The 284,408-nt window shown below is 44.1% G+C and overlaps 11 protein-coding genes across 15 annotated transcripts; 7 read left to right on the forward strand and 4 right to left on the reverse strand.

Annotated features, from left to right (window-relative positions):
• Positions 1–360: 360 nt before the first annotated feature.
• Positions 361–10,352, forward strand: NEIL1 (nei like DNA glycosylase 1). Its single transcript, XM_055002160.1, has 10 exons — positions 361–511; positions 1,229–1,713; positions 2,313–2,432; positions 2,804–2,867; positions 4,198–4,297; positions 4,802–4,926; positions 6,740–6,767; positions 7,996–8,057; positions 9,703–9,946; positions 10,043–10,352. The coding sequence occupies exons 2-10, from the start codon at positions 1,238–1,240 to the stop codon at positions 10,087–10,089; spliced, it is 1,266 nt and encodes a 421-aa protein (XP_054858135.1). The 5' UTR covers positions 361–511; positions 1,229–1,237; the 3' UTR covers positions 10,090–10,352.
• A 972-nt stretch (positions 10,353–11,324) lies between these two features.
• Positions 11,325–33,645, reverse strand: MAN2C1 (mannosidase alpha class 2C member 1). The gene is made up of 26 exons (XM_055002807.1): positions 33,519–33,645; positions 31,475–31,600; positions 31,106–31,229; positions 30,398–30,468; positions 29,491–29,668; positions 28,040–28,229; positions 27,549–27,655; positions 26,084–26,194; positions 25,055–25,147; positions 24,239–24,355; positions 23,152–23,247; positions 22,580–22,725; positions 22,137–22,260; positions 21,806–21,927; positions 20,958–21,043; positions 19,878–20,048; positions 19,662–19,744; positions 19,395–19,489; positions 18,615–18,719; positions 17,644–17,800; positions 16,703–16,846; positions 15,744–15,853; positions 14,186–14,265; positions 13,855–14,000; positions 13,486–13,589; positions 11,325–13,397 (listed from the first exon to the last, which is right to left on the reverse strand). Exons 1-26 carry the CDS (start codon positions 33,635–33,637, stop codon positions 13,265–13,267), a joined length of 3,138 nt encoding a protein of 1,045 aa, XP_054858782.1. The 5' UTR covers positions 33,638–33,645; the 3' UTR covers positions 11,325–13,264.
• A 2,947-nt stretch (positions 33,646–36,592) lies between these two features.
• Positions 36,593–67,398, forward strand: IREB2 (iron responsive element binding protein 2). The gene is made up of 22 exons (XM_055002418.1): positions 36,593–36,680; positions 40,164–40,253; positions 47,633–47,798; positions 49,069–49,206; positions 49,337–49,552; positions 51,696–51,765; positions 52,318–52,501; positions 53,974–54,113; positions 54,673–54,844; positions 55,130–55,230; positions 56,075–56,191; positions 56,739–56,898; positions 58,416–58,551; positions 59,451–59,535; positions 59,690–59,846; positions 60,663–60,787; positions 61,852–61,956; positions 62,149–62,291; positions 63,067–63,214; positions 63,309–63,431; positions 64,008–64,193; positions 64,587–67,398. The coding sequence occupies exons 1-22, from the start codon at positions 36,662–36,664 to the stop codon at positions 64,695–64,697; spliced, it is 2,892 nt and encodes a 963-aa protein (XP_054858393.1). The 5' UTR covers positions 36,593–36,661; the 3' UTR covers positions 64,698–67,398.
• Positions 67,399–69,641: 2,243 nt separating this feature from the next.
• HYKK (hydroxylysine kinase) lies at positions 69,642–76,184 on the forward strand. 2 transcript variants are annotated; one of them, XM_055002429.1, is made up of 5 exons: positions 69,642–69,956; positions 70,848–72,224; positions 73,541–73,683; positions 74,326–74,509; positions 75,345–76,184. In XM_055002429.1, the coding sequence occupies exons 2-5, from the start codon at positions 71,879–71,881 to the stop codon at positions 75,788–75,790; spliced, it is 1,119 nt and encodes a 372-aa protein (XP_054858404.1). In that variant the 5' UTR covers positions 69,642–69,956; positions 70,848–71,878; the 3' UTR covers positions 75,791–76,184. The 2 variants fall into 2 exon arrangements, with proteins under 2 accessions (XP_054858404.1, XP_054858405.1); XM_055002430.1 differs by having other exon boundaries at positions 71,862–72,224.
• A 922-nt stretch (positions 76,185–77,106) lies between these two features.
• PSMA4 (proteasome 20S subunit alpha 4) lies at positions 77,107–87,818 on the forward strand. Of its 2 annotated transcripts, none has more exons than XM_055002431.1 (9): positions 77,107–77,192; positions 79,458–79,482; positions 81,012–81,054; positions 81,737–81,899; positions 83,941–84,018; positions 85,429–85,517; positions 86,224–86,354; positions 86,537–86,660; positions 87,462–87,818. In XM_055002431.1, the coding sequence occupies exons 2-9, from the start codon at positions 79,480–79,482 to the stop codon at positions 87,614–87,616; spliced, it is 786 nt and encodes a 261-aa protein (XP_054858406.1). In that variant the 5' UTR covers positions 77,107–77,192; positions 79,458–79,479; the 3' UTR covers positions 87,617–87,818. The 2 variants fall into 2 exon arrangements, with proteins under 2 accessions (XP_054858406.1, XP_054858407.1); XM_055002432.1 differs by lacking the exon at positions 77,107–77,192 and adding an exon at positions 77,223–77,323.
• Positions 87,819–92,709: 4,891 nt separating this feature from the next.
• Positions 92,710–105,874, forward strand: CHRNA5 (cholinergic receptor nicotinic alpha 5 subunit). The gene is made up of 6 exons (XM_055002505.1): positions 92,710–92,784; positions 99,336–99,487; positions 100,461–100,505; positions 101,365–101,474; positions 102,857–103,688; positions 105,194–105,874. The coding sequence occupies exons 3-6, from the start codon at positions 100,479–100,481 to the stop codon at positions 105,353–105,355; spliced, it is 1,131 nt and encodes a 376-aa protein (XP_054858480.1). The 5' UTR covers positions 92,710–92,784; positions 99,336–99,487; positions 100,461–100,478; the 3' UTR covers positions 105,356–105,874.
• Positions 105,875–109,979: 4,105 nt separating this feature from the next.
• CHRNA3 (cholinergic receptor nicotinic alpha 3 subunit) lies at positions 109,980–124,596 on the reverse strand. 2 transcript variants are annotated; one of them, XM_055002969.1, is made up of 6 exons: positions 124,447–124,596; positions 121,401–121,540; positions 120,893–120,937; positions 114,618–114,727; positions 111,854–112,865; positions 109,980–110,353 (listed from the first exon to the last, which is right to left on the reverse strand). In XM_055002969.1, the coding sequence occupies exons 1-6, from the start codon at positions 124,499–124,501 to the stop codon at positions 110,225–110,227; spliced, it is 1,491 nt and encodes a 496-aa protein (XP_054858944.1). In that variant the 5' UTR covers positions 124,502–124,596; the 3' UTR covers positions 109,980–110,224. The 2 variants fall into 2 exon arrangements, with proteins under 2 accessions (XP_054858944.1, XP_054858945.1); XM_055002970.1 differs by lacking the exon at positions 124,447–124,596 and adding an exon at positions 123,401–123,471.
• A 7,268-nt stretch (positions 124,597–131,864) lies between these two features.
• On the reverse strand, positions 131,865–150,188 carry CHRNB4 (cholinergic receptor nicotinic beta 4 subunit). The gene is made up of 6 exons (XM_055002493.1): positions 150,134–150,188; positions 142,871–143,016; positions 135,421–135,465; positions 135,189–135,298; positions 133,012–133,984; positions 131,865–132,729 (listed from the first exon to the last, which is right to left on the reverse strand). Exons 1-6 carry the CDS (start codon positions 150,186–150,188, stop codon positions 132,589–132,591), a joined length of 1,470 nt encoding a protein of 489 aa, XP_054858468.1. The 3' UTR covers positions 131,865–132,588.
• Positions 150,189–206,363: 56,175 nt separating this feature from the next.
• On the forward strand, positions 206,364–236,868 carry UBE2Q2 (ubiquitin conjugating enzyme E2 Q2). Of its 2 annotated transcripts, none has more exons than XM_055002647.1 (13): positions 206,364–206,731; positions 215,135–215,239; positions 217,823–217,927; positions 218,569–218,625; positions 220,505–220,642; positions 224,627–224,711; positions 229,650–229,710; positions 229,816–229,906; positions 230,120–230,178; positions 231,756–231,804; positions 232,235–232,330; positions 233,364–233,439; positions 235,158–236,868. In XM_055002647.1, exons 1-13 carry the CDS (start codon positions 206,564–206,566, stop codon positions 235,187–235,189), a joined length of 1,122 nt encoding a protein of 373 aa, XP_054858622.1. In that variant the 5' UTR covers positions 206,364–206,563; the 3' UTR covers positions 235,190–236,868. The 2 variants fall into 2 exon arrangements, with proteins under 2 accessions (XP_054858622.1, XP_054858623.1); XM_055002648.1 differs by having other exon boundaries at positions 206,365–206,731; positions 233,364–233,430.
• A 3,884-nt stretch (positions 236,869–240,752) lies between these two features.
• On the forward strand, positions 240,753–253,839 carry FBXO22 (F-box protein 22). The gene is made up of 7 exons (XM_055002513.1): positions 240,753–240,943; positions 242,789–242,921; positions 244,748–244,841; positions 245,288–245,383; positions 247,692–247,856; positions 249,843–250,008; positions 252,281–253,839. The coding sequence occupies exons 1-7, from the start codon at positions 240,840–240,842 to the stop codon at positions 252,735–252,737; spliced, it is 1,215 nt and encodes a 404-aa protein (XP_054858488.1). The 5' UTR covers positions 240,753–240,839; the 3' UTR covers positions 252,738–253,839.
• Positions 253,840–256,321: 2,482 nt separating this feature from the next.
• On the reverse strand, positions 256,322–280,459 carry NRG4 (neuregulin 4). Its single transcript, XM_055002514.1, has 7 exons — positions 280,448–280,459; positions 277,795–277,860; positions 270,761–270,854; positions 261,086–261,235; positions 258,975–259,054; positions 258,782–258,873; positions 256,322–256,973 (listed from the first exon to the last, which is right to left on the reverse strand). The coding sequence occupies exons 2-6, from the start codon at positions 277,802–277,804 to the stop codon at positions 258,860–258,862; spliced, it is 348 nt and encodes a 115-aa protein (XP_054858489.1). The 5' UTR covers positions 277,805–277,860; positions 280,448–280,459; the 3' UTR covers positions 256,322–256,973; positions 258,782–258,859.
• Positions 280,460–284,408: the final 3,949 nt, after the last annotated feature.

The following is a 284,408-nucleotide window of genomic DNA, read 5'->3' on the forward strand; positions in this document are numbered from 1 at the left end:
AGATTACCCAGTGTAAGTCAGTACAGTCAATTTCAAAGACATCTCAGTAATCGATGTAATCCGGTACATGAATGCAAATTTTAAAAAATGTAAAAACCAGCAGCAATCCAGTACAGACTGGAAGAAATGCTGTAACAGAGCACAAGCAATTCTCAGCCTGGCATATTAAACAACACAGAAGCTACCCAGCTGGATCATATTTGCAGCAACAGACAGTACATAGCAGTAAAGGCTACGGTCCAGAGGGAGAGTAGAAGGGAAATCAAACATGTGACCCAGAAGGGGGGGGGTTCTGCAAGGAACTACAACTCCCAAGAGTCTTTGCAGTGTACTTTGCCCACGGGAGCAGAGAAGGCGGTCGCTGCAACTCTCCCTTTGCTGGAGGGAGCTCGTTACTTTTCGGGGCTGTATTTTGCAAACCTGGGTCACTTACACGTCGGAACGGGCTGTTCCTCTGGAATGCTAGTATTTTGCTTAGCAGCTTGCAGCCGCACGAGAAACGAGCTAGCCGGTAGGTGAGAGTTACGTATTTTGCACTAAGGTTTAGATTCGGTTGCAGCTTTGATGGCAGAGCAGCTAAGACCTCGAAGAAAGTCGTAGGAAAGAGGATCTCTGAGCTTATACAGAGTGCCTGCAGAGTGGGAACTCTTGGGAGCAATTTTTGCCCCTTTTCACCCTAAATCAGAAAAGGAGGAAAGTCACAGAAGCTATTTGCCAGCCAGCCATTTTTTAAAAAAAAGTTTGCAATTTTTAAAACTCTGTTTAAACGATCCAGATCTTGCTGTGAAAACCTTAAAAGAAATTTGGAGAATCAGCTAAGTTATTAAATCATCTGCCTATGATATCACATCCTTCCTGCAATGCAGATTAATTAACCAATGATTAATCAGTGCAGGGGCGAAATACAGGGTTCTCCCTTCCCGAGTTTTTCCTCACAACAACCCTGTAAGGCAGGACTAGGCTGAGAGGCATTGCTCCAAGGCTACTCTGCAACTGGGGAATTGAACCCAGGGCTTCCAGATTATAGTCTGACTCTCTAACCACTGCACTATACTGTTCCACTGAAGGATCAGTCTAACTGTCAGGAATTTCTTATGACGATTTATTTTGTAAGCTGCCTCAGGCAGTTTCCCTGGAGAGGCAGCATAGAAATTTTCCAAATAAATAACACTTGGTCCGTAGATGCTGCCTGACCTACCTCTGGCCCATTCTGTCTCAATTTATCAAGGTTTTGAGGATGCCAGAGGGCCCAGAGCTATTTTTAACCAGCCAGTACATCAACAACATGTGTGGCGGGCTCATCTTCTCCGGACGAGTGGAGAAATCGCAGGTGAGCAAGAATTCAGATGTGCCCTTTGAGAGCGAGGAATATCTGATCTCTGCCACGTCGCGGGGCAAAGAGTTGAAGCTGACATTGACGCCGGTCAAATGGGGAAATTCCCCCTCTTGCAAAGAGCAGGACTGTGGCTCACAGGGCCCGAAGGGAGGCCAAGAGCCAATGGGTCTTATCTTCCGCTTTGGGATGTCCGGCAGCTTCAAGATGACTCTAGCGGCTGAGATCCCAAAGCACGCACACTTGCGCTTTTACACCAAGGAGAGCCCACCCCGAGCTCTCTGTTTCGTGGACGTCCGGCGCTTCGGCGGGTGGGAGGTGGATGGCTCGTGGCAACCAAACCGTGGACCGTGTGTAATGCTGGAGTACGAGAAATTCAGGTGAGAAATATCAAAAGTTTCTGTCTGCCCAAATTGGATATATGCCTGTGCGGGTCATCGGGCTGTCGTTTGGTGGTTAGAGCTGTGTATCTTCTGTGCCTCCCAAACTGTAAAATGTTCTGAGAATAACTGGATGCAAATATTTGTGCTAGAGATGAAGCCGAGAAACACCTGGCTCTGTCTATATATTTCCTTTCTTGCAGTCCCCTTCGACGCAACCTGAAATCTTTTTTTACCACTACCACAACCTAATCTAATTAAGTCTGCACCAAACGTCCACGGTTTCATTTTCAAACAGACCTTTTTGTCGGAACCGCAGAAGGCTTTTTTCTCTCCCTAACTCTTCCTTTTTTGTCTAGTTCTTCCTTCATGTACAATCTGATATAAGGCAACTTTCAGTGTTCAGTTCACCTCAAAGAGTTCTGGTGAGTTTGGAAACTCACTCGCCCCTTTGTGATGCTGGATTTAGTCCTTGAAAACATATTAGGCAAAACATTTTACTTAAAAAAAAAAGTTAACCTCCATTTTGCAATTGGTTCATTGTGTCCCTGCTTCCAGCCATGTTCAGCCCCTCTGAACAAACTCCTTCTGCATTGTAGGGAGAACGTACTGAAGAATCTCTCGGATAAAGCTTTCAACAGGCCCATCTGTGAGGCTCTTTTGAACCAGAAGTTTTTCAACGGTATTGGCAACTACCTGAGGGCTGAAATCCTCTACAGGTGAGCCCAAGCTGAATGCTAGCTGGAGTCCAAACCATTAGGAGTTTGCCAGGTAGATTTAGGGGCGCCGATGACCAAGTACGGAAGGTCCCCATTGGCCTGTCTGCGGAGAGATGCAAAAAGAGAACATATGTGAGGCCTTTATGCAAAGCAGGAGGGAAGAGGGAAACAGTCCTAGGTCTTGCTTCTTGTTTGTAGCATTGACTGCACATCTGCTGAGCTGAAACGGTGCTTCTGGGATAGCACCTAGCTTCAGTGAGCATGGGCTGGAGTCTCTGGTGCATGCTGCTTTACGATGTCTTAGTGCATCACATCACTGGGACAGCCAATATTTGCAAGCGTGACTGTTGCTTTTCTGGGGCCCCTTTTAGGTTAAAAATCCCACCCTTTGAGGAGGCACGGACTGTTTTGGAGAGCTTGCAACATCGGGAGCAGGTGAGAAGGAAAGGGGGGGAACCTCCGTGGCTTCTTTGAGTGCTGTTTTTTCATGGAAAAAATGACACCGAGAGGTACTTGTGTTTTTTTACCTCCCTCCCCCCAAATGAGAGAAAGCAAACAAGGAGGACATGAGACAGTGTGCAGGCAGATACCCAGAAGGGAGAACATTAAAGGTCATCACCACCACCCCGTCCCCTTTTCTTTTCCAATCTTGATCACAAGTTCCAGAGCTGCTTTTCACTAACAACAACGACAACATTCGATTTTCAGACCACCCTTCAGAATGACTTAACACCCACTCAGAGCGGTTTACAAAGTATGTTGTTATTATCCCCACAACAACAATCACCCTGATAATGTTACCATTATCCCCTAAAACCATCCAGGAAAAAAGAGACCCATAATTTCATGTGGCTGGGAGAATATCCTGGTAAGTAGTAAACTTTCTCTCACCCCGCATTCATACCCTGTTCCTTCTGGACAAGTTTCTGAAAAGAGAGATTAACTTGTTCCAGGAGAGGCACTGGGTGGTTAGAGACTGGAAGAATTTTGTCGGTTCCCCAGTTAGGTCTCTTAATGGAAGCACTAACTCCTGATAGTAAGAGTTTCTATTTCCTTTTAGTAGGATGATTTAAACCCTAGAATTAAAGCTGGAGCAACTACCCATCTATCTGATCTGGTTTACCAAATGAACCCTAGACTTCCAAAGTCAAAGCTCTCCAAAGGATGTAAGCCTTGTATATAGATTGACAGTTCCAGTGCTGGTTAGCTGAGAATATTGCGGGTTGGAGAAATGTCTGTCTGTCTTTGGGCCAAGCTACAATAATAACAATAACACGAATGACACAGGCTGGACACTTGTCAGCTTCCTTCAAGTTTTGATGGGAAATGTAGGCGTCCTGGTCTCGCAGCTTGGCTCTCCGACTGCTGTCCAACGGACTTTTCAACTGTCGCTTGTCCAACATTCCGCCCAGCTGCCTACATTTCCCGCCAAAACTTGAGGGAAGCTGACAAGTGTCCAACCTGTGTCAGGCGTCACTTGTAGTTTGGCCCTTACCTGCCACCTTTTCTGCCCTTACCTGCCACCTTACCTGCCACCTTTCCTGCCAGCAGAGTCTTAACTGTTTGGCAAATCCACATACAACTAATTTAATCTGTATCATTAAACCAGCTTGCAGAATTCGTTTAGAAGCTAATCTGGTAATGGGGCACTTCAAGCTGGAAACGAGGGAGCTTGGGGGAGAGGAGGGTTTGTGGCTTGCCAGCTCTTGAAGTTGCCTGTCTGCAGGGCTTCCTCCTTTCTTAACCTCTGTCTTGACCCTCACAGAGCTCCGCCACGACACTCAGCAAAAAGGTGAAGCTCAAACGGGAGAATCCGGACTTGCTGGAGCTCTGCCACATGGTGCCTATGGAGGTTGTTCGTCAGGGTAAGGGCTGGACTGATGGAATTTTGCATTTCTTGCCATGGGATATAGGCTGGAATCTGGATTGTTGTTGACCTGCAGTTGGGAGAAAAATAACAGGAGAGAGGAAGTGACAGTCAGGCACCTGTAAACTAGCCCTCATGCTGCTTCTAGCTACCACCAGAGGAGGACCAAGAAGCAGCCGGACACTTCTTTATCATGCCTGGAATGCAAGCAAGTTTGAGGAGGGAACGCCCAGCAATTCTGTGTGCTCTCACACTTGGGTGCAGGGTGTGTTTGTTTTATGAGCCCATTTGACCGTACTATCACACCCTGTGGCTTAGTTTCCACAGGCACCGAATTCAACCGAATCTGAGAACCTTTAAACAAATTAAAGATTCTAGTCCTCATTACGGAGGAAATCGTTTTTCAAAATGCAGAGAACAGCTACAACATTTTGACAAAACTACAGGTTGATTAGGAAGTATTTAGGAGTCCGCTTTGGCCGCTTTTCCTTCTGTGTTTCAGATGGCAAGGGATACAATCCCGACAGCTCTGCCGATTCCGCAGCCTTTGAAGAGTGGCTTCAGTGCTACTCCGTTCCTGGCATGAATTCCCTCTGTGATGCCAACGGAAGGACAATCTGGTTCCAGGTAGGAAATGAAACTGTGAACGTTAGGTCAAAGCATCACATTTTCTTCGTTCCAACCAAGATGACAGGATCTACTCTAGATATTATACCAATACTGCAATATGTTATTTATGTTCATGTCTTCTATCAGTTTTGACCATATTATCTTAAAAAAGCTTTCCGGTGGACGTGCCCAAAGATCCAAGTGTACTGGGGAAAAGTCATTACCGCTATAGAAAAAAATAATAGGCTGTACAGTCCAATGCCATCCTGAAACAATACTGTTGAATTTATGGAATGGAGCCGATGTACCTACTTATAGATTGGATCTTGTGTCACTAATGCTACCAGCAGCTACGGCAGAGCTTTTTTTCAGCCGGAACGCAGTGGAACGGAGTTCCGGCACCTCTTGAAAATGGTCACATGGCCGGTGGCCCCGCCCCCTGATCTCAAGACAGAGGGGAGTTTAGATTGCCCTCCGCGCCAAGCGGCGCGGAGGGCAATCTAAACTCCCCTCTGTCTGGAGATCAGGGGGCGGGGCCACCGGCAATGTGACCATTTTCTCCAAGGGCAACCCACTGAGTTCCACCACCTCTTTCCACAGAAAAAAAGCCCTGAGCTAAGGTAACCATAGTTCAAAAATGGAAAAGTGACAGAATACCTACTATTAGACATCTGATGTTAAAAGTTTGGGATCTCTTCATATCAGACAAAATAACAGACCAAATAGATTCATCGGAGAATCCTAATTATCAACGTTTCTTTATGGAGAGATGGCTCCCCTTTCTAAACTGTATTACTAAGCATCAGGGGTCATTTCGTAGAAAAAGAGCGGGAGGAACTCATTAGCATAACTCATTAGCATATGCCAAGCCCCTTGCCATCGCCGGAAGTGTGTCATTGGCGTAATTGATTAGCATGTGCCACACCCCCTGACATCAGCTATCCTGGCTGTTTTGGACCCAATCCTGGCCATTCACAGCTGAAATTGAGCCCAAAATGGCAAAAAGGGGCTGAGAATGGCCGAAAAGGGGCCCAAAATGGTCAGGATCGGGCCACTGCTGAGTGGGAGAGTGATCCACCACCCATCAGAGGCCTGATCCGGGCCATTTTGGCCCCAATCCCGGCTGAAATGGGCCCAAAATTGCCGAGAGTTAGGTGGGCGGGGCCACCTGACGTGACCTCTTTGGGGAACTGCCGGAACTGCGTTCCTGCGCGTTCCTCCTCGAAATGAGCCCTGCTAAGCATACCGAGTATAACATACTTAACAAATATATTGACTTCTGCCTTTATTAATGATTTATGATCTGTAACTATGTCATTTATCTAATTACATGTATGGTATTTGTGTTTGGAATCCTGTTATTGTTGTAGTATAGTTGAAAATTTAGAAATAAAAAGTTATATAAGAAAAGCTTTTCCTTTTTTCCTCCAACATTTGGTAGTTCCCCTGGACAATTCAGTCAGTGTTTTAAATACAAAGAAGTTCTGTAACACACACATCCCACCCCAGCTATTAGAGAACCCAAATTCTGCAGTTATAGGATGTTGTGCAGATGTAATAATAATTCGACTTGATAAAAAGAACTCACCATTTCCCACGGAATCTTATAGGACTTATTTTGCATTGGGTACTTTTCTTCATGTTTAAAAAGTAAAATGCTAAAAACTCTTCCAGATGTTGGAGGGGAGGTGAGGGGGGAAGTCTTAATGTTTTCAAATGGCTTCACAGCTGGAGGACAGCATAAAGACAGCAAACTGTAAAGTGTTCCAGTATTAGAGTTTGAGGGGAGGTTTCCTCGTATCCAATTTTGAATGCTTTTCCTTCCATACAGGGGGAACCTGGACCGCTGGCCCCAAAAGGTAAGCATCAGTTTGCAAGATCGCCCTTGCTCCAGAAGGAAAGTGCTGCAACAACCTGGCAGTCCTTTTAATCCATCTTCTCTGTTTGTTGAGCAGGTTTTTAAGCTGAAGCCATTCAACAGATGCTACGAATAGACAAAATCGATAGCGCGCAGGCAACTGGTTACTTGGTTACAGCAGTAGCCACGCCGCAGATCTTTTTTGCAGGGGGAGGATCCTTCCATATAAAAAACTAGAATGTCAAGAGTTGTAGCTTAGCAGTCTCCTCTGAAACATTGTTTTCCTGTGTGCTGGGAATTTGTTTAATGCAGAAGTATTTAATCACAAGAGTCCCACCCAAAGCACTTTCAGGTGGGTAGCCGTGGTGGTCTGTAGTAGAAGAGCAAGATTCGGGTCCAGTAGCCTGTTAAAGACCAACTAGATTTCCAAGTATAAGATTTTGAGAGTCAGAGCTCTTCATCAGATAGCTGAGCTTTTGAGGGCCAAGATGGGCGCTGATATACCACCTTAATGAGTCCTGGGGGAGAAAAACCAGATGCATTCTCAACTCTTGATTGATTGATTGATCGATCGATCGATCAAGCGAGTGATCAAGCGATCGATCAAGTAAGGGAGCAAGTGATTGACTGGAGTGGCCCCTTTGTCTTGGGAGGTGGAATTAGCTCCAAGCAACAAATTCAATGTCTTTGTGGAAAGATTTCAGTACAGTTTAATGCGTGAACGAGGAGACAGAGGTTTATGCTTCTTACAGCTATGTGGTGGAGGCTTTTCTTGGCCTGTGCCAGGCCCCAGGTTGAATCCGTGCCTTATCCGGGCGAGAGGATCTTGGGGCAACAGGACTGAGAAGAGGACCTCTGGCTTCAACCCCTGAACAGCTGCTGACCATCAGCAGGTCATACAAGGCTGAATGCTCTTAGAAGTCAACTTCATCCATTTATCTGAGTTAAAATCCATAGGGTGGCCTTGCAAAGCAACTAGTTGGCCAAGAAGCATAGCTCAGGCTCAAACATGCATCACTGCGTGGCTTTGATTTTCCTTAGATGGTGTTGCAGACGTTCAGTCTCAGCTTTATTTCCAAAGGTGTTTGGATGATGTTTGTTTGAGATACTTGGTACCTGGGCTTTCGTTTTTATGTATTGTGATTTTGATGTTCAGGGCAAGATGTTTTTCATCAGCCTGGGCTTATCAATGTTCTGCAATGAAATAGATGTATTTTTTTTAATTGCAGGAGGAAAGCAGCGCAAAAAGCGGTCGAAAACAAAAGCGGACCCGGAGGGATCAAGTCCCAAGGTTAGGAACTTCCTGGAAAGATGCTTTCTGTCCATTTAGTATAAGTTAATCCTACCCTCCTTGAGGGCAGCATATATGGTTCTCCATTTCTTTGCTTGTCCTCTGAATAGCCCTGTAAAGGAATGCCAGGAACAGAGAGGGTCAGCAACTAGAGCTGAAGGGCCAAATTCCATCCCCTTTTCCTCCCTTGGGCTCATTGCAGCTAATGCTGGCTGAGTAGTCTTGGATTGGCATGCAACTTTTCCAGGGGGGCGGTGGAAGATGGTAGGGCCCATGTTGTACTGATGCTTTCCCTTCTGCTTGAAGCTCCCGAGAGGAAGTTGGCTGTTCCACAAAGGCACCTTTTGAGCCCCAAAGTTGGTTGGGCTAACGGCTGATAGGCTGCAGCTGGCTGCCCCGTGAAGGTTAAGCAGCATGCAATTGGGAACGGATTGTTCAAGTTGTCCAAATCTCTGTTCAGCTTCATTCAGGCCTAACCGGAGATTGATGCTATGTCAGTAAGCCTGGGACAGGGGGGATCGTTGGGGTTCAGACACTCCTTCTGTCCATAACAACCACCACCACCAACATTCGATTCATATACCACCCTTCAGGACAACTTAACGCCCACTCTGTGCAGTTTACAAAGTGTGTCATTATTATCCTCATGAAAATCGCCCTGTGAAGTGAGTGGGGCTGAGAGAGCTCTGAGAGAGCTGTGACTGACCCAAGGTCACCCAGCTGGTTTCAAGCGGAGGAGTGGGGAATCAAACCCGGCTCTCCAGATTAGAGTCCTGCCACTCATAACCACTACACCAAACTGGCTCTCAGTTATGCTCTATATGGCACGACTGAATGACTTTTTCTTTTGTGGCAAATCAGTTTACTAGGAAACCCAAATCCTGGTTTGTATGTATCCTGCAAATCAAGATTTTGCTCCCCAACATAAGTTCAAACACAACAGCAAAACGGCACTTTTTAAAAAAAAGTAGTAGTAACTAAATAGATCATGGTGTACAAAGGGATGGGGGTGGGTGGGATGCGTATGCCCAAAGGTTTCTCCCCCCCTCCAGTTAGGCTTTGCATCTGAACTGAGCTTTCGGGACCACACACCTCTCTGGCTCTATGCAGTCCTCTGCAATCGGTGTAGTAAGCATTAAAGCTGCCTTGAGCCAAGTGGAAAGGAATGGTAAAAATATTTTTCAAGGAATAAAATGTATATAGATATAGAGCCTTATATCAAGTATAATATTATAACGATTTTTCAATAATCATGTCAGGCCTTTGGATAATGCTTAAGAAAAAATTTACTCATTTATTTAACTATTTTTTATAGGTAGCAAACATTGGAAAGAAAACTAATAATATTGTATGCTAACTATGTTTGCTGTCTTAGATCCTTGTATGCCATCAAAGGTACTTGAATTGAATTGAATTGTATGCTAACTATCTTTAACATCTGTAATAGAAGACTTATTTGATATCATTGTACAATATATTATATTTGTAACTGTTTATTAAGCATAATTTAAATTTTAAAAAATTATTTTTTAAAAAAGGAATAAAATGTATAGCTTGACATGCTGGTGTTCCAGGTTACTTTGAATGGCAGAGATGCAATTTCCATTCCCTTTTGATCGTGTGTCCATATTGTGTATCTTCCTAGGTAACGAAGTCAGGGGCTAGAAAGAACTTGAAGACCGGCACTTATCAGGAAGCTGCTGATGGAACACGAGGAAGGAAGAAGAAGGGCAAACCTGCCCAAGAAAAGACAGAGGACGCTGGGGGAACCAGTGCCAGGAACCCAAACACCAGGGCTAGGAGAAAGGCCATTGCCTCACAGGAATCTCCTGCAGTTGTCTCCGTGGCTGAATCTCGAAAAAGGCGATCCTCTGCTCGGAAGGACACAGGTGAGAAACGAGCTCCAGCATCAAGGCTGCTGAACTGGTTAACAGTGGGTTCAACTGGCCAATAAATGGCTCTCATTGCTTATTTTCTTCTTGTAGCCACAGCTGCAGCTGCTCCTAGATCCAGACGGGTGAAGGTCAAATAGACATCCTGCTAACAAAGCTGTCCTCTTCGGAAGTTCCAACCTGGGGAACGAATGCCGCGATTCATTGCTAATGCAGTTTGATTAGGGAAGTCCCTATTTGAGACAAGTGAGTTATGAAAAATGCCTACTGATTCAAGGAAACCCGCCGAATGAATCTGGGACCAACTGACTATAAAAGATATATTGTTGAAGGCTTTCAGGGCCGGAGAATGATGGTTGTTGTGGATTTTCCAGGCTGTATAGCCGTGGTCTTGGCATTGTAGTTCCTGACGTTTCGCCAGCAGCTGTGACTGGCATCTTCAGAGGCGTGGCACCAAAAGACACAGATCTCTCAGTGTCACAGTGTGGAGAAGATGTTGGCAGGTAATTTATATTTACTCAGGAAGGTAGATATAAATTACCTGCCAACATCTTCTCCACACTGTGACACTGAGAGATCTCTGTCTTTTGGTGCCACACCTCTGAAGATGCCAGTCACAGCTGCTGGCGAAATGTCAGGAACTACAATGCCAAGACCACGGCTATACAGCCCGGAAAATCCACAACAACCATTGACTATAAAAGTTTTATGCTGATGAGTTCTGCTATGAATCTACACCTCAGGTCCATCGTTGAATGCGTTAGGATTTCTGTACTTAGGTACAGCAGTGACATTCAATTGTGAGATTAGCATGGGATTGTTTTCTGCCACAGTAGAACTGCAGCTAGTTTGTGTGAAGGGATGAGACGGCTCCTTGCCAGAATCTTACAGCTGTTGTGTGTTAACATAGCCAAGAATAAGTACTGCCTTCCATTCATTCCCTTGTCCCAAGAATGGACGCCTCCCTTTTTCCTGCTTGGGAGTTGCATATTTATATGAAATTAGGTATGGGTATTGAGACCAAAACCAGAATTGTGAAGAATTGGATTAGGAATAGTGAACGAGGTACAACATCTCCTCCTATGTGCCATTTCTGGGAGTGATCGTTTATCATAATCAAGCAAGCCGCATGCAAACTGCACTTCTAGAACAAACTGAAATGTCTTCCATTCTGAAATGAACAGAATCTGATTTGCTTTAAAGTACCCTTCTCTAGCTTCGGCACAGAAATAGGTTTTTAATGGTTACTTCAGTCAAATGCTTTGCAAGCCAAATCTCTTTGTGAATTAAATTTTAAAATGCTTTTCAGGGTATGATTTTTGATATGAATAAAACTATTTTTTTCACAGAAACCTTCCTTCTTTGGTGTGTCTTACTTGTATTGTAAAACCAGATTTCCAGCCAGAAAAGCCTTTAAAAGACTGTAGGGGCCTTGCTCTTAGCACTGTTTTGATGCGCCCAGTCCAAACTACTAACAAAATGTAGGCCAAACTATTCAAGATCACTATTCGTTTATTTCATTTATTCCTTTCTCCGCAACAAGAACCACAAAGCTGCTTTCTTCCTCTGCATTTTATCCTCACAACGACCCTGCGAGGTAGGTTAGGCTGAGAGAGTATGACTGACCCAAGGTCACTCAGGAAGTTCTGTGGCAGAGTGGGGATTCGAACCTGGGTCTCCCAGGTCCTAGTCCAACACTCTAACCACCACTATGCCATGCTATATTACTGCCGCAGGTGTTGGAAAAAGTACAGAGGATGGCAACCGCAATGATTAATACAGACTATATATTAAAAACTTTTCCTTTTAATTCTAATTCTAGTGTGGCACTGCTCAGAGCCAAGTAGGCTGCATGAGCAGTATCATTAAAGTATTTAATGATTAAGCGGTTGGCAATCCTTTCCTGGGCCTTTCAATCTAGAAAAAAAAATGTCTAAGGGGAAATACGATAGAGGTTTATAAAATCATGCATGGGATGTAGAAAGTGGATAGAAGAAGCATTTTTTCCTGGAACTCGGGGGTACTCAAGATGTGGGAAACAGGTTCAGGACAGAAAAAAGAAAATACTTCTTTACTCAGTGAGTATTTAAATGGTGGAATTCAGTGAAAGTGCACTGAGGGTCACGAGCACTGATGGCTTTAAAAGCGGGTTAGACAGATTCATGGAGATTTGGTCCATCGATGGTGACTGAGGGGAGTCTCCGAGTGATTCCGCACACGTTGGATAATGCACTTCCAATCCTCTTTATAGATCATTTGGAATGGATTTTTTTGTGTGTGGAACAAAAAATCCACCTCAAACAATTGATAAAGTGATATATTGTAGAAGGCTTTCACGGCTGGAGAACGATGGTTGTTGTGGGTTTTCCGGGCTGTATCGCCGTGGTCTTGGCATTGTAGTTCCTGACGTTTCGCCAGCAGCTGTGACTGGTATCTTCAGAGATGTAGCACCGAAAGACAGAGATCTCTCAGTGTCACAGTGTGGAGAAGATGTTGGCAGGTAATTTATATCTACTCAGGAAGGTGGGTTTGGGCTGAGTCATCCTGTAAGAGTTTCCCAGGGTGTGGGATGCTAATGGAGGGAGGCTTCAGTGTATCCTGAGGAGGTTCTAAATTACCTGCCAACATCTTCTCCACACTGTGACACTGAGAGATCTCTCAGTGTCAACACATTATCCAACGTGTGCGGAATCAGCCTCCATATCCAGTGGCAGCAAAACTCGGAACACCAATGCCGGGAGGTGGCAGCAGGGGAAGGCCTCTCCCTCCGTGCCCGTTCATTGGGCCTTCCATGCCAGCTGCTTGGCCGCTGTGTGAAACAGGATGCTTGACTCCATAGACTGATCCGGCAGAGTTCGTCCTATATTGGGATGTTAAACAGAGCCTGTTCTACCAGTGGGCATCGCTGTCCACCCGCATATAAACTTAGATAACTGCTTTGCATTACTTTCCACCTGTTCCTTAAAGTATTTATTTCCTAGTCAAAGCAACCCTTCCTATGAAATTGATTCCTGCCAGACTAAGGCAAGTCACGGGTAACTGGATTCAAGGGCCTGTGTCACACGAGGGAGGGGAAATCCTCCTTTAGAGTGGGCCAAGCAGCCACCGCTTGCTTTGGGCGAACTGACTTCAGCCAGCTGGTGCTGAAGTCCGTTCAAAGCCCCTCCATGCCAGAGCACTTTGGATCCTCGCTACAATTCCTGCAGTCCTTTCCCAAGCACGAACGTGGTTTCTCCGGCTTGAGTTCAGCCACACACCCCGTCCCCACCCCAGAAAGAAAATAATGAAGAGGAGGAATAGGTGTTCGCCACTCCTTCAAGGGCTGTCCTGCCGTTTCAAGATCAGCAGGACCGATTGCACTTGGAATGGCGTGAAGGAAAGCTTTATGCCACGTGGCTCCACCAATGGCAGAGAACTCCCAAGACAGGGTCGTTCCAAGAGGTCACACCTAAAAGGAAGAGAAGAGCATAAGACGTGGAGCTGTTGGCACAAGTTACTGTTGGAACGTCCCCAACACCGCCACACTACATACTCACAGCACTGCCTCTTGGACGGGGACGGATGTCCGGAGCCAGGTGACGAGGGTGCTGCCGTGCGACTCGTACAGTCGGATCACCAGAGCGTCTGACCTGTCCTCGGCCTGGACAGAAGGGAAGAAAAAGGCTCCTTAGAATCAGCACAACGCTGCCCATGCAGCGTTTTATCTCATCCTTCCCCCAAGGAATTTAGGATGCTGGGCTTAGAAGCTGGCTTTTAGAAGAAAATCTGAGAATCTCAGCACGCGGCTCAGGCAATGCAACAAAGTCCGCCTGGGCTTAGCCCTGACTCCACCTGCAATATGGGACCACACTTCTCCTCTTCCACTGAGCGTGGCTGGGGGATAAAAGAAAAATAAAATGAAGTACCTGCTTGACAGTCTCCAGAACAACAGCGGGGGATTCCACAGAGAACGCGCTCCAGGCCAGGTGCTGCTCTGAGGCACTGGGTGCCGTACGAAGAGGGAAGTTCAGGTTGTAAGCTTTCTGGATCACCCCGGCCTCCTGGAAGGAACCTGCGTGGAAGATGGTAGCAGGGTGGCTGCAATAAGCTTCACATTTGTAATACAGGCACCATCATTGTCAATGCAGCCCTGTGGCCAAAAGGGGAATCGGCTCCTCCCCACCGTCTATCTAGGCTTGGAGGATACTGCCAAATCCCTTGGAAAAACTCCTTAAAAGTCAGTTTCTCAAAACTCACCCATATGAGGCATTACCGCGTAGGTAAATTGGTGGCGTCCGATATCAGCAGTGGCGTCAGGTGACTTAGGTGCCCTTAACCTTGGAGGAAAAACAGGGGGAATCATCGGTTTGTATGGTCAACCTTGTTATTTAACACAAGCAGAAAATTCCAGGTTCAATCCGCAGCATCTCCAGTTAAAAGGATCAGGTTCAAGGTGATGGGAAAGACCTCAGATTTGAAGAGCTGCTGCTAGCCAGAGTAGACCATGCTGACCTTGTTAGAAGGTAGCTTTTGGTCCCAGATTTGGAATGCTTCACGTAGACAACCTTGCTTAATTTTATCCCCGTATTGTAGATGGGGGAACGGAGGCTGGAGAGGGAATGGCTTGCCTTAGTAGGAACTATAGACTACGCTACTGGGTACTGTCTGCTGATGTCGATATGCTCCTATTAGGGAGTTTCCATGTTCCTAAATGTGCCGTGTAAATTAGTTATGTAGAAAGATTTCATCTCCGCTCGGCTCTGTGCTTGTTTTCCAAATTTGCTGCTACCATACCCTATTGTATCTCTTCCACTGAATGCCCTAACAGTTGTTCATTATTGTACTTTGCTCAGGGAATGTCCTAGCTGTTCTGTTCTATTCTATTCTATTGATTTTCGCTCGCAGTGTGTAATCTGTCTTGGATCTCAGTGAGAAAGGTGGACTATTAATAACAACAACAGCAACCCATGCTCTCCAGAGGCAGTTAACAGCACTAAGAAAACAGTGAAAATGCAATTTAAAACAGCGTCCCTATCTTTGGCATTTAAAAAAAAAATGAAATCTGAGATTGCTGCTGGAGATGCTGCATCCATTTCAGACTTCTGTGTGGAGGTGGAGCCCCCAAAATAGACACAGTTCTGCCTGCTGTCTCCTATCCCTGGTGGTCATTGAACCCTGATGACAGCACATTTGATTCCCCTCTGTTGTCCCTTATTTGTATAGAAATAGATGAATGTGCATCACTGGGATAAGACCAGAGGAGTTAGCCACATTAGTCTGTAGTTGCAAAATAGTAGAGTCCAGTAGCACCTTTAAGACTAACCTACTTTATTGTAGCATAAGCTTTCGAGAACCACAGCTCTCTTCAAAATCAAAAAGAGTCCAGTAGCACCTTTAAGACTAACCAATTTTATTATAGCATAAGCTTTCGAGAATCAAGTTCTCTTCATCAGATGCCTGATCAGATGTTTTGATCAGGCATCTGATGAAGAGAACTTGATTCTCGAAAGCTTATGCTATAATAAAATTGGTTAGTCTTAAAGGTGCTACTGGACTCTTTTTGATTTTGCTACTACAGACTAACACGGCTAACTCCTCAGGATCACAGCTCTCTTCGTTCGTCTGACAAAGAGAGCTGTGGTTTTCGAAAGCTTATGCTACAATAAAGTTGGTTAGTCTTAAAGGTGCTACTGGATTCTTTACTATTTTGGGATAAGACGACTGACCTGCATTGGTGGGAGCCAAGAAACACTGTATGATAGAGAATCGAGATGCCACCCCTTTGCTCCCAATAGCCTGCTACTTCCCCACTCACAAGGAGAGGCTCATCACGTTGCTGCGGACAGAGCAGCCGTATTTGCAGTCATTCAGCAGTGCGACCCCGAACCCATGCTCGGAGAGGTCCATCCATTTGTGATTCCACACCTTGAAAGAAAGCAACATCAGCAGGTCTCAAGGTCAGCTCTACAACTGAGCAGAGGCACTTTAATGCGCTCCACAACAGGTGATGGAATGGTAAAAAATTAAATACAACTTGCGTTCCACCTCCCAGGTCAGAATCCTGCAACTATGGCTGTATTTGTTAAAGAAAAATGTGCACAACGTTCTCTTGGTGCTAATCTTGTGTATGTGCCTCACTTCTCCCTAATGATAAAGAGAATCACAACGAAAAACTCACTCTCCCCTATATTGTGTGAATGAAATACGTGGGTTAACCCGAGTCAGCTTTCTCCCACAAACTGGAAAATGAATCCTGGATCAAACTGTGGTTTATAATCCTGGTTGGTTGGTGATGGGAAGAAATAGTCTATTTAACTCATGTTGTTTGTTACTGTACTTTGCTCAGTGAATGTCTTAGCAGTTGACTATATTGTATTTTCACTTGCCCTGCGTGATCCGCCTTGGATATACGAGAAAGGTGGCCAATGAATGAATGAATGAATGTGTCTACATGTGCACATTGCAAATAACCCGAATTAATGTTCTCAGTGCAGGGAGGAGGGCATGTGCCCAAAACCAGCAAAAAATCAGGATTGCGCACATTTCTCTTTAACCACGGTGAAATGCCTGAATGCAACTGGTCTCCTGCAATGCAATGACTGGAACTAGGTTTCCCGGTTTAGATCCCACACCCAGAACACTACCCCATGCAGGTGCTTTAAAAAATGATCCCTAGATGGTGTAGGCAGTCTAAAATGGGAGGGGGAATGATCTGTAGGGGATCTGGCCGTATTGATCTGAGTGCTGAGCTGAAGGAGCCAACCGGAGCCACACCTCAAACCGGGCCCAGTCCCAGGACGTGTTCCAATGCGTTGGTCTCTGCAGGTGGCCAAACTGGATCTCGTATGTCGCATTTGGACTCCGAACCTTGGCTGGAAATTCCACCTTGAGGAACTTGTGAGCTTCGTTCCAATCAACCTGTGGATGGCAAGATGGGGGACTGATCATCGGAGGGGGGACAGGAGGGCCCCCCGTCTTCTCCCTCAACAGTTTCCTGCTGTCCTGGTTGCTCCCAAGTTTGTTTAATGGTGTCCCGGCTCTGCAAACTTCAGGTTTGCCTGAACAAGCAATCAGAACCAGGAAGTCGTAATCGCATAACATAAACTGACTTGACATTCTTGTTTCAGAGCACTTCTTAAAGAGCAAAGAAAAAGGGGGTCCCATTTAAGGCTGGAGTAAAGTGAAATTTTCAGATTGGGAGAGGGGACAGAAAGCCATAATGTCCAAATGCTGATAACAGGAAAGAGCATTATCATGGACAAAAAGAATTCAGATCCTGCACCAAAATCCGTCACGGATGCTGTGCAAATTTGAATATATTTGATCATTTTGCATAGTTTATCTTCTGTATCTGTTCACAGAGATACTCAAAAGTGCCATGAAAGGTTATGAATCCATCTGATTGCCACACGCACACACCATTGCCTGTTAAGTCTCTCTTCTCTGTCTTAAGGACTAGAAACTTGCTCATGTTTTAAATGAAACCTAAGATTCTTAGGGTCCACAATTCTGTCCCCTGAATCAACTTTGTACTTGCACAGAACACACACTGCCTTATTTATCCTGGCCTGTATTAAAGGTATTCTGAACACAGGTTTTGTCATAAGGCTCCTATCTGTCCTGCTAGAGAAGCGATCTGAAGGTTTCCCAGCTCCCACCACTTCCTTTCTGAGGTCCATTTGCTTTGGTGCTTTCCCCCATGGGCCTCACCCAACCTGGGTTTGGAAGCGGACACATGGGCACGCAGCATCCAAGATGATCTCTTGGGTAAGGAAGCTCTTCTCGCTGATCCGCAAGGAGAATTTCACACTGCCTCGTAGTCCACCTGGTAGGACAATTTCCAGGGGGTTCAGGAGTTGTGTGACGAGTTTCCTGAAAGAGAGAATTACAAGGAAATATTTGCTTCAGTATTATAAGCAGGAGAAGGGGATGGGTTTTGTTTAAAGAACACCATGTTTCTGATTCTCATGACCGAGGACACAAATAATGTGAACTGTTTTGAATTTACATATGAAAAGCCTATGCAAGTTATAACAAAGGGTCTGTCTGTGGGGCAGCATTTTAACCTTCAACTGCCCTGTTGAGGGAGAATCACAGATTTGATCATAACAATATTTTTAACAGTCTTTGTAAGAGGTATCTGAACTTTTTTTCATTATAATAATCTTAACTTTTCTTAATTATAATAATTATAAAATAAATATATATCCATATCATGTTTTAAAAATTATAATATTAGCTAATGCTAAATGATTTTTTCATCTAAGTCAATCCGACTATATAGTTTACAAGTACTGGTTGATTTAATAATGAGGTTTTGTTTGTGCTGTATATCCGAAAACTATATTTTAAATGTTATACGGTCATTGTATTTTGACAGTCCTTGTAACACATAATCTTCAATTTTCTCTTTTTAATTTTTGTTCCCCTTTCTCTTTTTCTTTCTGTACCCTTTTTTATCTGTTTTAAAAATAAAAAAATATTTTTTTACAAAATAACTATTCCACTATTCATTATCGCGGTCTCCAAACATGAAGGTTATTCTTTCCACTCACCATGATGTGCAGCGACCCGTCCATGCAAAACGAAGCTCCTTGGGTTATTTTTCCTGGAAAGTTTGCTGCAAGCCCATAAGGCTGGGTTTTCAGAAATACTAAATTGTGTCTCTATGGCGACAAGCCCCTACCTGGTCTCCAGGTGATAATCCATCACATCCCAGGCATCCCAGTACAAAGGAACGTCATCAAAGATCACAAACTGATTGGCATGGCTACCTTCAGGGACAGTCTCTCTGAAATGACAGTTCAGAGCAGTCAAGGATTTGTACCAGATACAGGGGAGGGGCTGTGGCTCAGTGGAAGAGCCTCTGTTTTGCATGCAGAAGGCCCCAGGTTCAATTCCCGGCATCCCCTGTTGAAAGGACTAGGAAGCAGGCGATGTGAAAAACCTCTGCCCGATACCTTGGAGACGTGCTGCCAGGATAAGTAGATGAAACTGACCTTGATAAACCAATAGTCTTAACCAGGGTTTTTTTTCCTGGGAAAAGAGGTGGTGGAACTCAGTAATGGAACTCAGGACCGCACAATGATGTCACATTGGGTCAGCTGGAACAAGGGGGGAGTTTTTTAAAGTTTAAATCGCCCTCAGTGAAAATGGTCACATGTCTGGTGGCTGCGCCCCCTGATCTCCAGACATAGGGGAGTTTAGATTGCCCTCCATGTTGCTGCACAGAGGGCAATCTAAACTTCCCTTTGTCTGGAGATCAGGGGGAGGGGCCACTGGCCATGTGACCATTTTCAAGAGGTGCCGGAACTCCGTTCCACTGCGTTCCTGCTGAAAAAAAGCCCTGGTCTTAACACAGTTTAGATTATTGGCCATTCAAAGTCGGTGGTGTCTACTTAGTTTAAGTTAATTCAGACAGGATGAAGTTAGGATTGGATGAAGTTCCTAATGGATTTAAAAGTACCTCTCGGAATGAATTAAACGAAGCGAGGTCACACGTCCCGTACTATCCAGACGGACTTGGATAACACCATTCTCCATGGTAATTGAACCGTCCGCCTGCAGAGAAAGTTTGGGTAGGTTCTTTGCCCAGGCCGCAGCGAAAAGGAAACCCTGAGCCCGTGCAAATTTGTAAGAGGGAAACTTTTGCCTTCCTGAGATCAACAGCTTCCCTCCACACGGGGGTATTACTCAGATTTTTTTTTTACTAAATCCCATAAAAGCAACTGACCGCTTTGGTAACTGTGACGGGATGTGGAGGAGATAACGAATCCCGAACGGCACAATAACCCATGCTGGGAACTGTCACCAATGCTGGAAAAAAGAGGTACAAAACCTGCTCAGTTTTAAAAATTTCTTTCTTGAATGGCACTATTAACTTTAGACAGAAGTGCTTGCAAAGTTATTAGTCTTTTTATCAGCTAGGTAGTCGGGGGACCGTGATTACCGAAAGTCTCAGATCCACCTGGTCCTCTTTTGGAGACTACTTCCGTTCGTTCCCATGGCAACGTGTTGACAATAAGGATGCTTTCCGCCGTCTCTTGATCTTTGCTCAACAGGTCTCCGAGCAAAGACTGCAAAGCATCCGTCAGAAGGTGATCTCCAGCATCACGAATTTCTGGGGAGGAAGGATGAGGTCTTTAAGAAGAGGACACATACCCATCAGAAGCAAGTTAAGGGGTACCGGGTATATTAGAAAATGTAGTCAATTCTCTAAGGAGATTTGGAAGACGGCTGGTAGGGAACAGGCTGTTGGAGTGTTGTTGTTGTTGTTTGATTTTTATCCCACCCTCCCCGCAAGCAGGCTCAGGGCAGGTTACATCAACAATAAGATACGAGTTAAAATCCAGCGAAAAACATACAATGATAAAATACAGATTTCAGTCCCCGAGATGATGGTCTTCACCAAACAACAGACCCCCAGCCTACACGGGGGGAGAGGAAAGGAAGGGGGGGGGACAATCCTCTGGGTCTGATCCAGCAACGCTGTTCTTACACTCATGTAGAACTCAGTTCTACGTGAGTTCTACATAAGTGCCCTTGGGCCAGTGACACTGCCAGCTTAATCCATCTTATAAGTCTGTTGTGAGGATAAAAGGGGAAGAGGGGGGGATGCTACATACACTTATCTGAGTTCCCCAGAAGTAGGGCAGGATCAGATAAGACAGGAAGACAGATCTGTTGCAAAGATGAATGAAATAAAGCCAGCTGGCCATGTGTGTTGGGTGATAAATCACAGTAAGTAAGCAAATTTAACATTCTATATTCTTGAGACGGAGCCACCAACCTGAAGCCAGCATAGCATAGTGGTTAGAATGTTGGGCTAGGATCTGGAAGACGTGGGTTCTAGTCCACTGAGGTTTATGCTAAAACTGTGTTTAGCCTTTAGGGGGCTACACTAGACTCCTGTAGAATTTCTACTGTAATAGTGTTACTCTAACAGGGTTACTATCCTTCGGGAATGGTTTTCATGCAGGTAAGCCTAGAGATCAAGTCTTGATCCTCGAATTCCTGCTTCCCACCTTACCGGAATAGTATTTCATGGCGTCCTCAGCTACTAACTGGATACAGCTGCCTGGCAACACGTCGTGGAACTGATTCAGGAGTAATAACCTGAGCCAAAGAAAGTGCACATGAGACCTCAGAAACAGGATAACTGTCTTGTTTTCTGCGCACAATAAATGCACCTTGGTTTTAAAAGATATTCTTCATATCTTCAGGAGAGTGGCCGTGTTGGTCTATAGTAGACGAGCAAGATTCAGGTCCAGTAGCACCTTAAAGACTAACTACATTTCCAGAGTATGAACTTTTGAGAGTCAAAGCTCACATTGTCAAGATATCTGACGGAGCTCTGACTCTCAAAAGCTCATACCCTGGGAATCTAGCTGGTCTTTAAGGTGCTACTGGACCCAAATCTTGCTCTTCATATCTTGAAATATCTCCAAGCATGAAGGCAAAAATTATGCCTAGCCAGTGTCAGGGGATGGTTCTCCCATCCCACCTTTTCAGGTTCTTGTTCTCGTATAGGCAGATTTCCATGGGAATCTGGAATCTAAAACCATATACGGAATTTATCTTTTCATTCTACAATTGAAAAGCAAGTTTCTAGACCTCAGGGTCATGAAGATATATTTGGCAATTAGCGAACAGCGCAAGCGTCAGTATTCGTGGTAGAACTCATGGAGATTTCTCTCCACCTTTTGGCCTGCAGTCCTGGGACTGGATTCAACCAATGGCAGATGAAAGAAGCTTTTGAAAGAAATCTCCGCAGCCCCCCAGGGCCCCCAAAACCTGCTGCTGAGTGGAGGGGGAGGGGCTCCGTCACAAATCAGAATTTGTTACTTTGCAGTTCTAAGAGCACATTCACAAGTTTACCTCCAGAGGTGCTGCAGCTTGGCAGACGGGTACCGGAAAGAGCTTTTCCTCGACAAAGCAAAGCTACTGAGCACCTCGATGTCATGCAGCAGGCGTTCGCACTCCCGATTCCCCTTTTTAATCTGACTCCGAAAGGAGACGAAGGAGGTTTGAGGTTTACACAAGCTCGAGAACAAAGAATCATTCACAAGATAAAAGGTTAGACGTGGCTTAATCGGTATGTAGGATTCTACGGGCAGGGTGTGTGTCCTTTTTAAAGTCATTACCGTACAACGAGCCAGCATCACCTACGATCTCAAGTCCTTTCCCACTGTTCCTGTGGGGCACTAACCTGTCCATGGGTGGTGTATGTGCCGTTATGTAACTCTAGAAACAGCTCTCCAACCCAAGCGCACAGCTGGGATTCTGCCTTTTCCAGGGCAGAGAAAAATTGGTCAGGAGTCGACATCTGAACCCTGTGAGTCAGAAAGAAAGGAGCTCAACAAACTGCAAAAAATGGGAACCTTTACCCTCCTGAAAGGGAATAGTGTATTTTCCAGATTTGTTCGCCTCTGCAGGCCAGAAGAGGGGAAAGCTTTATGGTCCTTAGCCCTCCACTTCCTCTTCTTCCCATCCCAACGCCCCTGGAGCGTCTTCCAGCCTCCTGCCTCAGTTTCAGGTTCTCGTCCCACCGTTCAGGGAAGCTGCTCTCTTAAGTCCAACTACGATCTTCTAAACACTAGATTCCATCGTTACAGTTTTCCTTCTTTAGTTGAATTGTGCAGAGAGACTGACCTGGGCAAGCCATCTGTATCCTTCATCCTCTTTAGGCGGTCCAGCATCTTCTGCGTCGGGCCGCCTCCCCCATCTCCAAACCCAAACAAAGCGGCGCTGTGGTTCACCCGCCCTTTGTCCCGATTGTTCTTCAAGGTTTTTAACATCTAGGAGGAGATTCAACACGCACGTGATAAGCTATCAGTTTCATGACACATTCAACATGAAATCTGCTCCTGAGCCCCAAATGAACAAGCGCTGCCATTCTAAGCAGAGTTACAGCTTTCTAAACCCGTTGTCTTCCACGGAGGGGGGAGATCTCTGCTTAGGGTGCTGCTACGACAAGTACAGTGTCTTCACTGCCTTGCGTTAGTCCCTTGCAAATTACCACCTGTTGCTGCAGGAGACTGAGCAGACAACAGAGGCACAAAGAGGCAGATGCCGTAACAAGATCTTTTCTTGGACCTCGCCATCCCTGTCTGCCGAAACCGACGGAAGCCTTCTTTGACTGCTCACCTCACTGTGACATTAAAATACTTTCATTGCTTCCTCCAGGGACATAGAGCAGGACCACGTGTGGCAGCGTCACTCACCTCCTGCACGCGTCCGGCCAGCCCGTAGGAATCTGCCGGCGGGAAGTGAGCCAGAACCCGAGAGCCGTCGATGCCTTCCCAGAAAAAGGTGTTGTGCTGCAGGAGAAGACAGCCACGGCTGAGAGTGCAAAACCGCCTGAGAGGGAGGTCAGACCCTTTCCTATGTACTTATACTGCCTTATACTGAAGCATACCGTTGGTCTACTCAGACTGACAGCAGCTCTCCAGGATCTTAGGCAGAGGGTCTTTCACATCACCTACTGTCTGGGACTGAATCTGGGACCTCCTGCATGCCAATCAGGTGCTCCGCTACTGAGATATGCCCCCCGCCCCAATGAAGCTGCCTTCCCAAATGAAGCTGTTAGATCATTGATCTAACAAGGTCAGCACGGTCTACTCTGGCTAGCAGCAGTTCTTCAAAGCGGAAGTCTTTCCCATCGCCTAGAACCTGATCCTTTTAAGTGGAGATGCTGAGGACTGAACCTGGGTCGTTCTGCAAACTCAATGGACCGTGGGTTGGTGGCCGAGGATGGGGGGAACTCCTTTCCTGTTTTGTTTACAGCAAACACAAAACCCATCCACTGAGTCTTCCAAAATAAACTTTTGTCAGGACTTCTACCTAACGTGCTGTGGCAGTTCTTGGGATCCCCAAAAGTGATAAAAGAGATCTGGAAAACAAGCAACAGACAGTGTGGGGTAGTGGCTAGATTCAGACTTGGGAGACCAGGGTTTGTAATGGAGTAGATGAGAACAATGTATGCTACCCTGACCTCCTTGAAGGAAGGACAGTATAAAACTTGAATGAATGAATGAATGAATGAATGAATGAATGAATGAATGAATGAATGAATGAATGAATGAATGAATTTCTCCTGTGCATGTTTGTCAGGAATTCCAGAAGCAAGCCAGAGAACACAGGGGCCATTCTACAAAGTAAGTAAAAAAGCAGACCCTGACTTAAAGACAATTTAATGAAGGGAAAGTGCTAGTAAATGAAGGGGCAGACCATCACATCAAGCCAGTAGGCCTATTTGTACAATGTAAGCACCCCTTTAGCCCCCATGCCTCTCTGAAAATCTTCGCTCACCGGGAAAGCATTCACAAGGTTCCAGCTAAGCTTCTGAGTCAGGAAATGGCGTATCCCACATCCGCGCATCAGCTGGGGCAGCTGAGCCGAGTAGCCAAAGGTGTCCGGCAACCAGAACTGGTTAAGCAAACAGGAGGAAGAGGAGGTCAGAGGTAATAGGGAACATGATAAAAGCCTTCTTGATTTAGCTCCAGAGTCGACTTTGGGGAGGCTCACGAGCAGGGCGGGAAGCAACATGCCCTCTCCCCTGCTGGGCATCTGATATTTGCAGGTAGACTGCCTCTGAATATGCAGGTTCCATTCAGCTAGCATAGCTAACTGTCACAATGACTTACAGCCATCTGCACAGGCATGCCTCTGCACTTTTAAGTTTCAAGCTCTGTGAGAGTACAGCCAGAGTGAAGCGATACCCCTCCGCCAATGATTTCCATCCACATGAATCGTGCGTATGGGCACCTTTTTCTGATGTCACCTGTAAAGGCCGTTGAGCATTTCTTTTGAGAGAGAGAAGCAAACCCATGCAAACCAGCAAAATTCAGTATGCACAAAAGAATTCGCAGCATGGAGCTGATGCTGCAAGAAGGTCATTTCAAGCAGCCTCAAGCATTTGTTGTGGCAAGGCAGAAACCGCCAACTAGCGGTAGCCGAAAATATCCGAAACAGCAGAGGGGGCAGAAAAGAAAGAAAGCTGCTAGCACAGATGTTGAACCGGCTGCAAGAACTGTGGGGACTGAAAACACAGCCGTGCGCATGGAATATACCAGCTTTGGAGACAAATCCAGGGGAAGTGCTTGGAGGAGAGAAATAAGATCGTACCTCGGAGCAGAGCTTCCCAAACTCCTGCTGGAAGAATCGCTGTCCCTGTAGGAACTGCCGGACCATGGACTCGCCGCTAGGAAGGTTCCCATCCTGGGGAAGAACTTATGTCACTTTCAAGCCACACAAAGCTGTCTTACACCAAGGCAGACCCTTAGTCTACTGAGATCAGGGGTCATTCGTAGAAAAAGAGCTGGAGGAACTCATTCGCATAACTCACTAGCATATGCCACGCCCCTTGACATCACCAGAAGTGTGTCATTGGTATAACTGATTTGCATATGCCACACCCCCTGACATCACCTATTCTGGCTGTTTTGGACCCAATCCTGGTCATTCAGGGCCGAAATTGGGCCCGAAATGGCAAAAAGGGGCTGAAAATGGCCGAAAAGGGGCCCCAAATGGTCAGGATCGGGCCGCTGCTGAGTGAGAAAGTGATCCACCACCTGTCAGAGGCCCGATCCGGGCCGTTTTGGCCCCAATCCAGGCCAAAATGGGCCCCAAATGGCCGAGAGTCAGGTGGGCGGAGCCACCTGACACATGACCTCTTTGGGGAACTGCCAGAACAGCGTTCCTGCGTGTTCCCCCTCGAAATGAGCCCTGACTGAGATTAATATTGTTTAATCAAACTGGCAGCAGCTCTCCAGGATCTCAAAGATGCCAGGAATTGAACTTGGGACCTTCTGCATGCCAAGTGGATGCTCTGCCACTCAGCCACGGCCCTCCCTTAAAGCCTGTCATTTTGTCCCTTTTTGTTCCAGACGTTGATGGCATTATCTTTCACTCGAGGCGCTCGTTGGAAAATTAATCACGGCAGCTAGGAATTAGCCAAAATCCTGCTGCGTTCGGCCTCATTGATCGGAGGGAAGATCAGTCCGTGATGCAGTGAAGTCCCTTCCTTTCAAAAGAAGAAAAAGCTGCCCGGTGCCTTCCTTATTAACCAACAGGTTGCCCCTTTTCTGGTCTCAAGAGCCCGAGTTCCATGACTATGGGGAAGGAGGAGCTGGATCTAGGGTGCTGCGTCCTTACCATTTCCACCCACGTGCCGCCAACAGGGATGAAGCGTCCTTCTTTTGCAAAGTCTTGAATTTTCGCATACAGACCGGGATAGCGGCTCTTCACCCATTCAAACTGCTGGGCCTGTAGAAGACAGCTTAGATGCATTGCTCAGTGCAAACGGTAAGGTTCGTGGCTTACGCATGGTATATGAGGAACAGCAGACAAGACTCAGGTTCTTCTTTTGTCTTAGATCCAGAGGAGTTAGCCGTATTAGTCTGTAGTAGCAAAATCGTAAAGAGTCCAGTAGCACCTTTAAGACTAACCAACTTTACTGTAGCATAAACTTTCGAGAACCACAGCTCTCTTCGTCACATGCATCTGACAAAGAGAACTGTGGTTCTCGAAAGCTTATGCTACAGTAAAGTTGGTTAGTCTTAAAGATTCTTTTGTTTTTTTGAAAATATATATATGCCGCCTGTCTAGCCTCATCCACAAAGGTGGCTCGCAAGATTAAAATACAAACAAATCATACAAGCAACAGATACAAAATAATATTAAAACAAGCTATAAAAGTCACTGTGTACTTTCAGGCTGAAAATCATTACATTTTAAGCAGCTCAATGATTTTTTAAAATTCTCTGGTAGGTTTTTTTTAAAATGCTGGGTTTTAATTTATAACCTTTACTGTTTGTGTTTTACTGTGTTATTTTGTAAGCTGCCTTGGACCAGTTCCCCAGGGGAGGCAACATAAAAACTCTCTAAATAAATGGTCAACCTTGGTTAGTAATTGGATAGGAGACTTCCAATGAAGACCAAGGCTGCACAGCCAAGTGATGGCAAACCACCTTGGTTAATATACTGCATTGAAAACACTACCATGGTGTCAGCTATGACTTGATGGCACCTTCCTCCACCCCCAAATACATATATAAAACTACTTTCAGGGTAGAAGCAGACCATAAAAGAGTTAAAACGAGGGAACACTTCCATTATAAGACTGGATAAAGAGAACTGTTTTGGCATAGAGGATAGTGAAATAGATACCAGACAAGTCTCTGGTGGGAGGATTTTCCAGAGGTCAGGTGCCACCACTATAAAAGCCCTGTCGCTGGTCACCACCAGCCTCACCTCCACAGATGGGGAGAAAAAGATATTTATTGTATTTTTGTCCCGACGTTCCTCCAGGAGTTCAGAGTGGTGTATAGGGCTCTTTCTTCTTCTTTTTACCCTCACAACAACACTGTAATGTAGGTTAGGCTGAAAGACCATCACTGGACCACAGTTCATGTCACAGCGGGGATCCTATTCCTGTTCTTTAACCACCGCACCACTTTCACTCTCTCTGAATGACATCTTTCCATTTCTACTGACCATACGGCAAAGGGAGACTGTCACAACCTCTCTTATCGAGAATGTGGGAATTCTGATACAGAACAGTTCGAGGGATAGGTCTGAACTTGACCGAAAGATGGGCGCACATAAACACTGATAATACTTGTGAGCAGACGAAGGTGAACTCTGGGTTCTTCTCCATCAGGTGTACGACAGTCACCCAACTGCGTGCACATTTACGGATCGTCTCCTCGTAAGGCCACAGCCAAGCTAGAAAGAGAATCGGAAATATTTTTCCCCATAGAATCCCACCTTAGAGGCTCAACTTTGCCCCTCTATTCCTTTCCCACCTTATTTTCTGCCAATTTGATCCTTGCCAAATTATTCCAAAACATAACTTTAAAAAAATACGACTATACAAAACAGGGATATTGAGATTGACAAAACGCTGTGATCTTAAAATCTGATGGGTATGTGCACCTGGTAGACTGATGCTCGCCTGTTAGACAAATGTGTAAAGCTAGAGTCCGTTTCCTTACATTTTAAGACCCTGCCAGGTCTACAAAACTGTGCCCAACACCTCAATTGCGCAAGAAGTTCCCTCCAGACCCAGTTCCTACAAATGAGCATTCAGAAATCTGCATCTCCTCTTACCAGAATCAATGTGGCAGTGTCCCATTGCATGGATGACGTGCTGGCTGTCCCCATTCTTCTGACCAAAGACCGAACGGGCCACTTCGTGAACCAATGGGAAAGTCGATGGGTTGGTGACATCACACAGATTAACCATCTGATTGGCTGCATAAAGTGCCTGGAAGCTCCGCTGGTTTTCCTCCCCGAGGAGCTGAATACCCAAATACAAAACATAAGCTTAATGATATTGGTTGCTAATGGGGTACCAGGAAAATGAAGGGTAGTTTTTGTTGGCGAAACATAACGCCAATAAGAACTGGGGCGTTTGTGCATATGTCGTTTGAGAAGAAGTCAAGAACTAAAAGATGTCTTAAAACTTGCAAGCGAGAATCCTCCTGGTCAACTAGAACCAGTTAAAAGGAGCAGATGCACAAGCACCAAAGCGCTGGCAGAAAATAACTACAACTTGGAGCAATGTTTATTATAACCAAAGGTGTTTGCCTACCATTGGCACTGAGGGGTCAGCTGGCATGGAAGGAAACCGACCGCTTAACCAACAGGGCATAATCACATCTTTGGAAGCGGAAAATTCAGAAGCCGAGGCTTCTTGATTTCCACATGGGCAGCATGATCCTCTCTGGCAAAGGTGATCCTCTGCTGCGTGACGTACTCCTCCAGTGCTAGGCATTTCTCTTCTCTTGCCAGATGCTGGACACGTGTGAGAGGAAAGGGCCTAACACTGGGGGAACGTGCTTCACAATGAAGAACTGCAACAGAACACAACGCTGTGCAAGGAAAAGAGAGGATCCAAGCCGGTATGTTAAGGCAGATCATCGCCCTTTTCTGAAGAGTTTGACACACTTCTTTTTGCTGTTCAGAATAGTTCTCTGAAAGTACATCTGATGGGTGGTGGCGATCTGTCAAGAAGGCTCAGGAATAAAAAAAAGCTCCTGTCCAATTGTACTGGCTGCCGTTGGTTTTAGATGTTTTCTAAATGGACAGACATGGCTGCCTGCAACCTTGTTAAGAAGTAACAGGATGATTCTAAGATGACATGCGTAGGGCTGGGCCGTCCCAACTTGACATTGGTGCAGAAAAAATGGTACACTTCCAATCTGAACAACAACAACAACATTGGATTTATATACCACCCTTCAGGATGACTTAACACGCACTCAGAGTGGTTTACAAAGTGTGTTGTTATTATCCTCATGACAAACACCCTGTGAGGTGGGAAGGGCTGAGAGAGCTCCTAGAAGCTGTGACTAGCCCAAGGTCACCCAGCTGGCTTCAAGCAGAGGAGTGGGGAATCAAACCCGGCTCTCCAGATTAGAGTCCTGCACTCTTAACCACTACACCAAACTCTTCACCAGTATTAGCATGCATTAGTATTAGTGTGTATTTGTATTAGTATGAATTCTTCACCAGTAGCCAGTTACCCAAAATGTCCCTGGAAGGACAAAAGAGTTTACCTTGGCCATATCCAGAAGGATCTCAAAGTCTATCAGAAGTTCATGGACATCCTTGTTGAAGACCACCAGCTCAGCCTTGTGCAAGAGGAACTTCTTGTCCGGATCCGGCGGGGCAATCATGCTGCCTTTCCCAGCTCCGAAGAGACCGTTGCAGGCAACCTCCACGTACAGGGTCAGGCTACCAAAGCAAGAAGCTATTAGTAATCTCATTGTACTGTTGTTTGACATTTAGTTGGTTGTCCTAAATTTGCTAGAGGCTAATTTTTAGTTGCTCTTCTGCAGAGAGTGTAACAGAAGGCAGAGAGAATTCCTAGAACTTGATAATAAAAGGGATTCTAGCCCGGCCTGGGTGGGATATTCCTTCCCCACCTTGTAAACTGCAAACAGAGAGCTGTGGTCTCTTGGCCAACAACTACTGGAGAATTGCTTCTCATTCCTAAAACGGGGAGATAGATGCTGTTGCATCTCTGCATTCTGCACCTGCTCTCATTCATTGTAATGGACGGTTGTATAGCCGCTACCACCTTAAATCCTTAGTTTGTATAGCTTTTTGCATGCATCTGTTTGCGTGGAGGACGAAATGGCAATCATTTCTTTCCACCATAGTACACTCTGCCAGGAGAACCTAGAAGAAACAACTTCTTCCACTCTGATATTAAAGATGCAGAATGCTGCACCCTCACAACAAGGCAAACCCCCGCAGATAGGTTTAGGGATCTTTAGTTTAGGTCATCCTTGTGAGATCCTAACCTTTGCCCATCCCATAACCACCAATTGCACCTTCAAGGTCCCATTAAAAAGCAAACAGAATAAATCAGAAATCATCATCAGGTCCAGAACATCTGGCCTACCGACACACACACACAGGAGAGTCCCCCTAAAGCAAGAGGATGGCTTCCTATCTCACCCGTGAGGGTCTTTCTCCTTAAGGCAGTCTGTCAAGATGTAGCTGGTCTTCTCGCCTTCTTGAGTCAAGCCCTGTCCGCAAAAGAAGCAAGGTTCTTCGGTTAACCTGTTTACCAGGGTGGTGCATTATAACCATTCACACTGCAGAAGGGAACTACCATCTGAAATACGATGCCTGGGGTAATGGGGTAATGGAAACATTAGCAGTGAGCTATGGTCCCTTCAGGGATTCTTTTTACACATGCCATTTTTGGTTGTGTTACTCCTCAGAATAATGCTAGTCATAAACTGATATTTATATTTTGTGCTATCAAAAGCAATTCAAAATTCTGTTCCAAAACAAGCCACGGTGTCAAGAAAATTACTGATTTATTACAAAAATTTCTAGTCAACATTTCTCCTGATTAATGAGACTCAAAGCAGCTTACAAAATATGTGTGGGTGTGATATATAACTGAATTTAAGTTTTGTGCATTGAGACGTCACATAATCATTAGCGTTGGATAAGATCTGGAAGCACAAGGTTCAAATATCCGATCTTTAACAAAGCTTACCACTCTCTCTGTACTTATCCGTCATCGTAATGTACCTTGCAGGATTGTTAGGCTTCTTCTTTGCATGAAGAATGGCCAGCTTGAAGATATCCAGGAGGAAAACTGAAAACAGAACCAACCCCAAGGTGCACCACCTGAGATGGACTTCCATTCACCTGAACAGGCTGTGCGTCCTTCCAAACCATTCCCTCGCCATCGCTTTCCCACTGAAGGTGTACTTCTTTGCCTGCCCACTCTCTGGGGATGCTGAGATCGATTTTAAACCAACAAGTCTCCCATCTGAAAGAAACGGCACCTTTTATTGGGATTTCCTTGATGCGTGGAGGTTGCCTCATCACAGGCTTTGACCCAAGATTCAGTTTGGGGGCTCTTTCTCTTTCTGAGGGCTGGGCAAATGGCTCCTCCATTTGATGGGTGGTATGATCCCTAGTGTGTGGGGAGAAGTGCAACTGGGGCACGAACTCTCTTATGTTCCTGTCATGCTTTTATAAAGGGATACTTACGTCTTATAAAGGGATACTTACGTCTTTCCAAAACAGTCCCCAACTTTGAAAGGCCGGAATTCTTGTCTGACAGCTTCCTCATATGATATCCGTCGAGGGGTTTCAAAGCAGGAGAGAGATTCCAATGAGCAGGTATCTCCAAACAGCCTGCAAAATGGCACAGCGAAGATATCAGCTCTGGGATGTGGCATTAGAGCCACAACTATGGACCCACATGAAGACAAATCTGTACCACTCTCTGGCCCAGAAGCTATTTTTCATTTGATGGCTGTTCCAGAAACATTTGGCTAAAGTGGGAAACAAACCTATATTGATACTAGATGTGTTCCTGGCTTACAGTGCAATCCTAAACAGAGTTACTCCAGCATAAAACCATTGATTTCAATGGGCTTAGAGAGGAGTTACTCTTCTTAGGATTGCACTGATAAGGATCTTAGAATACAGTGCCAAGTATGCAGAAGTCAGGCCATTTAGAAAGTCCATAGCAACAGTAAGGTCAGTAACCAGACCCTCAATGTGGTCTGTGGCTCAGGGTTAGAGTACCACATTATCATGAAGAAGGCCCTGGGTTCAATTATGGCATCTCCATCAGAAAAGACTGGGTGAAAGATCTCTGCCCGAGACCCCGGTGAGCCACAGCCAGTAGACAATATTGTCAGTAGGCAATACCGACCCTGATGGAAACATGGTGTGATTCAGTAGCATTGCTTGATTCTATCTATACAACCATTTTAGCACTTTTTCATTCTTCATAAATGACAACAGGAGCCACATCTTCACAAGCAAGTGCTGCAGAGTGTTAGTCTTCTATTTGTTTTGCATGTGTGCAGTTCACATTCTGCCCTTATATTCTATTATTCCAAGTAACTCCTTTCTATTCCTTTTTGTTGCTTTTCTTTTTAATTAATTCTTGGCTGGGATCTGTCAAGTACCATCTATGCTTTGGATGGTTATTTTTCTTTACTAAGCTAAATAGCTTGGGTCCTGCACACCTCAGACAACTCCACTATATTCCATAATAATTGTAAAAATAGCTGATGATCTCTTGACTGAAACACCTTGTAACAAGGGCATGAACAGAGATTCTCAGTGCAGAATTCCACTCAGTTGGAGTCTTGCCAAAGTCTGAGCCTGCATATTTCCCAGAAACACTTTAATACATTTATATTTGGTCTGACTTTTACTGGTAAAGGCTTAAAGTAATTAAAAATGCTGATGTATTTTACTTCCAGAATTTCTGAGTTTAAAAAAACCAACAAGATTACCCACTCTGAATCAGTCAATTGCTCTTGCAATTTTCTTTGAAGAGTCCTGTGCAAATCAAAAGTCTACACTGAGAAGGAATTTTCTTCATTAAAGTCTGATTATTTCAAGTTTTGTATCCCAATTCTATTCATGTCGAAGCGTGCAAACTTCAGGCATAAACAGTCAGTTCACAGGTTGGCAAGAGTTCAAGATGGCATAAAAATCACCACTAACAGTACCTATAATTTGGAAAGACAGCTTAATCCTATTTGATCATGCAGCTGATATGGGTTGCCAACCTCTAGGTGGAGGTGGGAGATCTCTTGGAATTACAAGTGATCTCTAGGCCACAGAGATCAGTTCCCCTGGAGAAAATAGCTGTTTTGGGGGGCCTTTATGGTGCTACTGGACCCGGATCTTTCTCTTCTACTATAGACCAATATGGCAATCTAAAACTATAGTATAAAATTATATCCTGCTGTAATCCGTCCCTTCCTCAAACCTTGACCTCTTCAGATTCCATCCCCCAAATCTCCAGGAATTTCCCAATCTGGAGCTGGCCACCCTAATTTATGGCTAGATAGAACTTCCATTTTCAGAGGCAGTATACCAGTCTCCAAGAAGCAGTATCGAGGGAAGGCTTTTGCCTTTTGCCTTCGTGCCCTGCTTGTTGGACTTCCCAGAGACTGCCTCTGGTTGGTCATGGTGGGAAATAGGATGTTCGACGAATGGACCTTTTTGACACTCGTTCTCTGCTCTGAACAGGCGGATGAGGGGGACGGATTTTAGCGATGGACCAACCCGTCCCAGAGTTTCGCACCTGCCCCGGAGGTTACAGTCCGTGAAATAGACGTCGGAGACAAACTTTTCGACTCGTTCGAGTGCGGTACGCCGATGCTTCAGCACTACCGGCTGTGAATTTTGCCCGGACCCAGCCATGATTCTACGACCCGATTTCCGCCTGCGGTGCAACACCTAAATAACTCCGAGCAACACTAAGCAGTCAAAATGGTTCCGACTTTCCTGAATTCCCCATGAGCAAGCGCAATAACGTCTGCCATCTAGCAGCCGAAAGAGAGAGCGCGATTTCATGAGGTTCCGCTAATGGGAGCATGACCCGTTGCCAATCCCCATTCAAACGCATTGGTGCAGCATCTGACCCACAGCAATGCATGAACTTCTTGGAAGAGTAGCTGGATGAGTCCAGTGGTACCTGAGACCCGTGAGATTTTCGGGCTGTACGTTTTTAAGAATCAAAAGATTTCAGTCATTCATATTCTGCCTTTCTCACTGAGACTCAAGGCAGATTACGTAGTGTGGGATTAGTACAATCAGCGGCAAGGACAAGGGCAGGCATTTCCATACAATGTCAAGGTCATTTCCATAAACAATGTCATAGGGTAAATGAATACAAGTTTACAAAAACATAGCAGTAGCACGGATCCAATATGGGGTTGAAGAATTGCTGAAACAGAACATAATCAATTCTAGGATTTACAATAAACAACATGAAGCACAGGAGTACATATTTAAAGCAACAGATAATATGTAAGGCAACATAATGGTGAAGTCTATGGTTCCTAAATCATTAGCGAAACATCTGGGACCCCTTTCCTACAATACCACCCTCTTGTTGGTCTCTAAAAGATGCCACTGGACTCAAATCCTTTTGTTCTGCTGCAGACCTACATGGCTACCTACTTGATACTTGTTAGAGTAGGAGTTTGAACCTTGGCCTCCCTGCCTTCCTACATCAGAATGGCTGTCACCAGATTATTATAGCCAATCAGTGCCGTTGTAAATGTGCCGCTGTGTTTATCTTGCATGCAGTTGAGGTTTGCATGAATGCGCATACAGAGCGATGAAGGAAAACACCGTAGGCACCAGGATCAAAGGCCCATGGAACGTACAAAGTACAAGGAGGGGTACAGTTAGGTAAAATTCAACTGTAACAAGAAGTACAGAGATAATTCATGACAATAACTGATATGACTAAATTTCCCTGTCTGCTCAGCTGATTCAGCCCTGTAATGGCTGAGGAATCCCAGGTTTTGCTAAATCACTGAGCAGCTAAGGGGATAGCAGTATCACACAACAATTCTATACAGATTTACTCCAGTCTAATCTCATTTATATCAAAAGGTTTAGATTTGAGTAACACTATATAGGATTGCACAGTAGGTGTTTAAGATGCCATGTGGTCATTTTTTGTTTGTATTCACTTGCTCGGGTTTTTTTAACCAGTTTGTTCATTGGTTCATTTTTGCGGGACCACCTCTTCCATTACGTCCCCTGCAGGATGTTGCGCTCTGCAGACAAGCAACTCCTGGTGGCCCCTGGCCCGAAGGACATCTGTCTGGCCTCAACCAGGGCCAGGTCTTTTTCTGCCCTGGCCCCGGCCTGGTAGAATGCTCTCCCACTGCAGATCCTGGCCCTGCAGGACCTGTGACAGTTCCGCAGGGCCTGTAAAACAGAGATGTTCCGCCGGGCCTTTGGCTGAGTGCCAGTGGGTGTCCTTCTTCCATCTAAGACCACCACTTCTTCTGGGGCTGCCCTCGGCCATTTGCTATGCCCATATACGGACTCCCAATATTTGTTTAAATAGCCTGCTCCTGGACTATTTTAATGACTTTAAAAATTATTATTGATTTTATGGTTTTGTGACTTTTAAATGTCTTTTTTGAATGTTGTTAGCTGCCTTGAGCCCATCTGTGGGGAGGGAGGGGTATAAATCAAATCAAATAAATAAATAAAATAAATTAATTAGACCATTTTTCTTCACCATGAAAGTGGCTTACGGTAAAATTAATTAAAATCACTAACATCATGTAAAATAAAGTTAACCAAAGCAGTGAAAAAAGCTTTTAAATTAAAACAAAAATTGTAAAATAAATCCAAATTAAATCAATATAACAGTTAAATAAAAACAACTCATTCAAAACAAAGCCAGGCAACAGCTAAAAGAACAATTGGGGAAGTATCATATTTAATAATTGTATATTTATATCATATGTATATATAATTTTATATACGCTTATATGTATTCATTAATAAAATATTTTATATTTATACATATAATTGTATATAAAATTCATATGTATACATTTACAAAATTATATTTACATATGCTGTATAAACTTCGTATGTATCCTTTGATAAAAATTATATTTTATACATATATCAGTATGTATAAAATATTTAAAATAGTATATAAACAAAATATGTATAAATGCTATATAACTTTACATGTAACTTATATTTTAAACAGATATGCAGATTTATATATATATATATATATATATATATATATATATATATATATATATATATATATACACACGTTATATACACACCCCCACACACAAATTTGTTATATACACACCCACATACACACCCATACAAAATAGTATATAAATTTCAAATGTGTAAATGTTGTTACATAAAAATTACCTTTCAAAAAAATTATATAAACTTAATGTGTATACCCTCACAAAATTAAATTTATACTATTTAAATTTTACATACACTTTACACTTTGATACACATACTTTGATAAGAATTATATTTATTTATTTTTTCAATGACAGGGCTCTTTCTTATTCTTATCATGATTCCCCTCAGCCCCATCCTTTCCCATCCCCTCGCCGAGCCTCGAAATCTCGCGACATCTCAACCCTCCGCCTCCTTCCCTATTTCAGCGCTCAGCCCCTGTTCGTTGAAATCTCGCGAGCTTTCTTCTCCCTTTTCTTTCTTCGCCGCCGCCCCAGGTTCTCGCGAGACTTCGCCGGCGAGCCCGAGGAAGCGGCTGGCCGCCTGGCGGAGTCTGGCGGCGCTCAGAGGCGCAGACGCTGGCGCAGGCCCCGCCCCTCCCGCGCCGAGCTCCGCCCCCTCGCTGGCCTCTCCTCAGCCCGCCGCCCCTCCCCCGCCTCAGCGCCTCCTGAGGGAAGAATATGGTCGCCCGCCATGGAGCCGCCCAGGCCAGGTCAGCGCCGCCGGGGAGGGGAGCAGGGGCGGCCGCGGCGGCGGGGAGGGACGAGGGTCGCCTCTTCCCCCCCCCCGGCCCTTCCCCACAAGCCCCTTCTCGAACCTTCTCCTCTGCCTTGCCCACAAAGGGTATTCTCCGCCAGCGTTGCCAACCTCCAGGCGCGGCCTGGCGATCTCCCGGAATTGCAGTTGATCTCCAGGCCACGGGGGTCAGCGCCCCTGGAGGGAATGGCTGCTTTGGAAGGGGGGGGGCTCTAGGGCATTATACCCTCCCCAAGCCTCTCCCTCCCCCCCAGGGACTGCCCCCCCCCCCAAATCTCCAGGCATTTCCCAACCCAGAGCTGCCCCCCCTCCCAGGAGTAGGAATACGAAATGAGAGAGAGATGGTGGGGGGAGAAGGCCTGTTTCGGGGGGGGGGGTGAGGTTTGTTGCATGAGGGAGCCCTCCAATTTCTTTTTGCAACATAGATGAGGGTTTAACTAGTTTGAGGGGCCTTCCATAAAACAACGACCTACATTATTGCATTAAAAAAATCGAATAATGTGAGGGAACTCTATTCCTCCATGTTTTAAAAAAATATGCAAACGTTGTTATTTAAAAGAAGAGGGTTTCTTCACCCAGGTTAGTTCATTATTTGTTGCTGTACATGCGTTTAATTTGTGTGATTGAACTCTCTTCTTAAGCCACATGTTCTTGTGTGTTTGTGTATGTGCATCTGTCTATGTATATATGTATGTGTGTGTATGTATATATATTTGTGTGTGTATATGCATACACACACATGTATATATCAGTGTATGTACACACACACATATACATATGTGTGTGTGTATCTGTGTGCATACACAGATCTACATATACTTACGTTTGTGTGTGTGTGTTTGTGTGTATACAGACATCCACCAAGCCCTTTTAGCTGCTTCTTTTGGAGTGAAGATTAATATATATATTAATATATATATATTAATATATATATAAAACTGCGCTTATATATTGCTCTTATAGACAGGTTAGTGCTCCACTCACAGCAGTGAACAAAGGCAGTGTTGTTATTATCCCCAAAATACAGCTGGGGAGCTGGGGCTGAGAGGAGGAGCTGACCCAAGGCCACTTGCTGAGCTCATGGCAAGTAGGGGGAGTTGAACCAGCAGAGTGCCGATTTGCATCCCAACCAGCCTACATATACAGACATAGATTTATATAAACTACTAGTGTGTTATAGCGGTTAATTTGCAGTGCCTGATATGAAAATGTGTCTAGATTAGCCTCAAACAAATCTCTTTGACATCCTAGTTTTCTCTGTGGAGAGGATAATTTTTGTACTGGTTTGTGAGTGCCTGGCTGAAATGGCTTGGTCCAAACACAAGGGGGGGGGGGTTGCTTTTGTGTGAATCCCCAACCTAAGAGAAGAAGGCCATAGGGCTTGGTATTTTATAGCACTTTTGCATCAAGATTTACAAAAAAAGACAAGGTTTTGTCTCATCTGCTCCCTGACTCATTTGTTGTTTTCCTTCTGTTCTCTCTCCCACCCCCAATCTGATGCAGTCATGGGCTTCCTATTCTGTTTATGCATGTTTTACTATGCTGTACTACTTTTGAGGGAGCTGTGCATTTTGTGTGTGTACATATAAGGCCATAAAAAGGATATGAACTGGTCTATGCTGGTAGACCTGCTCTCTCCCCTTTTCTCTCTCCCCCCCCCCCCACACCTCCACATAGGCACACATTTCTCTGCCCTGCAGCAAAGCTGTCAGTCCTAGTTGATGAGAGATTATGTACATGCTGAAATGGTAGAGGGAATAGAAATGATTCTAAGGCCTAGGTCAGGTGAACCAGTGCTAGATCAGGATGAAAGCAGCACCCCCCCCCCCCAGCAAAATGGCTTCAGCAAAATGGCCCAAAATATTAGATCAAATGTGTTATCATGTTATAACAGTCAGTCCCCTCTCTTGGTTTTTCTTTGCTTTTATTTTAATAAAACTTGAAAAGTAAATAAGGACTAGTAGCTTTTCTTGATGGATTAGTTAGGAAGGCAGATTATTCCCAATCTTGTGAAAGCCCCCAACATTAAATGGAATAGGTATAGTTTATTCCTTCAGAGAAAAAGGAACTCAGTTCATGTACCTTGTTTAGACAATATTTAATGGACCTCTTTAATTTTTTGATGTTGCAAACCTACATTATAGTTCCAAAATGTTTAAATCTGCAACATATAAATGGGAAATTAATATATAATCAACATTGTGTTGTGAATTGCGTGGTAAAGAAAATTAACATTTATATACAGTTCATTAGGAGACATAAACTCCCTTTAAACTATAATCAAAGTAATGTAACTTGCATAATAAAAAAGTCATAAGCCCTGGCTCTGCAAATTCTTACTTAATCTCCAGCAATATAAAGTTTTTAACCTCCTTTTTGTTATTGACATTGATATTTTAATAACAATGTGGCAATAAAGTGGCATGGCCCCACAACTCTGCGCAGTCTTATATGTGCTTCAGCATGTGGAAGTGATGTTGGATTTTGGCCCATTTGTATAATGCATTCTTGTTTCAGGTAAGGTGGGGGAAGCTTCTTGATTACATTTAAAAAAAAATCTGTTCTTCCAGATGTTGTTTCTGTTACATAACTGGAATGGAGAGTTTCTTACATGCTTTTAGTGTATTCCTTGCATAATACACAGCAAGCATTCCTGGTAGCATCCATTTGCTAATACTACTTCCCTCAGAGCTCTTGAATTCAAGATGCACAGGCTAAAGTAGTTATTGCTAATGTTCCTGAAACAGCCACGGTATATTTATGTCCAGCTGCATAATGTAGTTATGGCTGAAGTTCATTCCTTCCTATCTTCTTTCAAGAAATAATAAAATTATCTACATATTAAGATGCTAAGTGAACATGTAACAACATAACATTTATTTATTTATTTATTTAGGAAATGTTTGGGTTGCCTCTCCAGGGTCTTACTCGAGGCAGCTTACAAGTTAAAACAGCATAAAATCATTGTAAATTACCTGCATTTTTAAAAAGCTGTTAAAAACAAGCCATGGCATAGGAAATGCCCTGCTGGATCTAAGCCAGTGTTCTGATTCCCACATTAGTCATCCAGAACCTTTGGCAAGCCCATCACTAGGGCATGGCAATAGCCCCTCCCTTCTGCTGCTGTTCAACAAATGGTATTCAGTACTGCCTCTGAACATGGAGGTTCCACTTAGCCATTGCGGTCAATACCTACTGATAGATTAACAGTGAAATCCTAAGCAGAGTTACTGTAGTCTAAGCCCATAGATTTCAGTGGGCTTAGACTGGAGTAACTCTGTTTAGGGATTTCACTGTAATTATGAATGTGTTGCTTCTCCTTTGCTGCTTACACTTACAGCTAGCAAGATCAGGTCAATATTTAGCTCAGTTCGTCTAACTCTGTGCAATTAGAAATATTTTGATGAAATATTTAACGTTTGTGTGTCTTGCCTTCCAGACTGCCCGTTCCAGCACTTAATTGAGGTATTGAAGGACAGTACAGGAAAGAAGTTCTACAATGTTGCTAAACTTGAAGGCACCAAATATGGTAACAATTACTTTTTAATTGCTTTTTACTAACGTGGCTTCCCCTAAATGAGCAACTGATTCCTCTCTAGCATTTTACAGCAAGTGTATATATGTGCTGTCAAGTCACAACCAACTTATGGCAACCCCAGCACGGGGCTTTCAAGGCAAGTGAGAAGCAGGGAGGGGGGGTCGCTGTTGCCTTCCTCAGCAAAGTCTTCCTTGGTGGTCCCTCATCCAAGTACCAGCCCTGCTTAGCTTCTGAGATAAGACAAAACCGGGGTATACCATGCTGCTTTCCCTCCCAAGTATTTTATAAAGCGATATTTAAATACCTTTTCTGTTGCAATATGAACCCCCTGGTTTTCTTCAGAAAGATTCAGACTGATTGACAATTTTCATACACTGACTTTGTAGAATTCTGAAAGCCGTTCTGTCGATATCCTTGGAATTTATGCATAGCTAGCAGCTTTGTGTTTTTTAACATTTCATCGCAGTATGCATAACTTATATTGATTTCTCCCCAAATTCATTGCAGAGAGAAGCTAGTTTATTAATGAATAGTAACAAGACCATTAACTGTTATGCAAGCTGATATGCAGCATTAGACATTCCTGGCCCATTGGTGTCTGTTAGTTTAGATCAGGAGTAGGTGATCCTTGGCATGTGTGCCAAGCACAGCACATCAGGCCATTTTGTTTGGCACCCAGGGCCAGATTTCCACTCCCAAGCACTGACTGCCATTCTGGGAGCAGTGGCACAGGAGGAGGCAGTAGGTATGGCTTATGCTGATCCTTGTCTCTGACCTGCACAGCCTTCGACCAAGTCCAAAGCAAATCCCTGAGATGCTGGCAGCATCTCTGGGGCTTGGCTTGCTTCAAGCTCATCTGGCCAAATACAGCCTTTGTTTCTTTTACTCTCCCAGCCAGTTTTGTTTACTAGAGCCTTCTCAGGTAGATGTTGTGGGCGGTGGAGGGGAGCCCTTTGGCCAAAAAGGTTGCCTGTGCCTGATTTGGATTCTCCTTACCCATAGGATTGCAGCTTTTTAGTACACAGTAACTGCTAGTCAATTGAATTAATTCAAAATGGCACAAGTCAAGTTAATCACTTTGACGTTGATCAATAGATCTGTTACACTGAAAGCTACAGTTATGTCCTGATGCTGGTTAATTATCTAAACTGTGATTGGCAGAGAGAAATTGTTTTACTTGAGGGAGTTCTGGGTGCATGTAAGCCAAAAATCACAACTCCGACCCTATACAGCAGAACTTAATTTAGCACACTGCATGGTGGATTGAAGCCTAAAGCCACTACTCTGTCATAACTGCGGAAGTCGTCTTCAGCACCTAGAATTGTTTGGCACAATTGTTGACCTCATTGATGCTTGTTAAAATCCCAGCCAGGAGATAAAGCATGATTTCCCTTGCAACTAACAGCAGGTGGGTCATTGGCCCAGAGAGATTTAAACCAGTAAAATGCCTTTATAACAGTCAGACGCTTCACTCAGATCGGCATGGTCGTATTTGACCTTCCTAATGTTTTTTCAAAAGCCTGGAGGAAAAAACAAAACAGTTTACAGTCTAGAAAGGCTCGTGTTTGTGGGAACAATTTTTAGTTGCCGTGTTTATTTGGCATCCTGGAGCTCCTGCATAGTTTCAAAGAATGTTTGGTAACAACAGTGCAGCTTATTGGTGTATATTGCTGGAGGTCTAAAGTCCATGTTGTTAGGTTTACCGTGCAGTTCTGTGCCTGTTGACTCACAAGCAAGTCCTGCTGAGTTCAGTGGGACAAGGCCAAGTAAGCATGCAGAGGAGCGCAGCACTAGTTTATCAGCTAGTTCAGCCTAGCTACTGTTGGCCTGCAAATGTTATCTTTGGAAACACGAACACCCACAGTTCCTGCTGTGTGTAGCTTTGAAAAGCTGACTTAAGGCAGCCTTGTAGGTTCATTTACTGAGTTCTTTTAGTCCAGTGTTGCCCGCTCCGACTGGCAGCAGCTCTTCAGGGCCTCAGGCAGATAAAAGACTTTTCCAACACCAGCCACCTGAGATCCTCTCAACTGAAGATGCTGAGGACTCAGCCTAGAGGCTTGTTGCATGCAAACGTTGCATATATGCTCTGCCACGAATGGCCTCTCTCCATTTTAATAGGAACTAAGCAGTCATAGAATGGAGGAGCAGGCGGGACAGATAGAGCTTGAATCTTGCTGTGATAAAATAGCCAAGTGGAGCTGCGCAGCCTGGGAAATAGCTGTTCCAAGCTTCTTGCCTGTTCTTGTACCTTTCTGGAAGCAGAACCAAAACAGGTATAGCTTAAGGCTAGGGAGGTCGGGGCCTGGTGAGACCAGAGATCCCAAAGAGAGCAGGACCAAAGACTAGATAAAAGGCTCAACAAGACACCCTTTCCCCACTTTGTCCAGAGATCACCTACAAGTAAAAAGCTGTAAGGAAGTTAGGCAAGACACAGAAATGGAAGCAGGGACAATCCCTGAGTTGTAAGTGAAACCCGATGAAGGATTAGAGACCCAGCAGCCCAGCGCTCCTTGGGTTTCTAAGCAACTAATCAAAAGCCTGCTGTCACCTTCCTGGAGGTTCTCTTGTTATATTTCAATAGCCAATGAAGCTACATGTGGCTAGCCCACTAGGAACAAAGGTGCTGCCCTCTGGAGTATTTAAACTTGCCAACTGCTGCTGCAGCACACGAGAGCCTTGATTACTGAGATCCTTGCTACAAGTGACATTTTACACGTGAAGGATAAAGGATCATTTTCGCAAGTCTTTTTGAGAACTGAAGTTCCTCTCCCCCACCCCTTTTCCTTTTGTTCCTTCCCCTTGCTTCCTGAAGAGACAGAGAAAGCCTGCGGCAACAGCAACTTTTGCAAATCATTCCTCCAGTCACAAGCCTGCTCTCAATGATCTTTGGGGGCAGGCAGCTGCAACTTTCTCAGCTTTCTCCAGAGCATTCCCCACCCCCCAGCAAGACGATTTGCAAAAGCTGATGTTGCCGTCGGCTCTCTCTGTCTCTTCAGGCAGCGAGGGGAAGGAACAGAAGGAAAAGGGGTGGGGGAGAGGAACTTCAGTTCCCAGAAAGACTTGCGAAAATGATCCTTTATCCTTCACGTGTAAAATGTCACTTGTAGCAAGGCTCTGAGCTGTAGCACTTAGAGCAATAAAAACCTAGGGCACAGTTCTATTGACTGTTTTTTGCAGTATTGGTTAGGGTCTGTCGAGGAGGCAGTTGTAGCTATTCATTGAAAGCACTGCATCGTGACAAATGGGGAGAAGTCAACTAAGTGGTAAATTTTTTTTAAAAAGCATCTTTAAGGGTCTGAGGGGCTGCCAGCAGATAGAATCAGTAAGCTGTTATGAAAACAGGACATTCAAGAGGAATGTTCTGGCACACATCATTTCAATTGATATGTAGAATGCGGGCAGTGGATGGTACCAGAATGTTCTGTGTGAACTTTAATGTAATTTTCATGAGAAGTGCCTCGGTACCTGAGATGCTCATAGCTGTGATCTGTCAGATTTAACATTTGGTTCCTTTTGTTCTGATAGTTTCTCACTAATTAAACATTGCAAGTAAGATTGGAGAGATTCAGTTCTGAGAAAACCATGTGATGGTTGAACGCCTTCAGGATAGTTATTAAGTTTGTTTCGTGTTCAGTTAGAAACGTTCTATGTGCTCTGTAAGTTAGAAGGGAGGGATTGGAAGAGGTGTACAAAAATTATGCCAGTGGGAAAGTTGAACTCTTGCTGATTCAGAAATAGTTTCTTCTTCTCATTAGCTTCTGGGATGAATCACCTAATTAAGGAGAAATTACACAGTGTGCCTTGTAAAACACAGCTAATTTAACTGAGGATGGTAAACCCTGCAGCTGCAGTTTGTAGTTTCCAGAGCTGAAAACCTACTAGAAGGACCTGTTAAACTTGCTAGCTCTGTGTTCTTCCTTTCACTCATCTTTTCTATCGCCATTTACCTTTGTGAATGACGGTTAAATAGAATAAGTTTGAATCTCCCCTCTGCCATGGAAGCTGGCTGGATGACCTTGGGCCAATCACACACACTCAGCCTAACCTACCTCACAGGGTTGTTCTGAAGGTAAAATGGAGAAGGGGAGAACGTTGTAAGCCTCTTCCGGTCCCCGTTGGGGAGAAAAGTTGGGTACAAATGAAGGAAAATAAATAAATAGAAGTTCATTCCAAAATGGCGATAAGCAGTTCCTCTGTGTGTCATGGTCTTATTGTAAAAGCAGTCCTAAACCTCTTAAGTGTGGGTGCTGGTATCTCCAGAATCTCAAAGTAGAAGGCAAACACCCGTGGTTTTTATACTGTTAGCCATGAAGTTCCTCAAGGTTATCAGGTTGCTTGGTGGTCAGATCAGTAATGGTGGAAGCGTGTCTTTGCCTTGCTTGCTCATCACTTTTGATCTTCCCTATAATATTTAAATGCAAGAAGGTATTGGTTTCTAAGGCAGTGGTCTGCCCTAGGATTCCCTTTTAGCACAGGCAAGTTCAGAGGCTCTGACTCTCCAGCATCCTCTCATACAGCTGTGATGCCACGTGACTTCCGGTGCCATGCTTGCTGCTCACTGGACCCCATGCTGTTCCCTAAAGGTGGGATCCCAGGTGTAGAATTATTGAAACCCACTGTTCTAGAGCACACCCTCAGTTTATAAGAAGCATGGGGAAGCCAAGCACGAATTGTCTACAGCCCCAAAACTTGTACAGTGTGAAGGATTGCTCAGCAGATACCTGGAGGAAATCATTTTCTGAAGGTAGGAAGTGTGGAAATTGTGGTGCTGCATAATCTTAAATTTCTGTCAGCATATAAAGGAAAATTTAACTTCTTTTCCAATTACATTAATCTTTTTAGATTTTACACTCTCAAAATATAAAGCTGAGACACATGATTTTTGCACTTCCCAAATCTTCGTAGCAATAGTACATTTTATTCCAGTATTTAGGAATCAAAAGTTAAGTTGCACCTAATAATTAGAATGCATATTTCTTGTATTGCTTATATATACACCAATAAAATGACCACTAGAGCAAACATGAGTTATCGCCAAAATTTTCTTAGCCTTAACTCTTTCCAAAATGCTTCATCATAGAGCATCACTACCAAAAATGGCAAGAAAATCCAATTTGCAATAATTGCATTTCTGACAACTGCCTTCTGGTAAATTATGTACATGTTCAGTTTCCATGAGGCACGCCCCTGTAGTTGCAATTTTCCATTGGTTTTCTTTTCATACATTCAAGACCAGTATGAAAATAGCTTTAATTGTGATTATTTTAAAAAAAAATTGCTATATTTTAATATATGAATATTATACTAATCCTGAAGCTTCTTGTTAAAATTAAAATAGTCTTTGGGTAACAGTCCTTCTGGTTTCATTATAAGGTTTTCTCCCCCAATTTGCTCACTTTATCTTTCTGAAATCTTTTAATTATCACATGTCGAACTGCCTGGTTTTGATGCAACAAGCTGTTGTTTATACTTTGGTTTTTAGTAGCAACGACAGTCCCTTGGTTAACCACATTAATCAGAAGAACAGTTCAGTGTAGTTATATCTGCTTTCCCCATATATCAGTGTTGATCTCCTGAAAACAAAATACGAGCAAGGTGCAGAGCCTGAGAGATCCGGCTCACATAACAGCGCTTCCATTGGACTTGGAAGGTTTGTTCTTGATTGAAGAAGACAAGCAACACCGTCTACTGCTTGTTTGACCCCTTGCTGAGACACGATATCAAACACCCCCGTTGAATTTAATTAATGTGCAAGACTTAACAGATAACATAGATACAGAATTGACTGTCCTGGAATTCCACCTGGCTTTGAGAAGCCCAAAAATATGGGTGACGGTTTAATCTGTTTATCACCCTAGGATACTAACAGCTGTATCCTAGGGTTTTGCGGATTCCGTTTTCTATAAAATCGATGCACTGTTAATCACAGCCTTTTGGCTCAGGTGTTTTGGCGTCGACAGCCCTGCTCCTAAGGAAAGTAAAGCCAGGACAATTAGGATGCATGTATTAATATCTTCTTCATGTTTCTAAACTGTACTAAAGGCAAGAACATTACCCAGCTCTTCATACTGTCCTCAGTTTTCTGCTGTGCATCCACTCTTAGCTATGTTTCTCCTCCATGGTGTGCTTTTAATGTCATGTTCTGGAGACAGTAGATAATTCAGGCAGCAATCTTGTACGTACATGGTCATATTAAACTTGGACATACTTCTATGTAATGTATAGGGTAAAATATAGAAGCAGCACAGTTTCTTTATTTGAAACACAATCTATTTTTGTAAAGACTTTCATTTTTGTTGCCTCTCAAGTTCTGTAAAATGCATTGAAATCTAAGGGCTTTGTAAAATGTCTGGTTCTTTCATAAAGTGTGTTTTGCAGCATACTATAAGTACCATGTGAGCCATTTGCAAAGGGCTAATTAGCTTGCAGAAAACGTGAGGCAGGGGCTTGCTTTGACCTAGCTTTCATAGGAATCGTATTGTTTAGGAAACAATAAAGGCAAACTGATGAGAATGTTGATAATGAATGTTCAGATCCAGGAGGAAAGGAGATAAGTATTAAAACCAGGATGCTGGTGTTGTAGTGCTGTTGACCTGAGTTCTCCCAAGCGAAGCTTACTTCCCGTGTTGAAGTCCTGGTTTCATATATTTAGCTGAGGATAAAGCATGGTGGGGACTGACGCAAGCCCCTCCTCTCTATCAAGTAGCCTCCACTATGAACTGTGCCCCCATATGTGTGCTTGATTGGGGAGATTGTATGTTTATATGGTTATTTCTCTATCCCCTTCCCCTCATTTGTGGAGGGAAAAATCTAATCAGTTGGACCTCTGTCTCATCAGATGATAATGCTGAAGGCTCCGTTCACAGTGGAAATTATCAGCTTGTGGGGGCGTTGTCCGCTATCCTGATTCGGTTTCAAGTGGGTAGCTGATGTGGTGGTGGTCTGCAGTAGAACAGCAAGATTCAAGTCCACTGGCACTTTAAACAGATGAAGGAAGCTTTGACTCTTGAAAGCTTATAGCCTAAAAATCTTGATGGGCTCTAAGGTGCCACTGGATTCAAATCTTGCCGTTATGCAGGTTCAGTGTTTTCTCCTCCCCCCCAGACCAGTGCATGAACTACGGCAAAATATCAGATTATCTGCTGTTTTGTGGAAAGAGTAGTATTTTTTCTCTGTTCAGGCTTTTGGCAAAGCTTCTGGTTGGTTATGAACAACTGTGCAATGATTTTGCCTACCACTCCTTGTGGTACTTGTCATTCCATTATACTCACATGCACACACACACACACCCTGAAAGGACGCAGCAGCACCAGACCCACGTGCTCGTAATATATTTCCTCAATCAATTTTTTTACTTTCTTTTCCTGCAGATCGCCTGCCTTACTCCATACGGGTACTGTTGGAAGCTGCAGTTCGTAACTGGGATGGTTTCCTAGTGAAAGAAAAAGACGTGATGAATATCTTGGAATGGAAAACAAAACAGAACAATGTTGAAGTGCCCTTCTGTCCTGCCAGAGTTCTCCTCCAAGATTTTACGTAAGTCACGTTCTAACTAGATCTCATGATCTCTTCCAGCAGTGTGGCCTCCAAGGTAGGGCCTCCTCAGTGTTTATATAGTCACTACTGGTCTAAAATTACATGCATAGTTAAACTTTTGACTGTTGTCTTGTTCCCGATGAATGTGTGTTTTAAGAAAAGCCAATGAAGCATGGTTTGCATGTGCTCTGTTGACACAGCACGTATATGGTTCAAGATAGACTTAGAAGCCAGAAAAGTTCCATATGCTTCAGAAACTTCTAAGTGCTTAGATTCCCTTGTGACATAATGATTTTACCGACCCCCTGCATACATGCATGTTGTGATGGTCTTGCTGCATTTATTTGGGTCTGAACCCTCCTTGCGCTGAATTTCAAATCAAGGTAGTTTGCAAACACTAAAATACAAATAGGTGAAGCTTAAAGGTATAAGTTTTGGAAGCAACTGGGTTTTTTTAAAAAAAATTCTTTTTAAAGAATTAACAAGTTTCTCTGAAAAGCACCGTTAGATGTTCACATTTGTCTCTAGAAGGCCAAATGCGGTAAGGTTGAGATAACATGGCAAGGTGCCGAACTTCTATATGTGCTGTAGCAACATAAATGCTCAAGTTGCTGTATCACCTGGCCTTGTTCCTTCCTAGGAACTCAGTACAAGGAATAGTGTTAAGCACTATCACTTCCTCATACAGCCCACACAGGTACTATATGTGGTGAATAACTCCCTGTCGGCTGCAGAGAGTTTTCTTTTATTAGGTCTACTGGATGTCAAAGTGTGTTGTGTTCTAAATTCTGGTCACAGGCACCTCTGTGACCACAGGGGCAGTTCTCCCAAACTCTTTACTCCTATCTATAGAGTCAGATCTTTTATGACAGCCCTTATTTTATCTTACTATGAACAAGTGTGTCTCTTAGATTCTAGTTCCACCCATTTGTAAAAAAAATTGATATGTTTAGGGATAGTCACCAAATGGTGCCAGTATTCACGAATAGACTTTTAAAAACTTGGTGGGTCTAGCAATCATAAGCGAGTGGGGCGAGCTCTCGCTGGCTGTTATATCTTGTCTCAAAATTCTTGGAGCTTTGAGAAGTGGGGTTCACCCACTTAAGCACATTCTCCAGTGTGAATGCTCTGCACTCCATAAAATGTGCTACTTAGGTTGTATAATTTCTCGTGGGATCTTCTAAAGCTGTATTTCTAGTGTGGTTCCAGTGTCGTTAGCATTAAGGGATCTCTGTGCTCCTTGTTCCTTTTTTTTTTTTCTTCCCCCCAGTGGAATTCCTGCAATGGTAGATTTTGCTGCTATGAGGGAAGCTGTGAAAAATCTTGGAGGAGATCCCACAAAAGTTCATCCTGCCTGCCCAACAGATCTCACCGTGGACCATTCTTTGCAGATCGACTTCAGCAAATGGTATTTATTGTACATCCTGATTTTTTCCCCCCAAGATAAAATACCGTTATCTTGAAAGCGTTGTGTGTGTTTACCTTTAGTTACGCCCAGCATTTAAAATTTCTTTTCACCCTTTTTTAAAAAATGACAGTGCAATACAGAATACTCCCAACCCTGGAGGTGGTGATCCGCAAAGGCCGCCAGCAAAACTTTCTCCGCTTAAGGCGCCTCGGAAGCTTCCGTGCCGGGGCCAGGCCAGCTGCAGAGGGCCGTGCGACAGCGAATCGAGTCGCAACTCGGGGCCGCTTTCTGTGCAGATTGAGAACACGCCTCTGCTGTGTCCTTTTCATCTTCAGCCAGTGCCTGAGTAAGCTGCTTATCTGTGCTGTTGTTCACCCCTCCCCTCTTTTTTTTAGCTTTTTTCTGCAGATGTCGTAGAGTGTAGATCTTTCTGCTAAGTTTTATCACGCAGCTAAAAATCAGACACTATTTTAGATCATGCTGATTGCTAGTCACAGTTGCACCTTCTAGTTTTTACTTAAACTATTAGTCGTCCTGCCGACGGGCTAACTAATAGTAAGAGTTCAGGGTCTCAGTTGTCACACAAAGTGAGTGTGTGGCTAGAAGGAATCATGTTTATTTTCTCCTACGAGCCATTTCTACAGTTGTTTGTATGTGGAGGAGTAATTCCAAATCTGCCTGTATATAAAATATACCTCGGTGTTTTCTTGAGGGAAAATGCAGAAGGTGGCAGTATGTGTCAGGAGAGAAGAGCTTTTCTGCAACGCCCAGCCGACATTCTTCCCTTACTGCCCACGGGGGCTGGTTTGTGGCCATCAGATGGAAACCAAAAGAAGGCTTCTTGTGGCATCTGAAAGATTCTCAGATTTATTCTGTCCAAGGTTTTTTATGGATAATGATGATGATAATAACTGTTCTTCTATACCGCTCTTCTAGACAGATTAGTGCCATGCTCAGAGAGGTTAACATAGTCAGTGTTGTTATACAGCTGGGGCTGAGAAGAGTGGCTTCCTCAAGGCCACCTGCAGAGCTCATGGCAGTAGTGGGATTCGAACCAGCATCTGTGTCCACTTCACCATCTTTATTGCAGTGATGACATGTGTTGTAGACCATAAAGGCTTACACTAAAGTCAACCTGTGAGTCTTCAAGTTTCCACAAGAATAGCCATTGACAGACTAGCACAGCTATTCCAGAATTTGTCAGCATGAAGGCTTGGGTTGAAAAATAAGTGTTCCTCTCTGATGTATTAGAAAGGTGTGTGTGGGGAGGGGGGGTGAGAGAGAGAGAGAGGTAGTAACATCATCATCTTCAGAGTGGTGTACAGATTGTTGACAGAAGAGTTGTCATGTTTAACTACCAAAACAATTGCAATTTGACAGCAAAGGGCTTCAATTTTTAATAAACTGGTAGCAAATTCTTGCATAGAATCACATCTTGATTAATTTAAAGTTCCCCATGAGGACTTGATGCTTAGTTATGCACTATCATATTTAGAGAATCTCTGACTGGGATTAAGTTCAGTGTAGAAGATCTTCGGGGCCGTTATTGAGAAAGCAGCACAGAAACACATAAGGCTTTTATAAAAAATAGTTGGAATTTCCTGAAATGAAAAGCACGACTTTATTGTCTTACAGTGTTTTCTTAATTGGCAGTACAAGGGACCAGATAAATGTTTTTCTTGTCATGTGTAGCATGAATCATCCACCTTCTGCTTTTCCGGAATCTTTTCCAAGACTTCTGTTAGCTTCCTCTAAGAATGACTGCTAGAAAGCACACAGCTTCTCTCAGTGACGATGTTATCTTATAGACAGGTTCATTTACTAAGAGATTTTACTTGCAACCCTCACCTTAAGCAAATGTGTAGCGGTGAAAGTTGTAACTTGCAGTACTCTTGAAAAGAAACTGGCCTTTCTTTAGGATGGCACATTTTTGTCAGATGGAGGTGCTTTCCATTTCATTGAGGAAATGCCTCTGATTAAAGGTGGGCACGGACTGGAAAACGGACCAAAATTTAACACGGACTGGGCCAGTTCAGCGTTCACGAACCGGCAGGTTGTGGGATGCCCATTTTCTATGGACCCCACGGACTTTTTGGCAATCGGTTGGTCTGTGGTCTGTTAAAGCCTTCCTGCTTTGCTGGCAAGTGGCGCCGGGAGCGCTTTAACCTTTAAATCCCCCCTTGCTCCAGCTGACTGGCGGACCTGCCAGTCAGCTGGAGCAGGGGGGGTCGGGTTAAAGCGCTTCCCAGAGCCGGCCCAGACTGATGAACTGGTTGGTTTGCGAACGAGCACTGGACTGTGAAAAGTTTGTGGTCCATGAAATGCTACAGACCACGGACCCACGGCCCGTGGGTTTTTCCTGGTCCGTGCCCATCTCTACCTCTGATATATTAAAACTAATCCAAATTCTCCTGTTAGCAACAATTAGCTGAATATTAGCAAAATAAATATTAACTGTCATTTGTGGTTTCTTTTCTCCCCTCTCTTAGGCCTGAAACAGTGTTAAAAAACCAGGAGGTGGAATTTGGTAGAAACAGAGAGAGACTCCAGTTTTTCAAGGTACATTGGTTTGCAGACAGCCTGGCCCAGAGAAAGTTTATATAAGGACCATACAGAATTGTTTAGTGGAGATTGCGGTAAACATGATGTGGTATTAATCCTGAAGCTTTTCTTCTGTTTTTCAGAATGTGTAATTGGGGGAACAAAACAAAAGTCAGTGTTGATATTTGAAGATAACATATCTGTTCATAAGTTGAAAAACTTTCATTTGAATCCTGCTTATGTGTTGAATCTCTGGAAGAGTAAAGGAAAGCATGCATGGTTTGTGTTCCAAGTGGGACGCAATATAGTGACTGTGTAAAGTAGAAAATCATTTTATGAACTGGCAAATTAATCCTTCTTTTTTATTGCTGCTAACAATATTCGCCATGTGTATTCTTTGGCTTTCTTTGTAAATAATAGGGGGTGGGGGTTGCACTAGATAGATAAAGTGTTTAAAAGCAGTGTCTGGTTTACCTGTCTGCGCTGACAGTTAACAGTGTTCATGCTTGTTCAGTTCAGAGAGTGTGAAGATAACTTGGTATTTTTTTCTTCTTTTCTACAATAAACTAGTGGAGCTCCAAAATGATTGAGAATGTCTCAGTAATTCCTCCTGGGACAGGAATGGCCCACCAGGTGAACTTGGAGTATTTGTCCAGGGTGGTGTTTGACGTTAAAGATTTCCTCTATCCAGACAGCGTTGTTGGCACTGATTCCCATACAACAATGGTAAATGGCTTAGGGATCCTGGGATGGGGTAAGTTCCTTAGACTTAACTGTGCATTGATTGGTTCATTTACTTCTGTAGAAGGCACTTCTTGATTTTTTCCTATTGGCTGTCTTAAATTCCAGCAAAGATGTTTAATAAATTAGAGACAGCGTGCTGTAGTGATCAGTGTAGGGCTTGCTACGGGTTGAAATTCCCACTCAGTCATGAAGCCTACTAAGTCACTTGTATTCAATCTAACCTACCCCCTTCTTCCTGAGCTACTTGGAGGAAAGTTGGAATTAAAAAAAAGGTATATTAATGGGGGGCAATATTATGAAATATGAGAGAGTACCGGCATAAAGGTGCTCCTTTTAACCTTCGTGCTTGAGAAAGCATTTTATGAACCCAGTCTTGGGATCAAAGCGATTTAGAGAAACTTGAACTCTTCTAGCCTTCATTTAGAACAAAAGCTCTCCTGATCTGTTGGAGACAGGTAGACACAGCTAGCTGAATTTACACCATGCTTTTCCTTCTCTGCCTCCAGTTATTCCCCCCCCCCCACCCTTCGTCCTGGGACCATTTTATGCAGCTTAGCATAAACATAGACATAGGCCCATCTGTACAATTATTGTAGCTGCCCTGAGCCTTTGAGACAGGGCAGACTGTAAGCATTTTCAGAGAGAATCCCTGAGGTCTGTGGTAACTCCAGAGTCAGTTAGTTCTTGGAGGTTCTTAGACTCCTGGTACCTCTATGGACCTTTAATGCAAATCATCCAATGTGTGGCAGATAAAGGGGGGGAAATACACATGCTAGATTATGGGCACCTGGAAAATAACCGAAAGACTAAGTGTTGTGTTCTGTTCAGTGAAATGACTTTTACCCTACTTTTAAAAAAGAATTTTCACAGTGGCTTGCAATAAAATAAAATCATAAAACAACTTAAATAATAAAACAGAAACAGCAGACTATTAAACAGTAGGTATACTAAAATAACGTGGCAATGTAGTTGGAAGTTCTGTCATGTGGAGTTGTTTTGACCTGCTGTCTAAAAAGTTTCAGACTAATGTCTCTGGAAAATGTAACTGGAACACTCCTACAGAAATAATACCTGGGATAGCTGCATTCTTGTAACTGACATTGACAGAGCTATTTGCATGAAGAAGATGTTTGGGGAGGGAGAAAATAGTTTCCTCTCAGTGATTATTACGGCAAACATGAAAAATCTTACAGTGAGCCATCAAAAATGTGGACTTTTTAACATTATTTCGATTATTAAATGGCTATTTGAACTGTACTACCTAAATCTTACAGGACTTGGGAAACACCTTTTTCGCAGCATCTTTAAGAGTGTGCATGTCTTCTAGCTAGATTAAAACGGGGATATTATTATTCTCATTTCTGTGAAATATTCAGTAGCCTTTGGCTGTAGGTAAAAGAGATTTACAGGGATGTTTTTCAACTTTTAATGGCCATTCAGTCATTTAACAAGCTGTTAAAAGGCAGTAATTTCTTCTTCCAGGTGTTGGTGGAATTGAAACAGAAGCGGTCATGCTTGGAATGCCAGTTACTCTGACCTTGCCCGAGGTGGTTGGATGTGAACTGACTGGCTCAGCCAGCCCTCTTGCCACATCAATAGACATAGTCCTCAGCATTACTAAGGTAAATCAGAGTTCACTCTGTCTCTACGCCAAGGGCATATGTTCTTTACACAAACCGTTTCAGGGGTGGCCAAACAAGGAACTCAGGGTTCTTCTCCCACGGCACGGTGTCATAACTAGTTTTGTAAGATCTCAGCCACAGAAGCTAAACAAGGGAGATAGGAGGTCATATACAGAACTAGGGCATCAGATTGGTTGGCAGCAGAATGAGTTATTTCCACATGAGCAGCGCTGTTCATCTGGACTCTTATCAGTTGTCTTTTCGTGAGCTTAATCAGTAAACTGGATAGCATTATGGAGGCCCCACCCAGATGTGCTTGTGTGCATGAGAGCTGCCAGTTTAATTAAGAATTTAGCTGTTCACAGGCATGTTGCAGCTGAAAGGGCCAGCACTGGTTACCGCTGTATTGGCATGAGTTGACTTCTTCGTTGGGATCCTTCAAAGTCCTGAAGGCAGCTCTGGTTATTTTGCTGGGTGGAGTTAGTAGTGAAAAGCTTTACACCACCATGTTTCTTCTCCTGCATTCAATAGTTCTGTTGTTTTGTTCACCTCCTAACAGCAACTAAGGCAAGCAGGAGTGTCTGGAAAATTTGTGGAGTTCTTCGGGTCTGGTGTTTCCCAGCTCTCAGTAGTCGACCGAACCACGATAGCAAATATGTGTCCAGAGTACGGTGCTATTTTGAGCTTTTTCCCTATTGATAATGTGACGCTCACGCATTTAAAACACAGAGGTAAGATTGAAATTTCTCCTGGAAGCCAATTTGCATAAACAGTATAGTTTTTCACCAGTTTTTTGTTGTGGAATCAAGGTTCTCTCATGCAGAGATGTTGTTTCAGCTATTCTGCCAAGGTCGTGTCAAACAGGAAGTCTTTAATTTGGCAAGGGGAGTTATGAAAGCATGGTTGAGTTCTCGTGTAGCTGAAGCATTGTGCTGAACATTGTACAGAATCTGTGTCCTTTAAAAAGAAAAGTTGTGCTTTACCTACAGACAGTTTTCTTAAAATGTTTCCCTTAGGCTTTGAAGAGGCGAAGCTTAAGTCTATGGAAACCTATCTTAAAACTGTGAAACTATTTAGAAATGATCAGCTTTCCACAGAAGAACCTACATACTCCCAGGTAATTGCAGAATGTTTTTACCTTTTTCAAAATATGTCATGTGTGAAGGTTTATATCCATCCCTTAAGTCCCTGCTATCCCATCAGTGGGAGTTTGGTCCCCACCTCCAAAAGAGAGATCCCATTTCTTAGTTCATTCAACATCTCCCTCCCCCCTTTATCAAACTTGGGTCTGCCCAGCCATATCCGCAGCATGCTAAAAGTTTGGTAATAAGTCTCCCAGTGAATGTTTGTCGCATCCAGATGCTGCTTCATTGTGAAAATTGAGTGGGTATATCAGTACTGAATATGAGATCTCCATTAGCTTTGCACTTCGCACATTCCAAGAGAGACAAAATTACGACAATTTCTCTGTCCTTTTGAATCATTGTCACCTGAGCAATCTGCATTTTACCCAAATTGGTAGTGGTGTTCAAGACGGAGATTAAACTCTATTTCGTATTCCTCTCTTGAGTAGTTTTACAAACATATAGAGTTTGTGCTTTTAATAAAGCAACCTGTTTTTGTCATTAGTACTTCAGCTCTTAATTTAGGGCAACGCTTTCCCAGAACATAAAGACTGCACAGTACAGTACGGTTAATAGAATTCTGTTTCTTCCTTTTTGCTAGCTCAGTGTTAACAAAACAAGGAAGTAACAGGTCGTATCCTGTGGGAGAACTCTTTGGGCCTCTTTGCTCTGCTCAAAGTGTGACTTCTGTAATGTTGTCAGATCCTTATTTCTAAAAAGGAGTTTGATAGAACTTTCCCATCGCTTGACAGAATTCATTGGCTCATGTGGAATGCTAGAGATCAGTGATATGTATACAATGGACAGTAATTAATACACTTTTTCCCTCCCTGTCAGACTATACAAATAAACCTGGGTTCTATAATGCCGTATGTCAGTGGTCCCAAAAGGGCACAGGACAGAGTGGCCGTTACAGATATGAAAAGTGATTTTCAGGCATGCTTAAATGAGAAGGTAGGTAGAACTGAAGTGTGTCTGTTTGCCTGTAAAGCTGTTATTAGAATTACAGCAGATTTGAATAGAAAGGATAATCTCTTCTCTGGAAAAGGAAACTTCCTTTTTTCCCCCCTTTCATGCCCCACCCCCTGAATGAATGTAAATTTTCCTGTCGTTTGTGATGTTGGAAAATTAAGAGCATGTCCGGAAGGTAGCTTCCTGGTACTTCTGCTTCAGCAGAAGAGCAGCGTCCTTGAAGAAGACGCTTCGCTTTTCCTCAAGAGACCCCCATCCTGCAGCAAGCCAGGAGAGCCGATTAAACCTCAGTAGCCCATGTCCGCCATGTGTCTAGGTTGAAAAACCAAGCGCATGACTTGCTGCCAGAATTAATGGTGGGTGTCAGTTCCCCCAGTTATTTGATTTTCCCAGGGTGGTGGTGGTGTTTGACTTTCTGTACACCAGACATTGTGTGCAACCACGTAATTCTGTAATCTCCTCCCTTGCTTAAAATCGATTGCAGACTCCTTGTGTGATTTGACTTGGTGGTGAACTTCTCGTCCCCTAGGTTGGTTTTAAAGGCTTTCAGATTCCTACTGAGAAGCAAAGTGACGTCGTTCCAATTGAATTTGAAGGAAACGAGTACAAGCTGGCTCATGGGTCGGTCGTCATTGCGGCCGTGATCAGCTGCACCAACAACTGCAATCCCTCTGTAATGCTAGGAGCAGGTATGCCGTGCCCCTCTCCCCTTCCCTACCACCTGTCTCTTCTTGTTTGGAAAATCCTATAGAGCCAAGCAGAAATGAGTCCCTTTTTAAATATACATAGACTGTGAAAGGAAAATACCAGAGCCTGACCCAGCATGGAACAACATTTCCCCAACACAACAGTCTCCTATGTGTTTTCCTGCCACCTGCTCTCTTGCCTCGAGTCTTGGAAAGAATCCAAATGTGTTGAATGGAACAGGGAGCATTGGGTTGTGCCTTACTGGCTTATACTGATTGCCAAAAGCACTGAGCCCATCCCAGGTAGGCACATCACAGCCATGAGCCCTTAGCTCGATTATTTCTCTGTTGGACAAAATGGCTTTAAAACATTGCATGAGTTAGTGGCACTGGGGTCTCTGCCCAGTGCGGTGCAGTGGAGCTACTTGTTTTGAGAGCCAGTTCGGTGCAGTGGTTAAGAGCAGCAGGACTGTAATCTGGAGAACTGGGTTTGATTCCCCTCTCCTCTGCTTGAAGCCAGCTGGGCGACCTTGGGTCAGTCACAGCTCTCTCAGAGCTCTCTCAACCCCACCCACCTCACAGAGTGTTCGTTGTTGTGGGTATAATAATAGCATACTTTGTAAACAGCTCTGAGTGGGTGTTAAGTCGTCCTGAAGGGAGGTATATAAATTGAATGTCACGTTATTATTTTGCTGTTCAGAATCTAACAATAAAGTTTCCGAAATGGCTGCCAGGCTGCTTAGGTGAGCTTTGCTGGCCCTAGCCTTGTGCCCACAGATCAATGGCTCTGTTTCCTCCTGAAATTCAGATTGCACCCCCTCCCCCCAGTGGTTCATACGGTTGCAATTACGTAGGATTGATTAAATAACTTTATTTATTGTGTACCCTGCCTTCCTCCCCAGTGGAGACCCAAAGCAGCTTGCATTATTCACATATTCTCCATTTTATCCTCCCAACAGTCAGGTGAGGTGGGATTGGTTAGGAGGGTGTGACTGGCCCAAGATAATCCAGCAAGTTTCCATGGCAGAGCAGGGATTCAAACTGGTGTCTGCCAGATCTTAGTCCCATGCCATGCTGGCTCTCTCTATGAGTTTGTCCTTTTGAAAATGCTGGTTATACACTGGGCGCCATCTGCTGAGCATCACAGCTAAAACACTCTTCCAGGGTGTTTATGAAGCTGTTTACACAGGTCCTCTCCCAACAGAGACCATGCTGCAGCTTGGATCACACCCTTTTCCCCTTTTCTGAGTCAGACCTCTGGTCCATCTAGCACTCTCCTGTTAAATCCCAACAGCACCCACTCTTTGACTGAAGGCTTGCTTATTTTAAGGAAAATTCCAGATATTTCAGGGACTGAACTTCGTATCTTCTACTTGCATTCAGAGCATGTGCCGCAGTCCCTTCTTACTTCCTGTAATAATTATCCTATCTGCAATATCATTCTGCCACTTAGAATTCTTTATCCAAATCTGAATTAACTGCTCTTCCCCCGTTCCCCCACCCACCATGTTTTTCATTAGGCTTGTTGGCCAAAAAAGCCGTTGAAGCTGGACTGACGGTTAAACCTTATATAAGAACTAGTTTGTCACCTGGCAGTGGAATGGTCACGCACTATCTCAGTTCCAGTGGAGTATTGCCGTACCTCAAGGAACTTGGGTACGTATTTCTTATGTGCAGAAGCCATTACGAAGGATATGCAGAAAGTTATATTCAGAGTGTACCGAGGCTTTATTCATGTATGCTTAGCACAACACCTGTGTCCTTATAGTATAACTTCAGCTCCAATGCATGTGGGCTGTAAGGCAGAAATGGGAAGACAGCATATAGCTTCTGAAATTTCAGTGTGGTGGTGGTGATTCTTGGAGAGCCATGTTTGCAGTTACTGTCAGCCAAAACAGCCGTGTATACTTCCATCACTGGCATGATGCATGTACATCAGGCCTGCAGCTTACCTCTTCATCCAGTGGTGGCTATTTGGGGCCTTGTCCACCTTCCTGAAAAATGGGGCAGGTGCCACGTTGGTGAATGGTGCCCAGAAGAGCCACAGGTGGAGTGTCCAGGCTCCCAAGCCGCTGAGTGAATATCACTGCTCTAGTGTGCAGACTGGAGATTTACTGATCTCTGGTTCATTTTTGAAGTTTCGGTTTTATGATGGCAGCATGTCCGCCTATCCCAGAATTCAAAAGCTGGTTACTCTCCCAGCTGAACTAGTTCTAAATCTATTTTTCCAGGTAATGGGACATTTCTAAGCCGGCCCATGGTAAAGGGGCGTTTCTTGCTTTCAGAATTAATTCATTATTTGAATTATGGATGTGGTGCCTGACTAGATGAAGGCGGGTTAGTGTTTTATTCATCAAGTACTATTTTTTAAAATTACTTCCAACCCTTTTGTGAAAGCTTAAATCCGTGAAAATTGTTTCATGGCAAATCCAAGTGGTGTATTTCACAAAATTCCACTACACTTCTGTGACTGAGTGGAATTGGATGCATGTGAATAAGAGAGCAGGAGTCACCTGTGTGCCACTGACCACCTAAAATCTCGGTTTTGTCTACAGATTTGATGTCATTGGCTATGGATGTTCCACATGCGTTGGGAATACCGCCCCTTTGCCAGAAACTGTTCAGAATGCAATAATGCAGGTGTGTCTTAACAGCTGGAACAGACTTTATCCTGTTGACTGGCCAAGAAATTAAGAACAGCAGCACTGCAAACTGCTAATAAAACTCTGCCACAAAAATTAAAAAAACAGTGAGAATACTGAGAACGTATTTATGTTTGTTTCTTACCTTTCAGGGTGACTTAGTTGCTTGCGGAGTTTTGTCTGGGAACAAAAACTTTGAAGGCCGCCTCTGCAGCTGTATCCGTGCCAACTACCTTGCTTCTCCGCCTTTAGTTATTGCTTATGCCATAGCAGGGACTGTAAATACTGATTTCCAGACTGAACCATTAGGTAACCGTCCACGCTTACATTTAATATTAGACTTGCGACTGTAGTTTTTGCAGTGTTTTTAAGCAGCCTTAAAAGCTCCCAAGGGTTGGTTTGCAAACAAAAAGGGTCAAAAGCACAACGCAGATCTATCAGCAGCGGGGGAGGTGGGGGATAATCGGGAAACTGATAATTTGCTAAACCCAAGCAGAATAACAGGACAAGCAAAGGGGCAAACAAAATAGGACAAACCAAGAAGCAACGTGAGACTCTGTGAATTCCATAATGTTAGGGTAGCCATGGAGAAGCCAAGGCTACCCAGTAGATGCTAATCTTGGTGAGATGGGTTTTGTGAGTATTATTTTGGGGTGCTTCAAGTGGCTAGCACAAGATAGGCCAGATGCCCATAGCTGTAGAATTTCTCCCTGCCCACTTTTGCAGTACAAAAACAAAGCTTCCCATTCCAAAACTAGTTTGGCACCTTCAGTCTTCTACAAAAAAAATTACAGGCTTACAAAGAGCAAGTGGGAAACTGCATGGCATTTTGCCCATTTCCAAAGAAAATATGCACAAAGCGGGTGCACTGCTTGAAGCAAACAAAGCCAGAAAGTTAGGGCTGTGGAGAGATCTATGGGGATGAATCTGGATTGTTAGAGTGGTCCTAAAGCATCGTAATATAAAATAACATGACTTTATATCGTGAAAGTTTGATTCTGTTTGGATGTTTATAAGGTTAAAAATTTAAAAAATATTAAAAAGTAATTTTCAATAGAAATGTAAATGCCATTGGTAAATGCCATCAGATGCGCACCGTAATTGTTTGCAAAATTTCTCTTTCAGGGATCAATCCTGCCGGCAAAAGCATCTTCTTGCGTGATATTTGGCCCAGTCGAGAAGAGCTTCAGCAAGTGGAAGAAGAATTAGTAATATCGTCCATGTTTAAAGAGCTGAAGGAGAAAATGGAGGTTGGTTGACTATATGTATGTCATTGACACCATTTCATTTTTAGCCCATCCTTCCTCCAGAGAACTCAGGGCGTCATACATCGTTCCCACTCTCATGTGTCTTCGCAACACTCCTGTCAAGGTTAGACTGAGAGATGGTGACTGGTTGAAAGTTGCCCAGTAAAGGCCAGACTGCACATTATGCTGAGAATTCTGTGTCCGAAGCGCAGAAGTGTTACAGGAGCACAGTCCAGTTTGTTGTTGTTGGGGGGGTGGGGTGTTTAAACCGTTCTCCCGTTCCTCTTTCTTAACCAGAAACTGCCCTACAGCACTCCTGCTTGCCCCAGTGGAGCAAATGGTCAGGAAACGTGCAAAAGCCCAGTACGTTTGCCCCAGCATGGCAAACAGCAGCTCTGCAGCACTAGTTCAGGTCAAAAAAACAGCACGGGGGGAAAGAGGAAACTCCCCCCTTCTTCCCTTTGCAGTCCTGGTGAGGATTGGGGGCCCACAATCATTTTTGCATGTTCTGAATATGGAATTCCCACGTTGCATGTAGTTTTGCCCTAAACTTCATGGCTGAATGGGAGTTTGAACCCTGTCGTCTTTGTCCAAGTCCAGCGCTGTAACCACTGTGCCACTCTGGCTCTTTAAGCACTGTTGTAAGTAAACCAGTGCCCAGATGAAATGCTTTGTGTTATTGTGGGTGCCATGTTGAGGGCAGTCAATATGATGCATCAGGTACACCTGGTAGTCCAAAGCAGCCCTAGTTAGGCTGCGGGTTCCTTTGTGTGTCCAAAACAGGTGCACAGCCAGCTATGATCCGGTTGTAGGGCTGGAAGAACAGTGGAAGGAACATTCTGTCGATGAAGCCTGCCATAAACTCAGCTTCAAGACAACATCTAGGAACCGGTTTTTGCAGCCAAGTTAACCAATAAATGAGATGCTGGAGTTGCATTTTTATTTGGTTTTGATGTGTAATGCGGTTAATGCTGTTATATCAAGTAATTCATGTTTTTGGTATGAGTGAGAGGGTAACTAAGCTGATTTTACCAGATTACCATTAAGCATGATCTTCACTTTTGCAGAAAGGAAATAAGCGATGGAACTCTCTGGAAACACCGGAGTCTGTTTTATTTACGTGGGATTGGAAGTCCACCTACATTAGATGCCCTTCTTTTTTTGATAATCTTGTAAGTATGAAGTATTTTCATTGGGATTTGTTCATTTGGCATGTGCTGGCTGTTGAATCAAAGGTAGCCAAGTGCAGGGAGCTGACCCTTAGAAATGAAGCATAATTGCAGTGAGCTCTATTTTATGATTCAGTATGTTTTGAATGAACCAACCTGGAACAATAACTACTCCTGTTTTTATTCGTCCAACAGGCCAAAGAACCACTTCCGCTTCAGTCCATTGAAAATGCATATGTCTTGTTGCATTTGGGAGATTCAGTCACAACCGATCACATCTCGCCCGCCGGGAGCATTGCAAGAGGAAGCGCTGCTGCCAGATACTTGTCAAACAAAGGGTATAGACCTTCAGAAGATCAGCTGCGGTTTCAGCTTATTGTCAATAAATAGCTTTTTTCAGTAGTGTACATTGAAGAGCAAATGCCATAACTAAAGTCAGGGCTCATTTCGAGGGGGAACACACAGGAACACAGTTCTGGCAGTTCCCCAAAGAGGTCACGTCAGGTGGCCCTACCCACCTGACGCTTGGCCATTTTGGGCCCGTTTCGTCCTGTATTGGGGCCGAAACAACCTGGATCAGGCCTCTGACAGGTGGTGGATCACTCTCCCACTCAGCAACAGCCTGATCCTGACCATTTTGTGCCCATTTTCTGCCATTTTCAGGAATGGCTAGGATTGGGTCCAAAACAGCCAGAATAGGTGGTCAGGAGGTGTGGCATATGCAATTCAGTTATACTAATGACACACTTCCAGCAATGGCAAGGGGTGTGGCACATGCTAATGAGTTATGCTAATGAGTTCCTCCAGGTCTTTTTCTACGAAATGACCCCTGACTAAAGTAATATAAACTGAATTTCTTTTGCTATGGGGCAGGATTTGCTTAGGTATCTGTTCTGCCAGAGAGAGAAATATGAGGTACAGACCCTCAAAGTGTAATCCATCCCTAGAAGAGAATAACTTCAGTCTGTGAAGTTGATTTATTAGTGGCGCACATTACTGTGTGGAAATGGGACCTCTTTTTTCCCCCTTCTCTTGATTTCTTAGTAGAATTCTAAGTCAGCATAATATGGAGACAGACATTGTCCTCTGAGTATTTCTTCCGGTCTTTTCTAGCCTCACACCCCGCGAATTCAACTCTTACGGCGCTCGGCGAGGTAATGACGCTGTGATGACGAGAGGTACCTTTGCAAACATCAAGCTGTTGAATAAATTCATTGGGAAGCCGGCTCCTAAAACGGTTCACTTTCCAACAGGGAAGACGGTAAGGAGGGCACAGTTGTTCAGACAAAGCTGGTAACAGGCATTTGTCTGTCGAGAACTTGCTTTGATGTTACCCTCTCATTTTTATACTGCAGATGGATGTATTTGATGCAGCAGAGGCCTATCAGAAAGAGAACATCCCTTTGATTATCTTGGCAGGTGCAAAGTATGGTCTAGGGAACTCAAGAGACTGGGCTGCCAAAGGACCTTTTTTACTGGTACTTTTATGTTGTATTAATAGGTATCAAGTCGTAGAAATGCTCATCACGTCAAGCTAGTTATAATCTATTAAGTGTTCTTCAAGTTTTTAGTTTGTTTTTTTAAAAACTTAAATCTCTCTCTTGAAAAACATACAAATTAGTTTTGCTCAACCTTTCACAGCAGTCAAGGGAGTAAGATGGTGGTGAGCAATCTGAGACCGCCATGAAATGACTATTCAAAATCTCACGCAAGTCCACCTGCCTTTAAAATAAGCACTACTTCCTTACAGATACCAAACTGTCCTATTGAATCTTTCGACGTTATGTTCAGTAACTAATCAGCAAGCTGTACATACAAACCACTTTGGTTTTGCCCACCCTTTCAAAGGTTGATGTTGCCAGCGGTCTCTTCCTTTCCCTCGCTTCCCTCTCCATGTTATCATTCCATGACAGATTCCAGTTAAGCCAAGTTCTCTCCCTTGAGTGAGAAAGGAGTCCTGCATTTGGGTTACAGAGATACTGGACCTATATGTGACGAATCTTTTATTGATTTGTGAAAGAGCATGACTGTGTGTTTGTATTGCGTTCCTGCAGGGTGTGAAAGCAGTTATTGCAGAAAGCTATGAAAAGATCCACAAAGGGCACTTGATTGGGATTGGCATTGCTCCGCTTCAGTTTCTCCCTGGGGAAAATGCAAATTCTTTGGGCCTGACTGGCAAAGAACAGTTTTCTATCTTCTTTCCTCAAAAGCTAGCTCCTGGAATTGCCCTAGACGTAAAGGTAGTTGTTTCAGATTTCAGTTCAAGTTTTGTTTTTAAGAATTTTGCTTTCCTTGCCAAAATTAATTGTGGGCTTCCTTCTTTTGCTCTTAACTGGTGCCAAATGGGATCCTTACCATCTTCCTATTTCATAGAAGGCAAAACACAAAATAACTTCAAATGACCTGGGAGGTGGCGGTGGTCCTGGTGATTGGTGGAAACTGATCGATACGATAGGACCTTGGTTCCTGCATCATGTTCACTCGCATATCCGGATGCCCTTACCCTACCCATCCTGTGACGGTTCTGCCTCTCTGCAGCTTTGTGTGCTTTTCTCTCTGCATCTAAAAAAACAGAGACTGGTTTGGCAAATATCAATCCTAATTGTTGTTTTTGCTTCTCTTTTTCCTTGAAGACAAATACTGGAAAAATATTCCGTGTGATTGCCTCCTTCGACAGTGAAGTGGAAATAACATTATACAGACATGGCGGCGTTCTCAACTATATGGTCCGAAGACTCTTGTAGAGCCCGGCTTGACACCCCAAGAGGCCAGCCCGGTGATGGCTCATCCCTCCCTCCGCTATTGATGGATCTGCATATGGCCCCCGCCACACTCGGATACTTCGTCCTGGATGTAAAAGATTGTGAATCGTTGTAGTGACTGCAGCAAGATCCTTCCCATTTTGTTTTGTTTTTTTAAAAAAATAATACTCAAATGGTGCTATTGACATTGCTAAAAATTGACGTGTGTCGTGGAAGAGAGCTTGTAAGTATGGGGGGGCGGGGTTGGCTTGGGCCACTTTGTAAATAAACAGCGTAAAACTGAAACTGAATTGTGATGAAGATTTTAAGCCGGACGTTTTTTCTGATGTTAGCTTTTTCTTTCTCCCCCCCCCCCCCCCCGCCCTCCCAGTTATTGAACCTTCTCAAGTTTTCCTGTCGCTGTTTGTTGGTTTGAGGGCAGCATGTGGTTTGAAACATGAAAGCCCTGCAGCTTCCTTAATTCAGACACCCAAATATTCTAAACTTTCCAAGTGAGACTTGTGTCAAGCCTGCCAGCCATAGACTAGAAGGCTGAAGGGAGCCAGAAATGAGGTTCAGAGTCTCTCTGTCCTCTGATGCCTTAAAATATTTCAGAAAATTACATTCAGAAAACAACAAAGCTCACAGTTCCCACTGCACCATAGGAAATTAATCCTATCAAAGTTCTTTTTTCCCTCCCTCTCTCCCTTTAAAGCATTCCATATCTTTTAAAAACAGATTTATTTTCAATTTGGTTTATAGCGCATTTTATAGCAGGGAGTAATCCTTAATTTGAGAATCATCTAGAATGGCAGATGCTCACAGCAGTCTCTGCCTCATTTGATGAGGGTGTCTGCCCTCAGAAATCACCCTTGGTAATTAAAGTTGGCTCAACATACTGGATACAGAACAGGTTTGTGTGTGTGTGTGTGTGTTTTTAAACCTTCATACAGTAGATTATGCTTCTTGTGAATATTATACTCCCATAAAAATACCGAGTTAATGAATAAACATTTAATTTGGACAAATATTAAATTATGAAATTGTACCTGAACAGCTTTGGAAATATTGTGATGGAGGGAAAATATTAAAGGATATGAATACCTCTTCTGTACAAGCCTTCTGAAATCCTGGTTGCTTTTTCTAGTTAAAGGATGTGATAAAGAGACTTTGGAGGGTTTTTTGTGAAATTTCAGATTGGGGGACAGATTTCCTGTAAAGGTTTTAGAATGCACTAACTTTTACCCATATCAGCTGCACTGTTACGTTTTTAATTACAAGTAAACACTTTTAATCAATTTTTCTGTGAATACACTGACATGTTGAAACTTGTGCCTCCTAACTTCCGCCATTGGTTGTCTGAATGAATGAATGAAGTATTTGAAGAATGCAGTTCTATCCTGGCAGTTACCTATAGCAAGCATTACTGAGCAGACTTCAATTTATGACAATACCTAAATGCATCTTTTCCAACCTGGTGAAATCTTCTCTCTGTGCTTGCTCCAAGGATCCTCAAAGTGTGCCTTCATCAGGGGCATGCTGTTTTCTAGTACTAAACAATAACTGCAGAGCCCTAAAACTCTTGCTTGAAAACACTTGGTGTATCTAAATGGTATGCTTGGAGTTGATGTGCAGGCTTCCACAGATTATGCCTTGGGAGTGAGGCAGGCACTACAAAAAATCTAACAGTATTGTGAATTTAAATACAACCAGATGCTTTCGTGTATGCCCATATATTGATACTTGAGTTCCTTAAAACAGCCCAGTTTCATTTGCAACACGATCGCTTTGTTCTGGGAATGGAAGTCAGTGGCAAGAGAGTAGTTGTAACCCCAAAAGTACACAGCCTACCCTTGCTGATTTTGTGGGATTCTGAAAACTTCAGGTTGTCTTGGTGGTCCCCCCCCCTTTCAGTTTCCTCCCACAAGTATAATAAGTAACACAACCTTTTGAAGGAAGTGGTAACATTGGATTGATCTTCCAGGTTAGAAAACTGCCAGGAATAGGCAAACCCTTCTGGAGATTGGCTGTTTTCAGATTTGGGAGCAGACAGGGAGTAATTCCAGGTTTGTTGACTCCCCATGAGTTTGGTAGGCATTTCTTCAGAAAAAGCATGCATAGGTTAGAGTTTGCACGTCTCAGATTTCAGTTGGCACAGCTCACTGGATGAGTTTTAATGATTCCCCCTCTTCCCCATATCTGGCTAAAATGAGCTTTAGTCTTGGTACACAAGAGGTAACAAAAAGAAGGGAGACGAGATTGTGCTTTGTTTTTCTGAGGGGTGAAGCAGCTCTTCATCTGGACCTGTTGGTTTGGGAATTTTATCCACTTCCTAGCTGCTGTGTTTAGGGAGATGTCATGAGAGCAATCTCTGAGCGGGAAGCATATTTTGTTCTCAAGCTTTATTTCCAGCATCATTAGGAAGAGAGAAATTTGTATTCTTAAAACACCCAGCCACCACCAAATCTGGGACAGTGTTTATAAATCTTGCAAAGGACAAATAAATGCATATTGTACTCGCATTTAAGCAACTGCAAATTTAACGTCTGCTCTTTTAAGCCAACAAACCAGTATAATAGTTTTAAGTTCACTAATAAGTATTGTATAGAAATCTCGAATGACAAAGTTCAATTTGCTGACAACTGTGCATAAAATGTTAACTGATGTAAATTATTTTTTAATAAAGAAAGTTGTTCCATGTGCATCATGGTTTTTGTTTTTTTAATTTTAAAGGTTGTATTAGCCATTGCCAGTGCAATAGTGGTGGAAGAGTGGGCCATTGAGGAGGGATTCACATATCAGTCCAGTAGTTCAGAGTACCGTCTGCAGACCATATCTTGTTCAGGGAAAACGTAGCCATCACATCTCAAGAGCTAGCAAGGTGATATTCTGTGTTTATGAATGGCCTCTCCGAAGAGCGGTTGTTTCTCTGGTCTTTTCCTGATCATTAGTTCTGATTGCAGAGAGTCAACCAAGCTTCTCAAAATATCCTGCTGGCAAATTTTTTGAAGAAGGAAGTTCTATACATTATTTCTGTATCTTTTTCAAACACAGCGCTTTTCAATGAAGGCAATTCACATGTTCAACTACAAGTGATAAAACAGCCAGGGATTGTACATGTATACAAGTCCTGTTTAAGAATAGTGAAAATCTGGGCATTCTCTTAATTTAAGGGGGAAATAGAAGTCATGATTTAAAGGATTGGAAATTGGGGATTTGGGATGTTTCCTGGAATAGTCCCTTGTTCCTTCCTCTCTGCTGGCCAGCTGCCAGCCCCTGAAATTGCCATCCAAAATGTATACAGTTGCTCAGGGCTTTTTTTCTGGGAAAAGAGTTGGTGGAACTCAGGACTGCACAATGATGATACTTTGGGTCAGCTGGAACAAGGGGGGAATTTTTAAAAGTTTAAATCGCCCTTGACAAAAATGGTCACATGGCCGGTGGCCCTGCCCCCTGATCTTCAGACAGGGGAATTTAGATTGCCCTCTGTGCCACACGGCACAGGGCAATCTAAACTCCCCTCTGTCTGGAGATCGGGCGGGGCCACCAGCCATGTGACCATTTTCAAGTGGTGCCAGAACTCCGTTCCACTGTTTTCCAGCTGAAAAAAAGCCCTGCAGTTGCTATTTATCTGCATCCAACAAATGTGCAAACTATGTCATGCACTTCAGGTAACTGTTGAAAATAGAAGAGCAAGATTCAAGTCCGGTAGCGCCTTAAAGACCCACTAGATTTCCAGAGTATGAGCTTTCGAGAGTCAGAGCTCCCTTCATCAGATCCGACAAAGGGAGCTCTGACTCTCGGAAGCCCACACCTTGGAAATCTAGTTCTTTAAGGTGCTTCTGGACCCGAATCTTGCTCTTCTACTACAGGCCAACATGGCAACCCATCTGAAACTGTTAAAAACGGAAGCAGAAAAGATTGGGCATGGAATAGAGGGGCAGGGGCAGAACTCACTTCAAAAAGGAGGTGTTGCAAAAGAATGCATTTCCATCTACAATCCAGACAGGTTTGCCAGAGGTGTCAGAAATGGAGTTTGAAGGGAAGACCCCTTAGATGGTGTGCTGGGGCCAGTGTAAGATGTTTTGCTGCCCCGTTTGCCATCACACCACCCATGAGTCAAAAGGAAGAACGCTTCCTACTCCATTGCTCCTTTAAAAAATAATATGCCCAGCTTCTCATAAACTAACACTTCCCTGAGCTCTCACAAAAGTTGGGCTACCATTTCTCCAGCTGGGAGTAGCTGCAGCAGAGGAGTTGGGAGCAATGAAGAGAGGGGTGTTTGTGGAAGGTGTCAGGACAAACTTGGGTTGGCCTTGGTATAATACGCGAAATGGCTGTGCCATGCAGCCTGTAGCTTAGTGCTAGATATTCGTAAACGCTAAAAATGAAAAAAAAATGTATTCTATTCACTGTTAAATGATTTCTGCATTTTGGGTAGATGGAGAGTAGCATGGACATGCTGTGCGAGAAACTACTGCTAAGCGTAATTCCAGATGGGCACCCAGCTTAGTCTGTAGCAACAATTTTTTAAAAAAAATTCCACCAAGCCCTTTAAGGTCCAGTGGCACCTTAAAAGGCTTGGCAAAACTGATTCCTGCTTATGCCTTTAGACCTCGAAGCTCAGTTCATGCCTCTGATGAACTCTGCTATGACTCGAGTTGTGACAGCTCTTTAAAAACTTTTTGTTCATAGCTGCCACTGGACTCCTCTTTTGATAAGTCTAAATAGATGTTCTCATTTGAGGCAGCGTGAAAACCACTGGCGGTATGGTGGATGGTTTGCGTTTTCCTCACTCAGCTGTCTTTCCAGCCTCACTTACTGCGCTCCAGAATTCTCTTAACTGCTTTTGGTGCTGGTTGGAGGAGGCTGGAGGGAGGGAATCATAGTAACTGACACCAGAGGGTTGTAACAAACTGGAAACTTCCTTGCAAGATTCTCCAGGCACATCAAGGGTGTCCGAAGAGCTGTTTCCTCCCCAAGAATCTTGCTATGGCTTCAGCAGAAAATAGCATTCCAGACTGGGGGCCCTAGCAGCTGGTGTGCACCGCCAGTTTAGGGCTGAGAGCCCTGGCTGCTCCTAGCAACCCTTTCCAGAGGAGCCCTCCCTCTTAGGACTTTACTCCGCGTCTAACACATTCTGTTTCCGCTCTGTTTGCCTGACCGAGTTGTTATTCCACATCCTGCCATAGTTGCATAATTTATCTGTGTGCTTTCCTTCCAGAGAACGAATCACTGGCTTAGATTTCCTGAGTTGCCCAGGTAAGGTCATTTTAATTCTGAAATAAACCTATTTCCCCACCCCCTTTCTCTTCAAACGTTTTCTGCTGTCTTCTTTTGGACAGGGCTTTGCATGTACTCTGCTGATTGCCTGCTTGCGTTGCCAACTGGTGCTTGGGGAAATACCTGGAGATTTGGGGGTGGAGCCTAGGGAAGGTGGGGTTTGGGGAGGGGAGAGACCTTAGCAGGGTATAATGCCATAGAGTCCACCCTTCAAAGCAGCCATTTTCTCCAGGGGATTTGATCTTTGTCAGCTGCAGATTAGTTTCACGTGGGTAGCCCTGTTGGTCTGCAGTAGGACAGCAAAATTTGAGTCCATTTGCACCTTAGAGACCAACGAGACTTCCAGGGTAGAGATCTGTTGTAATTCCAGAAGATCCCCAGCCCCCGTTTGGAGGCTGGCAAACCTAGCGCAGGTTGCCTACGAGGGATCAATGAAAAGGCAGGAACAGCAGATTAAGTTTTTTTTTCCCCAGAGGAGCAAAGAAGAGACTTTGAACTGAATCACAAATGCATTCTAATCCACAGGAACCTTGAAATGCCGTTGTCAATCCACTTCCCTGCATGGCCCTCAGTCACTTTAGAAATCTGCGTTTTGAAATAGCCCATTGAGTTTGAACAGGTGTGCCTCACTAGGGGCCGGAACTTGGGCTGAAATTCCTGGATACTTGGAGGGTGGGGCTTGGGGAAAGGAAGAACCTCAGCGGGGCATAATGCCATACAGCCTGCCTGCCAAAGGAGCCTTTCTCTCCAGAGAATCTCTGCAGTCCGGAGAACAGTTACGCAATTCCAGGAGCTCTCCGGCCACCACTTGGCAGATGGCCACCCTAGGTGAACAGCTCACTTTTTAAAAAATCCCAGTTTTTCTCCAAGGAACTCAAGGTGGCGTACGTGGTTCTCCTTTCTCTGTTCTACCTTCACAACAACCCTGTGAGGGAAGAAGAGGATGAAATTGACTGGCCCTCGGTGTTCCCGCCCTACCAACTTGGAGCAGTGTGGAAAGTTAAGCTTGGATTTCAGATTCTAATCCACTGCACAGTCATATAGAGTGCTTTAAGTGTCATATCTTCGCAGTAATTGTTTCATCTACAGATAAGCAAGCAGAGTGGAACTGATAGTAATTTAATTTTTTTTAATCAGGTACTTTCCCTCTTGGGGTGGGGGAGAGGTGGCTCAGTGCACAAGATGGGAGGTATCATTTTTGGCCACTTCCTTACCAGTAAACTGAACTGGCCTGAAACAGCTTACTTTCACCCCAGAATGTAACCTCAGTCCACAGAGGTGTGAGCACACAGGGAGAAACCATGCTATGAAACCTCATTGTTCATAACCTCTCCCCCAGCGTATGTATGTATATATTTCTGTAGACTGAGGTTTCACTTCAGGCATCTCTCCGCCTAACCTACCTCATAGGGTTCTTGTGAGGATAGAATGGAGAAGAGGAGAATGATATAAGCTGCTTTGGGGGGAAAGGTGGAGTATAAATGCAGTAAAATAAAAATACAATAGATAATATTAATTCATTCATTCCATTCATTCATTATAGTCCTAAGACCAGCATATAAATTAATCAAGCCAGGATACAATTAAAAGGAAAAAAGGTCCACTTTAAGAACGTTTAAGATACAATTCCCATAATTTAAGAATTAATGCAGAACATTTAGCAACTTGATGTGTAATCCTAAAATTTTTATCAGATAAAAACCAGCAGAGCCTTGCATTATTGGTTGTTATATGACCAGGGATCATATCAAATAATGAAAATGAAACGAACCTCCCTATAAAATGGGCAACTAAAAACATGTGCTCGATAATGTAAAATGTTGCAGTAAGAACTGTGTCTCTGCAAAATACACTTTGGATGTCCCGTTCTCTCCTTTTTCCCAGTCTCCTCTAGAGGTACAATGTCATCCCAGAACAATCAAGCTCTCCACAAATGGAATAAGCCGGCATTCAGCGAAACGCAAGCTGTCAGCTTGGTCGAACGGGTGTATGGATTCAGCGTCTCTAAAATCAAACCACTTCCCAGCTATGATGATCAAAATTTCCACCTGCGTGTAGCTGGCTTGGAAGGGCCTCCAGAGGGCATAGAGGAGTATGTCCTCAAAATCACCAATTGTGAAGACAGTCAGAATCCCAGCCTCATTGAGGCGCAGACGCGGATCATGATGTTTCTGAGCGCTGAAGGTTTTCCCGTGGCCACCCCACGTTTCACCACGCATGGAGAAATAATGTTTCTCAAATCTATAGGTGAGAGACTCAGAAGTACTGCTATTGTGATTCTCTTAGAAGAAACATGGACGGAGCTATGGTTGTCCGTCTTCAGATGTTTCAGTGCCTCAGGAAGTTTGCTTACAAAAATCATTTTAAAGAGACGATGTGGTGTAATAGTTAAGAGCAGAAGATAAGGACCTGGTAGAGCCAGGTTCAAATCCCCACTAGTCATGAAACTCATTGAGGTGACCTTATCAAAGACATTCTCTCTCAGCCTAACCTACCTTGCAGGGCTGTTGTGAGGATAAAAAAAAACAGGAAAGAGAGAACTGTGTACAAAATACTGTGCCCCTTGGAGGGGCCACAAGAAGAGCCCTACTGGAGTAAACCAGTGGTCCATTTTGTCCAGCACTTTGTCTCATACAGTAGCCACCCAGTTGCCCTGGTGGGCCAATGATGGGGGCATAGAGGCCTTGATCTTCATTGGGTGGCCACCCAAATGTATTGTTATATTGTATTTTATGCTTTTAATGCTGTTTCTATTGTAATTTCATTATTTATGTTGTAATCCGCTCTGAGCCCGGTTGTGGGGAGAGGAGATGATGATGATGATGATGATGATGATGATGATGATGATGATGATGATGATGATGATGATGATGATGGTTGCCACCTAGCGCTGGTATCCAGAGGCTTACAGTGAGAGGGCAGAATAAATATGTACAAGAAGATGATACTAGATTCAGCTTTCCTGAGTTACTACACCTGAGTAGTGGTGTAGTCGTTAAAAGTGTTAGACTAAGTTAGACCATTTCAAATTCCCACTCTCAAGGAATGACTTGGGGCCAGTTATACCCTCTCAGCCTAACCTACCCCACAGGGTCATTGTGCGGATAAAAAGGAAGAGGACAGAATGATGTAAGCCATTTTGGGTATCCACTGGGGAGAAAAAAGAGGGGTACAAATGAAGTAAAAAAATAACAGTTTGTTCAGAGAATCTTACTTACAGGCAACAGAAATGTAGCTGTCATGTATTCTGGGCAATTCAGGTGGCCCTGCCAAAGGTAACCTCAGGCGGGAGATTTTGAGTGCCACTAAGTGTGGTACAGCAGGAGCCACAGATCCACAGGGTACAATCCATCAACAGAAGTGTGAGAGCCCCCCGTTAGTTGTACCCTGCACGTACTGCTTCTTTGGACCTTATAAGAGGTTGCAAAAACACCAATGCAGAAGCAGCGTGCGGTTCATGGGATGGATTGTAGGCTAATATCAAGATAGAAGTGTTTCCCAAATAGGAATGCTGTTCCTTCTTTCTAATAAGTGACATGTACACCCCTCTTGTTGCCTTTTAGATATTGGCTCAGCCACCATAGGCTACATGGTGAGGCTGCTGACCTATCTGCCAGGCCAACCGTTGGCAACCAACCCCGTGAGTCCTCCCATTCTGTATGAGGTTGGACAGCTAGCTGCCAAGCTGGATAAAACACTTGCTGAGGTGAGGTTTAGAGCTGGCATTCAGGGGGACGCTTCCCTATTCTGAGTCTGGCGCTTTACCAGCCAAACGTTAGCCCACCGCCATTCTCCCTCCAGGATTCTCTAAACTCTACTTGAACAGGTCTGGTTTTTACTCTCCTCTTTTCCCTTTGGAGATTCTTAGCTGCTGTCAGTATTTTGTGCCTCCAGGAGCCTATTCAATGTTCACCAGGCTAGGTTTTCCTCTTTCGGTTCATTCAAAACTTCATACTTTTTTTTTCTTCATGAAAGACATGTATTTCCATCAGTTTCTCTGACACATCCGAACCATATCCTTAATATTGGGAATTTGATAATGTTGTCATCCTGCCAGCTGGTGTTTTGAATCCCACCATCCGTCATTTCTTACAAGGAGCTCAGAGTACACACACCTCCCCTCCTCTGTTTCATCTTCCCGATTATCCTGTGAGGTAGTTGAGGCTGAGAGGAAGACAGCAACTGGACCAAAGTCATCAAGAACAGAATGGGTTTTGGACCTAGGTATCCCTGTCCCAGCACAACACTCTAGCTGTTACACTACACTGCCTTGGCCATCAGTGACACTGACACGGTGTGCTGTGTAAGCTGCAGAAATACAACCGGATATATAACTTTTTTCCTGCAGAGATTCCATCACCCATCGACAAAACATCTGCATCGAGACAAGTTCATCTGGAATCTGGCAAACGTTCCTCTTCTGGAGCAGTACATTCCAGCACTGAACCAGAATAGAGATCTTGAAGTCGTGAAGCAGGTTATCCAACAATTCAAGCTTAAAATAGTGCCAAAGCTAAGCAACTTCCGGCCCTGTAAGTATTGACAATTGCATTGCTTAGCATCCTGTAAGTACTGCCTTCTTTTGCTTGATTGTACATGCGTGTGAGGAAAATTCTAATTGCTCTTGTGTATTTGGGTCCCAAACCAGATTAATTAATTTATATTCTGATTTTCTCCCCATGGGAACCCCAAGTGGCTGGTAATACCCCTCCCTCAGTACAAAACAGGAGCAGGTCAAACCCTGAAAAGCTTGTTGGTCTCTAAGGTGCCACTGGACTCACATCCTACAATTAAAAAAAAAAGGCAGAAGGGAGAAAGACTTCTGAATGCAAAGCACATTTTTCTGTCTCTCCCTGTCCTGGCAGCAATTCCTCCCTGCTCTAGGCTAGGATCTTTAGGCTAATAGCTGAAGAAAAAGAAGTAAAGTTGCCAACTCCAGGTTGGGACATTCCGGGAGATTTGAGGTGGAGCCAGGGCAGGGTGGCATTTCAAGAAGGAAAGTTGTTCAGCAGGGATGTGATGTCGTAGAGTCCACTCGCCAAAGCAGCCAGCCGTTTTCCCTACAGGATCTTTGTTGTGTTGCAATCAGTTGTAATTCCGGGAGAACTCCAGGCCCCACTTGAAGGTTGGCAACCCTTGGCATTCCCAGTAAGCAGAGGAGAAGAAACTGAGTCAGATCTTACATAGCTGCTACTAGCCAGCTAGCAGGATCTTTCCAGCTTCCTCCCCTGCCTGATTAATGCATGGAAAAGAAATGGATTACAGCCTCTGTGATATTGTCATCTTCCTCTGAAGCACTGGGAAATTGCTGGCCACGACCGGACAGGATACTGGGTTAGACATTTCAATTTTTTGTTCTGCTTCTAGGTATTAATCACGGAGACCTCAATGATCACAATATCTTATTGGATACAGATTCTGGTTCCCCTCAAAGTCCACGCTACAGAGTATCGGGTATTTTGGACTTCGGTGACATGAGCTATGGCTATTATGTGTTTGAAGTTGCAATAACTATCATGTACATGATGATTGAAAGCAAGGATCCGCTCAGCGTGGGAGGGCACATCCTTGCGGGGTTTGAAAGTATCATCCCCTTGACAGCCGAGGAGCGAGGTGCCCTCTTTCTCCTCGTAAGCGGAAGATTCGCTCAGTCTCTAGTGATGGCCGCGCACACCATTCTGCTGCATCCCGAGAACGAAGAGTATTTAATGATCACTTCCAAAACGGGATGGAAACACTTAGTGAAACTGTTCGAAATGGGCCAGGAAGCCATGGAGAATATCTGGTTTGAAACGGCAAAAAGATATACCTGAAACAACCCAACTTTAGCTCTCGGATTTCATAGCAATCGATCATGTATGTTACATAGTGAGAAAGAACAATTCCCAATGTAAATACTGCAGAGGTATGGAATAAAAGACGCTCATTTGGACACATGCCCATCATAGAATCCATTCTGCTTCCAAAATCCAGACTCTGGAATTTATCTTGGGTTGGAGAAGGATTGAAGAGGTAGTAGGAGGGGAAGGCCATGGGGATTAGGAAAAACAGGGTAGAGCAGGATGGGTTCTTTAATGGTTACCCCTACGTGTTTCGCATCATGTTCCTCAGGGGGATCTTCAAAATTCCTTTTAACGTCTATTCCATATATGCACTTATTGCAAAGTAGGGGTCACTTACAATTAAAGAATTCTTCCTTTTGCACCATTTGCTGTTCCTTCTTTGTTTTTGCCTTAGTGCGCCCCCTTCTTTTTCATTGATTTACTAGAGCAGGATGGGCCAAGCAATTAAAGTACAAGACCAAGGAGTTATTCACGGAGGGAAGCATCACCCCATGTCTATGCTAAGAAAAACTGCACCACTTAAATTTCTGCCTTTTCAGTTTTTTAAAGGCACAGCAGCTTTACCAGGGGAAAACAGGAGAACAGATGTCGCGTACTGGTTAGAGTTTCAGATCTGGGCAAGTCAAGTTCGAATCCCCATTCTGCCGTGCAGGTTTGTTGGGAGACCTTGGGCCATTCACACGGTCTAATCCTATCTCACAAAGTTGTGAGGATAAAATGGAAGTTTCCCAGGCTCCAGCCCCAAGATCTCCAGGAATTTCCCAACCCAGAGATGGCAACCAATCCCAAACTGGAGCTGGCAACCTATTGGGGTTGCCAGGCTCCAGGTGGCGGCTGGCAGTCTCCCGGAATTACAACTGATCTTAATCCTCCTTGGGTTTCAGTGAGAAAGGCAGTTTATAAATAAAATTTAAAAATAAAAATACATAAATAAAATCTATAGACAGAAGATCAGTTGTTGTAATTCCAGATGTTCAAGTCGCTCCTGGAGTATGGCAACCCCAAGGTGCCACTAACATCTCACTCACACGCGCACACACACACACACACTCACACACACACACACTTCATTGGAATTGCTTAGGAGGAAAAATGCTTTGTCAGCCTGCAGGACATGGGAGGCCATAGAGCTGGGAGAAAATCCTAGAGCTGCCCATCGGCTCTCAAAGGAACTTCCGATTTAAAACGGAACTGGCTTTCCCTTCTCCCCCAGCGATGGCGACAAGCTTGGAACCATGGAGGCTCCGCGGGGCAGAGCGGCGCTCGGAAGCTCAAAGCGCCTCATCACTCTATGGGTCCAGGAGGAGGCGAGTGCGCAGGCGCGGTGACCATTTTGGAAGCCGGCGGACGGAGGGACGGGCGACGGAGGCAGGTGAGGCGGGCTGGCCGAGGCCCCTGGCGGGTTCTCCTCGCGGGGCCCTCTCGTCGTGGGTAGGAAGGCAAACGGGGCCGCTCGTTCTCCATTCCCTCTTCGCTCTGCGTTGGGGCTCCTCCTCCTCCTTTGTAAGCGCTGCGGATGACTTGGCATCTCTTCTGCAGGCAGGCGGGAGCTCAACAGGTGCTGCACCAAGACTGGGCCTGGAGGGGCTCCCCTCTGCCCTTCCCAGGCCCCTCTGTGTCTTTTGCCTGGCAGGCAGGCGGGATCCCAACAGGTGCTGCACCAAGATTGGCTCTGGAGGGACTCCCCCTCTCCTTCCCAGGTCCTTCTGTGTTCTTTGCCTAGCAGGCAGGCGAGAATCTAACAGGTGCTACACTAAGTCTGGGCCTGGAGTACTTCCCTTCCCAAGTTCCTCTGTGTCGATGGTTGTTGTGGGTTTTCCGGGCTGTATTGCCATGGTCTTGGCATTGTAGTTCCTGACGTTTCGCCAGCAGCTGTGGCTGGCATCTTCAGAGGTGTAGCACCAAAAGACAGAGATCTCTCAGTGTCACAGTGCTTGTAGTAATTCGGCACGAATAAAAGGAGTTAATGAGCAAGAGTAGGTTGAGCATGTCTGCATCTTTAGTTTTGCTTTCACTCTCATGGTATCAGATGATCCCTGTAAGTGAAATTTTACCAGTCTAGATTCTGAAACTTGTGTCCAGACTTCACATTCTGAATATTCTTCTAAAATGCTACACTTCCGTTATGTCTCTTCTCCTTGTTGCTAGGAGCATTTCAATGTATTTATGCTGACGGATTTTTTTCCTGTCAGATCGTCATAGTGACACATACCATAATAATGAACAGTTGCTTTTTGTTACAGCTACAATTTAGTGTCTACCAGAACTCTGTTCTGGAGCTTAATTAGTCTTGGAAATAGTAAAATGTGATGGAGTAAGTTAGTTGTTGTAGATTTTCCAGGCTGTACGGCCGTAGTCTTGGCATTGTAGTTCTTGACGTTTTGCCAGCAGTTCTCTTTGTCAGATGCATCTGGCGGGGAGAGCTGTGGTTCTCGAAGGCTTGTGCTGCAGTGGAATTGGTTGGTCTTGGAGGTGCTACTGGACTCTTTCTGCTTTTGCTACTACAGACTAACACTTCTAACTCCTCTGAACCTTTACAGAAGCAAACTGATCTCCATATCAGAAGGAGCTGTTTGCATCTACATATCAGAAGGAGCTGTTTGGCATCTAACCCGCCCTCCCCTCTCCTCCTCTATATCTGACCAGTTTCTTTTGGCCTTCCATGCATCTGACAAAGAGAACTGTGATTCTCGAAAGCTTATGCTACAATAAAATTGGTTAATCTTAAAGGTGCTACTGGACTCTTTTTGATTTTGCCACTACAAACTAACACGGCTAACTTCTCTGGATCTATCGCCAGCAGCTGTGACTGGCATCTTCAGAGGTGTAGCATCAAAAGACAGAGATCTCTCTATGCCAATGCGTGGAGAAGATGTTAGCAGGTAATTTATATGCTGGCGAAATGTCAGGAACTACAATGCCAAGACCACGGCCATACAGCCCGGAAAATCTACATTTAACGTTCTCCGTCCATGAAAGCCTTTGACAATATATGAGATGGAGTAACTCTAAGTATGCCTCAATATTCTATCAATTGTGTAAGCATACCTAGCTTTCATGCTTATCAGTATTAGGGGGCAGAGTTTTCAAGGCCAAGGTGTGCGTTTGTGATTTGTAGGCAGGCTGCATCTTCACAATCTTTCCCTAGAAAGTAACCTTTGGTCTGAGCAGCTATTATTCTTTTTTATGCTAGGAACAAAACAGTCACAATATCAGATTACTTTACTGGACAGTAACCCTGTCATTTTGGTTGGCCCTAATAAAAGTTATTACATGAGTTTTGTTTTTTTATTCAGTAATTCTGTTACCCTCCTAACATTTTTTTTTAAAAAAAACATGTTTCTAATAAGTGGAGAATGCCTTCGATGTACATGTGATTAGGTTGTCTGCTTTTATGGGTTTTTTAACTGGCTTTTTGCTCTTCCATTTTTATCAGCAGCACATCTCTTAGAAATGTAGCAGTTAATGCTTCTACTGGTGTGGGAAAATTCAGCGGCTTTAATGTCTGTGAGACAGGCTGCTGTCTTGCTTTTTGACCGTAAGTGCAGGAACGTTGCCAGTTCAAAATCTGGCAACCGTATTTTTGATGCCACATAGTAAAATGTAACACTGTTTTGTCTTTTTTAAATTTTTACAGCAGCGTATAGTCTAGAAGCAACATGGTGAGTATATCTGCCCTTACAAGTGTTAAGTCATGCAAGGGGTGGGTGGTGGGTGGGTGTATTGCCAAGAGGAATATTTTTAGGACAGAAGATCGAGCTGTGAGTATAGGAAAAACACAAAAAGGCTAGATGCCACAAAGATGCAAAATCCAAGTCATTATAAAGATAGTTAAAGCAAGCGCCTTTCATAATAATGCCGTGTGCACAAAAGTCAGCAATCCAGGTTGCAAGCATTATGAGCCTTCCTTTCTGGTGCCTGCCCTTTCTTCTGGATTCCCGTCCCAAATTTTTCCATGCATTGCAGAGAATGTGGGAGGGGGATCTTGTCTTGCTTTGCACGGGGCTTTACCAAGCAAGTCAGAGCAGGACAGCATCTTGTCACAAAGCCGAGTGAGACCAAGTCTTCTTGCCCACTCGTGTTGCCTTCTCCACTATTAATATATGTAATTATAACAGCGGACTTATGTCTTGCTTTGGGGGTCAGAGGTAGCCTTGGAAACTGGCAGTGAACCAAATAGGCGTCGTCTCCTTTCCTTCTCCTCTCTCCCCAAGACTGCCTTGAAGAACTTGGAGCGTTTCCTCCTTCCTTCCTTCCTTCCTTCCTTCCTTCCTTCCTTCCTTCCTTCCTTCCTTCCTTCCTTCCTTCCTTCCTTCCTTCCTTCCCTTCTTAAAGTTCTTCAGGAAAGGGCTGGGTGCTGCCAGGACTGCTAAAGCTATCGTTGCAGTCTTTAGTTCTATTAGGCTTCAAGGAAAAGGGCAAGCAAGGTAATGGAAGGGAGTAGGGTGGGACCGGGAACTCAGGGTAGCCCTGTTCACCTGGCTTACTTACCCCTCTCTTCTCAGGTAAGCAGTCTCCTAACATAGCGAGCCCCGTGGCGCAGAGTGGTAAGCTGCAGTACTGCAGCCCAAGCTCTGCTCATGACCTGAGTTCGATCCTGGCAGAAGCCGGGTTCAGGTATCCAGCTCAAGGTTGACTCAGCCTTCCATCCTTCCGAGGTTGGTAAAATGAGTCCCCAGTTTCCTGGGGGTAAAGTGTAGATGACTGGGGAAGGCGATGGCAAACCACCCCATAACAAAAGTCTGCCAAGAAAACATCGTGATGCGATGTCCCCCCCATGGGTCAGTAATGACTCGGTGCTTGGATAGGGGACTGCCTTTACCTTTAACACAGAGAGTCCAGAGCATCTAGGAAGAAGTGTTTCCAGTCTGGATGGGGTGGGGGGGTTCACTTTACTCTCTGTTCCCAGCTTATGAGTTTTGACAGGCGTTAGCTTAGCCATTAACTCCTGTTCATGGAATTTTTCCACAGTCTAGGAGGTCAGCAGGGTGCTAATGGGTTGAGAGTTTGGGGGTGGGGAACGGAGAGTGAAGATAAAATACTGTATTTTAAAATGTTTTGAGCTGTTTCAAGGGTCTTTTATATTTTAAAAAAAACCCCAAGACATAAATCTAATTAACAAGGCGCTTGTGGAAAAGAAGATGTTACGCTTCAGAAATTGAGTAATGGGGAAACAAATTCTTCTTTGCAGTCCCGAAGATATGATTCCAGAACGACCATCTTCTCCCCAGAAGGTAATTGCGTGGCGTGAAGAGGAAAGAAGCTTGGGACATGTTGAGGTTTCCAAGTGATCGTTACTGCTGTTCTTATTTGAGACGGTTCACTCGCATGAAGTCCTTTTGTTCTGCTCATGTATTTGTGGTTCACAACACTTTGTATTTATTAGCACTCAGAGTGCTTTGCGTGCATGAGGTCCGTGATCCGTACCACTGCCCTGTTATGTAGAACTTGTCCCCTTCTTATGTTGTCGGGCGGAATGAACAGGGACTTGCCTGATGCAATCTAACAAGCTGATGTTTGTGAGGAGATGTGATCTGGAAGGTTCCTGGCTCGTAACTTGATCTCTTAGCCATTATGCAATGGCTATAGCTTGTTTTCTGCTGTTGTCATCACCGTAGGTGGGAGGTGGGGCTTGAATTTCCTCTTTCCTTGATGCATAGCTTGAGCTCTTCACCTTTATCATGGTTAATGCTGTTCAGCTCAACATCCAGTCGCTCGTTTGGATGCAGACTCGATAAAGCTTAGCGATACCTTTTGTACATTATCTTGCAACAAAAAAGTGGTAGGCTTCCATCTGGATGGTAACTCTGAACTCGGTGAAGCTTGTTAACTTCCAGGACTCCAATGGAAAGCATTTTATTCTGGTGGTCTCAGCGGCATGAAATTAAGAGAGTTCTTACAATCGCCTTTCCTTAGGTCGTCTCTACCAGGTTGAGTATGCGATGGAAGCCATTGGACACGCAGGCACCTGCCTAGGAATTCTGGCAAACGATGGAGTTTTGCTGGCAGCGGAGAGGCGAAACATCCATAAACTTCTGGATGAAGTCTTCTTTTCAGAGAAGATATACAAGCTCAATGAGTAAGTTGGAGCTTTACAGTCGCTCTTGAAATGCATATGGCAATGCTTGATTGATGCTGTAGCTTTACCCAAATCACAAAAAAGCGCTGAACCTAGCTAAGATTAAGCATTTGAATTTCTATTATTCGTTCTCCTCTTTTGGTCTCGTTCGACTTTCCGTTCTGCTTGATTCTCTCCATTTCAGTGCTTGCCTCATAGCCAGAATGATTTTGTTGTTACCGCCAGTGTGGTGTAGTGGTTAGAGCGTCGGACGAGGTTCTGGGAGATCCAAGTTCGAATCTCCCCTCTGCCATGGAAGCTCACTGGGTGACCATGGGCCAGTCGCACGCTCTCAGCTCAACCTATCTCACAAGGTTGTTTTTAAGATAAAAGGGAGGCAAGAAGAACTATGTAAGCTGTTTTGGGTCCGCGGTGGGAAGAAAGGTGTGGTATAAATGAAGTAAATAAATCATGCACGTAGCACCAATGTTCCTTACTATAGTGAGTCGCTTCCCCGTGTGTGTAGCTGTTTATCTGTTGGCATTGGTGAGGGCACATTCACTACCAAATACACAAGGAAAATTGTCTAAATACGGGGAATCAACCACATATCTTCTGTACTTGCCTTCATACAGAGATTTCTTCTTCTGTTGCTTTTCAGTCTTTGGCTTGTTCTTGTCTGACTTCAGTGCAGTTATGCATCCTCTCTGACGTTGCATACTTGTTATTTATATCTGCCCTTGTTCTTTTGTTTCCTAAATCCACTCCTTAGATTACCGTTTTTTCCCCAGCAGAAGCAGCGGATGTCTTAAATCCGTCTTAAATTCAGCAAGAAAAGCATTTAGTAAAGGCCTGTTAGGAAGCACAGCGTCCTTTTCCAGAAAGCAAACGCAGCAAGAAAGCCTCCCTGCACTTGCAGCAGCTGTTTCCGATTGAGTTTCTAGGAAGAATAGTGATTTGGGAAACAGAGAAAGCGGGCCCTCTTCTTTTCTTGCTTAGCTCCTTCCAACCAGGATATCTTTCCATCTTCCTTTATAATAGAACTTCAGCTAACAGCTTGTCTCGCTTACTCCCATGTACACCTACATAGTCACTACAACGATCTGTGTGCCTCCATCATCTCAGTGGGCAGCCCCCCCCCCCCCCCCCACACACAAAAACCCAGTTTCTCGCCAGGCCACAACTCTGGGACTCCAGCCTAAGGAAAGTTTGTCTGACTTCCTTTCTCCATGTATTCCAGTAGCATCTGAAAAGGCATTTTTTAAAAAGCTCAGCCTCTCTTCCGGAGTGTGAACGGTGATACGTTTCTCTGTTTGACGGGTGGTCGTCTTCGTTCTGCTGACTTTGTGGTTGCATTTTTCTGTCGGGTTCCTGCTGTGGACTTTGTTGTGTATCTGTACCGAAAGGGTTGTAAGCTGCTGTGGAGATCCTGCATGAGAGGAGCGGCTGTGTGTGTGTGTGTGTGTGTGAAAATATTAGCGAAATAATCCATAGTAATCTGTGCTATAAAAGGAAGTATTTCCGAATGCACATCAGAGCCTCTTCTGATGCTGAATCGAGCAGACTAAGTTTATTTTGCTGCAGGAAGATGAAGCGCCTGTAACGTCCCAAGTTTCGGAGCCTTGTGCTGTTTTTCCCCATGCCCTTTTAGAGGATCTGTTGCCATGCTGAGTCTGGAATTTCCACATCTGTGACTTCTGCCTTCTGATAATCTTTTGTATCACTGTTTTTTAAAAAAAAAAAGTCAGAAATTGACCACCAGAGACAATTGGGGCTTGCCAGTTACAGAAATTAACCACTGGTTATCTGCAGTGCAATTTACAGATGTACATTTCTTCCTAAAAGTCTGCAGATTAATGCTGCAGGAACATATGCCATATGTTAACCATGAATGCTCCGATAGGCTGTATAATTGACATGTTATGGAATGATCACGAAGTGTATTGGATGCGATGCAGCGGCTCGCGCTTACTTTATTACGGTATTATGGAAGGATATCTTTGCTTGGCAAAACAGTACCCTAAAGCTGACGGTCCTAACCTGATGAACTTCTGTCTTTCAGGGACATGGCTTGCAGCGTGGCCGGGATCACTTCAGATGCCAATGTTTTGACAAATGAACTGAGGCTGATAGCACAAAGGTAGGAGCTTGGAAACGTTTAGCTGTTTTATTTTAATGAGCGGGGAGTGGGTGGGTTGTGACTTAACCAGGGCCAGCCCGTCCATTGAGGCCAGTGAGGCGGCCGCCTCAGAGCGCTAAGGCGCTGGAAGGGCGCCGACCCGGGAGCAGGGGCGTGCGCCATGGAGCTGCCACCAGTAGCAGTGGCCAGGAGCACATGCTGACGGCGGCAGCGTGGGGCAGCTGAGCAGGCAGCCTCCCATTCAGTCGCTCTGCGGGCCAGGCGCAGCCGGCAGCCAAGGCAGCCAGCTGCGCCTGGCCCTCAGAGCAACTGAATGGGAGGGCTGGAAGGCTCCCCGCGCACGTGCACATACACAGAGGCAGCATTAAGCTGCCTCGGGTTCCAGCAACGCTGGAGCCGGCCCTGGACTTAGCAGTCGAGCACACACTTTACAGGCAGAAGATTATTGGCTCAGGCCCTGGTTTAATAATTTATATGCGTTTTGAATAAAGTATCATATTTTAAGGATATGAAATTAAAGGACTTCTGAGCTGTTCTGATTTTAGAGTATTGAGAAGGAAGACACATGCTCCCAGCCTAACTGAGCCAGAGCGAAGTAATATAGTTGCTCATGTAAATGCGGGGTGGTTCGAAAATCACAGGGGTTGGAGGAAAGGTGTACGCAGCATGTTGAAAGGAAATCTAGCTCAGTTTGGATCTGTCTCATCCGGTGGTGGTGGTTGTTTTGGACTAACGCAGGGACTGGTCAGCAGTTTCTTCGCAAGGCTGAAGAGCACTGCTGAGCCCTGGTCTCTTTTGTCTCCTTTGGTGAGGGTTTCAGCCTACCTGAGGAACTTCACAGCCCTCCTCTTCCCATTAGAGCTAGCTCTAGAGACTGGCTGACCCAGTTCAGCAGAAAATCAATGGCAATTTTCAAGGAAGGTGCAAAAAAAAAATCCCCAAACAATGAAAAGCTTTTTCTTTAAACCTTGGCAAGGCATGAAACTCAAATTAGCTGCCTGGTTTTGGCTCAGCCTTTAACGTCATTCATAACCTCAGAGGACTTTGAGGGCAGCTGTGGATTTAGCAGGACTTCTTAGTTCTGCCACCATCTGTATCCTGCAGGTTAACGTACTTCTCTGAGGCTGTAGCAAAGCCCATCCACAAGGCTTTGAACTAAAGCAGTGGCTACAGAGGAAGATGAAAAAAGAAAGAGGGGACCAGCCCCGTTATCTCATCAGGGTTCCTGGGCCCTTTCCCTAGAGGAAAAAGATTTCCCCCCCCCTTGAAATCTTTATTACAGCCTTGATGTAAAAGTACGTTTAATGCCTATTTGTTTCTGTTGGGTGAACATTCTATCCAAGTTATTTTATGGGGAAACCATGTTAAGATCTTTGCATCTGAATCAGAATATTCCTAAATATTTTTTAGATATCTGTTGCAGTACCAGGAACCGATCCCTTGTGAGCAGTTGGTAACCGCCCTGTGTGATATCAAGCAAGCGTACACGCAGTTTGGGGGTAAACGTTTTTTTCCTTTACATGCAAAAACAGTCCATGCCATTCAACTTAACAGTCTAAAGGGAAGAATCATGTTGACTATGGGAGGGCTTTGCTTCCAGTGCTAAGAATTAATTCTTTCTTCGGAATTGTTAATGTCGCACTGAGAGCAGACTAACAGTGCAATCCTATGGAGAGTTACTCCACTCTAAGCCCATTGAAGTCGATAGGCTTAGACTGGAGTAACTCTCCATAGGATTGCTCTGTAAAAGCTCTAAATTAGCTAGTAGATGTGGGTTAGTTGCAAAGCTGAGGTCTGCCGTGGGGCTTTGTTCAAAGGTTGATATTGTAACGGCGGGTGTGTCGAAGAAAGATGTGTTTTAGACTAATAAGGTGGCAAAGTCATTCCCGGAACATGCTGTATCAACAGTTCTTTAAGAAACTGTAGATGGGTTGCAAGCTAATCACCCTTGAGCACTGACTCTTCCACAGAAACCGAGACACCACATAAGCAGAAAGAAAAAAAGAAGGTTCCCTGGAAGGAAATAATAGGGGATTTATTTAGCACTTATCTCAAGCAGCAGAAGGACAGAGCAGTCTGTTAAAATCCTAGTTCATAGAAAAGGATTTTGCAATTTCTTGATCCCCGTCACCCCCTGCCAAAAGCAGGATTTGTGGCCTATCGCTCTGCTTTAATTTAAATTGGCCTTAACCTTGTGTTTAACAGGAAAACGCCCCTTTGGTGTTTCGTTGCTGTACATTGGCTGGGATAAACATTATGGATTCCAACTGTATCAGAGTGACCCCAGCGGCAACTATGGGGGATGGAAAGCCACGTGCATTGGAAACAACAGTGCTGTAAGTTGGGCTGCCTTCTCTTACGTTCCCTACAGTATTGATGTTTTTACGCGGAAGCGCACAGCCGTCATTCCGAGTATGCTATCTTGAACTCCGGCTCACATGGGCTTGCTTCTCCAACAGCCGTTCGTAGGCCAATGAGAAAATTGCCGTGTTGTCTTTTTCATTTTTTTAAAAAACAGGCGGCCGTGTCGATGTTAAAGCAGGACTACAAAGAGGGAGAAATGACTTTGAAATCTGCCCTTGCTTTAGCTGTCAAAGTCCTAAACAAGACCATGGATGTTAGTAAGCTGTCTGCAGAGAAAGGTGAGCAAATGAGCAAAAAAATTCCTTCGTCTCCCCCCCCCCCCTCTTTCTACCCCAAAGATTTGGGCTACAGTCATAATTAGTTCCTGCCTTTTTCTAGAGACAACCGAGACTCATCTTAACAAATATTACAGCTGGCAGTTTTGCTTATGCTCTGTATAATTGTATTAGTTGAAAATTAAATCTTTTATTGCCCATAAGAATTTCCCCTAGGAATAGTTCAGGCGTCGTGCCAAACTAGGACTTGGTGTTGCACAAACAAGCCCTGGGCTCGCATATTCACACCTCTGGTATGGCTGGAGTCAGTGACCGATGTGGTTCAGCTTGGCTGTTCCCTGTCCTTTCCCTTTGGCCTCGTTCATGGGAGATGGCAGAAGAGACTTGGCTGTATGTGGATTCAGGCATTAACAACTATATTTCAGTATACTTTAAAAAGGAGGTTGTATCAGTTACCCAGGCAGTAATTTTAGACTATACATATTTAATTTAGATATTTCTGTCCTGCCCCTCAACCACAAATCTGCTTCCTGGGGCATCTAACAATACATAATATATAATATATTCTCTCTCTCTCTCTCAATATACACACACACACAATATATATACATAATTAAAACAGTTTGCTTCCTGGTACTTCTTTAGAGGCTTGTATGCCTCTCTCCTTTAATGGTCTAATTCTAAATTTAGGCTTGAAGCTAAAAATTAAAACCATATTTTGGAAAATGTTGTGCTACCGGACTCTTAATTTTGTTCTACTACTGCAGACGAACATGGCTGAAACTAAATATGTTCTCGTTTTAGTTGAAATTGCAACCTTAACACGAGAGAACGGAAAGACAGTAATAAGAGTTCTAAAGCAAAAAGAAGTGGAAGTGTTGATAAAGAAGCATGAAGAGGAAGAAGCCAAAGCAGAGCGTGAAAAGAAAGAAAAAGAGCAGAAAGAAAAAGATAAATAAATCAAGACCTGGAGGGTGGGAGGGGGTCTGTTTGTACAGATAAAAATTTTCACTTATGTGCACATGGGAGTGAAGGAGCAAGAAATCTCGTTTCCTGAGTCAGCTGGTTATACCATTGCAACAAATTATTCTTGCCCTTCTTACTCGGTTCTTTTCATCTTTATTTCTTTTTTATTGCACAATAAAAAAAATTTCAAAATGATGCTGCCCAAGTTTGTACTCCATTAGCAACATTTAATATGCTAATACTGAAGGGAGCCCTTTGGTTTGACATTATATAGCTGCTTGGAATGATGCTTCCTCACCACAAATTGGGTGTTTTTTAAGAGTGGTAATGAAGGAAGAGTTTAGGAGACTGAAATGCATTTTCAGATGTTAAATTTGCAAGGGTTACAGTAATAGAGATGAAAAGTAATCCAATATCATCCAACCCAGATAGAAATCACATTTGTCCGGCTTTCTTTCATGATGATGCTTTCATTTAAAATGTTTCTATGCTTCCTTTCTGCCCAGTTCATCAACTGCAGGGCAGAGTCAAAACATTAAATTTTAAAGTTTGCGCGTTGCAAGCAATAAAAAACACAGACACATGTAAACAGTATTTAAAACGATATAATAATAAATCTCCCACATGCTCTGGGCAGAGTGTGTGAAAAGAAGAAATGACTTAGAAATCCAAATGTACAGAAAAATGAATAATAATTCGGGTAATTGATAGTTTCTATATAATATTTTTAAAGTGATTCTTTTATCATTTAAAAAACAATTTCTATCAGTTATGGACATCAAATTCTTTTTGAGAAATATCTGTATGGAATACATGTATCTACTTAAGTGTTTCGACTGGGATAAAAGTACTTTCTGTCTGGGGAGAAAGTCTTGATTGAAAATACACCCATGAAAAAGAAAGTTTCTCTGTATTTCTTGCCCTTATAAGCTGTCTGTTCCCTGTTGGCCACAATTCCCATTGTATACTAGTCATCTGCCCTGCTGTTACTTCCACTAATTGGTGTTTCCAAATCCCAAATTGGAGGTGAGTTTACCTCCAGTTTTGGAGGTAAATTTACCTCCAATTTTAGAAAACGATCTTTATGGAAGGATAATGGAGTCTAAAATCGACAGATGGTACAAAGACAGTAAATCTGATTGTTTTAGTAGTAAGAATTGCATGGAATTTAATGTTGCCATGAATCAGTTTTTCGCAGGCCAAATTTTTAAGTTAACACACCCCAATTGATTTTCTAAACAATACTGTCCATTAAAAATCTTAGATTGTTTTTTAAAGTTTTAATTTAAATTTAAAGTTTAAAGTTTTAATTGCTCTAGTGATATTTTTACTTGAATTGGATCTTTAAAAACATTACATATTACTTTAAAAACATCTTTTTTTAGTATAGAGGAATAGCTGCCCCATTCTTTATCTGTGTTTTTTATCACTTTCATATTAGAATAAATTGCCCTGCAAAAAGGCAAGGGCTAGTCTGCAATTAGCCAGTTCTCTTAATACATCAGACGAACCCTTCAGGGGTCAATTTTGTGCAAAATTGTGTGAATTTTTCAAGGCTGTGCCAATGTTCCCGTTGAGTGAAGTGGGGTCAGGAGAATAACTTTGCAGCTATCAAAGCAGAAAAGATTATGCCTACATCTTTATTCAAGCATACCAGCAGTAAGCCTCTATTGCGGAATTGAGGGTAGTCGTAACTAGCATTTTAAAAGTGTACTTGTGTGAAGGAATTGTGTCTAAAGCATTTGCCAACCTAATTAAGGCTAAGAGCTGATTGTAATGGCCACAAGATGGTTATATGAATCAGGAAGTCCATAATATTTTAAACTGCAGCAGGGTGGCAGAAGGCAAGGAGCTGGAAAAACCCCACTTAAGGCCATAATTGAGAACAATATGAGCGGGGAGAGGTGTGTAGGGCATAGATTTCTGTTTTGTTTTCTCGCCACAAATTAGTCTTAAGTTTTCATTTTTCTCCCCTCTAAAGTCTTTGTGTTTGGGGATTTTTAAACAGAAAAGCAGGGGTCTTGGTGAATGCCAGATGTGCCCAAGTAGATTCATTAAAGGGCTGGCTATAAGAGCAAATGGAAAATTTAATTTGGATGAGAGAATCCGCACACACCTCTCATAACTATAAGGATTGCTGTGGTCTTGCCCCACTCTTATCTCTCCCTTTTCAAATCCTGATACTTCCCAGCCTGTGATTTCTGATTCCCTGAATGTGTCTGAAATTAATTGCAAGGCAATCTAATTCAAAGGCGCTTAGCTCTGGATTTCCAAAAGGGTGCATCTTCTTGAGGCTGTGATATACTGCTGTTCAAGGCAGTGGAGTTTGGCAGGATTGGGAGCCCTGGAGCATGTTTCAGCAGGGAAAGAGGGCAAGACATTTACAGCCAAAGGCACATTGCAGGATAGGGATTTTCCAAAGGATGAATTAAAGAAAAGTATAATTCCCCAAATACGGCAACCAAAACCAGGGAGAAGAAGGCAAGGATATCTAGGAGGACTTGAAAGCTTGCACATTTGTTTTGTGTCGTTTTGGTTGCTCCCAGTAAAAAGTATTCGGTGGATTGTGGTTTGTTTAAGGATACCTGGGGCCAGACCAGTCCAGGTAAGCACCTATTTGCTAAAGGTAACTGTCAGAGAGTGACGATTTTGCCTGGAACGAAGGAAACACTTCCTGGAGAGAGTATGTGAAAGGCATTCAAAGGCGTATATTCAAAGGGGAGATCCCTCGATTGTGATGAATGGGGAAAATGCTTGACTGATGAAGTGGAGTTTCTCATCTGTGCCTTTCCCACTAACAAATATGCTAATTTATGCAAGTCACGTTCTCTAGAAGTATTGGTTCACGTTATGCCAAAAAGCACTTGCAAAGGGAAGCCTATAATAGGCAAGAAAGTCTGCTTGTTCTTAAAAGCATAATCATAAATAAATCTAGAACTTCTGATGGATTAGACCTGACCCATAAAAGTGATGCTCAGCAAAGGTGTGGACTATTCATCGGCTCAAGGCTTGGATGTATCTACTGGGCAGCAACAAGAACGTACCTCTGCATTGGAAGGTAAAATGCTGCTTGTTTTATCAAATGGTAAAAAGGAAGATGAAAATTTGCTTGTGTGGCATTCCTTGCAAAACTGCCTGGGTAAGCATTTCCAAGTATACCTGAAGCCCAGGGACTCTGAAGTTAAGAAACTTTCATTTAATAAGTACATAAATTGACAAAGAGTTTACTGCATAGCATATATCAAGCCACTTTAGGTGGAGGAAAAACGTAGTTTTTTCCCAAATGCCTGCATTGTAGTTTTTTTCACTTATATGTTGCTTTAATTAGAGAGAGCTGGTTTGGAATCATGCAGGAACACATCTTTGGAGATGAGCTATTAAATCTGCCTTGTTTTTGGAGCAATTGCCCAAACTCAACACACAATACAAAAATTCCTGTATAATGAAACATTTCTAAAACAGGAATATTTTTTCACTAGGATTCTTAATTTTTCTGTTAACCAAAAGTGCATATTAATGCATAGAATTGTTGGGTGTCCTGCCCCCCCCCCAAGTGAGAGTCTTATTGCAAAACATGTTTTTTATTTGTGCTCCTGTGACAACATTGGTTCTGTGTCCAGTTCAAAATGTGGGGTTGAACTATAAAGCCTTAAGTGGTAGGGAACTGAGATACTCAAAAGGATTGCTTCACCACCATATTATGATGGATGGACAGTTTGCATCCTGCCCTTTCCCCAAGGACCTTCCTTACCCTTCCAGCATCTCTCTAAGATAGAGATAGGGTGAGGGAAGGACTCGGTCACAGTCACACCCCATAAACTGGTTGAATTTGAACTCAGATTGCATTCTGCACCCAGCATCGGAACCACCATGTTCCACCAGGTATTCTAATCTGATATGTTCCGAATATGGCCATGAAGTGTGCCGGGTGACTTTAAATTAATGATGTTGTCTCCACCTTGTATCCCTTGCAAGGCTGTTGTGAAGAGAATGTGAGGAAAGGGGAGAAGCAAATGAGCTGGTTGGAGGAAGGGTGATGGGATGGAAACATGCCACATAGCTAGATGAGAAAACTAGGGTTACCAACTCCAGGTAGGGAAATTCCTGGAGATTTGGGGGTGGAGACTGAGGAGGGCATGGTTTGAGGAGGGACCTCAGTGGGGTATAATGCCATACAGTCTACCCTTCAAAGCAGCCATATTCCCCAGGGGAACTGATCTCTAGTCTGGGGATCAGAAGTAATTGCAGATCTCCAGCCCCACCTGGAGGCTGGCAACCTTAGAGAGGGTTAAGCACTTCCCCTTAAAGGTGATAACTTAGGGAAAGGGGAGGGAGTTTTAGAGCCACATCGATCCCCACAAAATCCCCAAGTCATACCTTTTATGAGGTCCAACCAATAGGATTACCAGCTCCAAGTTGGGAAATTCCTGGAGATTTGGGGGTGTTTGGTGCGGTTGCCAACTCCTGATTGGGAAATTCCTAGAGATTTGGAGGGTGGGATTTATGAAGGGGAGGGTACAATGCCAGAGCCAACCTTTTCAGGCGCCCTTTTCTCCAGGGGAACTGATCTCTGTGGCCTGGAGGGCAGCTGTAATTCCAGGAGCTCTCAGCCACCACCTGGAAGTTGGCGATCCTAGAGTTTGGGGAGGGGAGGGACCTCAGTGGGGTAAAATGCTCTACAGCCCACCCTCCAAAGCAGCCCTTTCCTCCAGGGGAACTGATCTCTGCGGCCTGGAGATCCATTGCAATCCTGGGAGATCTCCAGGCACCACCTGGAGGTTGGCCACCCTAAGCACCCGCGCGGCTTTTGTTCTTCTAAAGTCCAAGGAAAGTCGCCCGGACTCCCTAGGCTGGGCTGAGCAGCAGACGGGGAGCAGCCAGAAGTGGTACAGTCGTCCCCCCCGCGCAGGACTGTACCACCCCCGCCTGCCCACGTGCGAGGCGGGGGGCGTGTTTGTTGTGGGCGGGGCGTCCCGCCTTTCCTCCTCCCCGTGGGGGGCGTGGCCTCGGCGGCGGCCGTTGGGCGCGCGTTGCGGCTTTCCCGGCGCTGAGGCGATGGCGGGGCGAAGCCGGCGCGGTGCCCTGCTGGCCCTCCTCCGCCTGCTCCTGCTGCCCCTCGCCCCGGCAGCCGAGCCGGGCAGCCGCCGCGCCCCCTCTCCGGGTGAGTCGACACGCGTGCAGCTCTGGGGCTCGTGTGAAGGCAGGTTCAACCCGGGCACGGGCTGCGGCTCCCCTCCTTTGCCTCTCCGTGGGGGGAAAGCTTCAAAATTAGCATCAGTGATCCGTGGCTGGGCCAGTAACACATGACTGCACTGCCCTGGAATTACTAGTACATTTTTTAATAATTATCATTAATAACTATTATTAATATCAGTGTTTGATATAAGTTATTAATAATTGTTAATAGCTATTGATTATTAATAACTGTATTGATAATTTTGGCACAGTGCAGCAATGTGTTATTGGAATGTTTGTATATACTGCACAGCAGTATAATTGTATTAATAATCACAGCACGTTATTATTATTAATTATTATTATTATTATTATTAATACTAATTATAATTATATAATACTTGTTATTAATCACACACTGTAGTGAATACAATTATACTGCTGTGCATACATTTGAACCATAATACTATGGAGAATTATGCTTTTATGGTTATATTAAGTCATCTTATAATAGCCTAATTATTGTCAATATATTATCAATGCTAATGATACTAAGGCTGCAATTCTAAGAACTCTTTCCTTGGAGCTGAATAAGATGGGCCATAGTTCTGGGTAGACATATTTAGGATTGCTCCATTAGCATATTATATTTTATTAGTGACAGGATTTATAGTACTATTGCTTATTATCAATACCAATAAAACTAATACTGTTCTTTATAGTTTCCTTTATGTTAGTGTTATTAGAGGTAGCATTCCGTAATGCTGGCTGTAATCATCAATACTGATAATGCTGATGCAGCTGTATTATAGTTACACTTACGTTGATATTATTGCTAATTATCAATTCCAATACCAATAATGCTATTACTATAACAGTAGCACTTATGCTAGTATTATTACTGATAACATTTGAAAAGGCTAGCTCTTATTATCAATACTGATATTGCTAACAGAGTTGTATTAAAGTTACACTTAGGTTAATGATATTGTTTATTATCAATTCCAGTACCAATATTGCTAGTACTATAAAATTATAGTTGCACTTATTTTAGTATTATTACTGATAGCATTCCATAACACTGGCTTTTATCATCAGTACCGATAATGCTGATACATCTGTAGCTACTCTTAGGTTAGTATATTAATGATCGTATTCCCTAATGCTGGTTCTTACTATAAGTGCTGACAATACTAATACAGCTATATTATAGTTACATGTATGTTAGTGTAATTAGTGATAACATTCATAATACTGACTTTTATAATCGATACTAATAATGCTAATATTAACAATAAAATCGGTTGATAGTGATGGAATTAATAATGCTGTTTTTATTATAAAAATATTAGCACTGCCAGTAATACCAATATAGCTATAGTGCAGTTATATTAGTTAGTAAAATCAAAAAGAGTCCAGTAGCACCTTTAAGACTAACCAATTTTATTTTATTGTAGCATAAGCTTTCGAGAATCAAGTTCTCTTAGTGTTATTAGTAATAGCATTGATAATATCATTTATTAATCAATGGTAATATAACCATAATATAATAATATTCTGTTAGAATTGTTAAGCGTTGCATTGTTGGACATTGGAGGAAAATGCATGTTGCTGTCTTGATTCTTTGAAAACATTTTTGTTTCAGTGATATAGAATTAGTGGTTTGGTGCTTAATTGGCGGGGGGGGAGGTGTTATTGTGTGCTTTTAACCTGTTTCTAAAAGCACCTTTTGAGCACGAGATCAAGTGGCACAAAAATATTTTTTAAAATCCCTTTCTTCCTAAAGGTAGGCACCATCACAGCTTCCCCCACCTCCGCCCTGCACCTGCCTAGACTTCATTTTTTTCCTGGCTGAACCTGGTGCAGTGGAGCTGTGCAGATAAGAACTGAAGACTCTTCTGTCTTACAGAAGAGATGCGGCTGGATTTTGGAGTTTTAAACAAACAGTTTTTGCTTGGAGGGGCTAATGGGAGGAATCCCCTGCAGGGATTTAAACAGATAAGGACATGTTTGTGTGGCTGTGGCATGTTTGTTTGTTTGTTTTTGGCCTTTGGAGGATTTTGGCTGCTTCAGTCTGATTTGGAGAGTTTTGAACGTCAGTATTGCAAGGCTGGGGAGATAATGCAGTGGCGAAGATTAGCAGAATGGCTTTAGATCTTTTTTTCAACAACAAACCAAAACATATGACGAAACGGGTTTTAAGGGTCTTGCATTAAGCCGTTCTGTCGCAGTTCCGCTTTGCAAAAAGGAGAGTGAGAATGTTGTGATTGAATTTCATTTCTCTTTTTCAAATGTATCTTTTTGCTTTGATTCACTTAGGTTCGCACCGGGAATACTGTGTCTGCCCCCGCTACTTATTCACCCATATTTTACGTTGTAACTCAACCATGCATTTTTTTTACAATTGTATTCCTTTCTCGTCACTAGAATACTCTTAGTTTTTCACAAAAGCAGTAGCTTTATAGTGAGTTTCATAAGTGGTAACACACTTTCTACAGTTTTTAGACCAAATCTGCTTTGCTTGGTACCAAGTTAATCAACGGACAGCATTGTGTTCCACTCAAGGCAGAAATCAGCTTGCTTGCTTAAAATATGCACTATGCTGGAAGCCAGAAATACATGCCAAAGACAGCAGTATGTTCAAAAGTTTATTTATTGAATGTGTTTGTGCTGCCTGGGATCCTTGTGAAGCAAGAATGTGTATATTGAAGCCGCGATAATTTTTAAAATTGCACTCTTGCTGTACTCAGGGGTAGCGGCGGCAGCATGTAGAATATGCAAATAAAGCTGCCTTAAAAACTGGTTACGTTTCTGTCAGTGGAGAATGTCAAGTTGAATTGATGGCTTAATATTTTAATTTTTTAACTTCATTTGTACCTTGTCTTTCTCTCCAATGGGGAGCCAAAGTGGCTTAACACTGTTCTCCTTCTTTCTATACTCACAACAACCCTGAGAGGTAGGTTAAGCTGAGAGCGTGTGACTGGACCAAGTTTACACAGCAACCTTCTCTGGCAGGGAGTTGAACCTGGATGTAGCAAATCCTAGTCTGACACTCTAATAACCATCAATAATAAATATTACAAACTTAAGGAAATTGCAAGTGGCAGTAGTGTGACCTGGAACAAACTAGGAATGTTTGTGTGTTTGCATTGAGTATAAACAACAGTTACTTAAATCTTTTTGGTTGCCTCGTCAGGAAGCTTGTAGAGCTGTATTTTGGTCTCAAATCAAGGAGGCAGCTCTTTTTAACAGACTGTTGTTTAAGACCAGTTTAAAGTATGGTCTTAAACAATAAAACAATACATCTGCTTTACTGAATGGAGGATTGCTATGGCCCTCTGGACCAAGTAAAGACACGGGTCTCGTAGCTGTTCATTTGTGTATTAAATGAGTCACAGTCACTCAACTTCACATATGGTTCCCTGGGTGTAGTATTAGTTAATGCAGGAAAGACGGTGCTACCTGCTGCAGACTTCAAGATACTCATAAACTGGTTATTTTCATGGGTTACAAAAAGGTGAAAGTTGTATTTGTAGTCCCACTCACATGTTTGAGAGCAAACCTCATTGAATTCAGAAGGACTTACTTCCAAGGAAACACAGGATCAAAGTGATTCTGGAATATCTCAGTTTCATAAATTATTTGGTATGAAATCCACTTTTAAAACTGCTCGATTTGCAGGCTACAATTTTGCAGTGCAATCTTAAACAGAATTACGTCTTTTTAATCCATGGATGTCACTGGGTTTAGGAAGGTGTAACTTTGTCGTGGGTTGTACTGCACGTCTCCTTCACACATCTGCAGATATTTTACCTTAAGCAAAGGTGTTAAGGTTATGAAAAGAGATGTATCTGCTAATAACTAACCTTATTAAAATTAGTGGGTTTTGTCTTTGTTTTGGGCTTTGCTTAATGCAGATTTTTCAGTAGATAACACATAAATCAGGAAAAGAAGTTCTTACATAACTATAGATTCCTTGGAAAGAAAAATGCTTTCTTGATTCTGTCAGGAAATTACTGTAGAAGCCAATATTGAGCTTGTACAGGGACAATTTTGTGAGAATATATTCTGATGTACTGGTAACTAGTTGTTAAAGCACAGCCCTGTTACAGACAAATGACAACCCGTGGAGCATCTCAGACCACATCTGCAGCTTGTTAGAAGCCTGAAGGCTGTGCCTGATTTGCATATTATTTACATAATTGTTAATTTGTATTCACGTCCATAAATCGTGTTAGACTAACCACACTACATACGAATATTTCATATTGATATTTTTTTCCTACCACTTTCATGGCACTGGTTTGCACGCAACCCTTTTTTGTAACTTCTTCACGCCCTTTATTCCATCATCAGCTTCCTTGTACAGGTTAGATCCCGGCAGTTTTGTTATAAGAGTTTTACGTTTTAATATTCTTAGCAGCGACATGCAGGTACTTAACAGTACGCCCTAGTGAACTCAACGAGACTTCTTCCTGACGTGCATAGGATAGGGCTGTTTACCAAGAAACAGTTTGCTCTAAATTTCTGGCCCTTTTAACAGATGGCTGGAGGAATCCTCATGGGAATTCCAACTGTTGTCTGTGCGGTGACAGTGTGGTGTGTGTTATTGTGATTGCCAGTGACTTTGCCAAATAAGGCTACAACTCAAGCTATTACATTTAGCTCCATTGATGTCTACAAAATGTCAAGCACTTTCCAAATAATTTAAAAGGAAACATTGCTGTGCTCTGTTAAGCTCTTAATCCGAAGATGCCGATGCACAGAGGCCAGAGGAAGGGAAACTAATGCACAATCAATTGCCAAGTCAATTTTATTTCTTTTAAAAACAGCTGCATACTGCTTGAGTTTTCCAGTGGTTCGTTGCTAGGCTTGCAAAATCCATTCTGCGAATGTAGATTCTACTGGCAAAACGTTTATTATATAAAGTGTTCTGGTTTTGTCAAGTTTTCATTCTTTTTGAATTGCCATGATAAGTTTTTCTACATGAGCTAATAATTTTGTGCTGTCAAGAACCACGATTTCTGTGTCGTCTGCTGCTTGTAGCTTTCTCAAGTTCTGTCACATCAGTTTTGCACTGCATGTTCAAAACCTGTATGCAGCGATGTATATTAAGAACCTTGCAGTTACGCTACTGAAAGTGATACTTGGCAAGTGATAGTTTTTAGCTGTAGTACCAGAGCAAGAAAACGCCACGGAGAGTGCCGAACGCAAGACACTTAGGCCGCCTTGGTTTTATTTGAGGTGCAGCAGCTCAGAATGGACTTGACTTGTTTTTCTGCACAGGATGTTTCTGTAATAATTTTGGTGGTGGTACTTTGTTTACAGTGTCTTTTGTGCTATATCTTGTCTCTTAATACTGGAGCTGAGGTTGGCTGGGATGGAAAGGACAGACAAAGAACCTTCATATTTACTAGTTCATGTAGAGCCAGTGTGTCCCAGGGTCTTGAGTTTCGATGCAGGGAAAGTCCATTCGAATCCTTTCTGAGCCTCGATACTCTCTGGATGGCTTTGGGAAAGTCATGCGCACATGTAGTCTTGCTGTACCAATGTTGTGGACAATACACTGGAAAGGAAAGATATCTTTCTTGAAGGTCAAAATCAGGTGTTAAATCATGGACCTGAATAGTCACACCGGAGCATTACAGGAGGACACAGCAAAGCGAATGTTTCTGTAAATAGCCTAAAGTTGTTACGACTTGATGGAGTTTGTACCAAAGTTTACAGCAAAGCTAATCTTTAATGGAAGCTATCAAATATAAAAAGCAATGGTGCAACACAATATTTTCTGGTACATTTTTCCAGTGCATTTTTTTCAAATCATGCATAAAGCAGACTGTCACGTTTCGCAGAAGGCAACCTCTAGCATATAGATGCATTGGGTGCTTATTTTGTCTGTATAGAGCACATCTCCTAAATAAGGTTAGGACAGTGAAGAGTAGAAAGTTTGACTGAATGGCAAGGGGAATCTTAGGCTCTGGGTCCAGCACCCCTCTCTGTCTTCTCGCTTCATGCTCCCCCACTTAACTTAGCAGTCTACATTATCTTCTTGCTGCTTTCATTTGCATTATCATAGCTGGGATGAGAGAGAGCACAGCTGAATACGGAGGCAGCCAGCCATCTGCCGGGTGCCCTTCTTGCAGGTTGTTTGGCAGCCCCTCCAGGGTTAGCAGCTGGAACCGGTGTTCTATTTGTGAAGTAAGCGTGTAAGTTGAATGGAAGCACTTTGAGGTGTAGAATCCCAGGGCATCGTCCTAAGCACAATGCTGCCAGGTCTGGTACATCTGACAAGCAAATGTGCAGAAGAGAAAGCTGCAGGCCTTAACTTTCTACCAACCCTGTTTTGCTCTAGGCAAACTTCAGTAGACAAATCTGTCAGTTTGATAAGTGCAGTTCCTTTGTCTATTTGGTGCTTTCTTTTCTTTCACCTCTATTGCGGTAAATTTTTAGTTACAAGAAAGCGGGGGAGAGGATATGTAGGCGGCAGTGTGTGTGCTTTTGTAAGACTATATTGAAGCTCTTTTACCTTTTGTGCAGGTACAGCGGAGCCTTCCTTTATTGCGAAAAGTGAAGACCGTTTGTTCAAGCACTTATTTGAAGACTATGAAAGATGGGTCCGCCCCGTGGAACGCTTGAACGATACCATCAAAGTGAAGTTTGGCCTTGCCATTTCCCAGCTGGTGGATGTGGTATGTTAGAAAATTCTGCTGGTGCTATACTGTTAATTAAGAAACGCAGGAATTTCAGTGCAAAATACATTGATTCTTGGAGACAAGTGGTCTTACGAACACGACTAGCCTTGGCTTCCATCCCCAGACAGAGTATACTAGGGCTTAATAACCCTGCAGAAATTTCTCACGTTTGTATGGACGCCTACATCCATGTGTGGAGAAAGTTAATAAGTGTGTTGTACTTAATAGTTGTGATAATGGGCAGTCTGCATTTTTGCAGTTCAGCTGAGACTTTTTCCACCTATTCTTAATACAGATGGGGCTGTTCTCCTCTCCCACTCCAGTAGCAGTATAGAGGATATGCAAGGAATGCATGTGTAAATGCCATTGTTCATACTTACAGGGGTGAGTTGGGGGAAAACGCAGTATGCAATTGGGTCAGGTAGCAATTTTCCTGAGGCCAGGTTTGTTTGGGATCCTGACAGTGGGCATGGAGTCAGGTCACTGGGTGTGTGTAGGGGGGGAGGTATTTGTGAATTTCCTGCATTGTGCAGGGGGTTGGACTAGGTGACCCTAGAAGTCCCTTCCAACCCTGTGATTCTATGATTCTGTCTATAACTTAGCACCTCCTGTTATAGTGCATCGCTCAAACAGACAAGGTGAAGATCTCATTCTATCCATAAAATGCAAATTGCAAGCTCATGTAGCCTCAATTTGCCTTGTCCCCAGACGAGAAAGATTAACCTTTCAACTTCTACTCAGTTTTGCTGTTCGAATTAACATTTTAAAGGGGACAAATGTGATTTAAAGGTTACGTCTTTTCTCTTTTACAAGGAGCCTAGTTCCAAATAGCGATACAGCGTACAGGTTGAAGAGTTAATAGATTTGCAGGTCAGTATTAGATTGCTGGCTCCAGTTGATAACTATAGAATATACGGCACGTGCTTGTCTTGAAATGTGAAATGCTTGTGAAATCTTTTTTTAAAAATAGGATGAGAAAAACCAGCTGATGACGACAAATGTTTGGCTGAAGCAGGTGAGTGTGGTATGCTGTGGAAATGTTTATCGTAACTGTTCATGATGTTTGGGGCGATGCTGAATCTTATCCCTGGATCGGATCACTGAGATACAAACTCTCTGTTACGAGTGTCCAATCTTGCTACCTTACAAGAGTCGCAAATCAGGCATTGCAGCCAATTAAAAGGCAAATTAGCTTCTAAAAAATGCTTGCTTGTGTGCTTAACTTGCTTGAAAAGACTTTTATTTGCATGCTGTAAAACATCCCCAGAGAGAAATCCTGCTTCGCATAGTTAACAAGAAGAAAAACAGGGAGAAAAATGCTTTGTTATTTTTGTACTGGAAGAAATGATGCCTAATTCTGTTGATGTAATTTGTAGCAATTTCCTGTTCTGTTTCCTTTGGTTTTTCAAAATTTATCTGAAACAACTGAGAGTGTGTCCCATTGTGATTGTATCTAGGGGTTTTATGTGTATTGGTGGTGACTAAGAAAAATGACTATTGCAGTCAGTAAATGTAATTTTTAAAAAGTGTTGAGTCTCAGATGTTGCATTATGTACTGCCTGTTTCAGATTAATCATCATCAACTTTACTGCGTTGGTCCAAAGCCTTAGCAAACAACATTAAAAGAAAACAGACAGTCCAAATAATCACAGTAAGAATTAAAACCCATAAAATATCAATTAAAATAAAAAACGTAATAAATGTTTGATATCAAGACCGTTAGTAACAAGAAGAAAACATACAAAATTAATAACTTGCTGTCCTATTGTGATACATCACAAATTGTCGCAGCAGACTTATGGCGACACCAAGGAGCTTTCAAGACAAAATAGACTGAGTTACTTTTTAAAAACATTTCTCGTTTCTCTTTATAGGAGTGGGTTGATGTGAAACTGAAATGGGACCCTAAAGACTATGCAGGAATAACATCTATCCGTGTCCCTTCGGAGTCTATATGGATTCCAGATATAGTTTTATATGACAAGTAAGCATTTCTTGTTTTACTATATAATCATTATGGACATGCCAAAGGCTTGTGACATCACATCAGAGAATTTTAATGAAAGGAGCTTTATTCTTACACTGCTAGAGTAAAGAACCTTGGTATAAGGTTCATTTAAACAAAAAAGTAATACTCATCCTCAGAAGATATTCCATCATTTTAAACTATTTGCAGATGAATGTATAAAAGTAACAAGTTTGTTGTTGTATATATCAAGCAGTGCAACAGACCTTCCTGTAGAACATCACCCGAGTGATTTGTTCCATATTTTTGAGTGGCACATCACGTGGGGTAGGGTGTCCCTTTGTGTTTTCCCTTTCTTTCTCTACAGCTCAAAGATTATAGGATTTCAATTCATCTCTAATTTACCAAAGAGGAAATAATTTTGCATGAGCAAAATTGAAATGCAGTAAGAGCCAACAGATTTGTGTTACGGTTAGGAAGGGAGGAAGAGTGACTTTCCTTGCTGGGAACTCCCTTAGACCAAGTTTTCCCTGGAAAGCACTCGCGTATCTATCTCCTGAGAACATCTAGACTGACCTGATGAAAACGTGAGAGAAGAAAAATAGTTCCTGTTACTGTTCTGCTAATGCTTTCTCAGGATATGACACAAGAGTTCTTGCACTGGTATAGTAGGTAGGTTCTCTAGATGATCTCTGTGCTTCCACTTTCACAAAGGGCCACAGGATTTTCTGTGTCTGTCGAAGAACATATTAAGGTTTATCTTCATTTTTCTTACATAAAATTTCCACAGAAAGGTCAATAGTAGTTTGCACAAGGGCGCTTTTTGATCCAACCCACTGAAATCTGAGCAAAATGGAAGCAGTACTGCTAGTGCAAGCCTGGGATGTATTTAATCCTTGCAACAGAAGATGGTGTCCCAAATGCACATTCTGGGTACAATTGCATTTGCAAGCCTTGCAGCTGTATCATGTTGGTGGTTGCTTTGTAGTTTTATGATGAATCAAACTGAAGACCACTGGCCCAAGCAATGTTAACTCAGTTTCAAAATTCTGTGTCACCTATTCATTCATTCAGTTATTTATTTTAAACATTTTAATTCCATCATTCCACACAGTTTAGGATTCCCAAGACAGAAAACAATCAAAAACATTAAAACAAGCTTTTGAAATGTATAGTATAAAAACAATTAAAAACAGCAAATAAACACAATGTAAGAACAATTAAAACACATGCAGAGGATGGAGTATGTGTTGAAACCTAACAGTGCATATGATTAGCTTGCAAGTTAAGAGTGCCACAAATGTTGGGAAGCAACTGTGTAAAGTGGAAGCTTTTCCTGTAGAATAGATCCATTTCAGCATGTTACATATTTCATACTATTTGCATAATTTTTTTTCCAGTGCAGATGGTCGTTTCGAAGGCACATCGACCAAGACTGTAGTGAAACACGATGGCACTATTGCTTGGACTCCACCTGCAAATTACAAAAGCTCCTGTACCATCGACGTCACTTATTTTCCATTTGACCTTCAAAACTGCTCCATGAAATTTGGCTCCTGGACGTACGATGGCTCACAAGTGGATATCATACTAGTGGATGATGAAGTTGACAAGAGAGACTTCTTTGATAATGGAGAATGGGAAATAGTAACTGCGACTGGGGTCAGAAGGAACAGGACGGACGGGTGTTGCTGGTACCCATTTATCACATACTCATTTATCATCAGACGCTTGCCTCTTTTTTATACCCTATTCCTCATTATTCCCTGTATAGGGTTGTCTTTCTTAACTATCCTCGTCTTCTACCTTCCATCTTACGAAGGCGAGAAAATTTCTCTGTGCACTTCAGTGCTGGTGTCCTTGACAGTCTTTCTTCTTGTTATCGAAGAGATCATACCGTCATCATCTAAAGTTATTCCACTTATCGGCGAGTATTTGGTGTTCACAATGATTTTTGTGACTTTATCCATCGTGATCACTGTATTCGCTATTAACGTTCACCACCGATCCTCGTCTACACACACTGCAATGGCGCCTTGGGTCCGCAAAATATTTCTTCATCAACTCCCCAAACTGCTTTGTATGAGAAGCCACATAGATCGGTATTGTACTCCGAAAGAGGAAACCGATAATCCCGATGGATCAGAGGCCTCGAGGAATACCTTGGAAGCAGCCTTAAATTCTATCCGCTACATTACGAGGCACATTGTCAAGGAGAATGAAGTACATGAGGTGTGTGCAATGAGTCACGATGCGGTCATCGGATGAGGTCAGAAGTTTGAAAGAGAAGCACATAAAGTTGCTTGGATCATAGGTGCTAAAATATGCTCCTTTTTGGCAACTTAATCTCAAGGATAATTAATCTTCCCCTGCCTCCCCATACTGTAACTGGTCCTCAGAATAATGGTGCTTGCATTATGGAAAGCGCAAAACTAGGACTCTTTTTCTGCTTTTTATTTCCACTGCTGGCATCTTTTGGATTGGGAGAATCTGTTACTGCAGAGGAGAGGATGTGTGTTCATTCTACAATACCACTGAGGAGCTAATTCCTGCCTGCATCTATTCATAGGGCATCCAAACAACACGTCCAACATTAGAAGTAGAACATAAGACTGCTCCAATTCAGTTTGAGAATCAGGCTGTAACATGTGATGCTCCATCGTATAAATGATTCACGTGTCAAACAGCAGTCTAATTTGGAGGGGGGGATCACTTTACAGTGCTTGCATTTATAAGACAGGCTAGTGTGTTTGACCAAGTAAATCAAGAAACATTTCGATTGTTATTTTAACTAGGCCAGTTACGTTGGTGGGAGAAATCAGGAAGCTTTTGAGTTTACAGAAAGGGAAGAAAACTGGGGACTCATTCTGTGCAATTTAAAAGCTCAGTTGGCCTGTTACTCTGGAGCCTGAACATTTAGTTCATGAGAAATATATTAAATAATGCGGCTGTGGCATCTGTAAGATCATCTAGCATTTGTGTTCTTTCTTAAAGCAAGAACAGAAATATATCTGGCATTTTTTGAGGCTTCCTTAATGATGTTTTAAATATATTTGATGGGTGATAACTTACTTCATTTATACTCTGGTTTTCTCACCAGTATGGGGGATCCAAAGCTTCTTACAGCTTTGCCTCCATTTTATCCTGGCAATAATCTTGCGAAGTAAGTTAGGCTGAGAGTGTGATACCTAGCAAGCTTCCATAGAGCAGTGGGGATTCAAACCTGGGTTTCCCTGATCCTAGTCTGACATTCTAACCACCATGACATCCCTCATACAAGAGATTTAGCATCTTTTTTAAAAAAGCAAATTTCTGTTTCCTAAGTCGTCAGTGGCAGTTGAAGGCTTCCACGTGGAGCTTTCCCTCCAGTTATTTTTTTCCCCAACATATGGAGCAGAGGTCCATCAGTGGCTATTTAGCCACAAGGTATAGATGGAACTCTCTGTCTAGGGCAGTGATGCTCTGTGTTCTTGGTGTTTGGGGGGGGCAATCAGTGGGAGGGCTTCTAGTGTCCCTTCCCCACTGGCAGACCTCCTGAGGACACCTGGGTTTTGGCCACTGTGTGACACAGAGTGTTGGACTGGATGGGCCATTGGCCTGATCCAACATGGCTTCTCTTATGTTCTTATGTCTAGTGCAGTTTGTGCCTGAATAATAACACATGTTTTCAAGTAAACTGAAGTGCGTGTATTTTGAAAGTACTTCTAACTTTTCTTATTCTCTCTTTTGTTTTTTAGGTGGTTGAAGACTGGAAATTTATAGCTCAGGTCCTTGACCGCATGTTCTTATGGACATTTCTTCTCGTTTCAATTATTGGATCTCTGGCACTATTTATTCCTGTAATTCATAAATGGGCAAGCATAATAGTACCAGTCCACATTGGGAACACAAACACATAAGATGTGTGTGGCTAGAGGCCGAGAGAAACCAGTCTTTCTATGAATGTTAATCATAATTTGACCACTACTTGTATCTTTAGCACAATTTAACATAGAACGATGAAATCTTTGCAAAGAACCGGTTGGGAGGGGGAGGGGGGATTGTGCTTATATTTAAACCTCAGGCATCTAAGGACACGGGCAGAACATTCTTCTTGGCTCTTAGCTCATCATTTTTCCTAATAATAAGTCAGGACTGACCAGTGAGGCGTCACGGACTTGATGAGTCCTCAAGTCAGCAGAATGCACGAGGGGCCGTGCAGAGAGCTTCGCTGAGGGTTGGAGTACAATATAGAACATTCCAGGTATTTAGAGCACATTTGTAAGTCTTAGCAACCCTTGTAGAAGCCTCGCACCATGGGACAGCCTTAGGATCCTCATGCTGCAGAGGCGGGGCTGAGCACAGCGCCCTCTTTAAAAGCCACCTGGTACATTTATGCTTGAAGTCTGATTGACAGAGGGGGCTGTCTTGCTCACAACTGGCACTCTAAGAGCCAAAACACACGTTAAGAAATACCTAGATTCAGCACGTGTTCTCTTACCTCAAGGTTTGCCGGGATCTGTAGGAGTCCTGGAAGCTTAAAGTTTAGCATTTACAGAGCAGCAAAAAGGGGAAGGGAAATACAGGCGCCTGTATTTTAAGCTTTAAGCTTCCAGGACGCCTTTAAGCTTCCAGGACGCTTACAGATCCTTTAAGCTTCCAGGACTTTAAGCTTCCAGGACCCCTACAGATCTTTAAGCTTCCAGGACGCCTACAGATCCCGGCAAACCTTGAGGTAAGAGAACACATGCTGAACCTAGGTATTTCTTAACGTGTGTTTTGGCTCTTAGCCTCTCGCTATATTTGCTCTTGTAGTGTGGCACTGACTGCCATTCCCTCGTGGCAATGCCCACAACTAGTAGTCTGTCAATCTCTCTCCTATGTCATTTCAGCTTCTGCTGCCTTTGGATGCTCTGTGCCTAACATGCAGCAGCCTTTCAAACAACAACAACTGTGCTTATATACTGCTCTTCTAGATAGATTAGTGCCCCACTCAGATGGTGAACAACGTCTATTATTATTCCCACAATACAGCTGGGGAGCTGGGGCTGAAAGGAGTGGCTTGCCCAAGGCCACCTACTGAGCTCAGGGCAGTCGTGGGATTTGAACCAGCAGAGTGCTGATTTGCAGCCCAACCACTTAACCACTATGCTACAGCAGCTCGCTGGGAACCTTCTTGCCACAAGGGGCAGGAGGCATCAGGTATGAACTTGTGATGTGCCTCCTTCTCATATAGCACATGATTTTTTCCATTTAAGTGCAGGAAGAAACAAAAATGAGACTTGTGGGTCCCGAGTTTCCAGTTCATGGTTCCAGCAAGATCCGTGAAAGGGGCAGCGCTGAATCTCCGTGTATTATGTTTTCTACTTGCAGAGCAGTGAACAATTCTGACTTGAGAGCTTAGACTGGTTTGGGGAAATGATTATCATTGGCTAGGAGCAATTTCTGTGGTTGTAGAATGTTGTGACCTCAGCGTTATTGCCGACTTCAGCTGTAATCTGCCGGAGCTTCGCACTTTGCCGATTCCTTTATGAGTGAATGCCCTCTACTGGTTGCGTGAAGAAACTGCCCTTTGGAATTAAATCCCCAAACTGAAAAAGTCTCCGCAAACATTTGCATGTATGCTACGGCAAAATAATATTTAGGGCTGTAACCCTATTTAAATGCATTTTACCAGGGATATGGAACAAAGCTGGAAAAGTTTTACGTCCACCATGGACTGTCGTAATTCAGTAATCATGATTATGGTTGGCATAAGGTGACATCCTTGGTCATTGATGGTTTTATCTTGGGCACAGTGGAATTTTAAAAGACCTGGAAGACTCCAGTTTTAATTGTAAACGTTTTTGTAAAGGATTTTCAAAATTTACCAGGTATGCCGACACACTATGGGTTGATCTTGTCTTAATGATAACAAATTAAACCTTGCATTTGATCATTGTCTTTTACGGCTAAAATCTGAAGATGCTCTTTTGCTTTTCATTCGTGTCAGAATTTTCAGTTTGAAGAGTGCACACATAAGAAAACAAGCATTAGTTTCAAAGTTAATTACGTGTTCTTTAATAATTTCTCTTATGTGTTTTCTATAAATTGGTCACTCTTTCCCTCTCCTTCCCCAGTAGTCATTTTTCTGCTCTCTGAGCAGAGTTGAGCCCTTTTTTTTCCAAATGGGAAGGTCATTCCATGTTCCTGATATCTTGGGAGGGGAAGATCCGAGCTGCACCCAGCGTTTATATAAGACTGCAGCATAGATTTGTTGTGCTGGTATTGGAGCTGTGTCCTAATACTTCCTGATTTTTCATTTGTCTCCTTATTGCTGTACCACACAGCCGTGATGAATAGCTCGGCAAGTTTTACTACTTTTCTCTCTGAAAGATCCTGCGGTTCTCCCTCCTCCCCCAACCAAGACTTCAGCAGAAATACAGAGAATGGATTTTTCTCTGCAAGTTTGCAAGCCTTATTTTACAGCTGAATGTGGGATACTTTAAAGGAGCGTTGCAGTGCTTAGTAAGCTGTTGTTTGGGGCTGCTGCATAGCTATTGTTATGAGTAATGGGGCCTGTAAGTAATGCTGATTTCTGCTAGCAGTAGAAATCAGAAATGGGGAATTGAACTCGATTGTATTGACATTCCTCCTTATGGTTACTACTTTGCTGCCTGGAGCCCACAGTGATAGTTAAAATCTTTGTTTGGTCTTAGGGTATTTCAGATAACGCTATGTAGCTGCTCATGCAGTTTGAACAGCACCAGATATATTCAACTATATCAGCAGTGAGGAGTAGAAATTATCGTTCTATCTAATAGGATGCTGGCTGTCACATTAGGATTCCAGGTGGCAAACATAGACCATCCAGTGACAAGATGTTTATATCTCCCTGCTGTTCCCTACTGGGAGGGGCTGTGGCTCAGAGCTAAACTACAAGAGACGAGTTACACGAGGACGCGCACATGAAGGGAGTCGCAGGGAAGCGGAGTTTTAAAAGACAGATTGGAAGGCTTTGTCAATTTCCCCTCTCCACAGAGCCCCCAAAGATCACTCCTCAAGGTTTGCTAATTTCCAATTTTTCTCCAGAAGACTCTTGGCAGTTTCACCGCCCCTTCTAGGAGGCAAAGAGGAAATTGAAAAAGCCTTCCATCTGTCTTTTAAAACTCGGCTCCCCGGCTAACATTGCGGCTCCCTTCACGTGTGCGTCCTCGTGCAATTCGTCTCTTGTAGTTTCGCTCTCAGCAACGGAGCAACTTCTCAGCAAACAGAAGGTCCCAGGTTCAGGTTCAATCCCTGGCATTGCCAGTTTTAAAAAAAGGTCAAGTGGTAAGTGGTGTGATGTGAAAAACCTCTACCTAAGCCCATGGAAAGCTGCTGCCAGTGAGAGTAAATACCAGCCTCGATGAATGATCTGATTCAGTATCCAAAGGCAACTGTATGTGTGTTCATCTGTATTGGGGGGCTTGTTTCTGATTCCTCGCATTCCCTGTCTTGTTTCTTCTGGCACTGAAGTTGCCAGACCTCCTGAAGGACACAGGGCTGGACTGGAGAGCGTAAAAGCCGAGTGGCTGGAGCTGTTGCAGATCTAGTTACACAGCCTGAAGCAAAGGACTTTTCAAAAATTTAACCTAAGCTTGCTTTGTTTCCACAGCTAAAGTTGGCCAATGGAGAAAGGTAACGATGCAGGATGACCAGGTATTTCATGTATTTCGTTGCAAAACCAACACACCTTTTCAACGGAGATCTTAAAAATAACTTCCATAAGATCTCTGTTTAAAAGGTGTGTTGGTTTTGCATCCACATGTTACGAGAGACTGTCTGTGTGCCGAGATGATAAATAACACCCCAAAAGCGAGCCTTACCTTGATTGCGAGATAGTACAGAGTCCGGTAGCATCTTTAAGACTAACCAACTTAGCATCTGATGAAGAGAGCTGTGGCTCTCAGAAGCTTATGCTACAACTGGTTCTAATAAACAGCTTTGTGGTGCTTAGAAAATCGGCCTTCCTGGCAGATTGAGAGACTAGCCAAGTTTGGATTGAGGGAATAGGATAATATAAAAGCACCCCCAAACTTTGAAAGGTGGTAAAAATGATTGCCTGTTTTTCAAAACCTCCTAAGCTAATGGCCATCACCATAGCTTGGAGCACTGCATGCTGCAAATGGTCTCTTTTGCTCGGACCCTATCGCCAACTGACTAGATTCATTAACCCAGCATTCTGGTGTTCCAAGAATCTTCACTAACCTGATGGCCTCTCTTAGGGCTAAACCAGAAGAGACACTTGGGAGAGGCCTGTGGCTAGAGCAGCCAATGCCTTTTTAAACTCAAATATCAGTATTTTAATTGTAGGTGAAATACAGGTGTGTTTTACAATACCATTATTTCCTTGCATCTCTTTCTTACGCCTCACTGTTTTGCTGGAGTTCCTGCGGCGACCCTCACAGCACTGAGGGTTAATTGATTGACTGGGGACAGTAGAATAAACGGATCATCTGTGCAAATCTTTGTTGCTTTCAGGCTCTGGTATTCATTTATTACAAACCTTAAAATACATTTTAAATTCCATTAGAGAAAAACAACCAAAGTCTGGAAGACTTTTAGTTTTAAAAAATTATTCTTCGGTGTCTCACAAGGACTTGCAATAACTTTTATCAACTTTTTCAGTGGCTGAGTCTAGGCAAATTAACTTTCAGGAATTCTTTGCTACTCACAGACACAGAAACAGTTACTTTAGCATAAAGAGAGTGTAAGAAGTTTGGACAGCAGACAAGAAATTACTTTTTTTTTTACAGGGTATTTTTTGTCTACACTTCATCTGTAACCATCAAAGGCTGCAGAAATAGTCCAGCTGTTCCCAGAATACACACAAGAATAAAAACCCACAGAAAAATGCGGTCAATCACCATGGCGACGTATTTCCAATCATCTTGAGTCTGAAAAACATAAGCAGTCAAATTATATAGAGGCCAGTATTTCTACATACTTAACCTACAGACACAATATTAGCAACTAACTTTGCATAATAGCAGGAGATCCTTTGAATTCACAAAATCAGCCTAAAGATGGGACGGTATGCATTAATATTGTGACTAAAGATGGGCATGAACTGGGGGGGAAATGAACCGTGTGGTTCATGGTTTGTCGCGTTTCACAAACCACGAACTTGCCCTGATTCACAAACTGGTTTGTTTGGTTCGTGAAAACATCACTTCCAGGTCAGCAAATCGTCACATCCTGCTCAGCAGAAGGTCTAGAAAGCCCGTCCCCTGTTGCCTAGGAAACTGATCGGTGCCAGGCTGTCTGCAGTGACGAACCGAAAAACGAACCAAAAAACTGGCCTAAAGTTCATGGAGGTTTGTCAGAAATGGGTTCTGAAGAACTGCCGGTTCGCAAACCATGAACCGGCCCAGTTCGTGCCAAACTTTGGTCCATATTTCGGTTCGTGCCCATTTCTAATTGTGACACATTGAAATAGTTCCCTACATATATAGCAAGCTACTAAGGGGTTAAATATGGACACTTCATTTCCCTCCTTACTCCAGCCTCAATGTACATACTCAAACTTATGAGTTGTCCTGTGTCTCGTTCACATTTCGTGCCCAAAGTACCAAAAGTCTTCTGTGTTTTGCTTAAGCTCCTCCTCTTCTCCTCCATATGCATATTTTGAAACACCAGAAGGTAACAGAGGAGCAACCTTGCCGGATCAGACCAGTGGTCTCGTCCAGTGTCCCCGACCCTTTAGGCCAAAGAGATGCCCCTAGAAGGCCTACACACGAGGCGTAAAGGTCAAAGTCTCCACCTGATGTTGTTCCCTAGCACTAGTAGATTTCCTGCCTTGAAAAGGCTTCTAGGTTGCTTTCACATTTCTGTGCTGCTCAGGCATTTCTTTGCTACTAGTAGAAGCTGTGATTCAATGTAGCACTTAAGAGGGCACTATAAAAATCAAGCTACACTTGTCTCTAAGGCAAGCTCCTACTGTATGTTTACTTGGAAGCAAGTCCTGTTCTGAAAGGGCCCCTCTACATTTTTGCTTCTCTCTGCTGAGTATTTTTGATGGGGGGCGAGAATGTTTAAACCCCCTTCCCTCAATACTGGGGCTCCCATCCAGTTTGTTCCATATAGCTGCATTTTAAGGCCCAATTCCACACTCGGAGTGTTCATCATGTTGCTCAACATGAAGTATAGTTTGGTCTAAGTGAGGTTTTGAGCCTGTGTTTGGGCCGTTGTGCCTCATCTTGCTCACATGACCGAATGCTCCTCCGTATGTACAAATCATATAGAACACTATGTTAGAAGGATGTGTCCTAACCCTGAAATGCTAGTTTTCTACATGGAAGGAAATGTTGTGTATGAGCCGTGCCTGTTTGCTGAAGCAGGTGGGGAAAACTAGGCTTCACCATTTTAAAAGTATGGCGAATAAAATCAGCTCTTACCTCTTTGGCTTCATTCTGCAGTCTCATGTTTTCTGCAATGTACTTAACGCTCTCGATCGCCTCCCTCATTTCCGGGGACAGAACTGAAAAGGGAAGCAGAGCGTCCACAGATTCGCAGCTGGAGCTCTGGGTCAAGTTGCTGTTCATCTTCACATATTTAATATGTTGACACTGACAACAGCCGCATGCCGCTCCTTGGCACGGGAACCCTTCTCTGCTGGACTTGGTTTCGGAGGTGCTGAGGGAGTTTAAGTGGGAGAGCTCAGCAGTGTAAAGGGATTTTGGCTTCGGCTCGTCGCCATCTTCGCCAGTCGGCCTCGTCATAAACATGATCCTCGGGAGAAAGTTAAGGAAAATGGTCTTCACCCACTCGGGCATGGTGTGCGTCCGGGGAGTCCTATAGTGTACATTCAGTACAAAGACGGTGATGACAATGGAGAGCGTGACGAATATCATAGTGAAGAGGAGGTATTCCCCTATCAGCGGGATCACCAGAGAGGTAGAAGGAATTGTCTCTGTTATCACCAGGAGGAACACGGTTAACGAAAGAAGGACCGAAATACACAGTGTGACTTTCTCGCCACAATCCGAGGGCAGATAGAAGACCAACACGGTTAAAAAGGAGATCAGGAGGCAAGGAATAATCATGTTGATGGTGTAAAACAAGGGCAGCCGCCTGATATAAAGTGAATAGGTGATATCTGTATAGACGGCTTCGCAGCAGTTGTACTTAATGTCATGTTTATAACCTGGCGCATTAATAATAGCCCACTCTCCACTTTCCCAGTAGTCCTTGAGGTTCATCATGGAGCCTACGAGAACCAAGTCTATCTCGGCTTTGTCATAGGACCAAGAGCCAAACTTCATGGTGCAGTTCTGGTAGTCAAACGGGAAGTAGGTCACGTCTATTTTACAGGAGCTCTTAAATATAGCCGGGGGCATCCAAGTTACGTTACCAGTGTAATTCAATATGGCCTTGGTTTTGTCATCCACTTGGAAGTCCCCGACAGCACTGCCAGAGAAACAAACACATTCGGATGTATCAGCAGTCGAACTGGCCGAGCTGTTTTGCTGTATCTGCCATATAACTGCAGTGGCCTACCTTGATGGGCGACTGAGAACGTATGTAGGGTAGTTAGGATAAGTATTTATTGGTGAGTATAATTCTCACTGTTTTTGATTTGGAAATGGTCTGCCAGTTATTTGGAAATGGTCTGTCAGTTATAGGCATCAATGAAAAGCATTTGGGAAAAACAATTTCTTAGCAGTTCTAAACTTGTTTGCATGCACGTGCTCGTGTTTTGAGAAATGTAGGGCATGGCAAGTGTACCATGCATGCTGTGATCCATTTGCATGCCTTGATTTCAAGGCATGTGAGAATTCCCAACTTGGAAATTGCCAGACCAGAGACCTTAGATAGGGTGGAGAGCTAGGCTATTGCTTTGTCAAAATGTGCATATATGTACCAATTTGCCTACACAGCTGTTTTTTTGAGTGCCTCTCTTGAGAAAGGCACATGGCACAGGTGCAAAACAGACCATCTTCTCCTAATACTCTCAATTTTAAAATTATGAGCAAAAGAAAGTTGGCGGGGTGGGCGCAGAATTTCCCCTTGAACACATGCAGCCATTCCAAGCTAGGTAAGTGTGTTTTCCAAGCCTATTGTTCCTGAATGTTGATGTTATCAGTAATATTTTGTAGTGGGGTGGGGGGAGATCTGCAGTGTCAGCTGGGATCCATGGATTAAGTCCCATCTTCTCCACTGAACCATAAATGTTTAGCAAACTAAACAACGACAGTGCTATGGTATGCTGTAAACAAAAGTCAGGTTGCATTCATCAGATGGTAGCTATTGAAAGTGACTGATCGCACCCGACATTTACAAACCAACTAGGAACTGTTCTGAGCCTCCGATTGGTCACTAATAGTCAAAATGGCTTAGCTGGATTAATACAAGTGACAAATTCAAATTTGCAATGGTGACTCTTCCTTCTTGCGGTTGTTTGCGTCCCTTCTTAAGATTGCCTTTTGTGCATACTTCCTTTTTAGAGCTTGCTCTATCTTTGCCTCTTTCAGCCTGTGCAAGGGATGAACTGAATACTCCAGTTGCTCCCAAGACAGACAGCTAAATTTACCATCCCTTGGAGAGATTGCCTGTTCTGACCTGTCCTCCTTCCAATCAAAAAAGGCTGCCAGAAAATTAGAAATCTGAAAAACGTGCTGCTCTGATAGCTGCCAATTCTTGCTCTTATAGGCTCAAAAATAAAACTTGATGAGTACAAGAATAACGTAGTCTCAGTCATAACTCAAAGAAAAAGCATGCTTTGACTATCAGAAACCGGGCAAACGCTGTCCTAGCAGCATAACCGGATCATTACAGACTCTAATAGTAAAGCTAATACAATCTCTTAGGAATTATATGAACAGCTTTTCATTGCCTTCCCCCCCCAAAAAGGGCATTTAGCAAGTAAAAGTTATAGATCAGCAGACAATTTTGAACACAGATGGGCCAATCCCCCAGCATATCCTGTTAAGAGTATTTCAGACAATAGATCAGGGAAAGACTTCTCTCTTCCCAGGACTTTGGAGATCTGCTGCCATCAGAACAGGCTAATAACTTGTCCGTTGGGCTAGATGGACCAACAGCCTGAGGGCTTTGTATTCCCAAACTAAGTGACAGGAATTACTGAACCTTTGAAAGTGTGGAATCCTTGAATTACATTCTGCATTAAGTTTTTTCGCAGCTGAGATGTTATAATCTTACTTGTTATATAATACGATATCTGGCTTCCAGATCTTATGTGACGGCACTCTAATAAACCGGACGCCTCCGTAGTCCTCTGGATTCCACTTGAGCTTGTAATCATTCCAAATCTAATCACAGCAGGGGAAAAAATCAAATAGTGTTATAGATTTCATGTAAATGGTATCTATTAGGCTCCCAGTAACCATTTTTGCACTATGCACAAACTTCTTGTGTTCATACGGTGTATAATTACTGGCCAACTGTTGGACTCGCAAAATGTATGATGTTAAAACCTGATCTCACCCCAGAGGCATTTAGAATTTTGGAGCAGTTTAGCAGAAGTGAGCTCCAAAATCTCTTTAAGTACTTTGCACGATGTCAATAGAGCTTCGGGTTGCTCCTGATCTATAATTTATTTAATGCAAGCAAACCCATAACCACTAGGTGTCAGAAACGCATCAATAGCAGACAAACACCAGCTCCTGGGATTCTCATTTGCTGTGCTTCAGCATATAACGATGGGCTTTCCTCCTTCAAAAGTCAGATGGAAGACATGGAGAAATTATTTGGGGGGGGGATGCTAAGACAATCCTATCCTGTTTGGTTCTGTGCTGAGAGGGTTTGCTACTATATTGCTTTGTTGGTGCGGAAGCTGTTTTCAGGAAAGTATGAGAGAAAATCTGTGCTTCCATTCAGCTAGACAATGGATACTTTTGAACATTTCCTCTCATCAGGAGTTTGAGACAGGTTGAGGGGAGAAGCTGTGCCTGCATAACTTTTGGCTTTTCTAGGCCTTTTAAAGGGAAAGCCCCCAGTTCTTTTTGGAATATGGGTTCAGGTGGGTAGCCGTGTTGGTCTGTTGTAGAAGAGCAAAATCTGGGTCCAGCAAAGACAAACTAGATTTCCAGGATATGAGCTTTTGAGAGTCAGAGCTTCCTTTGTCAGATGACGAAGGTATCTGATGAAGGGAGCGCTGACTCTCGAAAGCTCATACCCTCAAAATCTAGTTGGTCTAAGGTGGTCCTGGACCCGAATCTTGCTCTTTTGGAATATAGTTGCTCTTCTCTGAGCATCCATTTACTGTCTAAATCAGCTCTCAAAGATCAGACAGCACAGTTTTTCTGTCTTTCTCTCTGCGTTGTTTCTCAGTAGGGATGTGCGTTTCGGCATTCAGAATGCCGAAAGAATGCCGAAACAAAAGTGTTTCGGCTTCTTTCGGGGAATGCCGAAACGTTTCGGGGAATGCCGAAACGTTTCGGGTAGCCGAAAGAAAAAAGCCGAAACGTTTCGGGATTCTTTCGGCTTTCTTTCGGCTTTTCTATGGGAAAATGCCTCTGTCTTCCAGGACGTCTGGAGGAGGCATTTTCCCACCGAATAAGCCCAAAATTGGTGGGGACCTTCCTCTAACCCTTCTCTAACAACCACCCAAGTTTCAGACAGATTGGACTTTGGGGGGCCATGTTATGGCCCCCCAAAGCAGGTCCCCCCATCCTCCCATAAGAAAGCGAAGGAGCAGCATATTGTTAGCATGCTGCTGCTGATCTTTCTTCATTATTTCCTATGGGGAAAAAATGAAGAGGCAGGCTTCCTTTGCCAGGGGTGGCATTTTGCATGCAAAATGCCCCCCAGCCCTCAGGGGCCCTTCTCCCACCCCTCCTCCCACCCCCCACCAAGGCTCAGCCTGCTCCCACTTGGGGGGGGCCATTTCATGGCCTCCCCAAGTAGGTGCTCTAATCTCTACCACTGACAGCTGGGGGAGGCTTGTGTTGCCAGGGGTGGCATTTTGCATGCAAAATGCCCCCCAACCCTCTGGGGCCCTTCTCCCACCCCTCCTCCCACCCCCCACCAAGGCTCAGCCTGCTCCCACTTGGGGGGGCATTTCATGGCCTCCCCAAGTAGGTGCTCTGCTCTCATCTCTACCACTGACAGCTGGGGGAGGCTTGTGTTGCCAGGGGTGGCATTTTGCATGCAAAATGCCCCCCAGCCCTCTGGGGCCCTTCTCCCACCCTTCCTCCCACCCCCCACCAAGGCTCAGACTGCTCCCACTTGGGGGGGCCATTTCATGGCCTCCCCAAGTAGGTCCTCTCAGCTCCTAAAGTCCACCCCTTACAGCCCCACACAAACCCAATTCCCCCCCAGCTGCCACACACAGACCCAAATCCCCACATTAGCCCCTCACAGACCCAAATCCACCCCCACCTGCCCCACACCCATAACCCCAGGAACAGGCTGGCAAAGGCCAGCCCTCTCCCTTTGTTCCCTATGCTGGGAACTTCTAAACTCTCTTTCCCTGGGCAATTCTGCACAGCCCAGGGGTGCCACAATGGTGGGCACACTTCTGAGTGCCAGCTGGTCCCTGTGAAAGAGCACCTGAACCACAGACACCCTCCCTCAAATTCCCCCACCACCTACAGAGATGGCTGGCCAGCCAGCCCCATTGTTCCCTATGATGGGAACCAACTGCACAACAAAGAATAAAACAAGAACAACACAAAATAAAGTTTTAAAAAAATTATATTCTCCCTTCCAAAGTACAAGTAGGCAAAGCATTATGACACATTACACCAGCAGTCCCCCACACAGAAAAATTAAAACAAAACTCACTTAACATCAGAGAATCACAAAGCATGATTCCTGTCAAAAACACTTTATTTCTTGAACAGCTTTAGGTTACACAGCAGGGGGGAACACCAAAGGGCATGGCAGCACTATCTTACACAAAAATAACACAACTCACTTCACATCAGAGAATCACAAAGCACAATTCCTGTTAAAAACACTTTATTTCTTGAACAGCTTTAGGTTACACAGCAGCGGGGAACACCAAAGGGCATGGCAGCACTATCTTACACAAAAATAACACAACTCACTTAACATCAGAGAATCACAAAAACACAATTCCTGGCAAAAACACTTTATTTCTTGAACAGCTTTAGGTTACACAGTAGGAGGGCACAACAGGGCATGAGAGCAATGTACTGCAAAAAATAATACAACCCACTTCACCGTTTTTGACAGCAATTGTGTTTGTGTGATTCTCTGATGTGAAGTGAGTTGTGTTATTTTTGTGTAGTACACTGCTTTCCTGCTCTGTGGTGCCTTCCTAAAGCAGTTACAGAAATAAAGTGCTTTTGACAGCAATTTTTTGGGGTGATTCTTTAATGTGAAGCGAGTTGTGTTATTTTTGTGTAAGATAGTGCTGCCATGCCCTTTGGTGTTCCCCCCTGCTGTGTAACCTAAAGCTGTTCAAGAAATAAAGTGTTTTTGACAGGAATCATGCTTTGTGATTCTCTGATGTTAAGTGAGTTTTGTTTTAATTTTTCTGTGTGGGGGACTGCTGGTGTAATGTGTCATAATGCTTTGCCTACTTGTACTTTGGAAGGGAGAATATAATTTTTTTAAAACTTTATTTTGTGTTGTTCTTGTTTTATTCTTTGTTGTGCAGTTGGTTCCCATCATAGGGAACAATGGGGCTGGCTGGCCAGCCATCTCTGTAGGTGGTGGGGGAATTTGAGGGAGGGTGTCTGTGGTTCAGGTGCTCTTTCACAGGGACCAGCTGGCACTCAGAAGTGTGCCCACCATTGTGGCACCCCTGGGCTGTGCAGAATTGCCCAGGGAAAGAGAGTTTAGAAGTTCCCAGCATAGGGAACAAAGGGAGAGGGCTGGCCTTTGCCAGCCTGTTCCTGGGGTTATGGGTGTAGGGCAGGTGGGGGTGGATTTGGGTCTGTGAGGGGCTAATGTGGGGATTTGGGTCTGTGTGTGGCAGCTGGGGGGGGGAATTGGGTTTGTGTGGGGCTGTAAGGGGTGGACTTTAGGGGCTGAGAGGACCTACTTGGGGAGGCCATGAAATGGCCCCCCAAGTGGGAGCAGTCTGAGCCTTGGTGGGGGGTGGGAGGAAGGGTGGGAGAAGGGCCCCAGAGGGCTGGGGGGCATTTTGCATGCAAAATGCCACCCCTGGCAACACAAGCCTCCCCCAGCTGTCAGTGGTAGAGATGAGAGCAGAGCATCTACTTGGGGAGGCCATGAAATGCCCCCCCAAGTGGGAGCAGGCTGAGCCTTGGTGGGGGGTGGGAGAAGGGCCCCAGAGGGTTGGGGGGCATTTTGCATGCAAAATGCCACCCCTGGCAACACAAGCCTCCCCCAGCTGTCAGTGGTAGAGATTAGAGCACCTACTTGGGGAGGCCATGAAATGGCCCCCCCAAGTGGGAGCAGGCTGAGCCTTGGTGGGGGGTGGGAGGAGGGGTGGGAGAAGGGCCCCTGAGGGTAGGGGGGCATTTTGCATGCAAAATGCCACCCCTGGCAAAGGAAGCCTGCCTCTTCATTTTTTCCCCATAGGAAATAATGAAGAAAGATCAGCAGCAGCATGCTAACAATATGCTGCTCCTTCGCTTTCTTATGGGAGGATGGGGGGACCTGCTTTGGGGGGCCATAACATGGCCCCCCAAAGTCCAATCTGTCTGAAACTTGGGTGGTTGTTAGAGAAGGGTTAGAGGAAGGTCCCCACCAATTTTGGGCTTATTCGGTGGGAAAATGCCTCCTCCAGGCGTCCTGAAAGACGGAGGCATTTTCCCCCCCAAAAAACCCGAAAGAATGCCGAAAGAATGCCGAAAGAATCCCGAATCCCGAATCCCGAAAGAGATTCTTGTTTCGGCTTTCGGCTTTAACGGTAGAGAATCTTGTTTCGGGTAATCCCGAAACAAGAAAGCCGAAAGTTTTTTCCTTGCACACCCCTATTTCTCAGTGAAGAAAATTCATATGGTTTCGCAGCTGATTGAAGAGACAAGTGACAAAGACGATAATGTCATAAAAAGAATAGTAATATGTCTGGTGCTGTCACCCTTGTATTTCCTGTTCTTCAAGTTCCCTGCCTAACTCAATGGAAGGCACATTCATATGCTCATATGATCTCATTGCAGAAATTAAATTATGAGGCAGCTGAGACAGTATAATTCTGTTGATTATGAAACCAAAGCTTAATAAATCATCCTGAAAAATTGGTTCAAATTTGACTTGATTCACAAGTAATGAATGCAGATTTTTAAAAAGTCTTTGGTCTTTGGTTCTGCCGCAGTCGCTTTGCTCATCTGGACAGGGCCTTCTGCAATTGCCACCCTGCCGTTGGGCATAATCAACAGCTGCCCACACATGTCCTTTCTCTGTGGTAGCCCCCACCTTATGGAATGGCCTGACTGAGGTCAAGAAACTCCCATTTTCCCAGCTTTCCACAAACTATGCAAAACTGAATTATTCAGGAGAGCTTTCTACCCAGATTATAAGACTGTGTCATAAGAAGTAGCTCAGAGAGATGCATTGACAGGAGCAGGGATTATACGCTATTCTGTTGGGTACTGTCTGCTAATGTGGACATGCGCCTACTAGGGAGCTTTCCACATTGCTAAACATGCCGTGTAAATTAGTTATGCTTTTTTCCAGAAAGATTTCATACCTGTGCTCGGCTTTATGCTTGTTTTTCAAATTTGCTGCTAACATACCATATTGTATCTCTTTCTCCTAACAGTTGTTCATTATTGTATTCTGCTCAGTGAATGTCCTAGCTGTTGTATTTTCACTTGCATTATGTAATCCGCCTTGGATCTCAGCAAGAAAGCCATACTATAAATAAATAATTAAAAATAAGACAGCCCCGCTGTTACGGAAGTGATTGCAAATGCAAAATCTGAGTGGATGTTCAGTCCTGTGTTGCACTATAGTTTTCCAAGGAATCAAGCACATGCTGAACACGGTATGACTTGAGTGTTTTACAGGACTCTACCCATTGCTCATGAATGGTTAAAACATCTGTTTGTTTCATAGCCAAAATGGATGTGATGTTGAGGGGTGGGTATCCAGCTTGATGCGGGGGTGGGGGGAGAAGTGTAGTCATGGTGCAGAGAAGGGGGTAAAACCCTCCTTCCTCTCTACCATGGCCCCAGTCCAGAGCCCAGCCTTCCATGGTAACTAACAGCAGTAAACAAAACAAAGGCAATCCGTAGATTCTTCAGTTTGACCTCAGAACATGTCATGAAGTACACAGGCTGAAGAAAACCCCGTTTCTTTCATCCTTTTGCTAAGAAATTATGGAAACGTTTCCTCAATTTTTTGTTGAGCTGGCACCTGTGAATGTGAAATATCTTTCCAGTCTTGAACGTGTATGAATGTAATAAGGAATACAGCTCAAAGGGCAGGGGAGCCTTGTTCTGTTCTTATTCCACCCCCTCCCCAAAAAACCACTCAAGTATCTGCAGCATTGGGTGGAGTTCAGCCTTTGAGAAATCTGTGCATGTCGTACTTACATGTCTCAGCCATAAATTGGTCTCCATAATCTGATTCACTTCATCCTGGGGAGAAAAAATAGTAAGTGGATCTGAAATCGTTCTCCGTGCAGGGAAAATAAAGGCCTCTTTCTTTCTTATTACTTCTTGATTTACGTAGTTTATAGTCAGCCTTTCTCACTGAGACTCAAGGTAGATCGCACAGTATAAGTCAATTATATCAGCGTGCCGAAGATCTTGTGCAGGGGGGAGCTGGTCAGGCCAAATTTTGTTTTTGAATTCCGGTCAGCTTGCCAGAAATGCACCCCCCCACACACACACACATGCCTTTTACATTTTTGACAGCTTTTGCGGTCGACTCTACCCCAAACCACATAAAAGCCACTAGGCTCTACTCCGGAGTTGCTCAGGGCAGCACTGCTATTCTAGACTTGACCCAGCTGCCAGAACTTTTTGTTTTTTGGAGCTGGGAATGCTACCCAATTGGCACTTCATATCCTCAGCCTCCATCATGCCCCCTTCTACTCACCACCTTTACCAGTTGTGACAGGGACACCTCGAACCAAATAATGACGGGGTCGGACACATTCTCCACAGGCCTGATAATGTTATTGTAATTTGCAAACAGTTCTTCGTAGAGCCGGTGCTCAGCTTCGGAACAGCCGCCGCCTAAAAGAGAGACGGGAAACAAAAGGAAAAACATCAGCCAACATCTTGGCTTAGGGGTCCTCAACAACCTAGGAAGCTTCACATCCGCAACCATCATTTCCAGTGAAAATTAAATCACAAGCTATTATCTTTCTGCAGCTGCACTCATCCTTTTCCTCCATACATGCAGGAGGCAGACGCAAATGAAGCTGAAGAAAGTAGTCCAGAGATCCTTACTCAAACAGTCCTGGACCCAATTGGATTTCTTAATGCCCACATGCTACTGGAAGAAAGGTCAGGCCTTTGTGTAAGCACATGAGATGGTGTGCATTTAAACTATAGAATGAATGTGACATGGAAGGGCCAGTCTTGGTTTATTTGTGTTTTCACTTGCCTGTAAGCGAAAGTAAAATTGGAGCCAACTTGTCTTAATACTACCCATGGCTTAAAAAATGGGAGGGGGAGGGCAGAAGAAGTTTGCATCATATTGTTATAGGTAAAGGATATATAGTTTCAAGATTCACCGTTGCATTTCAGTTATCTGACGAAGGGAGCTCTGACTCTTGAAAGTTCATACCTTGGAAATCTTGGTCTTTAAGGTGCTCCTGGACCGGAATCTTCCTCTTCTGCTACAGACCGACATGGCTACCCACCTGAAACTTTATCCTAATATTTGTATTTGTGGCAATTCTAGCTTTCTAAAGAATAGGTTTAATTCCCTAAAATACAGCTGAATTTCTGCAGTACATGCAAACTCTCCAAACTTTGTGTGTATGGTAGTGTAGACCTCCCCAAACGGGTGGGAATGATCCATGAAGGTCTTGGGGTCTGTGAAGTTATAAGGAAAGAAACTCATGAAGAAATTAACAAAGCATGCATTTGAGGGGGGAACCCTCCAAACTTCATCGGAACCACACACTCGTTCTGCGATAAGCAGAAACCATTTGACTTGAATGTTTTCTATTAAGGCCCACAGAGAGAAGCTGATCAAAATGCTTCTGGCATGGTAAAATTCCTGATGTTGGGATGACTCCAAAGAACATGCATGCAAAGTGTTTCCTCTTGCTAGTGGCAGCAGGCAGCGGCCAATTTTTACAGTTGAGGGCAGTTCCTCACACTCACGGGATGCTGTTCCAAGAGGAAACCCAATATACGTAGGATTTTGTGGAGTCAAATGCTGAAAGAGGGACTTAAAAGTCCCTGTCGACAAACAGATGTAATCGTATGCTTCTCTGCGCCCAAACAATTATTATGTGAACGTTGTTTCTGTGATACACCAGTATATTTGGAGTAGGACTTCTGTAGCATGGTCTTTGCTTTCGGTTGAGTGTTCACACGTTTTAACTTTATGGAACGTTTTGAAGCGGAACGGTTTTTTTTTAAATAACAGTGAACCAATTATAGCTACATATTTATTTTTAATTTCATCTTGTGCTTCTTCCAAGCAGCTCAGGAGGTGTGCGTAGTGCCTCCCAGATGCTCCTCCTCGTATATAACTCCCCAAGCTTCCTGATTTCCAAACTGAGGATGCGTGCAGAAGAACTTACTTTAAAAGGTGGATCAAAACAGGTTTACGATGGTCTGGAAACGTTTTGCTATTCTTTGGGGTTAGATTAGAGAGTGTGTGTTTTCGTGCTGGTAGACTAATGCACTGTGGAAGCAGTGGGGGGACTGTTATGCCGTGGCCCAGTTCAAAACATGGCATGGACCCCAAACCACATCACTCCAGTGATTATAGCCCTCTGAACACGTGCAATTTGGTTGTATTTCTAACATGCGACCAGCCAGTGAGAAATAGCAGAGTTTGGTTGCTCCTCTGCACACATCCTGTAAGGCGGACCTTCAGATTTTTCCCAGAGCAGACCAGCCAACTCAAAGTACCTTCCTAGAAACTCAGCACAGCGATGCCTTCCATTTTCACATCTAGTCTCATGTTCCAAATTCCTGCCTCTCTTAACAGTCTCTCGGTTAATTGATATTTTATACTGTAACAGAAACACCACAAATATTTGTTTAGATGATTTCTTAAATTTCTATGCCAGCCAAAAGGAAAAAGAGGGGGGGAAAGCACTTCCCAGACATCATATATAAAATGCCACAATATTTACTCTCAGATGAGTTTTATATATTGCTGACACTTAGCAGTCAGCCTTCACAAGTTCAAGCGGCATACGGTTTTAAAATCTCTTCTCTGCTTGCTTGGCAGAGAGAGAACTGCAGTTAGCTTCTTGCTGCCAAAAGGAGGGAGTTCGATTATTAATCTGGAGCTAATTTATACAGAAATGTTTAACCTTACAAAGATGGCCTTTCAAAGAAGAGGGCTTTTTACCCTCACAGAAATTTAACATGTTAGTTTTGCAGAAGGGTTTATTAATAACCCGCAATTACATTTATAGGCATGTAATGATTTCCTCAGCATAAATAGTTCTGGCTGTATTTCTCATTCTTGACCTTTGTTGGCCTGAGTCCCTGACAAGCTGACCCCCAAGCAAACTATATTCTTTTGGAGTCGAAGTCAAATTTCTCATACTGTGCTTGCCCTCCCTCCCAAACAATTCAGTTTTGGAAACTGAAATTCTGGGTCCAGTAGAAATCAGGAGTGTTTATTCAGAACATCTCTGAATGGTTTACAAATGGTATGACGGTTTCTGCCCTTTGCTACTCTGTAGAATTTTCACATGCACAAAAATCACTCATCAGTTCCTTGGGAAATTTACAAGAACCACTTGGCTTTCCCAAGACAGCCTGTTTGCTTTCAGGAGGAGAGATCACAAACAGGCACAGCCCGCAAATGAATCTGAATTTTACAGCACGCTGTCAAATACATAATACTGATTCAACTTCAGCGGTGTTCCGTGCCAGGGCTGGGTGCTTGTAATAACCTCCCACCCTCTCCCGCTCTGCCAAAAGGTGAAAGGTTTTCTTACCTTTAAGGAAGAAGTAAATAGCTACCCAGCGAAGCAGCTGAACAGTTTTCCCCATTGTGTTTTGATTCACCACTCATCCAGAGAGCCAGCTGGAGACAGGTTAGCTGGCAGCATCGCACACAGACCTGCAAAAGAGACAGCCTGAATTCTGACGGATGCAGTGCTGGCAATGGGCAGACAGCAGGACCCTGAGAAATAGTTGGATTCTGGAAAGCTGCCTGAATAAGTGCAGCCCTGCCCCTTTTCCAGCAGTCCACATTGAGAGAAGAGAATCTTGCACGAAATAAGTGTGTAGTGGCCATAATAAGCGTGGAAGCACTCTTCAGCCCCCCTTACCCCTGCAAGCAGGGGAAAAAGGGGGGGCACCCACTGATGCATACGCAAAGCCGGTAATCTGATAACATTAAGAGCTTTTGCAATTGGCTGCGTGCGCAGGTTCTGAATTGTCCTCTCCACTTCGTGCCAAGCCGTTCAAACAGGTCCAGTTTAATGAAAATGGGATAATTGAATCGTGCACGAAATGGATATTGACACAAGAGAGGCTTGAGTTTTCACACGGCATCCTCCGAAGAACAAGCCCTTGGGAGCAGAGGTTGACTGTCAGACACCGTTAATGAATTAGCGGACACAGGGACTAGATGCGGATAGTTTTTTTTAAAAAAAAAAACAGTTGAGGCAGAATTAGAGAAAGTAAGAGGGAGGAAGAGCTCGGCTGCTCCCTGAAGCTTTTAACCCAGGCCTAGGGTAGACGTGGCGTCCGGAGCTTCCTTTTCAACATGGAAACTGCCAGGGCACGGATCTGCCGGGAAGTCACAACATGCAGCTTGGAAGCCATTCTGATCCTAGAAGCTGGTTGCTCAGCAGTAAGGGGGAAGCACTTGGAACCATTCAGAAGTAAGGTTGCTGCATGCTGAGTTGGACTATCGACCCAGCTTAGAATTCTTTCCTCCGACTGGCAGCAGTTCCTGGTCCTCTGGCAGAGAAAGGACCTTCCCGGTATCTGCTTGCTGAGATCGTTTCAGTGTGGACACCAGAGATGGAACGAGGCCCTTCTGCATGAAAAATACGTGCTCCGCTACAGAGACAAATCTTGGCCCATCCAGCTCTCGTCTGTCTGCTGTGACTCTCTGAAGTCCCAGGTGGAGAAAGGGCCCCAGACCATCCTGAGATCCTTTGGATCAGTGTCTTTATGGGACACTGCTTAGGGACCCGAGGCCCACAATGCAATAGGGTCCATGTACACATTACAAAAGTCCTCTGTTGGAGAGAGGTCTTTTTATCCACATGCAATGCGAATATTGTGCTTCCCAGATGCAAACCGGCTCTTCTGATTGTGCCTGCATCAGGCGGGGAGAAGTGGCTGTAGCCTTCCCCCCGCCCCACCCCTGTTTTCCAGTCCTCAACCCACTCTGTGGAGCTACTGTAGGCTCCCTTGAGAAACTTACATGGAGCGATGCAATAACGTGATTTTTACAGCTGAGCAAATAGATCTACGTATCAATATGGGGGCATGAAAACAATGCGGGAAGGAGAGAAAACTAGAAAGATAAAATGACAGGATATGTGGCAATGGCAAAATTAACAAATTATATAAATAGAAGACCTATCAGAGAATTCGAAAAGAAATAGGAAAATTACTTTGCCTATTGTAGATAAAGAGGAGAAATAAAAGATAAGAATAAATAATGACAGAGGTTATTGAAACATTGTTTATTTTAAGTCTTAAACTTTCCGAAATGGAAACATATATTGTTTAATTTGATTAGTTTAGTATAGTTATGCTACATCTGACACATGCATCTGACGAAGAGAGCTGCGGCTCTCGAAAGCTTATGCTACAATAAAGTTGGTTAGTCTTAAAGATGCTACTGGACTCTACTATTTTGCTACTACAGACTAACACAGCTAATTCCTCTGGATCTTTAGTATAGTTAGTGTAGTTTGGGGCATTGTAGTTTAGTATTGCCAGAACTGAAATGGTGTGTTCTGTGCTATTGGTTTGGAGGTAGGAGAGGTACAGCGGCAAATATTGTTAAATACTTTATAATAATATTTTCGGTGTTTGGTTTAATAGCAAGAAATAGTGGAAGAGAGAGGAAATGTCTCTGGGAATGATTGTTGTGGGCTTGAACATGATATTCAAATGATGTGTGGTGATTGTGCTCTAGATAATCTGTGTAAAGCGTATCTTAATCTTCCCCCAGTGTAATGGGTATTTCTGTTTTTCCTTATTTCTTTCTGTATCACCTTTGTTGTTTAGAAAATAAAAAAAATCCAGAAAAGAAAAGAAAAGAATGGCAGGGTGGGTGGGGCTGCAACCACTTTTCCATAAATGCTGTGGCCACAAACAGAGCTGGTGTGTGTGTGGGAGGAACAAAACTCCCATCTCACAAGTGATGCAAAATCTTTGTGTTGTTCCTCAATAAAGACTTTGCAATATGTAGATAGCACCAAAGGCATCAGTCCCTGGGCCCTCTTGTTCAGTGTTGGCTGACAGCAGCTCTTCAGGGACTCAGGTAGAGAGATTCCCCCAACACTAGCCAACCTATGATCCCTTCACTCGAGATCCCACGATCCGTTTTCTCATCATTGTTCTGTAAAGCACCATTCACATTAATAATACTATATGAATAATAGCAGGATTTGAGTCCAGTGGCACCTTTGAGACCCACAAGATTTTCAAGGTATAAGCTTTTGAGAGTCAGAGCTCCCTTATCTGAATCAGTCGTAAATCTGATTTGCAATGGTGATACTTTTAGATGGGCTTTTTTTCTGGGAAAAGAGGTGGGGGAACTCAGTGGGTTGCCAGCACAGGGGGCAACTCTTGGCAGGAGGAGTTGCCCCTGGCACCACATGTGCGCACGCAAAGTGCGCGCACGCTCCCAGGACCAATGATGTCACTTTGGGTCAGCTGGAACAAGGGGGGAGTTTTTAAAAGTTTAAATCGCTCTTGGTGAAAATGGTCACATGGCTGGTGGCCCCGCCCCCTGATCTCCAGACAGAGGGGAGTTTAGATTGCCCTCACGCAGAGGGCAATCTAAACTCCCCTCTGTCTGGAGATCAGGGGGCGGAGCCACCAGCCATGTGACCCTTTTCAAGAGGTTCCGGAACTCTGTTCCACCGCGTTCCCGCTGAAAAAAAGCCCTGCTTTTAGTGTTGTTGGGGAAGTGTTATGGAGAAACCCAGTGTGGTGTAGTGGCTGTGCATGACGGACTAGGACTGAGTGAAGACCCAGATTCAAATCTCCACTCGGTGACCTCGGACTACTCATCCAAAGTTAATTCACAAGAATGTTGGGAGGCTACGACAAGAAGGGAGAATCACATATATAGCCCTGAACTCCTTGGAGGGAAAGGTGGGATAAAAAAGGGCAAGGTAAATAGTTCAGGAGAGTCATTTGTAGGGCTTTGATATGGGTTGTGCTTGATGGTGAACAATGGCCAATGACGGGTGGTTGGCTGTTCTAGGAAGCCAAGTTTGTGCCAGTGCAGGGTTGCCATTCTCTGGGTGGAGCTGGCAATCTCTCGGAACTACAGCTGATCTCCGGATGACAGAGATAATTTCCCCTGGAGAAAATAGCTGCTTTGGGGGGTGTATTCTATGGCATTATACCCCTCTGAGTTCTCTCCCCAAACTCCTCCCTCCCCAGGCTCCACCTCCAAAATCTCCAGGAATTACCCAAGCCAGAGCTGGCAACCCTAGTTGCCAGTGCCACCTGAGTGGGGGGGGTCCCCTTTTGTCTGTGTGTGAGGAGAAATTCATTAGATATGAAGTCTCTTCTGTATTTGAGGAGACTTGAAAAAAGAAGCCGTTTCGGGATTCCCATTTGGGAAGAATGGATAGGCGCTGCTTAGAATTTGGTTATGTTTTTCTGCCTGTATTCTGGAAAATTTACCCAACGTGCGCCTTTGGAAATAAGCAAAGGGCACTCTTGCCACAATCCCGCTAGCGCCAGTGTGCACAGAATCAGGTTTCTGAATGCCTATTGATAGTGGCTCAGAGGCAGACCGTGCGCTTTGCATGGAGAAGACTCCAGGCTCAAGCATCTCTGGTGAAAGGTTCTTAGGCACTCGACACTGTGGGCCAAGCTACACATGACGAATGACACTTGAACAGCAAGTGTATTTCTCCCTGTTCACTTGCCCTCCACTCAATCCACTTGCCAGGCAAGTGTCTTTCGTCATGTGTAGCTTGGCCCTGGGAAGTCTTTTCTGTGCTTCAAACTCTGGAGAGCTGCTGCCTGTCAAATAGACTGTGTTGAGCTGGATGGACCCGTGGTCCGACTCTGTAAGGGAAGTGCACATTTAAAAAAAATTATTTATGCTATTTATAGTCCGCCTTTCTCACTGAGACTCAAGGCGGATTACACAATGTGAGTCAGTACAATATCACAGAATCTTAATATACATGTAAAGTTCCAATTAGGGATGGTGCTTGATGGGTACGAGGCATGCTTTGCAAGCGGAAAGGCCCGGGTTCAATCTCTGATGAAGCAGCAGTCTTCAGATTGTGTTTCAGGACTCCTAGGTGAGTCGCAGAGCCTCTGTGGAGCTGCCTTCCCCCCCTGCTGCAATCCGGATCGACTTGATGTTTGGAAATGAAGGGTGAATTCATTTGGCGCATCTGACCCGCATGTACCTGTTGTCAGAATTTTGTTAGTGGGTCGGAACCAGGCCTTTTTTGGCCCATGTTAGAAATAAAGAACCAGCTAGAGTTTGGGGAAAAAAGAAATCTTCCACCCTGCAGAATAAAGTCGCAGTTCCTGGGAAGGTCTCACCCCTGCACAGGAAACTGTTAAGACCATAAAAGTTAATTGTTTGAGACCTCTTCTAGGGTCCTCTGGCCTTCTACATATAAATCACCAAAAGGGTAAACAACAAACAGCTTATCTTTAGGAAAACAAGGTGTCTACAATCTTCAGCCAGTGAAGTGTGAACATTCCTGTGTAATTTACAATGTAGTCAAATACATATCAAAGATGCAGTCTATCACAGAGGTAAAGGATGTGTAGACTTGTGTTTACATGAAGGACTTTCGACGGAACTGTCTTTCAAGAACAAAGACAATGCGATTGATTAAGATGTTAATGAGGCTTTGATATTTCCCTATAAAAGAGGGATGGAACAAGAACTCGGTACCCTTCACTTGCCAACATGCAAAGGCTAGTGCTAGCCTTTGCGGCTGTGCAATGGGGGGGTCCCAGAGCTCTGGAATGGGGGGAGGGTAAGTTTTCTTTTCTGTAGTTATCTTGTAATGTTGTTGTATTGTGCATGCTAACTTGTATTCTGTATCTATCTTCATAGTGCTTTAGTAGTCAGTAGGCTGGGCCCAAGTCTGGTGCCTTGCCCAACTGTTCTTTTTATTATTATTATTATTATGTCTTTACAAATAAAGAACTTCCAGTCTCGCATAAGACCTTCTCACTGCTGACACATTATTCTCAGCAGAGACATCAGTTTAGTACTAGGGAAAGATCAAGTGAGGTTGCACTCTTTACATGCCTATGGTAAGAGGCAAACCCAAGCAGCTGGTGGACTAGTCCCTGGTTGCAGAGAGCAACAATTTCCACAACAGTACCCTGAACTGGGATTCTCTGCCCATCACCAGAATGCAACCCTAGATGAGATGGTGACCCATGTTGTACTTGTGTTTTTCAGAAAATGTCTCCCAAGACACAAATCCCCTTTTGGATATACCTAAATTCTGCACTAGTCCTGATCGTTGTAAGAACTGGCTGCCTTACTACTTTGTGATATACATACCTCTTCTCCTGCCTTTCACATGGACTGCAGTGTCATATCTTCCTTTTGGATGTCAAGAGCGTAAGTGCATTGAGCAGTCAGGTGTATATAATGTTTTGCATCAATTACTGCTGAACGGCTGAACAAATGTTGTTCCTTTGGTTGCTCCTCGTGCCTATAGAAGACTTGTTCTGTGCTTGTGGAATGGCTTAGTAGAACATGGAATCTTTAGTTTTGGGGGGGGGGGGGAGTCATAAATCTGAGCATTCAGAAAGTCCCGAGTTCAATCCCTGACACTTTCAGTTGAAATAATCTCAGGCAACAGGGATGGGAAAACCTTGCCCGACATCTTGGAGAGTTGTTAGTGGCTGGGATCAAAAAGTGGTGTTCAGTATCATTAGCAGATCTTTCCACTATTTAAAAAAAACACTAAATTACAGCCCTGCAAAGCCCCAGTTCAGATTTATGGGCAGTGGTGCATCCTGCTATATAAAAGGCAAGCCGTATTGGCGACGACTCACTTTTTATCCCTGCACAAGGACACTTGCAGGCCCTTCCGTGAGGATAAAAAGTGAGTCGTCAGCAACATGGCTTGCTGTCCCACTGGTGGCCTCCTTGAGGCCGCCAAGCTCTTTTCTAGAGCCCATGCCAGTCTGTTATAAGGTAGCACTCAATTTTCTATGGCACATAATTAGCTATTTTCTGTTCTGGGGGGGAGCAGTGAGGGAAAGACTTTAATTGCTGCATTTCTCTTGAATGTGAAGTGTGGTCATTGTGGTTTTTTAAAATTTTCCCTATACTAACATCCTTACTGTGCAATTGTGATGATTAATACTAATCTCATTTACTGCAAAAAAAAAAAGCAATTAAAGCCTCCCTCCTTCCTCAGGCAAAGGATCCATTCAAGAATGCTATGGCATTTGGCTGAAAGAATTAGAAATGTTTTTTTAAAAGAGGCAAGGATATTGAAATGGATAGTGGCCCAAAGAGCCCCCTCCCTTGATTGTGCACCCATAGACTATTGGCGCTGCAACAGCATTTTAAATTACAAAAATCTTCACAGATTGGGTCTGAAAAGAGAAAAAAACAATGCAGACAACATTAGAGCACCCCTAAAATGTTGTCTAGCTGCTCTGCAAACATGCTGTGAACAGACTGTGGTAATTCCACAAATGCTTGTGTGGAACCGACCTCTCTATAAGGCAGCCTCTTGTGTTGACATTACGATTTGAGTGTTACACATGTGCACAAAAACCAGAGCAATGTGGTGGCTGGCATGTCAGGCTGTGATCCAGGAGACTCGGGTTTAAGGACACACGCTGCCATGAAGCTTGCGGGGCGAGCTTGGGGCTGTCAACCTCTGTCAGCTTCTGCCAGCTCACAGAATTGTTGCGGGAAGAAAACGGGGAAGGCAGAGCCATGTACACCATTCACAACTCTTTAGAAGAAGGGAAGAATAACGGTGCATCTAGGTAGACGTTTGTATTTTCCTGTGTATTGCCCCAGTTGCTTTAGGTTATCTCGTCATTGCTAAAAACAACTAATAAACTTGGACCGTAAATCACATACCAGAGCAAAAAAGCACCCCTTAAAGAAAATGCACCCGCTCCGGAAACGTTTTAAATAAAATACCATTTTAATAGACAGTCCTTGTGCAGACCGCAAAGCCAGCTTTTTTACACAGGAACCCCCTCCCACTTTTATAGAAAAGACCTGTAAAAAAAAATGTTGTAATGCACATAATAAAAATGTAATGCACTTCCTTGAAATTGCCAAATGAAGTTCACCCTCCCAACCTATGGGACACATCTCAATTAGCTGCTTGGCTTTTTTGGCACGCCCGTCCCTAGAGGTTCATAAGAGCTGTTACTCGACCGCATTTGAGAAGTGATTAAGATACATCTGTGTGGGCAAGTGTTTGGAGACCAAAGGTCAACAGAATTACAACTGATCTTGCTATCTTCCTGTTGATGCAGAACTCAGTGCAAACCTCTGGTATGATCCAAGCGTGGGAATGGGGAATGGGTGTGTTTCATACTGGGCCTACAAATCCAGAATGCCTGGTCTGGATCCATTGTCTGGTGTCTACCTGTCATTCCACAAATATGGTCGTTCTGTCACGATTCACAGGGGATGAGATCGTATGAATGGGTTGCATATGTTGACGGGAGCATATTACAAAGTTGTGTATCAGGCCCAGAGAAACAGTGTTTGGGGCCTGAGGGGGAAAGGATATAAGCCCACATTAAGGAACTAAATCAAATCAAATAATGATGCTGTGAATTGTAACAGTAGAAAATCGGAGTAATTAAATAACTGGACTCTGAAATGACATTCTTGGAACTTCAGTCCAGAACATAGCCCAACAGGTGAGTAAAGGTCAGTGTTGGATTCAGCCATCTTACGGGTTCACGGCAACGGTGTGGTTTTGGAAAAGTGGCTGGAGGAATAATCCGACAGTCCCTAGAATGCAAACAATGACAAACACCCAGAGAAACAGTCTGTCCACAACCATGGCAACGTATTTCCAATCTTCGACAACCTGGAAGAAAAAAGGCAATTAAATGCATTTAGTAATGTATCCGTTAATGGAAGAACGGTGTAAGCCACTCTGGTTCCCCGTTGAGGAGAAAGGCGGGGTATAAAGGATGTAAAAATAAATAAATGTCTCTTTTTTCTTGTTTCCCTGACAGATTTCTTAATGCTTTTCTGCTTGGAAACTAATTTTATTACTTTATGTCCAGTAATTTTGAACACCTGCTATGAAATGACGAGGGAACCAATCTAAGGCATCAAAAAGAGGAGCTTTCCCCTTGTTACTTACGCTCTCGTTGTTATCCTCGCTTTTCATGTGGTCAGCTATGAAACTGACTCCATCGATAGCTTCTTGCACTTCCGGAGAAAACTTGGCCGAAGATCTTAGCCGCACATCCTGCTGGCTGCCAACGTTATCGGGGTTCTCTGTAAGTTTCAAGTCATATTTTTTGGCTGAGGCTGTATTCACAAAATAGGTAGAACCTTTGTATATATCGGTCAGGTCGGTGCAGATGGACTCCGTTTTATTTTTCTTGCGGTTGTACAGCCTTTGTCTGGCAGAGTTGTTCTCCGGGCGCTGCATGAATAGAAACTTCGGAAGTCTCTCAAGGAAGATCACCTTCACCCAAGGCGGCATTGCGTGGGTGCTGGGCGACCTGTGATGGACGTTCAGTACACAGACGCTGGTGACGATCGAGAATGTCACGAGGACCATTGTAAACATCAGGTACTTCCCAATCAGTGGGACATCTAGTGACGTCGGGGGGACAATTTTGGAAATCAGCAGCAAGAATACAGTCAAAGCGAGCAAAACTGAAATACATAAAGTCATTTTCTCTCCGCAATCTGAAGGTAGGTAGAACACCAGGATGGCTAAAGATGTTATAAGCACGCAAGGTATTATGAGATTAATAGTATAAAAAAGTGGCTTTCTCTTAATGATGAAGTCATAGGTCACATCCACATAATTGGGGTCTAGAGAGTTCACAGTTCTTCGCCCCGGGAGTGCCACTATGTCCCATTCACCACTAGGTGTAAAGTCATCCATGCTGGCCGTGCCAGTTTTCAGAACCATGTCAATCTCCGTGTGATCGTAAGTCCATGACCTGAACTTTAATGTGCAGTTTTGTTGGTCAAAGGGGAAATGTTTCACTTCAATCTTGCAGGCGCTCTTGTAGATGGCTGGAGGCAGCCAGAAAATGCTTCCGTTGTTCTTCACAATCACGTTTGTATACACAGAGACTTCGTACGTGCCATCGGCGCTAAAGAAAACGAGGAGAGGAAAATGCAATTACGGAAGAGGCAAGAGTATGGGGCGGGCTGCGAAGCAAAGGTCAGTCTGTGCTGGTACAAAATGGATTCTGACAATATCTGACTCTATTTTTTGCCGGAGGTTTTTTTTTAATGGAATGACCTCATCAACAGCGTGATCTCTCATTTCCAGAATATGGGTTTCTGTATTTTGGAAATGTTTTGTTTTTGGTTGGCTGAAGTTTGAACAGGTTACCATTGGGGACATGTGAAAACTCAAACTGGGGTTGGGGGGAGGTCTGCTTAGAGCAATGCAACCTACAGGAATGAAGCATGTGCCTCACTGCAGGTCAAGTTAAAGGACACTTGGAAACAACTATAGAAGTTAATCTGTTTTTGGTGTTTCACCTACTATATGACTGCTTCCACATGGAATTTTTTCTGTTTTGGTTTCCAAACTGGAGCCCCCCTCCCCTTTTAGAGCTTCCATACAACATTGTGGTGTGTTTGTCCTCTTTCCAGGACTTCCCAGTCCCTCAGTATTCTCTTTGCTTAATACAATCTATCAGGAAGGAATGATGTCCCTGAATGTCTGGAAAGAATGCGGCATATTCTACTGCACTACAAAGCTCCCATACAGAATGGGTCCCTCTGACAGCTCCTCATGGGCACCATTTTCTCCTCCCACACCACTGAAGGACTTTTTGCCCTATTGCGAAATAACATTAAAGAGATCCATTATCTATTTCCATTTCAAATTTTAGTCTCTGAATGCTTCATTTTCATTTTTTTAAAAATGAGGTCACCACCCCCTTTTCACTGTGGAAATATATGGGGAAACATGTAGTCAGCTTTTTTCCAAATTGCCTGGAAAGCAATAGGAAATGAAATCTGTAAGATGCTTAGATAGGAATTCTCTGCTCAACCATCATTTCAAACTCTACCATGCAGGGACTTCTGCATGTACCAGGTAAAGGAAACAGAATGTGTTGGATGGTGCTTCATAAGGAAAGCTAATATTTATGTATCGATATTGCATTTTAGCTCATACAGGTAGTTGATTTCTTTTTCTTTCTTCCTGTTCCTACTTGTTCTCATAAAATAACAGGTCATCTTTGGTCAGAAACTTCAGGACCCCTGTGCACCCCAGAAATCACCCAGCTAACTCTTCCATTCACGCAGCACAATCATACAAGGCAAACAGGTACAACTTACTTATTGTAAAGCACAATGTCCGGTAACCAAACTTTTTTAGCAGGTATCCTTAACTTATTTATGCCTTCGTAGTCTGAAGGTTCCCATGCCAAGCGGTAGTCAGTCCATTCCTTTTTAAAAGAGTAAATTCAGAAAGTAAATTCCTCTTTCTTTTTTTACAGCAGGCATGAATGTTCATACAGTGGAAATTACGAATGCGGAAATGTCCGCATCTGCCCGTTGGAAGGTTTACCTGGTTAAGCCAGACGTTGGTGGTCATGATTTGTTCGCGCTCATTCTGAAGAAAGAGAAAGATACAGTAGTAAAAATTTGTAGCAATTTGTAGTAATAAATTTGTAGTAGCAAATTTCTTACTTATTCAATGGCAAACAAGTGCAACCATTTGCAGTCACTACCCGTCATTAGAAATACAGGTGTTTTTACCAAAACATTCTCTTCTCATGAAATTGACCCCTGTTCGCCCAGCTTGCAAACTCTCTAGCCTTCCCAGGGAAAGTCCTATTTCTCTCCCTCTCTGACTGCAGTTATTTATAGCTGGGGGGTGGGGTGGGGAACAAAGGGCCTATGGCTTTCTCTTGATGGATTAACTTGCTGGTGACCACCCCAGGATGTCTTGTCTAATTTTTGTCTTTTGTTTAGTGTCTGTGCATTATGTCAATTTTATTTAAAAGTGCGTGGTTGGGGGTTTTTTTGTAAGCCACTTTGGGTCACCATGAGGGAGGAAAATGAGATAAAAATATACTAAATAAACAAATAATGAGACTTGGAAGAGCAGCTGTGAGGGAGCTAGATAAGATCCTTAAATATAAAGATGTCTCTCTGAGAACCAAGATCAAGATAATCCAGACTATGGTATGCTCCATTGCCATGTATGGATGTGAAAGTTGGACAGTGAAGAAAGCTGACAGGAAGAAAATTGATTCATCTGAAATGTGGTGCTGGAGGAGAGTTTTGCGGATACCACGGACAGCCAAAAAGACAAATAAGTGGGTACCAGATCAAATCAAGCCTGATGTCTCCGTAGAAGCTAAAATGACAAGACTAAGGATATCATACTTTGGTCACATCATGAGAAGACAAGATTCTCTGGAAAAGTCAATAGTGCTAGGAAAAGTAGAAGGCAGGAGGAAAAGAGGAAGACCCAAAATGAGATGGCTTGACTCAATAAAAGAAGCCACATCCTCCAGTTTGCAGGATCTGAGCAGGTCTGTTAATGATAGGATGTTTTGGTGGTCTCATTCATAGGGTCGTCATAGGTCAGAGGCAACTTGACGGCACATAACACACACACACACACAAATAAACATAACCTTTTGCATTGTTGAAGAATTACTCTCTGTAATTCTTCAACTGCAAGCAAGATTGATACAGTGGTTCCACCTGACACTTAAAATACTACCACCTTCCCAATAAAAGATTAGTTTCCTAAGAATCTTACTTTCGTGACCCCTTTAGGAAAAGCTTTGCTTTTCACAGCAATATTCCTTTTCTCTCTTTGTTTCCTGTCTAACAAATTACTTCCTGGTCTCTCAGGCTGACTTCTTTTCTTGCACTCATGAATCAATTCATTGTCAGTTCTCTTTTCCCTTGGTGAGGAAAGGTAAAGGTAAAGGTAGTCCTCTGTGCAAGCACCGAGTCATTACTGACCCATGGGGGGATGTCACATCATGACGTTTTCTGGGCAGACTTTTTGTTATGGGGTAGTTTGCCATCCTCAGTCATCTACACTTTACCCCCAGGAAACTGGGTACTCATTTTAGCAACCTCGGAAGGATGGAAGGCTGAGTCAACCTTGAGCTGTCTACTTGAACCCGGCTTCCGCCAGGATTGAACTCAGGTCATGGGCAGAGCTTGGGCTGCAGTACTGCAGCTTACCACTCTGCGCCAGGGGGCTCTTAGAGGTGGGAGCCTCTAAGTACCACATTTCACTTTGTAAGGCAGCCAGATTCAAAGCTCTTGTTTTCTCATTGTGGGTGATTGTAAAAGCGCAATAATAAAAACTAAAGTAAAATGAGCAGTGACTTAGGCTGGCTACAAACCAAAGAACAACATTTAAGCTTCATCTCTCCCTCCCAAACTTTCCCAACAGCCGACAATTTACAATTGGTTTCAGGCAGGGCTTTTTTTCTGGGAAAAGAGGTGGTGGAACTCAGGACTGCACAATGATGTCACTTTGGGTCAGCTGGAACAAGGGGGCAGTTTTTTAAAGTTTAAATTGCCCTGGGCAAAAATGATCACATGGCCAGTGGTCCTGCCCCCTGCTCTCCAGACAGAGGGGAGTTTAGATTGCAGGGGGCAGGGCCACCAGCCATGTGACCATTTTAAAGAGGTGCCGGAACTCTCTTCCACTGCGTTCCCGCTGAAAAAAAGCCCTGGGTTTCAGGTGGGTAGTCATGTTGGTCTGCAGTAAATGAGCAAGATTCAAGTTCAGTAGCATCTTAATGATCAATGATATTTTCATGGTACAAACTTTTGAGAATCAAAGCTCCCTTAGTTAGTTAGTATCTGATGAAGGGAACTTGACTCTTAAAAGCTTGCACCCTGGGAACTCTTGTTGGTCTTTAAGATGCTGCTAGACTCAGACCTTGCTCAATTTACAATTGATTCGTGAATGTTTGGGGAGGGTCAACTAGGCAAGAGATTACAGGAAGAAAAAGAATTAAAATGGAAAGAGAAGAAAAGGAGGAAAATTCAAAAGGAAAGTAACCCTGAGAAGCTTGAATAGCTGCCTGACACTACAGTTGTCTTGTAAGTTAATTCTTGGTATATTTTGATTCGATAAAAGGGACTGAGGGCCAAGCTACACATGACGAATGACACTTGAACGGCAAGTGGATTGAGTGGAGGGCAAGTGAACAGGGAGAAATACACTTGCTGTTCAAGTGCCATTCGTCATGTGTAGCTTGGCCCTCAGAGGCTTAAGGGAAATCTTGGAGATAAACTACATAGAGAACATTTTTTAAAATTACATTAGAGGACTCTCTGCCCACAAGATGAGCCTGGCTCGAGGCTATTTTGCTAGACAGTAGGGGGGGGAGGCTCTTAAATGGGCAGGAGACCTTTTGAAACTTAAAAACCAAGCAAATTAATGGACAAGTTAGGAGAACCTCGAAGTGATCAGTGCTGGCAGTTCACCAGCAAGATGTTTACTTTCCTACTACTTTTAGAGGGGGGGTTGGAAGGAAAAGCACAGAAAAAAGAAGGAAAGAACGGCTTTCGGCAGGATGGCATAACCCTAGAACCTGTTGGGAAAGCCAGCACAGTGGTTAGAAAATAGTAAAGAATCCAGTAGCACCTTTGAGACTAACCAACTTTACTGTAGCATAAGCTTTTGAGAATCACAGTTCTCTTCGTCAGATGCATGGAGGGTATAAAGAAACTGGCCAGAGATATATAGGTGGTGAGGGGAGGGGGGAGTAGATGCAAATCAGTTGCAGAAGTCATGAAAGAGGCGGAGTGCGCAATCTAGGCTGGGTGTGACCCCTCCCCTCCGTAGCTGAATCTGAATGGAAAGCCTGAAAGGCAGTTACTTCTGATAATGAGATAACCATTCAGAGTCTCTATTCAATCCAAATCTGATTGAATCAAATTTACATAAGAATTCCAGTTCAGTAGCTTGCCCTTGGATTCTGCTTTTGAAAGGTTTCTGTTGAACTATGGTGACCTTTAAGTCCTTGATGGAGTGTCCTGGTAGACTGAAGTGTTCTCCTACTGGTTTCTGGATATTGCCATTTTTTATGTCAGATTTGTGTCTGTTTATTCTTTTGCACAGAGGTTGGCTGCTTTATCCTATGTATAGAGCAGAGAGGCATTGTTGGCACATGAGGGCATATATCACATTGGAGGATGAGCAGCTGTACGAGCCAGAGATTGTGTAGTTGTCCTGTAATTGTAATTTCTGGATATGTAGGCAGAGTTGGCTTCTGGGTCTGTTGCAAGGTCTGGTCCCTGTGTTGGCGACTCTGTTAGCCAATTTGTGGTTGTTAGTGAGAAGTCGGTTAAGGTTGGGGGGCTGTCTGTAGGCAAGGAGAGGTCTTCCACCCAGGGCTTGTGAGAGAGAGGCATCGTTTTCCAGCATGGGCTGTAGATCGCTGATGATACGTTGGATAGGTTTGAGCTGGGAACTATAGGTGACAGCCCGTGGTGTTCTGTTGTTGGTTCTTCTTGGTTTGTCTTGGAGCAGGCTGTTTCTGGGTACTAGTCTGATTTTTAAGTTGTAACAAGCATTTTTGGGGCTACAGTACCCACCAAATGAGGTGAGGAAACAAATCAACAGGGCCAGACTAGTACCCAGAAACAACCTCTTAAACCACCCCCCCTCTCCTAAAGGAGCCAAGAAGGGGGAAACAAAGGCAGCCCTAGTCATTTTTAGCAGTGCTATGTGGCGGGAGCTAAAATTAGCCATGACACTGAATTCTCCTCTTGCAAACAGGTTCAAAGCCCTTTCCGTGAAGTAGCTCAAGATGGCATGGGTTGTCTGGAGCAGATAAAAACGGAAAGGTAATTGAGCAATTCTTTGAATGAAACGGTGTGAACTTCCGAGGCAATTGCAGGAAGCAAATCTACTGCCGATATGCAGATAAAAAACCTGTGTGAGGTTCAATCACCCAAAGGTAAAATCAATGGAGCAGGTTAAGGCTCAGCTTTGTGCTGCTCTCTACAAGTTCTTTACAAATACTAACAGTGTTTAAGTTCCTAAGGATGATTCTGGCCTCATCTGGTCTCATGTCCAATGATTCTATTTATTTCGAGAAACTGAGCTGGCACTTCCAGTCTGGTGGTTGCCTCTGTATTTCCTAGATGACATCCAGGAAGTGTTCTGAATTCCCCTTGTCCTTCTCAAGCGTTTGTGCGCTTTCTCTTTTGTGCAAATTTAGGGAGTCTGTCGGACTGGAAAGAAACCTCCATATCCTTTTGACAGTGGACCCGTTCATGCCATCTTGTTTGCTGCAGGTGGAAGCAGGTGCTTTGGGGTCTCCAGCAGAGCAAGGGGCTTTCCTTTTTTTTTTTTTTTTTTTTTAAATTTTTATTGGGTTAGAACATTAATATTTTTACATTACATTACATTCAATTTTCCCCTAATTTTTCGTTTCTAACCCCCTCCCTTTCCCCCCCTTTTGTTGACTTCCAACAGCTTTCCCACCCTCTGTCCCTTTTCCCTTACTTCTATTAACTTCCTCTGTCTAAAACAAATATATATTCTCCATTATATTAAGCAGTACATCTTTAACTCTTTTACTTATTATACGTCCAAACTATACGTCTTTAGATAAACAATTTATCCCATTTTCCAGTTTTGAATATTTCTATATATCATAAACCATAAAAATTTCCCACATTTAAATCAAACAATTTGATTTGTTCTCTATATATTAATCATTTCTTCTTTTTATAGTATTTCTATATAACTCATCACATAGTCAGTCGTTTTAACTCTTCTATACATTCAGTTTGGTGCATATAAGTCTTATCAAGTAAAAAAAATATTGTTAATTACTCAGTCCTCATGTTTAAACCGTTAATTATTCTCTATCAATATTCTATCAATTAACCTTACATATCTATATATATCTCAATCAATTAATTAATCTAACTGCTTATAAATTCACATTTCTCTTCCTCCCCCGGTAAAGTCACCCCTCTCTTTTATACTTTTATTGTACTTCAGTAGTTCTCAAACTGCCACAGTTTTCCTCCCACCTCCCACTTCTTCTCCAGGGTCGAATCCACATTACTCATTCTAAGTCGCATGTTCCCCGCATTCCCCACGCAATCCCGAGTGCCGGTCACATTACCTCATTAAACAGATGCATTTCATTCGCATTTCTCCCAAATATGTGGTCACAGGTTTTCAACGGGAGTTTCACGGTGGCCGTGAACAGGCCAATGCGCAATTTACACTTGTTTTTTTTTAAAACCACCCCCCTTCCTGTCTCTCCGGCCGTTCCGAGAGTTCCTATTGGCTGATTCAACTTGCAAGTGCTCCATAGTCTGCAAAAGACTGTTTTTGACTTCATAGCATTGGATTTATTGATTATGCTGTTTCTGAATCAAATCTGGTAGTTTGAAAAATCATTTTGGGGTGAATCCATCCTCAGAACGGACTCGCGCAACTTCCTTTTTAACTGTTTTTTATTTTTTTTATTTTATATTACTGTAATATCGAAATTATGAAATATCAAAATAATGACACTCCAAGGAAGTGAAACTTCAGTAAAATTCAGGCACTGAACTGTCCTGCATAGGAAATGCCCACAAAAGCTTCTCACATGCTTCCAAATAAGAAACAGGAGAGCGCCATCAGTGCTGTCAGTGGGGGAAAGAGAGGCATCATTATCTTCAATGGTGTTTCTTTATAAGGCAAGATCGAAATAACGGAAAAGTGCGCTCAAAATTTTTTTTAAAAAATGGGCGGGAAAAAAAGGTCCCGCCCAAAAAAGCGGTTTTCGAGCGGCCGTGTGACCGGAGGGACGCGCAAGAAAGACGGATTGGAAGCAGGAATGTGAACGAAGAGGAAAAAATCGCGGATTGGAGGCAAACGGAAGATATGCGATAAACATGCGGGTAATGAGTGAATGTGGATTCGACCCAGGTATTGTTTCAGCTTCTCCCAGTCTGTGTTGAACTGCCCTGAGTCCAGATCTCTCAGTTTTCTTGTCATCTTGTCCATTTCAGCCATATACAGCAATTTGTAAGTCCAATCTTCAATAGTTGGCACTTCTTGTACTTTCCATTTCTGCGCATAGAGCAAGGGCTTTCCCAACACCTGTTGCCCAAGAGCCTTTTAGCTGGAGATGCTGATAATGGAGCCTGATAAGTTCTCCGTGCAACGCAGGGGCTCTGCAGCTAAGGTCTAAGCTACCCTCCGCAGCTTTATTAATTATTTAGAAAATGCACATGCTGCCTTTCTACAGGGCATGGTCACGGCAGCTCACAAGGTGAGCAAAAAGCAAGGCGGTAAAGTCATCAAAGCCACAATAACAATTACCAGTAGTAAAACAAGCCAAGAACTTGCCGTAAACATAAAAACAACATAAAACATTCGGCAGGATGCAGATTGTTAAAAAATGGATTTAAAAGATGCAACACTTCAGTTAAAAGTCTAGGTTAAAAGAAGGACAATAAAGCAGGCACCAGGCATGCTTTCAAGGGGAAAGCATGCCATCATGGAAGAAGCCCTGCCTCTGGGTGCCACTCAGCTCTGCAGGCAAGGACAGAGAGCAAGGCTGGGAGGAAGGGAGGGGCAGAGGTGAAAATATCATGCGATGTTACTTACATCTTAAAAACAGAAAGTAGTGTCACTGTATCACAGTGATGCTCTAGTATTCCAGTAAATCTCTGTGGTTTTACAGCGGGAAGTGATGTCATGTGACATCATTTCCTCCTCCCCATTTTCTCCTGCTGTTCATTCAAGCAGTGGCAGGGAACCAAGAAGGAGACCTCCCACTGGAAGTGGGCTAAGTGGCATCTGGGAACAAGATCATAACTGGCAGGCTGGACAGTATTGCAGGAGGCCATTCTTCATCTAGCTCTCATTCATTTAGGGTCTTAAATGTAAAAACCAGCACTCTGAATTGGAAACACCAAAGATGCACAGCTGCTGCAGAAATCGGCAGCCTCACCTCTCCTGCACCGTTTCTCCAGCATTATTTTGTTAGGAAGGAAGTCTTATTCAAACTTACCACATTGATCAGCTGGGCCAGGGACACTTGCAGTTCGATCACCACCAGCTGTGAGGAGTTGAAGGCCGGGCGGATTAAGTTGTTATAGCGCGAGCCGTTGAGAAGATGGTTCATTAGTCTCTCTTCAGCATCTGCCGTGTCACTTCCTGTAAAGACAAGAAAGAAACATGGTCACAAAATGGAAACAAGATTCTGTCATTTCTGTTTTTGGGTTGGATCCCTGAGGTGGTTGGGGTTTTTGTTTTGTTTTGCTGATGGAAAACTTTTCTACGAGTGGAACGGAACTTTGCGGCCCCCTGTTGAACACTGCTCATGGGGGAAACATGAGGGGAAAATTAGGGGTCTGCACAGGGCTTTTGGGGGGTGGGGAAAGATGGTGGAACTCAGTGGTGGAGCTCAGGACCACACAATGATGCCACTTTGGGTCAGCTGGAACAAGTGGGGAGTTTTTTAAAGTTTAAATCGCCCTCGGCGAAAAAAGTCATATGGCTGGTGGCCCCGCCCCCTGATCTCCAGATAGAGGGGGGTTTAGATTGCCTTCCACACCGCTGCATGGAGGGCAATCTAAACTCCCCTCTATCTGGAGACCAGGGGGCGGGGCCACCAGCCATGTGACCATTTTCAAGAGGTGCCGGAACTCCATTCCACAGCGTTCCAGCTGAAAAAAAGCCCTGTGTCTGCAATAGTTTTAGCTTTTGAGAGTCTCTTCTTCCTTCTGTAGTGAGAAAGGAATTAGTAATCATTATACTTTAGCAGGTGAAAAAAATGACCTTTGGATCCAAAAGGGCATTCTTAATTGAAAATATCCACCATTCCTGCCTGTAAATCAATGGTTAAATAGAGCATAGTCTGTTAGCTTGCATACAAGAAGGACGGCAAAAAACATGGAAAGAGCACGGACTTAATTATCACTAAGGTATGACCATTCTACTTCCTGTCCTGCAACAGTTGGACTGACTGCAAAGGATCACTGCCAGAGCTCCTGCCAGAGCTTGTACATCCAGGGCTTTTTTTCAGCAGGAACACAGTGGAACGGAGTTCCGGAACCTCTTGAAAATGGTCACATGGCTGTTGGCCCCGCCCCCTGATCTCCAGACAGAGGGGAGTTTAGATTGCCCTCTGTGCCATGTGCGGAGGGCAATCTAAACTCCCCTCTGTCTGGAGATCAGGGGGCGGGGCCACCAGCCATGTGACCGTTTTCTCCGAGGGGAACCCACTGAGTTCCACCACCTCTTTTCCCAGAAAAAAAGCCCTGTGTACATCTTATCTTCCATTGATCTGAAAGCCAAGACGGAGTTCATTCTTTTGATAAAAGGTATACTTTTTAAAAAAATAACATCATTGTCCAACAGTACTCTGTTATGGTCCAAAAATATAACTTAGTAAGTGCAATGTACAAAATGGCAGGCTGCACATGGCGCACTGCCTTAAGAATTCATGTGTGCTCATAAGCATGCGCACTAGAGGTAAAAAGTTTCTTCCCAACTCCTATCTCAGATATTTAACTTCTAGATATCCTGGGGAGAGTGCCAAATCCAGAATAGTGACAACTCTAGCAAATCATGTTGACAAAATCCTAGCAAGAACCAAAACAGGGACAGAAATTTATTATTAATAATAATATAATAACAACATTTGATTTATATACTACCCTTCAGGACAACTTAATGCCCACTCAGAGCAGTTTACAAAGTTTTTTTTATTATTATGTCCACAACAATAACCCTGTGAGGTGGCTGGGGCTGAGAGAGCTCTGAGAGAGCTGTGACTGACCCAAGGTCACCCAGCTGGCTTCAAGCAGAGAAGTGGGGAATCAAACCCGATTCTCTAGATTAGAATCCTGCCCCTTCTAAAAACTACACCAAACTGGCCTCTTACTGAGGATAGATAATTAAAAAGATTGTCTCAGATAAACATAAATGGTTAGATCATATAGTCTTCATACTCCCCCCCCCCACACACACACACTGGTCCTCCACATATTCAGTTGTTGTAATCTTACGTTAAGTGAAAAGGTTCTCCATATGTCAGCAAGTAAGACAAGATAAGTGAGCCATTTCTGTTGAGGTCTGGTAGACTGCTTGCCCCGCCAAAGAGCCTTTGAATTATTTACCCGTCCCCATGTTCAACAAAGCACATTTCCATGCTTAAATGTCTTATAAATGACATTGGTTAATGTCTCGCACCATGGTACTCTGGAGCACTATGATTTATGTATGGTTAGCTTGCAAGCCCCCTGTATGCAGATGAAATATTAAACAGTCCTGTGTAAACGATACGTTAACACCTACACAGACGCGCACACATGTACAAGCTCCGTGACTCTAAGCAAAAACCCAATTAATGCTGTTTAAAATTGGCTCAATAACTGTCTTCTTGAGAAGGGGGTGACCAAAATTTTACACATTGTTCCACGTACAGCCAAACTGCAGGTGTATATACATATTGTGCCTGTTGGGGCAAAAAGCGAGCCTGAAGGGGAGGAAGTAATTTCTGGTCTAAAGAGCAAGAATGAACCCTTCGCTCAGAGTCTCTTTACACAAGACCTCTGACACGTGAAGAACACGTGTTGGGAGATGCAATGTTAGCCGGGAAGGGTAGTTTAAAAAGACAGAGCTGGCGGCAGGGCAAAGGCTTTGCTATACACTGGATCTGTGTGAATGGGCTCTGAAATGCCAGAAAGAAACTTCAGCCCATTAGAACCTCTCCAGGTCCAATCCTGGCTCTGGAAGGCAGCTCAAGCCCATTTCCATTCCTCACTGCCCTCCGGTTGGAATCCCACACAGTTTTAGACTGGAGAGGTGAAACTGACAGAGCCTTGGGAGAGGCGAAGATGAAATTAACAAACCCTCTGAGGAGTGATCTCCTCCAGCTCTGTCTTTTTAAACTTCGCTTCTCGGCAAACGTTGTGTCTCCCTACACTTGACAAACACACGCCAAAGCATCTCGTGTCGAGAGACTCTCAGTGCCATGGCCCAAATCCATATTAGCCTCTCCCCCGCCAGCTGTTGATGAGGGCCAAATAATACCATGTGTTTGTCCAATACCATCAGCACCTCGTCTGGCGACTGGCCACATCTATAAGCCACAACCAGAGGGGGCAAAGGTCTTTCTTTTATACTGTAACATACATGATTGACTGCATTATGTGTGGGCAGAAATCATTCCAAAGAAAAGCCAAGAGAATCTATAATTTCATAATGACATAATTAGTTTGCCACTCTTTCTAACTTTGTGGGAGCAGCCGTTCGAGCCAATGTGCTCTTCCATCCCAACAAATACAGGGCAAGATGTACAATTGTAAGCTGAACAAATATCCATGCATCTCAAGGCAAGTAGCAGCCTGTAGTTTTTTAACAGAGGAGTTCCATCTTTGTAGCTATTTTACGTTCTGTTGCAAGCCTGAGGGCTGGCTTACTGATATAATTTTGAGGTTTTTAATGTCTTGAGCTTGTTCTTAATGGTTCGTTGTGAATTCTTGATAATTTGATTGCCCTGTTTTACTTTGTGAGCTGCTTGGAGCAGGTCTCTGGAGAGGTGATGTACCAATCTCCTAAATAAATAAGTAGAAGCAAAAGTTTTTTCCAGTGACCGCTGGCTGCAGGCAGTCTTCCCTTCTGGGTCGAAAGGATGTGCCTAATTTTCAAGGGAAGGGATGTCCTGTGGGGCTTATTTCGGCCATTCTAGTTAGTGGTGGTTGTGTGTGAGAGCTGTGAGTTGCGGTTCTCCTTTTTAGCAGTGTCTTCTTCTTTATTTTGCTGTGCACTGTGATCATGTTGGGAGAACGGTCCAACAAAATTCTGCTGAACTGTAAATCACATTGACAGAACAAAACAGTATGTGCAAATTCCAGGACATAATTTATGCAAGAAATAAACTCTTAATTTGCTTCCAGCTTGTGGGGGTAGTGGGGGACGCTAGCTTGTGCCCAAGATTTTCAGATGATTGTGACAAACTGGTTGAAACTGATACTACAGTGCTGAAAACTGCTGCAAAAAATGGTCATGGAGTTTCTACGGAAAATACGTAAGATATAACATATACTGTTGGCAGTTTTTATTTTTGAATGTATTCTTTTAACCTCAATTAAACTTAGGGAAAGTTAGCCTATCAATAGCTAAACAGAGATGGAAGGAAAGGCACATGATGTCTTTCTGCATTTTCCAGCAACGTGTTTTATGGCACCTTCCCAGCAGTTTTGCAGCGTTCTGATTCAGCAAGAAATAAAGGGAGCTGCACCCACTTTGCTGTTTTTATATGAAGGACACAGGAGGAGCTAAGACCAAAACAGACAAATTGGAAATAACGTGTTTCGATGTTTGTGCCAGATTTCCCCCAGGGTTTTTAAAATTAATAAATACTTTCTAGTTAGGTGCAGCAGGGTCTGATTTCTGCTGAGTTCTTTTCACAACAAACTATTGGCTTCCTCGGAAGATACAGCAGTTCTCCTGTTACTGTGAAAGGAAGCCAGGCCTGAGAAACTTGGGTGATAATATTCTGCGGTAAAAATATATCTTTTGCATTTACTCCTTTTATCGACTTGTTTGGCTTTCTTCTGGCCTACCTTGTCCTCCCGAGGCTCAGTTCAGTAACAATATTTTAGAACAAGGAATCAAAGAGAACGAAGAAGGGAGGAAACGCAAAACTAGAATCTTATAGGGTTGCCAGGTCCAGGCTGGGAAATTCCTGGAGATTTTGGGGGTGGAGCCTGGAGAGGGTGGGGTTTGGGGAGGGGAGGTGCTTCGGTAGGGTATAATGTCATCGAGTTTACCCTTCACGGCAGCCGTTTTCTCTGTTGCCTGAAGATTGGTTGTAATTCCAGGAGATCTCCAGCTACCACCTGGAGGTTGGCAGTCCTACCTCTGGAAGGTATTTCGGGTTCAGCCTTCATTGGTTCCCGTTAGGTAGGAAGTCCCAAAATCAGAGACCAAGCTGCTAAACCCTTTGCTGCCAACAGCGTAAACCAAAGATGAAATGAAATTTCACATACTGTTGCCTATAAAGCCAAACGTATGGGAAGTTGAAACGAGCAAGTATTGGGAGGGGGTGCTTAATTCCCTTCCCACTCATATCTCAAGACTCCCCCACTGCCAACTGCCCTACCCTTTCTATATTCACTTCACCCCTCCACAGCCACTTAAACCTCCTTTCTGCTACCTCTCCTCCACTCCAAATTACCCCCACAGCTGCTTAATCCTCTTCCCGTTACCATCTTTTGGATTTCCACCCTACCCAAAGCATTGAGAAATACACATGCCGCATCCAGTTGCAAGTGATTGGGGATTATATTGGAAGAAACCTTTATCCACTTATGCCTTGGTCTTATTTAAGCTATGATTAAAAGAGTCTTTGTGCCTCTACTGCACCTGCATGTGTGAATGATGTCCATGCTGAGTAGAAAGCAGTTTTAGAAGCTATTCTCATTTTGTGGCAAATGGTGAGCCACTAGATGTCAGCAGTATGTAGACTGGAACCTATAGATATAGATATATATTAGATTGGAGCATCTGTGGTGTCCAGAATTTTGTTTTGTGCCAGCATCGGTGTTAAGCATCATTGCCTGTGCATTAAATTAAATATTGAGCAGGTCACATGCTGAAAACTAAGCACCCAGGCTTACAAACCCTTGGCATTTTGTCAGTTGATGAAGCATTGCGGAAGCCCCTTAATTTTATTAATAAATGTGACCGGTTCATTTTCGCCCCAGCAGACTTTCAGCTTTTCATTTGTCCAGCGACGCTGGACATCGGTGGAACCGCTCAAAGTGGCCGATACAGAACAGACAGATACCATTATTTCTTTTTTTGAAAAAAAAAATCACCAGTTGGTATGTATATAATTTACGGCACATTTCTCCTGTAGTCCATTTCTTTCTGCAGCATTTCTGTGGCCCCCTCCATCAATGCGCCGTGTTATTATATAATGATTTGAGAGAAATAACAGCTCAGTTGCTACAACAGCTGACCAATTTGCAAATGGGATGATCCCAGTATTTGATGGATTTCTTCATGGCGACATCTGGCCAACAGATTATCAGTCTCTGCAGAATGGCAAAGATAACTAACTTTACTCTTTCCCCTAGTTTATTTTTGAAAAGGCCAGTATATATTTTAGACACATCCCACTCATCAGCTTAATCTTATCCTTTATACTATCACAATTTCTTTTCAGAACAATCCAATGCAACCTGGTAGACCTTGTAATTCCAATTTTTCCCCAATGTCAGCAAACAAAATTTAGGACGCACCGGCTTCTTCAATTATTGAATGCTTTTGTTATTACTTCTCAGAATGCACTATAGAATCATGATTTATTTATAGTGCCTAAATAATTTCCACGCTCTACTGCACTCAGAAAATACCATCTCAACATACGGTCTCAGAGAAGTAAGTTCTAATGGATCTGAATTTTAGAAGCTGTCTTGGAATCCAAAAACAAAAACATGAAGACAGAAACATATTCAAAAGTTGACTTTATAGCGCATATCTTTTCTCCTTGGCCTCCATTTTTTCTCCTATCATATTTTAACAACATTAATTGTTTTCAAGTGTCTGTATCGGGTAAGTGAGATACATCTTGGTTTATTGAACCATTAGTGCTGAAGTGGAGGGCTAGTGTTCGGTGAAGGACAGTCTAGTTAAGCCGGAATGGTTGAATTTAAGCTGACTTGGTCCTGTTGGCTTCCGCAGAACTAAGCTGGCAGTTAGAAAGGTTGCATGCTAGGTTATCATCAGCACTGCTCAAGAAATACCGCATGAAACATTCTGTATTAATATGCAGGAAGGTCCATGGCAAAGGAAGGCTAGCTGTGCTTCAGATAATTTTCACATCTATTTGCCTGTTTCAATCACATTTCAAAAAATGACTGAGTACAGTCCACCAAAAGGAAAGGACAGCTCTGGATCATGCCTTCCTTGTTTCTGCTGTTGCCATAAAGTGCCCGAAAACTAATAGGTGCTCTTCAGTATTATCACTATTGCTGATCAATCAATGGGCATTCACATTCTTTTACAACCTAGGATGCCCATTCTAGCTCAGGATGGATTCAGTTATGTGGCCAACAGAACACCGCAGAAAAAAACCTACACTTAAAAATGACATTTCAACTTGCGTGCATTTTTTTAAAACAAAGGAACGGCTTTGATTGGAACTTAGAGACCTTTTGCTTGACTTTGTCCTCCCCCTCCCCACCTCACACGCACAAGTGCTGTTTCAAAGCTATCATTCTTCCCCAAACTGTATAGGAAAGAAAGGATCACTCACCGTTAATGCAAAAGGCAACCACAGCAAAGAAAAAGAGCCGGCTTGTATTCCTCATGGCAGTTTGAAAAGAAGGTGAATGACCAGTTCTTGGAGGGGGGGGACCTGTCGGAGATGGGGCTTAGGGTAGCAGGAGCATGGGAAATCAAAGCAAAATAGAGCCTTGGAGGCATCCAGAGCCGGGAAGATGAGAGGCTGTAGGACCCAGCAAGGTTTCCCTAGCAAAGAGGATTCGCCTGGGCAAGGTGATCCCTCCCTCTTTGCAGCTGTTTAAAGAGAAGGAAATGTAGAAGAAGAATCATAATGTGCTAATAAGTGATTTTTTAAAAAAAAAAAAAGAAAGAAGGGGAGAGTCAGAGAGATCGGGCCAGGGCACACATCTGCAACAGACAAGCAAATTATCCGTGTGGCTAAGCTGCATTTAAAAGATTTCTTCCTTAGCTGGCTGCATCGGAGCTGGAGACAGAGAAAGAGAGAGGCTGTTGGAACAGAAAGGGCTGGAGCGAACTTCTTGCCAAAGTGTGAGCGCTCAGCAGTGCTGGCTGTCACAGAACTGTTGAGCGAAAAGGAATCAGGAGGTCATCCATCTCGGCCTCCACAGCTCCACAGAAGGTAGATTTGCACATCAGCTCTTCCAATGATTGAGCCAATCCACACCAGGAAGCCAAAGCAATAGGGGCCAAGAATTTAGAGCCAGAGGTGGCTTTCCTGACTAGGTGGGGATTCCACATTTCCAGGTCGGGCTACCAAAAATGAATGGGAAAACCAGTCATTTCTTCCTTACCGAAAGAAACTTCTTGAAGTCCACCTCTCTGTCTGTATTTCTGCCGGAGCTTTTCACAGCAGAAATACGAGTCTTTGATAAGAACAGTTGTCTCTTTCCTTTTTCCCCATCATAAAGAAAACTTTTCTTAAATAATAGTAATGCAATTTGCTTTTGACCCTTGCCCTGTAATGCTCAGTTCACAATGGCTTAAATAATAACAACAACATTTGATTTATACACTACCCTTCAGGACAACTTAATGCCCACTCAGAGCAGTTTACAAAGTATGTTATTATTATCCCCACAACAATCACCCTGTGAGGTGGGGTGGGGCTGAGAGAGCTCTGGAAGAGCCGTGACTGACCCAAGGTCACCCAGCTGGCTTCAAGCGGAGAAGTGGGGAATCAAACCCGGATCTCCAGATTCAAGTCCTGCCACTCTTAACCACTACACTAAACTGGCTTGCCTCCACGTGAAGGTGACAGTGATCTTGAAATGTCTACCTGGTGTGTAATCTTGAGCCGGAGTCTGGAGCACTACCTCTTTGTAGGGGCGCCAGTTGCCACTGAAAAGACAGCTCTGAAAAATTCCTCAATGGAGTAAATCCATGTTTCAGATCAAGTGGGCAGGTCCACCTGACATATGACCTCTTTGGGGAACTGCCGGAACTGCGTTCCTGCTCATGCCCCCTCAAAATGAGCACTGCCTCCTCGTAATGTTGCTTCCTAGCCCTGCTATTCAGAGGTTGACTGATGACAGAGGCAGAGGTTCCCTTTAGCCATCATGGGGTAGTAGATGTTGAACCTAACCTCTACGAATCTGTCTAACTACAGAGTGTGACCAGCCCAAGACTATCAAGTGAGCTCTGTGGCAAAACACAGGATTTGAACCTGGGTCTCCAGGATCCAAGTCTAATGATGACAATTCCCCAACTCTGTCCATCCAGGCCTCTCTGATGGCTAGCCCCCTGCAGGGTTTTATCCACTTCATATGTGCAGCTGGAACAGTGTTATATATCTGTCTGTGTCTGAATCAGGGCTAAATTTCTTTCCTCTGCCCTCGGTAGGAGAAACGTGCCCGTGAACATGTGCAACATGCATAACCTTCCCCTCTTATTTTGTTCCCAAATACTGAGAGTCTCGCTACACAAGACATCTTGCATGAGTAGGATCAAGTGAAAAACCTTACACTTGTTCTCTCATTGGGGATACAGAGGCTGATTCCACACACGTTGGATAATGCACTTCCAATCCTCTTTAGAGATCATTTGGAACTGAATTTTTCATGTGTGAAACAAAAAATCCACTTCCAAATGACTGCTAAAGTGCATTATCCAACATGTGCGGAATCAGCCAAAAGCACCGCTAGGGAGACAGAGAGCATTTGAGAATAAGACCGCACAGAAAGGGAGTCCCTTGGGCGTCCCCGTGTAAGATGTCTTGTGTAGAGAGAGTCTCAGTGCCTCTTTCTGTAAATGAAGCATAGCTTAATGAATACTATTCTTCTGGTACATAAATCATTTCAGTTGGGTAGTTAGTTTATTTGATTTGATTCTTAGCCTGCCCTCCCTGCAAGCGGGCTCAGGGTGGGTTACAATGATAATAAAATATAAAAATAAGACAATAAAATCATAGATCTCAAAGAACATAAATTTCAGGCTTAGCGGTCTCAACAACGTAAGATTTCAGCATTCCAGAATGGGGCCCCTTCACACTTCCCTGACCACTAAACGTAGAAGGAGAGGAGGTGCGGGTTTGACATTACTCTATGGCGTCTCAAGTATAGGGGCCACCAGTATATAAATGACCATGTAGCCCCCTAGCTGGCTGGAGACCGGTAGGGAGGCTCATTTGATGGACCTAATGCCGGCCTCAACCACATGCCTGGTGGAACATCTCTGTCTTGCAGGCCCGCCGTAAAGATACAAGATCTTTGCGGCCCGAGTATCCGCTGACAGAGAGTCCCACCAGGTTGAGGCCAGGACCGAAAATGCCCTGGCCCTAGTCAAGGCCAGCCGAGCCTCCCTGGGGCTAGGGACCACCAGTAGACGTTTGCCCGCTGGTTTAAGTGCTCTCCAGGGTTGTCGGTCCGCAGTCAAAGAGCAAGATCTGGGTCCAGTAGCACCTTAAAGACCAACTAGATTTCCAAAGTGTGAGCTTTCGCTAAAGCTCATAGATTTGACAAAGGGAGCTTTGACTTTCGAAAGCTTGTACCTTGGAAATCTAGGTAGTCTTTAAGGTGCTACTGGACCCGGATTTTGATCTTGTACAGAAAGATCATTCATAGGCGCAAAGACAATGAAGTGTCATTTGGCACCTTAAGACAGCTTTCTTGTCATATTTTCTGTGATCAGTGTCTCTTTTATCAGATGCATGAAGAGTTGCGTTGAGGGCCGATCCACATGCTAACCTCCCTCCCTATGTGTCTGTCCCATCCTGTTGGATAGATATTTGCCGGGAGAATTTAATGCTCAGGCATACACCCCAATTCAGATCAGGGGCAATAGTGTATAGGGAAAGAAAGCTTTAGCCCCAGCCTCCATTTTCCTGGCCTGAAACAGCCCCAGGGAGTCACCGTTAGTCATGTTAGAGGAACTTGCACATAGCCCATCAAGACGGTTGCGACGATAATACTGGGGTGGGGGAAGAATGTTATACCGTCCATTCTGAGCTCTGCAGAGGGTGAAAGCCAATAATACTGCAAACAAGTTTTTGGAACAATAATGCAAAATAAATGTAAAAGGCAGAACGGTAGCTGTCCAATAATTCTCGGGCATCATCTCCCACTCAGCCTTTTATCTATTTTTTTCTTTAAAAATTCTTTTATTGTTATGGATTTTTAAATGGTAGCCTGTGATGACATCCTCTAGGGCTTGAGTATGCAGGCTGTAAGAAATAAAATCAGAAATGAAAAAAAATCCTGCCCTCAAGTCAGAGTTGACTTACGGCAACCCCTGGTGAGGTTTTCACGGTAAGAGCCCAGGAGAGCCTGATCTCATCAGATCTCAGAAGCTAAGCAGGGTCGGCCTTGGTTAGTAATTGGATGGGAGACCTCCAAAGAAGACGAGGGTTGTAGAGGCAGGCAATGGCAAACCACCTCTGAGAGTCTCTTGCTGTGAACCCCCCGCCCCCCCGGGGTTGCCATTTCAGCTATGACTTAAGGGCAAGATTTCAAACTCAGAAATAGTTGCGTAAAATCTTGCTAGTGAGCTTTGCACTGGAGGCTGAGTTGTGAAGAAACCCCTTCCAATGCTTTACCCACATTTTCATCAGGCCAGCTTGGTTTAATTCAGTGGGTGGTGCATTTTGAAGGTTCCAAACCAGACGTTCCTCCCCAACTTGATACCATATATGTGTGCCTTATTTTAAGCTTCTGTCCCCCTCCCCTTGTGTGTGTCCAATACCTTCCCCTTGCTTTTCTCTTTCTCTTCTTTGTTTTGCTCTGGCTTTAAAAAAAAAAGTTGATCCTCCCTTGTGATAGGCCTGAGTCAGATATTGCATCTGGCTTACAAATCAAAAGTGTCTTGATCCAAGGGAACTAACTCAGCCGGGTGTCTCTATAAGGAGATCTTATTCTTCCTTCTGTCAGCAGCAGCCTGCAATTGCTTTTCGGAGCCAGACAGCTGCAAAGTCAGAGGAAGACCAGTTTGGGGGCTAGAAGCCCCTCCGGTGAATGAATTTCCATTTCGCTCATGCGTTAATGTGACCGGTGATAAATGTCTGTGCATCAATTGTCCAGCTGTTACAAATATGGGACTGACATACTTTGGAATTTTTATATCTTCTCAGCAACCCCGTCAGTAATATCCCCTTGCTAATAACAGTACTTCGACTCTCTTGATGATGGTTTTGCCCAAAGACCCTGATAGGTGACCAAGGCGTTATTTAATGGCTGAGAATCTCTCTCCCTTGCCTTTGGAAGGTGACACCCGTCAGTTAGTAAGATGCGCAAAGAAACAAATGGCTGTCTTTTTGGGAAGTGGTTCTGCGATTGCCAGTCAGGACAGGTGATTATTTCTGAGCAGTGACGTCTCCCTTACAGCAATGCTGGGACTCTGCTCTTTGGTAGCTCGACAGCTATACACAAAATCAGACTAATCTATCCATCGCATTTTTATCCAGCCTTTCTTCCAAGGGCAATTGGAGATGGCCATTGTAACATGCTCTTTGTGGGGCTGCTCCCAAGGTAAGGTAAAGGTAGTCCCCTGTGCAAGCATCAAGTCATTACTGACCAATGTGGAAATTTCAGTTGGTCCCAAATGCAGCTGCTTCACTCCGTATGCTGCGCTGTGCACATTTTGAGATTTTTACTCTGGTTATTTGTTTTCTGGGTTCCGTTCTATATTCTGGCTGTTGCGGTTAAAAGCCTTCAATGTCTGGGGCTCGAATACCCGAAGGACTTTTCTCTCTTTGTGTGGACCAGTGCAACAGCTCCTATCACTAGTCTTGGCTATCCATTCCATCCTGTGGATATGAACTGCTGCTGCCTAGAGCTTGGGCTTCTTTGGTGGCTGCACCCATACTATGTAATGGAATCACTGAGGCTGTTAGAAGTGTGCCCAAATTGGTAACTTTTATGAAGCTAGTTAAAGCAGAATTGTTTAGAAGGGTGTTCAGTGGACAGTAAATGACAACTTTTGTGCTTTTTATGCTACATTGCAAAAGCCCAGGTTCAAATCTGCCGCAATGCTCACTGCGTGACTTTGGGCTCGTTACAGTCTCTCAACCGAACTGACCTCTCAAGGTTGGTGTGAGGACAAAATGAGAGGAAGGGACTACATATGTCACTCGGAGCTCCTTGGAGAATGGGAGGGGGATTAAAATGAATAAATAAGGCTGGAGGGACAATGGTATTTAAATCCCATGAAAGCAAGGTAAGTCGTTGATCGTACAAATTGTGGGTTTGGCACAGCCCTTCGAGGTAATCTGAACATTGTTGATGTTGCATTATTGATAACATTGAATGTTTCTAAGGATGTAGTTACCAGGGACTCTTTAAAAAAAGAAGAAGAAAGAAAAAATACATTTCTGTATAGAAACTGAGCCAAGAAGCACCATCAAAGCAAAATGTGGTGGATGGGAGTGCTTTATGTTTAGACTTCAGATAGGGTTACTTGAAATACTGGATCAAATGAGAAACTGGAAATATGGAAGGGGTGTGTGGTGACTAATGTTTTGTGTTTTTCTTTCTGGGGTGGAGTTTGGTGTAGTGGTTAAGAGCAGCAGGACTGTAACCTAGAGAACCAAGTTTGATTCCCCACTCCTCCTCTTGAAGCCTCCTGGGTGACCTTGGGTCAGTCACAGCTCTCTCAGAGCTCTCTCAGCCCCACCCACCTCACAGGGTGATTGTTGTGGGGATAATAATAACATATTTTGTAAACTGCTCTGAGTGGGCATTAAGTTTTCCTGAAGGGTAGTATATAAATTGAATGCTGTTGTTATTATAACTGTCCAATGATGGATGGTCCATCTGTTGTCTTTGTTCCTAGGCAAGAGAAATACTGTCTGCGCTCTGAGAATTCCCATTTTGGCAGCTGTGGGGGGGACTTTGGCCTTCTGTGATGTCAAAATAGGAAAACAGAAAACAGCCTGTCTGCATGCATTAGCACCTCTCTACCATTTCTAAGACCTTAAGGCCGTATTCATGAGGCTATTCCTATTTATCCCGAAAACAACCCTGTGAGGTAAGACAGGCTAGCCAGAAAAGGGTACCTTTGCTTATGGGCCAGGATTCTCTCCTTATGGAACACCAAACATGCGGGCAGACATATTGAGGCAGAAGCTCTAGATATTATAAATAAGCTCTGTCCAAAGAAGTTCAGGAAATCCTCTTTTGTGTGCATAGAACCATCATGAGTGCCAGTACCTTGTTCTGGCCTTGGTTAGAAAGGAGAAATCAGAAATGCCTGGTTGCTCTTATAGATTCCCCCCACAATTCACAAGCCAATGACAGCACCTTACCAAGAATGACAAATCCCTAATAACGACATGCATCATTTCGATACAGCCGGTCCTTCACAAAAATTAACTACCATCCTGCCTGCGTGTGTGTTGTTTAGAGGCATGCTTTGAGCAGATAACCTGAAGGAAACTGTGAGTCCTTGAGGTTCAGCTAAGTCTGAAACATGACATTTAATTAAACTCTGAGACTTCTCTTATTAATGGAGCCACAGGTGCCCATGGACCTGTTCAACCCCTTGCCTGTCCAAGCCCAATAACACATGGTTTCCCTGTTGCAGTGATACTCACTCCACGGCTCAGGAACCACTTGTGGAGTTTCTGAATGTTCTTCTCCAATATGGCACCCACTTCATGTTCCAAAAAATGGACACAGCTAGTGCTTGGTAGGACTTGTGGTTGGCAGGTGGCATGCCTCTTGAAACAGCTACCTCTGGAAGGACTGGCAAACTGTGAGCTCTCTGAGGTGTGGGCCTCACACCAGGGATGGAAGTGAAGGGCCCATCCAACATCTCTCCCCTCTTCTCTACAGCCTCTGCCTTAACACCCATAAGGAGAAGAAAGAATAAAACCACCACCACAACAGCAGGCAATAAGAGGCAAACAGCAAGTTGGCCGCAATGGGGTGTTGGCAATTTAATGGCATTTCCTGTATTTTATTCTGCCTGTAAACTATCCCAGGAGCCTTTGGACTGAGGGGTGTGATAGAAATTTTTCAGTAACTAGCCACACAATCCTGAACAGAGCTTTTGCCCTTCTAAGCCCATTGGCTTCAATGGCCTTAGAAGGGGTCCAGGTATCCCCATCTTATCAGATCTCAGAAGCTAAGCATGGTCTGTCCTGGTCAGCATTTGGATGGGAGGCTGCCAAGGAAGACCAGGGTTGCTAAAATCACATCTGAACATCTCTTGCCTTGAAAACCTTATGGGATCAGCATAAGTTGGCTGCAGCTTGGCTACACGCACAATTCTGCCTGGAATTGCCCCGTATGAAATAATGCTGTTGTATTGCTTCTGATGAAGGGAGCGTTGATGCCCGAGAGCTTATCCTCTGGAAATCTGGTTGGTTTTGAAGGTCCTACTGGACTCCCATCTTGCTGTTGTGTTGCATTTTCTCACTTCTAAGTCATCAAGCGGGATAAGTTATTGTATGTTGCTCAGTGGTTTGAATGTACCTAATCACAAGTGCAAAAGCAACACACGCGGATCCTAATTTCTCTCCTTCAGATGGTGAAGTTGTAAACAGCACTTCTAAAAGATCCTTGCATGACCTCGGATAGCGAGGGCTCCTTTGAGTCCCCTCCTGTATTTAATATGAACATTTGTTATTTACAAGTCCGGAGAAGTGACTGCCTTGATCTTTTGATCTTGTTTTTCTCTGTTAAGCTCCTTGAGTGCCTCCGGTCTTATCATCTGCACCGTACAGAATACTGTCATTTGCCATGACATTATCTAAGTGCCCTGCGGGCGAAAGGGCTGGGGGAGAGTTTCGAAATCAGCGAGTGGGGAAAAAAAGGAGAAAATGTATCTGTAATTTAGGACAATAATGGACTTTAATTCCTGAAGCCTCGCAGCATTTCACAGAATCTGCTTTCCTAAGAAACGTCAGAAGTCTCTTGTTTAAAGTGGCGGTAATAAATTGTGACGGGAAGGAGATGATTATGCGGGCAATTTTGATGTTTTAGAAACCGCTCCTCGGCTGCATTGTCCTTCACAGCTCTTGCGCCTTGTTAGAATGCATGAAAAGGAAGGGGGTTTTTTTTGTTTTCAAAGAGAGAGAGGAAACAAAAGGAGAGCTACTATTCCATAAATGTGAAGGACATGAGATTGTGAACAGATCGCCTGAAAAAAGGAAAGGCGTTGCATTGCTATCCTTTCCATTTTACAGCTGAGCAACTGAGACTGAGTGGGTGATAAGATGCCGCTGAAGGTTGTTTCACATTTTTTTTAGGTATGTGCTTAAAATGGCTGTGGGATGCACTCCTAAAAACATAACCTATGAATACAAGAAGCACATACCGTACAGTTATGTAAAAACAGATTGCAAGAGCGGCTGTACCGGGTGAGAAAAGTCGTCCGCATAGTCCAGCATCCCATTTCATGCAGTGGCCAGTTAGATGCCCCTGGAAGGCCTCCGGGCAGGGTATGGAGACCAAAGGATTGTTGGGCCGCAGCACCACTATCCAGAGGTACACTGCCTCTGAACATGGAGGTTCCATTTAGTCATCATTGCTAATAGCCATCGATGGACCATGAATTGGTTGAACTACACTAGCAGCCAGCCTGTGGCACACATTAAATACTCAATGAGTGAAGAAATACTTCCTTGGGCTTGTCCTGAGTGTGCTGCCCATCCACTGGGTGCTCACCAATTCTAGAGTTACAGGAGAGGAAAGAGATTTCTTTGAATCCACCTTCTCTACTCCATGCATGGGGTCATTTGTAGCTCCCTGTTGAGTGTACAACTTGATAGAGTGGTCCGGAAAGTGCGGAGTTAGAATCATAGAATCAAAGGGATGGAAGGGACCTCCAGGGTCATCTAGTCCAACCCCCTGCACGATGCAAGCAATTCATAAATACCTCCCCCCAATTCTTCCTAACCTTGACTCCTGCACCTCCAAAATGCTAGAAACCCAATCAAAGGCCCTCCTGATACAACAACATACACAGCCACCACCATCTGATTATTCAGGCAACCGGGTCATCTTTGAATAGTTTCTTATGCACGAAGCAAAAAGAAACCCCCGTATTAACAGAAAAAACAAATAAATTTGTATTGTGACCAGAGAGTGCTGTGGGTTGGAGAGTATAATTATGAAAATCCGGGTTACAGGCTTGCAATCAGTAAGGCTGGGGAAAGGATTTATTACGAACAGAGAACGTACATGGCATTGAACGGTTATAAGCAAGACACTTCTGAAATTGGCAAGTTTTTATACGAGGGGACCACATATCCACTCTTTTCAGATGACATTCTGTGTAGTACGCGTGGAACATGTGGGATCATGGACGAAGGCCTACATGAGACCTCTGTATGTTGGCTGGAAAGCCTACACAGAGCTTATGTAGGTAGAACCAGTTCTGAATAGTGGTTCAGGAACACATTTCTCAAGTCATTTGCCAATTAATTTAAAGTTATGTCTACGAGAAATTGCAAGACTAACTGCTCCAAACAAGAGCTAGATATGTTCTTTCTTTCTTTCTTTCTTTCTTTCTTTCTTTCTTTCTTTCTTTCTTTCTTTCTTTCTTTCTTTCTTTCTTTCTTTCGTTCGTTCGTTCGTCCGTCCGTCCGTCCGTCCGTCCGTCCGTCCGTCCGTCCGTTCGTTCGTTCGTTCGTCTGTTCGTCTGTTCGTCTGTTCGTTCTCTCTCTCTCTCTCTCTCTCTCTCTCTCTCTCTCTCTCTCTCTCTCTCTCTCTCTCTCTCAAAACAAGAGCTAGATATGTGTGCAGACCTGATACCTCTGTTACCCATCCATCCATCTATCTATCTATCTATCTATCTATCTATCTATCTATCTATCTATCTATCTATCTATCTATCTATCTATCTATCTATCTATCTATCTATCTATCTATCTATCTATCTATCTATCTATCTATCTATCTATCTATCTATCTAATTTAAAAATTAAAATTAAATGAAAAAACACTCTTAAAATTTAATGTTTCTTAATAATACTATTACTTTCTGTTATCCCAACACAAGCAAAAGACCCAAAATGAGACCCAAGATGGCAATAACTAGGTGAGCTGGGGGTCTTGTGGGCCCTCCCTGAATTTCACCCTTGGTCTTCTTTCTGGGTAACCAGTTTGGAGAGATGGAGGGGATAGACCTGGAAGAAAGCCAGATGCTGCTAACACCACACACTACAACATGCACAGAGCTTTTGGAAAGGTGGACTCGGGATTGCTGATCGCAAGACGGAACATCACGGCATACTTTGGGTAAGTGCTTTGTCCGTAATCTTTCTGAACACGGATGGATGAAAGGAAGCAGCAGAAATTGCAAATCCTCGTGATTCGTATGCTACTTATTTAGAAGCAAACTGGCAGGCTGATCCACAACTCACAGCTAAACTGGTACAAGGTGGCATGGAGGTGTGCATGTGTATGAGTGTTGTGTAGGGGGATAGGAAGTCCCTGGCACTTTAAAAGGTTGCCAGAACTGCCTCCTTTCACTCGTCTCCAAGGAGATTGTGAGATGGTCCTCCTTACACACTTGTAATGATGTATGATGTTTGACTTTCCCCCCTGCTCTCTCCTTTCCAAGGGCCCTAATCCATCTAGTTCACTGTTATCCTATTCTTCCTCTAAGGAGCTCAGAGCAGCATCCACAGTTTTCCCTTCCTCGTCTTATCCTCTGCGAGGCTCAGAGAGAATTACTGTCTTAAAGTCACCCAGCAAGCTCCATGCCAGAGTGCAGATTCAAACCCAGGTCACCCAGACCATCGTGCGATGCCATACTAGCATGAGTAACGCAGGTTACAAGAGGACCTTAACACCTCATCATTTTGTTGGCAAAGGGAACGGGTATATATATTTTACGCAATTTCATTTGCTGCTTTGAGAATTTCTCCAAAATCTTGGAAACCAAACCAACGCTCTCGTCCTGCAATCTAATTAAGTGTTCGTTGCGAATCTCCTTTTCTATTTTTGGTCCTGAAGACTGCAGAGATGGCTGGATTAGAGATCATCCAGAGAACCTGAGTTCAACGCAACAACCAAATACCGCAAAGCCCGTTTATTGCTAGTTCTTTTGATTGGGCACCACCTTGAGCGATGCAGTTTCTTAATCCCAAACAGGGCTCTTATCTCACCTTGGGTGTGATTCAGAGACCTTGGGCGTGTAATAGATCAAGATGGGAGCCGTATTAGTCTGTCTGTAGCAGTGGAAAAGAGCAAGAGTCCAGTAGCACCTGTAAGACTAACAAAATTAGTGGTAGGGTATGAGCTTTCATGCACCACAGCTCACTTCTTCAGATACCAATCTTGTGTGTGTGGTCATGGGATTTGGAGAATCTTATTGGCATGGTGCAACTTCTGAAGCGCTCGCTGGTCACTAGGGTTAGGGTTAGGGTTAGGGTTAAGGTTAGGAAGGAGTTCTGTGCCGAACTGAAGAAAGGGTTCTAGATTGTGGCTCATCTCCAGGCAGTGCAGGCAGGGAATCCAGAGGTGAAAGAAAGGAGGGCTGCTGTTAATGCTTCCTGACTTTGAGCAGGACACATCCTGCGTTGGGGCTAGGCAAGCTAAACACTCTTGTACCAGCTAGTTTACTTTTGTGCAGCTAACCTTTTTTTTCTCCTTTCGCTTGTCAAATTGGAATCCTTTCCCAGTCTTTAAATTCATCCACCCTGGTCCAATTACAGTCCATGCCTTCAAGCTGCTACCTGCTGGGCAATTCAAGGAATTGGTGTCACTTACAATGAATCCCTTCTGCAACCTCTCCCCATAGGGCAAGCTGTAGGTTTGGGGGAGATGGGGAGGAGTTAATCAGGACAATGGGGCAGGGAGAATAGGGTAGGACCCCACTCCCATATCGGCAGCTGCTCCCCACAGCTCTGTGTTTAGGCTTTTTCAGGGCTTTTTTTCTGGGAAAAGAGGTGGTGGAACTCAGGACCGCACAATGACATCACTTTGGGTCAGCTGGAACAAGGGGGGAGTTTTTTGAACTTTAAATTGCCCTTGGTGAAAATGGTCACATGGCCGGTGGCTTTGCCCCCTGATCTCCAGACAGAGGGGAGTTTAGATTGCCCCAGTGGTGCAGAGGGCAATCTAAACTCCCCCCTGTCTGGAGATCGGGAGCGGGGCCACCGGCCATGTGACCATTTTCAAGAGGTGCCGGAACTCCGTTCCACTGCGTTCCAGCTGAAAAAAAGCCCTGTTTTTTAAAAAAAAAGATAAAAATTGTAATCCACCCTGAGCCTGCTGGTGTGGGGAGGGCGGAATATAAATCTAATAAATTAAATTAAATTTAAAAACAAGAGATCCAATCTTAAACTTCCAGTATATTTTGTATCTAGGCCCTGTTCAGTCCGTGCTTGTTGAGAAACCCATAGTCAGGCTTTGAGACTGGATGTCACATTTTGCAGGCTTCCTGGAGTGTTCCAAAACTGAAACCAGACGGCCTTTGTATTGCCACACATTTACGCCCTAATGTGTGATAAAACTCTGCTCAAACAGCATAAGAATGGGGGTGGGGTTGCTGTTCTCCTTTACCCTGCAGATAAATTCAGGTGGGTAACCATGTTGGTTGGCAATAGAACAGCAAGATTCGAGTCCAGTGGTACCTTAAAGACCAACAAGATTTCAAGGGTGTAAGCTTTCGACAACAGTTAAACATCTCCTCGTCTGATATCCTGCAGGCATCCCACAACCCTACAAGTCCGATCCAAGACCAAACTAGGGGAGGAGGAGCATTGCATCAGTGTACTTGACTCCCAGGGTGCAAACTCACACCTTGGCATAGCCTGCCTAAGTACCTAGTTAACGCTCTTTCTCATTCCTACTTCATCAGAGCAGGAAGTGGAAATCAAGTGCAGAGCTGAGCTCATTCCTTGGCTGCGGATAGTTGGAACAGCAATTCTGCATACCTTGTTAGGTCGTGTGTTTTCTCCCTCTCCCCTTGGGGCACGTCCAGACAACTGTTTCCCCCCAGCTTGAAAGCCCTGGCTTCTGCTGTGATGATAAAATAATCTGGACTCTAAAGCCTTTTTTGTACATGAGAAAACACATGGCATGAGAACAAAACTAATGCTGTGATTTCCAGATTAGGGGCATTTTTTTTTAATACAAGGAAGCTGAGCTTTTCTCTGTGTGGGGTTGACTGCCACCACCCTAGGAGGTGCAAGCCAAATATTTGACAAATTTGTATTTATAGTCTGTACAAACCTCCCAGAAATTGCTGATCCCTAGAGAAAGTCGGAATGTTGCTGTCTCCAAGTTCTGCTCCCAAACACTTGGTGCTACAATTCTTATCGACTTGTATCTTTCGTTCTTGGTGTTTGCTCATTCTGTGTGCCACCGGGCCGTCCTGCATTCTCTGAGTTAAACCTAAAGCACAGCAACGATCATTTTCTTGTTGCCAGTATAGTATTCTGAGCAGATTACATTAAGTGTGTTACTGAAATTTATGACAACATTGGTTTGATTTGAATGTTGATTTTAGGCTCGGCTGCACTTGGGACGAAGTAGCAGACTTCCTTTCGTTTGCCAACCATGTTAACAAAATTCAAAAGAAATGTCACTGCTCAAATTAGGGCCTGGTGGTGCATTAGGGGCATAAAATGAAATTAAAGGGTATTTGTGAAAGAATTTGTCTGTCTTCAATCTACCTCCAGTTCGTTTCATAGGATGAGCTAGAATTCTGGTATTATGGGAGAGGAAGAAATGTTTCCCTCTCTCTCTTGTCACAACAACCCTGTAAGGTAGGTTAGGTTGAGAATGATTTGCCCAAGGTCACACACTGAGCTTCAAACCCAAATGGGAATTTGAACCCTGGGTCTTCTAGTGTAAAGAAAAACCCGGTAGCACCTTCAAGACTAACCAAATTTATTCCCATAAAAAGGTTTGGTTTGTCAGAGCATACTTCATCAGAAGTTCCTAGCTTGCCTCTTCAAACTTTATACCATGCTAATAGTGCAATCCTAAGCAGGTCTACTTGGAATCCTAATGTAAACTGCTTGATGAGGATTACTCTCAGGTAGAGATGGGCATGAACCAGAAAAAAAAACAAACCATGTGGTTTGCAGTTCATCGAATTTCATGAACCATGAACCATGAACTTTCACGAATCTGCCTCTGGTTCGCGAACTGGTTTGTTTGGTTCATGAAAACCAGGTCACATCCAAGTCGGAAAATCATCACTTCTGGGTCAGCAGAAAGTCACTTCCAGGCCAGAAGAATGTCTGAAGGAAGTCCATCCCCTGTTGCATAGGAAACTGATTGATCGGCACCAGGCTGTCTGCAGTGACGAACCAAAAAACGAACCAAACGAACCAGCCTAAAGTTCGTGGTGGTTCGTCAGAAATGGCATCTGACGAATCGCTGGTTTGCAAACCACAAACTGGCCCGGTTTGTCATGAATTTTGGCTCATATTTTGGTTCGTGCCCATCTCTACTCTCAGGTAAGTGTTCTTATGACTCTTGCATAACACGCTGATGCAAGTTTTCCTGCTCATACGACCTCTTCAGTAATATGGGCCATGACATGTTAAAGTAAGCAACATCAAACCTCTGGTAGCACTAAGGAAATGGAAGACCCCTGACCCATGTATAATAGGAAAGAAGGGAAATCAATATCCTCCTGACTTTTTTCAGATAAAGAGCTGAGTAAAGAATTGGCAGTCGGGTCAGTTCTCGAGCACGGAGGGAGCGAAGCTTTCTAGAATCCCGAAGCAAATGGAGATTTATTAATATTTAAATGCAGATGTCTTTTCTCTTTCAAGGTAGCTGAAAGACATGCTGTTAGGGATTATCCCAAGAGCTTCTGCAGAAAGTGGAGGCCCTTTCTTTCGAACAGTGTGATCTTTATTGGCTCTTTGTTCCACCGCTGTAGTTGAGCTACTTTCAGTCTGTGCGGGGGTATGCCTGACATGTGTTGGGTCATAGGTGCACAACCAGATTTGCAGTCAGGCATACATCAGAGGAACTCACCTTAAATAGTGCCTGCTTCCTCAGTACTGTGAGAGAGTGCTTTGAGGGCAGAGAAGAAGTTTCTGGTTTTCCTCTTGCTTGGTTTTTGCCTGTGGAAATGGGGGGGGGGGGTGCCTCTTATATCTGGCTCCGTGTATCCTTCTTAGGAACCAGAGAAAAGGGGTGAAAACCTCCCTGCCCACCATTTCTGCTGGGAGGAAAAGCAAAAGCTCCTTCTTTCCCCTCTCAGCATTCCCTCGCAGTGCCGAGCAAATGCTTTTTGAGGTGACTTCCTCCTGATGTACGTCCAAATCTGATCACACACCTATGTCCCATCACGTGTCAGGCTTATTGTGTAGTTTGGCCCCAAACAGAAATAGAAACTGAAGACTGTTTTCTAGCACATGTTAAAAAGCATACTTGATTTTTACCAAAAACTCACTGACATTTGCCACCTCTAATTTTGCTCTTAAGCCAAAATATCCATGTGGATATTTATATGGATAAATCAAATAGTTCCTTATTTCTATTATTTTTAACTTCCTGTTGTTCTGGGGAGGCAAATATACATTTCATTTTCATTTCATTTTCATTTTTATGCATGGTCTTTGGCACAGTTCCCCCTAGTTCATGTTTCTTTTACGGCACGTGCACACCACTGTTATGCTGTCAGTTATTCATTTGACACAAAATCAGGCATCAAACCAGCTTATTTGTGTTTTCCCACCAGGGTGGACAGAGCATTTTAAATGGGCCAGGAAAAATGCCAAGCTGAGCAGCCACTGTAGTTTTGTCAGCCAACACTGCAAGGGGAAATTCATGTCGGAGACAGCCAGGACCCCCAATGAAGGCATCAACTCACCCATTGCCTTTGTTGGTAGTGTGGGAGAAGAAAACTGGTCAGCCACCACCACTTTGTTGCCACCGAGCTAATCAGCTCCTGCAGCCCTGATGGAACTGCTGGGGTTAATTGCTGCTTATTCCTGGCTGCTGGTGACCCTCCAAAGCAGCAGCCACCAGGAACCTTCCCTTAAATTAAACAGCCAGTCCACCCCTTTCTCCCCTTATCAGGCAGATACACACGACAGAGCTTTTTCAGTGGTGGCACCAAGGTGATAGAATTCCGAGCGAGGCATGTTTTGCCCTGCTTCACTGACAGTCAGTCTGTTCGCTGATTGTTTTACTGAATTGCTCATTGTGGATCTATCAGCCCGTTAATTTTCCTGAGTCTGTTTTTGTTGTTGTTGTTTTCTGAATTTTAGTGGGGTTGTTTGATTGTCATGGAGGTTTTGTAACCAAAGAGAAAGGTGGCAATTTTTTTTAAAATAAATAGTAAATTAAGAGTTCCCCCATCCCCTTTCTTGACAGCACATCCAATACCCAATTGTGCTGGTGAGAATTTTCAGCTCCTTCTGCTTTCCCCATCTCTCTCACCGTGTACCGAGAAAGTGTACCCTTGTATTTTTCACTAGCAGGCTATTGTTAAAGAAGCAAGCGCATCTGATCGGAACGAGGCAATCCTAGCATCACGAAGGCCCTTTTTTGTAAAATCTTTTTTTCTATTCTTCTACCCATAATTACTTTCCAAATGCTATTTAGCTGCTTAATCAGACATGCCCATTAGGAAGCAGAGGAATAATTCACTTTGCTTTGCTTCGAGGCCTGCGTTATGCCACTGCAAGACAATTGGCCTATAATGGCAAGATAACAGCTGTCGAATTTCCTTTTGCTACATTTCCTTATATTTCTCCTCCCCACTTTGTGGTAGAGAGCGCGCCTTGGGAAGCAGAAATCCAAGCTTTCTCTGCTAAATGTTCGCTAACCTTATCCACTTAAGGAACTGAAAGCCATCTCCTTTTCAGCGAGAAAAGAGAAGGCAAGCTAATCCACTAAGCTTGGATCCTGGGAGACTGTGGGTCTGGTTTTGCTAAGTAAAAGAGGAACTGAATGGCCCCGATCGATTTCCCCCCCCCTCCCATCGCGCATTTATCCGTACCACAAAACCAAGCCCAGATGTCAGCATTTTCTGAACAGGGTATACTGCGTTGAAGGGCCTTCAGCTATCAGCCAAGTGCTTTCATGCATCACCAGTTTTTCCCGGCTCCTTGCCAAAAAGTAGATGGGGCTTAGAGCTAAAGGGCTGCCACATGTAGGGAAGAGGGCATAGTTCGAGTACCTGCTTTGCATGATGAAGGTTCTAGGTTCAATACCTGGCATCTCTCTTTAAAAGGACTTTTCTGCGGACGCTGCTGCCAGTCAAAGGAGTCCGAATTATAGTAGATGAATGGGGCAGTGTTCTGTAGGGCAGCTTCACGAATTTTCACTGATGCGGTTGGTAAAACAGAGAGATGGGCATGAACCGGAAAAAAGTCGAACAGTGCAGTTCGTGGTTCGTCACATTTCACGAACCACAAACTTTCACGAACCTGCCCTGGTTCACAAACTGGTTCATTTTGTTCGCAAAAACGTCACAGCCAAGTCATCAAAATATCACTTCCAGGTCATCAGAAGATCATTTCCGGGCCAGCAGAAGGCCACTTCTAGGTCAGCAGAAGATCTGCAGGAACTCCATCCCCTGTTTCCTAGGAAACTGATTCATCGGCGCCAGGCTGTCTGCAGTGACGAACCAAAAAACGAACCAAATGAACCAGCCTAAAGTTCATGGCAGTTCGTCAGAAATGGGCTCTGACAAACAACTGGTTCACGAATCACGAACTGGCCTGGTTTGTGACGAATTTTGGTTCGTATTTCAGTTCATGCCTATCTCTAGTAAAATACACGCACCAAAGGGGCTTGTAATATCTCTTGATTTTGACCTAGTACATTCTGGGCCCTAAATTCCACTCATCTTATTTCTGTTCTTCCACCTGTGGTAGAGTCCCCATTTTTGTTGAACCAGAGGGTTTAGTGGGACCACTAAACAAAAGGGGAGATTCCAAGGTAGGGTTACCAGCCTCCAGGTGATGGCTGGAGATCTCTTAGAATTACCACTGATTTCCAGGCCACAGAGATCAGTTCCCCTGGAGAAAATTCCTGCTTAGGAGGTTGGAATCTATGGCATTATGACATATTGAAGTCCTTCCCCTCCCCAAAACCCACCTTCTACAGGCTCCACCCCCCAAATCTCCTGGAATTTCCCAACCCAGAGCTGGGAACCCTATATTAAAGCCAAGCATCCTCGTATGATGGAAGAAGCTTCTTCCGAACACAGGCATCTTCAGCTGGCAACCCTAGATTGCATGTATAACCCCCCCCCCATAAACTGCAGCCTAGCCTTTGATTATCCTACGATCTCAAATTTTATCCTATAACATAATTCCAAGCTACCTCTTTCTCTATTTTCTGCCAGGGAAAAAAATTCTGCAGTGCCTGCAGTTTCCTGTGTCAGCAACGGCACTCCTGCATAGACTTGGCAATCTTCAGTGTTCTCCAGAGGCATTTCCCTGTTAGACCCGAAGGCTGTCAGCCGCTAATCAGAGTGCCGAAACATCCCAACGTTTAAATTGACTCCAGCCGTAAACTCCAGCAGAATAAATCGCTCGCAGCAACTTTCAGCATTAAAGCTGTACCTCATTAAAGATTCAAGCTCCTCGTTTAGCACTCAGGGCCAAGCTACACATGACGAATGACACTTGAACAGCAAGTGTATTTCTCCCTGTTCACTTGCCCTCCACTCAATCCACTTGCCGTTCAAGTGTCATTCGTCATGTGTAGCTTGGCCCTCAGTCGCCTTGTCCAGATGAAGGAATTGCACCTGCTCACTGGATGCCTTTGCTTCAGGAAGGCTGACAAACCAAAAGCTAGTTCATGTGTCATTAAAATCCCCCCCACACACACACACCTACAAAATTGGACCAGTGGTTACAGCTGCAGGCAAGTAGTAGAATGTACATGAAACTGCCTTATGCCAAGTCAGGGCCTTGGCCTAATCTGACTGGTAGAGGCCTTCAGGTTGAAATCTTCCACACCACCTACTATGTGGTCCTCTTCAGTGGAGACACTGAGAATCAAACCTGGGACCTTCTTCTCTGCCACTGATGCATCTACCACGCCCCCCCCCTCCATAGTTCAGTTTGCGGACCCATGAAGTTTCCTTTTCAGCAGCAGTTTGGGCAAGAATTGAAAAGGGGCACGTTTTGAACAAAGGAAGTGCCCACCCCCTCCATTTCAACAGTCACTATGTCTCTGATACCACCTGAAGATATAAGGAAGATTTCTACTATAACGATTTTCTAGAGTTCCTGCAAATTATTTAGGTCAACTAATTTGGTCTTAAGATCATCACCTGTAGTTTTAGCAGGTTTGAAAAGTTGGCTTGGAACGTTATTGTCTATATGTAGTATTGTTGTCGTTTTTATTGTATTCTACTTCAGGTTGGGAACAAACTTTCAAGTGACTAACACATGCCAGTCAAAATATAAATTATATCTGATGCAGTTATTATTCATTGCATTTCAGTTCTGCCTGCCTTCCATCCTGGAATGCGAGGAGGCACCATAGACAAGCTTCCTGAAAGGTCTTCCATCTAGGTACTAGTTACACCCAGACCTGCTTAGCTGCGGCAAGGTTTTGGCATCATCACGTGCCTCCGAGAGAGCTGTGACTGACCCAAGGTCACCCAGCTGGCTTCAAGTGGAGGAGTGAGGAATCAAACCGGCTCTCCAGATTAGAGTCCTGCCGATCTTAATTGGAACCCATACATAGATGGCTTTAAAAGAAAGTGAAACAGATTCATAGAGGAGAGATCCATCCATTACTATTAGCTATAGTGAATAAAGGGAATCTCCATCATGGAAAGACCTCAGCCTCTTTTCCTTATCGATTGTCCCTCTTGGGCATCTAGTTGGCCACTGTGTGAATAGTCACAGGATAGTGAACTAGATGGATCGTCGTTCTAATCTAGCAGGGCTCTTTTCATAAAGCCACAATGGCTGTTAGCCACCCTGTTCTACAACTTACTTTGCAAAAGTATTTCTCCACTGGTTCCCAAAAAGGAGTCTGGGGGAACTGCAAAAACATTAACGGGCCCCAATCAAGGTATTGTGCAACGGCAGCTTTCAGACCCTGAAGAAATATACTTAGAAATTCAAATGTATATATCCATTTGAGGAAACTAATGGAGCTTGCCGTCAAGCTGTCAGAAGTAGTTTCAAGGCACCCAGTGACAATAATAAGAGTTGACAGCGTGTGAAGTGTCATAATTTGTGCCAGGTTGAGCGCTGGGCAGGAGGCTGGGGGCCAGGCAGGAGAAGCCAGAGTGGGGGTGAAGGTATCATAATTCAGAGACCGGAGTGCCTCTGTGGCGGTTTTTAAACACTGGATTGTGACCAGGGCTGGCGTTAACACATGGCGAGGTGGGGCAGCTGCCAGGGGCCACAGCTTCTGCTGGGGCCCTCTTTCTTTCTCTTTATTTCAAATAGCCCAATGACCCAACAGTCTTGGACAACATACATGTAGAGTGCACTCAAGTCAGAATGGACTTATGGAGACCCCTGGTGGGGTTTTTATGTCAAGAGACTAACAGAGTTGGTTTGCCATTGCCTGCTTCTGCAACTCTGGTTTTCGTTGGAGGTCTCCCATCCAATTACTAACCAAGGCCGACCCTGCTTAGCTTCTGAGATCTGGTGAGATCCGGCTCACCTGGGCTATCCAAGTCAGAGACTTGGACCCACATAAATGGTAGTAAATCACAGTGAGTGGGGCTCAGAGCAGCTTATTCCGGGCCTACTCACACATCTCCGCTGAGGTTTGCACTCACACCCTTCCGCTGCCTTCTTGTGCACGCTTTGTCACCTCTGCCGCCAGCTGCATATGCTGCCCTGCACTGCTGGAGAAGGGCATGTGGTTGGCGCATGAAGCATCAGTGTTCCTGGTGGCCGTGGCTGTGGCCCTTCTGGCTGCACCCACCACCCAGCATCATTGAGGAAAGGGCATGCAGGCAGTGTGGGCAGAGATGGTGGGAGAGCTTGCAGGTGGGCAAAGGCATGCGAGGGCACATGAGTGGGAGGGCAAGAAGGGGGAGCCCCTGAGCAGTTTCTGCCTAGGGCCCCCTAAAATCTGGAGCCAGCTCTGATTGTGATGCTTGAAAAGCTGGTCCCTGATTTAGCACTTGGAAACCAAGAATGGGTTCACCCAGAAGGTCAGTAAACGAGCTTTAACGCTGAATTACCGTGGGAAGCTCAGGGTGTTGGAAAGAAATGTTGGTTGGGTCTGTATTTGGGTGACCCCCTGAGAAAGAGTCCCGCATCCTGCCTCTATAATAGGCATTTCAGAATCAAAAGCTGCGTCTCCCAAGAGTTCTTTCTTCTGTACAACTGTTTAAAGGCTCTTCACACGGGCCAGAGTTCTCAATATTTCTAAATTTGGAAATGTGGCCGAAGCGGTCCAACGTTTTCTGCTCATAACCGGCACATCACCTCCATGGGGAACTGCTGTGGAATGTTCCTGAATTCCTAGCAAGCTTGACTTCACAAGGCCAGCTTTCATCACATTGTAGAAAGTCACTGCTTGGTGGGTGGCTGTGTTCCTTCCGATAGACCCGTCTTCCACTGATTTTGAACACGAGAGCTGGTGCAGTGTAGTGGTTAAGTGGTTGGGCTGCAAATCAGCCCTCTGATGGTTTGAACCTCACTACTGCCATGAGCTCAGTAAGTAGCCTTGGGTAAGCCACTTATCTCAGCCTTGGTTCCCCAGCTATATTGTGGGGACAATAATAACACTGACTTTTTTCTCCTGCCTGAGTGGGCACTAATCTGTCCAGAAAAGCAGTAGACAAACGAACTGTTGTTGTGATCTCCTTTTGTTAAAGATATACTCAATTGTATTGGGTTTCCCACTCTGGTTCTGGAAATTCCTGGAGAGTTGGGACAGTGCCCAGAGAGGGCAACGTTTGAAGAGTTCATCAGCGATGTGATGCCATAGAATCCATCCTCCAAAACTGCCAGTTCCTCCAGGGGAAATTATCTCTGTAGTCGAGAGTGCTGTTGCAATTCTGGGAGATCCGTTGCAATTCTGGGAGAACTTCTCTGTGCAGTGACCCTTATGGCCAGCAGAATCGGTGCTAGAAGTGGCTTTTACCCTCCCTGGCCCACAGCTGAAGGCTGCGGTTGGGTCCCTGTATCCAAACTGTTCCAAATAAGCTCTTTCAATATACCAAGCCTCTCCCTCTGTTGTCGCCCTGCGATTGTAAATTGCCATCTCCAAAGATGGTATGCTCGACAGTCAAAAACAGGGGACCTGATGGGGACGGTGATTTTACTGTCACCAAATAAGGTAAAGAGGAACCGTTGGAGCATAAGCAATCCGTGCTTTCTAGGACCAGGCTCTGTCCGTTTTCCTGGATTCCCTAACGACCGGGAAATATGCTTTTCATCAAGCCAATCTAACAGGCAAACGAGAGGGGGTTCTGGTGAAACGAAACATTGATATAGTCAAGAGCTCAATTACCCATCCGAGGATTCGATTTATGGAGCAGAGGCAATCCGTCTTGGGGCTCTCGCGCAGTGCGCTGAAGCATGTCCTGACAGCCCGAATTAGGAAGAGTGCTAGCCAGACGTCGGTTCTCCCAGCAGATAATTCAATTCAACCCTACCAGAATCAGGCCCCTCAAGGCCTGGTGTTTGTGTTTGTCTTTGGAAGTCATTCAAAAACTTTGCAGGGATGGGGAGAGATCTTAGAGAGATCTGGTTGGGTGCAGGGGACTGAGGCGAGAGCACAGACTTGGCAGTAGTTTGCTCGGACGAGGTGACCTTTAAAATGGTTTCTCGGCAGAGGATGGGCCACAGCTCTGCAGCTGCCTATTCCATCATAATGAGTACGATGTAAGAGGTAGGAGCATTCTCCATACTGCAGATTAGCAACCCTGAATGCTGGGAGCCTCCTAGGGCCAAGCTACAAGTGATGCCTTACACAAGTTGGACACTTGTCAGCTTCCCTCAAGTTTTGATGGGAAATGTAGGCGTCCTGGTTTTACAGCTTGGCTCTCCATTACAGCTGCAAGGCCAGGATGCCTACATTTCCCATCAAAACTTGAGGGAAGCTGACAAGTGTCCAACCTGTGTCAGGCATCACTTGTAGCTTGGCTCTCATGTGTATTCCTCCCTGTTCACTTGCCATTCACTTGCACTCCAGCGCAAGTGAATGGCAAGTGAACAGGGAGGAATACACGTGAGTCTGTTCACTTGCCAGGCAAGTGTCATTCGTCACTTGTAGCTTGGCCCCTAGAAAGCTTCCGTCTCTGAAGCCTGCGTCCAGCATAAAAGGTCAAAGGGTCCAATAACAACCTAATTTTGCTTGTGCTCGTTGTTGTAGATTCCACACATTACACAGCTGCAAACCTGGGTTTGAAACAAAAGGTTAGATGAGAACTCAAAGGAGAAACTTGGTGAATAACTGCTACTGCAGATTCACACGTTTAAGCTCTTTATGCTTTATACCTGAAAATCTAAGGTGAGAACAGATCGTGTTCTTCTATGACACTGCGAGCGCCCTGGAACAAGATACTAATATTAGCATGAAGAAGTTCTCATTAATGTAAGAACAGTTTGTATTTTACTAGGAAGTATTTATTTATAATACTGGAAAATAAAGGGTGAAACTTCCGCCGTGCAGACAGCGACAGAAGAAAATAAACCACACATATATGTTTGCTGTTTGGGGAACCTCTTGTTTCCCTTATATGAAAACAGCAAACTGGCTGCAACTGAAAGGAGTCGACGTACAGTCAGGGCTTGCGCCAATGATGGACATGGCTGGGCACCTGCCTGCAGCCCACAGAAATGCCTCCCCCTTGACCAGAGTGACCTGGCCCATCCGCCCCCACCAGAAAGGAGAGATTACTACAGCAGCCCCCGTGACATTACATACGTTCAAGTGGGTAGCCATGTTGATCTACAGGAGAACAGCAAGATTCGAGTCCATTAGCTCTTTAAAGACCAACAAGGATTTCAGGGTATGAGCTTTCAAGAGTCAAAGTTCCCTTTTGTCAGATATGTGACAAAGGGACCTTGCTTTGACTCTCAAAAGCTTATACCCTGAAAACCTTGTTGGTCTTTAAGGTGCCTGGAAAAGGAAATTTCTCTTATGTCCCTTTGAGCCCAGCCTTGCTAACATCCATGCAGTTTAAAGGAGCACATTGCAGTGGCATTCTGCTCCCTCCAACAGAAGAGTGTGTATGGTCGAGTGGCCACATGGCCAGAAATGGGAGGCTAAGAGCCAAACTATAAGTGACGCCTGACACAGGTTGGACACTAGTCGGCTCCCCTCAAGTTTTGATGGGAAATGTAGGCATCCTGGTATTGCAGCTGTAATGGAGAGCCAAGCTGCAAGACCAGACTGCCTACATTTCCCATCAAAACTTGAGGGAAGCTGACAAGTGTCCAACCTGTGTAAGGCGTCACTTGTAGTTTGGCTCTAAGATGCTCCAAGCCACAAATGCATATGGAGCACTGAAAGATCAACTGGCAAGAGTGGTGACCCAGTCAGGGGACTGTGGGAGTGCTCTCAGAAGACTCACTGTGGCCCAGTTGGGAGAGGGGAGGCAAGGGTGAATTCTTGCAAAAAAGGGGGTCTCAGAACTTGCCTGTGCTAAAAGGGAGTCCTGTCCACCACTTGCTTTGTCTTCCTCATGACCTACTCCACATAAGTGCAAAGAAAGAGAGGAGGCTGGTGCCCTTGTTCCCTATGGATGCTCATTAGCAGTAGTAAAGAGTCCAGTAGCACCTTTAAGGCTAACCAACTTTATTGTAGCATAAGCTTTCGAGAAACCACAGTTCTCTTCGTCAGATGCAGAGAGCTGTGGTTCTCAAAAGCTTATGCTGCAATAAAGTTGGTTAGTCTTAAAGGTGCTACTGGACTCTTTACTATTTTGCAACTAAGACTAACATGGCTAACTCCTTTGGATCCATCAGCTGTAGGTTCTTCCAAAAGGCAGCTTTTAAAAAATAGCAGCTCTAGAGGGGCTCTGACCCATAGGCTGCACTGTCTTTGAGGAACAGAGCATTTTCTGTTGGCTCTACTTTGACCCCCTAAGGACCCATCCCCTCGGTGGGCGTGTCTTACGAATGACCCTGCCACATGTGCTTTACAGTTCTAGTTTTCTGGCAGTTCCCAGGGTTGGTGAGGACAGCTTGCCAGCAACTTTGGGGGAGGCAATCTCCCTTTGGCCTGGGCTGGCAGTACTTTTGACTCCCCATGTTTAACAACTTGGAGCCTATTTTTGGAATGCCAGCATTGTGCCAAGGACGGTTTTGGAGAGAAGGAAGTGGCTGTCATTTCATATTAGCTGATAACAGGAGTGAATGTGCCCTGGAGAAATGCAGCATATTTGGAGGCCTATAATCAGGCAGTGAATGTCTTGCCCTTCGAAAGACTGAGGCACTCCAGTGTTGTGGCTTTAAAATATATAGTGTGGAATTCGAAAGCGATAGCATGTTCTGGCTACGTGGTCTGCAGTTTTCTCCCAACAGGACCAACAAGTGTGGTGCTTACGGCTCAGGGGTGGAGCACATGCTTTGCACAGAGGAGGTCCATATTTCAATCCCTGAATTCTCCTCCAATCAAGGGATCTTGGGCAGCAGAGATCCCAGAGACCTGCTGTCAGTCCATACAAGACAACACTGTGTGATGGGAGCCGGTGCTGTGACATGGTATGGGGCAGCTTCACATGTTTGTCTCGGTAACTAATCACAAAGGAATCCCTCTTCCGTGTTTGAGAACTATTGTTATGCCTAGGCAAATATAGGCAGCTGTGTCTTTAAGGGAACTTTGACACACAGGGAGGTTGGAATAGTGGAGGAGGAGTATGTTGGGCTAGGATCAGAAGACCTGGGTTCGAATGCTGACTCTATCATCAAGAGGCTTTGGGGTGGTCATTCCTAGCTTAACTTACCTGTTGTGAGGATAAAAAAGGGATGAGGGAACTATGTTGTGCCTCTCTGAGTTTCTGGAACAAATGGCAGGATAAAAAGGTATTCAGTAGGGCTAGACAGAGATCACATTCTAAACCTGCCCCTCTTCCAAAGGAGCTCAGGACACTGCTGTAGCACAGCGGTTAAGTGGTTCAGCTGCGAATCAGCACTCTACTGGTTCAAATCCCACTATTACCATGAGCTCAGTAGGTGGCCTTGGGTAAACCAGTCCTCTCAGCCCCAGCCCCCCCCCCAGCTGTATTGTGGGGATAATAACACTAACTTATTGACCTCATTGGGTGAGGCACTAATCTGTCTAGAGGAGCAGTATACTAAGAGCAGTTATTATTATTACTATTATTACGCACAGCTGTCCTTTATTTTATCCTCACAAGCACCCTGTGAGGTAGGGTAATGAAGCGACAGCAATGAGCCCAAGGTCACCCACTAGATACCATCGCTGAGTAGGAATTTGAATGCAGGTCTCTTCAATTTCAGTCTGACGCTCTAACCACTATGCGCCACGGGCCCAAAGAGATGAAGTGAGATGTGATTTGAGGATAATTGCTGTCAATCCATGTGCACTTAAAGGGAAAGCTACAGGAGACCGGCTCAATAGCTGGCCACCACGATTGAGCCATACCTTCCATCGCACCCTGCCTCTTTAAAACAGCACTACCCGCCCCCTCGTAGCTTCCAGGACCTCCGAGTAAAGCCCAGTCGCGATGTGCTGAGCAGTTTCTGTTGCAAACGTTTGGCTGGGAAGCCAGATGCCTCCCTGTTGTCAAAATGTGCAATGTGGATCTTTTTCACTTTGTTGTTGGCAGGGCACCAGCTGGCCCTGGCTTACTCCGCTGAGCCTCTTGCTTGCCTTTTCAATTTTCTTTCCATGAAAGCATCCATCTATCACAGGCAACCTTTTCCACTAACCATTAATTTTAACCAACCGGCGGGCGGACTGGACTCCGGCCCTTCTCAATTCATAACTTAATGGGATGGGTAAAAAAATGCAGCTGATATTGGTAATCTTAAAAGGATAAAGGAGAGGGTAAAGGAAAGGTATCCAGTTGTCAGCATTTACATGGCTGATAAGTTTGCCTGTTCTGAGTTACTTGGAATTGCATTTGATGGGCGCCTTTCTAATGGGCTAAGCTGTCATCTTGATTGACAGCTCTGTGTGGGAATATAATGGAGCAGATTAAATAAACTGACAATGTTTAGACACACTGTCGTTTAGAAGGACAGTTAAGAGTAAGGGGTGTCTTTTGTAGTGTTCATTTAGGATGCCTGGATCGTTCTATCTGGTTACCATTTGAGGTTTGATTTGGAAGTATACATGCATATGTCTATCAAGGGCATAGCTTGAAATACAAAGAACGTGCTTAAACTGTCTTAAAGAATGGCATAAACTCAGCATAATTTCTTGCCCCATCCATTTTGTATAGCAAAGCCCCACGATGTATCACAAGCTGCTGTTGAACTCTCCGTTTTGAATACAATCTTTGTGGAATGGAAGCTGTCGCTTCTTGGAACTGGCCCCTGTAGATGTTACTTTTACGGGCAGTTTGATCTGCAACAATTAGAGAAACTAATCAACGGGGGTTTTTTGCAATAGATAAGCTTCATTGTCATGCTAAGTTTCACAGGCTGAATCCAAAGAGGGGGGTGGTCTCAGAAGCAATGCAAACCAAAAAAATCACAGGGACCACAATCCAACAATGAAGTTTTATGTATTGTCGAAGGCTTTCACGGCCGGAGAACGATGGTTGTTGGGGGTTTTCCGGGCTGTATTGCCGTGGTCTTGGCATTGTAGTTCCTGACGTTTCACCAGCAGCTGTGGCTGGCATCTTCAGAGGTGTAGCACCAAAAGACAGAGATCTCTCAGTGTCACAGTGTGGAAAAGATGTAGGTCATTTGTATCTACTCAGGAGGGGTGGGGTTGAGCTGAGTCATTCTGTAAGAGTTTCCCAGGGTGTGGAATGCTAATGGCGGGAGGCTTCACTGAGTCATTCTGTAAGAGTTTCCCAGGGTGTGGAATGCTAATGGCGGGAGGCTTCACTGTATCCTGAGGAGGTTCTTTTGCATATGGATTGGTGCTTGATGTGCTAATCTTCTCTGCAGGGCTATTGTCGGGTGTGGAGTGTTTTGTTGGCCTGGTATTTTTCAGAACTGGAGCCCATGCTCTGTTCATTCTTAAGGTTTCTTCTTTCCTGTTGAAGTTTTGCTTATGCTTGTGAATTTCAATGGCTTCCCTGTGCAGTCTGACAAAGTAGTTGGAAGTGTTGTCCAGTATTTTGGTGTCCTGGAATAAGATACTGTGCCCTGTTTGAGTTAGGCTATGTTCAGCCACTGCTGATTTTTCAGGCTGTCCAAGTCTGCAGTGTCTTTCATGTTCTTTTATTCTTGTCTGGATGCTACGCTTTGTGGTCCCGATGTAAACTTGTCCACAGCTGCAGGGTATACGGTATACTCCTGCAGAGGTGAGGGGGTCTCTGCTGTCTTTTGCTGATCGTAGCATCTGTTGTATTTTCGGCACCCACCCGAAAAATACAACAGATGCTACGATCAGCAAAAGACAGCAGAGACCCCCTCACCTCTGCAGGAGTATACCGTATACCCTGCAGCTGTGGACAAGTTTACATCGGGACCACAAAGCGTAGCATCCAGACAAGAATAAAAGAACATGAAAGACACTGCAGACTTGGACAGCCTGAAAAATCAGCAGTGGCTGAACATAGCCTAACTCAAACAGGGCACAGTATCTTATTCCAGGACACCAAAATACTGGACAACACTTCCAACTACTTTGTCAGACTGCACAGGGAAGCCATTGAAATTCACAAGCATAAGCAAAACTTCAACAGGAAAGAAGAAACCTTAAGAATGAACAGAGCATGGGCTCCAGTTCTGAAAAATACCAGGCCAACAAAACACTCCACACCCGACAATAGCCCTGCAGAGAAGATTAGCACATCAAGCACCAATCCATATGCAAAAGAACCTCCTCAGGATACAGTGAAGCCTCCCGCCATTAGCATTCCACACCCTGGGAAACTCTTACAGAATGACTCAGTGAAGCCTCCCGCCATTAGCATTCCACACCCTGGGAAACTCTTACAGAATGACTCAGCTCAACCCCACCCCTCCTGAGTAGATACAAATGACCTACATCTTTTCCACACTGTGACACTGAGAGATCTCTGTCTTTTGGTGCTACACCTCTGAAGATGCCAGCCACAGCTGCTGGTGAAACGTCAGGAACTACAATGCCAAGACCACGGCAATACAGCCCGGAAAACCCCCAACAACCAATGAAGTTTTATGTTCAGAAGTACAGAACTAAATTTCACACCGCACAGTGAAGAATAAATCAATTTGCCCAGTGAGTCAAAAAATTTTTTTTTACTGTAAACTCCTGGCTGGAGGTGGCAACGGGCTTGCCAGCTTCAAAATGTCCTGTTTCGCACCCGTGTGCTTCTTCTAAAGCCACTATATCGAGATTAAGTCATCCACAATTTTCCAGTCACATTTAGTATGGTCTGTCTCCACTTGGTGAAAAAATACTTTGGAGACAGACCATACTAAATGTGACTGGAAAATTGTGGATGACTTAATCTCGATATAGTGGCTTTAGAAGAAGCACACGGGTTGCCCGTTGCCCGTTGCCCGTTGCCACCTCCAGCCGGGAGTTTACAGTAAAAAAAAAATGTTTGACTCACCGGCCAAATTGATTTATTCTTCACTGTGCGGTGTGAAATTTAGTTCTGTACTTCTGAACATAAAACTTCATTGTTGGATTGTGGTCCCTGTGATTTTTTTGGTTTGCATTGCTTCTCAGACCACCCCCCCTCTTTGGATTCAGCCTGTGAAACTTAGCATGACAATGAAGTTTATCTATTGCAAAAAAACCCCGTTGATTAGTTTCTCTAATTGTTGCAGATCAAACTGCCTGTAAAAGTAACATCTACAGTTCCAAGAGGCGACAGCTTCCATTCCACAAAGATTGTATTCAAAACGGAGAGTTCAACAGCAGTTTGTGATACATCGTGGGGCTTTGCTATACAAAATGGATGGGGCAAGAAATTATGCTGAGTTTATGCCATTCTTTAAGACAGTTTAAGCACGTTCTTTGTATTTCAAGCTATGCCCTCGATAGACAAAGTTTCACAGGCTGACAATTTTTAGTACAATAAAACCATCTATTAAAGATACAAATCGGATTCTCTCTATTTTGGTTGAGTAGCAACCCTGGTTGGAACATAGAATTTCCTACCTGGTTCTATTGGTCATAGTTCTGTGGTTTTTTTGTGATACCATCTCTCTTCTGTACAACTCAAGATACTGGTAGTCTCCCACCTGCTTAGAAGCAGCTTCTTGCACACACATCCTGGTCATCCTTTGATGCATGCATGCATGCTAACATTTGGGGAAATTGCACACAACTTTCTGAAAAATGCAGCTTTTTCATGTGCAGATATTAAGATGGTGGCCCTTCTTTGGTGTGGACAATTTGCTCCATCAGGAAGATTGGGACCTTCTTTAAACAACATGATTTTGAATTTCATGTGCTTCTAAGCCCATTGAAACCAATGCTTAGGATAATACTGCTAGTATCAAATCTTTACAACAAAATACACACATTTCCAGTGTTATTTGTGCACAATAAATTATGTGTGTGCATGTGCAAATATATGTGTATACGCACGCACATGCACGCACATATATATACTTATATACATATGTGTAATTTACACATATATACATATGTGTAAATTATACATACAATTATACATTGTATGTATAACTGTCTAAAAATCATAAAATGTGCGTGTACGAAATCAGAAGATTAAGACTTGGAAGAGCAGCTGTGAGTGAGCTAGATAAAATCCTTAAATATAAAGATGTCTCTTTGGGAACCAAGATCAAGATAATCCAAACCATGATATTCCCCATTACTATGTACGGAAGTGAAAGTTGGACAGTGAAGACAGCTGACAGGAAGAAAACTGATTCATTTGAAATGTGGTGCTGGAGGAGAGTTTTGCAGATACCATGGACAGCCAAAAAGACAAATAAGTGAGTACTAGATCAAATATAGCCTGAATTCTCTCTAGAAGCTAAAATGACAAAACTGAGGCTATCGTACTTTGGCTACATCATCAGAAGACAAGATTATCTGGGAAAGTCAATAATGCTTGGAAAAGTGGAAGGCAGGAGGAAAAGAGGAAGACCTAAAACGAGATGGCTTGACTCAATAAAAGAAGCCACGTCCTCCACTTTGCAGGATCTGAGCAAGTCTGTTAATGATAGGACATTTTGGAGGTCTTTCCTTCCTAGGGTCGCCATAGGTCGGAGGCGAAAGATCCCCAAACTGTTGGCTGATACAATTTTTTTTAATGGGGAAGATATGCTCACCTCTAACACTTTCCTTACCGCCAAGTCTCTTAACGCCTACATTGCAGTTGGCTTGAGTCTAGTAGAATTAAACTAATTGCAAGTGCACACTGGCTAAAAAAAAACTAAAGAAATCTACACTATGATCTGTTATAGCTGTACTGTGCTACTTAAACAGAAAATAATCCTGAGTGTGCTAATTTGCTAAAGAGGCCTCTACTGTACTTTTTTTTTTGTAATAACCCCATTTACAATGGAACAAAGGGAGCTATTAAAAGCCCCGGCAAACCTGCCATTCTCATTTGCAATCTACTGAGCAGCTGGGCACTGAAACCCGGTTGCCTGAATCTTCCAGTTAAGCACATCAAATTTATTGTGATTTCTTTGCAAACAGTTCTGGATAAAAAAGAGGCAGCTTCTATTGTGCCGTAGCACGTCATGGACCAAACTGCTGGAAAAGCATTTGCTCCCAACAGCTTGCCTGTAGGTATCTCTCACCTGAAAAGGACAGGTAGCAGACTCCATTTCCTATGATGCAGCGTATTTTGTGGGCAATGTCAAAAATGGAGACGGAGCAGTTCCAGGCCCTTTGTGGTGCAGACCATTTTCTCTTCTGGTTTCCAGTGATAAGTATTTCCGTAACAAGCTGTAGGTATATTGCAGTAGGCAGCCCTGCATTTGAAAGGACTCATCCTTTTACTTTGGAAGTGTGCCAGTAGGAAGGTAGCCTAATGGACTTAAATTAAAAAAAAAACAGTCCCGTATTTCCTTATTAAGGAGGACCAAGCAAAATATCACAGACAAGAATATGCAAGCTTTCAAATCCCACAGAACTCTTCATGAGGCTTGATGTTAAGTACAAAATGGGAGCAGCAGAATAAGATATTTCAGGGCATCTTTAGTTAGTTAGTTACTTATGTCATTTGTAGTCTTGGTGGAAAAGCCAGTTGTTACGGACTTCTGGCACAATCGTACGCAGAATTACTCCAGTAGGTTTGGATGGAAGTAACTCAGAGCTAAACTACAAGAGACAAATTACACGAGGACACTCACGTGAAGTGAGCCACACCTCTGGAAGGCTCTGTCAGATTTACCTCCCTTTCTAGGAGGCGAAGAGGAAATAAACAAACCCTCTGAGAAGCGATCTTCAGCTCTGTAAATAATATGACTTACCTTGATTGTAGGTTGTATGTTATTACTTTTGGTCTCTGACCATAATAAATATACTGACTTGGAGAAGTGATCTTTGCTGGCTCTGTAGAGAGGGGAAATTGACAAAGCCTTCTGATCTTTTTTAAAACTCAGCTTCCCGGCTAACATTGCAACTCCCTTCATAATAATAATAACATTCGATTTATATACCGCCCTTCAGGACAACTTAATGCCCACTCAGAGCGGTTTACAAAGTGTTATTATTACCCCACAACAATCACCCTGTGAGGTGGGTGGGGCTAAGAGAGCTCAAGAGAACTGTGACTCGCCCAAGGTCACCCAGCTGGCTTTGTGGAGGAGTGGGGAATCAAACCCGGCTCTCCAGATTAGAGTCCCGTGCTCTTAACCACTACACCAAACTGTGTGCGTCTTCGTGTAATTCCTCTCTTGTAGTTTAGCTCTCAGCATAAAATTGCACTGTTTAGCTAGAGTCAGTGGATTGAGTGCAAAACAGATTTCAAGAAGCATTGGCAACTTCTGGAATAGAGAAGCAAACAACAACAAAAAGTTGAGTCTCTCTTTGGAAGTATAAAAGCCAGCATTCCCCAGAACCATCCCACAAAATTGGTGTCTTCCTGTCTATGTCCTTGTTTTGGCGTTTGCATATATCCCGTTGCGCACATGCACCCCAGATGACATTTTTTAAAAATACTTGTGGGTTGCCTTAATGTGTGTAAACTGCTTAGACAGGTGCGGCTGTGAGCATAATCTGCATGCTGGCTTTTAATCCAGCCAGTTGTTTTTAATTTGTACTGGGTTTTTGATTTTTGTTTTTACCACACACGTTCATTTTTATCTTAATGATTTGTCTTCCTGCACCTTGTTGTGTCATAACGTTACCCCCCTTGGGTCTAAGGAGAAAAGATGGGACAGAAATGATTTAAACAGGACAATGGGCTGAAAAGCATACCATTAGGCATTCTGAACACAGCCTGATTGTTTAGAAGCGTTATGTTTGTGCAAGTTAAGTGGAGGCGTTTGGTACACAGGATTTGGCAAGAAGCTCAGGGGTTAAAATTCCACAACTCCAACTTTATCATTCCAGTAACCTTCCTTTGACAAGTAGGGATTTTCATCCCCTATCGTGGTTACTGTGCCAGTGAGCAATTGGTTATTTTGCAAAAATTGGCCCCGGTACAGCGCTGGGTCCTGTGGAAATCACTGCGTGCGACTGCTTCTGGGGCCAGACAGGGATGTGTGTCCCATCTTCCTCACAACACTCCTCCTTCAGGTTCAGTGGGACTCTTGTTGGGCATTGCAACATGGATGTAGATGTTTATCCAGATGTGCAGGCAGTCACAGAAGTCTTTCTTCTATGCGTCAATGTCCTCTGCCAAAAGGAGGTCATGGAATGCATGTGTAAGGGTCATATTTAGGATTTAATATTTTAATTGCCCTGACCTGGATAGTCCAGGTAAGTTTGATCTCATCAGATATCAGAAGCTAAGTAGGGCCAGCCTTGGTTAGTAATTGGATGGGAGATCTCCAACACAGACAAGAGTTGCAGAGGCAGGCAATGGCAAACCACCTCTGTTCATCTCTTGCCATGAAAACCCCACTAGGGGCTGCCAGAAGTCATCTATGACTTGACAACATTTAGCTGTGACCTGGACAGCCCCGGTGAGTCCAATCTCATCAGATTTCGGAAGCTAAGCAGGGCCAGCCTTAGTTAGTAATTGGATGGGAGACCTCCAATGAAGATCAGGGTTGCAAAGGCAGGCAATGGCAACCTATCTCTTAGGATCTTGCCATGAAAACCTGACCAGGGGTTGCCAGAAGTCAGCTATGACTTGAGGGCACTCCCCACCAAAACATTGTATTAATTATCCCATCTGCTTTGTGGGACAAGAGGCTCTACCAAAGCTAGATTCAAGATTCCATTAAGTTATAACCTGTCCACATCTCTTTTTTTATATAGCAGATGGATTTTGTTCATGACTGAAATCTGAGTAGTGATTATAACTGAGTGAGGAATCTTCAGTCAGACCCAGTGTCAGGTGTCAGGTCAAGCGTCAGGACAGGACAGGAGGAGACAGATAAGGAGCTGGCAGGAGGTTGCACTTCGCCCACACACAACACACAGGAGCCCTAGGTGACGTAACTGATGTATGGCAGACATCTAGTAAGCATGTCTGACACCCAGTTGGTTAGATATTTTGGGTGCACGCACTGAATTTTCTGCCATAGTCTGTGGCCTGGTAGGCTTGCTTCTGTGAGGTAATTGCTCTGCACTCATCTTTCTGACACGTATCTTCCCTTTTCTTTATCATCATCATCATCATCATCATCATCATCATCATCATCATCATCATCATCATCATTTTATTTTATTTTATTTTATTTTATTTTATTTTATTTTATTTTATTATTATTACATTAAAATACAGTAAAACATAACAATCAAAATTATTAAAAACATATTATAATTTTAAACAGCCAGGAAATGTAGGAAATTTTTGTAGATAGTTCTAGGAGGGATTATATCGTTTTCCGAGAGATGCTGCAAAATTGGGTACCAGGTTGTATGAAATTTAGTGCTGTAATCAGCATTGTTAAGTTGTCATGCTGTCCGCTAACTTAGCCAGATCCCAATCTTCTTTATACCACTGCTCTATGCCAGGGGCTTTAGAGTTTTTCCAAAGTGCAGCTATCGTTAACTGATCCAGTTGCAATGAGGATGCTAATGGTTTCCGTTTTATCTTTCCGCAGTTGTAAGTTTGGCCAATATGTCAATAGGAATGATCCTGGGAGAAAAGGTAGATCAGTTCCTGCGATTTGTAAAATCAGGGAATGAATCTGACGCCAGAAAGATTCAGTCACTGGACATTCCCACCAACAATGTATATAAGAACCAAGGGTGTTGCATCCTTTCCAGCAAAGGGCTGAGATGGACTTAAAGATATGGGAGATCCGTTTTGGAGTAAGACTCAAAACACACGAGACAAAATACCTAGATTCAACTCGTGTTCTCTTACCTAAAGGTTTGCCGGGAAGTGTAGGCATCCTTGCAGCTTAAAGTTTAGCACTTACAGTGCAGTCGTCCTTGCAGCTTAAAATTTAGCATTTACAGAGCAGCAAGGAGGTTAAGTGCAGGCGTGGGGCGCCTTTCCTCCCACTCTCAAGGTGCATCACGGCATTTTCCCTTCGCCTCACCCGGCCTGGCCCTGCAGAGCAACGCCTGGCTGCACCGGGAGACTTTAAGCTGCAAGGACACCTGCACTTCCCTCTCTGCTGCTCTGTAAATGCTAAATTTTAAGCTGCAAGGACACCTACACTTCCCGACAAACCTTTAGGTAAGAGAACACGAGTTGAACCTAGGTATTTCATCTCGTGTGTTTCGACTGTAAGATACCACCTTGTATACAGCTTAAAACATTGCGTTCCGACAGAGTGTGGCAAATGGAAATTTGGGATGTGTAGGGTGGTGGTCCTGTCTTTGGAACACAGAATGGCACTTGACCTCTTCCACGGCCATGATGCCATTCATTGGTTCACGCATGCATGAGCATCACTTTCTGACTGTGGCTCGCACATGTGAATGAACCCAGATTCTCTAACTACTACAGGTATTTCTGCAAAAAAAAATTTTTTTAAAGGCCATGCCAGCAACAGAAAGTCTGCAAGAGATGACCAAAAAGGGGCAGTTGAAATTTAGCTAACTCGCTCCCAAAGCACTTCGGCAGTATGTGCCAGGGGAATTTATGCAGCAATTAGCTCTGTACAAAATTGCATCTCTTTCAGCTAGACTGGGAGTCATGTCTCCAAACCTGATTGCAATCATCTAATATAGAATATCAGGAGATGCAATTTCATTTCTTGCTAACTGCTAAATGTGTTACCCTAATGAAGATAGTGGGAGTGTTTGAGACTTAACAGATTTCAGTTGCCCTTTATCAGCTTTGCCCCTTGCTTTCTTTTTCCCCCCCGAGTGTCTTAACAGTTTTCCCCACTGAAGACCATTTACACATTTGGTTGAAAGTTGTAACATTTTGATACCTTATTCAACAAACAACATACATGTGAACGTTTAACATAAAGACAGTATGACTGATCCAGTCATCTGTTTTTCTGGGCAAATTCTTATTTTCCTGGCTGGTCTCAAGTGCCATTTCAGGATCACTGGCCTTACAAAGCAGGGAGGGACACAGGTTTTGTTCTGAATGCAACAATTGATTTTAGTCATCTGTGGGAGGTCACTGCTAGGATTTACCAGCCATGATCTTCTCAGTCTTAGCCAGCTGAAGCAGCAGTTTAAAGGCTTGGTGGAACTATTGTTTCCTTTCCATATTTTCAAATCCATGCTCTTTGTCTTCAATGTAGCAACAGGCCTTGCCCTGACCGGAGCCTTGGATTCAAGTTGCAATGACAGCTATCTAGCCCTGGTGTGTTGGTATTCCTTAGCTCAGTCATTTTCCCACTGCTAAAAAAAAGTTAATAGATTCTTCATTGGGAGCCAGTTTTAATTTCCAAGTTTTGGGTGCTGCAAGCATGTCCCTATTTCATCTATAAAAAGAAGAAATGGGGCTGGGGGAGGTCATGTGAGGAATCTTATGGTACTATGCCTAGGACAATATCATTCGTGCTGTAGCTGTGATATTTTGATAATGGCACAAATCATTATTGTGTTTCTTCTACGCTTTCAAAGTCTAACTTCCTCATAAACCAGAGAGAAACATTTCTGCCTGCCTCCCTTTATGACCAAAGACTTGAATACGAGACCATTTAATGGCCTGAAAATGTCAGCCATTCCAGTTTATCTATTAAAATGCTTTAGGGACAGACTTTCCATCGGAAGTGGGTTGGGATGTTTAAAAATCTGGAAAGAAGAGAACTCTACCAACCTATGACAGGCGCAAGAAGAAAATAAACAAAGGTACCCTTGAAAAAGCCTTCTGGTACTACCGTTTAAGCTTTGGCCAATTGGAAAACAAAAATGAATTTTCTGCAGCATGTTTACATTTTTTTAAAAAAAGAACTGATTAGATTTTTATTCTCCAAAGAACTTGTGCCGGTGTACTGATCCTGTTATTCTCCAGCCCCCATTTATCCTCACAACAGTCCTGTGTAGAGATGGGCACGGACCTGAATACGAACCAAAAACCCCCACAAACCAGCCTGGTTCGTGGTTCGCGACCCAGTGGTTCGTGAAAGCTCATTTCCACAAACTTCCATGGACTCAGCTCAACCCCACCCCTCCTGAGTAGATACAAATGACCTACATCTTTTCCACACTGTGACACTGAGAGATCTCTGTCTTTTGGTGCTACACCTCTGAAGATACCAGCCACAGCTGCTGGCAAAACGTCAGGAACTACAATGCCAAGACCACGGCAATACAGCCCGGAAAACCCACAACAGCCATCTTCCATGAACTGGTCTGCTGGTTCATTTGGTTCATATTAAAGGACAGTTTAAATGGCCATTTCCCCAGAAAAATTACCATTTAAACTTTTCCTGCTGCTTCCAAGCGGCAGGAAAGGGCCCTTTAAACAATTAAATGCCCCTTTCCCTGCTGCTAAGCAGCCAGAAAGAGGCATTTAAATCCATGAACCACGAACTGGTTCAGGAACTTGCTCAACCTGTCTGGGTTGAGGGAAAGCTCTGGAAAGCAATGAGCTTCAGTCAGAGATGAACTGTGTCAAATTCTCATTATGTATCCTGGATATGAAATGTGTGGGACAGGCGATCACAGCACATGGAATATGGCAATAAAACCAGGAGGTGAAAAGATTTCTACAATGGTTAATTGTGTGTCGGGGTGCTTGTAGTGATCTTGGGTACAAGAATGTGGGTGTTTTCACCTGTGAAATGACAGAACACAATAGGTGGCTTGCGTAGGTTGGAAAAACCTCAATGTGGTCAAGGCCCCTGGGAAATGCGGCGCTCTTTGCATGTTCCGCAAAAGCTTTGCAGTTGCTTCCAGAATGCCTGACAATGAGGGGCCAGGCATCCCGGCATCAGCAACAAAGATCGTGTTTTGCCCGTATCACAACAGTGTCCCCCAAATGTCATAGCTCAAAGAGATGCCTTAGTAAGGGACAAGGACTATAGACTAGGCCACTGAGTACTGTCTGCTGATATAGATAAGCTCCTGCTGGGTAGTTCAACGTTGCTAAAGATGTCATCATGTTAATTACGCTTCAATTCAGAAAGGTTTCATCTCTGTGTTCGGCTTTATGCTAGTTTTCACGTTTGCGGCTATCATACCCTATTGAATCTGTTTTTATCAAATGTCCTAACTGTTGATCATATTGGATTTTTGCTCTGTGAATGTCTTAGCTATTGATTATACTGTATGCACTTGCAGTATGTAATCCACCTTGGATTTCAGTAAGAAAGGCAGATTATAAATAAACAATAACAACAACAACAATCAATACAGCACTTTACTTTTCCCCGACTAATCAAAAGGCAAAGACTGTTTTTGGTGGGAGTTTAGGACTGCTAGTCTCCCGATGAGTACCTGTCAGTCTCCTGGAATTACAACTGATCTCCAGATTACAGAAATCAGATTCCCTGGAGAAAATGGCTGTTGTGGACTCTACGGCATTATACCCTACTGAGGTTCCTCTCTCCTCCAGACTCCACCTTCTAAATCTCCAGGAATTTCCCAACTCAGAGTTGGCAACCATAGATGAGTTTCGGCTCTGTCTCCCTAGAGGCATGTCTCGCTCACACTAGTGCGCGAGCACTGGCTTTTATATCTCTTCTGATTGTTTAACCGTTACAGAAATCTGCAGGACTGAGAATGATGTTTCTATCATTCAAGCAAATAGTCCCCCGGTTGGTGCTTAGGATTATAATGGAAGAACCTGCCAAATGCAAAGCCCATCTGTAGCCTTTTATTTCCTGCAGGAGATGCTAGGAGAGCATTTCTACACATTGTGCTTCAAGTGTAAAAGGACAAAAGCTTGCACGTTTCTCACTGGATCTCTTCTCTGCTCCTAGGGCTCACAATAGGTGATCTTTTTGTGAGCAATGCTACACAACCGTCCCCCCATCCCAACCAAAAGGAGATCTCTGCGATAATGCAGTTATCTGACTTTTCCAGTCTAAAGAATATCCCTCCTCCTGCTCCCTAGAAGATGGAGTCTCTCTTTCTCTTTTTGGATTAGGCATTGGATTGGCAACCATCTTCCATTCCAAAGAGTTATGCCTAACCTATTTCAAGGGCAACATATTCTTCCTCGGAGGCAACCAGAAAACAGTTCAAAAATATAAACTGAACCCTATATCTGTCATATCTTTGTCCCACCTTCTCCTCAGAAGCTCAAAGTGACATATGTAGATCTTTCCACCTCCATTTCAGGCCTACCGGATCATGAGGACCAACTCTCCTTTCAAAAAGAAGCAAAAACACGTTTTGATTTGCTTGCCCGAATAAAGTCCCTCCGTCTTCCCATTTCAGTAATTCGCTATTGTCATGTCATAACATGAAAAAAGAAAACTCCAGCTATGAAATGAACGTGTACTGAGCTGTACTTGTTCCCGGGCAGATAACTTTGCAAATTTGTTCGGCTTTTAGCTGGTTTACTGCCACTTGAGGCATAGATCCTTAATGAAATATTTAGAAGGGGGATACTTAGAAACACATGGGCAAAATTGCTTCCCTGGTAGAAATAGACTTTGAGCTATGAAACATTGAAGAGGCTTTTGTCAAATGCGACTATAGTGAAGGCAGGTGCTGTCATATATTTGCCACGCTATCGCCAAGATAAGGATGATTTAATATGTGGTTTTATATACCATGCTTGGATGGAGGGTAAGGACGCCAGGATAGATACGTCTTTAAAGGCACCAGAGTAAGAGACTTGAGTTACTCTGAGTAATTTCAGGTGAGCAAGTCACAGACAGGCCAGGGTCAGGCAGGCCATAAGCCCATTTATTTATTTAACTGGCAGTCTGTTTTTTTGCCAAGTAGCTGTTTATTTATTAAAATATTTTTATCTCGCTTTCCCCACGGCTCCAGGCAGCTTTCCATAGTTTTCAACCTAAACAGCTTACAATTTAAATTCATAGCTATAACTACTCTCTGGCGGCTTCCTGTAATGACAAGTTGCCTAGACTGAGAAGGAGAGCACAGATTTGTGAGTTTTATAGCACATGCTCATCTTGGGTTCGTCTTTTGGTGTCATGATGATGCCTTGGGACAGATTCTCTCTCAGCCTAACCTACCTTACAGGGTTGTTTTGAGGGTGAAATTGAGAAGGGGAGAACCACACGTGGCATCCTGTGCTCCTTGGAAGAAGGGCAGGATAAAGATTAAGATCCCAGGTTAAAAGATTGGCTCCTAACAGCCCTCAAAAACCAGACTTTGTGAATGTGGTATCATGTCCTACAGTTTAGAAATATAGCCCAATATAATAGTCGTAACATAAGAGGCATTTAAAACCACGTTCATGCTAATTATTATTTCTTTCCAAAATGGGACAATAACTATATAGTACCCAAAGAGACATGAAAGTAGGCCCATGGCCAATTCTTCTCAGCGCTGGCTTCATTTCTTCAGCCACCAAAAATCCCTACACTGAAATATCTCAGTGGAGTCCAATGAATTCTCAGTAGAAGCTTTTGCTGAATAAGGCAGAAGCATAAATCAAGAGCATTTTTACACAAAAAAATATATTGGAGAGAGCCGATTTCCATTGTAAAGGTTGTCTCTGCGTTTTTTTAATTCCATATTCCAATTGAGATATACATTATCTAAATTAGGATGGAGTTTTGTTGCGTCCCATATGATTATCTTTTGACTTGGGTTTCCAAGGAACAGACACAAATTCAATGCATCTGGCAGTGGTGACGCCTCAATTGCATTAAAAGGTGGGGTTGTGGGGTTTATGGGAAAAGTTTGCGCTTTACCACATTTGCAGGAGGCCCTAGGTTCAATCCCTGGTTTCTGCAGCAAAAAGGAATTTGGGTTGTAGGTGTTTTAAAAAGGCTTGACTTCCTGGAGAACCACCAACCATCTGAGAGCAGAACCACAAGTGACAAAAGGCACAGATTGGACACTTGTTAGCTTCCCTCAAGTTTTGGCGGGAAATGTAGGCAGCTTGGCGGAATGTTGGACAAGTGACAGTTGAAAAGTCCATTGGACAGCAGTCGGAGAGCGAAGCTGTGAGACCAGGAGGCCTACATTTCCCAACAAAACTGGAGGGAAGCTGACAAGTGTCCAATCTGTGCCTTTTGTCACTTGTGGTTCTGCTCTGAGCCAGTTTGGTGTAGCGGTTAAGAGCGAGGGGACTCTAATCTGGAGAACTGGGTTTGATTCTCCATTCCTCCGCTTGAAGGCAGCTGGGTGACCTTGGGTCAGTCACAGCTCTCTCAGGGCTCTCTCATCCCCACCCACCGCACAGGGTGATTGTAATGGGGATAATAATAACATACTTTGTAAACCGCTCTGAGTGGGTGTTAAGTCATCCTGAAGGGTGGTATATAAATCGAATGTTGTTGTTGTTAATAGACCAATGGTCCAACTTCGTATAAGGCAGTTCAATTTGGCTGTTGTACTGTGTTTGAGCTGTAGGTATCATCCTCTTGCTGTGGCAGTGTAGTGCCGTGTTTCATGTTTTCCAGCACGGTGCTTTATGGCAGAATGTGTCACTCCCTGCTGCTTTGAGCAGCTTTACAGCAGTTTTGCAAAAGAGTGATTTGGCAAGTCGCACACACAGCTTCCAGGCAGCAGTGAATTCAGCCCAAAGACAATCTGCAATAAAGAATGTTTGCTTTTTGATTGCAGCAATCTGAGCTCTGCCTCCGGTCTTCCAGGCAATTACTTGTGAAAAACTAACTCCTAATTAAGCACAGAGGCACGTCAGATCCCATTGTTTCAACAAAAATAACGTGGGATGCTCTTTAAATTTTGTTTTGGAGGACCAAAAAAATTAAAACCTAAATAATTTGGTTGCTGATATAAGTTTAGACAGATAACTTGTTATTTTGGGTAGCCATAACTTCCATATCATTGGCTAACAGGTTACTACTATGTGAAGTATATTTGCTAGGTGTAAATGGATTGAATCTGAGACAGCTAGCTAGCAGTGTATGTCTGTCTGTCTTCCTGGGTTGGGCCCGATTTTTCAAGCCTCCTCTCCACAGGAGACAGCGGCTGCATTTTTAGAATTCTTGACCCCTTCTTCAGCCTTGCGTGAAATATTTGTTGTGATATACCCCAAGACAGGGCATATTAAAAAAATCCCAATGGGAGCTAGGCTGTCCTCTCGCCAGCCATACCACTGAAGACCTTCTACCACCCATGCAGGAAAATGCTGTATTTTAATATTTTATACCCGCCAATTTTAATTGTTTATGATATACTGTTTTAATGTTTTTATAATGTTTTTATTGTTTTAAACTGTTGTTAAACCGCCCTGAGCCTGTCTGACGGGGAGGGCGGTTTAGAAATGTGATAAAATAAATAAATGCAGAGGAGTTAGCCGTGTTAGTCTGTGGTAGCAAAATCAAAAAGAGTCCAGTAGCACCTTTAAGACTAACCAATTTTATTGTAGCATAAGCTTTTGAGAATCACGTTCTCGAATACGAGAATCACGTTCGAGAATCACGTTTCGAGAATCACGTTCTCTGATATCAGGCATCTGACAAAGAGAACGTGATTCTCGAAAGCTTATGCTACAATAAAATTGGTTAGTCTTAAAGGTGCTACTGGACTCTTTTTGAAATAAATATATAATTCCATATGCTGCTCATTGCCCTTGCTGATCAGTTTTCTTAAAACTGTGTTGTGTCCAGCGTTGATTGGATGCCTGCAGGCCGGGCGAAAGGAAAGTTCATGCAGGAACCAGCAAAGGGAATGAAGCTTAACTGGAGGACTAACTGCAGAACCTTGGACAGGTACTTGAGCCAGACGGCACTCTTAAACAGCGGAGCAGGCCCCAGCAAGGGCCAGCACTTGTAGGGCAATAAATGTTTCTTTAAAGGTCTCTGCTCACATTTGGCGTTCTTGCAGAGCTTCTCAGTCTCCTGGTAGGTCCACTAGCATCTCCAGAAAGTGGGACTTGTTTACTGAAAGAAAATAGGCTGTCCATGAATTCTGGCTTGGGTCACAAGCTGGATTACTTGCCACAGAGTTTGAGTCCCGGTTTCCCCCAGTTCTTCCCTGCATGGGGCTGTTGGCTCAACCAGGCTATGTGAGCTGGTATTTAGGGTGTGACCAGACAACACCTCATTAGAGCCAGTATCTGGCTCCTGGATGTGTGGGGCAGGATATAACATGTTAAGCAATTGTCAAACAATGACACAGAGTGTAAATAACTACGTGGCATCCCATTCAGTTTTAGATTCAGAGGAGTTAGCCGTGTTAGTCTGTAGTAGCAAAATAGTAAAGAGTCCAGTAGCACCTTTAAGACTAACCAGCTTTACTGTAGCATAAGCTTTCGAGAACCACAGCTCTCTTCGTCAGATGCATGACGAAGATGCATCTGACGAAGAGAGCTGTGGTTCTCGAAAGCTTATGCTACAGTAAAGTTATTTAGTCTTAAAGGTGCTACTGGATTCTTTGCTATTCAGTTTTAGAATGTTTCTTACAAATGTACATCATGCTCATCTCTTCAGATCGGATTAAACATGGCATAAACAGGATATCCGAGTTTCATAGGAGTGTTTTGCAGACATATCTGGAAATAACGCCTACATATTTGAGAAGACTGGATTGTCATCAAAAAGGTCAATTTGCTGTGTGCCCGTTGGGACTCATCCAGTAGAAACTGCCTCAGGCTGAGCCCAATTAATTTTGCAGCCCAATATAATTCCAAAGTTGATTTATTAATTCCATTAGGTTGGGAATGGGGTGCTCAAGATTCACGAGGAATAGAAGGACACCAGCGGCTTATTGAGCCAATTTTGATTTCATAATTACTAACTGTGATGTTTTTAATTTTGGAAGGTTGTCTGATGGCACAGATAAGAGACTCAAACTTGAGGTGGAGGGGGGAAGTATCTCTGCCAAGTTCTATGGCATATCAGAAACGAGCAATCTATAGCGGTTACACCCTTTTAACAGTGAGTTACTCCATCGACTTCAATCGGCTTAGACTGGAGTAACTCTCCATATGATTGCACTGTAAGTCCATAGAAAATGGGTTTACAGGAGAGTAACTCTACTTAGGACGGCTTTGGAAATGAACCTATGAACTGATACTGATAATATAAGGTGTAGGTGGTTTGTAAAGTATTTTTATCCATTTAGGAAATCCAGTTGGTAATACAGGTTTATGGAAGGATGGATTTTAGGAATGCCTAAAGAAGATCTTTAAGGATCTTCTCTAGCTCCCTCACAGCTGCTCTTCAAAGTCTCAATCTTCTTCTGATTTCTTCATTGCAGTCTCCCTTTGGGTTGATGCGTGAGCCAAGGAACAGAAAATCTTGAACAAGCTCACAGCTAGCTAACATAAAAAGAGCTCAGCCTTATAAGAACATAAGAACATAAGCAAAGCCATGTTGGATCAGGCCAGTGGCCCATCCAGTCCAACATTCTGTCACACACAGTGGCTAGAAATCCAGTGCCATCTAAAGGACTGTCAGTGAGGCCAGGACACCAGATGCCCTCCCACTGCCTTCCTTCCAGCACCAAGACAACAGAGCACCACCTCCCCACAAAGAGAATACCATCTATCTCCTGTGGCTAATAGCCACTGATGGACCTCTGCTCCATATATTTGTCTAGTCCCCTCTTGAAGCTGGCAATGCTTGTAGCTGCCACCACCTCCTGTGGCAACGAATTCCATGTGTTTATCACCCTTTGTGATAAACCCTTTATCTCATACTGTAGCCAACCGGTCACTATGGAGGGCCAGTAAAAGGGCATAGATGCCAAGCCCTTCCCCTAATGTTGCCTCCTGGCACTGGTATTCGAGAGTTAATTGCCTCTGGATGTGGGGTTCCCTTCAGTCAACTTGGCTAGCAGCCATCAGTGGAGCTGTCCTCCATGAATCTCTCATCCACCCCCATTTAAAGTGATACTTATGGCCAGGGCTTTTTTTCTGGGAAAAGAGGTGGTGGAACTCAGTGGGTTGCCCACGGAGAAAATGGTCACATGGTCAGTGGCCCCGCCCCCAACCTCCAGACAGAGGGGAGTTCAGATTGCCCTCCGCGCGGAGGGCAATCTAAACTCCCCTCTGTCTGGAGATCAGGGGGCGGGGCCACTGGCCATGTGACCATTTTCAAGAGGTGCCGGAACTCCGTTCCACCGCGTTCCTGCTGAAAAAAAGCCCTGCTTATGGCCTTCGCTACCTGCACTGGCAGTGAATTCCACAGTTTAATTTAGTCATTGCGTCGAGAAGCATTTCCAGTTGTCTGCTCTGAACCCATTTCTCAACAACTTCACCGGGTGCTTCCAAGTAGCATTAGTAAAGCTCTCTCTACCCGCTTTCTCCACCCCACGCAAAAATTTATAAACTTCTACCAGGTCTCCCCTTAACCATCTTTTTTCTAGACTGAAAAGGCCCAGATTCTCCAGCCCTTTTACGGTAATCCTGGTGTAAATTTGATAAATGAATAGTAACACCCTGGTTTTTCCACCAATTGGCCCACCTCTCCCACCCTATGAGGATGTGTTGGTAGGGGTTGAGTAATATGGGCAGCCAAAACTGTTTTTTACTCAGTCATTTATTATTACAGCAAAAGCCAGTAAAACAAAACAAATCTGCGATAAAAAATAAGTTATTACATCAGGGCATAACAATGAGATCAGAGCATTAGTGCTGGAAGAATTGATGAAATAAAAACAATGAAGATAAAAGAGAGTTAAGAAAAGATGGCAAAAGCAATTATACCACATTTTCTGCTAAAAGGAGTCTATGTTTCCTAATGGCTAAGGAACAGAATCTGGCCACAGCATAAGTCACTGAGCTCTGAGTGTCTTCTAAAAGGAAGTTGCACAAGATTTCTGGTCTAAAGTTGAGATGAGATTGCAAGGGGTTAAATTTAGACAAGAGAGGCAATATAAGACAAGCCCTTTCCTCTGTTCGCAGAATAAGAGAACATGAGTGACCGATTCCACCATGTTGGTCATGCATGGGCATAGGCGTTCATGCATTGGCACGCGAGCAAATTTACCCTGCAATACGGCAGAAGGAAGTGCCTCAAATTGGGCTCTGGGGAATGCCCATCTTAGAGCTAAGCTACAAGTGACATCTTACACAGGTTGGACACTTGTCAGCTTGCCTCAAGTTTGGATGGGAAATGTAGGCTTCCTGGTTTTACACCTTGGCTCTCTATTACAGCTGCAAGACCAGGATGCCTACATTTCCCATCAAAACTTGTGGCAAGCTGACAAGTGTCCAACCTGTGTCAGGCGTCACTTGTAGCTTGGCTCTAAGGCTCATGAGTGATGTTGGAAAGGTAAGAAGCAGCAGTAAAACGGGCTGGATTTTAGACATTTGAAATTCTTGGGCAGCAGAGCAGCTTCATTTTGTAACTCAATATCAAGAAGTCTCTGTGTGATGGAAGTTCTTGCCATTTGTAGGTTTCCATGAAAGAGATCTTCTGGGACTGTTTTTTACTGAATTGTATGCTTATTTATGGTTTTAATGTGAATTTTAATGTTGATGTTTATCCACTCTGAGCCCATTTGCAGGGAGAGCGGACGATAAGACCAATAAAGCAAATCAATCAATCTAACCACGGCTAATCTCGAGGGTTGGGGTTCGGGGGTGGAAATGTTTTTTTTCCAGTTGCCTTGTAAGTTAAGGACATTCTCTTAAGGTGCCCTTCCTCAAGGCTGTCAGAAATAGTACAGGTTTATTACATATCCTGCCTGTTTTCATTAATGAGGCACAGAGAGGGCTTCTTGGGGTTCAGAAGTTGTTGTTGTTGTTGCTGTTGCTGTTGCTGTTGCTGTTGCTGTTGCTGTTGTTGTTGTTGATGATGATGATAGGACTTTTTGGACTTTTTAAGCACAACCTTAATCATGCCATTGATCCATTTATGCCAGTAGCCAAAAATAGCCTTGTCCATTGTCTTAAATCCTTGAGCTGGTGCCGTGAGGGTTTGTCCGTAGGATCTTCCTCATGCTCAGCATTGAGCCGGTAATACCATCAAAGTATCATCCAGACCTGGACTTGCTTATTGTCAGCAAGGTTGTTAATCCAAAAGAGCAAGGAGATGGCTTTCTCCATGCAGAAGATCAATAAGAAGAGCACAGCCAGGATTGCGTGGGACTCCTCGGTGCCCTGAACCGATTTAACTTCCCTCAAAGGAGCAAGCTTTCTTTCATTACCGCTTTGGTGAGTTCTCCAGAACCTAAGGTGCGCTGTCAGTATCAGGCGTCCTGAATTCCCACCAGCTCTTGCTGTCTTTATCCTGCCATGAAGATGCGGTTGACGTTCCTCCAGCTCAGTTGCTCTTCCACCATCACCTTATGAGTGCTACATTAATCTTTAAAACTCCAACCGCTGAGCTGTTGCTGAAGAGGCGGGCTGGAATGCTGGAAAAGAAAATTGTGCACGGAAGCTGGGTGAACCGCGAAGGAAGCTGAAGTGGGCACCTCTTAAGTGAAATATATGTATTCCGATCTTTATGTGGCTGCAACGAACTGTAAGGAGCTGAATGATTCATAGGGAATGCCGAGTAATTGTGAGTGGCACGGAGATCCCAGAGGCCAATGAATAATGAATAGGAGCAATTGTTCAGTTATTAGTTAGTTGACTAGTTGGCTTGTTACTGGGAGCTGGTGAAAGCTGGGCTGAGAAAGGAGTGACTTGCTCCATACCTTCCTCTGCAAAGACAGCAGGCTTTTAAAAAATATGCCCCAGTCCAAAAAGATGTGTAGTGCTGGCTTCTATTATATTTATGATCGAGAGATTTATGCCCCACACTTTTCCCCAATGGGAGACCCAAAGTGGCTTATGATGACATTGTTCTCCCTTCCACCATTTTATCCTCATGACAACAACCCTGTCAGGTAGGAGAAACTGAGTGTGTGTGTGACCCAGGGTCACACTTCAAGCTTCGATGGCAGAGGGGGGATTCGAACCTGGGTCTCCCAGATCCTATTCTGGCACTCTAACCACTTCTCCATCTGCAAGTGATTCCAGAGGGCAAAGCGCCGATTCAGCTCTGCTTTCGCTGCGAAAACAAGTCCTGTAGGTTCCTTGGACTTGCCAATTTGCATTTCTTTAAGGTGTGAGAAAATGTCAAGATCTGCGTTTTAATGAATGGATGTGGGGGAAACTGGGATACTTTTAGCAGTAGAGGAGGAACCGATACAAAACGTGTGAATGTACTCATGGGGAGCAAATGGAAGTGTGACTGTGCGAGTGAGTGCGTGGAAAGTTGGAAGGGGGAGCCCGTGAAATGAGATTCACTTGAGCATCATGTGTTTCCACCCTGAGGAACACAACTCAATAAGTCTCCATGCCTTGGGCCTGCCATCTTCTCCCTCCCGACTTCATTTTCTTCATCAGAGGGAAAGGATATGGCTAGAAATCATGGCATCTCTTTTGGAATGCTAACATTTCCCTTTCTCAACGGCTCTAACCTTGACTGTAACTTTGGCTTGTTCTGCAAGGTGCTGATGTCAGCATGTTCCAGATTATTTCCTTGGGTCTGATGCTGGCCGTGCCTGGAAGACATATCTCTTTCTTTTAAAAAATTGCCAGCTGCCTTGTACGACCTGCATGGATTGCATCATGTTCCGGAGGCCTCCAATGGTGATGGAAACGGGGTCAGCGGGATTATGCCTCTGGTCTGATGAAGAAGCAGCTACAGAATGTTCATAAGAAGATGCGTCAACATTTCGTCGGAGTTCGCACAGGAATGCCACAGAGCCAGTTCTGTGCTTTTATGCTGTCCCTTTAGATTCTGGCTTACTTTCTGCTAGGGACAGGTGGCTGGAGGACTGACAGTGCGATTCTAAACCAAGTTACACCCTTTTGCCCTTGCTTTATCCAGCGTTAGCATCCTGCAAGCTGGATACCTTCTACGGGTTTCAGGATTCACACTGTGGGTCTTGAATCCTTCAGGTTTTGCTCAGCATCTCATGGGCTCACAACTTTGGCAGAACAAGACAGATTGCGGAAGAGAAACGATGTGAGGGCATACACAGGGCAAAAGCCATCTGTCTCAACCTCGTTGGCGGCACATGGTAGTTCAATCTCCTGGTGAAGACTACAGCTGCTCTCTCGCAGCTACATCAACTGTGCCGATAGACGTTGGGATACTGAATCCTGTTATCGAAATACACCAACCTTTCTGAGGTATCCACCAGGGTTTAATAAACTTCCTTTAAAAAACAATCTCACATTTTATTTTTGTTTAAATACAATTACTACAACATAGAAATAGAACATGAATGAGCTACCCAAACATGCAATTCGAATAGGTTCTCATCATTTAAGAGACCAAAAATGTAAATCGAACTCACGTTTATGTATATTTTCTCTGTTTCTCTATTTTTAGGCAGGGCAGTGGCTCCGTGGTGGAGCACATGCTTTGCATCCAGAGGTCTGTGGCATCTCCCACTTCAAGGATCTTATCAGGTAGCCCGTGTCAGGAAAGAAAACCTTTCCATGACACAGAACGTGGAGAGGGGGCAATACCAGCGGCCCAACTCAGTAGAAGGGAACTTTATAGCCACACTCTCGGAAGCAGCTGAATTCTTGTGGCTTTGCTGCCCTCTCCTGTCTGTTTGCTATCCCTCATCTGATAAAATGCTTCTCATCTCTCGCTGAATGCAGGGAGGGCGTAAAGGCACATGAGCACCATTTAAACCTGTCAAGGTTCGATGTTGAGTCTAAATGGTTCCCTTTTTTTGAATTTTTAATTGTTAATGGTATCCATCCCCCTAAACACTTGTCTTTTTTTTGGAGCCCCTGAATCATCGTAAGCTAGTTCTGGTATCAAAAGACTTGTTATTCTGAACAATACTGTAAACATGACAATATGTTGATGCTCTAATCTGATGAGATGACTTTATCATATATGCTGGTTGTTTGTATAGTTCTGTTGCATTGTTATGTTTATAATTGTTATGTTATTATTTGTTATCTGTTTAACCAAGTTGAATAAAATCAAGTTATTATTAAAAAAAAAAAAAGGTTCGATGTTGATGCTGTCGTGTAGATGTGGGAACAGAAATCAAATCAGGGAACTGCCTGAAGGCCAATTGGGCATTATTGTGTGAAAGTTAAGATGAGAGAGCCCCACATAAACCATTCTAAGCTTTCCAAAAGATCAGTAGAAATAATTTTAAAAGTGCATTACGCTCTGCTCCTGTGCTGTTGCCAAGTGTGGCGGATATACCACTGTTCTTCGGAAAGCCCTGAGAAGTTCCCACTTCCCCATTCACGGTGCCACATCACTTCCTACTCTACCCTCCAGGAGTGTTTTCCTCTCATTGACTGTTGGAGATGTGGTGACGCTGCCCCACAACTACCTCTAAGGAACTCAAGAGAGCACACTTGATTCTTTGCTCCGTCTGATAGAGGTAATGCCGACTGCCACTTTGGGGTCAAGAAGGAATTTTCTTTCAGGCCAGATTGCCCGGGGATCCTGGAGGTTTTTTGCCTTCCTCTGGGCATAGAGCAAGGTCTACTGGGGGAAGGGGGGTAGCTGTGAAATCCCTGCATTGTGCAGGGGGTGGGACTAGATGACCCCTGGAGTCCCTACCAGCTCTATGTTTCGAGGATCCTCGCAATTATCCTGCAAGGAGAGATTGAGGGAGTGTGATTGGCCAGGGGTTATCTAGAGAACTTTGAGGTAAAATGGGCAATGTGACCTTGACATTCTCTAGTTTTTCTGACACAAATTATTACATCACACTGGCTCTGAGCAGACATTGTCTGGAAGGCACTCTGGAGTTGAGGCTTATGACCAGACTTTTTTGGGGGGGGGGCGTTCCTCAGAGATGTAAATAACCTCCAATTTCTCCCACAAGGAACTAAATGCAGAGCCACTCCAGTATCAAACCCAGAGCAAGTGTGGAGGGAGACCCTCATCATGTAAGGCAGTATTTATTTTATGTATTTATTTATGTCGTTTATAGTCCGCCTTTCTCACCGAGACTCAAGGCAGATTACAGAGTGTGAGATTAGTACAGTCAACATCAAGAACATTTCCATAAACAATGCCATAGGGGAAATAGATACAAGTTCACAAAGATGTAGCATTAGCAGGAATCCTGTACAACATCGTGGTGAGGTCTCTGGTTCCTAACTCATTAGTAGACCATCTGAGATCCCCTCCCTACAATACAGCCCTCCTATCTGAGTAAAAAGCCTTTTTAAATAATTCAGTTTTGCATCGTCTGCGGAAAGCCAGGAGAGTGGGGGCTCTCCTGACTTCCTCAGGCAGGCCATTCCACAGGGTAGGGGCCACCACAGAGAAAGCCTGTGTATGGGCTGCTGGTTTCACCCATATGCAGGGTGGCACCTGCAGGAGACCCTGTTCAGAAGAGCAAAGCTGCTGTGGAGCATAGGGAAGAGGCGGACCCATAGGTATGCTGGACCAAGGCCGTGAAGGGCTTTGTAAGTGAGAACCAATACCTTGAACTGGGCACAGTAAATATTGGGCAGCCAATGGAGTGACTGCAGGATGGGAGTGACGTTCATGCTCCTGCTCACACCTGGTAACAGTTTGGGAATTCCATCCTCTGAAACAGAGCTGGCATTAGCAGAGTCAGTCTGTCTCATAGGCTGGAAGCGGGCAAAGAGAAAACAACTGGTTTTGCAAAGCCCCGTGGGAGGCCTCAGCTGAGCCAATTCAGCTGTCCTTCCTTTAGTCATATGCCGACGACACTTGCCTAAACTGGCCCAAGTAGTGCTACCAGACTCTTAACACTTGGTTCCGGCGTGCTCCTTCCTTTGTACCGGGTTCCCGGAACACAGTTGTGTGAGTGAAACGAAAAGGAAAAGGAAAAGGAAACAAGATCATCCTTCAGAAATGTGGCTGGTTCCAGCAAAATTTTTAAAAACTCATTTAAAAACCTTTTAGTACAATTTATTGACTCAGGAGGAAGTGTACGCACACTACAGTTGCGGAGAGTGTGGGAGCGAGGCTATCAATATTGGTATTTCCCAGATACAAAAAAGGAGCCTAGAAGGGTCTGATGAACTTTTTTGCTCAGACTATCGGACCGTCACGACATCAGTTTCCCAAAGAGAAAGCATTTCCACCCAAGGATGTTTTTGCAGCACAAGAGATCCACGGATACTCATCGGCAGTTTGTTATTCTTCGGAGGGTGCTAAGGGGCTTTGTTTCTTCACAGACAGATCTCCAACGGAGCATGGATGCAGCGTTTCACATCACAGATAGCGGCCAAAGGTTTGGCTGCATGCCCCACCTGGCACTCCATGACTCAATGCCTCCCCATTCTGCATGTGAGGCTAGGCCAGGACTGAGTTGTCACAGAGACCCCAAATCCCCAAGGGAGAGCAATAGGAAGCATGGCACCAGAAGGGCAGTGCAATCCTGGCCCTCTGACAGCTGAGATTAAGTGCGTCAGCTGCCAGTACAAAAGTGGTGTGTGATCTCCATGGGGCTTGAACAGTAAGGGAAACAGTAAGAGGAGCATGTGCCTATGCTGGCCAACTGTTGGGTATCCTGTGCACTGCGGCGCATGGATGCACTGTGCCATTATTGTCACTGCCCAGCGCACCAGCTGCTACGCACTGCTTAAGACCCCGAAGGCACCAAACAAGCTCATTGCCACAGTCACAGACTGCAAGTGCCGTCGCTGTGTGCATTGCATCAATAGTGGCATTGTGGTCAATGCTAGACTCTTATGGGGGGCGGGTTCCTGTGGGCTGCGGGGAAGAGTCCTGGCCTCCCCACCCTGACAGCCAGCACCATTGCCCCACGTTGGCTGTCTGGAGGGCAATAGGGTCATGCTGGGGGGCAGAAGCCTCCAGGCATCCAGAAGAACGAGGAATCAACCTTCCCTCAGGAATAAGGTTGCAGTGACTTCCCTTCCAAAACCTCCCGGATGACATTCTGGCACTGTGGAACCAAGCGGGAAGCCCAATTCCCTGCCCTACACTTGTGAGTAGCACTAGTGTACAAAGAAGGCCAGATTGCATCAACTCCTAGTGTAAGATCAGGCTGTACCGGGCAGTTAAGCCTTGATGAATTCAGTGGTGCTTACTTCTGAGTAAATCATCCTCTCACACACAGGCATGAATCCTTAACTGAAAACATCAAGACGTGCAAAAGTAGGAAGGACTGGGGTGTGTGTGTGCAATAACATAATAAACACAGACCCAGAGGAGTTAGCCGTGTTAGTCTGTAGTAGCAAAATCAAAAAGAGTCCAGTAGCACCTTTAAGACTAACCAATTTTATTGCAGCATAAGCTTTCGAGAACCACAGTTCTCTTCTGTGGTTCTCGAAAGCTTATGCTACAATAAAATTGGTTAGTCTTAAAGGTGCTACTGGACTCTTTTTGATAATAAACACATTTGGTTTTGCCAGTAGTCTGATTAAAAACAATGTTTATTGAATTTTATTTATTTATTTACAACAATTCTATGTCACCTTTCCATCCAAAGCAACGAACATCAAGGCATTAAAAACATTCAAAAATAGCATTTAACCAAACAGTAAAGACATACAAAAAACCTTCACGGTCCCTTTGAACTCAGAGGGATTCATGTTGTGGGGAAGTCTGTGGTAGCATGCACACTTGGGAGTAAGCCTTGTTGCATTTTTTTACTTACTCTTGAAGTAAGCAGATGCAGGATTGGGTCCATGCATGCTTATGTGCGAGTAAACCTCACAGTGGGGCTCGCTTCCAAATAAGCAGACACAGAAATGGGCTTCAATTTTTATGCATGTTTATAAGGATGCCACCAGACTTACTCCCGAACTAAGCACGCTCAGGATGAGGCCTGAAAGACTGCAATGTCTATATGCACATTTATACGGGAGTAGGGCTCATGAAAAGCAGGACTTACTCCGGAGCAAACAATCACAAGCAAGATGCAGGATGGGGAGGGGGAGCGGTGTAAGAAGATATGCAAGAGTTGTGGAGAAAAGCCATTCCTGGGCGTCCCTTCACTCCCTAGTCAACACAAACACGAGGATTCAACAAATACAATGGCACACCAAAGACTAACAAAAATGCATTCCAGCATAAGCTTCCATGAGTCAGAGCTTGTTTAATCAGACGCATGAGTGCCAACATCCACACGTCTGCCAATTTTACACCAGAGGTTGGCTGCAAAACGATTCACGGGCCAGATGAATTAAGCACTGAGGATCGGACACCTTTATTGGCCTTCTTAGTTGTACACTTTCTCATGTGCCTGAGGAAGCGAGCTCTGCCATGGGAGGAGCAGATGATACCAGAATAAAATTTTGTCAGCCTTTAAGGTGTTTCCGGTCTCCTGTTTAATTTGGTAGCTATAGACTAATAAGGGTTCGTCTCTGGAATTATGACCATGAGGAACTGCTTTCCTGGTTCTCCCCTTCTCCGTCCTGAGTTAACAAGCATATGAGCAACTCCCTTCCCTGCTCTCTCCTCTGCTTTATTCCTGAGTCAAAGTGCACATGTAGAACTCGAACCTGATTCCCAACTCAGAATGTTCATTAGGATCTCCGTCCTCTCCCCGACTCCCGAACCCAAGCGCACATAAGGTTCTCCCCGATACCTTGACTCAGCTGTCATAAGGAAGAAAGATTTTCATGGGCACCTTGACTCGGGTGCGTATCTCCTTTCCCTCTGACACTGGAGTCAAAGCACACTTCAGGATCTCCTTACTCTCTGATGCTGAAGTCAAGGCGCACTTGAGAATCTCCCTCCCCTCTCATGTCAGAGTCAAGGCATGCATGAGGCTCTTCCTCTGACACCCAAGTCAAGGTGCGCATGAGGATTTCTCTTCCCTCCGACACCCGAGTCAAGGAGTGCATGAGAATCCTTCTTTTTTCCGACACCTGAGTCAAGGTGCCCATGAGAATCTTTCTTCCAACACCCGAGTCAAGGTGCGCATGAGAACCTCCCTCCCTTCTGACACCCGAGTCAAGGTGCGCATGAGAACCTCCCTCCCTTCTGACACCCGAGTCAAGGTGCCCATGAAAATCTTCTTCCTTCTGACACCTGAGTCAAGGTGCACATGAGGATTTCCCTTCCCTCTGACACCCGAGTCAACGAGTGCACGAGAATCTCCCTCCCTTCTGACACCCGAGTCAAGGTGCCCGTGAGAACCTCCCTCCCTTCCCCTGACTCCCGTGTGAACACTCAGACGAGCAACCCCCTTCCCGGGCCTCCCCTCCCCTGACTCCCGAGTCAGCGCCGCCTTGGCCCGCCGGGCTCCCTCCTACCCGCTCCGCTCCCCCGTCCACACGTTACGCCCGTGCCGGGGCCGGCCGGGCTGCCGAGGCCTGCCCGGTGGGAGGGTCCGAGGCCCGCCCGGAGGAAGAGGCCGCCCCGGCCCGGCCCAGCCCAGCCCCGCCGCCGGGCCTAGTCGCTCTCCGCCGGCGCGCAGGGAGGCCGGCCGGAGCGGAGCGGAGCTGCGGAGGCGCCTCTCGCGTGGCTGGGCCGCTGGGCCGCGGCTCCCCTCACGTCAGGCGGCGGCGGGCGAGGCCGAGGCCGAGGCCGGGCCGGGCGCGCGATGCGGGGAGGATGTCGGCGGCGCCGGGGCTGAAGGCCGAGCTGCGGCTGCTGGAGTCCATCTTCGGGCGCGACCACGAGCGCTTCCGCGTCGTCTCCTGGAAGCTGGACGAGCTCCACTGCCTCTTCCTCCGCCGCCCGCCCCAGCCCCAGCCCCTCGCCATCCACTGCAACATCACGGTGGGTGGGTGAGCGGGCAGGCCCGGCGGGGCGGCGCAGGCCTGGGCCCCGGGGAGGTGGGTGGGCTGGGGGGCCCTGGGGTGGAGGGTGGCTACCCCGGGGGACCCCTGAGGTAGGGGGGAGGGGGAGGGTGGCTACCCCGGGGGAGAGCTGAGGGGGAGGTCAGATACCCCAGGGTGGGGTGGGGGCCCCGAGGTAGGGTTGAGGTGGAGGATGGCTACCCCCTGGTAGAGCTAAGGTGGAGGGTACATACCCCAGGGCAGGGTTGGGACCCCTGAGGTAGGGTTGGGGTGGAGGGTGGCTACCCCAGGATAGGGTTAAGGTGGAGGGTAGATACTCTGGGGTAGAGCTATGGTGGAGGGTACATACCCTATTGTGGGGTTGGAGCTCCTGAGGTAGGGTTTGATTTGAGGGTGGCCACCTCAGGGTAGTGTTGGGGTTGAGGGTGGATACCCCACAGTGGAGTTGGGGCACCTGAAGTAGGGTTGGGGTGGGGGATGGATACCCCGGGGTAGAAGTAAGGTAGAAGTATCCACCCTCCAATTTACCTCTACCTTAGAATAGGGTTGGGTGAAGAGTGTGTACCCCAGTGTGGGTTTGGGGCCCCTGATGGACCTGGGTTTGGGTTGAGGGTGGCTACCCCAGGGTAGGGTAGGGTTGGGATGGAGGGTGGCTACCCCAGGGTAGAGTTAAGGTGGAGGTATCCGCACTCCTTACCTCTACCCCTGGGGTTGGGTTGGGGTTGCAGTGCCAGTCAGGGTTGGTAGGGCTTATCCTAGGGTTGAGGAGCGCTCAAGAGGGGACAGGTAAGGGGCTCTCTTACTAGGTGTCTCATCCTCCTTCTCTACCGTGGAGGAAAGGAGCTGGTTATAGTTGGAGGGTGGTTACCCCTGGATTGGGCTTGGGGTGGCAGACCCAGTTAAAGAGTAGTTGCGTTTGAGGAAAGAGGTTGACACCCTCCGCCCTCATGGAGGTCTTACTGAGGTAGTCGGTGGGTGAGGCAGAACCCAGGGATTTGGGAGAGAGGGTTAAGCGTAAAGAGTGGGTTGCCTAGAGAGGTAAGGTTGGGGGGGGGCATGAGCTGGGATTTGGGGAGATGTGGGTTGGTCAGGCTGTTTGAGGTCGAAGTCTTGCGGGAGCTGGGTTAGGGTGGGGGTGACTTCCCTAGAGGGTTGGGGGGTTGGGTGAGAAGAGAGAATCAAGAGTTGGCAGATGAGGATTGGTTACCCAGAGAGGGCTAGTTTGGGGTACGATTAAAGTTAGGGGTAACCAGTTTGGGGCTTTTGAGTGTGAGATGTGGGGTGGTCACCCAGGCCTTGGAAGTGTTGAGGTGAGCCCCCCCCCCCTTCATGATTTTGGATTTGCTGTTGCTGGGAGAAAGCATGGGTCACTCTGTGTTAGAGAAAGCTGTTCTGGAGGGGCTTGAGTTATCTTTCTAGGTTTAGGATTATTTGGCGAGCAGTGGCAGGAAGAGAGAACTTGAGGGTACATAAGGGAGAATATGTGGGTGATGGGTCCCCATTGACTGGGGGGGGGGGTTGCCTTAACAGGAAGTGCACAAATGTGCAGTGAACACACACACACCTTTTCTTCACCTTGCTGTAATTCCTAAACTCATTTGTTTGCAGGCATAATTTGGGCTTTCTTGTATAGGATGGGGTGGGGGGGCTGTTGTCGAAGCCTCGCTTGTGAGGATAATGTACAGAGTTCCACCCAAAGGGACAGCTGATTTGGGAGCTGTGTGTTGTAGGCTGTATCATTTTAACTATGCTTTGTGTTTATCTTTAGCACTTTATGGTGTGTAATGTTCTTACATATTGTTCCTTTTGGGGAAGCCTGGTTAAGTAGATGGACCTAGGTTTGTTTCCTGTTTAAATTCTGCAGCTTGACAATATAGAAAGTGGTCTGTAGTTTTGTTTTTAAAAGACTTTGTTCTCTCCTTCTTCTGATGAAGAAACTCCCCCTTCCTTGAGAAGGATATTTTTCTCTGACTCCTTTCAAGTATATAGTCAGTATACTAGCACTCTTGAAAATTTGTCTCCTGAGCTTTTGGAAGGGCATTTCCCTTTCTTGTCACTGCTTTGTTTATCTGTGTTTAGGCCCCATTAAGGTTCACAGATGCAACAAAAAGCCACAAGCCCTTTAAACATAGAAGTGGTCCCACTGCTTCTGCATGTGTTACATTCTCCTCTACCCCATCCCACGTGGCCCCCAACTCTGTCTTAAAGTTGGGGCGAGTATGAGAGTGTGACAAGGTTGAAAAAAAAACCTGTCCTTTTCCTGTTAGTTAGACGTGGTATTAAGTAATTTGTTCCCACCCACAAAAAGGTGGAAGCCTGGAAGGAATACGGGAAGGGTGTGCGTTTGTTGTTGGACTTGCCGTTTGCTTTTCCACTGAGGCGTGAGTTACTCGCTGAGATCCGAGATCCAGCTGGTGATCTGAGAAATACCAATTGAGATGGAGACTCCATAGCATCCAGGGACGCTAGACTTTTAATAGGTACATACGCTTATGGGGCATGAGCTATTTTTAAGCTCTCTTTAAAATGTGGTTAGCTGATCGCTATCTTCTTAAAACTGAGCCCTAAGGAGGCTTGGAAAACTTCTTATTCCTGCCCCCATTTAGGGATTCTAGTGTGGTGGGAAATCGTGGGTAGTTGCTGTGTAATTTGTGTTAAAAGTGGCATTGTGTTTTGAGGAGAGGGCACTGGTTAGGCAGCCTTACCAAAAAACAGCCCCCTCAGTTGTCTGTGGATGGGGACGGGGGGCGGGGAGAGCCTTTGCTCCTATATAGCAAGCTTGGGAAAGATTTGACAGGCTCTATATAATGTTCTGACTTGTCCCACCTAGCTTGACCAGCTTAAAAAATAATAAAGCTTTTCCTGTGGCTCTTCCTATCAACTTTTCTATTCCTGCATATTTCTTCTGCTTAATTTTGGCAGCTGCTTGAAAAGTACTGTTTACCCAAGCAAGGAAGTTCTGGAGATTAAAGGTCTGGGGACCAAAGTACTGAATTGCCAGGTCCAATCCTTTAAGAGATGCATGAAAGGAAATTCATTTATTTGTTGCATTTCATTTCTGCTCCTCGGCTTTATGCTTGTTTCAAATTTTCTGCTACCATTCCCTTTTGTATCTGCTGGCTAAATGTCCTAATTGTTGTTCATTATTGTATTTTGTCCAGTGCGTGTCTTAGCTGCTGATTATATTGTATTTCGCTTGCACTGGGTGATCTGCCTTGGCTCTCAGTGAGAAAGGCAGAATGTCTGTTTGTCTATTGTCTATCTATCAATCAGTCAATAAAAATAAATGTATACCCTGCCTTTCTCCCCAGCGAAGACCCAGAGTAGCCTACATCATTTGCCTCTCCTTTATTTTATCCTCACAACAGTCCTGTGAGGTAGGTGGTTGTAAGCACAGATGCCAAAGCCTTCCCTTGATGTTGCCTCCTAGCTCTCGAGTTTCAGAGGTTTACTGTCTCTGAATGTGGAGGCTCTCTTGACGTGCCATGGCTATGAGTGGACCTCTCCCTTTTAAACCTCTTTCTTGCACACATTTACAAGTAGCAAGCAGCAGGTGGCAAAATCTCCTGTCAGCTTTCTTCAGTGTGGGCCTGATAGAGCATCAGTGCTCTGTAAGTGTGGGCCTGATAGAGCATCAATGCTCAGTGGAACCTGTCGCTATCTCTGATGCAGGAGTATCTCGTACGAGTTGAGAGAGATCTGGCGAGATCTGGCGTCTCTCTGCCCTCCTTGTTCCATTTGCCCTGTAGCGAGCAGCTCTTGAATCCATCCCAACGAAGTGTAGGCAGCTCTTGGTTTTCTCTTAAATTCTTCCTATTCCCAGAGACTTACCGGCTTTAACTGATCTTTATTATCTAAACCTAGAGCCCCCATTGACTGCTCCCAGTCCCAGCACTGAGGACTTTGGTGTACTTCTGAAAGGTGTTTTGATATTGCATGTTTAGAGGAAGGGACTTACGCAGTCGTGGGGTTTGGAGGGACTTCCTTTTGTGCCATTATTATCCAAACTTTGGTAGCGTTGAGTTTGGGTTAGTGTTAAGGGAGCACTTGTCTCCTTAAGTATACTGCGTCCAAACCATCGAGCGCAAACCACAGAGTTACAGGACTTGCTTAATCTTGGTAGTAGTCGTAGACACCTGTCACTGAGGTGTTCGGGACACCCACTGGTGCAGTTTTCTCATTGACTGTTTGGGTGTCTGGGGTCAGAGCTCTTATCCCACAAACAACTGTTCAGGCTCCATTTAAGCCCCCGTTGCTGGTGAGGCCAAGAGCCTTCCCCAGAGTAACTTAGCAATGATTTAAACAGTGCTACGAATTAACTGTGCGTGTTGAGTTTGCACGCCAGAGATCCATAGCCCTCTTCCAGATACTGTGCTGGTGTGCTCATTTAGATTTTTAGCACTTCTTCGTGCAGGTATGTGACATAGTTTAAACAAGATGCCGAGCCCCTGCAAACACGCACGGGGAAACCATAGCAGGCATTGTGTTTCGGTCAGGCCCACCAGCTGAACTTGCCTGGGGCGGGAAAGCTGGCAGCTTTCAGCCAGTGCTGGGAGTTTGCTCTTTGCCTGTGTTGTCCTGCGTCAATAGCTTATGGAGCAAATGCTTCGCTTGGCTCAGAGCTACTCTAATGCGGTGTGTGATGGAGCTGAAAACGGTTGTTCCAGTTAGGGAAAACAAAGTATTGTTCTGTGCTGACACAGAGATCCCTGCCGTGCTAGAAGCTGCTTTGCAGACTAAATATTGACCTCCCTCTAATGTCAGGGGCAAAGCTTTCGAATAGTGAAGATCTATGGAACTTATTTCAGAAACTACCTCTGAGTAGGCTCTTGCCTCTGCTTTGTAGCGATCTCGTGCTATTCAAGCTGCTTATTTTACAAAGCTATTCTTGGAACTGATAGGAGAAGGCTGTGCCAGAGTGGCGTAGTGGATAGAGTGTCAGACTGGGATCCCGGGAGACCCAGGTTCAAATCCCCACTTCTAGCATGAAAACTCACTGGGTGACCTTGGTCCCATCACAAAATCTCAATCTGGCCTACTTCACAGGGTTGCTGTGCGAAAACGGAGAAGGGGAGAATGATGTACGCTGCTCTGAGTCTCAGCTGGGGAGAAAATATATATATTTAGCGACTTGGCTGCTGTTCAGCAGTGGCATTTCCACATAGTCAAGTGGTAGACATTTTACCTCTATCCCCTCATCGTCTTTTGCAGAAAGCAAAAAAGGCAGGCTTTTAATACAGTCAGATAGGAGTGAGGAGGAGTATGATGAACTCCTGTTCTACAGTCACGCCATTGGCTACCTATCAGCTGCCGTGCTCAGTTCACGGAATTGGTTATCACCTACAAAGCTCATCATGGCCTTGGCCCGGCATACCTACGGGACTGGCTCCCTCCTTATGTTCCTCCATAGCAGCTTCGTTCATCCGAACTGGGTCTCCTGCAGGTGCCACCCTGCACATGGGGGAAATCAACAGCAGCCCGTATACGGGCTTTCTCTGCGGTGGCCCCTGCCCTGTGGAACGGCCTGCCTGAGGAGGTCAGGAGCGCCCCCACTCTCGTAGCTTTCCGCAAATGATGCAAAACCAAATTAATTTAAAACGGCTTTTGTATTGTATTGTAGACTGTAGACTATGCTGCTGTGTACTGTATGTTGCTGTAAGTGTGCTCCGCCTGGGTGATTCCACATTGTGTAATATGTCATGTCAACTTACTTATGTTTTATTTTCAGCTCTATCAAATGTCTAGCATTCACACACTAGGCCAGGCACTTGCTCCACTTTGAGAAACGGCAACTTTCTCTAACAGTGTTGGGGTGTGTGTCTCTGAGATGCTTGTTCTGTTTACAGCGCGCCGCATGTCCTGTTAATCTTGCAGTTTCAGGAGGGGAGTGTCTGTTCCTCTTGGAACAATTGTTCCTGCGACACAGAATTGTTTGTATTTGCGGCCCTTGTGCAATAAACAGATGACACGCTGTATGATTTAAAAGGGCTGTGCCAGCTCGCTGGGGACTGCTGGGATCATTTCATGCCATGGGGCGTAATTCAAATGCTGTGGGTTTTTGCATGCATTGATACAGGATTTTGGGGGGCACGGTGACGGGCAGCTGATCGTCTACTTTGACTGTGTGCATAATGAGTAAAGAAATTCTTGAGGCCTTTCCCAAGGCTTCTGGAGAGGGTTTTTGAGCATGTGAAGGGTGGTGGTGGAAGTGAGGTTAACTGCAGTGTAATTATCTCACAGGTATTTAAATCTCTAATCTCTTTACAACCACAACCCAAAACCTAGATATTGACATATTCTAATAAGGGGTGGAGGAGGGGAGGTAAGATGTTTTTGTCTGCACTGCCCATGTGGGTTGGAGATTCCCAGAGTTTGCGCTGAGATAGTTTCCCCTGTCTGAGACTCCTGCATTTGTTAATCGCTGTTCAGTGGAGACAGTCAGAATTTAAATGCAAGGCAGCCTTGCTTGAGGAAGGAGTTGGCAAAGTTAGTGTGTGTCGGTGCAATCCCCCTAAACTGCCCCGCTGCTCGTGGGAATTCACAGGGATTTATGTTCCGTTTAAGGTGTAAAAAACCTCTGTGCATGGAAAACAGGCTAATGGAAAGGCTTTGCCCTCTCCTTCTTCTTGATATGCTAACTTTCTGTGTGAAGGGAGCCCATTTTTTGGAACGCAGAGTTTTTACGCCCCCGCTGAGCTCCCTTCCCTCCTCAGGCACTTCCCCTCAGATATCCAGGAATTTGCCACGCCAGGGTGGGCAGCCCTAAATCATGACCCATTTCGCAAGGCCGAATTGGGCCTGCAAGCTTGAAACCGTGAACTGGGGGTCAAGATAGCACAGTGTTAACTAGATGCTGAGTCTAGACGTGGTCTGTAAAGTTAAAAGCGGACTAGGAGGGGAATTCTGGCTGCCTCTGTCTGGCAGCCCAAGGAAGCAGCGAGGGCCGATCAGCGGTGGTGGCGCTGGATTTTGCAGATTTGTTTGAACCACACAGCTGCTGCTTGGGTTGCTGGCCTTTAATGGCTTTCTGTTTTGTGTCAAAACATGTCGTTTGAGGGGAAACAGCTTTCCCAGCTCTTCTTTATTTTTAACCAGTCTTGCTGCCCGAAGCTTCACTTCCTTGCTTTTTGCAAGTGTGGGAGCACAGCCCTTCCCCTAGCCAGCCAAAAGGAGGGAGCCCCAGCCACACGTGACCCCTCAGAGCTATAATTCCCCTCTCTTGCCTCGGCCTTCGAACTGCGAGGGCAGGGAGCACGCTAAGAACCCAGCGGTGATCTTCGTGGCTCACCTGGAGGCCAGGTTTCCTGCTAATGAACTACTCCCCATGCCAAAACTGTGATAATGGATTTAATTGTTTATTAGTCGATGTTTGGTGAATTGTGACAGCCTGTGGCTATAGACAATAAACCCGTTTGATTGATACTCCCCACGCCTGCCTCCGGAGTGCTTGTGCACACCTGGGAGCGGGCAGTTCTCTGCCCCAGGTGAGCTGTTACTGACCACTCTGCCACCTTCACTTACAAAGATGAGGCTTAGTTTGTGTTGGTGAACCACCAGGTTTTCCCACGTGGTGATGGAGACACATACTTAAAGGCTATAAAAGAAATCTTAAAAGAGTCACGCGCGGCATTTTAAATGAACCCGGAATATCCCTTCGACAATCTGTATGGCAAATCTGTTTGGAATTTCTGGTTTTGATGCTAGAAGAGAATCACCTCAAGGACCTTGAAGTTGCTGTGAAAGAATTCACACTCTTTCTGGTTTGTGGCTGTCTAATTTGTTCAGGGTGAGGAGCCCCGTAGTGCAGAGTGGTAAGCTGCAGTACTGCAGCCCAAGCTCTGCTCATGACCCGAGTTCGATCCTGGCGGAAGCCGGGTTCAGGTATCCAGCTCAAGGTTGACTCAGCCTTCCATCCTTCTGAGGTCGGCAAAATGAGTACCCAGTTTCCTGGGGGGTAAAGTGTAGATGACTGGGGAAGGCGATGGCAAACCACCCCATAAAATGTCTGCCAAGAAAATGTTGTGATGCGACGTCCCCCATGGGTCAGTAATTACTCAGCGCTTGCACAGGGGACTTCCTTCACCTTTACCTAGTTTGTTCAGGAGAGGAACAGCTCGATATGACTTTGATGCATATATTTTTATCTGTTCTTTTAAGCATAATTCATGGTGAAAACATGGTTCTCTGTCTACCCCTGTCTTCCAGTGGACCTTTATGGGGCATATTCTAATCTGCAGTGGGGTTGTAACGAAAGAACGAGAGGGAATGGATTTTGCCAGAAAACATTACTTTCCGTAGAAAATGGTGTTTGTGGGCATCTGTGTAAACAGCGCTGTTCTTAAAATACACATTCACGTTTCAATTGCATTTTTTTAAAAAATAGGAGTCTTACCCCACTTCTTCGCCGATATGGTTTGTGGAATCGGATGACCCCAACTTGACTTCGGTGTTAGAGCGATTAGAGGGTATTAAGAAGAGCGATACTCTGGTAAGAGATCACTTGGCTATTTGTTATCCGTTGCATCAAAATCCTACAACCATATTATTCTTCTGATCGTTTTTAAAGCAAGTTCCAGCCAATGCTGACATCTCCCTTCTCTCTGTGTACATCAAAAAAGGGCCTTTTTTGTCTGAATGTGTCCAGACCTTTCACAAAGTTGGCAACTGCAGTAAGTAAACTGAGATGAATTGAAGAGCCAGCTTTTTGGGGCAGGGGACTGAGGTGGTAAGAAAGGGTTTCTTTATCCTTTTCCAGATCGCTTGTGAGTGAGGACCTCTATCCATGTATTTGTTTAAACCCAATTTTAAGCTGCTTACCACCACCCCTCCAGCGAGTACTGAAAAGTGTCAACAATACAATTAGCACGCTTCTCTCACTAGCACAGTCACGGGTTTTCATGGGATGAAGCTGTAGAAGAAACCCATAGGGCAGATCTGGGTTCCAGGTGAGGGATTTCCAGTTGCTGCTCTGACCAGATTACAGGGGCAATGGAGTTTTGCTGGCTAAAAATATCTTCCTGGGAGCTATGTGCAGGGCAGAGTGTCAAGAAGCGAAAACACCTGGCTGTTGACGGATGCCCCAGTGGGTCCACGTTGCTTTCTTACTCCCCGATGTTGTTGATCTTTTGCTCCTGTGTGTTTGTGTGTGTGTGTGGAGCTCAGGTTACAGCAGACAAAAGGCGGTCTGCCTCTCTTCCTTCCCCTTAAAGATCGTCCCTATGTCTTCTGGACTCTTGCACGATTTGTTGTGTCGAGAAAGGGAAAAGGAGATCCTCGCCCAAATGAACACCTTCCTATCCTACTTAGTAATAAAACCAAATGACAGGGCTGGAAGGGGAGCACAATTATCTTCTAAGCGGTCCTCCCTTGATTTGCTTAATCCTGGCTGCTGAGAGAGCTGAGTGGAGGAGGGCCACACCTGACCGTATGCAAAACATGTGGCTCCAGGTGGTACAAGCAAAATGAGCCAAGCCACAAGGACTGGAGGTGGGAAAAGGAGCAAAAATGCTTTATCGCTAGCTCATCTGCCCAGTTAGGAAATTTGTGCCCAGTACCCAGTAGGCAAGCAGATCCTGAATTTCTGATACTGTCACAGGGAACATGTTGGTTCTTAGCAGCCGAGAGGCCGAAGCAGGAAGCTGCCAGGTCTGGTTCTCACGCTGTGGTTCAAGTTTCAGTTGATTCCTGCGATGACGTTTCAGTCTGTTAAGGCCGATGCGCCTTCCACCCTTTTCTGTAGCTTTCCCCACAGAATGGGTGTGTCGGGATGAGCTTCCTCTTGCGGAAAGGCAGAAAGCCACAGCTCCCTGTAGGCAAGAGCACTCTTCTCTAATAGGCATGTGTTTGCTTGCAAGAGAGAAATGTGAGGTCACAACCTAGGCAGTCAGAGGCTAAAACCATGACAGTACCTAGGGATGGTTCATTAAGTCTGTGGTTCTCAGACAAACTTGGTAAGCAATAGGACAATATATGCAAAAGAAACAATCGTTTCATTTCGCTTCAGTTATAACCGGTGGGGACCCAAAGCAGCTTGCGTTATTCTCCTGCCTTCTGTTTTATCTTCACAACAGCCCTGTGAGGTACACCAAACAGAGCTTGTAGAAAAGAGCAAGAGATCCAGTAGCACCTATAAGAATAACAAAATTCGTGGGAGGGTATGAACTTTCGAGAGTCACAGCTCACTTCTTCAGATAGTATCTTTACCTAGAGAGCCCCTGTTACCATTCCCAAGCACTGAACTGACAGCCACTTGAATCTCATAGCAGGCTGATGAGGGTCTAGCCTTTAGTTTGAGATCCTTCAGCCTCTGAATTCGTTCTTTGAAAGTATAAGTACGCATTCAGACAGTAACTCCTGACACCAGAAATAAAATATATTTTCTTTATTAAGTAATTCAGATTAGGAACCATTGATTTTTATCTACTCTGGGAGCAATACCTCTGCCTATGTGGTCTTAACCTAGTGGAGGACATTGCACGTTATGTTTTACGTTGCTTTTCTATGGGTCCATCCAGAATAAACTACTGTACCAATTTCTCGTAAACTTTTCCGATTCAGATGAGGAATGTATACATTTTTTATTAGCTGAGGTTTTTCCTCTGGTTACCCTTAAAGTGGCTATTTTACCTTTCTTTAAATAAACATAAGGAAGAAAATAGTTTTTCTTAATTCTGTAAGAATTTTAGCCAAACTGTAATTTTATGCGTTTTTTTCTTCTTCCTTTTGCCGCTTCTCTCTTTTTATCATCTCAGTTTTAAATTTTAAGCTTTATCTTAGCATGTAAATATGTAATTATGTTTTAACTCTTTCGATGTGGCATTTTGTTATATGGTGTCTATGCTGCTACGTTACGGCCTATGGCTACAACAGCAACAATAAACAGCATGTGGTTGTGGCTGCTACACACAGTTTTTAAGACCAGAAATCTAGTCTCTCCCACCCCCCCCCCCAACAAACCTGTGGCTTTTAACCCAGGCCCCTTTGCCTGAATATGGAACCGCTTTATTTTCTTTTATCTGTAACCAACATATCTCCTTATTTACCATTAACACCTTTTACGCTTGTTTCTTAGCTTCTGCAACAACTGAAGCGATTGATATGTGACCTCTGCAGGCTGTACAATCTTCCTCAGCATCCTGATGTTGAAATGCTAGACCAGCCGCTGCCAGCGGGCCCGGTAAGTCCTAGCCCAAGTGCAAAGAAAGGGAACTCTACTGTGTTCGGCAACCAGCTGTGCAGGCTCCATGTGCTGGTTGCTGGACTTCTGCAGTGATGTCTGCCAAGTGGACACAGGGAATGCCTGGTTGCAATGTGGGATGGTTAATACGGCATCAGAATAAATAGGTTGGCTTTGGTTATTGGTTCTTGCTGTGGAAACCCAGCAGTTCTCGTTCACATGAGAAGCGTATCTTTATGAGTTCCTATGCCAGTGAAGAGTGACGCAAAGCGCACCTGCAGCGAAGGTTTTGCTGTACAGGGAGAGGGTCGAGAAGTTGGCAGCCAATACCTGCCTTCCTTGCCTATCCCTTTCCCTTTATTCCTTCCTGGCCAGTCGTCCCTTGCACAGTGATTTCTCTCCTCTTGTTCTTGAAAAGCCATCTAATCCCTCCTTCAGACTGGATGGTAGGGAAGGACAGCCGTAGCTGCTGCAGCAGCTCAGTCACAGGAAAGAGATCCCATGACAAGCTGAAACTCGGTGGGGGCACCTCTGTGGTTTTCGCTTCAACTGCATGCCTCTTGCCTGGTAGCTGAGTTTCTGTTTTTACTGGAAGTGAGAAAAGGGCAGTTCAACAAGCCGCTTCTTTTGTTGTTTTCCAGAATGGAACGACTGAAGAGGTGACATCGGAGGAAGAGGAGGAGGAAGATATGGGTGAAGTATGTGTGTGGCCCAACGGCACCAGGCCGGGAGACTGGGGTGGGGTGTTGTTTGCTCGCCAGTGGTTTTGTTGCTCCTGCTTCTGACGTGCCTAAACCTGTCTCAGGAAAAGAGGTTGGATCTGTTTTCGCGCATGCTTTCTCTCGGGACACTGTTGCTTTCCCCCGGCCTGGGCCCATAGCATCGGTGGACTTGCAAGCTGTATTTCCTTCTCCCAGTCTCAGCTGTGACTGTTCATTGCCAATGAGACATCTAAGCTGCTTTTCAATAATACGTATGTTCAAAAATGTTTGTGCTCCCTTGTGGATGTTTCTCCCCAGTTGAAGGCTGTATTCAGACATTACAAAACAGGGTTTGTTCACAACACCCATGAACCTGGTCTTGTTTTCAAGCTTTTCACCCCTTCCTTGTTCCCCTCATGCACTTTGATCAGACATCGTCATTTACAAAGTCTTTGGTCTAATTCCATCGAACTGCGACAGCCCAATGCAGGAACTTCAACAAAGTGGAGTTGGTTTCTTCACCCCAAAACAGGATTCTATTCGTTTCATTTCATTTATTGGACTTTTAGCCGGCCCACCCCACAAGCAGGCTCAGGGCAGGTTACAACAGGATATAATTTCAATCACAATTATAACATAAGGAAACTGAGCAGTCATAAAATACAGTAAAATACCATAGAATGTGATAAAATGCGATACCCAAGATAGCTGCCCATACCAACCACCCCTGCCAATAGTGCATAGGGGAGGGAACTCTTAAGGGGAAGGGAGGAAAGAGGAAACAGCCATTTAGGTCACACTCTGGCTCCTGGGGGGGGGGGGGACAACTATACAGCCCCTCCCCCTGACAGGAGACCAGTAGGGAGGCTCACTAGATGGATACAAGGCCAGCTTCAACCATATGCCTGGCAGAATATCTCCGTCTTACAGGCCTGCCAAAAGGATAAAAGATCTTGGTGGGCCTGAGTATCTACAGACAGAGTTCCACCAGGTTGGATTGAAAAGGCCCTGGGGCCCTGGCTGTGGTCAAGGCCAGTCGAGCCTTCCTGGAAACACCAGTAAGTGTTTATCAGCTGATCTAACACCTTCCAGGGTTTGTATGGCATGATTTAATCCTAGCTGAGCATGCCAGTTCCCGGGAAAGAAAGAAACTCTAGCTTGATAATGGTTCTGCATTCAGACATCGGAGTTCATTCGCAGCTAATACAAACCGAGTTTATTATTGAACTCTCATGCTTTTCCCCTTCTATGCCATAATCAAGTACTTTCCAACTTGGAGATTCTTTCATTTCACAAGCTGGTGTTAAATTGAAGGCTTCCCAAATCTACCACCTTATAAACCCTGCTCTGTGTGCCCCTTCCCCACTTTCAGAGGCGAGGTGGTGGCCTCTTGGAGACAGAGTACATTCTCTGGTGGCCCCTCACCTCTGGAACTCCCTGCCCCTTGAGGCTTTCTTGGCACCTACTTTACTGTCTTTTAGGTGCCAGCCCGAGATGTATTTTTGAAGCCAGGCTTTTAATGAGTGGTTTTATCTTTCTGGTTTTTTAAAATAGTCAGCTTCTGGTCTGAGGTCTATTTTATGGATTGTTTCGCGCTGTTTATAACCCCGGGCTTGTTTTAATGGCTTGTTGTTGTTGTTTGTTTTTACTGGAAACTTACAATTAGAATAATAAGCTGCCTTGAGTGCAATTCTGATGATGCAGGCATAGAAATCTCTTGCATAAAATAAATAAACCTGGCTTGTATTTGTCAAGTAAGTATATCGCAATTGATTCCGCATCGGGAGCCTGAGAGAGGGTGACCCAGTGACTGTATCTGCATATTGCACCCATAGTGAAGTTCTGGACCTATAGCATTGTTGATTTGTTTTTCTAGGACATCGATTTGGATCATTATGATATGAAGGAAGAGGAACCCGTTGATGGGAAGAAATCGGAGGATGATGGCATCGAGAAAGAAAACCTGGCCATCTTGGAAAAAATCCGGAAGAATCAAAGGCAAGACCACCTAAACGTAAGTGGGTGTTAGGCCCAGTAAGAATGTTTTGGTGCAAAACGCGGAATTTTGATTTTGTAGGGGTGCAACTAGTTTTGCTCACGCTGAGATGAAAGGGGGTGGAGGAAAATGGTAGAACAGAAAGGTTGGTATATTCTGCAAATGGCGTGCACTTAAAAAAAAACCCCTTGCTGTTCTTAATTATTGGGTCTTCAAATTAACATGGATCCATAGCTTTTTTGCTTGAAGGGCACATTTTGTTTTCTTTTGGAGGAGGAAGCAAAAAAAGCCGAACAGAAATGTAGAAAGAAATTACTGAAATGTGACTCTGATAAGAAATCGTCTGAATGTAACTATGGAATGCTGATGTGTCCTTGATGAGGTGGAGGAAATCCGGCTGGCTGCTGAGGAAAATGCTGTTCTCCTCTCCTAGTCTGTTCATTCTTGCGGGGGGGGGGGAGCTTTTAGGAACACTTGTCTTGCTATTGGATGGCCTTGTCTGTCTGGCTCGGGACTGAGTGCGATGGCAGCAGTTCCCTGGGCTGGAACCCACAAATTCATGCTGCTTTCCGCAGACACAAGCCTAGCCGAATGGATTTGTGGGATCCGACCTCCTCTGTGTTTTGTTTTATTTATTTATAGTCCGCCTTTCTCACTGAGACCCGAGGCAGATTGCACAGTGCAAGTCAGTACAACACAATTAACAGCTAAGACATTTGCTGAGCAACAGAGATACGGAGCTGGCTGTCATTTGCACTGAACTGTATTGGACTGTAGGTTTTCTCCAGTCATGTAGAATGGAAGAGTGGGGCGGGGGGGGGTCTGCTTTGTAACAGGCAAACACAGGTGTGTTGACTAGCACGCAAAGCCTCCGTCTCCCTGCCCTTGCTTGTGGTCCATTCCCTCCCCCCTCCCCACGATTCTTCTCAAACAGGATCCACTTCTGGAAATGAACTCGTTGGGGAGACGAAGATAGGGATTTAGGGAGGCAAGCAAAGGGTAGAAGTCAGTCATTCTCTTCTGCTTCTGCAGTTAAAATCGAATCTGTTTCCCTCTGTCTGTCTCTGTCTGGATTTCAGCATGGGAACCTGTTACTATCACTTTGGAGCTTTGTCTCTCAAAAGCTCATGCCCTGGAAATCTAGTTGGTCTTTAAGGGGCTACTGGACCCAAATCTTGCTCTTCTACCGCTGACCAACTTGACTGCCCACTTGTAACTGTCGCTTCAAATGTGGCCCTGATTTTGTCTCCCTTGGGCTTCTCTCTCACGTGTCTCCCCAGTGATAAAATAGCAGTTTGTTTGTAGCCGTGCAGCAAATGCAAAGACTGCCCAACTGTGTGTGCTCTTTCCCCCCCTGCATTCTCTGGCACAGACGGCGCATGACCACGGAGTTGGGCACCAAAGCACCATTTCACTCACATAAGGTCTTGGTGCCAGCATAGAGCAAATGAATAAAACTTGGCTGATGTTTTTGTGTTTTTATTTAAGTTTCATGAAATAGGCCAGGGAGCCCAACGCTGAAAGTGACATGTCCAAAACCTTGGCTGGGATTTTAACTTTGGTGAAACCCCTTTCTGATTTCCCTAACTCAGTATTTGATACTTGTATTTTTAAAGCTGCAGTTGTACAATATAAACCAATATCTACGTACCCAGGGCTTTTTTTCAGCAGGAGTGCGGTGGAACGGAGTTCCGGCACCTCTTGAAAATGGTCACATGGCCGGTGGCCCCGCCCCCTGATCTCCAGACAGAGGGGAGTTGAGATTGCCCTCCACGATCAGTGGAGATCAGGGGACGGGGCCACCGGCCATGTGACCATTTTCTCCAAGGGCGATTGAAACTTTAAAAAACTCCCCCCTTGTTCCAGCTGACCCAAAGTGACATCATTGTGCAGTCCTGAGTTCCATCGCTGAGTTCCACCACCTCTTTTCCCAGAAAAAAAGCCCTGTACGTACCAAAACATAACATCCACATGTGGGGGTGGAAAGTACCATCAAGTCATAGCTGACTTTATACCACTACCTAATATCAAAAAAACCCCACATTTATATCAATTCTGTGGGGTTTTTTTCTTTCCATTAATCAAGGAATGGTTGCCAGCTTTCTAAATGTGTCTTACCATCTGTCAGGTCTCACCGTTCCATTTCCTTTAGTCATTTGCCAGCACTTCATTCCTCGGTACACTTGATACAGTAAAGCCTGAAATGTCTGTTTGCAGGGAGGAAATACGGGTCCCAAAGACAGAGTTCTGTTGCCAATTAATATCTTTTTCATGTTGAAGATGGATGTTGGTATTGGAAGTTGTGTTGCTTGGAGGAACCCTGAGCGAGCTTGATTAATCGGGCGTTAAAAGTTCGGGTATCTGTGGATGCCTTCCAACTAGGAGTGCGTTTGGCAGTGTGTCTGTGGAATGGGGTGTGTGTGTGCAGTGCTGCATCTGGGGGTTGCATTTGCTGCTTTTGGTGCCGTTGTCTTCTGCATCTACAAAGCGAGCCTTTGACATAAAGGGGGAGCCTAAGGCAGTTCGTGCCCAGGTCTGCATTTCTCATGCAGTCTAAGAAATGCTTTGCACACCTCCCTAAGTGGAAAAGGCCATGCTGGGGGGAGGGGCACTGATCTGTGTGTTCTCAGACACATGATGTGATCACGTGTGGAGCTCCTTTTGGGGAAATGTCAAGCGGAATCGAAGTGTTTAAAACAGCCAACTACCAAAAAAACCAACAACCCAAAACCCCACTGAGATAAAGGTCGGTAAACACAAAAATAATTACAATACAATGAAATTCATTCTTATCCAATGTTGTGTGTGTGTTGTTATAAGAAATTAATCCAACATACATACAATACATACAATCTAATCCACAAACGTGTTCAAATCCTGCCAGATAGTCAATTAGTATTATAACAAAGTAAACGTAACTCATATACAATCAAATAAACCTCAAGCACCTCCTGTTGAGTCCAAACATTTTCAACAGCTCTTCTTTAATCTTCCTTCTTCCTTAACGAGCTTCCGGATCATCACTCGTTTCAGAGTCTTCCTCAGAAGAGGAGTGAATACTTCCAAACCATACAGATATCTGTAGAGTCATAGGTTAATAATCATAATAGTTCTTTGCTAACATGAAGAAGTTATACCAGACCAAAATCGAAAAGAGTCCAGTAGCACCTTTAGGACTAACCAACTTTACTGTAGCATAAGCTTTCGAGAATCACAGTTCTCTTTGTCATCATGATGCATCTGACGAAGAGAACTGTGATTCTCGAAAGCTTATGCTACAGTAAAGTTGGTTAGTCTTAAAGGTGCTACTGGACTCTTTTCGATTTTGCTGCTACAGACTAACATGGCTAACTCCTCTGGATCTATACCAGACCAAATAACACCAAGAATGCAATCAGAAAAAAATCTCCCTAGACAGTCTCTATGCTGTCTCTGTAGTCAAGGGTAGAGAAGGCTGGGTGTGCTAGGCTGGATGTGCTAGGTTGGGGACATTTATCGGTTCAGTAAGGCTCTGGAATTTGTACGCCAATATGAGAACAGAGTACAGCGGCTTGATTAAAGAAATGGTTGCCAATTGATGATTGAGGTGGAATTTGCATGTGGGAGTTCAGAACAAAGCATCCCTAGTTTTTAGAAGATTCCTACGCCTTGGTGCCTCAGTTGTAATCTTACACTGCTGTTCATTCATGGACTAGTTAAAAGTCCCTGTCTTAATTGGTTAATCTTTTAATTGATCGACAGAACTTTGCTGCTCAGAGGAAATGGGGCAGAACACCCAAACCTGCAACTGAGAAAGGGGAAGATTTCCATGTAATGAAACCGGATACTTTGTCAAATCACTGGGAAATTCTGTTCTGCCTCCTCAAGAGGTTTAGATTCTGATACAGTTCATCTTTTTTTTGCTGTACAGATTACTGCCAGGAGTCGTTTTTACGACTTCCAGTGACTCTTGTTTTCTTCAAAATCTGTGGGAACTGAGCCTTTTCCTCCATTTCTTTCCAGGGTGCCGTCTCTGGGTCAGTCCAGGCATCAGATCGACTTATGAAAGAACTCCGGGACATTTATCGGTCGCAGAGCTACAAGACAGGTACGCAGTCTGAATGTTTCTGGAGAGATGGTGTAAAAGCTGTAACATGTTCTTCTGTGTGTGTGTGTCTAGGATTTACACCTGTATAGTAAAATCTCATGTGTGTTTTGTCTGGTGCCTGCGCTGTAAAAATGTTCATCTTCTGAGTTACTTCTTCTTGCACACTGAGATTAAAAGCCATACTTTGTTTTTTCAGCATCCCAAAGCATCTTTTTTTTTTACGTTGTCCTCTCTTTCCCAAAATGTTGCAGCTGAAATACTAAGCATCTGGAAATGGGTGTATGGCAAACTGCGTGTTTTCAATTTTCACGTTTCTGTCCTCCTGCGAAATAAATCTCTGTCTTAACCCAGTCTAATACTCAACCATGCATTCAGTGCTGCAGGGGGGGGGGGGAGAGCAGGGAAGGTGGATCCCTAGTCTTTATCTGCATGTTGTTAATTTCTGCAAATTGTGCTATAGAAAATCCTGACCTTTCTCAATAACCCAAATACAAATGCCCTTGTCTCAGGGAAGAAAACCCTCAAGTGCATGTTCAGTCCGACGATCTTTTGCCTCCTAAGCAGAAATATCTGCCGTGTTCATCACTTTCTGCAGCCTGGCCACCCTTGCTTTTCAGCAGTAATTGGGCATCTCTTTCGTAGGCAGCTCTTGCTGAATGTTATCCATAAGGAGGAATGCCTGACATTTTTTTCTCCATGAGGACCGAACTTGAATTTGAACAGTTAAAACTCTGAGCCAGTGTCTTGTCTAAAGGGTATCACAGTTTTTTTCTGGGGAAAGAGGTGGTGGAACTCAGCAGTGGTACTCAAGACCGCACAGTGATGTCACATTGGGTCAGCTGGAACAAGGGAGGAGTTTTTTAAAGTTTAAATCACCCTTGGCAAAAATGGTCACATGGCCGGTGGCCCTGCCCCTGATCTCCCAACAGAGGGGAGTTTAGATTGCCCTCCGCACCACTCGGCGGCGTGGAGGGCAATCTAAACTCCCGTCTGTCTGGAGATCAGGGGGGCAGGGCCACTGGCCATGTGACCATTTTTAAGAGGTGCTGGAACTCCGTTTCACCGCGTTCCTGCTGAAAAAAAGCCCTGGGTATAACTCTGTCTTGCGAGACATCTTTCTATTAAATCCTTCCATTCTAGAATGGATGTACTCAAGTTCTCTTACCCTGCCTTGTCTTTTTTTTTAATAAAGAAGAAAAATATTTAATACAAGAAATGATAAAACCATAAAATACAAACAAGAAAGGGATTAAAATTAAACCATAAAAGAAATGATCAAAATAACTCTTGGCAAATTGTTAAAAACCCAAGAATTACAATAAACAAGCATTCAAACTTTGTTGCATTGGGGGGATTACTTCTTTGGCATTTAAAACATCTAAAACTGGTTTCCATATTTCATCATATTCAAATAAAGGGACTACCATATGCAAGTTCCCCAAAAAATGGATTGTGCATAATCCTACCCAACAAATATTGCTCCCAGATTTGTCGAGAGGGAGCTGTACATTTAACTTTGTAAGCAAGAGTATATTGCTCTTCTCCTTTAGAACAGCTTAGCCAGACACATCTTTGACCGTCCTTGTCATTCAATTCCACATATCATTTGTGCCTAAAATATTTATTTGTGTTTACTACATTTTACCCTGCTTTTCTCCCCAAGAAGGGGGGTGGGGGGACAGTGTGGTTTGCATCATGCATTTTATCCTCACAACAACCCTGTAAGGTAGTTTAGGCAGAGTGCGTGTGGCTGGCTCATCCAAGTAAGCAAATGAGCTTCCATGGCAGAGTGAGGATTTGAACCTGGGTCTCCTGAATCCTAGTCCAACGTGGTCACCGCCACACCAGACTGGCTCTCAACAAGAGTATGGTAGTGTCCTAAGACCTGGTGCTGGTTAGATTCTTGAGTTCATAAAGGCATTTATTTTCCAATAAAATGTTTTCAGGAGTCATCTTCCACCCAGTTGTATACAGGGAGACTCCAGTGTAAGTGTGGTGCGTGTTCGCATGACGGAAAAGAGCTTCTGTGCTTGCAAATGTGTCTGCACCATGCATGTCCTTGCACCTGCGGAAACTGCTGCAATCTCTCAGAGGATTTTCTTTCTAAAGCAGACCTGAGCATATTGATCCTCCCAGGCCAGTTGGATCTACTCAGCAGTTCTCTGAGGTCTTGCGGGGAGAGAGGACCTGAGGTCCTTTAAGGGGAGGTGCCGGAAAATGAACTGAAATGAACTGCAGACTCGGGGACTGAGCTATGGCCCTTCCTGTTTTTGACGATGCCCCCATAATCAAAGATTCCAGGCAGCAGAAGTTCGTGACCCTTCTTTCTTCTGTGCCTCTCGTTTCCTGCTTCTGTGTGAGACGTCGTGTGTCTCGTTTTTTGGAATAAAGCACATACCCTAAATAAGAAGTCACCCATCTGGTTTAAACGCAGCCAGCTCCGTTGAGTCTAGATCTGGAGGTATCCCAGTTTGCTCATCCAATCAAGAAGGGTAGTCTAAATAGAGATGCGGAGGGAAAGCATTCTTAAGAAGCTTGCTCTTAATCGGTACTAGGGAGTTAGCTATCTATAGGCGCTCTGTGTGAAAAGCGATCTTTTCATGGAAAGCGCTAATCCCTTGGAGGAGACGGAGATATGAGCTCATGCTCTTGGCAAAGGCCCTTTATTTACTGGTGTGTGGCTGCAAAAACAGGATGTCATCAGCTGTGTTTGAGTCGAGTGGCACCTTAAAGACCAACAAGATTTTTAGGGTATAAGCTTTTGAGAGTCAAAGCTTGAGCTAGCTGAAACCACCTTCGTCAGCTGTGTGTGTTTTACTGGCATACGGTGTCTCCATCTCTTAGAGCCAAACTACAAGTGACGCCTGACACAGGTCAGACACTTGTCAGCTTCCCTCAAGTTTTGATGGGAAATGTAGGCATCCTGGTCTTGCAGCTGTAATGGAGAGCCAAGCTGTAAAACCAGGACGCCTACATTTCCCATAAAAACTTGAGGTAAGCTGACAAGTGTCCGACCTGTGTAAGGCATCACTTGTAGCTTGGCTCTTAGACTATCGTCTTTCTCAAACACTGATACAGGAGGCTTTTTTCAAAAGAAGAACATTCACAGAACAGAGAAACAGCTGGAAAAATTAGTAGATTTGATGGTGTTCGTTGCTGTAAAAACATTTTTGTTAGATGAGCATCCAAGGATTAATTTCCCATGTTCGGACCTTCTTACACAAAGCTGTTCCTGTTTCTCCAGAGCCCCTGTAGGTTCACTAAGCATGCAAGTCCACCTTGGTTAAGTTGAACGGAAAACACACACCGGTGTTCAGTGACGGAGAGCCTCATTTCCTTAGCAAATGGAATATTTTATTTATGTTTATTTATTTATTATTTAATGTCATTTATAGTCCACCTTTCTTATTGAGACTCAAGGTGGCTTGTGTACTGTGAGATTAGTACAGTCAGTTTCAAGGACATTTCAATAAATGATTCAATGGGGTATATACAATGCAAAATTGCAAAGACATGACATTAGCAGAAATCCAGTACCGGCTTGAAGAAATACTGAAACGGTGCTTGAGCAGTTATCAGACCGCTCTTACTTATTTTTTTATTTACTTTGGACTTTTATTCCGCCCTCCCCGTGGCAGGCTCAGGGCGGATTACAACAAATTAAAAACACCATATAATTTTTGCACCACAAAACAGGAAAAACATTTTAAAACATCCAACAGCACAAACATACAACAGTGTAATAACTAGATGGCAGCAGTCAATTTACGCTAATTAAAAAGCCAGGATGACGGACAGCTCTAATAGAGAGGGTTCAGATATTTCGCTTCTCCTCTTTTCAGCCAGTAGGGGCCCAACCTAGCCTCGACCAAATGCCTGGCGGAACATCTCTGTCTTGCAGGCCCGGCAAAACGATAGCAAGTCCTGCCGGGCCCTGATTTCAGCAGACAGAGAGTTGCACCAGGTGGGAGCCAGGACTGAAAAAGCCCTGGCTCTGGTTGAGGTCAGGCGGGCCTCCCTGGGGCCAGGGACCACCAATAGTTGTTTCTCTCCTGATCGGAGTGTCCTCTGGGGCACATATGGTTATCAACATAATAATATTCAAGTTATATACCGCCCTTCAGGACAACTTAATGCCCACTCAGAGCGGCTTACAAAGTATGTTGTTATTATCCCCACAACAAACACCCTGTGAGGTGGGTGGGGCTGAGAGAGCTCTGAGATAGCTGTGACTGACCCAAGGTCACTCAGCTGGCTTCAAGCGGAGGAGTGGGGAATCAAACCCGGTTCTCCAGATTAGAGTCCTGCCGCTCATATCTACTACAGCAAACTGGTTGATGGTTAATGCAAGCCACAGAGTACTGCTGTGTGGAAAGTGAATAGAGAGCTTTCGCTCTCTCTCCCATAATGTTAGAGCTCAGGGTTCTACTCAATGAAGTTGACGGGCAATAGGTTCAGGATAGCAAAAAGGAAATACTTCTTTACTGAACGAGCCGTTAAATTGTAGAATTGACTGCCAGTGGAGGTAGTAATGGCCGCAAGCAGAGTTGGCTTTAAAAGGGGGTTAGACTGATTCCTGGAGGAGAGGTTCATGAACCTCCATATTCAGAGGCAGTAGAGCTTCTGAATCTCCGTTGGAGGCAACGTCAGGGGAGCACCTCAGCCTCTCTGCCTTGTTTGTTGGCCCCGCAGGGCAACCGGCTAGCGACTTATGATACGGGATACTTGACTACGAGCCGTTGTTCTGATCCGTCTGGGTCCTGCTTATGTTGTTAGGGTGGTGAGACTGAAATCTGCGACCTGCTGTTTCTGGCACACCTCCAGGCAGTCCATGAATGTGCATCGCCTCCCCCACCCAGTGCCGGAGTGAAACGGGATAGCATTTCTAACGAACAAAATTGAGTTAATCCCCTAATGCAGGTTTCTCTGTTTCCACAGGGATTTATTCAGTGGAACTTGTAAACGACAGCCTGTACGAGTGGCACGTCAAACTTCTAAAGTAAGCACTCCAGCTCAGAAACTTAGTTCAAACCAGTGGCAGCTTCTCAGACTTGTCTATCGGGCTGACCCTGTGTTCTCCTTTTTCCTTTGTCACAATTCCTAGGGTTGATCCTGATAGCCCGTTACATAGTGATCTTCAAGTCTTAAAAGAAAAAGAAGGTGTAGAATATATTTTACTCAACTTCTCTTTTAAGGTAAGGAGGAACAAGTCAGTCCGGTAGAATTTGCAGAGGTGTTCAAAGCAGTGTCTCGTACATTTCCATGTGGGGAGTTATTCCAAAGATTAATTTGGGCAGGGGGGGGGGGGGAGTCCATGGGATCCTGTTTCTGCAATGAAAAAATTAGTGTACCATGTTTAGAACGGCTTGTTTTTAGGATAACTTTCTGGATCTGCTGGTTTTTTTTAGGATAACTTTCCCTTCGACCCTCCGTTTGTGAGAGTGGTTTCTCCTGTGCTTACTGGTGGGTAAGTTCTCCCCCCCACCCCCGCCCCAAACTAAAATAAATCAGAGATGATGATCTTCAGGGATTGAAATCCTGCTGCAAAGTGAGGATTTAGCAAATAGATTTCGTGATCCTCTGTTGCTGCTTTATGTAGGAAGGTTTATCACCGCCCTGAACTGATCCCTCTATTGACTGTGCGAGAAGTGCTTTTTGGAGAGCTCTAAGCCCAGTTCGTACGTAAGCTGGATTTTGTCCAGTCGTTAATGCCACTCCCGTGCCACGCTTCATCACTTCAGATTGGTGCATTGGCTCCTTGCCCTGGCTGCAGACAGGATACTTGAACTTGTATTGGAGAGCTTCCATGTCTATGAGCAGAAATGTCTTATGATATAACCTTTAAAGGACTGTACTGTTTCCAGAAACACGTGTAGGGAGGCAAGCGTGTACCTTGCATGTCTGCGGCGCTGCAGCAGTCGGGGCAAACCTGCCAGCACGGCAACAGTTTTCCCTCCTGCCCGCATGCTCTGTGTGCAGGCATCTCCAGATACACAGCAGGCTGATTCTGGCTGCTTAGGACAACTGCCTTAAAAAGCAACCATGTTTTTAAGTGGCCGCTGTTACTTAGCTTGATTTCTGTTCTCCTCAGAAGTCTTTTTTTTTTTTAAGAAAACCTGTAAGCTGATCCATAGAAAACTTCAGTAAAATGTTGACTTTAATTTATTGGAGGGGTGGATTTGTTATTATAATCAGCATAAAATTCCAGACGTCCCCCCTCTCTCTTTTTCGTCCCATTCATGCTTTAAAAATACTTGATGATCAGTTAGGTGACCAGCCCGTTTTCTGATCAGTCAGAAGGACAATGCTTGCAGCTGCTTGTGGGACGGATAAATCTTTCCCGGTGCCCTGCAACGTGCATAACTTTAGGAGCAATTACGTGATGTCTTCCCATAGGAAGATGACGCTGATTTTCTGCTCAGGCATGGCGAATAGAAACCAGACCTGGTCAATGCTTACTTTGCTCAGAGGCTCTTGCTTTCGAAGCTTTTTTAAAAATGTTGGAAAGCGTACTTTAGTGAACATATTTCTGCGCAGAGAAGATCGGGGTTTACTGGGAGACCTTGAGCCAGCTGTGCGCAACCTTTCCTACTTCAAAGGGTGGTTGTAAGGAAGAGAAGGGAAAGCCACAAACACCACTCTGGGATTTTGTGGGGGGGAAGTGTGGGGTGTTTAAAATGTGATAGACAATTACATTTTGTACAGTGAGCAGCTGTTTTCTTGCCGTATTCTCAGCCAGTTTGGTGTAGTGGTTAAGAGCAGCGGGACTCTAATCTGGAGAACCGGGTTTGATTCCCCACTCCTCCGCTTGAAGGCAGCTGGGTGATCTTGGGTCAGTCACAGCTCTCAGAGCTCTCTCAGCCCCACCCACCTCACAGGGCGATTGTTGTGGGGATAATAATAGCATACTTTGTAAACCGCTCAAAGTGGGCATTAAGTTGTCCTGAAGGGTGGTATATAAATCGATGATGATGATGATGATGATGATGATGATGATGATGATGATGATGATGATGATGATGATGATGATTTTCTGTCCCACAGGTATGTGCTTGGTGGAGGTGCATTGTGCATGGAGCTTCTTACTAAACAGGTGAACACAGAGACAGAATCTTGCCCTAAATCATTACAGTTCTGTGCAATTGTGGGTTGTGATCGGGGCTGCCAAGTTCATTCTCTCCCTCTTACATGCCAAACAGGACTCAGAATGGCAAGTAATTTGGGTGCTGCCAGTTTAAACGATGTTTCCGCTTGGCAGGGAAGGGATTTCCAGGGGTGGGGGGCTCCCAAGATCTGCACTGGGCTCGTGGTGGGGAGCTAGGGAGGGCAAGCAAGCTTTTCCCCCATAGGAAGGAAAGACTTGAATCTGTTCAGAAGGCGGTGAAAGGCAATGAGGCTGGTCATCCAAACACATGCGGTTCAGCCAAAGGAAATCCATCTCCGGAGCGCCATCTTCCACCAGCTGCTGACTGCAACCTTGTGCTGGGTCAGAGTCAGAGTTGTCTTTTCCGTTTTCCTTCTAGGGCTGGAGCAGTGCCTACTCCACAGAATCTGTCATTATGCAGATCAACGCTACGTTGGTCAAAGGAAAAGCCAGAGTTCAGTTTGGAGCAAATAAGGTAATTCTAGGGCAGGGCGATTTCGATGACGTCGTTCGCTCTGTGTACCTTGCTGTTTTTTAGCATCATCTTTTATAACCACAGTGTGCTCTACATGAGGCTTTCCTTGAAAGCACTTGGAAACTTCAGTCAGTACAGAATGTGGCAGCCCGGATGTTGACAAGTGGGTCGCAGGGACCACATTGGTCCAGTCTTGGTCTATCTGCACTGGCTCCGAATTTGTGTCTGGGCCCCATTCAGGATGCTGGTATTGACCTTTAAAGCCCTGTACTGCTCGGAACCAGCATGCCCAAAGGACTGCCTACCCCTATACAATCCTACCCGACCACTAAGTCAGTTTGGTGGTGATCCCTATGACAATCACCCTGTGAGGTGGGTGGGGCTGACAGAGCTCTGGGAGAGCTGTGACTGACCCAAGGTCACCCAGCTGGCTTCAAGCAGAGGAGTGAGGAAATCAAACTCGGTTCTTCAGATTTAGAGTCCTGCCACTCTTAACCACTACACCAAACTGGCTCTCATGTCAGTTTTGTCAAAGAGCCGCTTGTGGTTTGTGAGACTCAGCATCATTGCTTTAATAATAATAATAACATTCGATTTATATACCGCCCTTCAGGACAACTTAATGCCCACTCAGAGCGGTTTACAGTGTTATTATTACCCCACAACAATCACCCTGTGAGGTGGGTGGGGCTGAGAGAGTTCCAGAGAACTGTGACTCGCCCAAGGTCACCCAGGCAGACAAGACACAAAGTAAAATAAGTAAAAACCTGCTCTCCTGGGTAAAACCCATTGGTTTTGAAGTAGATACCTCAGGCATAGCAAAGTTCAAATTATAAACGTTGCGTAGGATTCTCTAATGTGTATTCAAATGGGCCCACTTGCCTCCAGTTTTAGGCCAGCATGGCTGAAGGCTTTGGCTTGGCCACCTCCTCTGGATCCTAATCCTGGGCCTGATTGATTCATAATTGCCTTTGCCTGTGTCCTTCATTGGGCAAAGCACTAAAATCGGTGGCTTCTTTCTTCTTTCTTCCAGAACCAATATAATCTAGCAAGAGCACAGCAGTCCTATAAATCTCTAGTACAGTTACATGAGAAAAATGGTATGTATGGTATGTATGTAAGGTGTGGTAAAACTCATAGTTTTGTAAGTATAAACATCAGAGGAGAGACACGCCCCTCCAAAAATAATTCTCTTTAAAGCCCACTCTATTCTCAGTGGCTCAGTTCAGACCATTGTTTAACTCGGACAAGCTTGAGAGACCAGGATTCAGCTTTGCAGGCGATCATTCGCATCATGGTTTGCCTTGACAAATTCTGCCTCTTCTTTGCCTTGGCAGTGTGGGGGCAGGGGTGGGGAGAAGATTTTGAGTCCAGCTCCACCTTAGAGAGCAATTCGATTTTCAGGGTGTGAGTGTTTGAGAGTCAAAGTTCCCTTCGTCAAAAACTCACACTCTGGAAATCTAGTTGGTTTCTAAGATGCGGCACGACTCGAAACTTGCTCTTTCAGACCAACACAGCTACCCACCTGCAACTATCTTGAAAACATAAATCTGCCTTACATGGACTTAAATCCAAGATCTACCCAAGCTGGCATTGTCTGTTCTCAGACTCTGTTGGTCTATCCGGATCGGCATCGTCTGTTCTGACTAACCGCAGCTCTCTTCAGTCTCAGGCAGCAGCCTTCCAGATCACCTACTGCCTAATCACGTTTAACTGGAGACGCCTGGGGTTGAACTTGAGACCTTCTGCATGCTAAGCAGCTGCTCTGAGCCACAGCCTCCAGCCTCGCAGTCACACAGCACACAAAGCCATCCAGACCGATTGCAGTTGGTCGACCAGTCGGTGGTTTTCATTTCCTGGTCTGACAGATCCCAACTACCTGGAGTTAGAGGAGCAACCCATGTTCAGGCAGTTGCGCCAGGCATCCTTTGTTTAATTAAACCATGGCTTCATGTGCTGTCTGAACTGATACAGCGTGTATGTAGTTTTCACGCATCTCCAACGTTTTCTTCACAGCCTGAGCCTCCCCAGAGCTGTTAACTAGACTGCGGGGCATCCATGACCACAAAAGCTCCTTTCTCCAAATATATACTGGGCCCCTGCCAAAACTTAATCTCTGGATTAAGATGACACCATTACTGATGAGCAGGCCAACAAGAAAAGGGTGGCTTTGGGGGGTGAGAGGAGGTGGTTTGGTTTCTGGTGTGTTAAATGATTGGGGGTGGGGGGAGAATAAAGATGATGTTTTTTCCATCTCTAGATCGTAGATGGTGTAAAGTATCTAAGGATCCAAAAAAGCTCTGTCTTAGAAGTTTTGATAATATAAAAATGTAGACTTGGCTTTAAATAACAGAAAGGCAAAATGGATACGTTCTGTAACTGGCTGACTGTTCTAGTGTACGGCTGCCGCATAGGAAACAAACGTTGTATGGGACCACATTTGTAATTGAATAATCTTTCCCAGTCGCAGAACGGGATTTTGTAAGCACGGGATTCTGCATCTCCAAGGCATGACAGAACAAATAGACCTTTTTTGTCCAAACAGTGATTTGCCCAGATCGTCCAGGCACTGTGTGAGTGGTTGGCAGAGCTTGGATCTGTTCGGTGTGGTGCTTTGTTGAGCCATTTAGACACATGAACAATCACATGCTTGCAGCCCTTTTCCTTGCGCTAACTTCAGTAGATGCAGAAAGTGTTGGTCCTACAAGAGTATTGCATTGTACAATACAGCAGTAGAAAAGCCTCATGTCTGTCAAGAAAAAAAAAACGGGCCTTGGTCATTGCTGTTGAACTCTCACAGATAGCGAATCCTTTGTATTTCCTGCAGGCTGGTTCACACCTCCGAAAGAAGATGGTTAATTTTGTAGACTTGCGTACCTTTGGACCAATGTCAACAAAAAAGATTTTCCTTCCGACACAGATTCAAGCTATGAATGCCCCTGGAACAGCCATACTGAAGATTCTAGCTAATAGATAATAGTGGGTAATCTGTTGACCGGCGCATCCAGTATAAGTTATAGCCGTACAATTCTGCTCCCGCCGCTGAGTACCTTGGACTAAACCGATTGCTGTATTGCCCCTACGGATTACGCCTAATATGGCCGATCTTCCCTCCTTACTAAAAGCATAAGATTCTTCAAACCAGGCTGTTGGCTTACTAAAATACCAATTCAGTAGAAAACTTCCCACCCAGTACTTTTGTATGCACTTATTTTTTTCCAGACTGCAGAGAAATGCAATATATTTTATTTACAGCCAATGAAGTTTAACAACATTAGTTTAGTAATACGTTACAAAGCTTTTTTTCAGGTCTTGTTAAAACCAGTCTATTTTTTTTTCCTCCCTCTGGCCTAAAATTGAAAGCATTTGTAGTATTGCCAAATTCACTGATATATAGGAAAACTGTATGTTAAATCATTAAACTCTTTTTTCCCCCCTTGGCTGTGTTGAGGATATGAACTGTTTCTGGGAAGAGACTGCTCCTCGGATGTCTCACTGCTTAAGCAAAGCCAGGCTATGCCGATAGAACTTTGCGACTAGTCGATTCCACTGGAGCGATAGTTTTACTGGACTGTTCTGCTGTTTGGCTTCTATTCCTCCTTCACAGGAAGGAGACCGTAGGTATAAAGCTTGAAAGTTATTTAAAGTACTAGGAAACCTTCATTTAGGCATTCAGTTCTGTTAACGGGTCGTTGCAATCCTTTGTAGGCTTAATGAACTTCTAAAGTGATCAGCACAAATCAAGAAGACACTCCTTTTCATTACAAAGAAAAAGGTTTTTTAAGCAAAAGCAACAGTAATGAGTCCCAAGAATCTCTTGATTCGGAATTTTATTTTATTTTTAAATGTTGCTATAGCCATGCGTGGTTTTGTTGAAAAACTAATGAGAATTGCTTTTCCTTCTAGGAAATGAATCTGGGTTGGTAACTACTATATGTATCTCATTGCCTTACCTTTTAAAAAAATAAAATCAGGGTTGAGGGTTTTTTGGTAGTTTTGTTCACAGGAACTGAATTAAAGGTATAAGCACTTTTCTAAAAAAAAAGTCCTGACTTGTCTCCCCTCCCTTCCCTTCTCTTTGCCCCCACTTGAAAAATATCAAGAGTATGCTTTTCCTCAATTGCTGAGGGGGCTTCAGGCATTTGGTCATATATGCTTTTTTTCCCACTTGGAGGAACAATTTACAAGCATTTGACCCAGTGAAAAGGCTGTTTCACATAGTCTTCTCGCAATGCTTTAGCCGACTTCCCTGCCTCTCTGCTTTATTTGGTTGTACCCATTCAGTCATATAAAAGCCTGTTAAATCAAAGGATGAATTCTGTAAACCTTTTTTTTTTACAGCTCTTTTTAAATCCTGAGGTGATAACCTCTTTTTGAATACATTATTGAATTCTTTAATATTCTAATGGACTAGCAGAACAACAAGTGCACACTTGGCTATGCTTTTTTAGTTTCATTTTTCATTGCAGAATTATTTGGCAGTGTACAGTAATCTGTAAACTTGCATCAAGTTTATGAATAAAGAACCATTTTAAGAATTCTGTTTCCGCTTAGTCTGCATAAGTTGGCTTTCAACCACTTGGAGTGTAGCATTTTTCATGGCGCTGGTGTTTGTAAAGATGAAGAATAATACGCCGTTTTTATATTTAATTTTATCTTTTGCTGTATGTTTAACATTAAATAATGTATATAAAGGGAAGAGGCGAGCTGCTTGACTCGTAGGGACTGGAGATCTTTGATGCTTCCTCCTAGCTGTCTTATGACAAGATTCCTAAAATATTAATCCGAAGCAGAGACTCCAAAAGAAAATGTAATTTGGCGGCTTAATATTTAGATGGCAATTTTTTTTTAAAACGCCAAGGTCTATAAGAAAGCAGGTTTCCTTTTCTGCCATTGTAGAATTAGAAATAGGAACAAAAGAGAGATGGATCTTTAATTTTTAAAATACATAAAGATCCCCCTCCCAATTCTTCCTACTTCTGATTCTAATTCATGGAGGGTAGGTCTATTGGTGGCTACTAGCCATGGGGAGTCCAGGGAATCCCCGCCTCCAGAGGCGGTAAACCTGAATTCCAGCACTGGGGAAGGCCTTAGCTTCTATGCCATGTTGTAGGCCCTCCAGGCTGAGACTGGATGCTGGACTAGACGGGCCACCGGTCCGACCCAGCACAACTAAGTATTTTCAAGCATTTTGCTTATTTTATTTACTTTGTTGATACTCTCGTTCTCCCCAAGGGGACCCAAAATGGCTCACAACATTCTCGCCTTCTCCTTTGTATCCTCCCAACTACCATCGTTTGAGGTAGGTTAGGCTGACTGCATAGGACTGGCTCAGGGTCACCCAGCAAGCTTCCATAGCAGAATGGGGGATTTGACTCTGGGGTCTCCCGGATCCCAGCCTGACTGCACCATTCTGGCTGCCTTTATAAAAATAATAACAACATTCGGTGTATATACTGCCCTTCGGGACTACTTAACACCCACTCAGAGCAGTTTACAAAGTTTGTTGTTGTTATCCCCACAACAACAATCACCCTGTGAGGTGGGTGGGGCTGAGAGAGCTCCTGGAAGCTGTGACTGACCCAAGGTCACCCAGCTGGCTTCAAGTGGAAGAGTGGGGAATCAAACCCGGTTCTCTAGATTGAGTCCTGCTGCTTTTAACCGCTACACCAAAGTGGCTCTTCAGTTTCTCTGGACTGCAGGAACAAGCACAGAGGGCAGGAAGCCAGGGTGTCAGGCAGGACTGGTGAAGGTCAAAAACCTGCCCCCATGGTCAAAAACCTGGTCAAAAACCTGCCTCCTTGCTGACATCAAGGCTTAAGGAGAATCAGAGGAGAACTCGTCCCCTAGCTTGTAAGGGAGCTCAGGATATCCAGGGCCACAACTCCACTTGAAGCCAGCTGGGTGACCTTGGGCTAGTCACAGTTCTCTGGAGCTCTCTCAGCCCCACCCACCTCACAAGGTGTTTTGTTGTGAGGATAATGATAACATGCTTTGTAAACCACTTTGAGTGGGCATTAAGTTGTCTTGAAGGGCGGTATATAAATCAAATATTATTATTTTATTATATATCTAGGGATGCAGTGGTCAGTATACCTAGTGGGGAGGGAGGAAAAAATCCTTTTACATTCTCTCAAAATGGCTCCTCTGCCCTCCACTCCTGCCCACTTGCTTTTCTCTCCAGCTTGCTGGTTCTGGCCACTCCTGCCACCGTGCAGCGGGGGAGGGAACAGGTAGGCAGAAGAAGCAAGTCTCAGCTGCCCCCAGCTGCTTTTCCTATCCTGTCCTGGTTGGTGGTTGCCACCATCTTGCAGATGTTACATACATAAAGATGTTGGTCTCGTGTTCAGGTAAACCTCCGCCACAGTCTTTTGACAATCTACAGAGAGCTGCTGTAGCACAGTGGTTAAGTGGTTCAGCTGCAAATCAGCACTCGTTCGACTCCCACTCCTGCTTTGAGCTCAGCAGGCGGCCTTGGGTAAGCCACTCCTCTCAGCCCCAGCTCCCCAGCTGTATTGTGGGGATAACAATAGCACTAACTTATTCACTGCTCTGGGTGAGGCACTAATCTGTCTAGAAGAGCGGTATATAAGCACAGTTATTATAGCATAGTGAGTGGTTGGGCTGTGAATCAGCGTTCTGCTGGTTTGACTCCCACTACTGCCATGAGCTCAGCAGGCGGCCTTGGGTAAGCCGCTCCACTCAGCCCTAGCTCCCCAGCTGTATTGTGGGGATAATAATAACACTAACATGTTCACCGCTCTGGCTGAGTCACTAATCTGTCTAGAAGAGCGGTATATAAGCGCAGTTACTATTTTGAGCAAGGCAGATTTTTCTGCAATTGTAGACATTGCTAGTCCCTTTAGGTGGATTTTGAAGTGCTGGAGATACGACAACCCTAATGTGGGAATGCTAAAAGACACAAAAGATTCTCTCTGGGCACATGGTATTCTTTATACAGTGTAGCATAAACTAGGGAAACTTGTACATTTAGACTGTAAAAGCAATTAAAACAGGTGTAATCTCCACGCCACTGCTGTGTGTTTATTATGGAAGACTTGAAAACAAACTACATACAACTGTTTTGTGTGAGGCAGGGGGGGGGAGGGGAATTATTATGCTTTTAAATCAACTCTGCAACAAAAGGAATCTTGTAAGTTTACATAGCTGTTGATTTCAACCTGCATGACTAGTAGAAATACCACAGGTGAAGTCCATTAGTGCATTGCCACCTGTTGAATTACAGGCTGTCAGATCCAAAGAAAACTTGCCAGCCTTTGCATTGTCAACTGAAAGCATTTCTTTTTTCTTGCTCACAGCAACCAGGTTGCAACTTAACACCAACAGTGCCTGTCAGCCCCTTAAACACAGCAATGACTGGCAAGAACAGGCCTTATCTTGTAATGTCTCATGTTCTGATGAACTCTAAAGCTCACACACAGCTTTTTGTCTTTTGGATTAGTTGTCATACAAAGGTATCCTGTAGTAGAGTTTCCCTCTGAAATTCAATAATCCTTTTCTTCTTTTTGGAGTCAGTTTCTAATCAATTCCTTTTTGAACAAAGAGAAATTTGAAGACAGGCTGGGAGGGTTTGCAAGATTTCAGAATTTCACTCTGCAAATGCTCAGAGGCAGGCAATGTCTTCCCCAGCCTTCCTGCCAGAGTATCACCTTGGGGTGTGTAACATAAAGCATCTGCAAGGGCTGAAGTTACAAAAGAGTGCAGTGATTTTTCTTAGAAATCCTGTTGTTTATAAGAGAGAAAGCAGAATCTGGTGCTATCCAAAAAAGTGAATTTCAGAGAGAGAAATTCTTGACCCCATACCAACCCCATCACGTACACTGTGGCTCATTTCTGGATTTTGATTTTTGGACCTCTTTGGCCACAAACCTTTTCACAGGATCCTCACCAGACATTTCTCTGGTCGCTGCCCCTAAAGGAAGCCTCTCACTCACTTCTCTGGGGACTGTTTTTAAAAAATGTATTTATTTAAAATGAATTAAATTTAAAATGAATTTATTTCTTGAATTGAAATTAAAATTTTAAACCTTTAATTTTAAAATGCATGTAAGTTTAATTAAAATGCATTTAAGTTTAATTAAAATGCATTTAAATGGAATTAAATTTAAAATCCTCCCCCCCCACTTCAACTGCAAGCAGCAGCGGTGAAGACCCCGACTCCAACCGGAAACGGTCGATTTGCCGCTCTAGCCTAGCGCTTCGATAATAAATGCCGACCTCTTCCGGTCCCAAGCTACCTACTTTTTTAAAAAGTCACTATGGAGAAGTTGGGGGCTAGAGCGGCGTTATAACGCTCCAATCAGGAGGAGACTACCGGAACTTCCGCCTCTGGTCTTTCCCCCCCGTCTTCTGCTCTAGGCTGAGCTCTATGGTGCGGCGCCGGGCGCAGCGTTGATGACACCGTCGGGGCGCGCCCGGCCTCCAGGCTTCGCCGCCGAACTTCGGCCTCCGCCGGTTGCTGGGCGACGGGCGCGGCCTGGGCAGAGCCATGGAGCCCGACGCGAAGGCCTCCTACGTGCTGAGCAACCTGGCCGAGGTGGTGGAGCGGATCCTGGCCTTCCTGCCCATCAAGTCGCTCCTGCAGGCGGCCTGGTGAGGGCCGGAGGCGCCGCTTGGGTGGGGCGGGGAAGGGAAAGGGCGGGCAGGCAGCTGGTGCGGTGGCCTTCAAGGAGGCTCCGAATAGGGCCTCACACTCCGGGTTTGCTCTGCCTGAGGGGGGGCTCAACTGCCGGCTCTGCCAAGCCAGGAGGGTAGGGTTGCCAACTCCATCTCGGGGGATTCCTGGAGATTTAAGATTTGGTTTGGGGAAGGGGTGGGACCTCAGCAGGGTATAAGATCATACAGTCCACCCGCCTAAGCAGCCTTTTTTCTCTGAGGGAACTGATTTCCGTGGCCTGGAGATCAGCTGTAATTCCAGGAGATCTCCAGCTCCCACGTGGAGGCTGGCAGCTCTACTTCCAGAGCAGCCATTTTTCTCCAGGAGAACCGGTCTCTAGTCGGGAGATCAGGTGTCATACCCTGAGATCAGATCTCCAGCCCCTCCCTGGAGGTTGGCAACCATGCAGGAGGAAGACTACCACGTTTGTATTTGGGGGTGTGTGATGTTTCCTTTCCCTCCCTGTACCCCTGCAACGAACCTGAGATCACCTGATGCGCTTGACCAGGAAAGAGGACATATGGACCTGCCTCTCCTAGAGTCTACTCTCTATTCTCTACCTCATCCCTTGCAAGGGAGTTGAGACTGAGGAAGAGCGGTTGGCCATAGGTCACCCCATTCTCCCCTTTCATTGCATTTTCATAACAACTCAGGGAATTCGATCAGGCTGTAAGAAGGTGATTGGCCCAAGCAGTCGCACTCCAGGATCCCGGGAAAAGAAATTCTATTTCCTAATATACTTTCAAGTAGGTCGCCACGTTGGTCTGCTGTAGAACAGCGGGATTTGAGTCCAGTGGCACCTTAGTGATCTACAAGATGGTCAAGGTTTAAGCTTTCGAGAGTCAAAGCTCCCTTCTTTGGCATCATAATGCCAACATAGTTTCAGGAAGGTTTTCTGCAGCAGGATTTGAGTCCAGGGGCACCTTGGCATCAACATGCAGCCAAAAATACAAGTATCAGTGATCTCCACTGCTCCTTGTATCTTTGACTATCAAAAGCTTATACCCCAAACATCTTCTTGGTCTCTGCGATGCCATTGGATTCATCCAGCTTTCTCAGTACTGGCCATCCTTTCCTTGGAAATTCTGGCTCTCAGTGTGGGGCCTTCTGCATGCAATACATTATTCTGTCTCTCAACTGCAGCCCATAAAGCTCATCGTGTATTCTGAGGTTGGTGGGCTGGCACCACGGATGTTAGTAAATTAAATACCTTACTAACTGAAAGTGACGGAGACTTGCCAGTTCTGGTCAGATGCACTGAAGAAAAATGTCAGTAGCGCAGTAAGAATGGTGACGAAGTAAGCAAGTTATCAACCCTGGTGAAGAAGGATGTTAGTTACCCTCCTATAAAGAAGTCCTGCCACAAGTGCCTTGGAGACTCCGATGGTGGGACTTGCAAGGGTTTTTTTTAAAAAACAGAAAAGGTACTTTCCGCTGCCAAAAGGCGCATGATGGGGGGGGGGGGTTCAAAATGAGGAAGAGAAAGAGGAAGCCTAATTGCTGGCGACGTGTAGTGGTGAAAAGAAGCAGTGGTGAGGGAGATTCTTGATTGGAATCTTCTCTTGCCCCTTTCTCACTGGATGGCCTTGGGGCTGTTGCCGTTTCTCAGCCAAAACACACATGTGTAGATAGGATTGATACGCTGACACGCAATGTTGCTTCAACAATCACAAGAAGACAATGAAGGCGAGGTACTTTGAACACTCAAGTGTTGTTATCAGTGCTAATTGTTTTTTCCACTCATACCTGTTCACAGTGATACGGCTTCCTTTGTATTTCAGTGTGTGCCGGTTATGGAGAGAGAGTTCCCGTCGAATATTGAGGACCCAGCAGAGCGTCGCCTGGGTCTCTGCTGTTGAATCTGGGCCAGCCAATACTCATGCTCTGGTCCGGGTGTTAGAAGAGGAGATTGAAGTACGTGAATGGACAATATTGGTATTCAAAAAGTATTGGTTTTGATAGCTTTGGTAATTGCCTAGGTTTTTTAAGAAAAAATAGCTAACTTGAAATAATTTCACTTGTTTTTAAAATCAGGACTGTATGCTTTTGGGTAGCAATGTGTGTGAACGAGATCTTGGGATACGGGTGGATAGGGAGCTAAGTATGAGCAGTCAGTGTAATGCAGCAGCAAAAAAAGCAAACGCAATCTTGAGGGGTATCAACAAAGGCATAACATCCAAATCAGAGGATACGTACTGCAGTGGTCAGGCCCCGCCTGGAGTTATTGTGCTCTGAAGGCCTCATTTCAAAAAGGATGTGGACAAATTGGAACGGATGCAGAGGAGAGCAGCCAGGATGCTCAGGGCTCCAGAGATCAAGTCCTGTGAGGAAATGCTGAGGGGATTGGGAACGTTCAGTTTGGAGAAGACGAGGTTGAGGGGGGATACAATTAATCTCAAAGTATTTAAAAGGCTGTCATTTAGGGGAGGGAAAGGAGCTGTTCCTATTAGCAACAGAGGATAGGATTACTCTTATCTTTAAGAGTAATTCAGCCATGGAATCGGCTGCCTAGGGATATGATGGATTCCCCTTCATTGGCAGCCTTCAAGGAGCGGCTGGATGATTACTTATCGGGGTTTCTTTAGGCTGTTCCTGCATTGAGCAAGGGGTTGGACTAGATGGCCTGTAAGACCCCTTCCAACAATAGGATTTGCCAGTAAAAAGGGTGTAAAAAGTGGGGAGGGCAGGCTAAAAATCAAATCAATCAATAAATACACTTCTTCGTAGATTGAGCCTTCTGTAGTGTGGGAGGCCACCAAGATATGCTTTTGGCAGCCTTGTCCTGGCAGGGTCATCATGTCTTGTGCTTGCACGCTGTTGATTCCGGGCTTCAGCCTTTCTCTTTCAAGTGGTGAGAACTGCAAGCAACTAGCCATGCAATGCCAGTTCCACAGTTTTCCAGTGTATTGAGCCTGTGGTGCTATAGACTGTGAACGCTTGTTTTCGCTTCAATAGATTGATCCTGATGATATTTTCCACTGAAACACGAGACTTGTATTCATTTTATAACAGAGGGCTCCTGAGACCAGAGCGATTCTGAAAAGCTGCTTGTGTGAATGCACGGCAGCAGTTAAAAGAAGCCTTTCTCTGTGGAGTGCAGACACTCGAGCTGCTGTTGCTCTTATGAATGCAGCCCAAGGGGCGGGGGGCTGTGGCTCAGTAGAAGAGCCTTTGCGTGCCACGCGGAAGGTCCCGGGTTCAATCCCCAGCATCTTCAGTTAAAGAGGAACAGGTAATAGATGAGATGTGAAAAACCTCTGCATACGTCCCTGGAGAGCCGCTGCCAGTCTGAGTAGGTGATAATAGACTTTGATGCCCCAAGGGTCTGATTCAGTGGAAGACAGCTTAATGTGCGTTTGATAGGAAAAGAACGCTGCTTCTGTCTAGATGCCCAAGCGAAGTGCTAGAATGATAAGCAGAAAGGTTTTGCACCTTGGTATGCAAACCAGGCTGGGTAGACACTGGAAGAGGTGGGGGGATGGGGTGCTGAAATTTATTAACAGCCGTACCCATCCCACTCCCCAGGAGTGCCATTTCCGGAGGGGAGGGGGAGGCTGGCTCTTTCTGGTTTAAGCCAAGTATATTCTACATAGATGCCTGTGTGTACCTCTGAGCGGGACCGGAAATGTGGCCTACCACCCGCCCCTGGTGCTTGTTTTTTCTCTGAAGGAGAAGCTCCTGAATGTGCTGCGACCCCCCCCCCCTCTTCTTCCCTATCTGTTTTTTTTTTAATTCTACAGAAGATTCAGGTGCTGCCCCAGACAGTGTTTTACATAGCAGATGCAGAGACTTTCAGCGGCCATGAAGAGAGCCACAGTCACGGGCAAAAGAAAGGTGAGCGCTCCTTGAAAGAACTTGGCAAGGTATTAAATGGGTCGTCGGGCCGGATGACGCAAGCAGAGCCATCGTGTGACCAAACCGGTTTGGTCCAGCGGTCGGAATGCAGGATGTGGGCACAGAGGTGGGAGGCCTGGTGTCAGGTCCCTGCTCCATCCAGTGACCCCTAGCGAGCTGGTGTTTTGCAGTAGTTCAGGGCGGTGTTTTCTGGAGGCAGTGAGGATGCATCACTGCGATGAAATGCAGCTCCTGCTCACTTCCTGATGGGCTCTGTGTCCGTTCCTGGGGGAAAAGGCCGGGTGCCTTGCAGTTAAGCTGGGCCTTCTCATCAGCTTCCTTAGCATGTATGGATTTAAAGGCCTGTCTGTCTCTCCCACTTGCACTGCTGCGTCTGTCCCCCACAGTCTTAAACATGGACAAATTACCTTGCTTTTCAATTACAGCACGAAGGAGAAATAGTAAAGAAACAGCCGTCACATTAGAGAGATTATTGCCCGAACGATGCCAGGTCCTTGGTATAGTAGCGCCTGGGATTGTAGGTAAGCAAAAGCCCTGATGGTGCTGTCCTTTCAAGCTGTTTCTTCTTCTTTTTCTTTTAAAAGGACAGAAACGTGTGTGTGACTCTAATCTGGATTTCTCACTGGCGAAGTTCACATTCACTTGAAGCTTATATATAAGCACCCAAACCCACTGCTCTGAAACGCCTTGTATGAACTGCCACCTCTGGCTCCTGTGATTTACACAGTAATTGTGGTTCTTTTATGACTTTCTGCAGCTTCATGAACCTCAGCAGTTTAGCGCACGGTCCCAGCTTGAACGCAGCCATCAGTTTGGTTGTATCCCAGTACCCCATCACTGAAAGTTTCTCTTCATGACGTTGCCCCAGTTCAGAGCTAGCATAACAAAGAACAGAAGATGGAAAGGAACTGCATCGACAAAAGCTGTCCACAGCAACATCCTATACGAAGCAAGCTTACTATCAACCATGTTCCCAAGAGCAAGAATGTCTTTCCACCTTTTCCAACTGCTCTGTCTAGGGCACTTTGTAGAGGTGCAGTCATACCACTTGCCCCACAAATCAGACCGACCTCACATCACATCCATGCACTTCCCAACAAATGGGCAAATTAATTGTAAGAAAAGACATACAGTAGTTTTTAAAATCCATCACTCCCCCCGCCCCCATTAGAATGTTCTTTCTTTATTAGCCTCATCAAGTTGGGGGCTTTGCTTCTCTGATGCAGGGCATCAGGTTTTCAAAGAAGTGTCAAGAAGTCAATACCGGCTCTTCTGTTCTTTGTCATTCTGCCACCTACGATTTAGGAGACAGCAAGAGCTGGGTGCTCCAAATGCTGCGTAGCCCCTTTGTTGAAGGGTGTGGGAGATGTTTCCTTGTATCCTGCTCTCTTTCCAAATATATCAGACCTTCTGATGTTTGCTGGAGCCTGTAAAATATTTATTCACTGAATTCTGAGATTTGTGTATGTGTGTGCGTGCGTGCCAACAAATTCATGAGCCTTCATTCTCTCACATGAGACTCCAGGTCTGCCTAACATGTCATGTTCTGTTTACACTGATGGTTCTCCAGGCTCTGGGGCAGGGATATTTCCCTAGCCCAGCTACCTGAAACCCTGCTGAATAGGAGAGGTCAAGGTTTGAACCTAGGACATTTTGCATGCAAAGTGTCTGCTATACAACTGTGCAGCCCTTTGTGCATGCTCGTGTGCGAGCAAGCCCATGTGTGTATAGCCCAAGGATGTAAAATAAAATGGTTTTCCTTCAAAATTTCCTGCTGCCCAATTATTACAAAGAGATATCTTTAGATTCTGGAGAAAGCAAAGGAATCATTCCACTAGTCTGCTCTTAACGTAAAGTGAAGCACTGCTGCTTTCAGGCGTCATTTGCACAGCTGGCTTTAACAGCATCCTCCATCGTTATTCTCTGGTGGATGACTTTCACGGTGTCCCTTTTCCCGGTCTTAATATACGAGACTGGATCTTTAAGATCGATGCTGCATTGAACAGACGTACAATTCTCTGCTCCAGATTTTCTCCCTGGTTCAAGTTGTTCAAGAGGGACCACGGCAGAGCCTCTTATTTGACCAAAATCACCATTCCCAGTCTTGGAGTAGCTTTAACTTCTCTGAGGTTTCAAACCGTGCCCTCAGCCATTCTAGCCGGTCGTTATACACAAATAGACTGATGATTGTTTTTGTATCTGTGAAGCTTTGTTCCCCCAAGACCTTCCATACTATATTTTGTTCTGCCCTTTGCATACAGAGCCCAGAAATAAATTTCTTGGTGAAAACTTAAAAGAAATTAATTTTTCCCCTGTAATGGAAAACTAATCCCCTTCTTTCCGATTTGGATTGATACATATCTTATAAAGTAGCACAGTTCTCCCTGGCAGCTAAGAAAATCCGAGCTTGAGCTGTGCTTAACGGTTGAGACTCCTTCACCTGTGTATAACAAAGATGTTAATGTGTTTTAATGTACTATTATGCGTTTTTAACATTATAGTTTTATTGTTGATTGTTCATGTTTTGCTTATAAGTTTGTTTGCTTGGTTGTGATGGCCTTTGGCCACACGAAACACACATGGTTCTGTTTTATTTACAAAAAGACATCCTCACTTGGTGAACTGGTAGCACTTTTGTGTCATTTCATTCTGCTTGTAAAAATAGGATCTGTTGAAAACACAATTTACTACAGAGAAGGCCAGTTTTGTAGTAATCACAATAAATACGTCATAGCAGACTATTTTTTTGCATACTGATTGGTATGGGGTAGGTTCTGGAAGCACTAAAGGTGATAAATTTCATCTCCATTTACATTTTCCCTTTTTCAGTCACCCCCACAGGATCTCACAGCAGTCGGCCTCTGGAAATCGAAGATGGTGAAGCAGGCTTTGCGTTATTGTTTCCAAAGATCGATGGGGTGAAGATTCAGACCTTTCACTTACATAAAGATGCAAAGTCCAGAGCCACTGATGAAGATCAATTTGCTGAAGCAGGCAAGTGTCAAGTTAAAACACGTGGGTAGTACACATTATGCTAGCTGATGTGGTTTGCAGAGCTCTTGCTGAATTTTCAGGTTTAAGGGCAATCTAGCTGTTCTCTTGGCTTCAGGCTCTGGGCTCCATATGCACAAGTCCAGAGGATTCTAGAATCTTTGTGCAATAGTAGATTCCTGATAGAGTCTCAAGGCGTGATATGGTAAAATCCTTCCTCTTTCATATCAGATATCTTTCTGTCTTTGAGTGTGTGGCCGGGGGGAGGGGGGGCAGAAGATGGAAAATAATGTGCAGGCATTAATTTCTAAGCCCTTCCACGTGTGACTGTAGCCCTGAGAGAGTGCAAAACCTGCACAGATGTGACAAGCTAGAGGCTTCTTGGATGTGAGCAGTCCACGGAGTTTCATTTCCATGTAAAAGTATGCCTGCAGCAAGCACGTGTAAAGACATCTGTCACTTCCAGACACACGGCAAACCTGTGTGCAAGTGTGTTGCTCCATGAAATACAAAATGGCTTCAAGTGAGCGCTCAGAGCCAAGAGTGAAAGAACCGGCTTCCTTTTGGTTGAGGAAGAGAAGACTAAGGAGATGCAGGTGCCTGCTGTTTCCCAAAACCTCTCAAAGTGGTTTCCCCGTTTGCAGCTATTAGGATTAGAAGCAAAATGCCTTTCTTTTCCCCTGACGTGATTCTGGCTAAATGCCCTTTCCCAAAGAGCAGTTCACTATAGCAAAAGAAGCGGCCGATTCCTTCATAGTTTTTGTCAGGGATCCTTCGAGCACAGGATGTCCAGGCTGGAAGGGGGAAGTCGGCCGAGACGATTCTTGTGGTGCCCCTTCTCTGCAGTCTGGTTCTGCACCGTTGGGTGTCCTTCGCCCTGTCCTGTGCAGGAGTCTGATTACTGTCGGAGAAACGCTTTGTAACCAATCTCCAAGAAGCCATGACTCTGCATTTTCTTGTTAGCCTCCCTTCCCTGCGTCTGTTCATCTCACAAAGGTTCCTGAAATATTTTCTCTGTCCTCAGTTTGGAGGGGATGGTGCCAGTATTCCGATGATAATAATTACTGCGCTTATATACCGCTCTTCTAGACAGATTAGTGCTCCACCCAGAGAGGTGAACAAGTTAGTGTTGTTATTATCCCCACAATAAAGCTGGGGCTGGGCAGAGTGGCTGACCCAAGGCCGCCTACTGAGCTCATGGCAGGAGTGGGATTCGAAGCAGCAGAGTGTTGATTCGCAGCTGAACCACTTAACTGCTGTGCTTCCGCAGCTCTTCACATCCACGCAGAACGTCCAGCTGTTTTGTTCAAAACATCGCTCTCAACTTTCTCGCCTCCTCCTAATCCCTAGCTGTTTTTTTGTCTTTTTTAAAGCAAGAATTGCCTCCCTCTACCCTCGTGAACACGCAACGTAAACAAAAGAGTATAATAGGTTTGTTGTCCAACCGAGAGCATCTCCCTTGTGAAGAGCAACTAGTCCAACTTGTTTTTCTGGGACCTTTTTGACTGGGGGGGTTGATTTTCGGAGCCTTCCTCCAGCTCTGTGTACCTTAGATACTCGGGGTGTGTTGTTTACCTGACCGCCAAGGAGGTTGGCCATCTGCTGTATTAACAGGTTTCACATATTCCTACACGTAAAACATTAACAGTTGGTTAGGGTTGCCGAGTACGATGTAAAATAAAACATACGGTTGCAGGCCACGTGAAACCCCTGGCAGTATAAGCTCTCGAGGAGGTCAGGAACTACTGGAAGGGTCATCATAACAACATCGAGTCTTTGAAGAGTCTTTTTGCCTTCATGTTGTGCATTCCTTTATGCTTTGAGGGGTGGGGGTGGTAATGCTAGCTTAGAAAATACAAGCTGATGGAGTCCATCCAGCCCAGAGTTGGTGTTTCTGAGACCATTTTGCTCTTCCTGCCAAAAGGCAACATTACTTGAGTTAACTCATTTTTCTTCTCTCCTCCTCGCCCCCCCCCCTTTTGTAATCAGGCCTGAAGAATAACCCAGATCTCAGAGTGGTTCTTCTGTTTGGTTACAACACCTGGAAGTCGGGAGCAACACGTTTTCTGCACCAGATTGTCAATCGCTTGAATGAAAAAAGCATCGTCTTGGCCGGGGGACACGTGGATAGCTTTACATCTCTGACTTCTGAGAAGTGGGTATCTTCAGAAAGGGTTGTTTTTTCTTGCTCTTGGCACTGGGGATGTGCTGAGAATATTTTAATTGCACAGGCCAAAGAGCAAATGGGTTGGCTTTGATTTTGCAACAGACATAATCTGGCTGTCATCTGTTTCTGAAAATACTATTATTTTGAAAACTATCCGTTTCTGGCTCTCATGATCCGTCCCAGCCTCTGAGGCTAGAGGGGCTAAAACTTGGTCATCTGATGTAAGAGTGCAGGGTAGTGGTTAAAGTGCTGGACCAGAATCAGGGAGACCGAGGTTTGAATTCCCACTGCCGTGGAAGCTTGCTGGGTGACCTTGGGTCGCTCACACCCTCTCAGCCAGACCTACCTCGCAGGGCTGCTGTGAGGATAAATTGGAGGAGAGGAGAACATAAGCCACTTTGTGTCACCATTGGGGAGAAAGGCAGGGTATAAATGAAGCAAATAAATAAATAAAATGAGAGAATCGATGACCCAACTTGTCTCACATAGAATGCGAGTTCCTGGTGTTGGAAGTCGAAGACAGGCTCCAGATTTTGTTTGCTCTTTGCTTGGCAAGGCTTCCTCATTAAGTTTTATTAAACTTGTCTCAGAGGTGCTGTTGAAGCTGCCAAGGATTAAATTATTGTGGGTGACCAACGTGGCTGATGGGAGGTTTGAAACTTTGTGGTCTTGAAATTTTATGATTTCGTTGAGAGCTCCCGCATCTGTCTCAAGTATGTAATGTCCCAAAAAGGTCCTTTTGGATTTAGTATTTTGCACTGATTTGGAAAATGGGAGATCTGGTTATTGGAGGGGAATGATGCTGTGTTAGTCAGAGGCCTGATGTGAAGGCATGTAGTTACTGTTTGCTGTCCCAATTGGCGTGCTGGACTAGTTAAGATCTAAAGACTCACAGAGCTAGATAGATGTTGGAACCCTCTGTCGGCCTCACGGCTGCTCTGCGAATTGCTTGATTGACTTTGCAGAATGGCAGGTTGAGATCAGCCGTCAGTAACACGCTCTTGGGCACTCTTTTTCCAACTGCTTCATCCACACAACATGAGGCACGGAACGGGGGCTGGAGTACAAAGTTGCTCTTAATTCTTGCTACAACGGACTGATTTCAGTGTTCTTTTTTGGACCTGTCACTGCATTCGCGAGATCGCATGTCCTGGGTGGTGACTGGCATTATCAGAGCAGGTTCTCTAGAGAGGCAGTGCTTAAGTTTTCTAAATAAACAACAAAACCTAGGCGGCTTCTATGGCGATACTAGCTGCTTGGAGTATTCTACACATAAGGTACTTTTTTTGTGTGTGGCTGATCTGGGTATAACACCAGAGCTCTGGATTATTGTGCATATCAAACAACCTTTTTTTCCTTTCCCTTTGGTTGGCCTGATGAATCCATGCCGTGTGCATGGACCTTCCAAGGTCTGATAGCATGGTAATGAAGGCCAGCAGAGTTCTGGGTGATTTCCAATCCCTTGAGCATTGCCAGCACCGTTTTCAGAACAACGTGTCTCTTTTATAAGAAGGCTAGATTATTCTACTGTATGTTTACTCTAGGCAGAGTGTGCGGGAGGGTGTCATTTCAGGTGAATTATTGTTAAATCACAGCTTTATAGCAAGTAATACGAAAGTGAGACAGATGTCTCACCACCTGCTTTTCCCCTTGTCACTTTGATGAAATCTCTTCTGAAGAGATTTCCTATGGATTGGATTGGATTGATGGTGTGTGTGGGGGGGGCAGGAGTTATAGGTCTGTTTGCTTGTTTTGAGTTTTTTATTCTAAAAGTAAAGATGAGATTTTTCAAGATTCAGAATGGTTCATGGCCTTCGAATTAGCTTCTTAGGGAAGCGAGTTCGGGATACGTGATACAGGATTGCCAGCTCTGGGTTGGGGAATTCCTGGCGATTTGGAGCCTGGTGAGGGCAGGGAGAGAAATGGCAGCTCAGCAGGGAGGCAGTGCTGGAAAGTCCACCTCCCAAAGCTGCCATTTTCTCCAGAGGAACTAATCTCTGTAGTTCAGTTGTAATTCTGGGAGAACTCCAGGCTCTGCCTGGAAATTGGCAACCCTCATTGATGCCAGCTTTTGAATAGGTATATACACTTGCAGCACAATCAATAAGATAATAGTGTTTAGGGTTACATAATAAAGTCCAGCAAGCACGTGTCTTTTCGGGTAATAGTATCCATATTACTTTGCTTGTTTCTTAATACATTTAGTTGATTCTCTTGTATGCTTTCCAACGTGAGGCTTCTCTTCCCCCCTCTTTTTTAGTAACACTGAGGCTGCTCAATCCTGTGGCGTTGTCGGCTTGGCTTTTAGTGGACCCCAGATCCAGAGTGCCGCCGTTCTGTTAGATCAGGATGTAGTTGACGAGAGGACGGCAGAAGCGGCCATGCAGCGCCTCAAGGCTGCAGGCATTCCCGAATACAACAGCCTTGGCTTCATGTTTGCCTGTGTCGGCCGGGGATATCAACATTACAAAACCAAAAGGAACCTCGAAGCTGATGCTTTCCGGAAGTTCTTCCCCAACGTCCCCCTCTTCGGCTTTTTTGGACACGGAGAGATAGGATGCGATCGAATTGTGACCGGGAATTTTATACTCCGGGAATGTAATAACATAAAGGATGACCTCCGGAAATGTAATTACATAAAGGATGACCTGCTTCACGGTTACACCACAGTCATGACTCTCATCCATCTCGGTTCAGCCAAAGCAAACCAAACTTAAACCTTTCTTTGTCGGTGTGCCAGCAGAGTCGCAGGGCTGCTTCCCGTTCCAGAAGCATTTAAAGAAAAAAAAACTCGGGCAGTGTACGCAGTTGCCTCTTGAGACAAAAGTGACTACTGTCCTATTGGTTTAAGATTTCTAGCTGGCATAAAATGAGTATAGGAGAGGATGAGGGCTTTTTTCCCCCTGCTTGTGTACAATTTTAAAATTGCAGATGCGTCAGTTCTGTAGCAAAAAGTTTTTTCGTTCCTGCTGCACTTGGTATTATGTTTAAATTTGTCAGGAACTACATGTATGCGGAACTGAAATCTCAGCATTACTGTATGCGATTTGTGGACTAACTCCTACGCTGACCCAGTTCGGCGTTGAATGCCTTGTATGCTTGGTTGTTGCTTCTCTTAATGAATCTTTCAGGATGTAAATCTACTTGTCTGAACCAGGCCATCTTAGAAAATCACTCATTTTTGAAGTCAGATGACTAATATCAGTAGATGGGTAGCCAAATTAAAACACAGCATACTTTTTTCTTAGATGATTACACTGTGTACATAGGAAAGAGTAAGGACAGTCTCTAGGACTTTTCACAAAACCTTGTGGATTACGAAGTGCCCTCAGCTTGATTGGGTGGTATTGTAAATCATAGCAGCTGCCTGAATGGTCTTTCTTTCCCTTCTCCATTATAAAGATGAGAATGTGTTAGGTTTATGTCCCAGATCCCACAGTCTGAAGCACCTTTACTTGGAAGTAAGTCTTGTTGGCTTCAGTAGGATTAGAGGGGATGTTTCTTTCCTACTCGACTGCTCACTTCTTCAGCAGTTGCTGTTTAGGATCACTTGCAGAAAATAAAAAACGTCTAATGCCTGCAAGACTGCTGAGCGCAACAGCGAGAGGGAACTGGAAATACTTTCTGCCAGTCTATGCATAAGCAGCAACAAAAGAAACCTATGGTTTGTTTCTTCAGGAAGAGGCGTGCTCATTGGATGAAACTGAATCAAATGGATTAAAACTTTGTCACGAGAGATTCTCCCAGTACCATTGTATGACCAAACACGGTGTTTTGCTTCTCAGTAAAAATTGTGAAACTGTAGTATAAACAAGGCAATGTTTTTGAGTTTCTCCTTTCCATGTGACAATAGTGTCTTTGCTGCGTAATTTCCATGTCTCTGTGTTTATATTCTTGGGTCATTGCAGAAGGGAAATTCCCAGTTGGCAATGTGGTGGGAAAATCTGACCTGTAGTGCAATAGGATTGTTATGGGACAAAGGCTGCCCCTTGGATGAGTATTCCGATAAGTCTGATGACACAAAGACGTATCTTCTGAGTAATTTAAGGGAAACCTGGCCCCTGGCAACCACTTTGCCTGGAGGTAAACTTCTACAAGTTCCTGGGTTTGGAAAAAAATGTTCTAGTTTCTCTTACCTTGTATTGCCACATCTATCTGAGCGCAAGAGTGCTCACCCTTGGAAATGAAGAAACCGGGGAAGGGGGTAGTGGTATGTAAAGTGTTGATAACATTGCTGAAGATGGAGAGCGTGGCATTTGCTAGCATTTGCCCTTTTAGTTTCTTTAAATGGCTGGTTGAGTCTTGTTTGGGCGAGCAGCATAGCAAAGAAAAACTTGGCTTCTGAAGCTTAACTTTTGTGTTAAATCACAAAAATTGTGTCAGCATGGGAAAGGGAAAAATTGTGCACCTAATGCTATGTGGGATAAGCAATATACATTGGCACACAACAATGTGTACACTGCCAGTAATTGAGAGATTATATCTAGGGAGAACTGCCATTTTTTCATAGCAACAGATAGCTGAGATTTGAGCGGTGTAAAGAAAATGTTATTTCCACTGCAACAGAAGCATTACTTAGAGGAGGATGTCAAGATCCCCTCCACAAATAGGTAACTCAGTACAGCTCTTACACTTAAAAGTGTGTGTGTGGGGGGGGGAGCTTGCCATTAAAATGATAGTCGAAAAACACAAGCCTCTGCTGAGCTTGGCTGAATGGTCAGGCTGGTGTAGGTGGGCAACTCAGCCTATTTTTACAATACTGCTATTCGAGTCATTTGGGGCAGCTTTGTTGCAGGGGTGGTGCTAGACAGAATGCTGTAAGAAACAGGTTTAATTGTTGAACTGGCCAAGCCAGCCAAAATGCAACAACTAAGATACAGGACAGTCTCTGAACAAGTGCTTGAAATGGAAGAATTTTTAGTGTCACCATATGTAGAGTGCAAGAGCAATGAGGTCAATATTGTATTCTGTACGGAATGACGGGCAGAAACTGCACAGGGGGAGCCTGTCCCATTCTCTTTCCGTGCTATTAACTACGGTATCTGTTGAAAAGTGGAGCAGCTGTTCTAGAAAAGGTAAGAAGGTGTTCCTTTGCCTGGAGAGCACAGGCACTCGAAATGCCAGATCCTAGAAGGGAAGCACTGCTAATCTGTTGTAGCACTTTTAAAGTCAGGCAGTGTAATCCTAAGAAGAGTTATGCCAGTCTAAACCTATTGAAAACCAATGGGCTTAGACTGGAGTGACTCTTCTTAGGATTGCACTGGAAGAGGTTTATTGCAGCACAGACTTTCTGAGATCTGGAGCCTACTGCATCAGACCTGGTCTGCGCCTTTGGGCTTGGCAGAACTGCAGCCATCTCTTGGTGTTTTATGGCCTTTCAGTACTACTGTTTACAGATTTTCTCTGGATTGTCCGCAAGCAGAGGATATACATCAGCTGTCTCATAAAATGGGCTTTGTTAGTCCACAGAAACTTTAGCCACAATCAACAGGTGCTGTTAAGATACTTGATCTTGAAATCCCCCAAGGATATTAATGCTTACATTTGTATATGCTTTGTTTGGATTTTAACTCGGGTTGAGGATTTAGGAGACGAAACGTTTCATTCATTTCATTCTGTCCTCTTTGATGTGTTTTGAAACCTCAGTTCCTGCCCTTTCAAACTAAATACAATAAAGAAGTTTCCCAAACCGCTATCAAAATGTGATCTGTTGGATGTTGTAAAAGAACTTGATTATCCTTGGCCTTTATTTCATCCTTTATCTCCTGCGGGTTAAAAAAAAAAGGAACGTAAGAAATGCGTTTTCTCCTCTAAGCTCTGTAGAGAGGAACATCTGTATTTTCTAGCAGCACAAGAAATATTGCTCTAATTTTTACATGGACCTGGATTGCTCTTTTCTGGGTCCTTGACAGCTATCTGACGGAGAAATTCAGAAGGGACAGTGAAAAACTTTGCCTCTGCATGTCTGGCTGCATTTATGTGGCTTTTAAAGCTATACGAGTCCTGCTTGCGGGGCGGGGGAGGCATTCCTAGTCGTGCCAACCAATAGCAGCTTTTTCAGTTGTGCAGTTTTGAGCGGCTTTTCTGCACCAGGGATGTAAAATAGTTTCCTCGTTGCTTCTAATGAATGTTAACCCAAACGAATGAGAGTACAAAGGAAAATATTTTTCAAAAAATAATTTTAAAGGAAGGAAGCAACAGATTTCCAGTTTAGATGGACTTACAAAGAAAGCAGCTGTAGGAAGTGCAGATGACTACCAGAAATTACTTGTGGTTCTTACGTTTTTAATTAAAGTGTCCCCTTGTCTGACATTTACAGCCAAATGAGAAAATGTGAAACCATGTTTTTTAACCTTTTTGAGAGAGACTGAATAGATTTTTAAAGAGAACGATAAACTTTTATTCACAAAACGGAAGTGTTTTATGGATTGGCCTTGGTCTGACCACAAATTCCTTGAAGGTTTCAACAGGCCTCTGATTCGCTCAAACAAAACAGAGTGAATAACCACATCTATGTACATTAAGGAGGCTCTGAGGGTCCTTTACGGCTTCTAGCTTGTAGAAACTCGTATAAGATCCATTTTAATTTGTCTTCTAAGCCTGCCCCCCAACATAAAGTTCCATTTAACACAGTCAAAGGCCTTATTTTCACTGTTTGGGAAACATAATAAACCTAGCTTGGCCCTTGTTAAAAACAAACAAGTAAAACACAGTGACATTTCAATATTACTGGGCAGCTTTCCTGCATTACTCAACAGCATTTCATTTATTTGAACAACTACAGCCGAAATTGCTTCTAACTGATGTATCAGCACCTTCATGTACCTCTGGCATTCTGGGTGTGACAACTTTGAGAACGTAAGCCATGCACATTTATGCTTGTATTTTTGGTCCTGTAAAAAAATAGCAACCTTTTCTTCTTTCACAGATTCTGTGAATAGGATTATGGTTCCCTGAAAATTAAATAAAAGAAAACAGTAAGAAGCTGCTGAAAATGCTGACTATCCAATTAGCAAGTTGGGGGTGTAGGTCGATGTAGTGGTTAAAAGCAGCAGGACTCTACTCTGGAGAACGGTTTGATTCCCCACTAGAGATGGGCACGAACCAAGGAAATACTGAACTGAGCGGTTCGTGGTTCATCGTGTTTCACAAACCATGAACTTCCACGAATTTGCCTTGGTTCGTGAACTGGTTTGTTTGGACATCACTTCCAGGGCAGCAGAAGTTCTGCAGAAAGCCCATTCCCCCTGTTGCCTAGAAAACTGATTGATCAGTGCCAGGCTGTCTGCAGTGATAAACTGAAAAACGAACCAGCGTAAAGTTTGTGGCGGTTCATCACAAACCACAAACCATCCCAGTTCGTGACGAGCTTTGGTTCGTATTTTGGTTCATGCCCATCTCTATTCCCCACTCCTCCACCTGAAGCCAGCTGGATGCCCCTGGGTCAGTCACAGCCTCTCGGAGCTCTCTTAGCCCCACCCACCTCACATGGTGATTGGCATGAGGATAATAACAACATACTTTGTAAACCACTTTGTAAGTTGTCCTGAAGGGCAGTATATTAATTGAATATCATTATTATTATTATTTACTTCCAAAATAATCCATTTTCAAAGGGGGCATTGGCTAGTGTGAGCGATGTATATTATTTCTCAACAAAAAAAGTGGTCCTTAAAAATAATATGTATAGCGAATTTTCAGATGGGGGGGGGGTTATGCTCTACCTCATAACATTTTTGTTTACCCAAATACTGGATGTGCTCTCCCCACCACCACCAGATCAGAACAATGACACGTCCCTTAACATTGCTGTTTTTTTTGTAGTTTTTCTTTTCATCTTTCTTACTGGGTACTTATACCCAGGAGACAAAATTGTGTTCTCCACTTTTTTTCCTTCTAGCAGCTGTATCATTAACGCTTTCCTTCAGCATTGCTCTATAAACCTAACGCAGAGTGGCAAAGAATTTAATATTTTTGTTACTGCTGAAATCACTTTTTTTCTGCTCAGAAAATTTAGCACTTCAGTTTTCTCAAGAAATAGATTTTTCAGTTTCTCATTTTCCGACAGTCTTACTGCTTTTATTATTGCTCTGTCATCGTGACAGAACCATTGCTTAGCCATACTTTTTTTTTTTTTGGTAACCTTCAAAAGTACAATCTAAGCAACTAGGAAACGTTTGGCTTAATGAGATTCAGATCTCCCCCTTCTCTACTGTGATGATTATACTAATAGTTAAATGCTCTGCAACAGTAAGGTTTTCTGGGGGGGGGGGGGAATTGTCCAAACAGGAAGAATGGAATTGAGAAAAGGTCTTTGCCCAATATTAGGGATGAACACCCAAGATAATGTAATATCTCTGCCTAAACATGTTCTTTCCATAACTCAAAGCTTTCTCATTTTCAGGTACAGCCATGCTGAAATTGATTCAATGTTCTGTTATTAGCTGATGAAACTTTTCCCACATCCAGGGGAAGCATGAATTTAGATTATAGGGTTTGGACACCCCACCCACCCCCGGAAGCTATGGCTATGCTTGCTATATTGGATAAAGTTAAAAAATAGATTAAATCTTGGAAAAGGACAGAGAAAATTCACTAGTAAGAGGTACAGATTTGCACCTCTTCCTCTGTTGAAGCAACAGCTGTTTCCCAAACTCTTCTAACAGTCTGCCCTTTAAGTTCTACAGATGACTTTCCAGTTCCACTGCTGCATGGAACACATCTGTTCATCGTAAATATCTTCTCTGTTCAGCCTTCTTACCATATTCTCCAGTTTGGTTTTAGCTTTTCTAGGCCTGCTTTGATTGCTGTTTTTCCATGGTCTCTTGCTTTGATTTCTTCACTCAGTTATCTCTGAAAATAAGTGAACAAAAGGTTTTCCTTCCAACCAGAACTCCCCACCCCCCTCAATTCTCATCCCCCTTCCTCCATAATTGCATTTGCAGTGTACTCACTGTTGCAACCATGGTTGCCGCTTGCCTCAATCAAGTTGTCTCCACGCTCTAAGGAACTTGCCCGTGGGATATGGCCCTTCCTACCAAGAAGGTGATTATGAAAAGAAAGAGAGAAAGAAAGAAAAGGTATGTTTGTTGCTACAACTTCAACATTCTCACTTTTTTTTAATCCTGCCTTTTCTCTAAGGACCTCAGAGCAACATATGTGGTTCTTCTCTCCATTTCATCCTCACAACAACCTTCTACAATTACAAAAAGGAAGGGAGACTGGCCCAAGGCCAGTAGAGAGCTTCCCACCAAATCTGAACCCAAGTCGCCCTCTTCTTGTTACACCACGCTGCCTCTCATCTTAAATTTCCAGGCTGCCCAGTTACATTTGGTTTTCTTAGACCAACTAAAGTGGCTTAAATCTAAGTCACTTGTCTGAAATGGAGGCACGGAGTGGGCAGCAGGACCACAAGAAGCTACTTCATAACATGGCTTTCAGTGTATCCAGGCACTGCTCATGGAGCAAATGGGCCCTCCTTTGTCATGAAGCACACTGGGTGCTGCTGGGAAAACCTTCTGTAGGCTGGACATTAAAATCACGATTTAAACTTGCATTTTTTAAAAAAATACAACCCTGCAATGATGGTCGTATACAGGGCTTTTTTTCAGCAGGAACGTGGGGGAACGGAGTTCCGGAACCTCTTGAAAATGGTCACATGGCTGGTGGCCCCGCCCCCTGATCTCCAGACAGAGGGGAGGTTAGATGGCCCTCCGCGCTGCCAAGCGGCGCGGAGGGCCATCTAAACTCCCCTCTGTCTGGAGATCAGGGGGCGGGGCCACCAGCCATGTGACCATTTTCTCCGAGGGCAACCCACTGAGTTCCACCACCTCTTTTCCCAGAAAAAAAGCCCTGGTCGTATATAATTTGGGCCTTACAATACCTCCATAAGCAGTTCGGTATGAGTGAGCGTGTTTACTATTGAAACTGAAAGAAAGAAAATGATCTGGTAATATAGCAAGCCAACAATGCTGCCTTATCACATATGTGTGTTTGTGGCTCCTGGATATATGAAGGAATAAATGAATCAAAATGCCTCTGTAAAGAACCTTTTCAGCAGCTGTCATTTTTATGCAAGTAGCTCTTCTCCAAGCAACAAGGAAGGAAATGGGAAGCATTTTAGAAAATCTGTGTCAAGTAAGAGTGGATTGGTTTTACAACCGTGTTTTATTGCTACAGTAGTTTGTATTTATATTTATACTATTAACTTTTTCAAGGGGGTGATGGCTCAGAAATCATACATCTATACACTGTGGAGCTGTTTTATCCCACTTAAACCATTCTGCTACAGTTACATTTTAGTGTTTTCAAAAGGTGACAGTGTGCAGATGAAATTGTTCTTTAGTACATTCAGGACTTCGTTGCTTACTATCAGTGCGTTCCTAAACAGAGTTTCCATCCTTCTTAAGTCCACAGAAGTCAATGGGCTTAGGAAAGTTATAACTCTGTTCTGGCTTCTACCAGGAATCTTTCCTTTCAGCATAGGTAAAGATAAATGGCCCTGTGCAAGCACCGAGTCATTACTGACCCATGGGGGGGACGTTGCCTCATGACATTTTCTTGGCAGACTTTTTGTTATGGGGTGGTTTGCCATTGCCTTCCCCAGTCATCTACACTTTACCCCCAGGAAACTGGGTACTCATTTTACCGATCTCGGAAGGATGGAAGGCTGAGTCAACCTCGGAAGGATGGAAGGCTGAGTCAACCTTGAGCTGGATATCTGAACCCGAAAAATGGTATATATCACAAAACAGTTAAATATAGCTACTGCTAATAAGTGCTGTAGAAATGCTTGTTGAAGGATATAGAACTAGGAAGATAAATATTGATAAAAAGATGTTGCACGCCCTGAGCCCATCTGTGGGGAGGGCGGGGTATAAATCGAATAAAATAAATAAATGTTGGAGCTCTTAAGATAGCCGTCCGGTTTCTCCTTGACTGAGCAGCTTTATTCATGTTTGTTCATGTTTACTTGTGTGTTTTATCTGCTCAACTGTGATGGCCTTTGGCCGCATGCTATAAACATTTTTCTGGCTTCTGAAAAGCTTTATCGGTGGTGTTTTACCTGCACAGAAGGAAGATCGCTCCAGCTACAAGGACGCTCAGAACGACTACTGAAGCCAAAAAGGCTGCAAACAGTTCACCTCTTGTATGATTCTTGATGCTGGGCAGCAGAGTTTCTTCACAGCGCGCTCCTGTATAATTCTCAATGCACCTGTGAAAAAGGTTTAGAGGAAATTTGTGGTACGAGTTCTATCTAGCAAAGCTGCATTATGTCTAACATAGGACAGCATAGGCAAGAGCTAGAACTCAACAGGATGGAAGGGTGTGGTGGTGTAGATGAAAGCTCTGTTTTGTTTTGCAAATGCCAAGACTCCTGAACAAGGGGCAAAATCAAAATTCCCACAGAAGGGGGAGGGCATCAAGTGGCACATTTATCCCCAACTTAACATGGGCCCTAAATATGCCTCTACTTTCACCATTGCTGATAAAGCTACTGCTATGCTAAGTACCCAGTTCCTTTTTATGCAGGAGAGCAGCCAGTAAATCAGCATGAGAATTTGCCACCGTTCTTACCTTTCCTCCATGAGCTGCAAGACCACCAACTACATGCTTGTTTGGAACCAAATTAGTCAGTAGGAAAATGCAATCGGGGAGTGAAGCGAGTTCCCTAAAGTAGCTGCTCTTGGACTCAGTCAAATAATCTGCTTACCGCTGGTGGCCTTTCCGCTCTAGGGGCTGCATAAATTGAACGGTGAAGAAAACACAAGTGTTTCCCTTTTGTTCATCATGCAAACAACTCCAAAAGGAACTTTGGTTTCTGCAGCTAATACTCTGAAGTCCAACGTAACATAATTTAAACTATCTGTGGCACAGATGGGAATATATGGTTTGGCTACTCCCCCCCCCACCCATGATGTTTTCTGAGGGTACTGTGAATTATTAGACACTACTAGCTCTCTCACAGAAATGCAGGCCATAAAAGGACCACGATTTCTAGAATCCTTCGAAAGGGAAGTTAGAGCTTATCTTTATAACTTTTAAGTCATGTCAGTCATCGTTTGCGTAAAAATGTTCGTACTGATTTCATTTTCCTTACTGCCAACCTCTTGTGTACGCATGGAGCCTGAAGTGCGCACATTCAAAATGGCATGGGGGTCACTATGTTGTGCCCCTTCAGGTGAGCAAACGTGAATGAACAGATGGTGTTGGGGGGGGGGACAAATCCTGCTGCACTCTCTACTAAGCAGAAATTAAACTAATCTAATGTATGCCAATAAAGGCTAACTTGACTTGACTTGAAATTAAACTAATGTTGCTAGGAAGGCAGGGGTTGCAGGTGCCAACACCTACTGTTTATTTGTTACTGAAAAGCATGAAGTATGTAGTATAGCCAGACTGAGTTTGCAAACATCAACTGAAACTTTGGGAGGCATCGTAACTACCCTGTTTTGTTACCTGTGTACAGTTGTAAATCCAGACTAAGGAATTTGAGGAGCTTGTATAGAAGAGCGACTTTCAAAAGACACACTAGTTGCTATCCAAACACTGTTTTTTTCCATAAAGGCCCACAGGTGATCTTAGTTTTCTCAGGCTGCAGCAAAAGTACCAAGTTAATGCTCCTAAAAGAGCAGAGGGACTCTTTCTTTTCATCAAGGTCTGTCCCAATCATGCATAAAGCAGAGCAAAAGAGCAAAACTTTTCCTTTCCTGTTGCTTGCCTCCTTTCAGTCTGGCACTCACAAACTTCTCCACTGGGTGCTGGGTTTAGGGTTGCCAGCCTCCACGTAGTGGCTGGAGATCTCCCGGAATTACAACTGGTCTCCAGACCACAGAGAACAGTTCACCTGGAGAAAATGGCTACTTTGAGGGGTGGATTCTATGGAATTATGCCATGCCAAGGTCCTTTCCCTACCCAAAACCCACTTTCTCCAGGTTTCTCCAGGTTTCACCCCCCAGATCTCCAGGAATTTCCCAACTTGGAGCTGTCAACTCTAGCTGGGTTCCATTATTGCAAGTGAGAGTCAAGCTACAAGTGACACCTTACACAGGTTGGACACGTGTCAGCTTCCCTCAAGTTTTGATGGGAAATGTAGGCGTCCTGGTTTTACAGCTTGGCTCTGCATTACAGCTGCAAGACCAGGATGCCTACATTTCCCATCAAAACTTGAGGGAAGCTGACAAGTGTCCAACCTGTGTAAGGCGTCACTTGTAGTTTGGCTCTCAGGCTGGTTAGCAGAACAGCATCTGGGGAAGAAGCCAGCGGAAAGAGGACCCTGGGTCTAAGGAGTGTTTGGCTCCTTCCACCTGCATTTGCTTTTTTGCTCTTAAAATTAGATCCCTCTTCCCTCCTTAAGGCAATGAATCAGATTCCAGCAAGCCTGTAGTGTTTTACCAAGGCCTTATCTGGTTTTTTTTTCATTAAGGTGATACTGTTCATATCAGCACCTATGTGCTCTTTGAAAGGGAAGAGTAGGTGATTTTCCCCTACCCTCATTTTGCCAGAGAACACAGAAGGACTGGTGATGGGCCTTTGTGTCAGTAAAGAGGGCAAGGTTTTCTCTGTCATTTCTGCACAGGTAGGAGAGGTTAAAATGTGAATAAAGCCATTCCAAAATGTATATTGCTCTGTGGGAGTAAATGATGGGTGGAAGATTTAAAACGTATTATATAAAGACTTAGATCCAATAGAAGATTTTGGGAGATAAAAAGAGGAATGATTTCTACCAATGCCCCCATCCCCGCTGCAGAACTCTGATTCCCCCATCATGTTTTCTGAGGGGCGGAGCTGTCCTCCTAAAGCAGAATGGGGGGGGGGGCATTTGGCTTCAGTGAGAGCAAGGAGGCAAAAAAAAGCCCTGCTCTGTGGACAGAAATCGCTGGTGGATCCAATTCAAAAAATGCAGGAACACTGAAATGCCATTGGCTACGAACAGATTTTAAAACCCTAATATGAATGCATTTTGCACTTCAGTCTTCCACATGAACATACCAATAAGGCAAGAGTGGCTTAAACATGCTTAAGCGGCACACATGAAATCTCCAATGGGACACATTTTTCCTTTCCAGGTTGCACGAGCTGATCCTCTTTTTAATAAGCACTGCACGCATATAATAACCCTCCCACTTGCTTTCTGATTAGCAGTATTAATCAGAATATATAGTATTATTTTTAGAACTCTGTTCTAATCAGAAGAATCGGGGGGTTTTCTTGGTCAACGTGCCTTGTGTATAAACACCAGGACCTTAGTGGGCAAAAACAGTAGCTTTCTTGTAACTTTGGCTCAGGCTGAGTAGTTGATCCATGCTGTTAATACTCAACAAGATTTTGAAAGCTGTCTTGTGCAATGAGTCTATTAATTTATGTTAAGGAAATCACGGCCAATAGTAAAGAATAGGCTGATGTTTCTTAACGGGGGGAGGATAGACCCAATCCCAACAGTATGAGCCATTCAATACCAGAATAAGTAAAAACAGCCAGTTGGCAGAGCTGATCAGCAAAAGGAGAATAAGATACAGATTTTTAGTTGCAGAAGATGATAATAAAGCTATTTAGGGTATGCCCGAAGTAAAACAAAAACAGACCTCACAAAAAAACACAGAGGGAAGGGAAAGGAATAATTAGAACCTGTTTATTTTAATCATAGCACCTTAAAGGCTAACAATTCCTGTGTTACAATTCACTTCATTGGGTGCCTGCAAAGGAGGTGTGCTCTAGTTCACAAAAGTTTATGCCGGTATTTAATGTTATTGATCTTTAAGGTGCTGCAACATTCCCATTTATTCTGGTTGCACTAGAGTAGCACGGCTACCCCTGGGAATTAAATTACATTAAGCAGTTTAAAAAGAGCCAGAGAGAGAAAGACCGAAGGATTGATCTTTGGCATGCCTCTGTTAGAGGGCTCAGGGATGCCCGAAGGCCTGGAGACAAAAAACACCACGCTGAAGTGGCCGTTCTTCATTCAGCTTATGGAATGTGTACATTCAAAGAGTGCGTGGCAGACAAGTCTGTGTCCATAAAACTGAGAGACTGCAAAGCAAAAGGAGAGATGAAGGAAATGCATAGGATTTCCTGAAGTTTAATAAAGTAGATAAATGTCTGTAGGGGAAAAAATGTTGGGACCAAAATAGGTGCAAGAAGGAAGGAACTGGAGTTCATGTGCTAGGAACGCAAACTGGTACTCTTTGGAACAGATCAGGGAAGAAAACAAAGAGGTATAAGGAAGGAACCTTTCCCCCAAAATTAAGCATCCACAGCAAAGAATATAACTTACAATGCCTATGCATCTAACTTGATCTGCATAATTTATTTCAATAACAAACGGTATCTTTTGGTGGCATTTTAGAATTTCTTTTTATGGACTCCTCCTTTCTCCCCCATAAATAGGGTTACCAGGTGCCCACTGGTGGCGGGCAAACTCCTGGGGATTTGCCCCCTTATCCACCGCTGAGTGATCGGCAGGAGGGGGCAAACTCCCAGAGCATGCCCGCCACTGGCATGCACCTCAGGAGCGCACGCCGTGCATGCGCTCCCACCACTCGCGTTGGCCGCGGGAGCATCCCTGTGCTCCGATCTGACCTCAAACCGGCCAAATTGGAGCACGGGAGCACTCCCACGGCCAGCACAATGACATCGCTTCCGGAAGTGACATAATCATCACGTGCTCACAAGGGTAAGTTCCAGGCCCCTATCCTCCCGTTGAGAGGATAGCAGGACCTGGCAACCCTACCCATAAACCTCAAACTATTTCCCGCGTTACATCTAGTCATGGCCTCCAAATGCTATTTGCCCAGCTTTTTCCAGACACTACAACGGAAACCATCTTTTGCATTTACACCAAGTCAAATGTGAGATCTAAACTGGGCAGAATATATACTCACTTTAAAATTGTCACTCTTGATTTTTCCCCAAGGAGGAGGAGGAAGGGAAGAAATAAAATGTTCAATCAAGGACTCTCTCAGATGGGGAAATTTGGTGGTAACTAAGACCTTAATGTACTGTTTCTTTTATATCCCCCAGCCTTCAGAACTAGGCCTAAAAAACAGAAATAATCCAAGGCAGGGTTTTTTTTATATACGTGGCCATTTCACTCAGGACATTCAGGAAGAAGCAGCTGTTTTGTTAGGAGGAGGAGAAGCCCAAAGAAGAGGATTCACACAGGTATAACAATAACAACACAACATTCGATTTATATACCACCCTTCAGGATGACTTAACACTCACTCAGAGCGGTTTACAAAGTATGCTATTATTATCCCCACAACAAAACACCCGTGAGGTGGGTAGGGCTGAGAGAGCTCTGGAAGAGCTGTGACTGACCTAAGGTCACCCAGCTGGCTTCAAGCAGAGGAGAGGGAATTAAACCTAGTTCTCCAGATTAGAGTCCTGCTGCTCTTAACCACCACACCAACATGTTTCTCTACACGAGACATCTGACATGTGAAGAACACAGGAGATGTTCTTCAAAAGATGGGAGAATCCGTTCTAATAATGATAACAGAAGAAACGATTTCTAGTGCAAAACTGATGAAATAAGGGCCCGTGTGACGACGGCCAGGGTTCCCTGGACTGGGTTCATTTAGCTAACACAACTCCTGTTAAATTCAGAAGGGCCTGTTGAGCTGAGATGCTAATATTATCATTTGTGCGGAGTTTGCTACCTGGATAGGGTAACAGCCCTACGTATTTAGAAACAATGGGGCTATGTAGAGGGAAGTCTACGCTACAGCTTGCTAGATCTCTCCTGCCCCCAAATCTCTTCTTTTGCTAAGAAGCAGCAACTGTGAACTATCCAAAAGTAAACAGGAATGATTGTTTCCTTCCTGTGCTTTTATAAAAGGGCATGTTTGTTTATTCAAAACAATGGCGTAATTCTGCTGTGTACACAAATCCACAGTTCAGAGAGTTACGGGAGCGTCTGTTGCATCATGTGTCTTTGGGAAGTGACCTGATTTAGCACTTTGCTTATCTCACTATAATATCATTTTCTCCCAAGTTCTCCTCTAACTACAATCTAGCAGTGACCAGGTTTCCCCATTTTTCTCTTTTAAAGATTTTCCAGAAGGGATTTGGGGCGGGGGGCGGGGGGCGGGGGGGGGGGGAGTGGACATGACATAAGAACAGTAGTTGCTGAAGAGGATCTAGATCTATTACTTGGAGGTAGATTTTTTTTTTTGGTTGGGCTGTCATGTTTTCTTAGAACCCACGGAACAATGCTGGATCCAAATCAAGTATAGTGCAAATCGTGAGGGGGGGCGGGAATGGAGGTTTTCTGTCCCCAGGGAAACCTCTACCGTCCTGCCGCAAACCAGGCTGCTATGGAATGGTGCGCGGGTATGATATAAAACAGAAAAGGGCTGTACAGTGACGGCAACACTGAACCCTCTTAGAGTGACCCCAAGGTCATTTTGATCCCAGCCAAATCCAAATACAGAAAGCGAGTCTGTCTGGAGGAAAAGTGGAGGGGAGAGGAGGGCTGTAGAGAGTGGAGTCAGCCGTCACACCTCCCCGTTGCACTTCTAAAATTACATCCCTGCCCCAATATGGTTGGAGCAATTGAACTTCTATCTGAAAATGCTGAGCTGCTGTTCTCACATAACACTTGATTCAGTTTTAAAGTATAATGTTGTTGGTTGTTGTGGGTTTTCCGGGCTGTATTGCCGTGGTTTTGGCATTGTAGTTCCTGACGTTTCGCCAGCAGCTGTGGCTGGCATCTTCAGAGGTGTAGCACCAAAAGACAGAGATCTCTCAGTGTCACAGTGTGGACACTGTGCTAGAGTCCACACTGTACTAGGAGTTCCACACTGTGACACTGAGAGATCTCTGTCTTTTGGTGCTACACCTCTGAAGATGCCAGCCACAGCTGCTGGCGAAACGTCAGGAACTACAATGCCAAGACCACGGCAATACAGCCCGGAAAACCCACAACAACCATCGTTCTCCGGCTAGAGTCCACACTGTGCTAGGAGTTCCACACTGTGACACTGAGAGATCTCTGTCTTTTGGTGCTACACCTCTGAAGATGCCAGCCACAGCTGCTGGCGAAACGTCAGGAACTACAATGCCAAGACCACGGCAATACAGCCCGGAAAACCCACAACAACCATCGTTCTCCGGCCGTGAAAGCCTTCGACAATATAATGTTGTTATTTACACAAAGAACTTTAAATGAAAAACTGAGGGGGTGGCAATGGGAAGGGAGGTACAATACAAGCTTTCAAGTCTTACAAGGTGTCTTCTGAAGAACAATCCATGAATTATGTAGCTTAAACATGTAGCATACAGCAGGCCAACGTTAATTAACTTGTCATTATTTCTGTATCTTGAAGCAGATGTCTTTTAACAAGAGCAAGACTGGAGTCCAGTAGCACCTTAAAGACCAACAAGATTTCCAGGGTATAAGCTTTCAAAAATCAAAGCTCCCTTTGACAGATGCTTTGGCTCTTGAAAATTTAAAACCTGGGAAATCTTATCAATCTTTAAGATGTTACTGGACTCAGACCTTGCTCTTCTAGTGCAGATCAACATGGCTACCCACCTGAAAATATTTTTAAAAGGCTTTCTTCATAGGGGTCCCACTCTCTGTTTGCCAAGTTTCTTTTTATCAGTTCTGTCCCTTGGGAATTCCCCTACAGTTGGGTACTGAAATCTGTCTCCCTACCCTGCAACGCTTTCAATGTACACAGCCAATCTGAGAGGGGCTGAACATTATTGTCAGACACCTGCCAACCTAGAAGAACTGGGAGGGGGGCATAGGATTAAAGGACAGATACCCAGGTTAAGTTCAAGATTTGGATCCAGTAGCACCTTAAAGACTAACTAGATTTCCCGAGTATGAGCTTTTGAGAGTCAGAGCTCCCTGATATCACATGCTGACATCAGACATGATATAATTCAGCCCTGATGTTATTCTCCAGCGCAGCAGTTCACTTTCTCCTGTTTTTTCCATCGCCACTGATTACCTGCATAGCCAAATGTAAACAGAACCCTTTCTCGTTTATAATTAGTCTTCTTGCCTGACTGATAAGGAGCATGCTTGGAATGAACACAGCGGAATAAATGACTCCAATTTACAAAGCGATCCTTATCCCTTACTTAGTCCTGCAGGGTGAGACACAAATGCTATTTAATTCCCCTGGTGTCAATGAAACACAATGCTAGAGCAGCAGAAAAACTGACTCTAGCACCATGATGTGAGTGGGAGGTTACTGTGGAACTTCAGCAGAGCAAGGGAGGAAAGCTGAGCAGTAGAGGCAGAAAGTGCCGTCAAGTCGCAGCTGACTTATGGCACCCCCTGCTGGGGTTTTCAAGGCAAGAGACTAATAGAAGCAGTTTGCCGTTGTCTTCCTTGGCATAGCAACTGTGGACTTCCTTGGTGGTCTCCCATCCAATCATTAACCAGGGCAGACCTGGATCTGACAAGTTCAGGCTAGACTGGGCCATCCAAGTCATGGCAACAAGCTGAGTAGAACTGGGAATATAAGATGGGGCAAGAGGAAAGGCTAGTCAGGATTCTGTGCTTCTTTGGGAGCCATCCCTGGCCCTTATTTTAAATGCACATGCTCTTATTGAAGCCTTCGGAAACTACCCGCTTCTATCTGGGCAGCCACAACAAAGGATACTATTCTAACTTGGCCTCTAATCACAGCATGCTGCCAGGATTCATAAGACCCAACCAGGAAATACAGGTCACGTCTATCGCACTGCATGGCACAGGACTAACTCGCGCGTTGTCCTTAGGTCTACGTGCCCACAAGAGGGGACTTTCCTGATGAGTGGCTCTGTGGAAACAGCATGCTCTGCAGGAACAATAAGCACCCAACAGCCAGGCAGGACATGAGGAGGCGAAGAACATTTTTCAGACCTCTTACAAACACTTCACTTGCAACAGGGATTGCAGGATCAAAGCTCCATGTGCAAGAGAGGACGGAGGGAGGTCTGTACCTTAAAGTATGCCTTTCCACCCCATAACAAGACACGGAAAACCCACAACCCCCAAGTATCTTTCCTGAAGCCCCTGCAACGAGAAGCAATTGCATACGGCTAACCCAGCTTTACTCAATAGCTTAGAGACTCTACAAAGAAGAAATAGGATACATACACAGCCTGTTGCCAACCACAGAAGCAACACAGAAAAAATTACCTCCCACCAAATGTAAATTGTCAGTGGGATTTCCAACAGAAGAGTGGGGAACAAGAAACCCATTCCCATTTACACACCATGTTCCTATATCTAGGTGTTAACCTAGCCGATGCACAGGAAGAGGCAGCCCTACAGATTCTGCAGCCTTTCTAGGCCGTTGTAAGCATAGCTTGGCAGCAGCAAATTCAGGTGGTTAATGTTTAATTCAATCTAACTCTCTGTAATTTGATCCCGTGGCTTCTCGTTCTGTTCTCAGTGAACCAGACAAACTGTGGCTGAAAGAGCGGTTCCTCACCCAGCGCTGTCTATGTAATCCTCTCTCTTTCTGTCTCGTACACATTTTTACCACAAACAACATCTTTTGCAATCACAGCTCTCACAACTATTTTCCAGGGACGGCAATGATTATCGTTATATAGCGGCCGGGCTATCTTCACTACTCCTACTAGCCAAGTCAAATCTATCCCGTATAAGAAACGTTCACTTATATATGCAGACAAAACCACTTGTTTTCTGAAAAGAAGTTCTAGTCCATTATTTGACCTTTACAAAATAAATGCCTGAAGTACGAAATGTCATTGTCAACATGAAGTTTACCTGCAAAAAGGACTGGAAACAGTAGGAATCATATAACAAATCCCACCATTCATACAGAAGGATCCATAACTACTGCCACAGAGTTCTTCATGATCTAAAATGAAAAAGGAGCACAAGGACACATTTATTGTAACTTACCTTGCATTAATCAAATTAGATGATATGAAAGAACATCACACTAATGAGTTTTCAACACCTCCCCACCCCCAATATCATACAAACAAGTAAAGCTAATTTATTTTTAATCACGGCAAGAAGAAAAACAGATTAGTCTTGTCTTTTAGCCAGATAGTGACAATAGTCTTCCATCTCCCCGCTTTCCAGATTGTGCCAGCATTGGGATTCGCTGACATAAGCAGATGTCATATATGATGCAATATACAAGGGGAGGAATATGGTGGTTACCGCAAACTTTTTTTTTTAATCTTAAAAAATATGTGCAAGCCAGTTTGCAGAAAACAAGGAAGGGACCTAGGTATAAAGATGTGTGTGAATCTTAGGACAAAATAAATGACCAGATGGCGACTCATGCTTGTGTGGAACTGATGGTAGTAAAGGGGTCAGGACTTCAGGTTCTGTGTAATACCCATGTGAATCTGCATAGACTATGGCCTGTGGCTACCACAGTGTTGCAAAAGGGGTGTCCTTAAACAACTGGTTTGCATTTCAGTGTGCCTTAAAGGTATATAAAACTGAGCACAGCCTTCAGATATCATGTTCAAATAAGTTGCACTTAGAGATTGGAATGCCTGTTTACACTTCTTGTTTTGGCTGCAGTGCATGACCAATAGCTATTCCATTCGATGCTACTGTATTCCTTGTTGGTATACAAATTTCTGAATCTTGCTCAAGCTTTTCCCAAAGGGACTGGGAGTGTCTCTTACATGCTGTGGCTGCTATTTTAACTTGCTTGGATGGCATTGTGAGAGGGGTGCACAAGAATCAGGCACAAATAATGTCATGGGATAGATACAAGGGAGATTTTTCCTATCATAATACATTTAATTACACAGATTAAAAGTTGCACATTAAATGGAATTGAGGTTACTTTTTAAAAAAATTATTTGTTTTTTTTTAAATTTTTTTTATTTTTCATAACTACAAAACACTACACAGCACTACACAAGACTATCACAAGGAAAGGGGAGAGGGAAGGGACAAAGGGGGGTGGAAAAAGAAAAAAAGAAAAAGGGGGGGGGAATGAACTACAAACACTAAACACTACACTTCAATGTTTCCCTTCATACTGTCATAATACAAAAATAGCTCCCTAGGATAATGATGGAGTGGTTAATCATACAGAGAATAAACATTTCAAATTCTGATTAAACTTTCCTCCCCCTTCTAGGTCCCGGACGCAGTTCTCTCTGTGCAACCGCTGTTGCGGTGCTCTCCTCCTCCCCCCCCTCCGGCTCCTCCTTTTCTTCGTTCTCGGTGCAGCAGAGTTCTGGGTTTTTATTCTCAAAATCCTTTAGTTGATCTTCTGATAATATCTTATAGGCCTGATCTTTATATCTGAACCATATTCCTTAAAAAAATTATTTGGAAAGCAACTGCGGGCTCATCTATTTTTATTTTATTTATTTTTATTTATGTCATTTATAGTCTGCCTTTCTCACTGAGACTCGAGGCGGAATACATAGGGCCAAGCTACACATGACGAATGACACTTGAATGGCAAGTGTATTTCTCCCTGTTCACTTGCCCTCCACTCAATCCACTTGCCGTTCAAGTGTCATTCGTCATGTGTAGCTTGGCCCCTTGTGTGAAATTAGTACAATCAGTATCAGGAACATTTCTATATAGTGTTAAGGACCTTTCCACAACAGGAACAGGACAAACAGTGCAATCCTAAGAAGAGTTACTCTAAGCCCGCTGAAATCAATGGGCTTAGACCAGAGTTATTCTGTTTAGGATTGCACTGAAATTGACTGTGCTCAGTCCTTCTGTTTCTGTGATTGTGGTATCACAATGGCTACTATGGTTGAAAATCCTCCAAAATACGGCAAAGGTGACAGAATTGCTGATTTATTAGTACCTTGCAACTGAAAACTACAGACTCTTGATTTAGTAATTAGAGTGTCGGACCCAGGTTTGAATCCCTGCTTTGTCATGGAAGATTGCTGGGTGACCGTGGGCCAGTTGCACATTCTCAGCCTAACCTACCTCAAAGGGCTGCTGTCAGGATAAAATGAAGGAGAGGAGAATGGTGTAAGCTGCTTGGAATCACCGTTGGGGGGAAAGCCAGGGTATAAATGCAATGAAATAATAAATCAAGCAGTGAAATAAGGAATTTGAGAAGAAGTAAGTAGGTCTACCTCCCCAAGGGGTCAGACTTGGATACTAAAAGTATTGGCTTTCACATGGCCTGGAATTTCTCTGCCTACAGTGAATACCAACAAATAAAAAGCTCTCCTTCACCCAGTAAACATTTCCCCTCGTGGAACTTGTGAAATATATATAAATAGATATATATTCTTAAACCTTTTAAATGCAATGGGTCAGGTAAATTAGTGCTGTGATTATGCATGCTCTCCATCTCTGCGCATAGTTATTTAGGTAAAGGCCTTCGAGAGGGAAGAGAGATTATTTTTGCAACTTTGCACATTAGGACCAAACATTTCCATTACAACAGAATCGGCTCATGGCATCTCACGCTTGAAAGCTATGTGCTATCTTGCACATTAGGTGTCACAGTCACTGTTATTTCTAGCAGCACCTGAAAATGAGGCGACAGCAAATCTTTAAATGGAAAGGCAGTGCTGTGATGGTGGAAGGGTACATCTCGTTCTTCAAACGATTTACGTTATGGCGAATTCTCCTTTTTCACATACCGAAAAAACGAACGGATGTGATGCCGCCATTTCCGGTACAGAAAATTAACTCCCTGCTCTCACGAAGTGCAGAGAAACATCCAGTACCACAGCCAGGAATGGAAATATTGGACACCGCAAGTCGGGAGCAAGTTGTGCCAGAAGGGTGGAGAACAGTTCTTCACTCCTCGCAGCTGTTATTACAGAGTCATCATAACCGGATCTGCTTGTTCATCTAGTACTGTTTCTTTGCTGACAGAATAAACTCATCCAACCTGAATTTCTCTCTCTATTTTTATTTTGATTTTGTAAAGTTGGTTGGAAAAGTTTGAGTCTTATTTAAAGAGACCTGGGCTATGGCTTTTATGACTGAAGCTACTAATGGGACTAGATTGCAAGCTTCGTTGTTAGACTTCAGGCACTCTGCTGCACTTTAGATGGCTATAGTCAGCGATTGTGGCTGTAATCAGTGATTTTATAATGATTTACAAAAGCAAGTTTCTCTCTCCAAAAATGCAACTAGAAAGCTAGGCATTGTCCGTCTTTGTACATGTGTGCTGGTGTGGGCTCCTCTGTGCTGTTGGCCACTGGGCTGTGATGTTGCAGGATTTTCACAAACTTTACAGTTCATGAAAAGGAAGGATCTGTCACACAACCCTGACCTCTAATGCCGCTACTGTGAGGGGAAAGTCAGTTTCACTTGACAAATCTTCATGTCTGAATTCAGACAGGAATCTCTCATTTTACAGCAAGAGAAGTTTAATCGGTTAATTGGGGGGGCACAAGAAAGCAAGATGTGGAAGGGGGGGACTTGTATAGGGATAAGGAACAGGACAGCTTGTCCCGAGGAGGCAAAGTGTCTGACTGTTATAGGCAGGAAGGAGGCAACAAGAGATACCGAGAGAATATTTTAATTTTACTCTGTTTCTGCTAACTTGCTGTTATATGGTAAGCTATTTAAAGAGGTGGATTTTTTTCCCAATTTTTAATTGTTCTTGTTATGACTTTGTAAACTGCTTTGAGGTCACTTCGGTGTTGAAAAGTGGCATACAAATACTTTATAAGTAAATAAATCAGAAAATGGAGGTAACGCATCAACACACAAGTCCTAGGGAGAGGAGGGATTCTGCGATGTTGACAGGAAGGCACGTAAAAGATATCTGTCTGCAGTTTGGATGGGTTTGATCTTCACAATCTTTGTTTGCCAGGTTGCTGTTTTACAAGCTACCTTGTGTTGACATGAATGGCAAAAAGATGGGGAAGAAATGTTTTAAAAATAAAATTAAGGTAAGAGAGGTCTGACTTTTATATACTAATTCAAAATATCTAGACAGATATTTGGCTGTATTTCTAGAATGTATTAATGTAAAAAATAGTTTCACAGCGAGTGATCTTTACATTAGAATTACTGTGTTCGATACAATAATTAGCAGGGATGCTCTTCTTGATTTATATTCTTATTCGGCCCTGTCCCAAGGGCTCAGGGCATCTTATAATCTGACAACGGAACAGAATTCCAAGAGGCAGGAAATGCTTCCTCACATATTGCAAAGAAAAGGAAACAATGCAGAAATTCCTCCGGAAATAATCCAGTACTAGCCTTCTTTCCAAATAGACTGCTGCCCACCCTAATCCAATAAACCAACATCTCCATTTTTGCATTCTTTTGCATTTCTAGACATCACTTGAAAAAGTGTGTGTGTATTTAGGCCAAGGGCCTATACTCCCACAGCAATAACTATCCAAAGTACCGAACTTCTTACATAACAAGGAATGAGAGTTTTATGATGAAATAATAGCCTTAATGCCAAATTGGATACTTATTGCTCTGGTTGTATCAGGGGATGAGATACATGACACTCTGGCCGTTTCCACGCGTCCTGGCATAGCGCTAAACTTACAGAACGAGAGCGTCTTCCTGGTGTGATAGATACAATTCCGTTCTACAATTCCGTTCTCGTGGCGTGATGACATCAGAAATCGCACAGGAAGATGCTCTCATTCCTTAAGTTTTGCGCTGTGCTGGGATGTGTGGAAATGACCCATGTAATAAATAATGCAAAGGTAACACACAGAGGATAACTTCTGCAGAACACAACTGGATTCCCTTCCCTTCTTACTTTTTTACAACACAGTAAGATACTTTTACCAAATTCCTGAATGCAGTTGCTTCTCCTGCTCCCATGCAACTGAAAATCCCATATGAGGATTTTAGCTCCTGCTCTTTGGAACGAATCTTCCCTTGTACGACAGACATGCCGGACCGAAAGCTGCTTCAACTTGGCTACGTTTGACTCTTACGGAAACTTTTTACAAAGTGTGTTCGAAAGCAAATTAATTTTAAATAATGGTACGTGTTGTCTTTTTAAAGGGCTGCACAGTAACTGAGAAACCTTTAACCTCTTTTTAAAGAAGAAAGTCTCAAACCAGCCTGAAGATGAGAGTGGAATGTGCAACACATCAGCAGCGATATCTAAGGACTTTTTTAAAAAGTTGGATAATAATAGTGGGTATGTACATATCCTTTACTGTGCTTGCAAAAGGGAAGAAACCCATTAAAAACTGCTCTAGATATTGGTGTGTACATGTTACCAATCACTAGTTACAACAAAGGCAATAGCAACAGGCATTCACAGCCTTTAGGCGACCCTGCCACTTGAACTGCTAAGAGTTAGCTTTTCCCAGGTACAGAAAAAAGCAAAACAGGTTTGACTAGAGACCATAAGACAGCGGGAAAATGAACATAAGCTACCCCCATGTGCGAACATAGCTTGTTATTCAGAGGTCTATGAGAAATTCTTACTAGTATGCAGCTTTATAACTCCATACTTTTGCTAGCCCACATATAAGACACAAATCAAGTTGAACCGTAAGTTACCCTGGTACCCTTTTGGACATACTGTGCTTACTCTCACGGGAGCAACTGTTCAAATTCAGCATCAGTTTTTCTTGCGGGGGTTTGTAGGGAGACAATGAAGGTACAAAAGAACATGAATGGAAATATGGTATAACAGAAGAGTCCTGGTCTGGAGCTTCATACAGGTCTGAAACTGTTCAGAACAGCTCTCTTGTTACACTCCATTTCCCTTGGAATGTGTGACACACCGGGGCCGTTTTAAATAGTTGGATCATAACAGGGGATCGATGACTGCGCTTACAGATGAGTATTTTTTATTTTACTTCTTGCATACCCTGCCTTTCTCCTCACCGGGGACCCCTTTGTTTTATCCTCACAACAAACCTGTGAGGTAGGTTAGGCTAAGAGAGTATGACTGGCCCCAAAGTCACCCAGTGAGCTTCCATGGCAGGCCAGGGGTTTGAACCTGGGTCTCCCCTATACTAATCCTGCACTCTAACCACAAGTAATCCTAGATTCTGTGCAAAGTTTAGGCCCGCAAATGAACGGTGTATGTGCATGTTCATTCAAGGACCTGTTTATAAATCTGATACTTGAAGGAGACTTACCATGGGGGGATCTCACTGGCTAGGGCGTTGTCCAATATGATGACACCATATCTAGTTTGTGCTGGAAGCAACGTCATAGCATTGGCATGATGCCGATCCTGCCCTCCCCCATTTCCCCCTGCATTTTAACTTTGCCCCTGCCAGCTAAATTACAATGGGCAGAGCCAGCAGCGGGGTGGGAGGTGTCGCACCAAAGTGGGAGATCTGGCTTCCTTATGTTACATCTCAAATTATGGATGCCTTCCTTGTGTTGCCTTATTTCCCCAATCACTGCCAAACCTCACCCTTGACCTCAACACACATGATCAGCTTTTGTAGGAAGTTAATTAGAGTTGGCTCCTTCTGCCATCCTCGCCCAGTTCTTTACCACCACAACAGCTATAGCGCCACCCTAAGAAGAGTTATACCCTTCTATGCCCTCTGTTTAAGACGGCACTGCCAGTCTCTGGAACTGGTGCAATGTAGCAGCTGAGAAAATGAGATAGGAAACAAGAAGTCCCCATTTTGAATCTTGCCTCTGCTTACGTCATTTTCTTTCACCCTCAGCCGCTCATCTGCAATGTGAGGATAACAGTACACTGTTGTTAAAAGGGCCACAGCAAGATAATGCAAGCGAAGTTGCTGTAGAAATGTGAAGATGTTTAGTTTACTGGGATTAACCAGCTGCCAAATCAATGAAGTCACTGAGAATTCAAATCTACATGACTCCAAACAGTTGTAAGTAAAAGACTGGAATAAACAAAACCCCGGAATTACCTGTTCGCATATTATTCTGACAACAATTTGTTATTCTTGGCCACAGGCTATTCTTCGAAAATTGCCCTGAAGACAAAAACACCTTATTTTAATCCAAATGATTTCTGATTAAACTGTTTGGGTTCTTTTCAACTATGCGTCAAAACTAAAAATACTGCCTCTCTGCAGACAGCAAATATCTGGTACCTTCTATGTAAATGCAATTAAATTTAAAGCTAATGGCAAACATTCCTACACACTGTAAAATTTCATAGACCCTGCAGACCCAGTAGTATTCATAAAAAAACATTAATCTCATTTTTCCCCCTAGTACTTCCTCTGTTCCAACAAAATTACTATATTCAGGGATACTGCCTGGGTGACAATATAGACATCCCAGAACTGCAAGGAAGATCTTTTAAGAAATTTGCTTAATGAAACTTTCTCTTAACCTGTGCCTGCAGCATATTTAAGCTTCTCTTTTCACTGATTAAGTATAAGATGTACTAAATTGGAATTAGTTAAATTAAGGAACGGTTACAAAATAGCACAGAAGAAGCTTTTGTTACTTTTTTGTTGCTCCATCATGCTGATCCAGATAAAATCTGGTATAAGGATTGTATATTCAGGGATGGGAAATTCCTGGAAATTTGAGGGTGAAATATGGAAAGAATCTGGGGTAGGGAAGGAAGCTTAGCGGGGATGTGATGTCATAGAGTCTACCTGCCAATGCTACCATTTTCTCCCGGAGAACTGATCTCTGTAGGCTATAGATGAGTTGAAATTCTGGCTCTGCTTGAAGGTTGCGCTAACCAGGTCTGCCCTTAGTGCTAGCACTGATCAACCTGGGTAAAATTTCTGTATAAGTTGCTGGTAATGTTTAAAAAACCCCAAAAAAACATTCTATCTCCAAGACGTACTTAAGCATCACTCTGAACTTGGTGAAGTCTTCCTATGAACTTTCCTTGCAAATATTTTATACAAATCACAATTTGCCCTCAATGGCTTCTTTATTTACAGTTTAATTGGCCTGTTCTTAAAGTCTATTTCCTGAGAGGTAGAATGAAAATGGACAGTTGGAAGGGCCTCCACATTGAAGTGAAGCAGGAAAAAAATGGGGACGTGAGGAAGAAGTTATGGGGATGGTTCCTCATGCATTAGATGTTTGGTTTGCTAAGGAATAAAATTATATATTAGCGCTTAAACACTTTTATGCACACCAGTCTCTAGCAATGTTGTATGTGTATGGGCAAATTCTTTTGTGTGTGTGTGTGTGTGTGTGTGTGTGTGTGTGTGTGTGTGTGTGTGTGTAATGTCATCAGTTTCATCCAGCTCATTGGAGGGGGGCAGGAGGGCAACGTTACAGGAACTATTCATATATTATCTCAAGAACTCCTGAGAATCATTAGTGAACAGCTCCCTTTTCCAATTAAAGCAACTTGATCCTTACAAACGCAACTTCTGATGGTATGAATACCAGTTCCCAGCTACTTTTAGTGCATATACTGCAGCAGGTCAGCCACAGGTTAAATCAGTTTCAACTTAACAATGACCTTTGGTAAACCCTTGATACAGCCTAGCCTTAAAAGACCTTTGCAGATGCTCTTGCAGTCATAATTGGCACCAAGGCCTTGTATGTACCACGCAATGCTCTCCTTATCAGCTACTAAGGGTAACATATGAATAATTAGGAAGCTGCAGTCTCTGTAACCAGGCTGCGTTTACGTGGTATAGGACCTGCAACAGAAGGCCCCTTGGCCAGGAGAAAGGCTCCACCATGTTAGTTGAAGAGCTGTAGGCTGCGGTCTGCTACACTCCCATTAAAATATAATGTGTACAGGAAACAAAACCACAGCAAGTAGCTGGGGGTGGGGGTTGACGGTGGGAGAGAAGTTCCTCAAGAGTTATCTTTTTTGCTGCTACAAATTCACCATATATACAGCATGGATGACTACCAGAGTCCCCTATGGAGATCATATTCTGGAAATCTGTGTGTGCCAATTGGTAAGGGGGAAAAAACCCTAATTTACTAGGGCTTGTGGGATGCACAAGAATTATTCCCAGAACATGCCAAACTGTTGGCATTATTTTTACCAGCTTAAACAAGAGAAAACGAATTTAGTTTTCCTTTTATAGATAAGCTTTCAAACTTGTAATCAGTTTTGCTTCCCAGTTGTTACATTGCAGGATCAAGAAGTAAACAGACAAACAAACAAAAATCTTTTGTGAAGGCCGATACCCACTCAGCGATTGCTACATGGAGTTCTTCGCTGAAATGTCTGGTCCCGTCCTCAGCCATAAAAACCATTTTGTATTACATGATTAAACTACACGTTTCCGAAGTTATTTCCTTTTGTTATTTTAAAATTTTAATTTCATACTTGTGAAGTAATTCCACCAAGAGCATTTAGGGCAAAATCATGGTGTTATATCCTTTTTATTGCAGACAGTTGACACCTTATCTCTAGCCTGGTATTAAATCTACCAGACATAAACCCTTCGTACCTGAAGGAAGTGTCCATTGTTATATTCCCCTGGAATAGCTCGTATTTGGCCCAACTGAAATACTTATACAGAAAACACAGACCTCTCTCAGGTGCTCTCAGGGGGAAATGCCTGGATCTACTTTCAAATAGCATCCTGCTTCAAAAAGTGTGAAAAGATTCATACTTACTGTAGAAATATAATCACTCAATGATTTGGCTGCAGGGAGGCTTTGCTTCGTTACTGTGTCCCGATTCTGCAACAGAAATGTGAAATGACAACTCCCTGTGTTACATGAGATCTTCTCTATAGCTCCCTTTCCACACCTCAATACACTGTGAACTTTCAACATACATCAGGAAATAAAGCTGGAAAAAAAGTAAGCGGCATCCATGAAAAAAAGCAAACTGAAAGCAGCTTACCTGAGTGCTAAAATCCCAAACTACTTGCACAAAATTTAAAAAATCAACAACACCATGCACTTAAGATAGGGCTATGTATTCAGCAGCAAAAGTCTGGTATTATATACCTGAGCTGAAGATTTATATGACTGCATAGAGCAACATGGGTGAGGTTCAGACACACAGAGGCCAAATATGGGCCAGGAGAACCGCCCATTTTCTTCTCACAGAATGCCACACTTGTCACTCTAACAGTGCTTTGATCATAAAACGAAAATGCACTTTGGTGACATTTTACTGAACTCTAGAGCCAGCTCCCAAATAGCAACATAAACAGGAAAAAAATCCAGCTCTCCGGTTACAAATAAAAATGTAATACATGCAGAATTTTTGTTGTTGTCAGCTCTTAATAAAGTACGTCTTTTCTCTTCTTAACAAAAGAGTTCCAAGAAATACCCTGAAGTTCTCTTGCCAGTTCATATAGAGAATGGCATGACCTATATTTCAAATCAGCTCCTTCGCCAACCTTGATTAGATCTATCTGTGCACATACACCTGTATTTCAAATCCATTCCCATAAGTGATTTGATTAGATCTATGCGATTGCCCTTAGGACAACCTGTTACCTAAGTATTATTTGTATGGCCATGTGTCTGACCCAGCCAGCTGACACATTTTTCAGAGAAAGTAGATGTGTTTTAAATATATATATATATATGTATATGTATTTTGGAACAGGGAAATAAAATTCCCTTATTTACATATATTTACTTAAGACACAATCCAGAATCAAACCTTCATGGGATATGAATTGCAGCACACTAATTTTGTATATTATCATAAAAATATGACTGTACATTTTTCAGGACTCCAGAATTTGGAATGCAGAGTCCATGGATTGTTGATGCTTTGGAAAGGGAAGCTCAGAAACTTGTAATAAGGAGAAGTTGATGTCAAGGTTTATGGTCCAAAGGGTGCTAATCTGTACTGAATGCAGATGTTGATTTTTGGATAGCTTTCCCAGATGTGCTCCTGTTTCTAAGTACTGATAATAAATTGCACCTATAGTGTCAAAGTTTGTTCTGAAACCTGTTGATTAGAAACTTTTTTTAAAGTTAGAAGTTTGGATTCTTTAGGACAGCATAGATTTCCCCTTACTGAGTTCCTGTTGCCTGCAGTAGCTGGTAGGAGGGGATTTTTTTTAAAAAAAACTGCTGTTGAGCGATGGTGTTACATCACTTCCAGGGGGAACCTGTAAGTGATGTCATGTTGCTCTAGGAACTGCTCTATGGTTTTTACCCTATGGATTTACATATTTTGGATAAAATAGACAAAATATTTACCTAATTAGAATGGTTCACATTTCTTTAAAAAAGCATCCTTATAATTTTACATTAATGATAATTATCTAGAAATTATGAATCCTATGTCTGTAGATAACAATTTTGTACAATTCCTATATAAATACACATATTAAATCTTATTGAAACTTGAATGTGGGATCATAGGAGAAAACAGTTTCCAGAAATAGTATAGGGCCAAATAAGAGCTCCAGTGTTTTATAAACATCCACCTCGAAATAGACAATAATAAAACTGTAACATGTGTCAATTTTTCCCCCTTTGTGTTCTGGCTTGAGACTTCATATTGAGGATGCTTCCATTGTCAGCAATGCAAAAGGGAAGGCAGGAAGCAGTGGGCAACCTGCTTTGATCTGCATGTATCTTTTATTTCTGTGAGACTCTCCAGACGGGACCCAGAGCTGACAAACCTGGATCTCAAGTGTTCCTACTTATCATCGGCACTCCTGAGATTAGCCTAATTGATGTCTGTCTCTCTGTTCTTCCTTAGCCTACACATCTTCCCACAGGTATATTTAGTGTGTGTTGTATATAAGCTGCCTGAAGCATTTTTTTAAAAGTATGAATGCAGCCAATTAATATTTTAAATAAATAAAGATTTAAAGCATGGCCTGTTCTTGGCTGCCCAGTAATAAGGAATGTTCTTCCCAAGAATGCTGGTCAAATGGAAATTCTTTCCTTACAGCAGCTTTGAATGATTTAGTACATTTTAATTTCACAGTTCCTCCAAGGAGCTACCATCGTTTCCCACCTCTTCCATTTTATCTTCACAATGACCCTGTGAGGTAGATTAGGCAGAGTAAGAGAGTGAGTGAAAGATCCAAGGTCACTCAGCAAGCTTCAGAGCAGAATGGAGTTTTGAACCTGGTCTCCCTGTGCCTTGTCCAGTGCTCTAACCAATACACCACACTGGCTCTCTTATCATAAAATGATGTGCTTATTGGTATGGGTTTTCTGGCCATTAACTGTTGCATATCTTACCTTTTGTGTGGTTGTTGTGTGTCTGATTTTGATCCTTTTACTATCTTTTGTATTTTTTATTTTTTTTACTGTCTTGCAATTGTGCATCTACACAAAGAAAGATGGGGTATAAATAGTAATAGCTAACAATTAATTATGCATTGTGAAAAACTTAAGTCTCTGTTCCAGATAAATGAGCATGCAACTAATAACCATAAAATTGTCTATCCTATATGCATCCCAAGCTTTATAAGCTGTTTTTTAATTATTACTGTTATCTCGGTGATAGTTACAGACATTATCATAAGATTTATTTTTAATTTCTCTCTCTCTCTTCCCCTCTGTGTGTGTGTCTCTCTCACATAATTCTGAATCAAGTTCGCTCATGCAATTCCCAGAATTCTAGATTCAATCGGCTGTTTGTGATGAAAAAGTGATCTCTCTTACCTGTCCTTCAAGCAACTAGCATTTTGGACGTGTAGCCATGGCAACTGCTCATACTAACCAAATCTCAGCTTTTGCATTACCAAATAGGCATATTGAGCTGATGTGAAAAAACATGCACGCGTCACACTCTCAAGCAGCAACTGGTTGTCTCAGTGAAACATTTTATTACATGATGTAGGGGAATAATCTTTCTATCTAGAAATGGCATGATGACTCACTTTGTTTGCAAAATGGTATCACTTTACTTGGAACTTTGTCATAAAAAAGGCTGTGACACATCCATTGACATGGTTAAGGGAGCAGCCCAGAGTTTTCAGAATGATAATACTCAATTGGCAGCCTTCTGCTCCACCCTGACCCCCATGTATTCACATCCATTCAGAAAGGCCCCTTAAAGTCATCGTATTAAAATGTAAGATTTGGCACAACTCGGTTTTCTGATAGGGCCCTCTTTTACTGCCAGTAGTAGGCTGCATGAGCTTTTCAATGAGGTACAGGGAAGATGGAAGGAGTGTACCGGCTGCCACCATCCCCTGCAAAAAAAACCCAAAAAACCCTCTTGGAAAGCCATTTCTGAGATGCTGAACTTCCAGGGAACAAAAAACTCTGCTGTTTGCACAAGCATAAGGTGCTCTAGACTTTATTAGTTGCCACAACTGTGCATAAACTTTATTTGCTTCATTTATATTCCACCTCTCTCCCCATTCTCCTCTCCTCCATTTTGTCCTCTTAGCAACCCTGTGAGGTAGGTTAGGTTGAGAGTGGGTAACTGGCCCAGAGCTGCCCAGTAAGCTTTCATGACCGAGGATTCAAGCCTGGGCATCCTAGATCCTAGTCTGACAGTCTAACCACTGCATCAATGCAGCCATGCAGACGACCATTATTGCCTGTTTGTTTCTTTCTTTCTTTCTTTCTTTCTTTCTTTCTTTCTTTCTTTCTTTCTTTCTTTCTTTCTTTCTTTCTTTCTTTCTTTCTTTCTTTC

This window comes from Eublepharis macularius, chromosome 18, assembly GCF_028583425.1.
Source record: "Eublepharis macularius isolate TG4126 chromosome 18, MPM_Emac_v1.0, whole genome shotgun sequence".
Taxonomy (NCBI): Eukaryota; Metazoa; Chordata; class Lepidosauria; order Squamata; family Eublepharidae; genus Eublepharis; species Eublepharis macularius.

Bases quoted from the DNA above. Each gene is read 5' to 3' on its own strand.
- NEIL1 (XM_055002160.1), top strand. From the start codon at position 1,238: ATGCCAGAGGGCCCAGAGCTATTTTTAACCAGCCAGTACATCAACAAC. The intron at 4,298-4,801 runs GTAAGGGCTGGA...TCTGTGTTTCAG, and splicing joins TATGGAGGTTGTTCGTCAGG to ATGGCAAGGGATACAATCCC. The intron at 9,947-10,042 runs GTGAGAAACGAG...TTCTTCTTGTAG, and splicing joins CTCTGCTCGGAAGGACACAG to CCACAGCTGCAGCTGCTCCT.
- MAN2C1 (XM_055002807.1), bottom strand. From the start codon at position 33,637: ATGGCTGGGTCCGGGCAAAATTCACAGCCGGTAGTGCTGAAGCATCGG. The intron at 15,854-16,702 runs GTGTGGCTCCGG...CTTTCTTTCAAG, and splicing joins GGGACTGGGCCCGGTTTGAG to GTGTGGAATCACAAATGGAT. The intron at 14,001-14,185 runs GTGAGTTTTGAG...TCTTCCACGCAG, and splicing joins CGCGGTAATGCCTCATATGG to GTTCCTTCCAGGAGGCCGGG.
- IREB2 (XM_055002418.1), top strand. The intron at 51,766-52,317 runs GTACATTGGTTT...ACAATAAACTAG, and splicing joins AGAGACTCCAGTTTTTCAAG to TGGAGCTCCAAAATGATTGA. The intron at 58,552-59,450 runs GTACGTATTTCT...TTTTGTCTACAG, and splicing joins CCGTACCTCAAGGAACTTGG to ATTTGATGTCATTGGCTATG.
- HYKK (XM_055002429.1), top strand. From the start codon at position 71,879: ATGTCATCCCAGAACAATCAAGCTCTCCACAAATGGAATAAGCCGGCA. The intron at 73,684-74,325 runs GTGAGGTTTAGA...TTTTTCCTGCAG, and splicing joins TGGATAAAACACTTGCTGAG to AGATTCCATCACCCATCGAC. The intron at 74,510-75,344 runs GTAAGTATTGAC...TTCTGCTTCTAG, and splicing joins GCTAAGCAACTTCCGGCCCT to GTATTAATCACGGAGACCTC.
- PSMA4 (XM_055002431.1), top strand. The intron at 81,055-81,736 runs GTAATTGCGTGG...GCCTTTCCTTAG, and splicing joins GACCATCTTCTCCCCAGAAG to GTCGTCTCTACCAGGTTGAG. The intron at 86,661-87,461 runs GTGAGCAAATGA...TTCTCGTTTTAG, and splicing joins TAAGCTGTCTGCAGAGAAAG to TTGAAATTGCAACCTTAACA.
- CHRNA5 (XM_055002505.1), top strand. From the start codon at position 100,479: ATGACGACAAATGTTTGGCTGAAGCAG. The intron at 100,506-101,364 runs GTGAGTGTGGTA...TTCTCTTTATAG, and splicing joins CAAATGTTTGGCTGAAGCAG to GAGTGGGTTGATGTGAAACT. The intron at 103,689-105,193 runs GTGTGTGCAATG...TTTGTTTTTTAG, and splicing joins AGGAGAATGAAGTACATGAG to GTGGTTGAAGACTGGAAATT.
- CHRNA3 (XM_055002969.1), bottom strand. From the start codon at position 124,501: ATGGGGAAAACTGTTCAGCTGCTTCGCTGGGTAGCTATTTACTTCTTC. The intron at 120,938-121,400 runs GTGAGTAGAAGG...TTTTCTCCCCAG, and splicing joins TGTCACAACTGGTAAAGGTG to GATGAAGTGAATCAGATTAT. The intron at 114,728-120,892 runs GTAAGTACGACA...TGCTGTGATTAG, and splicing joins CCAATTTATGGCTGAGACAT to ATTTGGAATGATTACAAGCT.
- CHRNB4 (XM_055002493.1), bottom strand. From the start codon at position 150,188: ATGAGGAATACAAGCCGGCTCTTTTTCTTTGCTGTGGTTGCCTTTTGC. The intron at 135,299-135,420 runs GTAAACCTTCCA...TCTTTTAAAAAG, and splicing joins CCAACGTCTGGCTTAACCAG to GAATGGACTGACTACCGCTT. The intron at 133,985-135,188 runs GTAAGTTGTACC...CGTTTTCTTTAG, and splicing joins GACATTGTGCTTTACAATAA to CGCCGATGGCACGTACGAAG.
- UBE2Q2 (XM_055002647.1), top strand. From the start codon at position 206,564: ATGTCGGCGGCGCCGGGGCTGAAGGCCGAGCTGCGGCTGCTGGAGTCC. The intron at 215,240-217,822 runs GTAAGAGATCAC...CTTGTTTCTTAG, and splicing joins TTAAGAAGAGCGATACTCTG to CTTCTGCAACAACTGAAGCG. The intron at 220,643-224,626 runs GTAAGTGGGTGT...ATTTCTTTCCAG, and splicing joins AAAGGCAAGACCACCTAAAC to GGTGCCGTCTCTGGGTCAGT.
- FBXO22 (XM_055002513.1), top strand. From the start codon at position 240,840: ATGGAGCCCGACGCGAAGGCCTCCTACGTGCTGAGCAACCTGGCCGAG. The intron at 242,922-244,747 runs GTACGTGAATGG...TTAATTCTACAG, and splicing joins TGTTAGAAGAGGAGATTGAA to AAGATTCAGGTGCTGCCCCA. The intron at 247,857-249,842 runs GCAAGTGTCAAG...TTTTGTAATCAG, and splicing joins AGATCAATTTGCTGAAGCAG to GCCTGAAGAATAACCCAGAT.
- NRG4 (XM_055002514.1), bottom strand. The intron at 261,236-270,760 runs GTAAACTTCATG...CCTTTTTCACAG, and splicing joins GTTTCCAGTCCTTTTTGCAG to GTGCATTGAGAATTATACAG. The intron at 259,055-261,085 runs GTAAAACACCAC...CCTTCTTGGTAG, and splicing joins GCGATCTTCCTTCTGTGCAG to GAAGGGCCATATCCCACGGG.